Here is a 207,901-nt window from a genome sequence, read left to right on the forward strand (position 1 = left end):
ATGATCTTTTTAATAGATTGCTGGATGCAATTTGCTAATATTTGTTGAGAATGTTAGCATCTATGTTCATCAGTGATATTGGCCTGTAATTCTCTTTATTCATGGTGTCTTTATCTTGTTTTGGAATTAGGATAGTGCTGGCTTCATAAAAAGAGTTTAGAAGAGTTCCTTCCTCTTGGGTTTTCTGAAATAGTTTGAGGAGTATAGGTGTTAGTTCTTCTTTGAATGTTTGGGAAAACTCCCCCGTGAAGCCATGTGGACCTGGGCTTTTGTTTGGTGGGAGGTTTTTTTTATTACTGCTTCAATTTCATCGGTTGTTATTGGCCTATTCAGGTTTTGTTATTCTTCCTGATTAAGTTTTGGGAGATTGTATTTTTCTAGGAATTTGTCTATTTCATCCACATTGTCCAGCTTGTTGGCATATAGTATTTTCTTATAATCCTTTGTATTTCTGTGGTGTTTGTGGTTACTTCTCCACTTTGTTTCTGATTTCATTTATTTGGATCTCTCTCTTTGTTACTTGGTGAGTCTGGCTAATGGTTTATCAATTTTGTTTATCCTTTCAAAGAATCAGCTCTTGGTTTCATTGCTATTTTGTATTGGTTTTTTAGTCTCTATGTTATGTATTTCTGCTCAATCTTTATTACTTCCTTCCTTCTACTTACTCTGGGCTCTTGTAGTTCCCTTTCTAGTTCTTTAAGTTGTAGGATTACATAGTTTATTGCTGATTTTTCTTGTTTTTTGAGGTATGCCTGTAGTGCTATGAGCTTTCCTCTCAGGATGGCTTTTGCTGTGTCCTAGAGATTTTGGGTTGTTGCGGTGCATGTTCATTTGTTTCCAGGAAGTTTTTTATGTCTCTCTTGATCTCCTTGTTAACCCATTCACTGTTTAATAACATGCTATTTAGCCTCCATGTGTTTGAATGTTTGTGGGTGTTTTTACTGTAGTTGATTTCTAATTTCATTCCACTGTGATCTGAGAAGATGCTTGATATGATTTCAATCTTTTTGGACGTGTAAAGACTTGTTTTGTGTCCTAACATGTGGTCTATCTTTGTGAATGATCCACGTGCACTTGAGAAGAATGTATATTCTGCTGTGTTGGGGTAAAATGTCCTATAAATGTCAGTTAAATCCATCTGATCCAGTGTGTCCTTTAGAGTCTCTGTTTCCTTGTTAAGTTGTTGTCTGGAAGATCTGTCGAGTGAAGTCAGAGGGGTGTTAAAGTCCCCTCCTATGACTGTACTGTTGTCAATTTCTCCATTAAAGTCCTCTAGAATTTTTTTTAAATATTTAGGTGCACCTGTATTGGGTTGAAGATATGTTTGCCAGGGTTATATCCTCTTGTTGGATTGATCCCTTTAGTATTATGTATTGACCTTCATTGTCTCTTGTGATGGCCTTCATTTTAAAGTCTATTTTGTCGGATATGAGTATAGCTACTCCAGCTCTTTCTTCTTTTCTATTTGCATGGAAAAAATTTTTCTATGCTTCACTTTCATCCTGTAGATGTCTTTTGTTTTGAGGTGGGTCTCACAGACATCATATAGTTGGGTCTTTTATTTTTTTTTGTACCCATTCAGCTACACCATGGCTTTTGATTGAAGCATTCAATCCATTTACATTTGGGTTATTATTGAAAGGTACTTATTTATAGCCATTTTAATTCTGTGAGGCCAGGTTTCTCTCTGTGTTTTTTTTTGTTTTGTTTCGTGTTTTTTTTGTTTTTGTTTTTTTTTTGGGGGGGGGGGTTCTCTCTGTGTTTGTTCTTCTCAGCAATTCCTTACAGCAATCCCTTTAGCATTTCTTGTAATGTTGGCTTGGTGGTGATGAACTCCTTTAGCCTTTTTTTGTCTGGGAACCTCTTTATTTGACCATCTATTTTGAATGATAGCCTTGCTGGATATAGTAATCTTGGTCTCAGATCCTTGCTTCTCATTACCTTGAGTACTTCATGCCATTTCCTTCTGGCCTGTAGACTTTCTGATGAGAAATCAGGTGTCAACCTTATGGAAACATCTTCGTAGAGCACAGTGGAGGTACCCAACATGCGGGTTTGTGGTCACAGGTACCGGGCCAATGACAGACAGTGGGCAGGGCCGGGAATGGAGCAAGGGGGCAATGTGTGCAGCATTCTTTCACAATGACTCAAAGGGACGCAGGCCCGCTTCACCACACCCCTCCTCCTCCTCACCGGTAGCACTAAGCGCACCAATGAGCAAAGCGCTTGAAATCTGGCAGCACTAAACCACTAGACTCCACCGCAGGATGCATCTGAGTCCCAGAAGTTCCCCAGCGGTCAGAGCAAGCCCCTCACCACCTCGGTCCTCACCGCCTGTGTCGGCTTTCAGTCCGTGGAACTCCCTGTCCTTGGCACTTTTTCTGAGGGTCGAGATGGAGGGGTCTGGGTCTAAAGGTGTCGGCCGGTCTTCTTGCTCGTGCTTCTACTTTGGGAACCTGCTGCTCCGCGCTGTGAGTTGGGAAATTGAATCCGGGCGAGGACAGCTGAGGGATGGAATGGGGGGGAGCCCACGGTGGGGGTGGGGCACAGGCCCTCCGAACCCTGGGCTATCATCTCTGCGGGCGCCTATCAGTCTCCAGGTGACTACATAACTGGCTGCATCTTCCCAGGTAAGAGGGACGGAAATGAGCCTGTGACTTGTCACAAATAGTCCTGGGCGAAGGGACAGGGAAGAAGATGGGAGAAAGGACGAAGCCCCCTCATCCACCCCGAGCTGTTATAGCACGCCCCACCCACCCGCCTCACTAAAGGCTTCTGCAAAGTGGGAGCCGAGCCCCTGCCATCTGCACGCGAAAAGAACAAGGGCCGCCAGGTCATCAACTGGTTTGCTTGCTGTCCAGAATAGGGGAGGGGCGCGTAGTTACCTTTATTCCCGCCGCTGCATTCCTCCCTCACAGGTGCTCCCTCTCTGGGCTACACATTCACAGTCACTCCTAATGGACAACCGTGGTGTGAAATTCAAGGCCAGGTCAATGGGAACACATTTCTTCATTATACCTGTGGTGGCGACAGGGTCAGACTCATCAGTGTTCTGGAGATGAACGCCACACAGCCCTGGAGTGACCAGAGAGACGCTCTGCAGTACGTGGTGGAGGAGCTCAAGAAGACCCTGCTGGACATTAGAGCAGACATTCCTGCAACCAGCGGTACGTTTACAAAACCCAGGGTGGAGGCAGAACAGAGGTGTAGGGTGAGGGATCAATTGTGTTTATGTAAATGTGGGAAGTCCATCCCACCCAAGAGCCTCGGGAGTCACTGTAGGACACAGAGGACAGAGCAGGACCAGGAAAGCAGAGGGGAGCAGAGGGCTGGACACCAGGTGGGGACAAAGGCTCTGTCAGGCCCAAGGCTGACCTCTTTCCCACGGTGCTGTGGGACAGGTCCTCTCTCCCTGCAGGGCAGCATGATGTGTGAGCAGGACTCCAATGTACTCACCGCTGCATCCTGGGAGTTCGGACTGGATGGACAGATATCTCTCCGCTTTGACACAAAGAACAGACACTGGACAATATTGCACGGTGAAGGCATTCTGTTAAAGCAAACATTGGCGAGTGACAGAGCTATGACCGATCTCCTTGTTAGGACCTCAGCTGGAGACTGTAGGAAGTGGCTTCAACAAGTTTTGTGTCCCATGAGCCCAAAAGGTAACTCTACAGAGGAAATGAACTTGTAGGTCCCTTGAAATGACATTCACACTGTGTGTGTGTGTCTGTGTGTTGTGTGTGGTTGGAGAAAGTGACCCATCCACCACGGTGAGGGATTTTTGGAGAATAAGGGCCATAGGAATGTTCTGCGATCCCTCGTTGGGTTTCTCACTTCCTCACGTCTTTGCCTGTACATGACTTTGGACCACTCACTCACCGGGGATTCTTGCTGACTGCAAACCTGCGGGCACTGTTCTGTTTCCAGGACTTTTCCTTGTCCTGTTCCCTCTTCTCAGCATCATGTGTCTTCATCTCACCTGGTCTACTTCCGGAAATCCTTTAACACCACCTCACATCAGCCCTAGGAGGATTCTCTGCCACCTCCCTCAGGTGTCACCTCCTATTCTGTCCCAGCAGGAGTGATTGTTGTAACCCTTGCTCCCCCCGTTAGCTGTGTGAGCCCCAAGGGGCCGGGGCCCATCTCCTCTCTTTGCTCCAACCCCAGCCTCTGGCACTGTGGCTGCCACAGGTGGAGGGTAGAAACTGCACAATAGGATGACCTGGGACAGCAGGGGCTGAGGGGCATCTCCATGGAACTGGGTTCTGCACGGTTGTCACTCTCATGTTTCCATTACAGCTGCACCAACCACTGCCACAGGCACAGTCCCGTCCAAGGCCACCACCAACACGCCCATCACTTCGGTCCTCCCTGTGATCCTCACCTGTGCAATCATAGTTGGCATCTTAGGCTGGGCCCTTAGAGTAACAGGTACTGAGGGCGTAATTACAGGTACCATGACAGGTACTGATCGATGGCACATGCACTTCCTGAGCAGCATTTCAAAACATATGATGAGTGCAAATTGGGTCCCTGAATGGTTTGCCTCAAAACAAGGAAAGTTCTATTGGGACGGTATCCACAAATTACCTGAAAGATGGGGGGAATGTGTAGCTAGCGATAGACAGAACTTTGAATAAAGCACTTTTGATGTATCTTCTGAAATTGTCGTGTTTTCTTTGATTACAAAATCCGCGATATTAAATGGTACACCCAATGAGAGAAATGGACCATTGTTGTGTTGAGGTGAAGAGTATTAGGGAGTGAAATGGAGAAGCCCTGGTAGGTTGTTAGTCGTCATTCCCCTTATTAATTTATAAAGACTGAAATGTAGAAATATAACAGAATAAGTTGTATTTGTTAAAAAAAGAAAGTTTGGCTTTGATATAAACGCTGCCCTGACTCAGGCGTGCCTGGCCAAGAACCAGTGTTTAGAACAGGAGCAGAGTGGGCTTTGGGGCGCTTCTGACCGTCTCATGTGGCGTCACTGTTCGCCAGGGCAGGCATGTCAAGTACTGTGTCAAGGCCGAGGGAATGGCGTGTAACGCACTACACAGAACCACAAGCCTGGGCACCTGCATAAGGACTCCATCCGGACACAGATATGAGTGGGGCCTCCGCTACCTGTGGGCAATAAGGACTCGGGGTCCGACCTCCCCATGCTGGAGCCTGGCTGCAGCGAAGGCAATGCTCAGAGCCCTGCAGGACTTCTCCCCACACAGGTGCGGCCGCCTGCGGTGCGACCCCCGCCGCTTCTCTCTCCACCCACGGACCCTCCAGTGGCTGGGAGTCTGCGCCTGATGATCGCTTCTAAGGAAGGCTCCCCCCGCGGTGTGTGAGCTGCGTGTGATTCTATTGGCTCACCGGGGAGGTCTCCCCTAATAAACCTGGCATCTGGGACTCAGAGGGGCCATGGGAAGCCGCCCAGTGTGTGCTCCTGTGCTCCAGCCACCCCGGGCACCAGTGCAGCCTGCGGGGCGAGGGCTGCCCATCCCAGGAAACAGGAGGCCCTGCAGCCTTGGGCACTGGCAGTCAGAGAGCGAGGCAGACTCAGGAGGGGACAGCTGGGCATCGCAGGCAGGCCGCCCCTTGGAGGCCACGTGTCCTCAGACTCCGCATTGAACTTGGATTTTCACAGGAAACAGCCAAGGAGCAGCAGCCCCTGCAGGTCCCTGGGAGGGAGCCCGGGCGTGGGCCCTCCACACAGACCTGCACGGTGACCCCCAACATCGGTCGTGATCAGCGTCAGAAGAAATCAGCCTCCAGCCCCTCCAAGAACTGCCCTCCCCTCCAGCTCCATCTGCAAGCCATGGCCAGGCCAGCCCCGGCCTCAGCGTTCCTGCACACATGCCCCGGGTGGAACTGGGTTCCGTCCCCAACCTGGTCCTCCAGGTTGGATTGGTCTCCCAGCCCGACGCAGCCTGTGAGTCCACCCTCAATGCCAGCAGGGCTCTGTCTGAAGAGGCACTGGCTTTGGAAATCTGTGCTTTTTTTAAAAAATATATTTTATTGATTTTTTACAGAGAGGAAGGGAGAGAGATAGAGAGTTAGAAACATCGATGAGAGAGAAACATCGATCAGCTGCCTCCTGCACATCTCCCACTGGGAATGTGCCCGAAACCAAGGCACATGCCCTTGACCGGAATCGAACCTGGGACCTTTCAGTCCGCAGGCCGACGCTCTATCCACTGAGCTAAACCGGTTTCAGCAGAAACCTGTGCTTTTGAGACACTTTTTTATTTAATGGATTTCTGGCTCCTGGTGGGTAAAGGCAAAGGTGCTCACTGGCTCCTGACAGCTATTCACAATGCCCAGCGCCCCTGCTTCTCACTGCCCCTCCTTCCTGGTGACCTTGGGGTGCCCCTGAGCATGCAGCCCCACCCGCTCTCTTGCCAGCACCAGCATCACAGGTAGGAGACCTCTGTGTGTAACTGTCTTTTCAGTTCAAGTACAAATCACACAGGTAAGGAAGCCAGTGCAATGAGAGGCAGGAAATAGAGCCTAGAGCTGGCCTTGGCTATCGAAGGCCTTTGTGTGTGTGCAAAACCATGTATATGTGTGTATATGTGTTTGTGTGTGGAGATTGAGCTGATGTGCATGTGTATGGGTGTGTGCATGTGTTGCTGTGTGTACACTTTTACATGTGTGTTGTGCTTTGCATGTCTGGTTGAGTGTGCGTGTGAGCTGCATGTGTTAGGGCGGGTGCATATGTGCAGATCTTCCGTTCTGCTGTTTCCCTGACAGCAGCCTGCACACCGGGTGTGGGGCCCGCCGCCTCCACTGCCCCTACAACTCCATCCCCGATCCTGGGGGAAATCAGCAGAGCCTCCACCCTGGCACCATAGGAAGGGAAGCTGTCCTTGATGGGGTCACTTGGGGTTTGCAGCCTTTAGCCAGGCTACTCGGACTCTGCTTCCCCCTGGTGGTCAGAATTAGAATCGCATATGATCATCTGTGGGCTGGGCACCCCCTAGAGAGCGTCTGGTCCACCACCCTCATGAACTGGTGAGGACGGCAATCTGATCCTCAGAAGGGTTGATAAACCTGCCCGAGGTCACAAAGAAAGTCGTCAGCGGCCCAGGACTATCCTGGCTCCTCAGTGCCTCCTGACTGACAGGTTAAGGGTGACACCTAACACTCATCAGGGAGGTTGAGTCCTGTCTTGGGGTCAGGCAGATGGGGTGGGTCCTGGCCAGGCCATCACTGGTTGGGACACCAGACAAGGGACTCAGCTCCAAAATCTGGATCTCCCCCTTAACAGTAGAGCCCCTTGCCAGCTTCTGGATGGGCTGGATGGGGGTCACTAGGCTCCAATGTGGTTGGCACAGCACCTGGCACACAGTAGGTGCTCAGTGAATGCTTTTCCTGCTACTGCTGCTTAAGGTGGAAACTAGGGTCCACGAGGGGGTGTGGTTCATTCTTCCTCCACAACCACGTGACTACATTCAAGTCTCATCTTCGGTGGGAGGAGAGGGTGACCCTGGGATCTGAGAGGCAGCTTCAGAGAGACCTCTCCCTGTTCATTCCTGTGCCACGGGAGGTGGCCACTGCTATTCCAGAATCTCCCAAGGTTGCCTGGCCACAGGCATCACCTGGGGAATTAAGAGCACAGACTCCTGGCCTCCAGCCCTGAACACTTCCATCCCGTGGGTCTGGGTGGGGCCTGGGAATCTATGTTTATAAAGCACTCTGGGAGGGTCGCAAAAGCCAGCAGTTTTGGAGGACACTGGCCACACTCATCTTTATGGCTTTTGTAGTGGGAACAGCCAGGTACCCAAGAGGGGGTGGGGCCTGGCTCTGGTGGCCCAGGACTGTCTGGGGTGCCCCTGAGGGGAGAGTGACTAGAGATGGATGAGGTGAGGGTGAGGGAGGGCCGACCAGGGGAGACCCAGCAGCAGCAGGTGTGCAGGCTCTGAACCCGCCCAGGTGATGCGCTCCAGGTCCCACCAGGGAGACTAGGTGACCTGGAAGGAGGAAGGGAGGGTGCAGAGTGTCCTCTGGGTTCTTCCTGCAACAGCCCCGAGGACTGATGTTGGACGGGAACCTCTGATGGTGTCAGACTCCCTCCTGGAGCTGGAAGAGCCAATGTGTGGGTCTGAGGAAGTCAGGGAGGCTCTCTCGGATGGGGGGCTCTCTCGGCTCCCCTGTTGAGCTTGGGCCCTGGCACTCCCTGCAGAGCCCCAAGGATCGTGATCCAGGATTCTGAGAGCCTAGCGCCACTGTCACCAGCAGGCCCACCCAGCGAAAGCAGTGTCTTCAGGCCGCAGTAGTCAGCTCAGCCCCCGGAACAAATATACAGGCGGGGCCTCCAACAGCAGACGTGTATGGCCTCACAGTCTGGAGGCTAGAAGTCCGAGATCAAGGTGTCTGCAGGGCTGGTTTCCCTGAGGCCTCTCGCCTTCACTTGCAGTTGGCTGTTGCCTCCCTGTGTCCTCACCTGGCCGTACCTCTGTGTGTGTCCTAATCTCTTATAGGGACACCCATCCTGTTGGAATAGGGTCCACCTAGTGACCTTCATTTAACCTGAACCATCTCCAAATACAGCCACACCCTGAGGTGCTTGGGTTTTCATCTGGAGGGACACACTCAGCCCATGACAAGGCCTAAGCAAGAACTGCAGTGACCACAAGGCCACGGGCCTCTAAGGACAGCTCAGTTATGGCTGCAGCCGGACCCAACAGGACCCCGCCCCCGACTTTTGGTTCGATGACAGGACAGGCTGCACAAAGTGAAGGCGTCTCTAAGGACAGCTGGTCTGAGGAGACTCGGACTCGGGAGGAGCGAAAAGCGAGGAGACTCCGGCCCCAGCTCCAATGCAAAGGACACTTTTGCCTCTCACATGGGGCACCCCATGTTCCTTATGGATATGGACTAACTGGCAGGAGTGGGGGCCTTCCTGCTGGAAGGATGGGGTGGGTGGGGGTAGGAGGAGTCTGGGGAAACTCCCACAGGTGTGAGGGCCCTTCTTTAGATGGGAGCCAAGCCCAGAGTGATGGAGACACATGGGGTGTGTGCATGTGTGTGTGTCTGTGTGTGTTCGTTGCTTTCCACTTAAAATGACAGCGCACGGTCACTGCGTGTGGAAAGGAATCACTTTGGGAAATTTTTTTGTGTGTGTCCTCCCTTCTGGGGTCTAGTTTGTTCCAGAAAGAGGGAGGGCACCACCTGAGGGCTGTCTACTGGGCTCCCCGGGAGAGAACCGGTTACCTGACCACACAGGCAGAGCCCATGAGGCCACAATATCTGCTGACTTCCCCATCTGGCCACCCACCTCACCCTCTCTGTGGTCACGATGCACCTGCCAGGCCCCTGGCTGAGCCACCCCTGCCCTGAGGCTGTGGGCCCCCAGGCCTTGTCTCCTCCTCACTTTAGGGAGTCAGGTGAACACTGAGGCCTCCTGCTCCATGTGGGGTCGCTCAACTCTGGTCTCCCCAAGCCCCCAAAGACCCCATGCCTTTCCCATGGAGGGGGAGGCAGTGGGGGCGGTGCCTCCCCTGCGGTTCAGGGCCTGGTGCCACATAGAGGTGGATGCGTCCTGCTACACCTAATGCTGTTTCTCATCCCTTGGAACCAGGGGGTAGGATCCCTAAAGGACACCCCAGGGGAGCCTGGAGAGCAGCCTCCCTGGGGGGCGGGGAGCCTGGCCGAGGGTGAGGCCCCGCCTGACACCCAGTTCCCAGGAGCACTGGGGAAGGAGCCTGAGGCTCTCCACCTCCCAGCCTCTTCCCTCCTCCCTCCTTCCCTCCGAGTTCTGAAAACCTCTCCCCTCCTGCGAAGCCGGTGGAGGGACTGGAAGCGAGGACGTCACGTGTCACTTAGAGAGGAGATGGAACAGGAACAGGTGAGCCCCTGTCCTCCCCCTCATACCCCCACTCTGAGCCGCGGTGCCCCTTCTCCGCGACTCCCCACTCTGCCCGCATGGAGACGGCAGGGCCACCAGGCGCAGGGTGCTGTGTCACCTGCTCTTTATTGACTGCCACGGGCTACATTGTCAGGGGCGGCCGGACGCCCAGGAGCGGACTGCAGAGAGGAAGGAGGAGGGAGGGCGGTCTGAGAGACGCGGGCTGCTGGGGGCCAGGCACGCAGGTCTCCAAGGGACGGCCCTCGGGGGCCGGGGACACGGGGGCAGGCCCACAGCCCGGCCCCGACGCTGGTGCTGCTGCCACGGACAGATGCGCTGGCTGGGAGGCACCGGATGGCGCGGCAGGGCTGTTCTCTGGCCTCTCGGTCAGCCACGGCGGGCCTGCGTCCTCCAGGAGGACGGGCAGTTGTCTAGCGAGGCTGGGATGGCTGTCACTCCCACCAACTGGCCGGTGTTGGGGTCTGGGTCACCCTGAAGTCGCAGCACCTCGACCTACGCTCTCAAACCCTCATTCCCTCGGAGAAGAGGAGAAGGAAACGAGAAAGAGGAAAGAGAAGGAAGACAAATGCCCCCTTTCTAGGGTTCCCCCGATGGATGGTCGCAGGGGCAGCAGCAGGTGGCAGCCGACGGGAGGCCCAGCTCAGGACGAGGGGGCAGCACCGGGTTTCTCCTCCCGCGACACGGGGATGGCGCGGTCGCTGTGGCCGGCGTCCCCCCCAGATGCGACCTTGGGGCCGGAGAAGGTCAGCATGCCGTCAGCAGACAGGGAGCAGGAGAGAGCCGACTGGTCCACGCTGGAAGGCAGGCGGTAGCGGCGGTGGAACTCGCGGGAGATGTAGCCATGATCGTCCTGGGGGGTGGGGGAGGGACCGTCAAGCCACCAGCCACCACCGCGCGGCAGCAGCCCCAGGGAGAAGGGCCTCCTGGACAGCTCGAGGGTCAAGTCCATGGCCTCTCCCAGGCGGGAGCAGGGAGGCGGGGGCTCCTGGTGAGATCCCCGACCCCGACCCCGACCCCCACTCCCTCACCCCTACCGCCCTGCACAGCGGTCCTGCCCTGCGGGCCCTTCGCTGCTGAGGAGTTGGCTCCTCTCACTAATCTCCCTCTGAAATCTCATGGATGGTTCTGTTCCTGCCCTGGGTCAGGGTGTCCCTGTACCTGTGACCCTACAGACCGCTTGGGCTCGGGGTCCCTGGATCCACCTGAGGGGTCAGAAAGCCCCACCTGAGCTCAGGAACCCACTCTCCTGGACGCGCTAGCCCACATTCGCCCCCTGGGCCGCGTCCCTCCTCCGGGTGGGAAGGCTGAGACCCGCAGGGGAGGGGTGTCCTGAGCTGAGCTGGCCAAACAAGTGGCATGGACAGCGCTTCCCCTCCTCCCCCAACACCCACGGCTCCTCCAGCCATTGAAGGAACCCTGGTCTCTGACCCCGGCCACAAGAAGCTGGTGCTGCCAGCATGGTGCCCGCAGGCCCCACGTCCTGTCCACTTCACATGGGGACAGTGCATGCCTGTGACCGCCCATGGGCCCCTCCCGGCTCTGCCGGAGACCCTGCCCCTGCCAGCTCCAGTGCCAGGCGCCCTTACACCCCACCCCGCCTTGGCTGTGGGACTGGGCAGGCCAAGGGCCTCCCCGAGCCTGGCCCTGCCACCAGCCAACTCAAGAAAACGGGGCGCTGGTCGTGAAGGGCTGCTGAGAGGTGACCGTGTAAACACACACAGTGTCTGCAGCACCGATGAATGCCGGCTCTGCTGTTGTCACCACTCACCCTCCAAAGCTGGGCGCATGACAAAGCCTGGCATTTCAGCGGGTCTGTCCTAATCCCACCCCATCGAGCACACAGGTGGTCTGAAGGGAGCAGGACAGCCCCAGGCGTTCGCCAGGCTGCTGAGGACGGGACACCCCTCCTGGAGGAGCCTGGATCCGGAGCCCTGGGGCGGCCCTCTCATGGCTCGGGGCTCACCTGCCTCTCGCTGTGCTTGCCGTGGATCTCCACGAAGTCCTCCTGCACCTTCACGGTGAGGTCCTCCGGCGAGAAGTGCTTCACGTCCAGGAAGATGGCAAACTTGTCCCGGTCGGATCGGACCTGGAACCCAAACGTTCGGGTGGGTCTCCCTGGGCCGAGGCTCGGGGAGGGGACTGGCTGCTGTGGTCCCTGCCGGGCCGGCCAGAGCAGCCAGGGTGGAGTGGCCGGCGGCTCCGTCCCCAGTTATCAGGACAGACACTGCAGGTCACAGCGCTGGCCTCTCCTTAGACACACGCAGGGGACCAGGGACCGGGGCTGTGTGGACACTCGGCTGACAGCCAGACCTGGGTGCAAGGCGGTGGTGTCTGCGGATGTCTGGTTGGTAGCGGGCCCGCTGGCCGGTTGCAGCCGGGCAGCTGCTGTGGGCTGGCTGGCTGGTTGGCTACTGGTTGGCTGGCTGGTTGGTTGGTTGGGTAAGGTTGGTTGTTGGCTGGCTGTCTGGGTGGGTGGACCTAGCACCTGGACTAAAGCCGCTGCCCTGGCTTCCCCTGACCGCCATCAACAGCCTGGGGCCCTGTCCTTTCCCATCGACTGGCCGCGCCCAACAGCCCACGAGGTGGCCGCCACCTGCACACAGAGCACTTCCGGGCACTGCTCCTCACTCAGAACCTGTGTTTAGGCTGTTCTGGCCGCTGGGGTAGATCCGCGTGTGTCAGCTCTGGGCAGGCCTGCGTTCAGACCAGGGTGGGGACTGCCCAGCCCTCGGGCCGCATAAGGCCCCTGGAATCGTTTGGTCTGGCCTGGCCAAGGCATTACAGTGAGTTCATGAAACGTTCTACCAAATAGAGCAGGCTAATATTTAAGTTGGTCATTCTGTATGGCCGCGAGTGATGTTATAAATACCCAAATGGCCCCTGGCAGGAGAAAGGTCCCACCCCTGGTTTAGACGGTGGGCAGACCTGGCACCCAGCACTCGGGGCCTGGGGTCCGTCTCGGGGCGGGAAGACGGGTGGCTCTCGCTGCCTTTCCTTTGGGCCTGGCCTTGGGCACCTTGGGCCTGTGCTGGAATGAGCCCACACTCCGCCTCTCCGCTGGCTGCCCAGGGCTCCCCGTAGGCCCTCTGCTGGGGACCTGGGCAGCACCCCCCACCCAGGCTTCTGCTGCTGAACACACAGCTTGCGTCAGCCATCGAACTTGCCTTGGTGGGGTTGCTCTTGGGGCTTCCAGCCTGTGGTTGGTGCATTACAAACCACATATGGGTCATGAGCTGATGGAGGAAAAGACAGCGGTCGGGTCCAGGCTGGCTCCCTCTCAACCCCTCTCGGGAGGCACAGGAGTCTCTGCTGTAGGGGGCGCCCAACGGGCCTCTGCCGTCAGGAGGGACTGGGGCGAGGGGGAAAGCGCCCCGCAGCTGTCGCCATGCACGCCACACAGTGAGAGGAGAGCTCGGAGCTCCAGGGCAGCCCTCAGAAATCCCAGCCACTGGTCCTCCAGGCACCCCGCCCAGCCCTCCCCGACCACCCGCCTCACCTCAGAGATGCCAGAGTCCAGCACGGTGCGGAACAGGGACTGGCGGTAGTAGGGGCTGACGGTGGAGGACAGGAAGGGCAGCAGGTCGCACTCGAAGAGGCCCTCGCCGAAAAACTGGTCGAAGAGCCGGCTGGGGTGGAAGGGGCCCAGGGCGCGCCTGAACCAGGGGTGCTGGATGGCGATGTCCATGGTGGGCGTCGGGGCTGCGGGACCCGGGACTCAGCAGGCCTCTGGGTGGCACAGTGGGGAGCCGGGCACGGGGCCTCCCTATATACGCCCCGGACAGGATGCAGGCGTCAGGGGATTCGTCCGAAAGCGTGAGCTCATGGGGGAGGCTGTCCAGTCAGCAGAAACGGCGCCTGGCTGAGAGCCCGGGGAACTGACCTGCAGGCGCCCCCAGCAGCGGCTCTCCTAGCGGCTCTCCTAGCGGCTCTCGGCCACCCCTTGCCCGGGGGACAGTGAAGGCTCATCCCTGCCACCGGATGCATTCCCACTGTCTGCCTGTGTGGCCCTGTGTGGTCATGGCCACCCTCCCTGTGGTGCTCAGACCCGTGTCACAGACGAGGAAACTAAGACACAAGGCTAGACACGTGGTCCCCGACCCCACAGCTACCAGGTGAGGGCACAGTTTTTCAAAACAGAATTACCTCTATCACTTCTTCCTGCCAAAAAAAGTTATGCGCATTTGTAATTAAGAAATTTGTAATTTCTGTCTCAGGAAAGACAGGAAATACCACGCAATGAAAGGGCCTGTCATTCCAGCTCGGGGGTCCCTATCGTGGCGTCTGTGTGCATCCAGAGGGCCGGCAAGTTCACTGTTACGAACGTGGAACACCCCTGGACCTTCCTCCGTGGGTTCACCCTGGTGTCGACCCTGCTGATGTGTCCTTCCTGGGCATGACGTCCCTTAAACCAGGGCCCCGTCAGGCCTGCCACCGTCAGCCAACACAGTGATCGGCAAGGCCTGGCCCTTCTTGGCTTCTCTCTCTGTGGCCTGTCCACTTATCGCTCAGGATGCCTTCCCCGAGGGGACCTGCCACCCATCAGCTTTTTTTTTTTTAATATTTTTATTGATTTCAGAGAGGAAGGGAGAGGGAAAGAGAGATAGAAACATCAATGATGAGAGAGAATCATTGATTGGTTGCCTCCTGCACGCCCCCTACTGGGATCGAGCCCGCAACCCAGGCACGTGCCCCTGACCGGAATCGAACCTGGGACCCTTCAGTCCACAGGCCGACGCTCTATCCACTGAGCCAAACCAGCCAGGGTCATCCGTCAGCTTTTAGACGTTTGATGTTTCCCGGTGCTAGGGCTTTTGGTGTTTGTCGGTAGCGTGGCCTCTGGGGAGCGTTGTACTAACTCACACCCACCCACAGCAAAGGAAAATGCCGTCCCCACCCCCTGCGAGCTTGGTGATGGGCAATCCAGACGGTGAGAAGTTTCTTACTCATCTTTGTGCCTCCCCAGGTCAAACCCTGTGTGGGACGCACGAACCCTCACAGCCACCCTCGCAGGCCGTCCCCGTCGCAGTGTCTCCCAGCCCCGCTAAGCCTGCCCTCAGCAGCTTGGCATTCTGCAGCCCCGGTGCTGACTCGGTCCCCCTCACACAAAGGCCGCTATGTGCTTGGTCTGCAGGATTCCCGTGAGGCCAGCAGTCTGCCACGCAGGCACAAAGCCCAGCACCTGATTTTCCACCCCAGGGCCCAGCAGGGCTCACCCACAAATCCGCACTCTGTAGGCGATGGGCATTGCTGTGGGTCAGCGGGAATGCATTCAGCTAACCCAACTCCGTGAGGTCGGCAGGCTGTCTGGACAGCCCACTGCCAACCCTACCATGACCCACCATGTCCTAGAAGCCGGCCATGCCCTGCCAGCCCCTTCCAGGACAATCATTTAGCTATGTATCCATCTATCTTTCATCTATCTATCTATCTATCATTTGTCTATCCATCTGTCTATCATCTGCATATTTACCATCTATCTATTTAGCTGTCATCTAGCTAGCTAGCTGTCATCTGACCTTCTTTGAGAAACTCAGTCTTTGTTCTTGGCCTTCCACTGACTGAATGAGGCCCACCCATCATACAGATTATGGCGGGAATCTGCTTTCCTTGGAGTCACTGACTTACACGTGAATCTCATATTACACACCTTCACACGGCAGCATCTAGACGTGTTTGACCACATAGGTGAGCCCCATGGCCCAGCCAAGGTGACGTAACATTAGCCATCACTCCCGGGGGACCTCGTTGCTGTTCTCAAAGCCGTGGGGAAGGTGAGTGCTAGAGCTGAGGACAGGCCCCCTTATGTTCCGGCTGCTGAGAAATCGCCAGAACCCACAGCAGCTGCAGAGAGATGACGGTGATTCTCGGAGGAGTCGGTGTCAACCTGCTCGAGCTGGGAGCTGTCTGGGGACTCCCATGTGAGGAGAAGAAACACAAGCGGCCCCTGGTGCCTGGAACCAACCTGGCCCTCGTGGCCAGACCCAGTGGGTCCCTTGGGATGAAACCTCCCAGACTCAAGCCCAGACAAGGCTGCTCCAGACGTGATGGAAGGAGGCATAGCTGGGCCGCTGGTGATTGTGTCCAAGCCCAGAAGCAAGGTTGCTGTGCACTCACAAATCCCACCCACCTCCTCTCTTGCTGATGACGACCCACACTTCTGCTTTACCCGGCAAACTTGCCATCATCCAGTCAGGTCCCCCATGGCCCCACCCGAATGTCTCTCCATGTTGCTAAGTCCAGCGTCTGTTCTCAGGCCTCTCCTGGTCTGGCCCCTGGGCAGCTGACCAGCTGGTCACTCCCCCTTCTCAACGTGCCATCTCCACCAGACTTCTTAGGGCCCACGGTGTCCTGCTCCTCCTCCCACCTCAGCTCCCTCCTCAGGGTCTTCTCCTAGTCCCAACCATCAAAATTGGGGCACCCCAGGGATCAGTGCTTGCACCCCTCTCCTGTCTATCCACACTCCTGCCAGGTCAATCTCATCAAGTTGAATTCTCCAAATGCTGCTGGATTCTGAGCTCCCTCCTGTGTGTCTGCCTGGGGTGTTTGTTATGCAGCATTACCACAGCAATAGCTGACTGATACACAAGGACTTCCTCCCATGACATTTCACATCCTCCTTCCCTGTTGTTGTTTTTTTTTTTTCCCTTGGGTAGATGGTTAAAGCTGTTTTTGTTTGTTTTTTTTTTTTCTTTCTTTTTTTTAATTAAATCTTTATTGTTCAGATTATTACATTTGTTCCTCTTTTTTCCCCCCCATAACTCCCCTCCTCCCAGTTCCCGCCCCACCCTCCGCCCTCACTCCCCACCCACTGTCCTCATCCATAGGTGCACGATTTTTGTCCAGTCTCTTCCCGCATCTCCCACACCCCTTTCCCCCCCAAGAATAGTCAGTCCATTCCCTTTCTATGTCCCTGATTCTATTATAATCACCAGTTCATTCTGTTCATCAGATTATTTATTCACTTGATTCTTAGATTCACTTGTTGATAGATGCAACTTAAATCTTAGCACCAAACTTATAAGGGAAAAAAAAAACACCTTTCCGGTATTTATTTATTTATTTATTTATTTATTTTCTAGCAGGGAAAGGAGCATTGATGCTGTTTATATAAAATGTCAGATCTGCAATAAATTATAATTACACACAGGAACACCATCTCATTTATACGAATGGAATTTGAAGTTACTGGGGGAAAAGGACATAGAATTCTTTTCCATTTGGAATGACAAGGCTTATCTATAACACTTCAACAATTCCGGCGACTCTGAAATTTGTAAACAGCAGGGGAGTTCACCATTTCTTTCTTCACCTTCACCTTCCGAGTTTTATTCAGATCTTTGCGTGTTTGAATTTTCTGTGCAATGACGAACAATTTCCTCTCGTGTTCAATCCGCTGTGTCAGGCAGTTATATTGCTTTTGCCTTTCTTTAGCTATCCGCTTAAGTCGAGTCTGATGAGGAACTCCTTTCATTTCTCCTTCTGCAAGGTCTCTATGGGGGGCGGGGGGTCTATTAAAGACTCTGTCCACTAATTCTGGGGCAGTTCACAGGCGAGTTGCAATGTCAAACCGTTCAACTTCCTTTTTAGTGTCAAAAAAGAACACATGCTTATTCTGTTGCTTCCCCTGGAAATCCAGCAGGTGGAGCTCTTTGTCTTTTGATTTCCTTAGTTTCCGCAACCCTTTTCATTTCCATATATTTGACATCCTGAGTTCTCCTCAGTTTCAGCTGTTCTGGAGTTACTTCTTCCTTCGTCTCCGGGATAACATGACCTCCATCCTGGAGTTTAACTCGAGTCATTTTATAGTAGAATTCATCTGGATTTTTTTCAAGAGCTTTCTTTCGAAGAGCTCTGAGGTATTCTTGTTTTTTCCAGGAGTCATTTGCACTAAGTTTGTAATCTTTCTTTTTCTCCAGAAGGCCCAGATGTTTTCAAAAGCCAGGCTGGCTTCGCTCTTGGTGTTCCCGCTGTCAGAACAGCTGCCTTCTGAAAAGCTGAGACATAGCTGCTCACGCCTGGGAAAGTTCAGTAGACAACGCTGGCACCTCACCACTTCAGTCTCGAGGTCCACTGAACCTACAGGAAACAGGCCTAGCCGGCCCTTTCCGTTTTTAGAATTTTTACATTTCAGAATTCCAAATAAGGGACTGTGGATCTTTTCTACCAGAAAATCAAGGAAAAGATAGAACTGTTGTCTTCAAAGAGCCCACAGTCAATATCTAATTAGAGATGTCAATATCTAATTAGAGCCCAATTCAGTGATAAAAGTAGCTATTGTTAAATGAACCCTACTAAGTGCCAAGCTCTGTACCACTCTCAAAGGCAGGAGTTACTAATCCCATTAGTAAACTAGAGGCCCAGTGCATGAATTTGTGCATGGGTGGGGTCCCTCTGGGTGGCCTGCAGGGATCGGGCCAAAACCCACAGTCCAAAGCTGCCTGCAGCTCCTACCTGCCGCTCCCACTCATCCAAACCCCACTGTGCCTGCCGCAGGCTCATGCCCAATCAGTCCAGATCAGGAGAGGCTCACACTGCCACAGCAGCACTCGCCAGCCATGAGCCCTGTGTCTGGTGCCCTCCCAAGGGGAGTGGCCTGCAGGATTGGGTTGAAACTGGCGCTCTGACATCCCCCAAGGGGTCCTGGATTGTGAGAGGGTGCAGGCCAGGCTGAGGGACACCACTGGTGCCCAATCGGCCAGGGAGGGACCATGGAAGGGCTACAGGGCATGTCTGGCCCATCTTGCTCAGTCCAGTCAATCAGCCAGACCCCAGCAGCAAGCTAACCTATCAGTTGGAGCATCTGCCCCCTGGTGGTCAGTGCACATCATAGCGACTGTCTGCCCCCTGGTGAACAGTGCATGTCATAGTAAGCAGCTGAGCAGCCATAGCATATCATTAGCATATTATGCTTTGATTGATTTTTCAGTTGTTCTGCCGTTCAGTCTATTTGCATATTACCCTTTTATTATATAGGACTAGAGGCCTGGTGCACAAAATTTGGAGGGTATGTCCCTCTGCCCAGCCTGCACCCTCTCCAATCTGGGACCCCTCAAGGGATGTCCGACTGCCCGTTTAGAGATGTCCGACTGGCTGGTGTGGAATCGGGCCTAAATGGGCAGTTAGACATCCCTCTCACAATTTAGGACTGCTGGCTCCCAACCATTTGCCTGCCTGCCTGCCTGATCGATACCTAACTGCTCCCCTCCCGGCCCAATTGCCCCCAAATGCCCTCCCCTGCTGGCCTGGTCCTCTCTTGCTGCCCTCCCATGCAGGCCTGGTCCCCCCCAAACTGCCCTCCCCCTTCTGGCCTGGTCCCACCCAACTTCCCTCCTCCTGCTGGCCATCTTGTGTCCACATGGGGGCGGCCATCTTTGTGTTGGAGTGATGGTCAATTTGCATATTACTCTTTTATTAGGATGGAAACTAAGTCCAGAGAAGTGCATAACCATGTGCTATAGACTGACTGTTTATAGCCCCAAAAATTTATTTGTTAAATTCTAACCCCCAATGTGTAGGGCCTCATGAATGGGGTTACTGCTCTTGTAAAAGATTCCCAGAGTGTTCCTTTGCCCCTTCTCCCACGTGAGGTCACAGTGAGAAGAAGAGGGAGGAATCTGCCGGTGCCTTGATCTGAGACTTTCTCCAGGACTGGGAGAAACCCATGTCTGTTGTCTAAGCCCTCAGCCTGAGCTAAGACAACAGTAGAGAGGGAGGGAGGGAAAGAGAGCGAGGACAAACAAAAACATCAATTGGCTGCCTCTTGCACATCCCCTTCTGGGGATCAGGCCCACAACCTGGGCCTGTGCCCTGACCAGGAATCAAACCGGCATAGGTGCTGCTGTGGTCATGCAGGACACCCAGCATGGCCAAGAGGAGGAAGAGCAGAGATGGTTGAAGCAGCCAAGGAATTAGAATGCGTGAGGGTGTAAGGGAGTCAGAAACCCAAAGACAACTCACATGGTTGAGGACCTTGTCAGGTCAACACAGCCCTAATCTCCTCTTCAGGACGCTTGTGAGGTGGGTGACTGACATTCACTCCATCTGTTGTCAGTTGATAAGCAGTCGGCATCCCAGCTGCTGAGAGCCCCCACTGGGGCTCTCGGATGAACAAGTGGAGAAGCAACTGCGGCGAGGGGACACTGAGACCCCAAATACTGAGAGTGTGTGCAGACCACTGGAGAGGTTCGGTTTGGGTGAGGACTCTTTGCTAACTAAAATCTCTCCTAAGACCGCTGGGGCACTCATTCCTGTCCTGGGGAGGCATTCCTCCTCTTTGGTTGGTCACCTCCTGGTATAAAAAGGCACGTTTCGTATTAAATTTGGACTTTATTCCTCCATCTCCCCTCACCTGGAACAATGGTGCCATTAATCTGTCAGTCATTTGGAGTATGTCTTGCTAATTAAGAGACATCCTGCATGCTATTGGCTTGTGAAATCCCCACAGTGAACCTGCGCTAAATTGCTGGCAAAGACAGATTCGGTTTCTGAGCATAACACTGCCTGCCTCCCGAAACAAAAACGAAACAAAACAGGCTACATCCAGGACCCTGGAATCCTTTCAACTTTGGGGGCTAAGATCCCTTTGGGATCTGACAAAATTATGGACTATATTTGCCCACAGAAAAACAGGCATACACTGAAATCTTGTATACACGTGCCAGGGTTCCATACATACTTACATATGTTAACTCTACACTTATGAATCCCAAATATGCCACTCCACTGGGCCTTTCCCCTGAACTTCAGATGCCCCAATCTGGTAGCCATATGTGGCTATTTAGATTTAAATCTAAATTAATTAAAAGTAAATAACATTTAAAATTCAGGGCCTTTATCATACTAGCCACATTTCAAGGGCTCAAGAGCCATATGTGGTCAGTGGCCATCATATCACTGGACAGCACAGATATAGAGCATATCTGTCATCACAGAACATTGTAGTGGACACTCTCATATACGAATGGTGGCTGGTCACGTCTACCCATGCTGTATTCATACCCATGCTGGATTAGTCAGAAGAGCTACAGTGAGGACCCTAAATATCTTCCTGTTAGGGTGCAAATGAGACTTGGTTGGAAAGTTTGTAAGAAGGACATTCTGAGAAAAGGGAAGTGTGAGGCAGGCTGCCTGCCCTGTTTATCGGAATTCCGACTCAGGGGCATGCCAAAGGCGGTGCCCCTAGTTAGTTGACCTTTCCAAACAAGTCTGTGCACATGCAGACCCTGGTGTTTACTAAAATGCTTACGCTTAATCCTTGGATGCCCTTGCCTAGAGGACAATGTAAACATATGTGTCCTCTAAGATTACTCACCCTATTGATTGTATCTAAAGATAAACTTTATCTCAAACTGCAGTTACAATAAAAGGCTAACGAGACAGGCAATCGAGGCTGCCTGGTTGCTATAGCCAGGCCGTCCCTTAGCCTCTCTTTCACAGCAAACGTTGTGTTGGAGTAACCCAGTCATCCGTTGCTCAGGGTCTGCTGGCCAGCTCCGGCATCTTCCCAGGCCCCTTGCCTGCAGGGCAGTTCAGGGAGCAGACACTCGGAACCTGCTCTTTCAGAAGTTGCTTACATAACATCACCTCATATTCCACGAGTCAAAGCAAGGTACAGGGCCAAGTCCCAAGCAGTAGGTGGGTCATCACATGGCCTCTGCATGTGGTGGCCCAGGGGCAGGCAGGACAGAAAGGAAAGGCTGTGAAAAAATAACACGGTCCATGCAGAGGCCAGACTACCCAGATCAGTTGCTCCTCAGCCATTCCCTGCCTCGGTAGGTGCTGACTCTCCCTTGGCCACTGGAGGAGCAGCCTAGAAGCACAGGCCAGGACCTCGCCAATGCACTCACCGCCTTGCCAGCAACGCACAGAGGCAGCGACGGCAAGATTCCACTGACAGCAGAGGTGGGCAGCCACCCGGAGTTCCTAGTGTCCCTGGGGCGCAGGGGGTCAGGGTGCAGCAGCAGGACCAGCAGGCTGCTCCCCAGCCCAGTGCAGCAGCCATCTCAGCAATTTCTTTGTGAAGGGACCAAAGTTTTGCCACCTGAAGCTGCCTTTTGGGGATACTGTTTATTGTTGGAAGTATTACATAGGTCCTCCATTTTCCCCCATTAACTCTTCCAGCCCACTCCTATCCTCCCCCCTCCCCCCGCGTCCCCCACACACCCCCCACCAGGCCCTCACCACCCCATTGCCTGTGTCCTGGGTTATGCATACAAGTTCATTGGTTGATCTCTTCCCACGCACCCTCCCCTGCCTTCCCTCTGAGATTCAACAGCCTGCTCATGCTGCTATGTGTCTGGGTCTATTTTTGGTCATCAGTTTATTGGGTTCATTAGATTCTACAAATGGGTGAGATCATGTGATACTTGTCTTTCTCTGACTGGCTTATTTCGCTCAGCATAATACTCTCCAGTAAGTGATTTATAGAAACAAGCCTTTCACTCTCCCCCCTTCCCTGCCCAAGAAATTCAGAGAAACCTGCTTCAGGAAGGAGTTGTTGGGCTGCTGCTTAGCCTAATTTAAATTAAATATGGTAAATAAGAGGGCGGCAGGCAGGTGCCTGTTAACTGGAGATCCTGTGTCTCATTGTTTCTGAGTTGCCTAGCAAGGATTTGCCTGCCATGTGTGTTCTGCTCAACTCCCTATAAACCGGCCACTCTCATTTCTGAAATCTAATCCCCGTTCCCACCCACTCCTCCTCCCTCCTTTGTCCAAATAGTGTCTTATATACCCAATGTCGCCTCCCTGTCTTTGGAATTTTCATGGAATTATCATGCCTAGGTGAATTCCCCGTGGGAATGTACATTAAACTTTGACTTTCTCCTGCTAATCTGTCTCTCTGTCCATCTGATTAATTAGCCCAGTCTAGAAGTTAAACGGTGGGAGGGAAAGTATTAATATTTGTTTTTAGCCCCCACGATTTTAAAACCCCTTTTAAACAGAAATGCATTCCCTCGCAGCGCTGGAGCCCGGGAGTGCGCGGTCAGGGTGTCTGCAGGGTGGGTCTGCGGAGGTCTCCGTAGGTTAGGACCCTGTGTCACACAGCCCTACCCTCCTCTTCCCAAAAGGACACGGCCGATCGGACAGGGCCGCTCTATCAGCCTCATTCCAACCAATCACCTCCAACTAGTCACCGGCGGAGGTGCTGGGCGTCAGGGCTCCCACATGAATTCGGGGGACACCGGCCTGCAATCAGTAGGGGTGATGCTCTCTGTAGCCTGGCCCCCAGGACCCTGAGCACTACGCCTGCCATCCGGCCCCAAATCCGGCCCCTCGTGTCTCACCACCACCGCTCCCCCTCTCACCGCCATCTCGCCTCTGGTCTGGCTCCTCTCAAACCCAAGCAGGACTCTAAGGACGTCCCCCAGGATTCTCCTCCCTCCCCGTGTTCAATCAGACACTAAGCTTAGCACTGCCAGGAAGAGACCGTTCAGACCACCTTAAAACCGGATGATCCCGGTCATCCGGGTGGGCCCCGCTTAGGAACCGGAGCCCTGACAAGGCCGAGGCCCCACGCGGCGCTCCTCCCGAGACCGGGGGACGGCCGGGGGCGCCTCTACTCCATTCCCCGCTTCCGAGGGCACTGGAGGAGGGGTCTTCACCGAGGAAAGGTTCCAAAGGCAGCGCGAGTTCCCCGGGGAGGTGTGGGGAGGGAGGTGCGGGGAAGGAGGCGCGCCTGCACCTCTCCGAGCTCCGCGGATCCAGCCCCGCGCGACTGCGTGGAGAAGCCTCGCCCATCGCCTTCCCCTCCAGGCCGCGGTTTGCGCGCTGGGCATGCCGGGGCCGGGGCCGGGGCCGGGGTCGGGGTCGGGGTGGGCGCTGGACCGCAACCCGCTGACTGGGGGCGCCGCAGGCGCTGGGCATGCCGGGGCCGGGAAGACAGTCCCTCTCGCGAGCTCCAAGCCCCGCCCACACGCAGGCAGCGTTTCGCCCGATTGGGCAGCGCCGACATACGGGCGGGGCGGGGCGGGGCTAGCGTCGTCGCGTCAGGGTGACGTTTCCCGCAGGCGTCGGGCAGTGTCGGAGGCGTCGGCAGCGCTTTCGGCGGCTGCCGGTGGGAAATGGCGGAGTATTTGGCCTCCATCTTCGGCACCGAGAAGGACAAGTGAGTGAGAGCCGCCTTTCGGGGCTCCGGGCCGGGTAGGCGGGCGGGCACGGCGGCGGGCTGCGGACGGCGGCGGAAGGCCCGGGCGGGGGGGAGGGGCGCGTCGGTCTTTCCGGCCTCGGGAGCCGCGCGCTGCCGCCGCCTCGTGGGCGCGCGGGCGGGCGGGCGGGCGGGCGGGCAGGCCGGCGATGGGCCCCCGGCCGGGCAGCGGGCTTCCGCCCGGGCGGCGCGACCTTTCCCGCGCGGCTCTCATCCGCGGCCCGCGGTGTTCCGGTCCGTGGGGCACCCGGATCCCCGTGGCCTTCGGCAGCCGCCTCGAGTTGTGCTGAAGCCGACGTTAGACAATCCCCCCAACTTTAGTCTCTAGGGTGTTGGGCAAGCTGTGGTGCACATCTCGCCCGTGTTTATTTATCCTCAGATAACGTAAGGTAATTGTTGAGGTCTTTAAATACTTGAAGACTGAATACCAATATTATAAGGGAAAAGGTGGGTCCTTTTCCTCGTTTTTAAGGTTGCATGCTTCCCTAACCAATTGTTAGGTTAAAAGTGAAAATTTAATTCTGACTTTGCCACGTTTGCACGTATTGAAATTTAGACTAACGTAAATGTCTTCAGACATTTAGGGGATAATTCTTTGAAAACTAAAGACTGTCTGGATTAATGTACCCTTCGAATAAGTAGTTATTATTTGGGATTTTTCAGGGTTAAATAGGCTTCTGTGAATGTATGTTTTTAGGGTCAACCCCTAAGTTTGTCGTACATATTTTAATGCCACTTTTCCAAACACTATTTGAATTGTTTCTGTTTTCCAGGATACATCTTGTAAAATGTCTTTTTACACATGATAGAATTTCTGTGGGATTAGTTATATTTTTTCCTACCAAAATTTGCGAGACAAAATGACAGTCATAGTCACTTGGGTGTCAACCCAAAGGCAATCTCCGGAGACTCAAAGATGGATAAAATTTAGATCTTGTTATCAAGGAGGGAGGGGTGCGTGCATATAAAGGATCATTAAAGTAAAATGCATCAAAATGTCTTAAATGCATTGGGAGAGGGGTGCACCCTGAATGCTTTGAGCTCAAGGAAGAGCATCGTGGGGGACTTGCCTTTAAATAGGATCTTGATTGAATAGGCCAGTTCTGCTGGAAAAAGAGGCTTCTCTGAGTGCATGCTAAGAACGTGCATCATTAATTTCATTCTTTAGCTTCTGTCAGTGTGGCCCATGACTTCTGGGTCAGGCAATTTTTTTTTCTATCATTTGGTGTCTTTCACTGTCACTCTTCAAAACTTACTTTAGGGGTTTATTCCAATAACCACCTATCCAAGCTGTTTTGTAAAAGTCATGGCTTTAATTCAAGAAATTTAATTATTTAGATTAGTCATATTCTCATTTCAGAGAGACTTGGGAGGTTTTGTTTTAACTGGGTATCATCAAATGAAAGCCATCTCTGGAAGTTAAGGGACAAGGATTAATTGTGGAATGGTTGGGTAGTAATTGTTCAGGCAGGGGTTTTGCCCATTCTGAGATTTACTTAAAAATAAGCTCTTAATTTTCAGGTGACTTTCTGAAGATAAAATGTTATATATTCAAGTTAGAAAATCTAAAGTAAGACTTAAGTTTGCAAATATGTATAGTAATGTAATCATTTTCCTCCCCTGGTAAGTTCACACTTTTCCAAGTTGATTGCTACCTAATAGTAAATCCCTGGCTAATCAGTTGCATAGTCTATCAGATTTCATTGAGGTCCTTTTATCTTAACTCTTGATTGGCTGTCTAAATATATGGCACTTTTTAAAAAAAAATGCTTTTATTGATTTTAGAGAGAGGAAGGGATGGAGAGATAGAAACATCGATGAGAGAGAATCATTGATTGGCTGCCTCCTGCACAGCCTCTACTGGGGATAGAGCCCGAAACCCAGTCATGTGCCCTGACTGTCACTGGAACCAGAGACCTCTGGGTTCACGGGTGGGTGCTCCACCACTGAACCTCACCAGCCGAGCAAGTGAGAATTTGAATGGGACTCGTCTACTCAGATTTCATAGTTCATCACAGATCTGCTAAGCCACCTGGCATTGCTATCATGCTGGCTGGATTGCTAGTTTTAATTTGATCTGGGTCATCCAGTATTTGATTAATATTAAGGGAAACTTTGCCATAGGGACAGAAGTACAGGTTGAGTTCCCCAATAGCTTGTTTTCAGTATATGGAAACCAGAAGAATTATTTACTTCAGACCTGTTTTTGGAAATTTCCTGTTGGTCTGGTATCATGGGTGAGAGACCCTGGACTTTGTTTTTTTGTTGTTGTTGTTTTTTTAATATATTTTTATTGATTTCAGAAAGGGAGAGAGAGTTAGAAACATCATTGGTCAGCTGCCTCCTGCATTCCCCCTACTAGGAATGGAGCCTTAAACCCGGTATGTACCTTGACTGGGAATCGAACCATGACCTTCTGGTTCATAGGTCAGTGCTCAACCACTGAGCCACACCAGCCGGCTTGGTTGGTTTATTTAAATAATGATTGCATTTAAATGAGCGTTGTGTATGGCGCACACCTACTTTACAGCTGATGCTTGGAACAGTGCCAGGCTGGCATTTTCCTCATTTTTTCAAATGAAACCCTGAAAGGTGGGGTGATTTGCCCAAGCCAGGCAGCTAGGAGCAGATCTGGACCTTCACCTCATTACACTGTGTTGGTGTCCTCAAGCGAAGTCATTTCATTGTGGAAAACTAAAGAACCAGATACATTTTAAGTTAAATTTAGTTTTAGACTAATATTTCATTTACATGAAAACAGGTTGAAAGGGGAGGGGATTTGAATAAGGAGGAATTGGGTCTGAGTGTTCTTCATTGAAGGAGTTTACAGAGGAGCAGATTGAAACTAGTCCTAAAATATTGCCAGGAAGGGGGAGGGGTACCTGCTACCAATCAAAAATAATGTGCCTGTATTTTGGGGAAGTCATTTGATAGCATGTCTCATGTTGATGACGTAGTTCCATCTGTTTGATGTCTTCCCAGCAAAATAATCTGCTCTTATTTTTCATTACAGAGTCAACTGTTCATTTTATTTCAAAATTGGAGCATGTCGTCATGGAGACAGATGCTCTCGGTTGCACAATAAACCAACCTTTAGCCAGGTTTGTTTATTTTTTCTTTTTTTTTCTGTTTTCACGTAAATTATCAAAACTTGTACTTTACAAAGCCAGTTAATAATTTCCATGTATAAAGGGGACCTTTATTTCTCTAGTTGTTTTATTTTCTATTTATGTTCATAAGTGAGCACGTTCGTTTGTTTCAATGGATGAGGCAGGTGAGACACCCCAGTGGAAGGTCTGAGAGCATCATCCCCTGTTTTTATCACTCGAGAAACCTGTTTAAAAGAAGGTTTTAGTATGTGCATGTTGGCTAGGACAGGCCCTTGCCCTACCACCCTCCCTGCAGTCAACAACATTGACTGAGCCTCTTCCAGGCACGGGAGATGCAAAGCGGGCTTTCTGTTCTTTGCTCTCCCTAGGCAGCCACCTTACAGGAGAGGCTGGGGTGACTGCCATGCCCTCGGTTCTCCAGGCCTGGTGTGTTCCCTTCCTTAGACCCTTAGTCAAGGCAATAGCAAGTTGCATCATGACATAGAAACATTAAAAATGAAATTTAACACTAGAAGATGGGCATTCAGTTCAGTGTTTTGTGGCCAGTTTTATTCAGTTAATTGAGAGATGCCTGTTATCTTGGGTTTAGGTTGGCTATGATTTGGTTTAATTTTAAAAATTTAGATTTTTGGTATTTTTGGTTAACTGAAGAAAAGGCAAGACTATGTACCCTGTAAGTGATCACTGATGTATTAAAGGGAGAATGAATGCACCTCTAATACTAACAGAAACTTATGCCCGTGTTTACCAGAGTGTTTGGAATTTGAAAAATTTGTTGATCTCCTTCTGACTGCCCATGAAGTCTGAACATGCAACTTCTATTTTTTGATTTTATTACTAGTGGGTAACTATTGTATCTACCTCTGGAAACTGCTAGACTCTACTTTGAGCTCACATCTTTCTGTTCAATTGGCATAAGAAAGAGACATTAGTATTTTCTAATTTAAGCCCATAGAACACCCCACACTTTAACTTCCTTTTAGAAGAGGGGTGTGATGGCTTCTCTCCCCCCGTCATTCCTGATTACCAAGTGGTTAGTATAATAAAAATCTATCTTAATAGCTTTGAACATGTCAAGTTTCAGAATATTGGAGAATTTGCTTTAAATTTTCTGTTCTAATTTTTTTAAGTGCTTTAATTTATAATTGAATTTTGCCACTAAGCCAGTGGCCATAGATTGGGCAATAACCAAGCACTTTAAGTATCCCCTGAGTATTTTATTTTGGAGGGCTACTTACAGATGTACCAAGTGTTGGGTTGAGAAAGAAATTGTCCCCTGTTACAGTTTTCTTTAAGCTACCGAGAGACACCTGGCTTCTTTTCTTTCTGAATCATTGATTGTGGGGAAGCGTAGGACTTGTTGGCCATCTCTCCCTGGAGGCCCCCGACCTTTTGGGGATTTTTCCTTATAAACTTTCCAACCAAGTCCAGTGCTTCCCCACAGTTGATTACCTCAGTATGTTAATGTCAAGTTAATTTGAGCACTTTGGATCAAAACAAGGCAATGGTTCCATTAAAGTTTGATGGGGTCAGCTGTATTTGTTAACTTGAGTGTCGTATTTTGATTTGGTTGGTTGATTTTAGGTAATCTTAACCACCCCTAATCTTAGTGGAACTGCATTGCCCCTTTTAAATGACAGTTCTTCCTAAATAGCCACTGCCAGGTTACCTCAGTGAAACAACGTTAATTTTCCTGTTGAATAATTGGGCTCAGTATAGCTTTCCATTATTGTCATGCCCTGGTAATTCCAGTTGAAAATATGAAGTTGGCTTTGGGAAACATCCGAGGCCCGAGATAGGTTGTCTTGGGCAGTGCTCCATGCTTGGGGAAGGCGCCAGGCCCTGAGTGGAGGGTCTGCATGTCACAGGTGGGCTGCCTGCTGCTGGCAGTTCTTGCAAGTGGGTTTCCCAGCAACAGGCCTTTGACTGGGAGTGTTTACACAATCCCTCCCCTTTAAACATAGCTGGAAATGGAACTGGCTCATTCTGTAAAACCACTTACAAAACTGCTTTGGACATATGTTGAAAGTGAGCATTTATTTTTCTAAATCGTGTTTTATTGGTTCAGCTTGTAAATATCTAGCATAATTCAATGTGGGTTTCTTTTTACGCTTCTTACAGTGATGTGGACATTAAGATTCATGTAATATATTAGTCTACTAACTTAAACATGGTTTGTTTTTTCAGACAACTTGATTTTAAGAAGAACGGTACAATGTAAGGTTTCAAGTCTGCCTGATCCAGTTTAAAGCAGAAGGGCTAAAAAGGATTTTATTCCCTTAAGAAGGATCGGAAAAGAGCAAATGTTTTAAGCTATTGTATTATGTAAACAGAGATCCCACCAAGAAAATGTAAATCTGATAGGTGTCCGGGACAGTTAGGAAACCATTTGGTGTGCCTGTTTCCTACGAGACCAGAGAGCTGGATGGACTGCATACAGTTGGGTTATGCATTTGTTTTTTTAAAAGGATTTTGTATGGGGAATATGATTATAATGTAAATTTTTCAACATCTTGTCTGCTAACTTGAAGTGTAGGAAAATGCTAATGTCCTGTTATTTATCTTGCATTAAAATATTTTTAAAATGTGGGACTACTCAAAGTAACAATTATTTTTTCTTGGTTGCTGGCTGACTTGACCTAAGTCACTGCTCAAACTCTGTTTTCATAATATGATGGTTTGGGTGTCCTTTTCAGAAGACAATTGTGTGACTTGCGGGAAACAAACATACAAGCGTTGAGCCATTTGCAAACAAGTTGTCTCTTTGCAATTGTCTAATATATGCACAGCAGCCAGTAGAATTCCCCTTTTTATTTTTTTTTCCCCGCAGACCATCTTGATTCAAAACATCTATCGTAATCCCCAAAACAGTGCACAGACGGCTGACGGCTCACACTGTAAGTCCCACAGTTGGAGAAATTTTTTTAAAACAATGGTGTTAAAGAGCCCACTCTTAATTGAGACACATAATGTTGGCTTCTGAGCTGCTGACATAGAGCTGTTGCAAACAGGACAAGGTGGTGGAAGTCCTTGGCGTATACAGCAAGAACTTGATACTTGGCTGCGTTCAGGAGGCTGTCCTAGGGGAGGTCGCTGACCAGGTCTCTTCCCTTGATTGACATTTGTTAACAAGAAGGGATCTGTCCATGTGACATTTTAACATTTATCAGCCATCATTGGTCTTTACAATGACTGAACCCGGGTATTTATTAAGTTCTTTCTGTAAAACTAATTTTAGGAATATTTAGGAATCAATAAGGTAAGTTGCCCAATAAGTGTGGGTTTATTTCAACTATGATTTTTCTTCTAGGAAATGGAGATTTCATGATATGTAATTATTGTATTTCTCTAATATAGTAATTGTGTCATTGGTTCATATGGGCACTTTTTCTTTCCCAGTTGTCCATTAAAAGTTTTTCTAAGAATGTGTTGGTAGTAGCCTGCCGAGTTATTTGCACTCTTACCTGGCTTGGAACTTTGAAATGGAGAATGTTTACGCTCTGTGAACAGAAATACAATACTGGCATATCATGAGATCTCTGCATTGCAGTGCTAGGGTGCTCCGAGACCGCCATCAGCTACGAAAACATCTCTCCATCGAAAGAAATAACTTGCTTTTTTTCAGCACTGAGTCTTGACTGAAGCGATCGCCACAGGAAGCCGGTTAAGTGTTTACATTTAATTTTCCATAATATAAAGTTGTTGCGTTTTGTATTTCAGACCATTGCCCTCTTGAACATTTACCGTAACCCTCAAAACTCTTCCCAGTCTGCTGACGGTTTGCGCTGTAAGTTCATACAAGTTCCTTCCCTGGTTCCCTGGGCTTACGTGTCAGAGCTCAGCGTCCACTCCACCTGGTCTGCCGCTTCCACTAGAAGAGTCAAGAGCTTTTGTCCCACTGACCCTGACCCATGGAAACTCTGTCAGAGATTTGAACTGCTGCCCACTTACTTAAGGAGCAAAAAGATGACTGTGAAGGGCACCCTTTACGATAGCTTGGAGCTGCCGCTCTCTCCTTTACCTTGGCTCTCATCCCAGGGGAGAATTTCCGTGGAGTTAAGTGTGGAGTTGTGTTCATCCCTCTGAGAGCAACAGTATTTGAAAGTTTCTCTCACCTAAAAAAATTGTTCTGAAATTACTTTTCAGATTTTTATTTCTTATTTGACTTTTCCCCCTTAAACTCTATTTTGGAGCGCATGCTCTAACTGAGAGCATTGTTCTGGGATTGTTTCCCAAGCAAGGGTCCCAAGTTGCAGTGACCCCTCAGTTTCCTCAGCATCAGCCCTGTGCTCACTCGGTCTTTAACCGGAATACTTTATGTTCACTGCATTTGGAAAACTTGGGGTACTTGGTGGGGAAATGGATCTAAACGGGGCACTCAGTAGACATTGGTTTAAGTTTTGAACGTTGTCAAGAACAGGATATATATTAGAATCATTGGAAAATTCAAAAAACTAAAACATTTTTAGAATTGTTGAGCTGCAGATCAGTGTAGTCACCTGGGGATAAATTGAAATGAACACCCTGGCCTCCTATTAAAATCAAGGGGTCCAAACCTCAGTTTGTTTGAAAGCTGTGAACATGAATAGAAGACGCTAGCAAAGGTAACCTGGTAGCACAGACCTAACTCCAGTGCAGCCTTGGCCCAGAGCCGTCAGCTTATGGGTGGCCTGCACTGGGTGGGATGGTCCCAGCAGCCACCACCCACGCTGGAGGTCTCCCAGTTATATACCTGCACACACGGGAGTTCCCATGTCTGCGGGGTGGGGCTGTCTTGTCAAGTTTTTCTTCCCAGACACTAAATGTTTTGAGTTGCTAATACTGACCTGACAGTAGAGAAGTCTTTTCCCATATCTGAGGGTGGCAGGACTGATTAATAGCCAATGGTTTAAAATACCTGGTTTTTGTTTGGTTCTCTTTCTTAAGAAGTAAGATCAATTAGATGGAGAGAAATGTTTATATATCGACTTAACTTAAAATTAAATGAGTGACAAGTAGATAACGGAGTAACAACAATTCACAGTTCTTTGCCCTACTTGTTTACTTGGGGACTGCGGGTTCTTTATTGGCAAAAGAATGTTGTGTTAGTTTTCTTGGTGTCTTTATCTGTGATTCACAGGGCTCTTGTTCTGTATACGCTACAAAATAAAAGTTTAGCTATATCAAATATTCCAGTTCTAGATTGTATAAATTAAATGAGATTCTGATTCTGCAGTTTTAAAAAAAAAATCAGTTTAAGTTGATAAGCCTGAAATATTTGGCATCAGACCCTTTCAGTAAATTTCAGTCAGCTGGGTTCATCAGTTTTCCTAATACTAATGGTTCTTTTGACCATATCCATTCATCTGTAGAAAGATAAGTTTTCTGTGCTTTGGTTACACTTAATAATCCCAGTTTAAGAATGTTTCTGTACAAAAATTCGGTATTTTTCAGGTTGTATTACTTAAAATAGATTGAGTCATGTAAATTATGTTTTAGTTTATTAGTTTTTAATCACTCATCTCTGCCTTTCAAGTCATTTTGATTGACTCAAAAATTTATAAAAGATAAAATATGCCCACATTCAAGCATTTTTAAATAGTTTTCTAGAAGTTATGGAAATATAATACTCCGTGTTATAAAGAACAGAATAGGACAGTCATGATCAGCTGGTACTAGAGCCGTCACCCGGCTGGATTGTCAGTGCTCCCCAAGCCGAGGGTGTAGAGGCTTTCCCTCTGTTCTTGCGTTTCTTGATGTGGGGAAGGAGTGAGCTTAAGCACTGCCTGCCCTTTGGAATGGCTCCTCCGTTCGGAACTTGTCTCTGTTTGCCTCCCACTGGGATGGGCCATCAAGAGTAGTGGTTGCCTGTGCTCAGTAAGTGGGTTCTAAACTGAGCTGGAGTCCATAAACTCAAAACAGCCAAAATGCAGGGAGGCTAAGTGTTAGCAAGTAAACTTAAGTCACTTCCAGAACCGAAAGATTTAAGTTCTTACCATCAAAGATAAAAAGGTTTTCAAGTCCTGTAGGAAACGGCTAAAAGACAGCAGTCTGGGTAGAGAGCCCTGAGCCACAGCTCAGGTCCCTCAGTGGGTTTCCCAGGGGAGGCCACTGTCCGGGACCCCGGCCCAGCCTAACAGCCTCTCGGCCTCCTGGGCTCCCTGGGCCAACTGTTTGGAATATCAGTTTATTGACACACCAGCTTGGTGACTTCTCAGATTTAGGTTAGGAGAACTTTAAAATCTGATAAAAGAGGTGATAATGGAGATAGAATGGAAATGTGTAAAATCCACCCACAGAATGTGCATGATTTCATTTAGTGCATGTAGGTTATGAAAAAGTAAATGAGGAAAATAGAAAATAAGAATGCTTTCTTCAACAAAGTATTGTAATTTTCCATTTACTCAAGGGGCATTCAAAATACTGTAATGGAACTTGGTAACTGTCCTACTGAGTATTTATGGTCATTTGGGTTTTAATCGCATCAGAAATAATTTTATAGCATCTGTGTGGCTGATAACCACTGAAAGAAACGAGTCAGGAGCGTAAGCTTTTAATCACTCACCCTGATTCAGCTTTCATTGTAACCTAATTGGGGGTTGGGGGGCAGAGCATTAATTGGCCTCATTTTTAAATTTTAAAATTTTTTCATTAAAAATTTTTTTGAGCAACTTTTTCCTTAAGATACTTTCTGAAAAATGTGATCCTTTGATGCTGATTAAAACTTGTATGGTTTTAATAGCCAGAATGGAGACTGTCATAGGGCATTTAAAAGTCTCCCCACACTTTAAGATTTTAACACTTGACCTTGTGATGCAGTCTCGTCAGTGCTCCAGTAGAACGCACTTCTGTCGGGTTCTCTCTTTAGATAATCTAATGTGTGTCACTGTAGCAGGTTGATTAAGCACAAGTTTTAATTGGTCACAGCCCCTGCGCTAACCGGCAAGATTTCTGTTGTTTGCAGGTGCTGTGAGCGATGTCGAGATGCAGGAACACTATGATGAGTTTTTTGAGGTGAGATTGACTATTGGAGACTGATAGACCTATTCACCTTTATCTGTTTGGGGGGAATTAAAATCTGTCTCTATTAATAAAAATACTAAAAGATTCATTGTGTTCAATTAGTCTTTTATCTTTAACGCGATCATGCTCCTAAACCACCGTTTCTCTTCCAGGAGGTTTTCACAGAAATGGAGGAGAAGTACGGCGAGGTGGAGGAGATGAATGTCTGTGATAACCTTGGAGATCACCTCGTTGGAAACGTGTATGTGAAGGTACGTGGAAGGTGACAGGTGGGAGTTTGGGGGAAGGATAAGGCATGCTCACCTTATTGTTTTAGCTTTTAACCTTGCCCAAATGCTCCTTGCTCTTGAACTTGTGCACGTGCTGGAGCCGGCGTGTGGGTGTAGGGAGGAGGGCAGACTGCCAGGGTCCTGCATCATCCTTTCAGGTCGGGCACCTTCATACCTGTTGGTTAGAGGCTGTTTGAACTGGGGAGAAGTCGGTTTATATAGTTTCTTTTTTTTTATTATTGACTTTAGAGAGGGACAGAGAGAAACATCAATTGGCTGCCCCCCTGCACACCACGCTCCCCACTAGGGATTGAGCCCGAAACCTGGGCATGTGTCCTGACTGGGAATCGAACAGAACTGGTGACCTCTTGGTTCATGGGTCAATGCTCAACCACTGAGCCACACAGGCCAGGCCTCTTTTTTTTTTTTTTTTTTTTTTTTAATGATGTTTATTGCCTACACAAATCATTACATTTGCTCTTTTAACCAATTGAATTGGAAAATCAAGATAACGTATTTGGCATGATTTTGGACCATCGCAAGGTTAAATAGTCTAATTGTAAATTGAGGGTTGTCTGATTTTAATTGCACTACATTATTCCACCTTGATTACTTTATCTGCCTAAGCACATGGCATGTATTTGGATCAATGATTGAAAATGTGTTATTAAAGTGGCGGCAAGCATTTTTGTTGTCTTTTCAGTTTCGCCGTGAAGAAGATGCGGAGAAAGCTGTGATTGATTTGAACAACCGCTGGTTCAATGGGCAGCCCATCCACGCTGAGCTTTCCCCCGTGACCGACTTCCGGGAAGCCTGTTGCCGCCAATATGAAATGGGGTAGGTATGGACAGCCTGCCCGCTAGGGAGGTAGAGTAAGGGCGTGGTTATGTGGTGTCATGTTCATCTGGTTCTCCCCTCCAGAGAGTGTACACGAGGCGGCTTCTGCAACTTCATGCATCTGAAGCCCATTTCCAGAGAGCTGCGGCGGGAGCTGTATGGGCGCCGGCGCAAGAAGTGAGTGTTTCAGTGTGTCCATTATGTCGCTTCCTTTGCGTGTATGCGGGGGGGGGGGGGGGGTGTGTCCCAAATATATATATATTATTTTTACTTATTAATTTTTAAGTAAAGTTTGGTCATCTCTGTTTAAAATGGAACTGCTTAGGCCCCAGCCGATTTGGCTCAGTGGATAGAGTGTTGGCTTAAGGTCCAAAGGGTCCTGGGTTCGATTCTGGTCAAGGGCAAGTACCTTAGTTGCAGGTTCTGAGCCCTGGTCAGGGGCATGCAGGAGGCAACCAGTCGATGTTTCTCTCTCACATGGTGCTTCGCTCTGTCTCTCTCCCTTCTACTCTCTAAAAATCAATGAAAAAAATATCCTTAGGTGAGGATGGATGGATAAATAAATAAATGGCACTGCTTAGAATGTAGAACAATTTTTTAAAATATATTTTTATTGATTTCAGAGAGTAAGAGAGAGGGAGAGATAGAAACATCACTGATAGAGAATCATGGGCTGCCTTCTGCACGCCCCACACTGGTGATCGAGCCCGCAACCCAGGCATATACCCTGACTGGGAATCGAACTGTGATCTTCTGGTTCATAGGTTGTTGCTCAACCACTGAACCACACCAGCCGGGCATGTAGTACATATTTTAAATTACAAAAATGTACTCTATATTAAAATGTGCTCTTTGAAGAATATTCTGTGGGCATATTTTATTGCTTAAGGAGAGATCGAACCTCAGCAGCTAACCAAGGAAATGGCTAGTGGGATTGATGAAAATGAGTTCCCGTGTGCAGTGTTCTATTCTTTCGTCGAAAGTCATCACTTCCTTCACATACTGCATGTCTCCATTGGGATGCCTTGGTTTTGGTGGGTTTGGTAGGTTTCTTGGCATTCCCCTGTGGACCACTGGCAGAATCTAGCAGTCATATCTGTCTGGTCCTGGTATTTAAATGCAAGCGGTCATGTCATAAAACAGAGAACCCTGATGTCAGAGGGTATAATGGTCACTTTTCCTATGAAGATTGAGTTCTGACCCCAGAGGGATTTTCACCTAACATACGATAGGAAATGCTGACATTGTGATTCTGTCCTATTATCAACAAAAACAAACAGAAGAGAAAGAACCCTGCCTTCCCCATCCAGAAATCAGCTTGATGGCCACCGTACCTCTCAATTCTGAGATGCCCTTTTCCCCCCAGACACATTATTATCTGAAATTAGGGCTCATATTATAGTTGCAGCTTGCAGTTAAATTGACAGCATTTTTCTTTTTTTATTAACATCTTCGATTCTGTGGGATACAGTACTTGAAAGTGTTAGTTGCTGTGGTTTTATGTTGCATGTTTTCATTTTGATGCCAAGGTTTTGTTTCTTTTCCTTTGTTTCAGGCATCGATCAAGGTCCCGGTCCCGGGAGCGTCGCTCTCGGTCTAGAGACCGTGGTCGTGGCGGTGGCGGAGGTGGTGGCGGAGGCGGTGGGGGACGGGAGCGTGACAGGAGGCGGTCAAGAGATCGTGAGAGATCTGGGCGATTCTGAGCCAGGCCATTTTTACCGTATGTCTGCTAGAAAGTGTTGTAGTTGATTGACCAAACCAGTTCATAATGGGAATTTTTTTAAAAAACAATTTAAAAAAACAAAGATGGGTTTCTGAATAAAATTTGTAGTGATACAGTATTCTTGTAACTTTTTTCTTGTGGAAACTCCACTTTAAATCTCTCTTCCTTTACAGACCTGCACATCATCAGCCCTTGAAGTGAAGATTAATCTACATCAATCACTTTGGGTAGAAATGAAACCATACTTTTTCTTTTTTTTAATGTTTTTATTGATTTCAGAGAGGAATAGAAATATCAAAGAGAGAGAATCATTGATCAGCCATCTGCACACCTCCTACTGGGTATCAAGCCTGCAACCCAGGCATGTGCCCTGACCAGGAATCTGACCGTGACCTCCTGGCTACACCATTGAGCTACACCAGCTGGGCTGTTTATTGATTTTAGAGAGAGGAAGGGAGAGGGAACAAAAGAGATACCTGATGTGAGTTGCTTCCTATACCCACTTGATGGGGTATTGAACCCACAATCTGGGCATGTGCTCTGACCTGACATCAAACTGGCGACCTTTTGGTACATAGGATGACGCTCAACCAACTGAGCCACACTTGGAGCCAGAGTTGAAACCCTATTTTAAATTTAGGTTCTAAAACAAAACACCAGTTGAAGTAAAATTCACATGGGAAAAGGCCAGATCTGTTTCTAGTTATGTACATATTAACCAGTAGCCCAGAATTTCTCTTCCGAGGCTGAGTAGAGGTGAGGAAAGCCTGTGAGGCCCCTTTACTTACTACTTAGTAAGTAAATGTTTAGACGTCATTCTCTGTAGAGTCCACTGGCGTTGGTAGGGAAGCTAATCTTGGGACGCAGTGCAGTCAGCGTTATTTCTCTCCATTGAATTGTCTAGTGTTGCTTTGAGAGCCACCGTGCACTCCTCAAACATGGGTGTGCATAAAACAGGAACGTGCTTGTGCAGCCCAGGAGCTAGTGAGGGGTCACCTGTCATGTCACAACTGACTGCTATGTTGTTAAACGACTGGATTCACGTGGACTCAGAAGCCTGCAGTGCAGACCTGCTTTTCTGCGTGCCCCAAGTGAGCAAGATGGGTGAATGCCTCGTCAGCACTTTGCAGAGTCCAGCTGGCATTTCAGGACAAAAATAAGCAAGGCCTCTCCCCTTGAGATGTGGACGCTTACGTAGGAGAGGTGTTCAGAAGACCAGGCCCACTGTGAATTCTTAGGTCTGGACAAGCAACTTGGGAAGAAGGCTGGGATCCATCCAGGATGTGGGCTCAGATCTGAAGTCTTTGGAAGTGGCCAGATGAACTGGGCCGTGGAGGTTGAGCTCCCCTGCCAACCCCCCACAGGCAGAGGGCCTTGCAGCAGACAGGGAACAAAGGAAGGAAAGGCCTCAGGGGATTGGGCTAATCCACATGGCCTTTTGAGAAATAGAAACCAGCAGGTCAGTTGATCACGCTGTCCCAGTGCAGGCAGCATGAAATGCAGTGAAGTAGTTTCAGCAATCACAAAGATGTATTGACTGTTATTAGAAGTGTCTTCACAAGGTGTCCCCTTCACACTGGTCAGAATGGCTAGCACCAAAAAATGATGTGATGGCAATGTGGAGAAAATAGAACTCTCGTGGAATTGTAAAACTAGATTCCTTGAAAATTTTAAAAATATAAAGACCATATGATGCAGCAATAACTCATGTATGACTGTCCAAAGAAAACGAAAACACTAACTTGAAAAGATGTGTGCACCCCAAGTTCATTGCCACATTATTTACAATAGCCAGGAAATGGAAATAACCTAGGTGTGTATAGATGAATGGATAAAGCAGATGCGGTACATATATACAATGGAATATTGTGGAATCTAAAAACAAAACATGAATAAACAAACTACATAGGACAAACTGGTGGTTGCCAAAGGGGAGAGGGACTGGGGGTGCTAGGTGAAAATTGCAAGAGATGAGTTCAGTTTTAGAATAGTTGAGATGCATGTGAGAAGTGTGGCCTACAGAGGCATTAGGTCATAAAAGTAAATACAGTATTCATTGGAGCGAACAAAGGCCCACACAGCAGCCACCTTCATGGGTCAGCCGTACTTGACACTTAAGTCTGGTTTAAGGAAGAGTTCAGAGGCAAACATCCTGGTGAGTACTGCCAGAACCCAGACCGGCCCTCCGGCCAGGAAGCCCTTTGCTGCAGGATACCAGTCAGCATTTGTAATTTGGTTTCATTTTTATTTTATTAAGAGCTACATAGACTTCACTGAACAGTCTTGGCTGTGTTTGAACTTCTATGTAGATGGATTTATATTATTTTGTCTTTCTTTTGCTCAGCTTGTTCGTGACATTCAGTATGTTGGACACAGCTAACTTGCAGTTTGCAGCTTGAGTGACAGCAGTGTGGTTAGAGAAGAATAGAATAGTTAATGCGTGGTGCCGGCATAACTGACGAGGAAAACAGGAGAAAGAAGGAAGAGGGCCCTCCTGGATGGCGGAGGGAACTGGAGGCAAAGTCCACGGCCAGAGAGCTTGGGCTTGCAAAGCTCGGGATAGGCTGGGACAGGGTGAGGGTGTGCTGTGGAGATGCCACCTGCCACCCGGGCAGCTCATTCCCTGGGGGCGCCCAGTGGGGCAGCCCTCCTGGGACGGAGCCTCTGATCAGAAAGACTCAGGTTTCAGTTTTGCCTTTTCAGTCCTAGAGTAGGAGGCTGGTCACTTGGGTTTTAGATGAACAATGAGGTTGGGCACCTTGTTCTACTGGCCATTTGTATGTCGATGAAGCCCTCTTCAAGTCTTTGCCCATTTTTCTTCCCCTCATTGAGTGAGTGGGTTGTCTTTTTCTTATTTCTAGGAGTTCTGTACATAGTCTGGAGAGGAGTCTTCTGTTGATGTGTATTTATCCCAGTCTGTGGCTTGCCCCCTCTCAGTGGTGGGTTGGATGAATGTGTCCTTGAACATAACCTGGTCCAACTTATTCATCTTGCCCGTGTGGACAGAGCTTTCTGGGGCTTGTTTCAGGAGAGAGGGCTCAAGGCTGCCCCCAAAGGCGTTAACCTCCATGGATTTTTTTCCCTTTGTAAACTTTATTATCGATAAAGCTGATTGGAGAGCATGAATTTGGATTTTAAGGTCCAACCAATTTGTAATGTCATCTCCATTCATGGTTTGACCTTGGGACAACCCATCTGAAGGACAGCCTAGGTCTGCAGAGCAGCACGGCCCCCAGGATGGCCCCCTTGTATCAGACGGGAGGGGAGAGAAGAGAGCAAGTCCCCAGAGTGGGGCACCTTGTGAACAAACCAGGGTCCTGCAGCCAGGACATAGGGGCAGGTTAGTGTCGGAGCCTCATCACCTGCCCAGCAGACACTGCACACCTGGCGAGGAGGGGTGAGCGCCTCTGGGTAGGTGTTGCTTCCTCTTGGACTGAACGGAAGGCCCCTCCCCACCTGTGTTCCCTGGGGTCCTCTCAGCCCACTGGATGAAGCCAGGGTGGGCTGGGAGGGCACCAACCCTTGTCAAGGCTGTCCCCTCACCCACTGCTCCTCTGGCTCCTGGTTCCATGACTTCTGGCTTCCACCCGAGAAGGTTTTGAACAGCTGAGAACCCTGCAGTAATTAACCCAAGGGCTCAGTCTCCCTGGCCAGGGAGCTCCCCAGCAGCTGGGCAGACCAAATGAGAACAGAACCAGCCGTCTAAACTGCTGGGCTTGGGAAAACACAACTTCTAGGTCGAGCTTCTGAGACAGAACACGGTCCCTGTCTACAGCCCAAGGCCTTGTTCCCCCTCCTGCGGCCAACCAGGTGGCTGCCTTCCTGTGCACCTGTGGCAGGAGTGGCAGGACAGGCCTGAAAAACAGCCACTGACGTCCACGTAGCCATCGGGAGAGGTCCCTGCCCAGAGATCTGTCAGCAGTGTGTGAGGTCACTCGCTCGGTGCCTGCGCCTGGTGGGTTTTGTCTGACTGGATGACGGGGAGATGGGGTAGCATGGCTCTTAGGGAGGGGACCTTCCCTTTCTCCCTCATAGGACTTATTATTAGAGGGAGCACAAGAGCTTCATCCCCACCCCCCGGCCCCCATCTCAGGACAGACTGCAGTCTCTTGCTCAGAAGATGCCACACCATCCAGGTGCACTTGGCTCCCCCACAGCCGGTGTGTCCTTGGGGAGATGTTCAAACCTGACAGCAGAACCTGAGAAAACCCCATCTGAATCTGGCGACAAATATTCAGGCACCTGCTTCACATCTCAGGTCTTTTTTTTTTTTTTTTTTTAACAAGTTGGGTCACATGAATTTACCATTTTTTTTTGTGGGTCACAAAAGTTCATTTCATATGGTTCAACCTAACATATCCCAGGATTGGGCTGATGGCCATTGCAGGAGCGGTGAGAAGCTCAGTGGGAGAGGCAGGGCAGGAGTCGAATCCCAGGTCTAAGTCCTGGCTCTGCTCTTCACTGGCTGCAGACTGGCCTCTGTGCCTCTGTCCTGCCCTGCAAAGTGGTGATCAAATAGCACCCACTCCTTTGATTGTTATGAGGCTCCACTAGTTAATACAGGTACAGCTTCCAGAACAGTGCCTGGCACGTGCCTAGTGAGAGCTCAGTAATGGTTAGTTTGTGGGAACAGTATTAGTAACTGAAGGCAGGTACGGGTGGTGGAGAGGACAGCAGAGGAATAAGTAGCCACCCTAATAGTCCTGTCTTACAAAGTGAATAGTTGACAGATGATGTAAAAAGTTACTGAGTACAAAACTTGTATTCTGAAAGTGACAAAACCGCTGGAAAAATAAAGTAGACCTGCCCTGGCTGGTTTGGCTCAGTGGATAGAGTGTCAGCCTGTGGACTGAAGGGTCCCGGGTTCGATTCCAGGCAAGGGCATATGCCCGAGTTGCGGGCTCAATCCCCAGTAGGGGGTGTGCAGGAGGCAGCCGATCAATGATTCTCATCATTGATGTTTTGCTTTCTCCCTCTCCCTCCCTAAAATCAATAAAAATACATTTTTTAAAAAAAGTTGGAAGACTTCACTTCCTGATTTCAAAACTCAGTGCAACATTAAAGTAATAAAAACACGGTGTCACTGGCACAAGACAGGCATGTAGATTCATGGAATAGACTTGAGGATCCAAAAAGAAGTTTTTACATCAATGGTCAGTTGATTTTTGACAAGGGTGCCAAACCAGTCCATGGGGAAAGAAAGTGTCTTCAAGCAATCGGTGCTGGAACAGCTGGCTAGCTACACACAGAAGAATGAAGTGGGATTCTTACCTACAGCGTCTACACTGCAGTGATTCAAAATGGATCAAAAGCCCAAATGTAAGAAATAAGACTTATTTAAGAAATCATTGGGGTAAATCTTGATGACCTTGGATTTGGCAATGGTTTCTTAGATCTGATCTCAAAAGCACAAGCAACAAAAGAAACAAATAAATGGAAGTTCATCGAAATGGAAAGCTTTTTGCATCAAAGACACAAGAAAGTGAAAGGACACCCCACAAAAAGGGAGAAAATATTTTCAAATCCAAATCTGATGTGTCTAGTGTCCTGAATATATAAAGGACTCCTCCAACCAAGAGGCCACCAATTCAAGTTCCAGTTGGGCCACATGCCTGGGTTGTGGGCTCAATCCCCTGTGCGGGGCATACAGGAGGCAGCCGATCAATGATGTTTTTCTCTCTCATCGATGTTTCTATCTCCCTCTCTCTTAAAAAAAAAAAATCAATAAAAAATATATTAAAAGACTCCTCCAACTCAACAACAAAAAGACCACCCAATTTAAAAATGGGCAAAGGATCTGAATCTACATTTCTCCAAAGAAGATACACACTGGACAGACAAGTACATTAAAAACACTTAACAGAACTTGCCATCACACAAATGCAATCTAAACCACAATTAGGTCCTACTGCACACCCACGGGGTGGCTGTGAGCCAAACAACCAGTGAGAGCAAGTGTGGGCGAGCCTGCGGACAGCCCGGGCTCCCCTGCATTCCTGGAGGGAGGGAATGTAAACGGTGCAGCTGCTGCGGAAAGTCTGGCAGCTGCTCACCAAGTCAAACAATCACCATGTGGCCCAGCAGTTCTGTTCCGAGGCATGGACCCAAGAGAGGAAAACGTATGTCCACACAAAAACGTGCATGAGCGTTCGTTCACAGCAACGTTAACCATAACAGCCAAAAGGTGGGAACAACATAGATGTTCACCAACCGATGAGTGGATAAATAAAATGTATTTCACACAGCGACATTTTATTTGACAACTAGGGGCCCAGTGCACGAATTTGTGCACCTTGAAAGGACCTGTGGGCTGAGAGGCTGTGGTAGGCACAGAAGCGGATCTCAGTCCATCCTCCCTGCCCCTGCCCAGCCCCTCCCTATGTGGCCCCAGTTCTCTGTCTGCCAGCAGCCCCGCTCCCGCTGCTACTCACATGTGCTGATGGCGTCAGCCTTGCTCTCACCCGCTGATGGCGCCAAGCAATCAGGACTGGTGCTGGGCACCAGCAGCAGGTGCGAGTGGCGGCTCCAGCACCAACTGCGGGTGTGAGCGGTGGCTCTGGTGCCAGCAGCAGGTGCAAGCGCCGGGTGGGACCACAGTGCGTAAGAGCAAAGAATTTTCAGTAACCACCAGAGACTCACTCCATGACAGCAACCAGTGCCCTGCCTTGGTCTGGTGCCCCTGCTCACCTGCTCCACCATTCCGCCACGGCTGACGTCCACCATTCTCTGCATGTGCTTCCTGGTGGTCAGCGCATGTCATAGCGACCGGTTGTTTGGTTCTGCCGTTCTATTTGCATATTCACCTTTTGTTATGTAGGATAAAAAGAAGCAAACATGCCCTAACCGGTTTGGCTCAGTGGCTAGAGCGTTGGCCTGTGGACTCAAGGGTCCCAGGTTCGATTCCGGTCAAGGGCATGTACCTTGGCTGTGGGCACACCCCCAGTAGGGGGCATGCAGGAGGCAGCTGATCAATGTTTCTCTCTCATCAATGTTTCTAACTCTCTATCCCTCTCCCTTCCTCTCTGTAAAAAATCAATAAAAAAAAATATATATATATATATATATATATATATATATATATATTAAAAAAAAAAAGAAGCAAATATGTTACTACATGGATGGACCTGAAAACATGCCAAGTGAAGGAAGCCAGTCACAAAGGACCATGCATGATATGATTCCCTTATATAAAATGAGGCCCAGTGCATGGAATTTGTGCACTGGTGGGGCATAGCATGCGGGAATTGGCCTGCTTTGGGAGCACCGCTCATCCTGGTCAGCTGAGCGGCTGTGGACCCGCCCTCTGAGTGGCTGCTCCCACTGTGGAGAGCAGCCGCTCATTCCGGTCAGCCAAGCGGCACTCCCACTGTGGAGCGCACTGACCACCAGAGGGTAGCTCCTGCGTTGAGCTGCCCGCTGGTCGTCAGTGGGGTCATTCTGATTGTACCGCCATTCGGTCGCTGGGCTTTTACTATATAGGATGTGTAGAACAGGCAAATCTAGAGAGACAGGAAGTGGATTAGTGGTGGTCTGGGGCTGGGGAGTGTGGAAGCATTGATGGTACTGATGGCTAGGGGGCGTGAAGTTTCTATGGTGATAAACACATTCTAAAATTGACTTTTTGTGAATGTACTAAAAGCAATTGAATTGTACCCTTTTTTAAAATATTTTTTAATGATTTTAGAGAGAGAGAAACATTGATGTGAGGAAAACATCAATCGCTTGCCTCCTGCAAGTTTGCAAACCAGGCATATGCCCTGATCAGGAATCAAACTTGTGAACTTTTGGTGCATGGAATGATGCTCAACCAGCTGAGCCACACTGTCCAGGGCTGGATTGTGCACTCCAATGTGTGAATTGTATGCTATGTGAATTGTATCAATAAAAACTGTTACAAATAAAAAGATATTTAAACAAACATTGGATTTAATTTTATTGTGTAACATAGATACTGTTTTAAAGGTCATAAATCAGGAAAGAGAAATGCAAAACACTGCCTACATTATGAAGACGGACACCATGAAAATAAGAAGTGAGCTTGTTGCCCTAACCGGTTTGGCTCAGTGGATAGAGCATCAGCCTTCGGACTCAAGGGTCCCGGGTTCGATTCTGGTCAAGGACATGTACCTTGGTTGCAAGCACATCCCCAGTGGAGGGTGTGCAGGAGGCAGCTGATCGATGTTTCTCTCTCATCGATGTTTCTAACTCTATCCCTCTCCCTTCCTCTCTGTAAAAAAATCAATAAAATATATTTTTTAAAAAAGTGAGCTTGTCTGAGGGATTGCCTCTGGGACCTGAACCTGGGGTGGGAAGAGGCGGAGGCTGCTCTTCTCTGGCCATCACTTTGTCATCCTGTGGATGAGGAGACGTTTTCTCCCAGTGTCCTGGACCCAGAAGACCCACCAGCCAGTCCCGCATCTCCCAGACTCGCCCCATTGTCTGTTGGATCACGTGCCAGTTCCTGAGCTGCAAACCCTTCTGGTGGCTTCGGGGACTTGGTAAAGTGGCAGCCAACTTCTCCAAAGCGGAAACGTATTTCCTCACAGTCTGGGGGCTGAACGGTGGAGACCCAGGTTGGGCAGGGTTGGTTCCTCCTGAGGCCTCCCTCCTGGGCTTGTGGATGACCACTTTCCCCCGGTGTCCTCACGTGGTCTTTCTTTGGTGCAAATGCATCTCTGGTCTCTTCTTATAAGGACCAATCATATTACGTTTGAACTTGCTATGGACTGAATATTTGTGTCCCCTGACTCCTACCACACACAAAAAATATGTCTAAGTCCTAACCCACAATATGATGGTATATGGAGGTGGACCCCTCACGATGAATTAGTGCCCTTAGAAGAAGAGACAGGAGAGAGCTTGTCCACCCCCTCCTCCCACTCCATTGTCTACAAGCCAGGAAGCAGGCAGTCACCTTAAACTTGGATTTCTAGCCTCCAGACTGTGAGAAATATGGGTCTGGTGTCTAAGCCAGGGCCCCATTCATGTACAAGAAACACTTACTCTGAACCCTGGCCAGTAGCTCAGTTGGTTAGAGCGTCATCCCGATATGCCAAGGTTGCAGGCTCAGTTCATGGTCAGGACACAAACAAGAATCAACCAATGAATGCATACGTAAGTGGAACAACAAATTGATGTCTCCTCACCCTTTTCTCTCTCCCTTCCTCCCTCGCTAAAAATCAATTTAAAAATTTTTGTAAAGAAAAACTTGCCTGGCCAGCATGGCTCAGTGATTGAGGGTCAACCCATAAACCAGGAAGTCACGGTTCAATTCCCAATGAGGAAACATGCCTGGGTTGTGGGCTCGATCCCCAGTAGGGGGCATGCAGGAGGCAGCCGATCAAGTATTCTCATCATTGATGTTTCTATCACTCTCTCCCTCTCTCTTCCTCTCTAAAATCAATAAAAATATTTTAAAAATAAAAATAAAACAGAAAAACTTATTCTGACACTTGTTAAAATAAGAAAGACTTATTGCAGACTACGGATGGGAATAGGGCAGAGAGATGGCGCTCAACTCTGAATACAACAAAGACAGCTGAGGAGCAGAGTGTAAGTGTGGTGTCATGCAGGATGGACAGAGTCTTGCTGAACTCACCTAACCTGATTCTAGCCTAAGGCAGGCCAAAGCAGGGGTGGGGGGTGTCTTTAAACTGACTTAACAGGAGCATTCTTGCTAAAAGTTGGCTGGGCAGACTCAAGACAAGGAGGTGCGTGGAGGCCTGTGGAAAAGGGGGCTGAGGAACCTGACCACAGTTTAATCCAGGATAGAGTCTTGGCCACCCTAATAGCCTCATATTCACTAAGTCTCCCCTTTATTTATTTTTGTAATTAAATCTTTATTGTTCAGATTATTACAGTTGTTCCTCTTTTTCCCCCCCATAGCTCCCCTCTGCCCGGTTCCCACCCAACCTCTGCCCTTACCCCCCCCCACAGTCCTCATTCATAGGTGTATGATTTTTGTTCAGTCTCTTCCCGCACCCCCACACCTCCCACACCCTTTTATCCCCCGAGAATAGTCAGTCCACTCCCTTTCTATGCCCCTGATTCTATTACATTCACCAGTTTATTCTGTTCATCAGATTATTTATTCACTTGATTTTTAGATTCGCTTGTTGATAGATGTGTATTTGTTGCTCATAATTTGTATCTTTACCTTTTCTTCTTCTTCCTCTTCTTAAGGATACCTTTCAGCATTTCATATAGTACTGGTTTGGTGGTGATGAACTCCTTTAGCTTTTTCTTATCTATGAAGCTTTTTATCTGACCTTCACTTCTGAATGATAGCTTTGCTGGATAAAGTAATCTTGGTTGTAGGTTCTTTGCATTCATCACTTTGAATATTTCTTGCCACTCCCTTCTGGCCCGCATAGTTTCTGTTGAGAAAACAGCTGACAGTCATAGGGTACTCCCTTGTAGGTAACTGACTGTCTTTCTCTTGCTGCTTTTAAGATTCTCTCTCTGTCTTTTGCTCTTGGCATTTTAATTATGATGAGTCTTGGTGTAGTCCTCTTTGGATTCCTTTTGTTTGGGGTTCTCTGTGCTTCCTGTACTTGTAAGTCTATTTCTTTTACCAGGTATGGGAAGTTTTCTGCCATTATTACTTCAAATACGTTTTCAATATCTTGCTTTCTCTCTTCTTCAGGCACCCCCATAATTCGGATGTTGGTATGCTTGAAGTTGTCCCAGAGGCTCCTTGCACTATCTTCATATTTTTGGATTCTTTTTTCTTTTTGTTTTTCCAGTTGGGTGTTTTTTGCTTCTTAGTATTTCAAATCTTTGACTTGATTCTTGCGATCTTCTAGTCTGCTGTTGGAACTCTGTATAATATTTTTTTTTAATTTATTGCTTAAAGTATTACAAAGGGTATTACATATGTGTCCATTTTATCCCCCCGCCCTAGACAGTCCCCTAGCCTCCCCTATCCCCAATATTTTTTATTTTAGTCAGTGTATGCTTAATTTCTAGTTGGTCCTTTTTCATAACCTCGAGGGTCTCACTAGATTTCTTGAGGGTCTCATTAAGTTTATCGGCAGTTTCTAGAGAATTCTTGAAAAACCTTAAAAGTGTGGTTTTGAACTCTATATCCAGTTGTTTGCTTTCCTCCATTTCTGTCATTTATGTCTTGTTTCTTTGTCTCCGCATTTTTTATGCTTCCCTGTGTTGATAGAGTGGCTTTCTGTATTAGGTGTCCTATAGGGCCCAGTGGCTCAGCCTCCCCAATTACCTGAGGTGGACACTCTTGGTGCACCCCTTTGTGGGCTTTGTTCACAGTCTTGGTGTAGTTAAGCCTTGATTATTGTAGGTATCACTGGGAGGAATTGACCTCCAGGCCAATTGGCTGTGAGAATCAGCTGTGTCTGCAGTGGGAGAACTTCTGTGCTGAAGACACCCTTCTGGGGCAAGACTTGCTTCAGTGGGGCTTTGGTGCTCACTGAGTCTGTCCCCTGAGTGTGTCCCTTATGGATCTGAGGAGTTGTAATCTGGATGGTCCCACTCTGACCACTGGGTACACTGGCTCTTGGATCTCTAAGGAGGTGCTAATTTAGCCTCTGCCTGAGGCTACCCAGCAGGAGCCCAGCTGTGAAGCAATGCAAGCTGCTGTGAGGCCTTGGACCTTCTTTTGGAAGTTCTGGGTTTCTCTGACCCAGCTGCAGTTTGTTAGGTAATTTTCAGATTGCAAAGGGCCAGGCCTTTCATATGCAAAAGCATCTGCACACAGCTTGGGTGGGGTGGGGTCTCAGGGGATCAACAGGGCGGAGCAAGCAGCTATGGCTGCTCCCCAGTCCTACCCTAAGAGGCCCTGCTTCTCAGTGTCCCAGTAATTGCTGCAAGTACCTCTGAGAAAAAGCCGCCCTCAAGTTCTGACCAATGCCAGACAGTCCAGTTTCTCCTGTATGAGTCTGGGTCCCCAGACACTCTCCCTGAACTGGAGTTCAGAGCAGTCAGGAGCTTGAGACTCCCTCCCGATTGAAAAAAACAACCGTGTCCTCAGCTGCCAGCCCTTTCTGCATGCGCCTCCATACCTCTGCACTTTACTTCCACACCGCACCTCCTCTGAGTCTCAGTGTGCTTTTCTCTTTCCTTCTAGTTGTAGAATTTCCACTCAGCCAGCCTTCCTGTGGTTCAGCCTTCCGTTTTTGTCTTTTAGTTGTATTTTTGAAGTGGTTGTATGAGGCAGCAATTTCCGGTGTTTACCTATGCTGCCATCTTGATTTATCCCCAGTCTCCCCTTTAAAGACCTTTATCTACAAGCACAGTTACATTCTTCAATAGGGGGGCTGGGACCTCAACATAAGAATTTGGGGAGGACACAGGTTAGCCCATTACAGGAACCTGTTGTAGAATGCCTGCTCCCAAGTCCCTAGTAGGGAAATGAGCCAGAAACACCTGTTGTGCCCCTAATAGGAGGTGCTCAAAGAATGTTGGGGAAGTGACAAAAAGACACAGGATCCAGCTTGAGTCTTGGCCTAGGGCCATTTTAGCATCAAAATAATGGTAGTAGAAGATGATGACCTATTTCATAAGGCAAGTATAAATATTTCTCTCTTTTCCACGTCCAGTGCAGCTAGAGAGCAGTCCGATTCCTGAGTAGGGGCAGCTGGGGATTGAGAAAATGAAAGAAAGAGACAGACACAGAGATGGAAGGAAAAAGCTGGGGCTGGGTGGGACCACTGTCCTCTGATGGAGAGACAGAGACCCAGAGCCAATACAGCGTGTTTATTTTATACAGCAAAACCCAGGAAGTTTTACTAAAGGTCAAGACAAAGGAGATTATGTGCATTCTGGGGTGGGCCTGAGTCTTATTCACTCCTGGTGCTTGACTGGATTTAAATAACAAAACCCATGCCCTGGCACCTGGGCTGAAGGTCAAGCTGACAACACTCCTGCCTCTGGCAAGGCGTGTTTCCAGGATGTGGCTCTGCCAAAGCCACCGGATTGAGCTGACAATAATGAAAGAAATGCCCATGTGCCTTCCCAGCGCTCTCTACAGGCAAGACTCCATGAATCCACCTGACTGACGTAAATAAGGTAAAGGAGTGGTTTGCCCACCGCTGCAGGGGGATGGTCAGGGACTGCTAATGGAAGCAGGGTTTCTTTTTCGAGGGACAGAAATGTTCATGTACATTCTGATGACTGCACAATTCCAAGTACTAAATATTGTTTGTATACTAAAAACCATTAGATTGTGCATTCTTTTTTCCCCAAAATATATTTATTTTAGAGAGAGGAAGGAAGAAGGATAAAGAGATAGAAACATTAATTGGCTGCCTCTTGCATGCCCCCTATTGGGGATTGAGGCAAACCCTGGGCATGTGCCCTGACCAGGAATTAAACTGGTGACCTTTCAGTTCATGGGTCGATGCTCAACCACTGAGCAACACTGGCTGGGTGGATTGTGCACTTTCAATGGTAAAATGTATGCTTTTAAAATAAAAGGATCTTGGATCCTCACTGGTATAGATACACGATTAGATAAATGAGTGGGGGAGAAGAAAAAATCTAGTGGAATGCCAAATAATAAAATGTAGAAGGAATGATGAGATTAGGAAAATCACCCTTTGGCCACCAATTTAACGGAAATTGATTCAGGCCCACACAGATCATCAACGGAAGCTAACACTGGAGAGGGAGATCTGAGAAGGGTATTTCCATAGTTTCAAGGCATCTCCCCACAAGATACTTGTTCATTACAAAGGGTAAATATAGAAACTTTACGGTGGAGAAAGCAAATGTTCGAAGTGACCAGTGCCAGAGGAGGACACACAGATGGCATGTGCCCCTGACAGGTCACAGACACTCACTCGCATGGCTCCCACGCGCATCAACAAAAGCGCACCCCCCTGAGACTAATCAGAGGAAACATCAGGCCAACATCTGGCCTGGGCACTAAAAACGGCAATGTCTTCAAAACTATTCACCTTGGGCCGCACCTGCGAGGCTTAGCGGTTGAGCATTGAAAACAACAACAACAATAACGTCTTCATACACAGAGTGGGCAGGTGGCAGGGACTTGCTAAATAATGGTGGCTCAGTGTGTCCGAACCTGGCAGTACTGCCCTTGGCTGGTCAGGTGCTGAGAAAGTCGGGGTGAGGGGTTCTCTTTTCAGTCCTGGGGACCCCAGAGCACACATATTTGCAATATTGTTAGGCGTGGCCTCCCAGGGGCCGGCAGCCCCAGTGTCCATTGCTGGGGACCGCCTGCGTGACCTCTGCCCTGATCAGTGGGAGAGCCCCCGGCTGGAGGGAAGCCTGCGTGTCTGAACCCGGGACAAGGAGGGGCGAGAATCAGTCCTGACAACCCGCCCGCCAGTGCATCCAGATCCCAGGCGCCCGGCGCCCCCGGTGCGCGCGGGGCAGCCTCGGCGTTCGGCCCTGCAGGCCCCCAGGCCCCCAGCGAGGCGGTCCCCGGGCCGTGGGACCAGGGCCGGCGTGGGCCCAGGGCGGGACGTTTGCTGAGGCTCAGCCTCAGGCCCTCCAAGGCCTGGCGCGCACCGGACCCCACGCTTAACGGCATCCACGCCGTTTCTTACGCCGCCAGGCGAGCAGTGACCCCAGCAAACGCGTCGGGACCTCGGGGAGTGAGCGCCCGCCGAGCCCGGAGGCCGCGGTTCAGGGAAGGGCCGGGGCCGGAGCTGGGGGTCCGAGTCCGCAGTTGCGCCCCGGGGAGTGGGCGATGGGGCGGGGCAGCGGGGAGGCGGGGTCCGCCCGCGGCTGAACAGCGGGAGGGGGTGGGGCGAGCGGGTCCTGGGTCGGGCGTAGGGTGGGACCCCCAGCCCGCGGGGCCGCCAAGGGGGCGGGAGGAGAGGAGCGGCCCTGCCCATCCCCCTCCCCCACCCCCCTCCCGAGGGCGAGGGCGGGCGGGGGCGGGGCGGCGGGCGGGCGCTCCGCACTCGGATTGGTCGGGCGCTGGGCCTCGCCCCCGCCTTCGGCCAATCGTCCTCCAGCCACGCTCGGCCGCGGGGTCAGAGTGCCGCCCGCGCTGAGGGTCGCGTCTTCCAGGCCCCGCTGGTCTCGCCGCCGCTCCCCGCGATCGGACGCTCCCCACTCGCCTCCTCCCCGCGCTCGGTCCAGGTGAGCTCGGCTCGGCCCAGCCCGGCCCAGCCCGGGGTCCCAGGTCCCCACCCCCGCCGGAGTTGCATCATCTGCAGCCGCTCGCGGCGGAGCTGAGCCGGCGACCCCTCCCCGGCCCCCGGGACCGCCCTGAAGCCGGGGTTCGGTGCCCACGTGGCCCCGGCCCGGACCTCAACTCCGACTGCAGAGGGCGCGGGGCCGCGAGCCTGGGAGCGCCCCGCGGGGACCCGGTGTGGGGGGTGCATTTTGGGGAGATGAGCTGTAATAGGCCCGTCGTTCATCATTGGTTTTTCGCGTCATTTCGGGTGGGAAATTGCTCCTTAGGGGCAGGGGCTGGGGGTGAATGTCGGTGTAGCTGCGCGGCGTCAGGTGGGGGCGGGGCGGGAACGCAAAACTTTAGCTCAGGAGTAGTGGGCGTATTTATCCCAAACTGTGTCCCCAAGAGCCCCCCCCTCCCCCCGGAGTCCGGTGACCCGCGGTGTCCAGATCTGCTGAGGGGTCGCGGTCTCCCACCTGGACATTCTCGCCGTAAAAGACGAGTTTGCTACCATCTGCGCCCTCGGCCCTAACGCGCCCCGGGGGGCTGACGGGTGCGCGAGTGCGGACGCCCTTGGGTGCACCCGGACTGTCAGGTCCCCGAAGGAGGAACGCGGGAGGCCGGAGTGGTGCGGGATGGCGAAGTTATCCCATCATCCGCACACCAGGTGGCCGGGCCTGGATGGGAGTCAGCGGCTTTTAAAGGACTTTTGGCGGGCTTTTTCTGGGCGGACAGTTCTCTGTGCAGACCCAGAATGTGGTCGCAGCAAAGGGAATGTCCATAGTGAAATGGCCTGAAAAGCCAGTTGGGGGGGAGGGGTATCCATTCCATTATTCGATCAGACCTAACGGTGACCCCGAAGGGTCTGCGGTTTCAGGTGAGAGAGGAGTGAGCCCGCCTCCCCACCACGCACGTGCGTCCCCCCTGGTCCGCAGCAGCCCCGGAAGCTCAGTCCTGCAATGCAGGGCAGAGCCTGCGGGTTCAGACCCATGTTGCCAAGCAGAGTGCCTTTGGGTTCTGCGGACCAGATTGATTTCAATCCATTTCCCATCAGCCCCTTACCTTGCTGGAGGTTGCTCCAGGGTGAGGCCGGTTGCCAAGAAGGAGGTGCCTGTGTAGGCTGGGCCGGTCTCCGTAGGATTGTGGCCAGGGTGCTGCAGGCTGTGAGGTGGGGAGCCTCCGGCAAAATGGGAGAATCACCTCCCCAGGGGCCGGGTGCAGGACAGAGGGAAGGAAGGCTCTGTTCCAGTTATCAGCCAGGGCTTGGCCACAGAATACTGCATCGCGTGAATATACCACACATTGTACAGCCATTCATTCATAGACGGCCCTTGCTTTGCGAATTTTGGCTGTTGTGAATAGTGCTGTTATGAATGTGGTGTGCAAATATCTGTTTCCATGTTTTTGGATAGATGCCTAGGAGTAGAATTGTGGGGTAGTTAACTTTGTTTGTTTGTTTGTTTACTGATTTCAGAGAGGAAGGGAGAGAGAGAGAGAGAAACATCAGTGATGAGAGAGAATCATTGATTGGCTGCCTCCTGCACACCCACTCGGGGGATGGAGCCTGCAAACCCGGGCCTGTGCCCTGACTGGGAATTGAACCGTGACCTCCTGGTTCATACACAGGCCGACTCTCAGCCACCAGCCATGCCGGCCAGGCTACTTAACCTTTAGAGAAACCACCATACTTGTCCGAGCACTTGGTGCCTGTGCTTTTATGCCTGTTCTTGCCGAGCCCCTGAATGTGTGGAGCCCTGCACCCAGAGAGGGCGGGCGGGCTGGCGGGAGGGCGAGCAGCAGCCCCTGGGCCCAGCCGCATCAGAGCAGGCTCTTCTGCAGCGTTTGGGAACGGCCTGAACCAATGACTTCTCTTTCCCGTTCCTCTGATAGAGCGAAGCATGTCTTCTGAGACATTCCAAACAAAAGAGGGGGTGGCAGGGTGCCCCCACCTCTCCGGGACACACTCAGCCAAAAGGAGCCTGGAGCAGGGGCCCGCAGGGGACAAGGACACCAAGGATCACCTGTGGATCCGGCCTGATGCCCCGAGCAGGTGCTCCTGGAAGCTGGGCAGGCCCATCACCGACTCTCCCCATCACCACACGGCCTTGTAAGTCCCTGTTCCCACCCGGAGGGGAGGAGCCATGTGCACTTGGGGTGTGACCCATCCCCCTTGCAGTCACTGTGACGGGTGGTGAGCTGCTGGATGGGGGTGCTGTGTAGATCAGTCCACCAAGGCTCAGAGAGGCCAGGGCTGGTTTGCACTGCAGCCAGCACCTGGGTCAGTGCCCAACAAGAGCAGATGCTGAAACCATAGATGGAAGTGCCCATGCCACACACTCTGGGTGACGGGGAGCGGTGAGGCTTCTAACGCAGGGCCGAGGGCTGCACACACGGGTTTGAGGCGAGTGCATGTTTTCAGCAGTTAGGTTCACACCGGCACCTCTCTTCTTAACTCTAAGCCGTACACATTCTTCCTGGCCATGACTGTTTTTCAATAGAGACCTCTTTTTGAGGTTGGACAGAGACTGTTGGATGAATAAACCACAATTTTTAAGCCCTCCAACGGGATTTAGATGTAGCCGTTATCTCGTTCCGAACAACTGCAATAGAAACCATATACATTCATGTAGTCAGTCCATCTTTATTAAGCACCTACTGTATGTTGTACCCTGTTCTAGGTGCCCTGATCTATCCGGCCAAGGGAAAAAAAGACAACCCCCCCGACCCATTGGGAAACTTAAATTGAGCTCACTGAGTTTTAGGGTTATCTTTATTTCCATAGTATAATCTTTCAGAGTCAAAGACTATTTTTTCAGATGTTTGATTCTTCTTTTTTTTTAAAATATATTTTTATTGATTTCAGAGAAGAGGGAAAGGGAGAGAGAGAAACATCAATGATGAGAGAGAATCATTGATCAGCTGTCTCTGGCACGCCCTACAATGGGGATTGAGCCCACAACCCGACCATCGAACCCTGACCTCCTGGTTCATAGGTTGACACCCAGTCCTGAGCCCTGCCAGCTGGGCTTTAGCTATTTGATTCTTATTCTGTATAACCTGCTATACCAACATTCACGGTTATTGATTTTAAGATCAGAACTGGGGGTGGAGAAAGGGGTGTACTCCTCTGTGGGGCCAATAAATAGGAATGGAAATTTACAAACCCAGAGGCTCAAGCACTAAACAGACCTCAGTGCTGGGTGCTTAGGAGGCCAAACGGGCCCCTGGCCAAACAGGATGAGCCCTCGGTGCCAAAACAAATGAAGCAGTGAGTGACGGCTGGGGTGTGGCTGCTGGGGGCGGGCAGGGAAGAGACCAGGTTTCCGAGGAGGGTGGGTGACCTCAGCCTGGATCCTGGGGCGGAAAGGACACTCTTCTCTCCAGGTTGTGAGACAGCGTGACACCTGCCCCTCCCACCCTGGCCTAGACACCCGTCCTGCAAAGCCCTGATGGGCTAATCCCATCTGGAAGCTGAGCCCTACACCCCTGTCCTAGGTCAGGTACCCGGTTATAAGGGAGCTGGGCTCGGGCCCAGGTCAGGCAGGAGCTTACCTGCTAGGGGGGACACCAGACCAAGGTCCCCCCAGAGGAAACGGCCCTTGGGGTTCCTGATTGGGAGGCAGAGGTGACCTGGCTAGGGGAAGGCCTTGGGGCTGGTACCTGCATAGGCAGAAGGTGCTGGAAGTGTGGGTATCTGGGAAAGGGGGTTCCAGGCGGTTCCGAGGTGGGGTGGGCTTACAACGAGGGCTGGAGTGGAAGCAGCCAAGTGAGTGGAGGGGCCTCAGGGGGTGGGGCAGGCAGGTCCCTGGCTCTGGTAAGGAGTGTGGGGTTATTCTAAGCACCCGTGGGGTTGTCCTGGAGGCCTCTGGGGCTGTCACAGTGGAAGCCATTGAGAGAAGGTGACCCCAGGGCCACCTCCGGTAAATGCCCCCCCCCCCCCCCCCCCCGCCCCGCCTGCCCTGATGACCGCAGGCAAGATTCTCAGGTGACAGAGGCAGGAACCCGGGTTCTCTGCCTGCCCACCCCCTGCCTAGCGGTGGGTGGGCCTCAGCCCGCTCTGGCCACCACAACGCCTGCTGGGCTGGTGTGACCTTCGCCACGGTCACGTGACGGTGCAGGTGTTTACCTCTGTCCGGCCTTGGCTTTAACTAGTTAATGAACCAACCCCGGCGTGGCCCCAGGAACCTGGCCTCCAAAGTGGGGTCAGGAGCCCTTGGCCCCAGCCTGGCTCTCCCCTCACCCTGACGCCTGCCTCTGGCCTGGCTGTCCCTTCAGCCCCTTCCACAGTGGAGGGGGCAGCTGGATGCCTGCGTGGCTGCGTGGTTGGACCCCCGGGTGGAAGGCAGCATGTTTTACCTGTCTCAGGGCCCCTGGGGATTGAACCCACAACCTTTTTAAAACATATGTATATTTTTAAGATTGCTTCAGAGAGGAAGGGAGAGGGGGGGAGAGAGAGAGAAACATCAGTGAGAGAGAATCATTGATCGGCTGCCCCTTGCACGCCCCTCACTGGGGGGTCGAGCCCACATCCCAGGCATGTGCCCTGACTGGGAATCGAACCATGACCTCCTGGCTCATAGTGTGATGGTCAGCCACTGCGCCACACCCCACCGGCCTGGCCCAATCGGCAGCCTTTTGATATATGAGACGACACTCCAACCAGTTGAGCCACCGGCCAGGGCAGTTCTTCGATGTGCTGTCCTGCCACGGCTGGTATCCTTTTGTTTTTCTGAATAATCATGGGCTCTTCTGTTTTAGGGCAAAGTCGCCCAAAATCTTGCCAAATATCCTGAAGAAAATTGGAGATACCCCCATGGTGAGAATCAATAAGATCGGGAAGAACTTTGGCCTGAAGTGTGAGCTGCGTGAGTACCTGCTTCCCCCTCCTGCGCTCGCCCCGCGGGGGCTGGGGGCTGGGGGGCTGTGGGTGTCGTAGGCTGGCCCAGGTCTTCAGAGTCTTCAGATCCCTTTCGGGGCAGCACCTTCCTCCTGCAAACACTGCAAACTCTTAGGAGGCGGGCGGGAGTCGTCCTAAGGAAAGAGCAGAGCAGAGGCCTCGGCCCAGGAAAGGGCAGCGTGTTTGCTGGGCAGGGAGCGCGGCAGAGGGTAGAAGCGCCTGGGCGTGGGAGGCGGGGGTGGAGGGTTTGGGGGCCTGGTCTGGGGTGTGATCCGGGCACCGTGGCTTCGGGGCACCAAGTTGTCTGGCAGGGGCCGCTGGGTGTGGCTGGGCCTTGCGGGCGCATGGGGCTCAAGACCGCTGTCTGCCCAGCAAGCTCCTGTTGGGACTGCGGGAGGGGTCTGACCCATCCGCCCAGTGGGGCTCCTGCAGGCGCCTCTGTCTCATTCCCTCGGAGGTGCCACGTGGTCCTCTGCATGGCCCCGCCAGCTGGGGTGGTGGGTGGAGGGGAGAGGGGGCCGATGTATAGAACCAGCGAAGACCAGGCCTCGCCCTGCATCAAGCTGGATCAGGTAGTGGGGAGGGGACAGATAGGGATCCGGGGCCTTCCGGTCTCATGGTTGTCTCCGGCTCCCAGTGGCCAAGTGTGAGTTCTTCAACGCGGGCGGGAGCGTGAAGGACCGCATCAGCCAGCGCATGGTGGAGGAGGCCGAGCGCGCCGGCATCCTGAAGCCCGGGGACACCATCATCGAGCCGACGTCTGGGAACACAGGTGAGCGCTGGACAGGCCCGGGCCCGGGCTGGGGTGACCCGCGGCTGCTGCGCTGGCCTGGCCGGCGGCTCTTCCCGCAGTCTGCTCAGCTCGGTGCACGCCAGCAGCTGCGTGTTGTGCCGCTTCCTCCGGCATCTCGCAGTCAGGCCTGCGTTGATGATGTCCGATGCTCCCGTGGGCGGCTACCCCTGAGAGTGCAAATCTGTCTTCGATTCCTCCAGCTGCCATAGCAGATACCACCGAGGGGCGGCTTAACCAGCACCTCAGTCCCTCCCCGTCCTGGAGGGTAAGGCCCAGGTCAGGGATTTGCAGGGCTGGCTCCTCCTGAGTCCTCTCCTCCCTGCGTCCTCACACGGCCACCCCTCTCCACGTCTGTGTCCTCCTCCCTTCTTCTGGGGACGCCTGTCCTACGGATTAGGAACCACCCGTGACCTCATTTAACCTTCTCCCCTCTTCAAAGACCATCTCCAAACAGTTGCTTTCTGAGGTGATGGGGGTGGGACTTTCAGAGGATACAATTCAGCCCATAGCGCTGCCACCTGGCCCCCAAATCCATGCCCTTCTCACATGCTAATCATCCCAGTGGCCCCAACAAATCCGTCCCTTCCAGCATCATCTCTGCAGTCCGAGGTCCCATCTCCACCAGGCATCGGGGAGAGTCCTCCTGGCAGGGTCCTCTCCACAGTGAGCCTGTGAAACCCGACGGGTCATGGGATTCCAGTGCAGCGGTGGGACAGGCATAGGACGGACACCCCTGTTCAAAGGGAGAAACCAGACAGAAGGAGGGGTGCTTGGTCCCCAGCCAGTCTGAAGCCCAGTCGGGCAGATTCCATTGGATCTTACGACTCCAATCCTCTTTGGCTCGAAGTTCTGCCATCTGGACAGTGGCCCTGACCCCTTTGTGACCAGGGAGGCCGCCCTGCTGGTGTCTGCCTGCCTTCAGGCCACTCTCCCTTTCCTTCAAGGACCACGGGTGCCCACCCTCAGCCCACAGTGTTTGCTCTGCCCGCTGTGGTCCTCACGCACCCACATCGAGCCGTGGGCACCCAGCAAAAGCTGGAGGAATTGGCGCTTGTGTTTGCACCTGGCTTTTCTTCCTTGTGAGCACACTCCCTGTTGTTTCATCTCCGCATTCTCTCTTAGCTCTGAGGACAGAGGGGACAGTGTGGGGCTTTGGGGAATCCTGTAGTGCCCTCTCCATGGGCTGCAGGTGCCCAGGGCAGGGTCTCACCATGTCTTCGCCAGGGATCGGGCTGGCCCTGGCAGCTGCGGTGAAGGGCTACCGCTGCATCATCGTGATGCCGGAGAAGATGAGCATGGAGAAGGTAGGTGGGTGGTGGGCCTGCCTCCTGGGACCCCTCCCCCAGCTCAGAAGGCCTGGCAGGTGGGTAAACGCTCGATGTTGCTCTGCAGGTAGACGTCCTGCGGGCGCTGGGGGCTGAGATCGTGAGGACGCCCACCAACGCCAGGTTCGACTCCCCCGAGTCACACGTGGGGGTGGCGTGGAGGCTGAAGAACGAGATCCCCAATTCCCACATCCTGGACCAGGTGAGGCTGGTACGGGTGCAAATGTGCGTTCAGAGTGTGGACCCAGTGGGCACTCCTGGGGGCTGTGTCAGGGGTGGGGTGGTGCCACCTTTGCAGAGGGAATGGGGGCTGCTGAGATGACTGACAGGAAGTGGCACGTGTCAGGGGCTTCTCCCGGCTGGAGAGGACCTCCAGCGTGCGGCCAGCGCCTCAGTTCATCGCGTCGGGTGGGCATGCCCTTTGCTGAGGACCCCGGAAGCCCTCTGAGGGTCTGAAAAGCTTTTTTACTGGAAGCTCTTCTGTCTCACTTATTTGCTCCTGGATTATTCAGAAATCACATCTGAAGAGCTGGGTTTAATGTTTTGTGTCTGTTGAGGCTCCTAAGCTGCCTGCAGCCCTGTGCCTGCTGCCATTTCAGTGTCTCTGACTTCCTCTCACAGCCCCTTTGCTCTCTCCGTGCAGTACCGCAACGTCAACAACCCCATTGCTCACTACGACAGCACGGCCGAGGAGATCCTACAGCAGTGTGACGGTGTGTGCGTCCATCCTCACCCCTCTCCCCTTCACTGCCGCTCTCCCTGGGTGCCTGAGAGGGTACAAGTCACTTACCTGCTCTTTGGTAAACTCCTATTCATCCTTCAAAACCCAGAGCAAATGTCCCCTCTCTGTGAAGTGCTATCCAGAGCATTTCTCTAGAGTGGTTTCTGCTTCTGTTGTGCTCTCTTGCACAGTATCAGGCAGGCATATTTGTCTGCCCAGCTGCAGAAGCTCCTGAGTGCAGGGAGTGAGTCTGTCCTTGGCTGGGCTGGGCTCACAGCTGGGACTTCACGTTGCTGAATGGCACTAGGCATCAAGCCCTGACTTGGGCCTTGAATTCCACGTTCAGGTTTTCCCGTCTCCGAGCTTGGATGGTAATGCCAATGATTAGCTTACTCTCCATACAGACGTGAGGCTCCCTGGAACGTTGCCACGTAACTGGTGCCAAGGCCATGGGGCTGTGATGCCTTCTGAAGGGCTGTTTCCCTGAGAGAGATGAGGGGATTCTGCCAGGGGGTTGGCACCCTGGACTCCTGTTGGGAGTCTAGTGCTGGCATTGGCTTAAGTGCAGCTCCGTCCATGCCCAGGAGCCAGGTAGGGAGATCCAGGCATTTGCTCACCGAAGTTTTATGTGTGAGAATTCTCTCATTTGGCAAAAACAGCCCTCCGCCTCGGCATGGGGCCCGCGTGGACTTGTCTGCAGGGTGCCTGGGCTGGCGCTCCGCAGCGGGAGAGCCCAGATGATTTCTGAACCAAGCCCGAGTGGTTTATTCTGTTTCCTGCACAATTTAGTTACCTTTTTGTCATCGTCTAAAGCAAACAGCAGAAGAAAGTGCACCATGCCTGGCTGGTGTGGTTCAGTGGTTGAGTGTCACCTTATGAAACAGGAGGTCTTGGATCGATTCCGGGTCAAGGGCACATGCCTGGGTTGTGGCTCGATCCCCAGGGTGGGGTGTGTAGGAGCAGTCAATCAATGATTCTCTCATCATTGATGTTTCTCTCTCTCTCTCCCTCTCCCTTCCTCTCTGGAATCAATAAAAGTATATTTAAAAAAAAAAGAAAAAGAAAGTGCATCATGAGGAGCCTCCCTGTGCCCCGTCCCCCCCAGGCAGCCACCGCATCTGTCCTTCCTGCACCGCCTGGCGGGCCTTACACCACATAGGTCCCGGGGCCGAGACGTAAATGAAGCTCGCGGCCCTGTGACCCGGTGATGGATGCTTCTTAAGGATAAAGCACAGTGATGAGAGCCGTGGAAACGGAACAGTCTGACCTTTTTGATAACCTGCCTTCATCTCGGTCGAGGAAGTTTTCACTTATTATTAGAACGTTCTTCCTGATACGGCTTCTCCCCCATCAGGGAAGCTGGACATGCTGGTGGCTTCGGCGGGCACAGGTGGCACCATCACAGGCATCGCCAGGAAGCTAAAGGAGAAGTGTCCTGGATGCAAAGTGAGTGCCCCAGGGCGGCCAGGGGGTTGCGGGCCCTGCCCGGGAGCGAGGAATCCAGCGACCAGATGACGGGGTGGGAGTTATTTTGGGTGGCCCCCAAGGGTCACTGTGAATCTAAGCTTTTAGGCTCAGGTCCTGCGTCTGCCCCATCTGGGGCTCTGAGAGGGAGGGGCCTGGAGTTGAGGGGCCTGGGGTGGGGGCTCCTAGAAATATCTGGCGGGTGGTGCTGAGCCCAGGAGGAGGTCAGTGCCCAGCACTGCGCCTTGTTCTCCAGGCCCCACTGCCCCCCAGGGCCTGTGCCAGGCTGTCCTGTAGTTCTGTGCAGAGGAATTGCCCCGGGAACCCCTTCCCCCAGCTGCCCCTGAGTTGGAATCACCCTGGCTCCCAGGTTTCTGGGTTTCTAGTCTTGCCCCAGAGCCGGGCACGAGACCTGCATCCCACGGGCAGATCATCAACAGGTGCCCATCCGGGGTGGTCTTGGCCCCGATGAGGGCGGGAACATCCACATTAGACTTGCTGGGCACGAGCCCTGACGGTCTCCCCGCTGTAGATCATCGGGGTGGATCCCGAAGGCTCCATCCTTGCTGAGCCCGAGGAGCTGAACCGGACGGAGCTGACGGCTTACGAGGTGGAGGGCATTGGCTATGACTTCATCCCCACGGTGCTGGACCGGACGGTAGGTGGGGCCGCAGTGATCGCGGCCGGTCCTCAGGGCTCGCCCTTTAACCAGCTTGCACGTCTGCATGGCTGGCTGACCCCGGCACCGGCCTGGCTTTCCTGTTGGGGCAGAAAGGAGAAACATGACCCTATACGAGCAGGTAGAGGAACGGTAGGTCCAAGGTCAGGACCAGGTGGCAGGCCGCGCCATATCCAAGTAGTGACATGAACCCACTGGGCAAAGACTCCCAGCAGTTGAGGTCTGGCCGGGGGCACAGAGCAGGCCCCTGCAGAGGTGGGAGCTCTGGCAGTAGAGCAGGGGAAACGGAGAGGTAAGGACCCCAGAACGGCCTCCTACGGACCCACAAGGGGCTTCGTTCTGAGGGACACAGAGTCCAGCCACAGGACATACGGCTGTGCCGCGGGAGCCAGCGGGCAGTATAATTGCCACGTGCACAATGTGATGGACCAGGGAGAGGTAGGAAGTTCCAGGTTTGTAGACATGAGTCTCAGACTCCGGAGAAGGTGCCGGGCTGTGCCCGTTAAGGGTCACATCTTCCTGGACTGAGGGCGTCCGTGAGGTTGTGAACACGGCTGTGGGGCCCCCACCCCAACCGCACACCTGCCCGAGCGCCTCCTGGAGCCGGCAGTCTGGTCCTGCCCGCAGGTGGTGGACAAGTGGTTCAAGTGCAACGATGAGGAGTCCTTTGCCTTTGCCCGCATGCTGATTGCGCAGGAGGGACTGCTGTGCGGTGAGTGGCGGGCAGGTGCTGGGCGGCCGGGGTGCAGACGACACGGGGGCGCTTGCCTTCTGCCAGCTTCCAGTCCAGATTTGTAAAGGGCACCCTCATTCTGGGGCTGCCCGGGTGCCGTCCGTCCACTCCAACCCGAGGAGATCAGCTGGCCTGTCCTCAGATGGGCGGTCACTCCCCAGGCGGGATAGGAGTGCCCCTTCCCCGTGTGGCCAGAGGTCTGGGGTCCTGGGGTCCCTGCAGCCGCATGCTCTGTTTCCTGTGTTTAACCACCGGAGCGCGGGGCGTGGCACGAGGTCCTGGAAAGGCCTGGGGAGCCTAGAGCTTGACGGAAAGAGGAAGCAGCTGTTGGCTTTGCTCCCGCAGTCACCAGTGGGGGGGGGGGGGGGGGGGGTGGCCGCTGAGAGGAGGCCTGGCAGCACTGTGATTGGTGTATTTGTTTTGGGGCCAGCGATCTCAGGACACCTGGCTTTTTCAGTCGCCCTCCAGCATTGTCCTTTGGGGGGGCTCCCCGTCAATGGGGGTCTAAAGCAGGGCGGGTGCTGGGAGAGGCTGGAGGGTGTCCATCTCCAGCGCTTCATGGTGAGGAGATGGGACCAGGCTCCTGCCGGCTCACTTCCCTCTGACCCGTGGGCCTGGGTCTGACTCCGGCCCTCTCGGCAGGTGGCAGCTCTGGCAGCGCCATGTCGGTGGCCGTGAAGGCGGCCCAGGAGCTGCGGGAGGGCCAGCGCTGCGTGGTGATTCTGCCCGACTCTGTCCGCAACTACATGTAAGAAGCCTCCACCCTCCTCCCTCCTCCCACCTGCAGGCCTGTCCCTCCCTGGCTCCGCCAAGGGGATGCTGTGGTTACGCCACTGGATCTCCCCTGAGATCTGACAGCAGGGATTCGGGGTGGAGCCAGGGGCCCTGCAAGCTCTGCACCCCCCTCCCCCCAGCCAGGCCTCCACCCACGGCTCCTGAGCGCGAGTTTTCTTGGCCTGCTGTTCAGGCCGGTCTTGCTCACTGGGGCGTAGGGTCATCTGCTCCCCACTACGTGGGGCCTCAAGCCACCTTTATATTTATTTATTTTATTTTTTATTTTTATTTTCGTCTTCCACTCTTTGAGTTGAGCATCATCTCTGCCACACCCTCCACCTTGCCTTCTGGCCTATTGGAGGATGCAACATGTCACTTTATTTTTATTTCTTTAACTTGTTGGGTGACATTGGTTAATAGCATCAGATAGGCTTCGAGTGCATATTTCTGTGACACATGATTTGTATATTGCATTGTGTGCCCACCACCCAAAGTCAAATCATCTTCCGTCACCATATATTTGGCTGCCCCTACCCTTTACAACCCTCCACCCCCTCTTTCAGTCCACCTCTTTAGAGCAGGTCCCTGGCAGCCCCCAAGGCCTGGTCTGGAGGCTTTGACCCAAGTGGGTCAGGCTCCCCTGCTCCCTCTGGCAAAGCAGAAGTGAGGAGGGCTGGGGAGGAGACGTCCAGGGAGCACGACGGGGCTGACAGCAAAGGTTCCAGGACAGAACCGTCTGTGCTCTGAGCGCCTCCTCCCTGGTAGACCAGATGCCCCTGGACATGAAGTTCCCACGGTGCTCTGCAGTCTGGTTCCCAGGTCTCTTCCTGGAGCTCCAGCCAGCCACATGGGGTCTCTTCTGGACTGATGGGGTCGGGGAGGGTCCTGGGCTTTCTGTGGGGACTGTGCCCCTTGGTGTGGGCAGAGATGGTGGTGAGACCCTCTGCCAGGCCCTGCTGACCTCCTGACGCCTCCAGGTCCAAGTTCCTGAGCGACAGGTGGATGCTGCAGAAGGGCTTCCTGAAGGAGGAGGACCTCACCATGAAGAAGCCCTGGTGAGGACATCTCTGAGCAGGGCCACACCCAGGACCTGGGTGTCTGTGCTCTGTCCCATGCCTGGCTGGTCGGTCCCACGGTCTCCCTGTGGGATGTTGCCCTTGACGCCCACCTGCCGGCTCTCAGCCCTCCCTGCCCTGCCCTCTTCCCTCAGGTGGTGGCACCTCAAAGTCCAGGAGCTGAGCCTGTCCACTCCGCTGACAGTGCTGCCCACGGTCACCTGCAAGCACACCATCGAGATCCTCCGGGAGAAGGGCTTCGACCAGGTGCCCGTGGTCGATGAATCGGGGTCAGTCTTGGCCACACCCCAGGACAGGGCTGTCTGTCTGTCTGACCTCAGTCCCTCAGGGATGTCCAGAGCGCTGGGCCACCCACTGGACATGTTCCTGAGCACTGGCTGGGCGGGGGGTGGCCGTGTTAACCCGTGTCCCACCCACTGCACTGAGCCCGGGAGGAGACGTCTCATAGCCCCCTGACTGACACTTGTCAAATGGAAATACCCAAAGGACTCATTGGCTTACTGTCTGCCACTGGATGGGCAGGTCCAGGGCAGGGCATCTGATCACTGTCCTCCTGCCACGCCTGGGCCCTCGGCAGGTGTCTGCTGAATTCTGAGAGGAATTCTGCATTCTGGCGCCGAGGGAGGACGGCTGTGGGCAGGTCCTGCGGTCTCAGGGAGGGCCCTGCACTGACCCTCCCCGACCCCTCACCCCCAGAGTGATCCTGGGGATGGTGACTCTGGGGAACATGCTGTCATGCCTGCTCGCTGGGAAGGTGCAGCCGTCAGACCAAGTTCACAAAGTCATCTACAAGCAGTTCAAGCAGGTATGAGCTCCCATTCACTGGGGCCATGCGTGCCAAGACACGCTTCTGTCCTTGTAAGTGGGCACAGCGCTTCCTGGGCAAGGGGGCCAGGTCCCCGACCCTCTGCACCGCTCCCGTGCCAGCTGGGTTAGTGCTGGCTGCCCCTCTCGAACTTGTACACCTGAGAATTTGCCCAGCTTTGCAGGGAAGCCGGTGGGAAAGGCCCATCCGTGAGGGCTCTCCCACGCCTGCTGTATTTTGGCCACACCTGGGGGTCTGTTTCCTAACATCGGGCCCTCATTTCCCCGTGAAGCATTCATTTAAGAACACCTGGCACACACAGTGATTTAATAAATAGAATGTTCTGGGAGAAGCCTCCGCTTCTGAGACAGTGTTGGCCTCCCTCTGACAGGCTTGGGCAGAGCCGACTGGACCCTGCTCTGTGTGTCCCTGAGGGCAGTGCCATCGGGGCGTCCCCTCTCCCTGGTCCCCGTTTCACACCTGCCTTCTCCAACCTCCCAGTGAGTGGGACTAAAAGTGAGCCCAAACCTAGGACCTAGGAGATAACTTGACCTTCCTCCCCCCGCCCCTCCGCCCCCCACAGCTGACATGTCACCGGAATCCGTATATTTGTGCCATTTCATCCCCAATGCCATCACCTGTCATGTGGTTCCTGCTGTGCCCCCTCCCTCCCCATAACAAGGAGAGACCCCAGGAGAACGTGCTGTCCAAACAGTTCAGGTTCCATTGCGCTCCTCTCCGCCGAGGGCCTGGTGAGCGCTGACCGCGGCCTCTCTTCCAGATCCGCCTGACTGACCCGCTGGGCATGCTCTCGCGCATCCTGGAGATGGACCACTTCGCCCTGGTGGTCCACGAGCAGATCCAGTGTGAGTGGGGCTGGGGGCAGGGCTGGGGGAGCCCTGAGGGCACTGGCCCCTGAGGCCCGGTCCAGGCTGCTGCCTGCGCTTTGCAGCCGAGTGCCTGGGGGGCAGCGAGGCGCTGGAGCCTCACAGGCTTTTGGAGTCAGTGGTGGTGACTTTCAGCCATCCTCAGCCTTGGGCACGGTTCTCAGGAACCCCTCTGTGGGCCAGGCCTGGGTGCCCACAAGGGTGAGGGTCGTAATCAGAATTGGGAGTGCCCTGGATCCCGCCCACACCCAGCTGAGGGCCGTCTCGGGACCTGAGTGGCCAAGCCTAACCCCTCTCCCGTCCTTGGCTCCACAGCACGGGACCAGGCCTTGGCAGGAGTGGTGGGGGGGCCTGCAGGTATGTACGCCCGCTGTCTCCCTTTCGGAAATGGCTCTGCGGCTCTGAGGGTAAAGGAGGGCATCCGGGCTCCCAGACCGAGAGCTTGGGTGGGAGGTTCTTCCTTGCCTCACATTTACTCATAGATGATCACCCCCCAGAGTGAGTCCCAATTTCAGGGTCAGTACACCCCATACCGTGTCCACTGCTGTCTTCGTGCTGTTGGCAGAACTGCGGGGTCATAACAGACTCTGACCTTTACAAAGGTGGCCAGCTCCTCTGTGCATGAGTCTCCGGGGTTCTGGAGGGCCAGGTTGCAGAGGCTGCACAGACACCCTCCCCTGCAGGGGACACGCTTCTCCAAAGTGCCACTTGGCCTCGAAGTCCCTGAAATGTGGGGAGCTGGTCTCCTCTTTGCTCCCCGTGTCTTTTCCTGAGGTGCTCCGAATAGGCCAGCAGGGTGCCTGGCTCCTCTGTCTCGCCGCATCCCCACCCTAGGGACAGATGGCCGTGAAATTGCTGGGATGGGGTCTGGCGGGATAAAAATGTGACCTGGGCACTTCCCTCCCACCCCTCAGCTCCACCTGGCTCTCTGTGCTTCGTGATGACCAGTCAAGGGTCTCCAGAGAAACAGAACCAGTGGGATGTGTGTATAGAGAGAGATTTGTATTTTACTAGGACTGGCTCACATGACTAGTTTGGCAAGTCCCAGGATCTGCAGGGGGAGTGGGCAGACTCAAAACCCAGAAGGAGCCAATGTTTCAGTTCAAGTCCAAAGGCTGGAAAAGTCCCCTCTTACATGGGGAGCCTTTTTTTTTTTTTCTCCTATTCAGGTCTTCAACTAGTTAAATGAGGTCCACCACTCACACCAGGGAGGGCAATCTACCGATCCAACTGATGATCTCATCTAGAAATACCCAGAATAGTGTTTGACCAAATCTGGGCATTCCCCAGGCCAGTCAAGTCGAACTACCTCAACAATCCTCACTGCTCTTTGGGGAGCCAGGGCCAGGGCCAGCATTCGTTCTAATTCCCAAAGAAAAGCATGGGTTTGAAGATAATCACAGGCCATCGATGTGTGCCGACGTAGCTGGTGGGTGTGCTTGGTGTTGGAATCTCATGCCAAGACTTGAGTGTTGGGCACCCAGAGAGACCACAGGTGTGTGGCCAATGGGTATGGCTTGGCAAGGTTAGCACCCTGCTCTCTGCAGCTTCGCCCAGATGGCTCCTGTTAGCAGAGGCATCTGTTGGTGGGCTTCTGTGGGTGCTGCCTGGGTTCCCACAGTACACAGGTGCCTGTAGGCACTGGGGCAGGGGCAGGCTGGTCCCCCAGGGCCACACTCTGGTTCAGCCTCGGACCGTGTCTGGGCGTAGGTGCAGCTCCCTGTGGAGGTGCCTTTAACCTACTGCCTTGATTCCCTCCTCAGACCACAGCCCCGGGAAGTCCAGCAAGAGGCAGATGGTGTTCGGGGTCGTCACCGCCATTGACCTGCTGAACTTTGTGGCTGCCCGGGAGCGGGACCAGAAGACAAAGTCAGCAAATGCCTTGGAATCCAGAGTAGTCCAGCTCTGACCCCGCACATGCCACCTGCTCTTTTGCTCCCACAAACACTAAACAAGCCTGTGTGCCTTCTAACTGCCCAGGGCTGGGGACTGCCCTGTTGCTATGGGCAGCAATGAGCAGGTTTAGGGTACTTAGCCCAAGGCCAGCAGAAATGTTTCCCTTAACACCTGACACTTGGATGAATCTATGGTTTATTAAAATGTGCTTTTCTTTTTAACTTTCTCTTAAAAAATGTTTCAACAAGGAAACCTTATTAAAAGGGAACTCAGCCAGGTGGATGGACCCATGCATGATGGGGGCAGAATGGCCTGGAAGCAGAAGGAAGTGCCTTTTCTGGAGAAGAATCCAGATGGGGAGCAGCAGAAGGGGCTCAGGAAGTAAGGACCATTCAGTGACCCTCACACAGCAGCACTCTGCGCGGGGATGGGCTGGTTACAGTGGCTTGAGTATTTTGGTTTTTAATTGAGGTGAAATTCACATACCTAAAATGAACAAATTTTAAATGTACAATTCAGTGGCATTTATTACATCCATCTCTGCCAAGTTCAAAGCATTTTCATCACCCCCAGAAGCAGTCATTCCCCTCCCCCCCTTCCCTCCTGGCAGCCTAATCTGCTTTACTAGTATGTCTCTGTGATTTACCTATTGGGATATTTCAGATAAATGGGATCATACAATCTGGCCTTTTGTGTCTGGCTTATTTCACTTAACACGTTTTCAAGGTTCATTTTGTAGTTAAGTATCAGTACTTCATTCCTTTTTATGGCTGAATATTTCATTGTGTGGATATACCACATTTTATCTGTTTATCATTGATGGACACTTAGGTTATTCTCTCTCTCTGGCTATTGTGAATTGTGCTGCTATAAACATTCATGTATGAGTATTGGTTTGAATAACTATTTTCAATAATTTTGGGTGGACACCCAGGACTGGGGTTGCTGGGTAGTGTAATTAATTCTATGGCTAATTAAAGACCTGCCAGACTGTATCCCATAGTAGTTGTACCATTTTATATTCCACCACAATACATGGGGTTCCAATTTCTCCTTGTCCTTGCCAATACTTAATTTCCTTTTCTTTTCATTGCCCTGGTAGTGGATGTGACATGGCATCTCATGGTCTTGATTTGCCTTTCCCTAATGACCAATGACATCGGGCTTCCTTTCATTTGTATATCTTCTTTGGAGAGAAATGCCTAGTCAAGTTCTTTGCCCATTTTTAAATCGTCTTTTATTCAGTTGTAGGAGTTCTAAGCGTTTTATACTTTTAACTTAGTCGGCTCATTATGTGTTAATTTTTATACGTGGTGTGAGGTGTCCAACGTCATCCTTTTATGTTGATATCCATTTGTTGAAGAGACATTCTTTCCCCATTGACTGGTCTCAGCACTCTTGCTGAAAATCAATTGGCCATAGACGTATGGGTTTACTTATGGACTCCCAATCCTATTGCATTGGTCTATACATTTATCCGTATGCCGGAGCCACACTCTTTTCATTACTGTAGCTTTTTAGTATGTTTTGAAATCAGGAAGTGTGTCCTCCGTCTTTGTTCATTTTCAATATTGTTTTAGACATAAAAATGCACCATGATGTATTTTTCTTCATGTTTCTTGTGCTTGCAATTCTAAAAACTTCTTGGATTCTAATATCTGACCAGTAATAGCTCCAGAAAGGAAAAAGAAAACAGAAGGAAATAATTCAAGGAACTGTCCCAGACTGAAAGACATTTTGCAGATTGAGAGGAGCCACACAGGGACCATGGTGAACATCACTTGGGACAAGAAGATCCAACTAAAGCTTCCAGGGGTGGGGAAACCTGGCTCAAATAGAAAATCTCAGAATGAGAAAGGCATCGGACTTCTGCATCTCCAGCACATGGAGGCTGGGAGACAAGGGAGCAGATTCTAAAGACGTCGGAAAGGAGAAGGGATGGCGGCCAGATCCTTGGTGCAAGCACATTTCTCCCTTAACAACAGAGAGGTGTATAGATGTCACCGAGGCAAGCGACCTTCTTGCTAGGAAAGCACTGGAAGATGAGAAAGTACCACACAGGAGAGAAAACTGTCTCCCCCAGGGGAGGTCGTGGAGGGCCCGGCAGCCACAGGTTGTGGTTGAAAGGGCCCAGGAGTGATGCTTTGAGGGGCCAAGGAAACAGGCTATCCATGCAGAGTCCCAGCCGTGGGTATGGGTGGCCAGGCACTGCCTGCCTTATGCTCCTGCTGGGATCTTGAAGCCCATGGCATGACAACGATGCCCAGAGTTGGGGTCACTGTTGATCTACTTGGCATCTACCCCTTCCTCCTCTCATTAGTGTGGCCTCGTTGCCCTCCACACACAGCCGTGATGGCTGCACCAGGTGGGGACTCGCCGCTGCCTGGGCATGGCCTGGGTGGACTGAAGCGTCCCCTGCGGGGGGCGGGGGGGCCATGGATATGCAGCCTACGGACCTTCAGCTCTGAGTCTCCGAGGCAGGGAGCCAGTGCTCTGGGCTCAGTGGAGAGTGCTGGTGTCCTCGTGCTGTTTGCTTAAAAAGAAAAAGGCTTGCTGGGCCAGTGTCTACCAAGAACAGCAGTGAAAGATCACATGTAACCTACCTGAGCAGCTTGCTGTCTGAGCAGCACACCAATGGGAAAGACATAGATGCTGCTCATTACCACTGAGTGGGTATTTAAATCAGGCCCTGAAACACTTTTAGGAACACTGGTTTGCAAATGAGTCACTTCTTAAGCATTTTAATAACAGAACAGGCATATAACTTTTATGGTTCAATCTGGCTTCTGTGATTCTGTTCAAAACAAATCTGGCCCTTCCTCCTGGGACTGAGCAGGCGTCTCCCTCATGACTGCCTCCCTGGCTGATCCTGGGCCTTTCTGTGGCCCGTGATGGGGTTGGACTATATATTAAGTAGGCATGCAGAGCCGCCTTGCTGCCTGTTCACGCTGAGGATGGCACTGCACCCTGGATGAAGCAGGTGTCTTGACTAGCAGTGGGCTGTGTGCAGCCTACTCCCAGACTCCTCTGAAATGCCTTCCCTTCACCCAACAGCAAAGTAGGGGAACAGCATCAGGCTCCCTGCGTGCTCTTGTGAGTCCACAGGTCAGCTCTCCCTAGAAACTGCTTTCTCGGCTTCCCTGGCTCCATTCAGCCACGTCTCCTCCACCCCCTGGCTGTTCTCTGACACACACCCTAGTTTGCAAACTCAGAGCTACACTAACACCCCAGAACAAACCATCAAGGGCTTCATGACTTCTGACATGGATTGCTATCCTATCTAATAAAGAGGTAATATGCAAATTGACCATCACTCCAACACAAAGATGTCCACACCCATGTCACAAGATGCCCAGCAGGGGAGGGCAGTTGGGGGCAACTGGGCCAGCAGGGGAGGACAGTTAAGGTTGACCAGGGTAGCAGGGGAGGTCAGCTGGGGGGGACCAGGCCTGTAGGGGAGGACAGTTGGGGTGACCAGGCTGGCAGGGAAGTGGTTAGGGGCAATCAGGCAGGCGAGTGGTTGGGAGCCAGCAGTCCTGGATTGTGAGAGGGATCCCAGATTGGAGAGGGTGCAGACTGGGCTGAGGGACACCCTCCCCCTCCCCATGCACAAATTTCGTGCACCGGGCCTCTAGTGTTGAAATATCAGAAAAAAATTGGGTTAACATACAGAAAAATATTTTTAAAATATACCTAATTTGCCCTAACCAGTTTGGCTCAGTGGATAGAGCATTGCCTGTGGACTGAAGGGTCCCAGGTTCGATTCCGGTCAAGGGCATGTACCTTGGTTGCGGGCATATCCCCAATAGGGGCTGTGCAGGAGGTTTCTCTGATTGATGTTTCTCTCTCATCGATGTTTATAACTCTCTATCCCTCTCCCTTCCTCTCTGTAAAAAATCAGTAACATATATTTAAAAAAATAATAATTTATAAAAAAAAAATATACCTGATTTTATCTACTAGCCATTTGCTAAAAAAAAAGTCTAAGCAACTAAAGTTACCAACCTAATAAAAACGCTCCTTTCAAACCTGCTGGGATAGAGTTTCTCCCCATACCATAGCCATTATTGGGTTTTATGGGCTCAAATAGAAAATCTCAGAATGAGAAAGGCATCGGACTTATGTGTCTCCAGCACATGGAGGCTGGGAGACAAGGGAGAGGATTCTAAAAGCATCTGAAAGGAGAAGGGATGGCGGGCAGATCCTTGGTGCAAGCACATTTCTCCCTTAACATGGAGAGGTGTACAGATGTCTCCACTGAGGCAAGTGACCTCATTTAAATCATGATGTAAAACAGAAATATCTGTGCAAGGTAACCCTTTCCAAATACTTCTCTATGCGAAATCATTAATTATTCAGTCATGCACCACTAATCAGTCCTTTGTAGACTAGCTGGAGATCTTGTTGAGACAGGACATTCTGCGCCTGGGGCTGGCGCGATGGAGGCGGGGAGCCTCCTAGAGCAGCATGCTCTTCAGCAAGTCACACTGGCTGAGATGCCATAGTGCCACAGCTTTGCAAATTTGTTTAAAAAATGGTACAGCCAACTTAAGTCTCAGTGAAGGGGATCTAATTGTAAAGAGCTAAAATAATTTGTGCTAAGAATGTCTACGTAGAGTGCATAAATATAATATGCATTATTTATGCATTATGCATTTACGCATTATATATAATGCAACAAAAAGTGAAACTCTAAACATTTAACACTAGAAAGACTGAAACTTAGTATATACCTATATTGCCCCAAAGCAGTCAAAATGACTGCATCGTGAAAGTATAATATCGGAGCACTCCTCACTTATGTTCCTTAGCTTTTCCAATAACTCACTTCTATTCGACATTTCTTTCATGAATTTAGGGCGCAAAAGAAATACAATTAACAACTTATTAGAACAAGTATCACTGCATAAAGATTCGAATAACAAGTACTAGTTTAGCTTATTGAGCAACTGCAACTTATCAAGTATCGACAATTTATCATGTACTTGTATGTTATCATGTGACGGTAATCGAAAAAAAATGAAAACTGTTATTTCAATACAGAGCCGAACTGGTCATATAAGAAATTTACTCAATTCAATAATAAGAGTCATTTGATTATTTAAAATTTCCCAAGCAGTCAAAATGACTGCTTTTGGGCAATATAGGTATAACACATATATATATATACCGGAAATGAAGGAGGGGGAGGTAACTACAATTATTAATAAACGCATTTATATGTTGTACAAAAAGTCACAAAATTCTAAGACATTGTGTCCTTATATACATAATTGGTTTTCTAATTGAAATTAAAAAAGCAGTCAAAATGACTTCCTTGGGCAATCTAGTGTTAATCTAAATACATTTCTTACTTTAAGAATTTGCTATAACATTACTTATTAATTAACCCTTCTCTTTCAAGATAGAATTTTATTTGTCATGAACAGCACTTTTGACCTAGAATGAACCTTAAAAACCAATTTATTTCCTTTTATAAACCAATTCCTTTCCTTTTACAAAGGAAGCACTTGAAGCCTGGAGGTGATGGTCAGGGCTGGACCTTACCTGGGTGAATTTCACATCCACCCTCTCACCTCCGACATAAAGGAGTTGGAGTGACAACACAGTGACTCCGTTTTCTGTCAAATCTATCAGAATACTTCCTGAAACGATATACTTCATCCCTGCGAGTGCTAATCTCCAGCAAGATTTGAAATTTTAGCTGCACTTGTTAAAAAGTATTTAAAGTCTTCTGACTCACGTTAGCCTCTAGGAATACAGCTTTGGGGAGTTAAAACCACTCTGTAATGTTCTGCCTGGGCATGTAGTTTACCACAGGAACTATGAAAGGCAATACCTTACTCATCAGTCATAATCTTCTCATTACTATTGAAATAATTAGATTTATGATAAAATACCAACCCCTCCCCCCTGAAAACAAAACATATAAAACAAAGTCACAGGCATTACTGGTTTTTACAGGCTGAAGGCTTAGGCTCATTTTTTCCTGGAAAACCAATGACTAACTGAAGTAACTGAAGATTCTTAAAACGAAATGGCTCCAGTGTGGGGTAATCTTAATTTTTAAAATGTGCAGGGGTCACCACAAACCCCAACTGTCACCAGCAAAACATGTCAACAACTTGAATGTATTATTTCAAATGCGAAAGGAGCTTGCAGTGACACGGGCTTTAGAAAATGAAACATCCAGCCCGGCCACTGTGGCTCAACGGTTGAGCGTTGACCTATGAACCAGGCGGTCAGCGTTCAATTTTTGGTCAGGGCACATGCCCAGGTTGCAGATTCAATCCCCAGGAGGGGGGCATGCAGGAGGCAGTCAGGCAATGATTCTCTCTCTCCCTCTCCCTTCTCTGAAGTCAATAAAAAAATATTTTTTTAAAAAGAAGAAAACATCCATAAAGTGTGTTTCTATTTTTAATTTTTTTGCTTTGATAAATCAGTTGCTTCACAAAAATCCCCTTTAAAGACAACAATCCAAGAAAACATATTGTTACAGTATTCACGTTTTAAAGATTGTCAGTTCATAGACCAAACATAATTAAAACAAAGGAAGATTGCTGAGTCATTTCTGTCACTAACTGCCAAAAATGGGCCTGTCACACCTTCTGGGTTTGTCTAAGTTTGAAAAAAAAAGTGCCTCAGCACTCTTCACGCAGGTCAGGGTAGGGTCACCCGAGAGGTGACACAGAACTGATTCCTTTGCACACGGAATAAATGCTGAAACGTATCTTGCCATCTGGAGCCAAAGGTTGAAAGCTGGGTTAGTCCATCAGCTGGAGTTGTTTGGGTGCAGCAAAGCCGGTCCAGCTATCTGCTCCAGCTGAGCAGCAGGGACAACATGCTTACCTGGGGTCTCAAAACATTCAAAAGCATCCTTCACAAGGAAAGAATTGAACAACAAAGGATCTGTTTGTTTACAGTAAAAATTCAATGGAAAAGGTATTTTTACAGGTTCTCTCCAATGTCTGGAAAACGGGTGTCGATAAGGTGGAAAATGACAACAAGCATACTGGGCAGTGGTTTTACGACCCAAACAGCCATGTCAGGTGTTAATAAGGGAAGATGTTAGAAAAACCTCAGGCTGTGCCTATCCATGCCAACACTCTCTCTAAATTACCTTTGCCCTAGCCCCCTGCAGGCAGTGACAAGAGCTTAGGGCTAAGAACACCACTTCAGCTGCAGAGGCGCGCGCCTTGTCACTGGCACATAAGCTGAATCCAGGCCAATGCGAACCCTGACATGCCGCATCCAAACCGACGCGGTGTGTGCAGCCTCGGCTAACATCTGCTGCCTCAGGGCCATGGTTTCTGGTGGGGAGAGAAACAATGACCTGTAAGGAGCCTACATTCCCTATTTTCCCTAACCAACGAGCAGGGTGGCCCAGAGGGACAAAGGGCGGGCGGGGGGAGGCGGGCAGGGCTGGCTTCCACAGGTCCTCATTTTGTGAAATCCAGCAAAGTAAGAATGTAAGTAAAGCTAAAATGATCTTCGAAAGTTATGTAGACTTAAAATATTAAAAACTGTTTATAAATAAGAAATGCAAGTTACTTTAAAATGGTATGCTCTCCCCAAAGAGTTGCCAGTCAAGCTTTTTTTAAAGCTGCTGAAATACTTTAAAAGTCAGTCCCAGAAAAAAATCTGCACCAGCTCAGCATACCGTTCAAAGTAAACCTGGCCCATAACCAGTTACTGCTGCTGAATCTCAAGAACTAACGACCTTCCCAACCATGAGACCCTCCTTTGGGAACACGCTGAACTCTGGGTGTCACAGGTAAGGTTCCATACAGACTTCCTCTCTGAAACAAGGCGCCCTGTTTTCTCTCTGAGAAAAAACTCCAATGGCAAGAGACCAAATGAAAACAACCAAAGTAAACAAAAAACCTAGTCTACAATTTTGATGCGTCTTGGCACCAGGAAATGGAAGTCCTAACATTATTCCAAATCTCTGGAAATTCCAGAGGAACACATACAAGGAGAAAACCTCGGCCCAGGACCAAGGGTAACCTGTGTGGCCAATAGCAGGAGCGTGCACCACTTGTCAGCACAGTCCCGGTCACTTCATGGGTATCTGCTAGAACTATGAAACGAAGCTGAATGTTTGTGATTTACCCTAGCTCTGAGCCAGTGGGACAGGGCATTTTATATTAGTTTATAATAAACATTCTATGTATAACATATGGCTGACTAAAAAACTCTAAAACACACAGCTAACATGGTATAGTCACCATTTAACTGTAGTCAAATTTAAATTAGACTGAAATATGTATGGTAAAAACTAATTACTGGCTACCATTTCATTTAACTAAGTCCTACTTAGCAAATACCTTTAGATATATGTTTAGATTAAGTGGAAAATGAAATCTGAGCATTTACATATAAACTAAAATTTGACTACATATCAAAATTTCATTAAATAGTTGTTTCTTTTGTAGTAGTAAATGTAAATTACTACCCTAGCTATCTTGGGGCAGGTTCATTAAATTTGGTCAATTCATAACACTCCAAATTGAAATAGTAAGCTCGTATGATTTCTTCTCTAGAAATTTTATCCTCAATATAGTCATAATCCAATTCATAACGAATTTATAAAAATAGCTTTTTATCCAATAATTCCAGCAAGGTAAAAATAGGAGTTTCTTTTTATATATAGCAAATGAAACAGGCTCACTGACTATGAGAGAACGTAAAGGTACTGAAGTTGTTGTACATTCACCACAGAGTCACACCAGTCTATGGCCGTGTCTTGTCCACCTCGCACTGGCGGTTTTAAGGTGCAGAAGCTTCTTTCAAACCTGTGGGCTACACAAAGAAGTCAGCCCTCGGGGACCTGCTTTAACCACAGAACGCATTAAAACTGCATAATTTTTTTTATAAAAGTTCCTTAATCTACTTAGGGGATCATGGGGGTTTGTCATTTGTCACATACTTAGCGTTAAACCTTTAAAGAATTTCCTTGAAGACCCACACGCACGCGCACTCACTTGAAAGAAGTTGCTGCACCGGCACAGACGCCCTTGAGCTTGCTATGAAATACAAAAGTGCACTCTTCTATATCTACATATAAAACAGATCAGAAATAAAACTGTGTAAAATGTTTGCTGTGCAAACTATAAAAAGCCAGGCCCGCCGCCCTGGGTCCTGGCGCCACCCTGGGTCCTAGGCGCCCTGGCCTACTGCAGGGAGTCGCTGTTCTCCAGAACCAGCCCACTGATGTGGGTGGGGGTGAGTGCGGCCCCGCCAGCCCCTGGGCTGTCCACGGACTCGTCCTCACTCTGCTCCGCCATCATGACCTGCTGCACAGCCAGGGTGGCACCGTCTGAGGACAGGGACTGGAGGCTGTCCACATTCATGCTCACGGGCGTGGTGATCGTCACAACAGCTCCTGTGGCAAATCGGCAGAACGCAGTGGTCACTATTCAAATTAGTGCTCAGTGGAGGAAAACAGCCAACTGGGTGCTATTTGCTCATGTGACCTCTCATTAAGACCGTGTGTTTCTGGGATGCTCAACAGGGGTTTAAGAAATTCTAGAATGGGCCTCAGGCCTTGCTGAAGGTCTCAGGGGTCGGGATGGAAATAGTGCCAAAGGAGAACAAAAGAGACCAGTGAAGGCAGGAGAAAGGCCCACACAGGCATAAATGGGGAGACAAAGAAAAGGGACATAAGGTCAGAGTGAGGAGACCAGTTTGGAAGGGACGCGCTAATCCCTGCCTTTCTTGGAAACGACAGTGATCTCACGTGCTCACCTGGGAAAGTCTCCAGTGTATTGATACCCAGGGTATGAAGTGTGAAAGCAAGAGGAGACACCGCTGGATATGTTACATCTGGGGAGAGGCTCGCTCACTCGTGTCTGTGCACAGAGTACCTCCGCACAAGCGCAATGGGAGCACGTACAGGAAACTGGAAACAAGGCTGTCTCCTGAGAGGACTAGACGCCAGGATGGAGGGGAGATTTATTTTCACAGGATATTCTTGTTTTTCCCCCCAACAGACAGGTACTGCCTTTTCTTTTGGAGGAGGAGAGGGAGAGAGGGAAAAAATACCTTTCTAATTATTGGATTAAAAGAGAAAATAAAAACTGAAAATAGCAATTATTTGAATATGGATGTAGGATCACTACATACTAAAACACACATGAGGAAGCCAAAGGTTTAAGAGCATACACTGCAACTCAAGAGGAGTTCAATGGAAACCAAATAAGCCTGACTTACAGCCCACTGTGAGGGCCGTCCCAGCCTGGGCCAGCACGGCTGGGAATGTATGCCTTGAGCACGGGGCAGAGGACGGACCGGCATGTGCGCGTGAGGAAATGACCTGGGCTGGGGAAAGGACCATCTGAGATTATAGAGCGGTGGCCAGCACTCTCTAGCCAGAGTGGACACGCCCAATGCCCGGGAGACTTGGTGGAGCACTCCTAGGTCTTGCATGATTGTAGGGGGTGATCAGCCTGGGGCTGAGCACTGCTGGGAATAAGAACCAATCCCAAAAGCAAGACCCAGAACTAACAGAGGATGGAGTCAAGCAGTGACTGTAACTGCACTCTATGATTCAAAACGTAGGCAGACCCAGGAGGGACAGAACGACTCACACGGCACTTCTAGAGACAAAGACTACAAGGTCTAACACAAAAAGCACGCTGGATGGGATCAGAGGGATTAAACACGCAGAAGAAAGAGACTGGTACAGCTGATGGGTAGGAGCAGAACAATCCACACGAGACAGAGAAAAGAATCCAAAACTTGAAAGACCATCCGCAACTGTGTGACCTGTAACCACCTAACAGGGGTGCGGAGATAAAAATATATTTGAAGAAATAATGGCCCAAACTTTCCTACCTTAATAACAGTTTTGCTGCTGAGTCAAAAAAAGTAAGACAGAGAATGAAAAGAACACCATCAATATACATTTAAAAATATACGCATACTAGACAGAAAGATGTGCATTAAACACGTCAGAGAGGTTGTGACGGGTCAAAGAACCGAGGGGACTAAGAGGGTAAATAAAGAGGGCGAAGTGCCAGGTGGTGAGAAGTGAGTGGGAGGGAAAAGAAAGACGAAAGGACACAGGACACAACGCGCTGTGGACGCTGGTCTTGGTGTGGGTCATGTTTCATACGCTGTGAGTGTCTGAGCACATAGGCCTCAGGACAATGCTTCCCGAGTTTCAGATGCAGAAACAGACAACTGCACACACCTTGGCTCCTGTTCCCTAAACTCACAGGAAGCGACAGTGCTTACGACTCACCACCCGCCCTGCAGGTATCCCCGTACCTTCTGACATGGCGAGCTCATTGGGTGGTGGCTGTGTGGCTCCGGATGCAATGGAGTCGGGCCAAAACCTCTGAACTGGTCTGTTCTGAGCAGTTTTCTTCTTTGTTTTTGGAGTTTCTGAACAACTAGAATCCAACATCGGCTGAAGAATTCGTCTTCTAGCATTGATGAACCTGGGCATTGAGGTCGACAAAGGAAGAACTGTCATCAAAACACCCTTTTTAAAGACCTTGCAGGAGCAACAAAGTCCTCCCAGTAAGTAAGCTGCTTCATAAATCACACAAAGACGATCAGAGTAACTCATATTCCCTATGACAACAGGTATTTAGAATATGGCACACATATTCTCTAAGTGTCCGGAAAAACAGGGCATGCTGTTTTTAAGATAATTCATTTAAATAAAGACCAACACCTCCATGGTAGCCCCTTTAAAAAAATGCTTTTATTGACTTCAGAGAGAGGAAGAAGCGGGAGAGAGAGATTCGGCTGCCTCCTGCACGCCTCCCTACTGGGGATCAGCCCGCACCTAGGCATGTCCCCTGACAGGGAATCAAACTGGCCTCCTGGTTCATAGGTCGACGCTCAATTACTGAGCCATACTGGCTGGGCAAAGGTTACTTAACTTTAAAACCCTAAGATTCAAGAACATGTAAAATTGCCTTTGAACACATTCTAATAACAAAGAGGCTGACTCCGCAGAGCCTTCCTCTGCGTCAGTCTTCAGTCCCTGTAGCACAAGCAGGACTGGACTAGGAGACCGCCCGACAGCCCTACAGTCCCCCGATGCCAGCAGCACCTTGGATGGAACCCCACTGTTCCTTTCCAGTATCTGCTTCCTTATTCTTTCTTTTTTTTTTTTTTTAAATATATTTTATTGATTTTTTACAGAGAGGAAGGGAGAGAGATAGAGAGTCAGAAACATCGATAAGAGAGAAACATCGATCAGCTGCCTCCTGCACATCTCCTACTGGGGATGTGCCCGCAACCCAGGTACATGCCCTTGACCGGAATTGAACCCGGGACCTTTCAGTCCGCAGGCCGATGCTCTATCCACTGGGCCAAACCAGTTTTGGCTGCTTCCTTATTCTTATTCAAAGTTGCTATGAGGCATAAATTTAATTTTTGTGAATGTGAAAAAAGAAAAGAAGTCACCAAGAGAAAAAGTAGCTATAAATATTAAAAGGCTTTAGAAAATTTAGACTTTACAAAGGTCATGTTATTAAACTGTTACTCTGTGTCTAACATTCACCTCAATCAATCAATCACTATCATGATTACATCACAATAGGAAGTTTCAACACCAGGCTGCACAAAAACAACAGGATACATACAAGACATTACAAACACCACAGCAACAATATATTTGAAACCTTCAGATTTTTGTTAGCACTCTATACTGAAAGAATTAACAATAACAAAAAATAGTATGGTCTACTGTTGCTACCCAGATAACAAATAATGGCTCAAGTGTAGGATAATATAAATATTTAATGCAATGCTAAAGCATGCCTCCTGAATATTTAATTACATAAACTGGGAGATATTGTCATTTACATTGGAACTTCAAATTTGTTTTAACAGTTAAAATAAGAATATAATCATGTTTACAAGTGGTAGAATTTATGCCATTTTTAAAATTTTTTTTTAAAAAAATATTTTTATTGATTTCTAAGAGGAAGGGAGAGGGAAAGAGAGATAGAAACATCAACGATGAGAGAGAATCACTAATTGGCTGTCTCCTGCACGCCCACTACTGGGGATCGAGTTCACAACCTGGGCATGTGCCCTTGACCAGAATCGATCTGGGACCCTTCAGTCCTCAGGCCAACGCTCTATCCACTGAGCCATACTAGCTAGGGCGCCATTTCTTTTATGCATGTAAATTTTATTAAGCTGAAATCACTTCTTATGTCTGAATAATAAGTAAACAAACATGAGATGAGTGACTGACAAAATCTAAGTGCATCCTAGACCTTAGTGCCACTTAGTAATGTGAACAGCTCTGACTGAAGGGAACGCACGTGGTCATGGTCCAGGTGTCCCCAGTCACATGTGACACAAAAACCAGAGCAGAATGTCTCATTAATAATCATCATCCTGGGCATCTCCCCCACCCCAGGCGCTGCTGTGGGGCAGGATCACCACACAGACGGCAGAGGACTGCCTCCCCCAAAGGGACACAACACAACGTTTCAAAAGGTGGGAGAGCTGCAGAGGGGCCATCAGAGGTCAGGATAAGGTGGACCTTATCTCGGCTGTCCACCACCTGAAAGCTTAGCCATGAAAACATCACATTTCTGAATGAATTTGAGAGCTTGGGAGTAGTAATGCAATAGAGGAACACATTTCTAATTAGGCAAGCAGGATATAAGCAAAAAGCCCACAATGAGATGTTGAGCATGAAAAATAAGTTGGAAGTGTGTGCTGAGCCCTGGTCAGGTGGGTCAGTTGGTTAGAGCATCATCCCAATACACTAAGGTTGAGGGTTTAATCCCCCATCAGGGCTCGTACCAGAAGCAACCAATGAATGCATAAGTAAGTGGAACAACAAAACAATGTCCATCTCTCTCTCTCTCAATCAAATCAATAAATTTAAAAAAAAAGTGTGTGCTGATTTATTCTAAAGTATCTACCACCAATTCCAGCACTCTGAAAACAGGATATTGCTAGTTAAAAGAACTCATATTTTCAACCAAATTTTACTAGATTTCAGTGTCAGTGTTCCCAAGTGTCCTATGATGTTTACAGGCACAATTTTGGAAAGTGGTGTGTCTTACCAGTTGTTCACTTGGAGCAGTGTCAGATTTGTCTGGGCAGCAATCTGTTTTTTCTCATCTTCTGTGGGGTAGGGATGCTAAAAATAAAAAGGGTTACTATGAACTGCAATCTTTAAAAGGAGCTCAGGGTTTTCTAGGTAAAATCCAGGCACACAAATAATCACTCACGAACAACTGACAAGTGCCAATCAATGCTACTTTTCAGTGCAAAATTTGAGTCTCATAGGTTCTTAGAAACGCCCAAGCAGAATGAAGTGTCTCCTGGCTGCCCAGGGGCAGCTGGTTGAAGCCCAGGCTGGTCAGACCTGTCAGCCTGAGGCTCAGAGATGACAACAGGGACACTGCCCAGCGCTACCACCTTGGGCGCTGTTCTAAGCACCTGACATACCTACAGCTTTTGTGTCAACTTGACTGAGGTATAATTTATGGGCCATAAACTGCACCCATTTACAGTGGATAAATGGTGGGGTCTGGACCCACAAACCTCTGACACAGCAGGTTTCTCTCACCTCCACACGTTCTACAGTAACTCACTGGTGCCTCACCATCACCTCTGAGACACTGTTGTCACCTTTACTTTACAGATGAGGAAGCTGAAGCATGGAGAATTTACACCCCCCCTCCCCCCCCCGCCCGGCTATGTGAGGTGGCAGACAAGGAGCCAGGTAGGCTGCTCTCTGCCGTCACTTCAGGTGGCAGGTCTCTACATGGGGACCTTGAGGAGAAACCAACAATGGATGCACTGACATCTTCTAAGGCTTTTCAAGAATGATCTCTGAGAGGTTCACGTGTGCTGTTGCTAAAGACACCAAACGGAGTGGGGGCATTTGTTATATTTGTTATATTTCTCTTTCTATTATATATGGTTAAAACATTTCACTTTAAAAAAACAGAATCAAAACAGAAGTGAATTTCAAAATTCAGAGAAGTACCAAAGGAAAACAATTTCTGTCTATGGTGATAAACCATTTATCCAGGACTGATTACTGTCCACAAGTAGAAACCAATAAGATATTTACTCTAAAACCTACATGCACTGAAGTCTCTTATTTCAGACCAAGTGGGACCCCAGAGAGTGAATGGCACCAACAGTCGGGAGGGTTATCCAGTTAGTATAACTAGTGTACACACCCTTGTTTATCATGCTAACTAGCTGCATAATATTGGGTGTGTTTTTTTCCGTTTTTATTTTAAGTGAACACTCAGTCTGTTGGAAAAGTCGCTGTGCTTGTCAGTGACAATAGAGCAGCATCAGGGTGATCTTAGCAGCAGCCTACCTGCTCCCTCCATGTGATGGCAGCAACTCCATTTGATTCTATGAGCGTATGGCCCCGAGTTAGATGTTATGAAAACATAAATATTGCTCTTGCCCTTTAAAAAGCTCATAAAATGAAGAGGGGACAGGAAACAAAAGTGCATAAACCACCCCAGCTGGTGTGGGCTCAGTGGTTGAGCATTGACCTATGAACCAGGAGGTCACAGTTTGATTCCCGGTCAGGGCACATGCTCGGGTTATGGGCTTGCTCCCCAGTGGGGCATGCAAGAGGCAGCAGATCAATGATTCTCTCTCATCATTGATGTTTCTCTCTCTCCCTCTCCCTTCCTCTCTGAAATGAATTTAAAAAAATATTTTAAAAAAGTGTACAAACCAGGAAACACCAGTAGTAAATGCTGTCCTGGAGTGTTAGGAAAACTATAAGGATAGGATAATATTCAAAAAAACAAGGGCAAGCAGAGATAGAAAATACTTCATAGGAGGAAAAATGTGGCATTTTAATTGAATATATGAGCAGGGTTATTATTTTAGAAACTTTTAAAGGAAGCTTAACAGGAAAACCAATCACAGTTATATTTATTGGTTATAATAATCACAGTATATATATATATATATATATATATATATATATATATATATATATATATTTTAAAATATATTTTATTGATTTTTTGCAGAGAGGAAGGGAGAGGGATAGAGAGTTAGAAACATCGATCAGTAGCTTCTCTAACATGCAGAAGACTAGTATGAGCTGAATTGATTTTCTTCACCAGTGGTCCCCTCATTTATTTTAAGTTTAAGTGATGTCCTCCATTTTTTGGTAACCCTCCCTTCTGTCCCACACTCAACCCACATGGACAGTTAACAAAATACAGATATTAAAAACCAGGCCTACTAGCATGTACAGGCAAGTTTTTTCTAGAAAACAAGCCGGAAAGAAGCCTGGCGGAGGGTGTTGCTCTCCGCGAGGTCATGTGGTCTTACCCCTATGTGCTGAAAGAGCCAGGACCGCATCACACTGGTGGCGTGCTTTGGCAGAACGCCCCTCTTGTTCTTGGATGAGCCATCGTCTTGATGCAAGATACTCAAATCCTGGTTTAACTGTAACTGAAGCTTTTAAACAATTGGAAGATAACGTTAGAGAGCACAGACAATTATGACACCTCCAAGTATCTCACGACTTCTGATGGAGAAAATACCCAAGGATCTTAGAGATAAGGGACTTAACTTCCAGTAGAGGCACATTTGCTGGAACCCTGTTCGGGCTGATTTTAGGCTTTGGTTCCCTCTGTCTGACAACTACTTACACTAGTGCCTCAGCTATGCAGAGGCCCCGCGTCTGGTGAGGCAGATGGGATGGATGCTGAGAAGGCCCCTGAGCTGTTCACCTGCAGACATGTGAGCCCCGTGTCTCTCATGCAACACCTGTTCTCATCTTGCTTCTTCCAGGAATGGATGTGATAACACCCAAGATTTAAAGCAACCACTGAGAATGCACAGGGGAGCTGAAAGCACCCCTAACTAAAGGAGGCCATGCCAGCTGAACAGGGGGGAAGCAAACAGCAACACACAAAGTGCAACAGAGAGATCACAAAGCGACGGCTGTGGTGACGGCCGCTGCAGGGGCCTCCACAGCCACGGGAACAGAACTCCCCCCCCCTGAGGAAAGTATACAGCACTTTCTGTCATTCCATTTCAATAGGAAAGGTGCACACAACAGTTCTTAGATGAATGTCTCCTGCAAACCTGAGAAAAGACTTGATGTCGCCAGCCCTGCCCGCGCCAGGCATGTTTCCCGGGCTCAGCCTCTCTCCCAGCCTGCCTGCAGAGAGGGTGTCACAGTGGTCACTGCAGGGACCAGGGAAGAAAACAGATGCCTGGGACCCTTATACAACGCGGGTTTGAACTGTACGGGTCCTCCTATACGCCTGCGCATAAATGCAAACACGGGCTGTTCAAGCGTCCATTGCACGGCTCGCTAGGGCCTCGGCATGGACACACCAGGGGCATCTCTGCTGTTTCCCGTGCTTTAATTCAGAGCTTACATGTGAATCTCACTCTACAGACAAACGAGCATCAGCTTCTACAGGTCCGTTCCAGTAGAATGTACTCATAAACATAGTTTAAAGGATTTGGAAATTCACTTTTTCACCATTTTATTTGTATTTCCTCTGGATTTACATCATTTGGGATATATTCTTAAAAAACCAGAACACCAACATCTAAAAAGACATGGAATTTATGACTTGAAGGAGATATGACGACCACTAATTGTATCTAAAATTTCTTAAAATTCAAGATATAACTGAGGGCAGAATTGTTTTTTGGAATGTATTTGTTCGTTAAAGGAGTGAAAGCAAATGGTATTAAGCACCACCTGTATGCTAATGTTCATGTACAAGGAAAAGAATGAAAAATGAACTTTTAAAACTAATTCCAAAGTACCAGGGCCAAAATTTAGCTTGTTTGCCCTATCTTTCCCCATTTAATATGCGATGTTCTTCATGAAACCTGACATGTGCTTCAGGGTTGCTTTTCTGTGCCGGTTAAAGCAAAGGCAGGCTCATAAATAGGCTACGTGACAAGGGACGGCCCGTGACTCCACTTTGAGGATGCCTTTGGAGGCGCTGGGGATGCCAACCAAGGCCAGAGAGAAGAGCATGTAAAGGCCCATTCACCCTACTAGGCTCGAGCAAAGCCTGGGACTGGACCAAACATGGGATTTTTAAAGCCTAGGAAAGTGGCTGAAAGTCCGTTTAAGAAGCAGTAAGGCCCTCAACTTCCCCCCATCATCCTTGGCAGATAACTACTCTGTCCCCATCCCCTGCAGGAGGCTCAAGGTTCCTTTCCCAAAGAAACAGACCAGATGTTGCAGATTTGGCACATGAGCATGGCTGGAGTGCGGGAGTGAGGGGCAGGGCTAGAAAGAGGGGTGAGGAAAGTCTGCACACAAAACGGGAGACCCCAGTCTCTCCTGCCCCTGACCTATGCAGTGATCAGAGAGCCCTTCTCCAGAGAAACTAAGGAAGAAATGACTGAGGGCTGGCAGAGTGCCTGCCACAGCCCAGCACTTGACAAGCACCGAACAGCTTTCATGTTTACATTGAAAAGGGCAACCAAGTGTCCCCAAACACTTGAAAGAAAGCCTCCATCACAAAAATCAGACACCAAAGTGAATAAACTCTGAGATGCAGAGAAAACAAAAAACATGCCGAAATCAAAGAAAACTTCAACCACCATGAACCAAAAATAGGATGCAGGGTAAAGGAAGTAAAGAAGAATATTAGAAATTAAAACAATGCTGAAGATTTTAAACTTTATAGAGGGGTTTGAAGATAAAAGAAAATCAGAAAGTAGGCAAAAAGTTGGCAATGGGAATACAAATATAAAAATTCACAGATATCAAGAGATGGTTCATCAAAGGACTTGTATGCATGCATATACGCATAACCAATGGGCACAGACACCAGGGGAGTGAGGGTATGAGCGGGGATGGGGGGTGGGGGGGACAATAGAGGGATAAGAACACATATGTAATACCTTAATCAATAAAGAAAGAAAAAAACAGCCCTAAGCGGTTCGGCTCAGTGGACAGAGAGTCGGCCTGCGGACTGAAGGGTCCCAGTTTTGATTCCGGTCAAGGGCATGTACCTTGGTTGCGGGCACATCCCCAGTGCGGGGTGTGCAGGAGGCATATGATCGATGATTCTCTCTCATCGATGTTTCTAACTCTCTATCCCTCTCCCTTCCTCTCTGAAAAACATCAATAAAATATATTTTTAAAAAAAAGAAAGGAAAAAACAAGAGATGGTTCAGAAGGGCTAATGGTCAGTTTAAGGGCCCTAGAAAAAGAATGTGGGGAGAATGGCTGTCACAGAGAGTTCAAGGAAATGTCCCAGAACATAAAATATGAAGTCCTTCTGCAGTGCTCAGCACCAAAAACTTTGAGAAAAGAGAAGCATCTAAAAGAGGGGGAAACGCAAGATTGGAAAACAGAGCTACCACCAAGCTTCTCAGAGGCAGCCCTTTCACTGGAACACATGATGAAATGCCTCCCCATCTTCGGGGAAGTGACTCTCACCTGGACCTGCACATGTACACAGACTGCCTATTAAGTACGGGACCAAAATCAAGTGACTTTTAGATTTGCAAAGTCTCAGCAAAATGTACTTCGTATGCACATTTTCTCCGGAAGTTATCAAAGGGGGCAGTAAAGCCAGAAAGTAGAAGACGTGGGCTCCAAGAGAAGGGGATCCTCAAGGTGGTGTCAAAGGAAAGGCCGAGGATGTGTGCTACACTGGCCCTGGACAGAGCAGCCTGGAGACCAGACACCAGGAGGGCCGAGAGCTCCGGGGCGGTACTGGTCCTGATGTGTTACCCAGGCTGGGTGGGTGGGGAATCACAGAGAATACTGGAGGATTTGGCCATCGATACCAGGGACACTGAGCAAAGGGGGGAAAATAAAATAGTGATTAGCTCGGGGAGAAGCATGCATCTGAACTGGAAAAGTGCTGCCACCATGGTTAGACACTCAGTTCAGTAGAACCCAGTATTTACATGATGTTAACACTGAAAACAGACTTGACTATAGTCCACTCGAAATGAATGGGGAGGACCTGTCTTTTCACATGTCCTGGCTCCCTGACCACTATGAAGCCAAAACTAGATGTTTTAAGAGGTGAGTTAAAAGAAAAGGTCATTATTTATAAACATGGAGGGAAGAAATAGAAGAAATGGCTAAAAGACCTGACAGTGGTTGTCTAAGGCCACTGGGGGACGGGAGGGAGGCACAGAGGGCAGCACAGGAACCCCTGCCATCTGACCTGAGCCTTTCAGCACATTGGACACCGACCTATGACATGGCAACTTGACTAAGATAGTAGAAGTAAGACTGCCAGGCAAAGTGGAGGGGAGAAGGGGAGGGAGAGACATCAACTTCTCACCGCTTGGTTGCTTCTCCTTTTCTCAAAAATGTTTTTAAATGGGTTTGTATTAGAAGTATAATAAAACACTTTTCCCTAGAAATGCAGTAGGAAGTGAGAATCCGAACCACGCCCACTTCCCCACCGTGCAGATTCTTTCCAGGGAGCTGGGCGATGCTGGGCTAAATTCCCACTCCGCCCCCCCCTCCCCTGCCATGTGCATCCCCCGGCCCCACAGTGGGCAGGGACCCGTCCTGGGGGGGAGGGATGGGATGGCACAGACACATCCAGGACTGCCACCACACTGCTGTGCCGCCGAGGTCCACCTGTGTAATGCCACCACCAGAGTAACAAGAGTCGTGATAATACCAATTCTCTGGACAAAACCAACCCTGAGAGTTTCTGACACAACAACAGAAGCACCTGCTAGTAAATTACTCACTCTAATTATCTGAAGCATAAGAACCCAAACTTTGCCCAACAAAAAGAAGAAAAAAATAGCCCAGAGCAGCCTAAACAGCTGTGACAGAATCATACATATAACATTCTGGTTTTATTCAAAGAACACCCCACCAAGGCCTCTATCAGGTCTATTCTTCTGTTAGAAACCTGAGCAGCTCTTTTCTCTGGCTTTCCAGCCAGCCACATGGGAAGCAATAACAACAGGGAGGACAGGACAGGTAAGGACAAGGGCAGAGTGGGGCACCGTGGCCACTGTGGACCAGAGCAGGGGCAGCACCCAGGCAGAAGCAGGGAGGTACCCTCACTGGGGATCTGCCAAAGGGACCTGGGGAGTGATGTCACATTAAACATGACAAGGTGTTCTACTGAAATAATCCAAACTTTGTATGTTTGCTATTTAAACTAGTAATTTTTGTCTAAGAAAATTCAGTTAATTAGGAAACTTCCTTTTCAAACAGCAGGACAAATGAATCTCTAGTATATAAGTGAGGCATTTTATTTTTAAAAGTTTTCCTCTAAGAATAGCTCACTTTATTTTTCAAAAATATTTTTACTTCCCTAACCGGTTTGGCTCAGTGCAGAGAGCATCGGCCTGCAGACTGTGGGTTCCTGAGTTCGATTCCAGTCAGGGCATGTACCTTGGCTGCGGGTGTGCAGGAGGCAGCTGATTGAGGTTTCTCTCTCATCGATGTTTCTAACTCTCTATCCCTCTCCCTTCCTCTCTGTAAAAAAAATCAATAAAATATATTAAAGAAAAACATTTAAAAAATATTTTTACTGATTTTTAGAGAGAGAGGAAGGGAGAGAAACATGGATGCTAGAACAAAACATTGATAGGCTGCCTCCTGTAGACACCCCATACCGGGGATCAAGTCTACAACCTGGCCATGTGTCCCCACCCGGCATCGAATTGGCAGTCTTTCAGTGCAAGGGATAATGCCCAACCAACAGAGCCACACCGGCCAGAGCAAGAACAGTTCACTTTAATACTAGGCAACACTGCAAACCAGGCCCTGCTCTGTGCTTACACCACTGTGAACGGGAAGCTACAGGGAAAGAAGAGTGGTCGAGGACCCAGGGCCAGCATGGGTGGGCCTAGTTCCTCTCACCCCTCTGCTTACTGGGAAGTCACCTAAACTCTGAGGCCTCACAACCACTCAGCCCTGAACAGCCCCAGTGTGCCTGTCCAACAAAACCTTCCATGAATTCAAAGACGGGAACCCCAGACCGGCTGTGCCAGCTCACACACACCCCAGGCCCCCTCAAAAACACCCACATCCCCAAGGCGGGGTCTCAAAGTGGTTAAGAATATAGAAAATATATGCACAGGCCAAAGACAAGCAACTAACATACAGAGGGAATCAACGCTCTTAAATAAGAACGGGTAACAGAAACACTTTCTTATTTAAACCCAGCTAAATGTAAAAGTGTGTGCGTGTATGAGTGAGTGCGTATGTGTGAGTATATGTGTGTGTGTGTGTGTGTCCAGAACTTAGAGGGGTCTGGAGGACCACCAAGTTCAATCTCATCTTACCAAAGACACAGAGAGGGTAGGACCATCCCAAGGTATTGGCATGTCACTGCATTTCCAGCTGTCGCTTCTGCCCTGGAAGTGCCTCTCTGCTCTGGGAGCTAGTGGGCCACAGGGAGGAGCAGCAGACCAGCCTTCTTGAAGCAGTGCCCCCAGTGGGCAGCGTACAGAGAAAAAAGGGGAGCCCTCTTTCAGATTTCTCACCAGGGTGTGGGGGGGCATTAAGCAAGTGCCCTGGACACCCTGGAGCCCTGGTCTGGCTCAGCAGAAGCACAGCAGAAAGACCAAGAACAGTTTTTCAGAGCACACAGGCCCAAAACCCAGCCAATACTCTCATGCTGGAGGTGCGGGGCAGCTAGGCATGGTCTCAAAAACCTGCCTGCGGTTCTGCTGGGGCCTGGAGGGGAGGGAGGGGGTGGGGGGGGAGAAGGACATGTCCACATGGCTTCAAATCTCCTGGTGCAGAGACAACTACACAAGCAGTGTTAGATTGGAGAACAGTGGTTGTTTAAGGGAAGGAATAACAGATGACTTTTTTTCTGCCTCCTTAGACTTTTCTGAACTTTGCAACTTTACAATGATAGATGTGAAGAGTAAAAAAGAAACAAAATACTGACATTCAGATTAACTGGAGGTCGCTGTAGGAGAGCGAGTATGAGATAAGTTATCTTCACCCAGAGAGAATGGCTCTAGCCTGCCGCCACCTGCACTTCCACACCTGTGCAACACTTCCCCCGCCCCCCAATCCTGCCAAATGGCTCACACACCTGGGAGTTCTGGATCCTGATTGTCCCAGGGGACAACGCCTGTGTCACTACTTGGCCTTGAGGAGTGACGACTGTAACAGGCTGATAAACTGTGCCACCTCAAAAAGGAAGAAGAAAAAAAATTAAATTTATGTCTCAATGATTTAAGACCAATCTTCTCACTATACTATGAAAGAAATAAAATCTCTAGTTTGATGAGCTTTTTACATCACTTCAAATGATTGATACTTTGCTTGCTGACTTGTCACTGTAAATTATCAAAGCGAACTCACTGCACAAGCAGTGCCCAGGTGACACTATGCTGACGGGCATCCCTACTGTCCTGACAACAGTGCACAGGGCACGGCCGGGTCAGAGGGTCTGCACTTCCTTGCCTTTTGCTTGCCCCCGTTTTCTACTTCCCTCACAATTAGAACATATCAAAGGACCAGATGACAAATATTTGTATTAAGCTTCTCTTTTTGGTCAAATGTGCTTTATTTTGCTGTGGAGGTTTCCCTTTGTGCTATTACAAGGGGTTTTTAGTGTAAATTGCTTCCCCTCCTTATATTTTCATGATGGTCTTGTATTTGCAATGTTCTAGGTGCAACAGGGAACTTGAAAATCTGTCCCCTTCCTGTGATGGTTTTATCATATAAGTTAGATCAAGACTAAGACTGCATTTTTATTTGCTTGTCATCAATTAATGACACAACTTAAGATTTTTCAGGTACTGCTAAGAGCACATTTACAAACAGTTATTTGGAAATTACAATTAGTTTTTGCTATATAGTTTCAACTCTTATACAAAACCTTTCTTCCCAACATTTTTTGGTAGGGAAACAATTTGCATAAAGTATTTGTCATTGAGAATTAACAAGAAACAAGCATTCAAAGAAGCCTAGATTTTGGGACTCCTATTAGGGAACTGGCATTAATTAAAAATTATGTTTATGCAAGACTCCATTCTACTATGAAGGACTTTTTCTGCAAAAGCTCAAGGAAAAGGTGTCCTTTTTTCCATCGCCATACCTGCCACTGTTGCCATAGTTACATTACCCTGTTGCAGCGCGGATGCAGGCACCACAATTCCTTGGGGGCTGAGAGTGCCTGTGATGGCACTTTGAATCTGCTGTAAGTCAGAAATACACAGGAAGGGATTATTAGAAAACAGAGCACCCATATTTAAAACTTCGTAACAAGTGGTATAATGGCATTATAAATAAAGGAGATGCTTGAGGCAAAGAGCACAATCAGATGATAAACCTTCCATGAAGCAGGCTCTATGTATCTGGAAACCAGGAGAGGGAAGTCTGACTGAATATTAAATGTGATGATCGGTACAGATATTAAGTTTAATTGATTAAACTAATCGATTAAGATATTAGTTTAAATTTGGCTTCCAAAGATTATCTTTCATCTCATTGCATAGTAACCACACCTTACAGTCTTGGAGGTATGAGTAGGAAGACCAAAATTACCTAATCCTATCACACAACTTTCCCATTCAATTTGGCCCAGACTCTTGATTTTCTAAGAACCAATGCCTCCTTGAATGTATGAGTGCTTTCAGAAGCTTATCCCACAGGCTTGGGAGGCTCTAAGTGGTGATGGGAGTCACCCCTGGGCCCACATAGCTTCCTATCACCCCGACCTCAGCACAGTGCACATCTGAGCCCCACCTCCCTGTGTGTCCATTGTGTGTGGAGTACTGGGCCTAGGCTGGCCCACAGCACGCTCCATGCAAACATTTGTAAATACCTCATCAGAGATTCCAATGATCTGACATTAGATCCAAATGGGCAAATTTACCCACGGACTGATGGCTGGGTTTGTGGTTCACAAGGGAAAGGATCCCTATACCTGGCATCTCGCGTGAGGTGAGGTCTGTTACATGCAGGCACCCAGATATTTGAGCAGTTAGGTAGCATAAATGAATATCATCCAGAGGCGATTGCTCTGTGGGCCACTGCACAATGTGAATGTGTAAGCTTTGGCAGGTACACACAAAGTAGGCTACATTAACTTGGTCAGAATAAAGCTATCAAATCAATAATCCAACCTCATATATCAATAAACTAGAAAAAGAGGAACAAAATAAAATCAAAGCAAGCAAAAGGAAATAATAAAGATCAAAGCAGATAACAATGAAATTGAAGACAGAAAAACAACAGAGAATAAAGAACAAGTTCTTTGAAAAGATCAATACATTGACAAACCTCTAGTAAGCCGAACAGAAAAAGACAAACTACCAATATCAGAAATGAAACAGGGGAGATCACTGAAGACCTTATAGACATCAAAAGGAGAAAAAGGAATACCATGAACTCAACATATAAACTTGACATAGTAGACAAAATCCAATATGAAATAGATAATTTGAATAGCCCTATAACTATTAAGGAAACTAAAGTTGTAATTTAAAAACCTCCAAAAAAAGAAATCTCCAGGTCCAGGTAATATCACTGAAGAATTCTATCAAAATTTAGAGAAAAATTAATACCAATTCTAACACCTCCCTAAAAAACAGAAGAACAGGATATACTCTCCAATTCATTTTCTGAAGCTTGTATTATCCCAATACCAAAGACAGATGAAGACTGCACCAAAAAAGATTACAGGCCAATATCCCTCAATATAGACACAAAAATGCTTAACAAAATATTAGCAATTAGAAGAAAATTCAGGAATCCATATAAAAAGAATTACATGCCATGACCAAGTGCAGTTTATTCCAGGAATTCAAGATTTGCTCAATATTAAAAAAACTCAATGTAACCTACCATATTAACAGGCTAAAAAATAAAAATCTCATAATCATATCAATCCGTGCATTTGAAAAAATTCAATATAACTCTCAGAAAAATAGGAGGGGAACTTCCTCAATTTGATAAAGAGCATCTAGGGGGAAAACTACCATTAAGATAAAAATTAATAGTGAAAGGCTGAATACTTTCCCCATAAGATTGGGAACAAGCAAAGGATTCCTGCTCTCACCAATCCTATTCAAGATAGTACTAGATGTTCTAGCCAATGCAATAAGGCAAGAAAATGAAATAAAAAGTATACAGATCACAAAGGAAGAAACAAAACTGTCCCTATTTGCAGATGACATGACTAAATAGGCAGAAAGTCCTAATGACTCTATATAAAGGACTCCTAAAACTAGTTAAGTGAGTTCAGCAAGGCCATAGGATACAAGATAAACATTTAAAAACCAACTGCATTTCTATAAACTCGCATGACACAAGTTAAAAATATACCATTTACAATTGCTCAAAAACACACACAAAAATACTTAGGTATAATTCTAAAAACACATGTGCAGGACTCATATGTTGAGAACTAATGAAAGAAATCATAGGAAGAGTAAATGAATGGGGAGACACACCATGTGTGTGAGCTGAAAGAGTTAACATAGTAAAGATGTCAATTCTCCCCAAAACAAAATACAGGTTTAATGCAATTCCTATCAAAATCTTAGTACATTTTTCTTGTAGATAGAGACAAGATTATTCTAAAATTTATATGGAAAGGCAAAGGAACTAGAAATAGCTCAAATATTTTGAGAAAATAATATTTTGAAAAAGAATAGTGAGAGTAACCAGTCTACTGAATTTTGAGATTATATAATACAGTAATCAAAACTATATGGTATAGATATATAAATCTGAACAGAACACAAGACACAGAAATAAATCTTATATATATGCCCAACTGACTTTTCACAAGGTGCAAAAGCAATTCAATGGAGGAAGGAGTCTTTTTAACAAATGGTGCTGGACAACTGGACATCTAGAGGCAAACAAATGAACCTCAGCCAAAATCCTCATGCTTTATACAAAAGTTAACTCAAAACTGATCATGGATTTAAATGTAAAATATAAAACTTAAGGAAAAATAATGAGAGAAAATCTTTGGGATCTAAGGCTAGGCAAAGCGTTCTTAAACTTGACACCAAAATCATGACTCATAAAGGGAAAAATTGGTAAGTAGGAATTATCAATTTTAAAAAATGTTGAATAGCAAGTCCAGAAATAAATCCTTGCTTATACAGTCAATCTACAACAAAGGAGGTAAGGATATACAATGAGGTAAAGACAGTCTTCATTAAGTGCTGCTGGGAAAACTGGACAGATATATGAAAAATAAAATAAAATGGTACCACTTTCTTAAACCATTTACAAAAATAAACTCAAAATGGATTTAAGACTTAAATGTAAGACTTGAAATCATAAAACTCTAGAAGAAAACATAGGTAGTAAACTCTTTGACATTGGTCCAGTAATATCTTTGTGGATATATCTCCTCAAGCAAGAGAAACAAAGAGAAAAATAAGCAAATGGGACTACATCAAACTAAAAAGTTTTTGAACAGTGAAGAAAACCATCAACAAAACAAAAAGACAACCTACTAAATGGGTGAAGATATTCACAAATGATACATCTGATAAGAGGTTAATATCCAAAATACATAAGGAACTCATATAACTTAACACCAAAAAAATCCAATTTTAAAAAAAGGCAGAAGAACTGAATAGACGTTTTTATAAAGAGAACATACAAATGGACAACAAACAAATGAAAAAATGTTCAACATCACTAATCATCAGGGAGCTGTAGATTAAAACCACAATGAGATTATCACCTCACACCAGTCAGAATGGCTATCATCAATAAATCAATAAACAAGTGTTGGCAAAAATGTGGAGAAAAGGGAATCCTCATGCCCTGTTGGTAGGACTGCAAATTAGTGCAGCCACCATGAAAAACAGTATGGAGGTTCCCCCCAAAATTAAAAATAGAACTGCCATGTGACCCAGCAATTTCACTTCTAGGTATTTATCCCAAGAAAACAAAAACACTAATTAAAAAAGATATAGTCACCTCTATGTTCACTGCAGCATCTATAATAATCTATAATAATAAAAGCATAGTATGCTAATTAGACCGGACATCCTTTCGGATGAAGCCAGGGCTGTGAGGGAAGCCCGGGTCCCGGGTGCCAGAGGGAAGCCAGTGCTGGCAGCCAGGGGGAAGGAAAGCCTACTCTTGCATGAATTTTGTGCACTGGGCCTGTAGTTATTTATAACAGACAAGATATGGAAGCAATAACTGAGTGGATAAAGATGCGTACATATATACAATGGAATTTTATTATTTAGCAATAAAAATAATGATATCTGCCCTAACCGGTTTGGCTCAGTGGATAGAGAGTCGGCCTGCAGACTCAAAGGTCCCAGGTTTGATTCCGGTCAAGGGCATGTACGTTGGCTGCGGGCACATCCCCAGTAGGGGGCGTGCAGGAGGCAGCTGATCGATGTTTCTCGCTCATCGATGTTTCTAACTCTCTATTCCTCTCCCTTCCTCTCTGTAAAAAACCAATAAAATATTTAAAAAAATAATAATAATGATATCTTGACATTTGAGATAACATGGATGAACCTAAAGGTTATTAGGCAAAATAAAATAAAAAAGATAGAGAAGGACAAATACCATATGATTTCACTCATATGCAGAACCTAGAAGGACAAAACAAATGAATAAACAAAAAAACAGACCCAAAGATATAGAGAACAAGCTAATGGTTGCTAAAAGGGAGGTGAGGTGGATGGATGGGAAATAAAAATTTTAAATAAATAAAATAAAATAAAGACGGGCAGTGGGGGAATGCTTGCTCTGCAAAAGACACTGATAAGAGAATGAAAAATAAGCTCCAGCCCTGACTGGTTTGGCTCAGTGGATAGAGCGTCAGCCTGCGGACTGAAGAATCCCAGGTTCAATTCCCGTCAAGGGCATGTACCTTGGTTGTGGGCACATCCCCAGTGGGGAGTGTGTAGGAGGCAGCTGAATTGATGTTTCTCTCTCATCGATGTTTCTACCTCTTTATCCCTCTCTTTCTCCCTTCCTCTCTGTAAAAAATCAATAAAATATATTTTAAAAAAGAAAAGAAAAATAAGCTCCAGACTTGGAAAAAATATTTGAAAAATGTATAGCCAATAAAAGACTAGTATCTGGAATACTCTCAAAAGTCAACAGTTTAAAAAAATCCAATTAGAAATTGGGCAAAAGATGTGAGAAGACATTCTACCAAAGAGGATATACAGAGGGAAAATAAGCACATAAAAAGATGGTCAGCATCACTAGCCACCGGGGAGATGTAAGTTACAAACACAATGAATGTCACTACAATCTATCAGAGTGGCTACAATATAATAGGGCTCCAAGATAGAGGAACCTTGAGGACATATGCTGAGCGAAATAAGCCAAATACAAAAGGACAGCCCAGCTGGTACGGCTCAGTAGATGAGCGTCGACCTATGAACCAGGAGGTCATGGTTTGATTCCTGGCAGGACACATGCCTGGGTTGCAGGCTTGATCCCAGTGTGGGGCGTGCAGGAGGAAACCAATCCATGATTCTCTCTCATCATTAATGTTTCTATCCCTCTCTCCTACCCCTCCTCCTCTCTGAAATAAATAAGACATATATTTTTTTAAGAAAAGGACAAATGATTCCCCTTACATAAGGTCCTTAACGGAGTCAAATTCATACAGACAGAAAGTAGACTGGTGGGTGCCAGGGGCTGGGGTAGGGGAATGGAAGTTAGTATTTAATGGTGACAGATTTCGGTTTGGGAAGATGGAAAGTTCTGGAAATGGATGGTGGTGATGGTTGCACAACAATGTTAATGTGCTTAATGCCACAAAATTGTACAGTTAGCCCTGACTGGTTTGGCTCAGTGGATAGAGCGTCGGCCTGCAGACTGAAAGGTCCCAGGTTCGATTCCAGTCAAGGGCATGTACCTTGGTTGTGGGCACATCCCCAGTAAGAGGGTGTGCAGGAGGCAGCTGATCGATGTTTTTCTCTCATCAATGTTTCTAACTCTCTATTCTTCTCCCTTCCTTTCTGTAAAAAATCAATAAAATATATTTTTAAAAAACCTGTAGTTAAACATGGTTAGGATGGTACATTTTGTGACATATATGTTACAATTTTTAAAATTCCTATATAATAAAGAGCTAATATGCTAATTAGACTGGAAAGCAGAATGACCTTCCAGAACAACCAGTGAGTAGGGGGCCAGGCTGTGGGGCTGCAAGACAGCTGGGGCCACGAAGGCTGAGCCCCTTGCATGAATTTTGTGCATCGGGCTTCTAGTATATTTTAAAAAAGGAAAAAAGAAAGAAATGGATGGAACTCCAGAAACATAGGGCCCAGGGTCCAGTATACAGATCGGGGCCTCACTGCATTCACTGTATGAAGCTAGATGGACGGTGTTTGGAATTCACTCTCAGCCCAGGCTAGCGTCAGGGATCTAGAGGCCAGCACAGCCATTAAGACAGCCTTGTGATTCTGAAAGGGCTGGTGTTCTCAGGATCAACACAGTTCATCTTTGCAGATGTTACAGCAACCAGGAAGTAGAGCAGGACCCAAACATAAATACCTGGGACTGGACAGGAGAGTACGGGCTTCCAGGTTCTCCACTCAGGAGAGTTTCACTGTTCATTTTCGTTTTTAGACAAGCAATATATCGACTGCAGAAATCTTTGCAGAGTTCATTAACCTTTTCCAGCTCAAGAAGATGAATACGCAAAACCTGGATTGCTTTTACCATCTAAAAGCAGAGAAAATGAAGACTTTGAGATAAGGAAAAGGCAGCATGATGTTAAGTTTAATCATCATCACATAACTACTCTCAGTTATTAGCCTGAACCCTGCACAGCCATCACCATCTGTATTGCCAGTGACAGAAGTGGAATAACATCAGATATTGTGCAAAATGACAAATCGTCCCAGCACCAGACCCGTGCTCTGTCTGATATGCAGAAAGACTGACAATGCCAGTGCAACTTCAGCGAGTACAGTACCAGGACCAGCAGACCTCAGCCAGCTTCACCACTGCCTCAGGCCCTACAGGCAAGTTGCCAGTCCTCACTCTGTTCCTGCTTCATCTATAAACTGGGATGTATCCAGATCCACCTCAGAGATGGTTCTTAAGTTTAATAATGTTCAGCTTACCAACTCTGCCTTTTATGGATTGTGCTTTTGGTGTCAAGTCTAAGAACTCTTTGCGTAGCCCTAGATCAGTGATGGCGAACCTATGACACGCGTGTCAGAGGTGACATGCGAACTCATTTTTTGGTTGATTTTTCTTTGTTAAATGGCATTTAAACATATAAAATAAATATCAACAATATAAATCTTTGTTTTACTATGGTTGCAAATATCAAAAAATTTCTGTCTGTGACACGGCACCAGAGTTAAGTTAGGGTTTTTCAAAATGCTGACACGCCGAGCTCAAAAGGTTCGCCATCACTGCCATAAGCAGCACCTGCCTTAGCTCCTTCTCCTGTGACCTTGGATAGTAATCCATAGTACTTGTGGAGGGAACCAATCAGCCAGCCAGTCAATAATGAGGAATACCAAGCATCCAGCTCTACTAGGCCCTGTGCTCTAACACCACTCAGGAGAGCCTTGGTCCCTGCCAGCCTGGGACCACTGTGGCCACTTCTGCCCCTCACTCGCTGATGGCTGTATGACAGATTCAGAGGCAGAGAGAGTAGTCTCTGGTCCTAAATCCAAAAGGGAAGGCACTGTCAGTCCCATTCAAAAGATGAAGAGACAGACTCAAAGTCAGACAACTCACCTATAAAATCTATTACTGGGCAATAAGGGCTGAATATGTAATGAGAAATTTAAACAACAGCAATGAAGACCTGGGCAGTTTAGTCAGGAAAGAGATTTCCAAAGACCCTTTCTGCTGACCAGAGCCTGATGAAGGTACTGATGTGGGAGCTGGCATAGCAGGCTTCAATGGAAATCCAGTGAGGAGCCCAGACACAGCTGAAGTGTTCCACAGTACTGAATGGCACCACTCCCCTTAGGTACAGCAGTGATGTTAACGCCAAAGAATTCTCCCTTCCTTCAGAAAGCACAGAGAACCCTGAATTTTAGAACACTGGACCCACAAGGAGGGCATTATATGAGACAGATTGGCTTCAGACAGAAAGACCAAGGGAGATCATGGGGGGCCTCGGAGCCTGTCCCTGCTCTGTGCTGGTGGTTCCCAAGTCTTAACAAACTTTGTCACCCACCATGAATCAGTGTGAGCCTCAAGGCAGAGCTGTCTTGTAGAACACAGTCATGTGTCCATGGTCAAGGAAAAGTCAAGGACTGAAGCTGAGCATCAACATGCTGCCTGAGAAGCAAGGCAGGTGAACACGTCAACCCCAATGAACCTTTCAAATGTTCAGGAGAGAACTGAATCCCCTGGTCCATTTAAGATGGAGGCTGAGCCAGCTTATTTGATAACAGGAAGAAGTAACGAGAGAAGGCTGGAAGACATTCAAGTCACACGCACACGTTATCTCATGAGTTGTACAATTCTCCCCTTTCGCAGAACTGCAAACAGTCTAAAGTTTTAACTGGAAGTTTAAAATTTATTGAACAGATTTTAAATTTGGAATAAAAAATTTACTCACTAAATTGTCAGTTTCTGGATCTTCACAAAAGAAGGGTTTTCCTTCCTTCTCTTGCTTCCTTACAAAATTTTCAATGTCCACATCAAAACTGGCAGAAGTTGTACCTTCTGAGCCCTGCGTGGATTGCTCACATTTTTCAAACAACAAAGCTAATAATGGAAACAGTGGATGCCTGGGGAAAAAAGAAAAAAAATGTACACTCTACATATGGCATGAGGATGTTTGGTATGTATGTATGCACACATTATTTGACATACCAACTTCGTTAAGATATAATTCATGTAATATATAATTTATCCATTCAAAGTTTACAATTCAGTGGTTTTTAGTACATTCACAAAGTTGGGTAACCATCACCACAATCAATTTTAGAACATTTTCATCATCCCCCAAAGAAACTCTATAGCCATTAGCAGTCACTCTCTACTTTACCCCTAAGTCCCATCCCCAGGCCACCACTAATCTGCTTTCTGTCTCTATAGATTTGCCAATTCTAAACATCCTATATAATAAAGAGGTAATAGGCAAATTGACCATCACTCCAACACACAAGATGGCTGCCCCCATGTGGACAAAGATGGCCACCACAAGATGGCCTGCAGGGGAGGGCAGTTGGGGGGGAACAGGCCTGCTGGGAGGGCAGTTGGGGGGATAACAGGCCTGCAGGGAGGGCAGTTGGGGGCAACTAGGCCTGCAGGGGAGGGCAGCTGGGGGCAACTAGGTCAGCAGCGGAGGGCAGTTAGGGGCAATCGGGCCAGCAGGGGAGCAGTTAGGCGTCGATCAGGCCAGCAGGCAGAAGCGGTTAGGGGCAATTAGGCAGGAGAGCAGTTGGGAGCCAGCAGTCCTGGACTGTGAATGGGATGGATATCCCTCGAGGGGTCCAAGATTGGAGAGGGTACAGGCTTGGCTGAGGGACACACACACACTGCCCCCCCCCCAGTGCACGAATTTCATGCACCAGGCCTCTAGGTTCATATAATACTAGAGACCTGGTGCATGAACTTCATGCACAGGTAGGGTCCCTAGGCCTGGCTGGTGATCAGGGCTGATCAGGGCTGATCAGGGCCTTCCAGGTGCCAGCCGAGGCCTTCCTTCCCCGGCTGCCAGCTGGGGCCTTGCTTTGTTCAGTGCCGATCCCTGGGGGTCAGTGCACGTCATAGCAAGCGGTCGAACTCCCGGTCTCCCGAGGGGACAATTTGCATATTACCCTTTTATATATATATAAATAGAAGATGTGACCTTTTGTGTCTGACATCTTTCACTTAGCATGTTTTCAAGACTTACTGATGCTGTAACAGGTATCAGTACCTCATTCCTTCTTTATGGCCAAATAATATCCATTATATGGATGTACCAATTTTACAGTTTTAAAATTTACATTTAGGTCGATAGTCCATTTTGAGTAACTTTTTGTATAAGATGTCAGAGTAAGTGAAGGATATTTTTTTCTGAATATAGATATCCTATTGTTCTAACACCATTTGTTGAAAAGTCTACCTTTTCTCTTATTGAATTGTTTTCACAACTTAGCCAAAGATCAAATCCTATTTGTGTAGATTTATTTCTGGACTCTCTCTGTGGCATTTATCTATGTGTCTATCCCTTCACAAATATCACAGTGTCTTAATTACTGTAACATGGTTGCAAATTTTAAGATCAAATAGACTTGATTCCTCCTTTATTCTTTTTCAAAATTGTTTTAGTTGATCTAGTTCTTCTGACTTCTATATAAAATTTAGAACTTGTCTATATGCACAAACATATCCTGATAAAATTTAATTAAAATCGTATTGTCTATAGCCTGATTTTAGGAGGACAGACATCTGTATTATGTTGAGTCTCTGAATCCATAAACATGGTATGTCCTGCCATTTATTAGGTTGTCTCTGATTTGCTTGCATCAGCATTTTATAGGTACAGATTTATACCTAAGTTTTTTGGAATTCTGGCAAATGTACTATCTTTTTGTTTTCTGTTTCCAATTATATGTTACAGATATAGAAACAGGGTTGGTTTTTGTGTGTTGCATGTGTAACCTGTGACCTTATTAAATTCACGATATACCTGGAAGGTTTTTGGTACATGCTGGGATTTTCTATGTCGACAATGATGTCGTTTGTGCATTGAGCCAGTTTTATTTCTTCCTTTCTAATCTTTTTCTTGTCTTACTGCACTGGCTAGGACTTTTATTACAGTGCTGATTAAGAAGAGTTAGGGTGGGCATCTCTCATCCCCAACCTTAGGGGAAAGTATTCCATCTTTCACCATCAAGTCTGATGTGAGCTGTGGGTTTTTGTAGTTGCCTGTCATCAGGTTAAGAAAGTTCCCCTTTGCTGACAGTTTTAATTAGCTGTTGATTGTCAAATGATATGATCACACTGTGAATCTCATTGGTTGATCTTTGAACAGTGAACTAGTCTTGCATTCCTGGCATAAACTTCACTTGGTCATTATATATTATTCTATTATTTTTGTTGCTGGATTCAATTTGCTAATATTTTATTGATGATTTTTATGTCCAAATTCATGAGGCATATTATCTGTGAATTTTTTTGGATTTCTTTGGTATCAGAGTGTTGCTCAGTTTGTAAAAAGCATTGGGAAGTAGTCTTCATCTTCTATTTTCTGAAAGAGATTGTGTAGACATGCTGCTTTTTTCTCATAAGGTTGGTAGAATTCTTCAGTAAAATCATCTGGGTCTGAATATTATTTTTTACAAGGTGAACTAAAATGTGATTTATATTCCAAAACTTTTTTTAAAGAAAGGTATTAGAAATAACATCTTAATCTGAGAAAATCTTCACCCTAGTAGTTACCACATCAAATCTTACTCTGCCTAGCTAATAGCTCTCATGTTCCCTTTAACAAGGTTTTCTACTCTCATTATTCCTCTTAAAACCCACATGCTTCACATCTCTTTGCTACCTATAAATGGCCTGCTTGTCTGCATCCATCGGTGTCTGGGACCCCATAGGGGGAGGGCTCACTTCTTCCACATCTGGTTCAGAGCAGTTGGGATCTTGCTCTGTTTTCAACTCTGTTACTACTTGCATCTGTGAAAGGGGGAGGATAATTTTTGTTACTAAACAAAAAACAAACTTCTATTAAGTGTTCTATTATCAAACAGGAATGCAATGGGAAGGGTAACTGCCCGCTGTGTGATTGGCAACAATTTAAATGGATACCACCCACAAACTCCTTTATAAGTTAATGTTTTAAAAAAGGCCAAAGGTCAAATTTCCAAATCATTTAAAAACAAAAAGGACTGATATATGTGAAATGCTTATGATTTTCAAAATCATAACAACCATACATTACTGAAGGGAACTGGTCCATATGCAATCTTACTGTCTGCCTGCCTGCCTGCAGTATAGCCTCATGCTGGATAATACTGCAGTAAGAGAAGAGTAAACAAAATTGTCCATAAAAACAACTCATATCCAATATGCTACATGTCTCTGACAGGCCTGAAATTCTCCCTTATCTATGCTTAAACTTCAGGAATACATAAACTATAAAATTCTTTTAAAAAGTCACTCTATTCAGAAAATAAAAACCAGTTGTATTTAAAGAAATAGTATTAAATATAAGAGGAAGTCTTTAAAATATCATTTAAATTGCTTTAAACTAGCTATGTTGTAAGTTAGGTAAAAAGTATTTAAATTCTTAAATGTAAAGAATTCAGTTTACAAAAATATGAAATAAAATTGCCGCTTAGTAAACTTGTAATTATCCATGAGCAGATTATCTCCCACCCCTGCTCAACCCTAGCTGCCATGCCTCTGCCCTCAAGGAAGCAGTATGTTGGGTGCACTGGGGTGGGGTACTCATCCCCAGGAGATGGGAGAGTCCCATCATGATCCCTTCCTGACACCCAGGTGCTATGGCCAAGGAAGTAGTCCTCAGACCCAGGCTCTCCAATAGTCCAGAGTGACAATTCCATTCTGGTGCCTTTAAATGGCACAGTATATTTAGAAAATTGTTTTTCTCTCTTAAAACAAACAAACAAACAAACAAAAAAACCCCAAAAACAAAACACTAAAGCAACAAACTAATACCCACTCAAACACAGTCTTTTTGGAGGAAAATCTGACAGTATTATAAAAAAGCCTTAAGAGATTTATTTCAAGGTTTCTTTTTTAATGACTGTGAAAGAAGGGAAATCTAAATGTTCAACCTCGAAGGAATGGTGAAGTAAATTTGGTATATGTGTACTGAATAATACTAAGTGCTTATGTTCTCGCCATGGCCAGGAAGCTGTTAGTTAAGAGTGTCATTCTAATAAGCTAAGGTTGCAGTTCAATCCCCAATCAGGGCACATATAAGAATCAACCAATGAGTGCATAAATGGGTGGAACAACAGATCAATGTCTCTCTCTCCCTTCCCCTCTTTCTAAAAATAAATAAAATAATGTTTTCAAAGAGTTTTCTGTGTTGTGAGGAAGTGCTTAGCTATTAAAATCAAGGGGCTCACCACCCCTCACCTACCAGCTCCCACCCCCCACTGTGCCTGGCACTACACTGCATACTCACTGTATCAGGGCACAGACAGGGAAGAAGACAGACAAGGATAAGCACAGAAAACTATCACTTAACAGAATATGTCAGAAGGTGATCATTGCTGGGAAGGAGAGAAGATCAGAGAAAGCTGCAGTGGTAAGTAACTATGGCAGGCAGGAGAGTCTTCGAAGAAAGGGGTGAAGCAGGCAAAGACCTGCAGAACAGGAAGGAGCTCGCCAAGCTGCTGCCTGAGGGAGGGGGGTGGGTGGGAGTGAAGGGAAGAGCCAGGGCCACAGGGCAGAGAAGTGCCCTGGAGTAAAGGCAGAGGGGAGTGCACTAGGGGAGGTTGCAGGGGGGCCTGGGATCTGAGTGCCAGGCAATGCGGGAAGGGGGGCTGTTAAGGTCAGGCGTCAGCAAGGAGAGAGGAGTCATCATTAGTCACTTGGAAATATCAAAGAACTTACAGGTGAAAAGAGCAGGCTGAAACAGAATTCTCTACCTCAATTCCTATAAGAAGCAAAAAGCACTTAAAAAGATTTTAAAGCCTACAAAAGCAAACAAAAGCAACGGCAACTAAACCAGAAATGGTGCAAAACTGGCCACCAAGGAAAAGACATGAGAGTCAGCAAGGCTGGGGTGGCCAGACTCAGGTCCTAACCGCCCACCAGAAGCCCACCTGGAGTCTCACCAATGGGGCGGCTGTGACTTCCTAGGGTGAGTTGACCCTACCCAGATTTGATCAATTGGTCGGATGCACTAAAATCCTCTAGGACAGCGATCACCAATCAGTGGTCCGTGAGGTCCGAAAAGTTGGCAACCACTGCTCTAGGAGGCCCTAGCCGATTTGGTTCAGTGGATAGAACATCAGCCCACAGATCGAAGAGTCCCGGGTTCGATTCCGGTCAAGGCCATGTACCTCGGTTGCAAGTTCCATCTCTGGTCGGGGTTTGTGCGGGAGGCAATCAACTGATGTGTCTCTCTCTTACATCATTGTTTCTCTCTCTCTCTCCCCTTCCCTTCCTCTCTCTCTAAATATCAATGAAAAAAATATCCTCAGGTGTGAGGATTAACAAAAATAAATGAATGAATGAATGAATAAATAAATAAAATAAAATCTTCAAGGAGGGTGTGAAGAGAGCTCCTGGCATTCTGTTCCTGCCTCCTGATTATGAGGTAGGTGGGAAGCAAAGGCAGAGCTGCATGTCTTCAATGGAAATCAGCTCCCAAGCTCCTGAGAAAAAAAGGGTATGGCCCCCACTGGAAGCACACAGAGCATTCCCAAAACTTCAGGTGTCCCAAGAGCGGCTGCACAGGACTCAGTAAGCCCCCTCCTTCCCAATTCCTTCAGGTCACAGAACATAAAACACCAGGGTAGCTTCAGGTAAAACTACAACTTACAGCCAGTGGGAGGGCTGTCAAGAAACCACCCACATCCCAGCCAGTGTGGCTCAATGGTTGAGCATCTACCTATGAATAAGGAGGTCACAGTTCAATTTCTGGTCAGGGCACATGCCCAGGTTGTGATCCCCAGTAGGAGGCGTGCAAGAAGCAGCGAATTAATGGTTTTTTCTCATCATTGATGTTTCTCTCTCTCTCTCCCCCTCTCCTTTCCTCTATGAAATCAATATATATTAAAAAGAAGAAAGCACACCCACAGCCCTGGCTGGTGTGTTCAGTGGTGTCGGCCCACGCACCAAAGGGTCACAGGTTTGGTTCCCAGTCAACGGCAAGTACCTGGGTTGTGGGTTCATCACTGGCCCTGCTAACACTGACATTAAAAAGGCAAATTCCTAGGCCTCCTGGTGCTTACCACAGACTGTGTTCTTTTTATTTTTTTTTCTTTTAGACAGAAGAAGGGAGAGAGAGAAACATCAACTTTGCTGTTCCACTTACTTATGCATTCACTGGTTGCTTTTTGTATGTGCCCTGAACCGAGGTCGAACCTGCAACCTTGGCATAACAGGAGACACTCTAACCCCGTGGCCGGCAAACTGCGCCTCACGAGCCACATGCGGCTTTTTGGCCCCTTGAGTGTGGCTCTTCCTAAGCCTTAGGAGGACCCTAATTAAGTTAATAACAATGTACCTACCTATATAGTTTAAGGTTAAAAAATGTGGCTCTCAAAAGAAATTTCAATTGTCCTGTTGATATTTAGCTCTGTTGACTAATGAGTTTGCCAACCACTGCTCTAACCAACTGAGCTACCAGGCCAGGGCCACAGGCTATGTTCATATACTGACTGCACAGAAAGAGAAGGCAGAGTAACCCTACCCCACACACAGCTCAGCCCAGGCCCTTCGCCTGGTCTGTATTGTGAAGAGGGGAAACGGAGTTAAGGAGGTTTGGAATTGGACCTTTTTCACCTCCAGGCAAAGAGCAGACGAGGAGAGGGCTGAGGCTGTAGCTGTATTTGGGGCATGGCAGCTGGGCCAGGGAGTGACTGTGGCTCTATTAAAAAAATGCCCAAGAAAGTCTGATTTAGGAGAGTCAAAATTACTAGCAATCTTGGTATTATTTAGGAAATAATTTAAACATATATTAAATGAATAATATACTAAAATTGAAACTGCAATCTCAGGGAAGTTAACTATTAATATGCAAAGCATTGCTTGTATTTTAGTAGCAGGTCAACTGACTGTAATTAAAACAGAATAAATCTTAAGTTCTCACTTGTTGCCCATCTTGATAACTGTCTATGCTTAATGTCTGTGTAGCCATCATGGTTAATAAGCTTATTATAAGACATCAAATCATCTTGAGTCAAAAGCAAATGGTATCTGGAAAACAAAAGCAGAAAAGCAGCAGTTAATAATTGCAGTGCATTTTTTGTCCTCCCTACTACACAACATCCATGTAATTTTTTAAATACATATTTTTATATGGAAAAAAACTGTCCTTACACCAAATCCTACTCAGCATCACCCTACTTACTTGGCGGTCACGTTTGTTCTTGCACAGGGCCTGACTTGCTATCATACTTCTCAGTCATTTGGATTTACTCATTCACTTGCCCAAGTGTCTAGTGAATGTCTAAACATGCAGCAAGGACACTGTTCTAGGGAGGCCCTACTTTCCTGGCAGACAAGGCCAGGGGCTGCAGGACCATAAACACGAGGAAGGTCAGGCAGCACACAGGGTGTCAGAACAGAGCTGAGTGAAGGGGCTCCCTGACGTGTGACAGCAGGCTCTCTGAGAAGATACTGGTCCTGAGACCTCAAGGACTTGATCGTGGCTGCTGAGACAGGGAGACTGGAGCTCAGGCTGGAATGACAAAAGTGTGCTCAGGGAGGCTGGGCTGACACTCTTCTAACATCTGGATATAACAGCCGTGGGCAAACTACGGCCCGCGGCCGGATCCGGCCCATTTGAAATGAATAAAACTAAAAAAAAAAAAAAAAAAGACCGTACCCTTTTATGTAATGATGTTTACTTTGAATTTATATTAGTTCACACAAACACTCCATCCATGCTTTTGTTCCGGCCCTCCGGTCCAGTTTAAGAACCCATTGTGGCCCTCGAGTCAAAAAGTTTGCCCACCCCTGGTATATAATATGGAGATGGGAATAATGGCTTGTTTTCCTGACAACACACAGGTAAATGTCAGGTGTTGAGAGGAAGAAAATCAGGTGGGGATACAGAATGACTGGGGGGACAGGGCTACTGATAGTGTCTGGGAGAAACATGGGTCAGCTGATGTGCCTGAGCAGAGCGGTGAAGGAGGAGTGAAGATAAGGGAGTGGGAAACACGGAACCAGTTCACACAGATTCATGGGCCGAAGTGAAGACTGGTGTTCCTGGGAATGTCTGAGCAGAAGGGTGACTTGACTTATGTCTTAGGAGGGTACCTCTGACCGTGAAGGACAGGCAATGTGACTGGGGAACACACAGAAGGTGGGGGAGTGCTGCCATGGACAGGCAGGGGGCCATGTGGACAGGGGGCTGAGAGCACAGGGTGTGCAGATGGCCTGGGGCTGGGTGTGGGAGCAGGGTCAAGGAAGCATCCAAAGTTCCCACCTGAGCAGCTAGCAGAGCAGAGTCGCACGCCCCGGGAAAGAGCAGATGGGGAGGAACAGGTTCTGTGGCCTGGGAAGAGAAAGCAAGTCAGGACACTTTAGGTGTGAGATGCTTCTCAGAAATCCAAGAAATACAAACTCAGTAATCATCAGGCTGTGGTTGATATGTGCCCTCCAAGATACACCCATCCTAACCGCCAGCCCCTGCGAACGGGACCTTATCTGGAATAGGGTCTTTACAGATGTGATTATTAAGGGTCTTGAGATGAGATCATCCTGGATTGAGGGGAGGCTCAGGATCCCATGACTCGTGTCCGTTAAGAGGGGGGAGAAGCCCAGCTGCCGTGGTTCAGTTGGTTGAGTGTCATCCCATCCATCAAGAGGTTACTGTTTGATTCCCGGTCAGGGTACATGCCCGGGTTGCAGGCTCGATCCCCAGTAAGGGATGGCATGCTGGAGGTAGACAATGTTTCTTTCTCGATGCTTCTATCTCTCTCCCCCTCTCCCTTTTTCTCTCTCTAAAAATCAATAAAAAAAACACCCATATTTTAAAAAATTATTTTTAAAAAAGAGGGGGGAGAAAAAGACCTGAGACATAACTGAGGGGAAGGCTATGTAAATTGGAGACAGAGATTGGAGCGATGCTGCTGTAAGCCAAGAACACACAGCCACCAAGTGGTAGAAGGCCTGGGCCTTCAGAGGAAGTGAGGTCCCATCAACACCTTGATTTCAGGTTTGGCCACCAGGACCCTGAGAGAATCCATTCCTGCTGTTTTCATCCACCCAGTTAGTGGGACTTGGTTACAGCAACCCAGGACGCTAAGGCAGTAGGTAAAGCCACCAAACTGCATGAGACCACCCAGGAAGAGAGAGGAGGTGGGCCATGTAAGAAAGCTGGAAAGAAGAGGGACCCAGAATGAGGAGCAGCAGCCAGCAGGACAAGAGTAGAATCAAGAGATGCCACTCACATGGGTGGAGGAGGAGGAGGACTGAGGAGGGGGTGTCAGCCATGTTAATGTAGCTGAGGGTAAAGGAAGAGAAAGGCTGAGCATGGTCACGTGGGGAAGGGAGAGGAGAGAATCTGTTGCATAGATGTAGGTGTAAGCAAATACCATTTTCATCTTCGTGTCCTTTCACGCTGTGGCTTTTGACCAATCTGTCTTTAGTAAGCATATCAAAGCCTTCTAGTTAATGATTAGCTGTATCCCCTAAAATGTAACCATAAGCACTTTTGTTGGTAATGGCCAGGACGACAACCGAAATATACATCAAACTGGTGACAGTGTCAGCCACCAGGAGGGATGGCTCCTGGTGCTACTGCATTATTTGTCCCTTTGTCTTGTCAATCATTAGTACCTGAGTTATATTATAAAAACAGTGCAGTGACAGGAGTTTTGGGAAAGAGGGGGCATTGTATAATTTGCACAAAACTGCTGAGTCCTCTGTCTGCTTCAGCCCTAATCTTCCCATAAGAAAATTACCCTATAATAAATTCCATGGTATTCTATGAAGTTGGCTAATTCATCTTTCAGTCTGAAGATACCTTCTCGTAAAGAGGCCATTACACCATGGGGCAGTGAGACTTGGTAACCCCACTGCTGGGAAGGGAGCTCATGCGTAGTGATCACGATGTTGCCCTCTCTGCCTTGAGACACAAAATCTTGAGAGAGAGGCCCCACACGTCTGCCAACCTGAGTATCTCCCAATGGTCCCTGCCTTAACCAAAATTTGGCCCTCCTCCCAGTGCCCTGATCTGCTCTCCAGGGTGCCGTGATCTGCTCTGTGCCCCAGGGCAGAGCTATCAGCCTGCATCACAGCCCACACCCTGATCAGGAAAGGAGATCCTGTGGCCTCTAATTTTATCCTCCTTCCCTCCATTCTCCACTTCCCAAAGTGCAAATCTGGTCCAAACCGCCCTTGCAGATCAAGTCTCAGAGCTGACCCTTGCCTGACCCTGCCCTCCCACAGCAGCTCCCAAAAGGTAAGAAGTCACACTAACAGTAATGAGACAATGAACATGATGGGACTCCCCAAAAGGACACAGAATGAACACTGGACAGATCTGCCCAATCCTGAGGATGTGCCCACAAACCAAATTTAAAAAGGCCAGGAACTGTTCTGAATTAAGAGACAAAAGAGCCCAGCCAGGCATGACTCAGTGATTGAGTGTCGACCTATGAACCAAGTCACAGTTTGATTCCTTGTCAGGACACATGACTGGGTTGCGGGCTCAATCCCCAGTGTGGGGTGTGCAGGAGGCAGCTGATCAATGATTTTCTATCATCACTGAAGTTTCCACCTCTCTCTCTCTTTTCCTCTCTGAAAAAAATATGTATATATATTAAAAAATAAATAAAGTTGATATAAGTCAGCATGAGAGACTGAGTGTTAAGATGGTGTGATAATGCTGTACGCTAATGGAAACATCTTTGTTTTGAAGAGCAAGGACTAAGATGTTTAGGGGTATGGTTATGGTATCCACAGTTTTGGGTTTTTTTAAAATTTTGATCAATTTAAGAAAATTTTTTGAGAGAGAGATGGAAGGGAGAAACACTGATCTGTTATTTCACTTATTTATGCAGTCATTGGTTGCTTCTTGCATGTTTCTTGACCGGAGATGGAACCTGCAACCTTGGCATATTGGGATGACGCTCTAACCAATTGAGCTACCCGACAGGGCCTCCAAAGTTTACTTTAAATGGTCAATAAGAGCACACACACAACTAATACAAATTGTGGCCAAACTCAATGACTGCTGAGTGGAGGTGGTAGAGGATGACTCTTCTCTTTTAACTTTCTGGGTCTCAAAATGCCTGTAATAAATACTGGGGGGGGGGGGGGGGGGATCAGAATTTTATTTCAATACATATAGATTTGCAGTCCCTCTATCAAAACTGGTTAAAACTTCAATATCGGATACAAACTGGTACAACTATTCTAAAGGAAAATTTTGAAATTTGTGTCAAAACCTTTGAAAATATGTGCTCTCTCTACAACAAAACACCATGTGAGGAATTTTATAAAAGGAAATTCTATATAACTAAAGTATATTGTTCAGTAAACATATGGGCAGAGTACCATGGTGACCAATATTCCTACAGATCACCACAGAAGCTGGAGAGAAGTTATCAGCAGGTGGTACCATCTGCTCAAGACCGCTGCAACAGGTGGGTGGGTGTGTATAGACATTGCAGCCAGTGCCACCACATGGAAGAGCCATTTGCAAATTTGTCACTCGTAATTTGTGGAGCTCCTTTGCAAATTCCACTCTAGCATAATGTAACCCCGACTGGTAACCTGCAAGATGGTAGGCAAAAAGGTCTCAGCAGAATTCACAGGGTTCACCTCAGCAGACTTCTTGGGCCTAAGAGGTGGCACTCTGCTCTGGCCAAGGCCTCTGTCAATCTGCTCAGCTATAGGCACTCAGATTGCTGGCCCAGGCAGGCCCAAGACAGAATGTGAGCGACTGATACCCACCAGCAACTGGAAAATAATTGAAAGCATCTGACCCAAGGATGATGGTCAACAAAGCTCATCTTTCTTTATCACAATCTGTTTTAATGGGCATTACATAAAAACCAACGGCTAACTTGAGTTTAAGAAACAATCAATTAATCCCCATTTCTTCCCCCCATTACACAGAAAAATAAGTATCTATTATGTTCAAACTTGAAAAACAGTGCCTTAATTTCCTAACATCACTTGGGGCCCTAAAATCAAAGTCAAAGAATTGCCAACCCAATGTACTTATAATACCATGGTGTTCAAGGGTCAGACATAGAATATTATTTATACAAGTTTCACCCAATTAAAAAGGATATATAATTTGTTGAAGTTGTCACTTTGGTAGCCTTTCAAGAGTTCCAGCTAGATTAATACAAATGAAATAAGCACAACTTTCCACTATCCATGTACAGAAATATTAAAACTCATTAATAATTTTAAGAAATACTAATTTTAAAATAATATTCTTTTAATCTAGCAATTATTAAATTTAAAACAACCATACTGCCAGCAAAGATGAAGTAAAACTTGGAACTCTGAAGGAGTCCTAGAACTCACAAACTGCATGACTAGTTTGGAAAACAACACGACTATATATAGTCAGTCATGAAAAAATATCACATTCTTCTTCAATCAACCAGAGACTAGCATTCAGGCTATGACCTTAAAGGCAGACAAAAATATGAAATATGGGCCAAATCTAAGGGACTGACATTTTAATATTTTTCAGCTTTCTGGTCTAGGCTGACTGGAATAAGAGAAGTTTATTTTTAAAAAGGCCCAGATATACTAGTAAACTATGGGCTGAATCTGATCTGACGGTGAAGTCTTTCCTGCTCAGACAATATGGATGAATCTGGGAAGGTCCTAGCTGGCTAAGAAGCTCATAGAGACTAGAAGAGAAGGTGTAGCATGCAGGTCAGGAGACGGCCCTGAAATTGGCAAGGCCTCACCTCTCTTCCCGGCCACAGCTCTCTAGCCAGTGTGGTCTGCCTACTCTTGTCTGAGATGACTTAGTGCTTTAATGGTATCTATCGTTAAACCCCTGTGAAAGATTTAGATTTTAATATTTTGGTGTTCATAATAATCTATGTATTTGACATTTAGGTGCTTTAATAGTTAAGAAAATAGGACAATTTAATCTTAAATTTTAGCCTTGATTTTAACTTAAAAGGTATAATTAATTGCATTATTGATTTTAGACATAATTTCTTTTTCAGTGAAAAGGTATAAGAGAGAAACTAACGAAGATTGCAAACATTTCTTCATTTATACAAGTTTATCAACTGCCGGGCACAAATACTGGGTCCTGGGATTATAGCAGTGAACAAAACCAAGTCCCTGACCACGAAGCTCACCCCCTGATAGACAGGATTGGAAAGCTTGAGAACATGAGATTCACCGTAAATATAACATTAAATTATTAGACATACCTGAGAAGGTTTTACTTGTTTGGTCAGATATATAAGGTGCTTACATGAAAATCAAATCCACTAAACTTAAAATTATGATTCCAATTGTGTAAGTTGTGACTGGGACTGATCATTAAAAATGGTATATTTAGCCCTAACCGGTTTGGCTCAGTGGATAGAGCGTCGGCCTGCAGACTAAAAGGTCCCAGGTTCGATTCCAGTCAAGGGCATGTACCTTGGTTGCGGGCACATTCCCAGTAGGGGGTGTGCAGGAGGCAGCTGATCGATGTTTCTAACACTCTATCCCTCTCGCTTCCTCTCTGTAAAAAATCAATAAAATATATATTTTTAAAAATGGTATATTTAGTCGGACCACCTTGAGTTAATCAAAGGCTGTCTTAAAGGTGAAGTTTAGTTAAAATATACTAAATTCATAAAGAGAACAAAAAACTTGCAAATTCTACATAAAAGTACACAGAAATAAATAGGCCTGTAACTTCGTGGCCTTAATAAATGTTGATTTTAAAATAATCTCAAATTATCTTTTCTGTGCTCAAAAGCCTCATTTGAAAGGGCACTAAACATGGCAAGAAAAGCTAGATACTAGTGATGTTTTTTATCCCTATTAATAAAAAATGGAAACAGAACCTACATGTCATCCATAGAGGAGCAGTGAAATCGATTACAGTCACCCATCATCAATCATCAGCATGGTGGTTAAATCCAGGAGCAGCATAGAAAGTCTCACAGTAACCTGCCAACTGAAAGGCAGGGCCCACTATTTGTTAGCATCTGTGCCCTTCATTCAGTCCACAAAGATCTACTGAAGGTCTTCTCCATGTGGGCTGTGTTGTAAGTGCTGGGGATGGAGCAGCAAACAAAACAAACAACTTTATATCAATGCTGAAAAAGTCCTGATAGATTAATTTGGGCAGGAGACACCTCTATGGTGCCAGCTCTCCCTAGTCCAGAGCCTGGGTCCTCTCCTACAGAGGTCTCCTGTACTCATGGTTGGATTAATTCCTAGACATTTTTAGTTTTTCCTGCTGCTGTCAAAAATATCTTATTGTCATCATACTTTGTGGTAGACTGCTGGATAAAAAAGTGCTCCCTAGTCTGTGTGGACTAACCTTGTACCCGCCAACTTCACTAGGGCCTTTAGTCCTAACAGTTTATGGAGAGTCTACTGGTTTTTCTTGGTACATGTAGTTATCTATAAATCTTGCAGCTGCAATACCAATAAAAATACCTGCTGTTTCTTTAGAAACTCAAAAAAACCCTATTCTAAAATGTATACGGTGGAATCAAGGTCCATGAATGAATTACTCTTAAAAGATTTAAGAAATAGCAAATTTTAAAGTATCCTACAAGAGTACAGAAGTAACATAAAAAGTGTGTAATAACACAATAAACAGGCCATTGGAACAGAAGAAATAAGACACTAGATTTGCCAGGGATTGAAGAAAAACTACCGAAAATGCAGGAAGCTTTGGAATTTGATGCTTTTACAAAAATCTCTAACTCAATCAATTCCTGCTAAGTGATGGTGAAACTGGAGTTTTGGTGCTTTTCTTCAAACACACCGTACCTGTGGTCAATCGTGTGTTCTCTTGTTTAGACATGAGCACACTGACTCTTGGTGGCCTGGGCTTCATAAAGCAGAAGCACTTGTGTTTGGAAGAACACTGTCTCAAAGCTCCGTGTCACAGTTCTATCTATATAGTCCATGTTAATGCAGAAATGTACAGAGAATTTATTCTGTTTAATCTTTACTTTGTCCTGTTAGTATCACAACGGGGCTGTGAGGGTAGGAAAGGGAAAATGAGGGAAGAAATATCTTCTCATATTCAAGACCTACATAAGACACTTTTAAGGCTGACCTTAGAGACTCAGTTGGAACCTCAAGAATGCAGTGGAAGCGATGGTGTGTGATTCCTGGGCTGGGTTATAAGTGTGAAGCAGCTTCTGCCTTCTTTGGACACTTACTTCTGATGCCCTGAGCCCCCATGCTGTGAGGGAGCCCCCCCTCCACCCCCCATGCTGTGAAGTTCCCCCTCCCATGCTGTGAGAAAGCACACTCCCCCATCCCCAACCCCAATACTGTGAAGAAGCCCAGGTCACATGTAGAGTCATCATAGAGGTGTCCTGGCCAACAACCCCAGCTGAAAGCCAGTATCAACTTCCACATTTGAGAAAATTTCCTCTAAAAGACTCCAGCCCTCAGTCATCAAGCCACTCCCAGCCTCTGCTTCTTTCTAGCTGAGGACCCAACCATTGTGGAGCAGACACAGGCCATTTCCACGGCATCCTTTCCAAATTCTGGGCCTCAAACCCATGAGCATCATAAAATGGTTGTTTTATACCACTAATGGAGTAACTGGGTTCCCACTAATAGGAACCAGAACATTCTAGCAGATGCTTTGTAACACTGTCCTCATCTTACAGAAGCACAAAGCGGTTAAGATACCTTTGTGAGGTCAGACTCTGGCTCTGAAGCCCCATTTCCTCTACACATTATTTCTGAGAACACAGTAACTTTGTTTCTAAGGTAACTGTAGAACTCGTCAGAAAATCAAGACAGTATTTGACAATCTGTTCAATTTTGATGCCTGCCAATGTTAATTTCATCAACTCAAACTATGAATTATGGTGTCCTTCAAAATGGGAAGCACCATTTAAGAGAACAGTTGAAGAAGGCAATGTATCAGGTAAACACCACGAGTGACTTTCAATCATGGCAAGGATGCCCACACTGCACACGCATGTAACTCCGCTCTGCAAACACTAACAAGTCTAAGGAAAAAATGACAGCCTGGTGCCCATGTGAAGAAGTGGCATGTCCTGACAAAGTCTGGAAGTAGGCACCTCCAAAACACCGTAACACAAGTTACCGAAAAGGAAAGAAATTCCTCTCTGATGCTATGATGCACCAAAGGAAACAAGCTCCCCCATCACCTCTCCATTTTCTGAACTCCCAGCAATGCCTTCAGACCAGTCTCCCACGGTCACGCTTTCCCACCCCAAGTCCATTCTCCACATTGCAGCCCCAATTATGGGGTTTCTTAAGAGCTGCTTCTTTCCCTCTACTTATCAATTTTCAGAACGTGCTAGCTCCCTAGCCTTCTCCAATAGTGACCAGTGAGGCTGTTTTAGTACATTATGATCTCATGGGTTTGAACATTTTAAAAATAAATACATTAGCCCTAGCCAGTTTGCTCAGTGGACAGAGCGTCGGCCTGAGGACTGAAGGGTCCCAGGTTTGATTCCAGTCAAGAGCACATATCTTGGTTGCAGGCTCCTGACCCTGGTGGGGGGCACACGGGAGGAAACCAATTGATGTGTCTCACATAGGTGCTTCTCTCTGTCTCTCCCTCTCCTTCCTACTCTCTCTAAAAATCAATAGAAAAATATACTCAGATGAGGATTAATATAAAAAATTAATTTAAAAAGATAAGTACAGTTATATGTATGTGTATGTAGTATATATATGTGTGTGTATAAGTATTTCCCAAAAATTATCCCATCTTTGGCCAATGCAAGCACCTTCAGTTACCTCCTAGAGCAGTGGTTCTCAACCTTCCTAATGCCACGACCCTTTCATACAGTTCCTCATGTTGTGGTGACCCCAACCATAAAATTATTTTCGTTGCTACTTCTTAACTGTAATTTTGCTACTGTTATGAATCGTAATGTAATTATCTGATATGCAGGATGTATTTTCATTGTTACAAATTGAACATAAAGCATAGTGATTAATTACAAAAACAATATGTAATTATGTGTTTCCCGATGGTCTTAGGCGACCCCTGTGAAAGGGTCGTTCGACCCCCAAAGGGGTCGCGACCCACAGGTTGAGAACCGCTGTCCTAGAGCCTCCAACACGTCCTAGTAATTCTTTATAACTTTCTTGCTTTCAGGTAAAACAAGACATTCTACTCATCTTCATTTTCTGCACTATAATTGTCACTTTCAAACGAGAAGTGAAGACAGAAAAAGTGGGGGGAGTGGGGAGTGGCTTCTAGAGAGAAGCCCTAATAAGCCGAAGACCAGTGAGGCTGCCTGGTCCAGCCCTACCCCTTTCCCTGACCTCTGACCCACAGGGCCCAGTACCTCCCAGCCCAGCTAGAGTCTGCTCTCCAGCAGCCTATTCACACAGTGCTCCTCAGCCCCAGAACTCAGGGAGTGCGGCACACAGAAGCTCTTGAGGAAGCAGCACTGCTTGCTTTCCCAGTGGCATCTGGGTTTCAGAACTGCTTCTGGACAAGGTGGCACCCGTAAGAAAGAATTAAACTCTATATACTGACTTCAGCAAAGCAGAGTTTCTCAGGGCCCAAATGCCAGCAAAAGGGAAAAACAAAGGAGCAATGAGGCAATAGGAACTGGTCACAAAAGCTTTCAATATTTATTCACATGGATTCCTTTATTATTCTGACTTAAGAGCTATTTACCTAGGCCCTATTTTTACACAGGTGTCATTACATACCAATCACAGCAAGATAGTCTACTGAGGGACAATATCCTATCTTCCCCTTTATTAGTCATACTAGAGGCCTGGTGCATGACATTCATGCACTGGGGGGGGGGGGGGGGCTCAGCTGGCCTGCACCCTCTCACAGTCCAGGACCCCTTGGGGGATGTCCGCCTGCCGGCTTAGGCCCACTCCCTTAAGGGTCCTGCGCTGAGCATCTGCCACCTGGTGGTCAGTGTGCGTCATAGCGACCGGTCATCCTGCCATTCGGTCGATTTGCATATTAGGGTTTTACTATATAGGAGGATTTCCCCAGCAGACTTAGGCTATTTGATTCCATTTATCCAGACTGACACAAATTTGTTTCAGCTAAAAATGACTGAGGGGTCAGCACACTTTTCTGTAAAGAGCCAGCTAATTAGTATTTTAGGCTTTGCAGGCCACATACTGTTTCTATTGTACATTCTTTTTCCTTTACAGTGGCTCTAGTGGCACTTGGCCCAGAGGCCTACAATTTGCCAACTCGTGGCCTAAAATATAGCTGTCCAAAGAGACAGCTTCTTTTATCCATCAAAAATTTGCTCTCTAGCCTGGCCAATGTGGCTCAGTTGGTTGAGCATCACCCCATGCACCAGGAAGTCACCCATTTGATTCCAGGTCAGGGCACATGTCTGGGTTGCAGGCTTGACCCCACTGGGGGTGTGTAGGAGACAGCTGACCAATGCTTCCCTCTCTCTGAAATCAATACTTTTTTTTTTAATTTGCTCTCTAACTCAGTTTTGGGGACATCAAGTCTTTTGTATTTTTCATTTAATCTACAGACAGGCACAATGCAGTAAAGCTCAGAGCTGCCACACCTAGCCACTTTCCTTCTCAGCAGGGCAACTCCCGAGCTGCTCTCGAAAGCTGCTTTAACTGATGAGCACAATCAATTCCACTAACAGAAATGCAAGAAAGTCTACGGTAACTTTAGCTTGCTTGTCTGGAAGAGAGATGGTTAAGGAGCCAGGAAGCGACTGGGGACACAAAAGTCAAGAGACATTTGCAACAGACATTTTCTTTTCTTTTTTTTAAATATACTTTATTGATTTTTTTTACAGAGAGGAAGGAAGAGGGATAGAGAGTTAGAAACATCGATCAGCTGCCTCCTGCACACCCCCTACTGGGGATGTGCCTGCAACCAAGGTACATGCCCTTGACCAGAATCGAACCTGGGACCCTTCAGTCTGCAAGCCGATGCTCTATCCACTGAGCCAAACCAGTTAGGGCTGCAACAGACATTTTCTTTGTGGCTACTAATATTTCCTCAAAACATTTCATTAATGATACTTTTCCAAACTAAACCTGCTAATATTATTAATAAAGAGCTGTCAAGGATTCCAAGAAAACTGTCAAAATTCTATACTCTAAAAAAAAAAAAAGAGAGAGATTTTCCAAGATACCTTTTAGGACAATCAACTATCCATCACTACAGTTCAGTGAGTTGCATCCACCTGTCACCTCTCTTCTATCCTGGCTTCATTCATATCCCGCATCCCACTGAGGGTCAGCCAATAACACATTCTGAGGAAAACATTTGCCAAGCAATCACTTTATTGTTCAAACAAGGCTTGGGGAGGTACCACTTGAAGTTTAATATTCAAATGAAATCAGAGCCCAACCGGTTTGGCTCAATAGCTAGAGTGCTGGCCTGCAGACCAAAGGGACCCAGGTTCGATTCCAGTCAAGGGCAAATACCTTGGTTGCCCTAGTCAGGGCCTGTGCCGGAGGCAACCAACCTATGTGTTTCTCTCACATCAATGTTTCTCTCTCTCTGTCTTTCCCTCTCTCTTCCACTTTCCCTAAAAAATCAATGGAAAAATATGCTCATGTGAGGATTAACAAAAAAATTAAAAATCATAAACATTACATTCTGTTAAAACAAAATTTGTCCAAAAAATATATATCCAAGCCAAAAGTCCACATATGTTCACTAAAGACATAGTAAAACTCTAACCACAAAGGTGTTTTAGGAACTGTTTTAGTAAATTCTGAGCTGGCTGGTCTAGCATAGCTGGATAGAATTTCAATTCACATCACAGTTTTTAAGACCTTGACTATCATTGGCATCATTAAAAAGCTGATACTCACACTTTCATGTAGTATTTATTATTAAGGGTCAATGAATATGTTTTATGAAAAACAGAAACCCCACTCCTTCAAGGCAAGGGCCCTCTTACACATACAATCTTTCCTCCTAGGGCACTGTCTGTGCTGGGGGACAGCACCTTAGAAATGGGCCCAGCAGTGATACCATCCTACCTAGGCCCCTTGGGATCTGACTAAGCTTGTTAGGCCAGAGAAGGATAAAATAAACACAGAAAATATAAAAAATGAGATGCTCAAAAGGCTCTGCCACATTAGGCATGGACATAAAATAATCAGAAAAAATATAGAATCATTCAATTGTGAAGAAATCTTAAATTTTTAAAATAAAAAACATATTTAGCTGGATTATATAAACATGTGAAAACATCTTCTACACTAATGAAAGACAAAGATATTAACTGACCGTACCTTTGCTACACCCACCAGCCAATCAGGAGTGAATATGCAAATTAACCCAACAAAGATGGCAGTTAATTTGCATACACAGGTGCCCAATGAAGACTGAAGACAGTGTAGAAGGAAGCCAAGCACTGCAGAAGGGAGCCAAGCGGCAGAGAAGGGAACAGATCAGAGGTAGCAGAGACGGGAGTGGAGCTGAAGCAGCGGGCACGGGAGGGAGCGAAGTGGTGGAGAAGGGAGGGAGCCAAGGCAGCGGGGAAGGGAGGGAGCGAGGCAGTAGAAAATGAAGGGAGCAAGGCAGCGGAGAAGGAAGGGAGCCGAGGGAACGGAGAAGGGAGGGAGTGGAGCAGCGGAGAAGGGAAGGAGCTGAGGGTGAAGTGAGGGAGCGAGGCAGCAGAGAAGGGAGCGAAGCCCTTCGCTCCCTTCTCTGCTTCGCTCGGGTCTCAGAAAGCCCTATTCTTGCAGGAATAGGCCCGAGGAAGCCCTATTCTTGCAGGAATCTTCCTGCAACGGGCCTCTAGTCTATATATATAAAAGCCTAAGTGACCCTTTGACTGGTAGCTATGATGTGCACTGACCACCAGGGGGCAGATGCTCAACACACAGGCATGGAAACATGGAACAGACTGAAGAATCTCAGAGGGAAGGGGGGAGAGGGGAAGGTGGGAAGAGATTAACCAAAGATCTTACATGTATACTAGAGGCCTGGTGCACGGATTCGTGCTCCGGTGGGGTCCCTCAGCCAGGCCTGCGGGGATTGGGCAGAAACTGGCAGTCTGACATCCTCCGAGGGTCCTGGATTGTGATAGGGCACAAGCCAGGTTGAGGGACCCCACCGGTGAACAAATCTGTGCACCGGGCCTGTAGTAATATAATAATGCTGGCTAAAAATACAACACAAAATAGGTTAACTGACTAATACATAAAAATGTACACATATCCCACTAAACTTGGGTTCTATACATTTTGGGAAATGCTGTTCTAGATCAGTAGTTCTCAACCAGGTGAGACTTTTGTCCCCCAGGGACATTGGGCAATATTGGAAGACATTTTTTATTGTTACAACTGGGGCTAGGATCCCACTAGCCTCTAGTATGTAGGGACCAAGAATGCTGCTAAAATCTTACAATGCATGGAACAGCCTCCTCCACACAGACATTTCTAGTGCCAAATGTCAACAGTGCCATGGTTTACTGCTGCTCTAGAGAATTGCAGAGGTATTTCCACTTATGCTGCAGGAAATTCTGCTGAAATAAAAGTTTTTAAAAAAGTATACATAAACACATAACTGAATTTAGAAGAATACAAAATTAAATTCCTAATTTTTTGATGCAAAAAGTACAAATCTTGATAACATGTCTTAGACAAAATATAACACGTATTGAAAGATTAGCAAGGTTTCATTGAGGCATTATTTTTGCAAAAAATAATAAGCTGTTTTTGGAAACTGCAATCACAGTACCTATCAATCCACAGTCCCTTCTGAGTGACCCAACCCCACTGCAGACCCTGCTGAAAGGGGGCAGCTGTGTAGATGGCAGGAGTCCATCTGTTCCTGGGGACAGGACCAGGCAGCTCCTAGGTGGGATGGAGGGAAAGAGAAAGAGGATGAGATGGCAGAGCTGGGCCCAAGCTGAAAGGGGGGTGGAGAACATGCAATTGACAGTGTGCAGGAGCAGACAGTGGAGAGTCCAACAGAGAGGGAGGGCCAAGACCCCATGTGGGCAGCCAGACTCTGCCAGGACCCAAAATTGGCCCCAGGCCCAGCACTATGGTGATCCCTGCAATCCCGCTAGATTCGATTTTCCTTAACCTTGTTGGACCACAGACTCCTGGACTGGAAGTCAGCCTGCTCCCTGCCATCCTGAGACCTGACTAAATAGCCAGTCATTCTGTGTCAGCCACAGGTGGCAAACAAGAAAAGCAGCATTTCCAGTAAACATGCCCATAGCCTCACCTCACATGGCTTTACTGGGCTAGAGGCGTGCCAAAGATGCCTGCCTTATGGTGATGGCATCATCCTGAGCAGAAAAATTTCCCAAGACAGGAGCACCATCAATCCACAATGAGCAGCTTACTCTAAGAAAGGGAAGGCAGGGCCTGATAGCTGGACCTGTCAGGATAACTAAATCCTATCACTTAGAGAAATACAACAAAATGTATCCAAAATGTTCACTAGCTCACAGGCCCTCAGTCTCTCAACCCTTTTCAAGATTTTGAAAAAACTGTTGAACCTTCTCCCAAGGAATCCTACATAGAGTAAGAAAGGTACGTTGTCTCCTTCCTAGGTCCCTGGGATGGGAGCTTGAAGCCACCTTGTCAGAAAGCACATTTGCTGTGAAAGTATGTGACCCTCTGAGTGAACTTCCCAGAAAATGAACAGACTGGCAGAGGGGCAAAACACCAACACAAGGGCACCTGGTGGCTGGCGGTGCTCTGCACACACTCTGGTGGGCAGGACAACGTGGCAGATGCAGTAGCCTCACTTGACAACCTTTGCAACCAGGCCTTCCACCAAATGCCAATCATCCCTTGAATGTTTATTCTAAAGATTTCCAGTTCAAATGTTTTTCTACACTGTATTTCCATGTCCTATATTGAAGGAGAATAGAGTTTGGGATCCCACTTTGGCATATTGATTATTTTAGGCTAGTTAATTTTAAGAAACAGCAGACCTGGGAGAAGCTCTGAAAACCCAGAAGTTACCCTCTGTAAAACTCAATTACATTTGTAAGGGCAACCTCCATCTGTAACGGGGTTCCCTCACCGTACCTGTCCTGCTTTCACTGTCAGAGAAGGCAGGGACTTAAAGCTGCAGAAAAACCTTAGGCTGGTTTTCTGTGCTTTGCCTGGGAACCTCCCGTAACAGACTCTCCACCCCCAATGCCATCTTTTGTCACTAGCTGAAGATGGTACTGAAGATGATGGCTCCCGCCATTTTGGCGAGTTACTAGTGTTCCTGGGTCTCTCCAAAGTATGTCACTAAACTTTAATTTGCTTTTCTCCTACTAACCTGTCTTCTGTTAATCTGATTATTACTCCAGCCAGAACTTGAAGGGCAGAGGATGATCTTCCTCCCTAAGTGTCTTCTTAAACAGCTTGTACAAAATAGAAGGCTAACTTATCACAGCTGTGTGTGGCCTGTCCCAATGGTCTAAGACAGTGCCCCCATGTGGCGCCTGCAGCTTCCCTCACCCTCACCCTCTGCGACCCCAGCCTGCTAAGTTCTGACTTCCCTTATTTGAACTGTTATTTTCTCCTCCCCAATGTCATCAGTACAATCATTTTAGGAAGGAAAACAGGGCACACACATATTCCTACTAACGGATGGGCTGAGGGCAAGGCGAGTTCTGGTGCAGAAGTTCTGAACTTGGTGTCTGTGAACCTGACTGAGAAAAAGTATCACATCTTTACTTGTAATCATCTCTGGCTGAAATCTAGTTCTCACTCAATTATGAGGGTAGACATTAAATCCTGGAGTTCCAGCCCAGCCGGCGTGGCTCAGTGGTTGAGTGTCAACCTCTGAACCAGGTCATGGTTCGCTGTCAGGGCACATGCCCGGGTTGCGGGCTCAATCCCCAGTGTGGGGTGTGCAGGAGGCAGCTGATCAATGATTCCCTCTCATCATTGACGTTTCTATCTCTCCCTCTCCCGTTCTCTCTGAAATCATTAAAAAAATTTTTAAAATCTTGGCATTCCAGCAGTACCTGTAGCTTTTTTAAAAAAAAAAAATTATTGCCGAAACCGGTTTGGCTCAGTGGATAGAGCGTCGGCCTGCGGACTGAAGGGTCCCGGGTTCGATTCCGGTCGGGGGCATGTACCTGGGTTGCGGGCACATCCCCGGTGGGAGATGTGCAGGAGGCGGCTGATCGATGTTTCTCTCTCATCAATGTTTCTGGCTCTCTGTCTCTCTCCCTTCCTCTCTGTAAAAAATCAATAAAATATATTTAAAAAAAAAAAAATTATTGATTTTTTACAGAGGAAGGGAGAGGGACAGAGAGTTAGAAACATCGATGAGAGAAAAACATCGATCAGCTGCCTCCTGCACAGCCCCGACTGGGAACGTGCCCGACACTCCATCCACTGAGCCAAACCAGTCAGGGCAGTACCTGTAGCTTTTTCACCAACAGAAACCACAAGTATCTTCACAAAGCGCTAGAGTTGCTTCAGAAATTTCAAGTTGTCAGTTACTTGTCACCGCTGCAAAGGAACTGCTACAGCCAGTGCTGTCTGTTACTAATTCAGCTAATAAACGCACTGAGGAACTTCATCACCAGTTTGGTTCGATATTTTGGTAACTGTATTTCAGTAATAATGGGTTCTCTTCTTGATCCTATTTTATCTAAAACTGATTTTTTTCAACAGTGCGCCACATGAATTTTTAAAACACGCAATACCTGCCTAGTCAGGGGCACTGACCCCTTCCCCTTAGACTGTCAAATAAAGAACGACAACAGCCAACACAACAATAGCTGTCTGGTGTGAATGAATCAAAGTTAAACCAATTATCTTTTGTCTGATTGGCAGAAAATGTAGTTTTTGGTGTGTCACGCGGAGAAAGGCTGAACACCGCTGACCCACACCGGCTTCACCGAGAGCCCAGAGGCCGGGCGAACACAGGAAAGGCTCCCAAGGGCCGATGCTTTGCATCAGCAGCAGTTTCAGGGTTTTCTTTTAAACGGTCTCAAAATGCTTAATAATTTGCAACAAAAGTGAAAGTTCTAACTAGAATGTTCCTGCTCATGAAGTGCTTTTCTGAAGTTACAGCTGGCACGGATGCGAAGGGATGTAAACTAGGGGCAGGTGTGCACCCAGCAGGGTTCGCATGCAACCTGCTGACCGTCAGGCACAAGCACGGACCCTCCGGTGAGGTCCCGTTTCAGGCCGCTTTCCAGTCTAAAGCAGGAAGCGCACTTTATTGCTGGGCAGAAGGCGCCGGACAGTGAGCGGCGCTCAACGTGCACGGGACAGTCCGTCAAACACCAAGGGGGTGACGCGCTCGCCACTCTCCACTCGGAAACGGGGGAAGCGAGGGAAGGCAGGTGGACGGGCAGGCTGCCATCTTCCCAATCAATGCGCCAGACTCGGGTGCATCACCAACCGCCTGCGAACTTCACCTCAGGCCTTCCTCCGCAGCAGCTAGAATGTCCTGCATAACGTATTCTGTAATTTGTTTCAGCATGATGCATGGTGTAAATATTCCTTTTCCGATGTCAGAAACATCATAGTTAGACCCAACTGAAGCCGAAGGTTTCGTTTACCCTAAAGTGGAAGCGCTCACTTATTAAGGGGGGGGGGGGGGGGAGTAGCTTTTTATAGAAAGCGAACTCTTACAACCTAAATTATTAAGTTAAATTATACCTGACACGTCAGATACATCCTGGACGGCTGCAAGGCTGCGATCAAACTCACCAAACGCACATCTGCTTAAGGACCCCCCGCCCCCCGGGTGCCTTCCGTCCCCGGCCACGATTCCGACGCGAGCAGCACCTCCAGGCACTGAGGGGCCCCCCCAGGAGGAGACCCCAACTGGAGTCGCAGGGCCGCTCAGGGCACCTCCAGAGCCGCAGGAAGAAATCAACAGGCTCCACTTTCCCAATTCTCCTGCCGTGACTCACGACCGCTTCCCACAGGAATGAGAGGTTCCGGCGAGCGCCCGGCCAGGTCCGACACGTCCGCTCACTCAGTCGGCCGTTTACGATAAGCGACCCCTTCGTCACCAACTCCAGGAACCCGCACCCCGGCCTGAGGCACCGCGCCCGGCACCCCGTCAGGCTGCAGCCGGCTCCCCCGCAGGTCCGCACCCCCGGGCCCGCCCCCACCCCGCCAACCCCCGCAGGGCCCGCGGTACCCGCACCGCCCGAGGCGCACGGGGTCGACGGGGCGCGCCCCTCCGACCGCCGCACCCGCCATCTTCCCGCCTCCCGCCCCGCGGATCAGCCCCCGCGGCCGCCGCACCAACCGCGGGGCCGCGCTGCCCTCACGCCGGGCCCCGCCCCCGCGCGCCCCCGCGCCCCTCACGCCGGCCCCGCCCCGCCTGCGCCCGCGCGCCCCCCACCCCCGCCCCGCCCCCGCCTGCGCCCGGGCGCGCGCCGCGCTCCGTGAGGAACGGTTAAGAGCGCGCGCCTCACAACGGGCCCCGAGCGGCAGCGGCGGCGGCTTCCAGAAATTTCCGCGTCCGTAAACCCACACTGAGAAACAAGGTGGGCGCGCCCCCGCGGCTGCCCAGCAGACAACGCCCCTCCCCGAGCCCTTGGTTCCCCTCCCCCACAAGCACCCCCTCCCCGCCCCCTGCCCCGGGCGGCGGGTCCGGCGCGGCCCTCCCGGGCGACTGCGGCCCAGGGAGACCCAGGCGGTGGCGACGGGGCGGCGGCTGCGGCGCCGGCGGGCCAGCGTGATTGATAGGGACGGGGCGGCGGAGCGGCGGCGGCGGCGGAGCGGTTGAGTGACAGCTTACCTGGGTGCCAATCTTCATCACACTGACAAGCGGCTGCAGCAATCGGGACCCGCAGTGCCGCGCCCGCGTCCAACCGTCACGCCGACGCTGGGCCACGCGACACAGCCTCGCTCAATGGGAGGAGGGCGACGCCGACGCGCGCCGCATCAATATTCAGATAGGGGGCGGGGCCAACCAGACTCGGGCCCCGCCCCGTCCCTGCGCCGCAGCGGCGCGGGGCGTGGCCTGCCTTCCGGGGGTGGAGAACGAGGCGGGGGCGGGCGGCGGCCGGCCCCGCCCCCGCCTCGCGCCCGAGCCAGGCCCCGCCCCCAGCCCGCCGAGCTTCCCGCCTCATGACTATGCAGCGGAAGGCGTGACCTGGGCGCGCGCCACGCCCCCTCCGCTCGCTCTCCAGCGGCCAGAGAGAGCTGAGCAGCGGGCTTGGGTGGGCGGAACCGTGGGGAAAGGAGGTACCAGCCCCTCTGCGCGCGCCCATCGCAGGTGGTCCCGGGCCGACTCGCGTTGCCCTCAGAGGCCCTTGGAGGTTGGCTTCACGGGCGCCCGGCTCCGAACCCACTCGGCCTGCGCGCGCCCCTTTGTGTACAGCTCCCGCCGCCTCCCGGTGGACGCGAGCCCAGACCGCACTGTGGCCCGCCGGCTGTCTCTGCCCAACAAACTGGCCTGGCCCTGGGCTCCGTCTGTCCCCGGCATGCGGGTTCCAGCCACCGACGCTGGCACGCCTCTGGTCCAGTCCCGTGCTTTGCCTTCAGTACACCTGTCCCCCAGGTGACCTGTGCAGGCCTGTCAGCAGGTGAAGTGGCTTCCCTGGGGGACATGGAGAGTGTCGCCTATCTCAGGTGGACTTTCACAGGCTACTGCAGTGCACCCATGGGTCCCGCTGTGGGCTTGCTCTCCAAGACTTGAAGGGAAGTCATCACCTGCCCTAGCACAGAGGCATGGGGTTTGTCCCACTGGCCATTCATTTAAATATATACTAGAGGCCTGATGCACAAAATTCATGCAAAAATAGGCCTTCCTTCCCCCAGCGGCTTCCCTCTGGCACCTGGGACCCATGCTTCCCTTGCAGCCCAGGCTTCGTCTGGAAGGTCATCTGGAAGGATGCTGGTCTAATTAGCATATTACACTTTTATTATATAGGACTAGAGGCCCATTGCACGAAGATTCATGCAATAGGCCTTCTTTCCCCTGGCTGCCAGCACCAGTTTTCCTCTGGCACCCGGGACCCAGACCTTCACTCTGGCCACAGCCTTCCATCTTCGCTCTGGACACAGTCTTCGCTGCGGCTAGAGCCTTCAGTCTTTGCTCCTCGCTCCAGCAGGAGTCTTCAGTCTCCGGCCAAAACTGCTCCTGTAGCTCCTTTTGCCCCCCCACCCCCTTCTCAGAGCTTGATCGCTGCTTCGCCTGCAGACCTCGCCAATGGGCTCCTGGGTTCCAGGGGGCCGCCTTGCCTGTGGCCCGGCTTTCCAATCACAATCACGGCTGCAGGCAAGGAGGCTCCTGGGTCCTGGGGGGTCGCCTTGCTTGCGGCCTGGCTTTCCGGCGGCTCCTGGGGTCGCACACGGGGGCCTGGATGGTGGCTCCCGGTGTCCCGCCCTGCCTGCAGTATGCAAATTAGCCGTCATCTTTGTTGGTGGTTAATTTGCATATCGTGCTGATTAGCCCATGGGAGGCATAGCGAAGGTACGGTCAATTACCATGTTTGTCTATTATTAGATAGGATATGTGTGTATATGTATATATGTATATAAATATGTACATATATATTAATTTCAAGGAGGAAGGGAGAGGGAAAGAGAAACATCAATGATGAGAGAGAATCATTGATGGGCCACTTCCTGCATGCCCCCTACTGGGGATCCAGCCCACAACCTGGCATGTGCCCTGACCCTGAATCAAACCCTGACCTCCAGGTTCATAGGTCGAGGCTCAACCACTGAGTGACACCTGGCTTGACCATTCATTTTTGCAGAAACATTCCCACCTTGCCTGGTTGGTGTGGCTCTGTCCTTGAGTGTTGACCTATGAACCGGGAAGCACAGTAAGCCAGAACCGTGAAATGACACAAGTGTGTGCAGCTGCACTAGGCACGGCCTATTTCCTGAGCTTTGGTATCTGTGATGGTTAGTGTTATGTGTCCACCTGGCTGAGCTAGAGTATCCGATTGTGTGACTAAACACAAATCTAGATATTTCTCTGAAGGCATTTCTTGGATGAGATTAACATTTAAATCAGGACACTTTGAGTAAAGCAGATTACCCTACAAGATGTGGGTGGGCCTCATCCAATCAGGTGAAGGCCTTATGAGAAAACACCCTGAGGTCCCCTGAAGAGTCCTACCAGCAGACCCTGGCAACATCAACACTTACCAGAATTTTCAGCCGGCCGATCTGCCCTGCAAATTTCAGACTTGCCAGCACGCACAATGGCATGAGCCAATTCCTTAAATCAGTGTCTTGACAGATAGTGATATAGATCCATATATATATACACACACATATATTTTTATTCGATTGGTTCTGTTTCTCTAGAACAGTGGTTCTCAACCTTCCTAATGCCGTGACCCTTTAATATAGTTCCTCATGTTATGGTGACCCCCCAATTTCATTGTTACAAATTGAACATAATTAAAGCATAGTGATTAATCACAAAAACAATATGTAATTATATATGTGTTTTCTGATGGTGTTAGGCGACCCCCTGTGAAAGGGTCGTTCGACCCCCAAAGGGGTGACCCACAGGTTGAGAACCGCTGCTCTAGAGAATGCTGACAAAGACAGTATTCCCTTTCCTCTCTATTTAGACCTCTATGATGGCACATTGAGGCCATCCGGAGATCAGGCATGCTTCTTTTATTTTCTGCACCATTTCCTCCTCCTCTACCGTGGATGGCCAAGGCCTCTGTGGACAACCCTGGAAGGCTTGTGTCCAAGTTAGTCGCTCACCCCATGGTTCTTCTAGAACAGTGGTTCTCAACCTTCTGGCCCTTTAAATACAGTTCCTTATGTTGTGACCCAACCATAAAATTATTTTCGTTGCTACCTCATAACTGTAATGTTGCTACTGTTATGAATCGTAATGTAAAGATCTGATATGCAGGATGGTCTTAGGCGACCCCTGCGAAAGGGTCGTTCGAACGCCAACAGGGTCGCGACCCACAGGTTGAGAACCGCTGGTCTAGAAGAATTATGAGGATCATAAGCTGAGGATCAGCCACAGAAAACATGCTTTCAAGCCCTGTAGTGCTGCTTCCTTTGTGCCCACAGTGGTCAGTGTGCCCTTCAGAGAGTTACCCTCTTGCCCTCTCAGCCTCCCCCCCCCCCCACGACCTCCCACTGGGACACTCCCACCTGGAGGGGTTCTATCCACCACCTGGCTGAGGAGGAGTGGGGGTGGGGGCGGGGGAGGAAAAGGGACCCAGATTCAGTGGTCTGGCTGAGGGTCCCTCTGCCACTTTCTTGTACTCCAGCTGGCTGCACTGACCTTTGCAGGGACACAGATTTGCTGTGGCCCCGCCTGGGGGGCCCAAGATGGATGCCCAAGGGAGAGGGAGCAGAGCTGATGCACTGCCCTCCTGCACTTGGGACAGCACGAAGCACAAAAAGGAGCATCAAGCCCTGGCTGATGTGTTCAGTGGTTAGAGCATCGGCCCATGCATTGACGTGTTGCAGGTTTGATTCCCGGTCGAGGGCACATAACTGGGTTGCAAGTTTAATCCCTGGCCGTGGTCAGGGTGTGTGCAGGAGGCAACCCACCCATGTATCTAGCATCTATGTTTCTCTCTCCTCCTCCTCCCTTCCTTCCACTCTCTAAAACGCAATGGAAAAATATCCTCGGGCAAGGATTAACAACAACAACAACAAAAGGAGTATCAAGCAAAAAAAATTTCTTCTTCTTCTTGCCCCCTCATTCTTGGCTATTTTCCTAATCTTCCGGAATGTTTACCATCTTTGGAGACATCGGAGTTTCGTTTTCTGCAGCATATTTTCAAAGAGAGAGAGAGAGAGAGAGAGAACAAAGCCTGGGTTGGACCTGTGAGCTCCGTCAGAAAGCAGCCTTCTTGGTGGCCGTGTCACCATTTCTCTCGATGCCTTTTGGGCTGGGCAGCACTTTTGTTTTGCTGCATCCACATATATTTGTCTATAAATAAAAAACCTTTGTTATGTGCAAATATTAACCAGAATCAGTGCAAAGATTAAAGAATAAACTTGTTACCGGAAAACAAAATGTGCTCACAAATTCGAGAGCCAGCAGGAATCTGGGTCATTTTAAGGGGAAAAACTTTCCAGACAAGGACCGCTGCAGCCCACGGTGCAATGAAGACAAGGTCAAGCCCTCATCCCAGTGCTGGGTGTCTCCTTTTCTACTTTCAATATGAACAAGGAACACAAACTCTTGCCTAATAAGGATTGTTAGAAGCCTGTTTAACAACGAGATGGAATCTTTTATACTCAGCTTAGGTTTGGGTAATTATATGTAACGGTTTTCAAATTTTTCTTTTAAAAATTTATTTTTATTGATTTTAGAGAGAAAGAGAGATAGAAACATCAATAATGAGAAAGAATCATTGATAGGCTGCCTCCTGCACTCCCCACACTGGGGATTGAGCCTATGCCCCGACCAGGAATTGAACTGTGACCTACTGGTTCATAGGTCGACACTCAACCACTGAGCCAAGCTGGCCAGGCTCAAATTTTTCTTTTAAAAAAATTTATTGATTTTGGAGAGAGGGAGAGAGAGAGAAAGAGGGAGGGAGGGAGGGAGGGAGGGAGAGAGAGAGAGAGAGAGAGAGAGAGGAAGAAACACTCATTCATTGTTCCACTTATTTATACATTCATTGCTTGCTTCTTGTATGTGCCCTGACCAGGAATCAAAATACCTGCAACTTTGGTATTTTGGGACAATGCTCTAACCAACTGAGCTACCTGGTCAGGGCCCCAAATTTTCTTTTTAAAACTATTTCTTATTTATTCAAAGATTTCTCTTGTAAGCCTTATTACACTATCTGATCATCCCTTGACCAAAGGGTTTAACAAAGATCAGCGCCCGCTCCTGTCTTGTTCCTGTCATCAGCGACCCTGAATTACTGAAGACTTTCTCTGTACATTCATGATTATTCATGTTCTTAGAAAAATCGGGGAGTCCTTGAGCTACAGAATAATTTGTTTATAACAAGTTGTGGATCCCATCACTGAGGCTGAGAGGAATGAAACCTTGTGCTCCCCTCCCCCAGCCAGTGCTACAGTCTGAGACAAACATACATCCAGATAGTGGAGGCATGTTTTCAACATAACAATGAGGCATTCTGGTCCTTTCTGAGTTTTTTTTTTTTACAGCAGTTATATTAATAGTCTTTAGCTAATTCTCCTTATACTATTATAGAGAACTCAGGGGTTTGTGGGAAGCCAACAATATGTCTTCTCAAATGTACTTCTTTCAGGTTGGGACAGTATGTTGATGACTTTTACAGCACATAGTTCAATGCTGTATCTTTCTATACAATGCCACTGCACTTTCCACAGTATAAGCTTTGTGCTGTGATCGGCACAACTTCTTCAATGTATTCGCTTCCCCCATTGGCTCACTGATTCCCCAAACTCAGTAAATCACTGTTACTGGGTGTCGGTTGGCAGAAATTAACCAGCTTCTGTAACAGCTTATTTTTATTCAGTGTGCTCATCTGGGAACTGGTGATTTATAAATAAAAATTTATTATTTACCATTTAGGAGACTGGAAATATTACACACATGGAACTTCAGAAATAAATTGTCAGCTATGAGGCAATATATTTTTGATATATTGCAGAGATTTATTTCCTACATCACCAGTGTGCCCAGATGGGCCTCCTGCTTGTCATACGAAGATAAATTCCTCTGGGTAGCATCCCGTGCTCTGGAAGGTTTATCTCCCTCTTTTATAGCCATTCTTCCCCTGGGTCCTCATCTATTTTCTGTCTCCTTGTCAACGGCGCTCAAGGTGTGATGCAATAACCCGAGGGCCACAGAGTAACAGCTCGGGCTTGTGTTAATGTGGCACCCTCCTCCAAGGGGCCAGAGGTGCGCGAGGACAGGATGCAGTTCACGCATTCTCTGCGGGAGAATGGCAGGTGTTATTATTTTCTGACCTTTTTTAAAAACAAAATTTCACAGGCACACAAGTAGAGAGAAGAGAATAATGAACCGCTGTGTACCTATCATTCCGCTGTAAAATTATTAATATTTTACCAATTTTATTTCATCTGTTTCCCATCCTTCCCCTCCACCCCTTAAGTACTTTAAAAGAAATCCCAGATATCATGTTATTTCACTGCAGTAGAAACAAGCATTATTAATTCTATTTTATGGGAAAATAGAAGCACTGAAATGTTAAGAATCTCACCCAAAAGAATACAGCGAGTCTGTGGGGAAGGAAGGTGTCAGAAGTCGATTCCCTCTCTCCTAACACTGATTCTATAAGTGAAATCAAACTATCCCCAAATTGATTTCCTCAGTTACACAGAGAGTGTGTCACCCACACAGTGTCAGCTGTGGCAACGATATTCGAACAGATTACTCACATAGATGGATTTATCTCAGCCCGAGTATTTAAATAAATTAAAAGAGTTCACTTCCTGGAACTATAAATCAGAGTCCCTTTAAAGAATAACAAGGAAGTTAAATCCCCGAAGTGACATTTACTCAGAAGAATGCTATTTGAAATCCAAACATATGGAGTCATAAAGAATAAATGTGCGACCTCCGGTCAATGGCAGCTCTAGAAATACTTGTTTTGTTGCATTGGCAAAGCTAACATTCCTGCAAGGAGGACTTACAGCAAAGGCCGTCTCCCACTGAGACACCTTGAATGTCTGGGTTTCCTCCTGACTTCTTTTTGAGCTTTGGGTACCTGGGCCTTCCCTGACATGGGCCAGGCATGTCACCACCCTCCACTGTCCCCACAGGTGTGTGACTCTCCTGGCAGCTCTCAGAGGTGATTTGGGAATTTCCTTCATCCCCTGTGGTGCTGCTGGAAGCTGTTGTACTAGTATAGCAAGGGATTTGGCCTGTTTTTGTCCCTAGTTCGGAGGCAGCCTTTAACCCCTCAGACCACACCAGTCTATGCTAATGAGGTGGGTCCTGCCAGCCCCTAAATAGCTTCAGGATGAGGGCACATGAGGCCAGAAAGACCATCAGGGGTTCAGAGAGCTGGGACTTTGAGCCAAGTGATATGAGGCTGACCCCTTGACCTCCAGGGAGGGGAGGGGAGTTGGAGATTGAGGTCAATCACGTGACCAGTAGTTCAATCGTGCCCCTGTGATAAATCCCCAATGAGAACTCCAAACATGGGAAATCCATAGGCGCATCTTGGTTGGAGACACACGTGGATGTGCCAGACGGGTGGCACCTGAGGCTCTGCATTGGAGGCCGCCCAGACCTCACCCTGTGGGTCCCTTCTTTGGGCTGGTCCTGATTTGTACCTTTTATGGTAAAACTACAGTGCTTTCCTGAATTCTGAGTCATTCTAGCAAATGATTGAACCAGAAGGGTGGTGGGAACCCCTGAAACTATTCTCCAGTTGGCCAGAAGCACCAGTGGCCTGGAACCCTTCAAGTCTGGGTGGGTCTAGAACGGAGGCAGGCCTGTGGGAGGCTGTGCCCTCGCTCCGTGGGCCCGCACTAGGCTCCAGAGTTGGTGTCAGAATCGCTCTGCTCAGCCCAGCACACTCTTCTTGGGCCCAAAGGTACCTGGTCACGATCAGTCCTGCGCCCACCCCCAGATCGCAACACAGCGCCTCGGGGGGCTGGGGGCCCTTTCCCTTGGCCACACAGGCGATGCACAGTCCCAGGCACCTCGAGGGAAGGAGCTCCAGCCCCTCCTGAGCTAAGGGATGGGTCACAAACAGTCCAGCGTTTCTCTCTGTTATTGCTTTATTTATGTTTTAAAACAGTCATACTAGATTTTAATCATTGGATAACACACGTTGTTACAATCACTTTCTCCCACCTGCTCTGTGCCCTGAGGGCCACCTGCACAGGCTGCTCCCCCGGCTCCCTCCTCCAGGCTTCCAGGTGGGCTGGCCAACGGCAGTCACTGTCAGCATTCACAGGGTGGGAGGAAAGTGTGTGTGGGGTTATACCCGGTCACCATGAGTCAGGTCCCTCCTCCCAGCTTCATGCTGTCACCTGCCTCCCAGATTCTGGGAACTGCTCCCTGCCTTGTCCTTCCCTTGATGGGCAAACAGCTCCTGGTAACCAGGCAGTAGGAACTAGCACTGCAGCATCCCTTGGCCACAGGCCACAGCTCGGAGCTAGTGCCAGGTAGTGTCCTCAGATTGCCTGGTCTGCGTGCTTTCTGTAGTCCGCTGGCCCTGGCCAGGCACAGGAATGGGGAGAAGGCAGCAGGAAGTAGCCTGTGCCCTTTGGGAGCGGCTGCCACCTACCCAGCACCAAGGGCTGTCTCAGGGACATCCTGGGTAGTTCTGGTCAGAAAGTTCAGGTGAGAGGAGATGGGCCAGCGAACACCAACCAAGAAATGCCAAAGTGATATTGGAGTAACGGGCAGCACCTGCACCACTCCAGTGCCCCCAAACAGAGTTGCTCAAAGTCTGGTCGCTTCCACCTGCCTCCAGTCACTAGGCATTTGTCCAAAATACAGATTAGTGGCGCTGAAAAGGATGAATCTTAGCTGAACCTCCGGGAAACAGCGACCCAGAGAGCCCCCCACTTCCCTGTGTAATTTAGGTAAGACTTGCTGTCTGCTCTTCCTCACAACGGGGACAGGACTCGCAGAAGATGCCTCTTACACACGGGACCCCCCAGTCCCGCCCGCCCCAGTTTCCTGTTCTTTGTCTCATGAATGCTCAGTTGAGATTAGCGTTGTTCTGTGAAACCAGCTGGACACAGCGATGCGCATTTCCCTGTCAGCTGCCTGAGAGGGCCCTCCATTGCTGACACTGATGCTCTAAGTCACCCTGCCTGGGACTAGTCCGGCCTTTCCGTAAAAGTTCAAGGCGAGACCACCCTGGCAGGACTCTGATCTTTGGATGTGGCCTCTCCTTCCTGTAGCAGCCAGAATAAAACCAGTCTCCTTACTTGCATGTTTGGTCCTGACAGCCCAAGCCAGGGATTGGCATTTTTGCTAGCACCCTGGGGTGATTCCTACGGGGTCAAGTTTGAGCCATTCCTCCCTGGAGGCCGGTGTGATGGGGAACATCATGGGGTCTATGCAATGGAACTCAGACACTTTCTGCACCAGCAGGTGAGGGGCAGGGAGTTCCCTCTCCAAACTGTAGTTCTAGCTTCAAGCTGATGTTCGTGGCAGCCCTGCTTTGGGCGGGAAGGGGGTGGGGTGGTGAGAAGGGGAGGTGGGGGGTGGGGGAAGCAGACTTTGTAAATAGAAACAGATTTGGGTAAATCAACGGTAAGAATTTTGAAGTCAGTAAATCAATGGTAAGAATTTTGGGGTCAATATATTTCTTTTTGAAATCAGCTTCAAACAGCCTTCTGTACATGCCAAGGTCCAGCCGTCTTCCTACACCAGCCCCTCCCCACTCAGCCTTTTATGGGCTTGTCATCATCACCCCTGCTGACAATGAATGATTTCCTCCGGGGAAGGATCACAAGAACCATCGTCCTTGCCAGAATCCATTGGCACAAACTATCTCTCTGAGTCAGAGCCTCAGGCCATTAGCGAGGGAGAAACAGCTGCAAGGGCTGCACATCTGCGAGTCATTTGAAAATTTTATGATGAATAAAAACTATCCATTACACAGACTTCTACATTATATATTAACCTAATGCCTCTACAATTACACCACCAACAGTCCCCTTTTGTTGTGCACGTTTTTTTCTAATGACACTCTAGCTCCAATAATAAATTCAGGTATCTAAAACGTCAACTACCCAGCAACACTACTTAAAATTCCCTACTCGACGTGGTCAAATCCTTAATAACAATAATAAAAACTGCAGCTTCACTGGAAGCAGAAGAGAGACCTGGAAACATCCAGCATGCTAAAAGCGTGGGGGGAGCATTATGGGTTTTAGACTAAATAATCAAAAGATTGAAACAAAAAAAATATATACAGAGAACATCAAAAGATGCTGAAAAATAAACCTTCAAAATGGTTCAAGCGCCATAAGCTGTTTAAGCTGTCCCCTGCGTGTAGACGACCCGAGTTTGCAATTGTGTAGCTGGCGGCACAATCAGGGTGCTTTAAAGGACCCAGTGGCACAATGACAAAGGGAGGTGGTGGGAACTGAGAGCCAGAGAAAGAAAAGGAACTAAGTACCACTCAGGTGGAGTGAGGGCCCACCCTGGAGATGAGCCTCACTAAGAGCAGTGTGTGCATGTTCAGCTACGTCCTGAATCATGTCCTAAATTTGTTGGTGACACCGCTCCCTCCCTTCCTGTGTCCTGTGTCCATGCTCAGGACATCCAGGTCCCTAGTGCCTAGGTCAGTTTTGGGAATGTCTTTCCCACCCCTCTCCTATTTTTCTCTTTTCCACAAACTCTATAGTTTAAAAATTCTCTCTTTGAAAACAGCTTTTGGTGGCATGAGGCCTTGCCAATTTCCATGCACTAAACCTGCATTTTTATTTCATACCAGCCTCCTTTCTCTCCTTAGCACCCCCTCGATCCGCGGCAGTGACTGGCCATATGTTCTGAAGAAGACGGTGCTTTACTTTGGCTGCCTCTGGCTGGCTCTGAGCTGAGGACGATGTATTTTAAGCCCCGCATTTAAAAATAAAAACCTTGGCAAGGCTTGTGAGGAACTAAAAACATCAAGATATGCTTGGAGCCTGGGCTCCGATTCGTGAGATTTCAAAGCCAGTGTTTAAAAGGAAGGAAGAAGCAAAGGCTCGGGGTGCCCAGGTGGAGAGGTTGGATCTGATCCCTGAGTGTAGGTCTTGCTCCTGGGGGTGGGGGGCGGGGTAAGGGGGGGGGTAGCCTCCTAGGACAGAGTAGCCAGGGAGCTGTTCCGCGGCCCAGGAACCCTCTGGGCGGCTTCCACCAGGGAGTCCAGGTGGTCAGTTAGGTCTGCACCACCTAGAAAACTACAAGGAAACTGCCCTCTTTTCTTCCCCAGTTCACCCCTTTTGTGCGTTTGCACACGAAATGTGAACGTGTGATGTGGCCACAAACATGTGACTTGGCCGCAAACATGCTATGACCATGTCCTGAGATGCGTGGCACCAGAAGTAGGTGGAGGGAAAGAGGAAGCAGGTTTTGAAATTCACAAAGCCAGAAGCTAGTTGGTGGGAAATTCCTTCAGTCATGAAAAGTTATAAGCAAAGGAGCTGTTTCCCATCCGTACCGGGACGAGGAATTCCTCTCCTGCAGGAATGTACTCCCGAGTGCAGCCTGTGCAATTAAACATGGGTTCACTTTTTCTTTTTCGATGGGAATCGTGTGAAATAAAATTTATCACAATACCTATGTTTGGGGCAGTAGTACAAACAGCAAGGACATCTGTGTGTGAAGTCACATTTTTAAGGTATCTAAACTATCAAAGAACAAATTTTGACCCAGCAAAATAGTACTACAAAATTGTCACGTCACAAAGCAATTGAAAGGTATGCAGCCACAAGTTTTTTTATTTACTGCCTGACACATATGGAGGTATGTCAAGCAGTTAATAAAAATATTATGTTATTTTTCTGGATTTTGTGAGGAGGTTTATGGTATCTACCAGCTTTGAAAATCTGTAAGGTTTTTTTCTCATTCTAAATAATATTCACTTTTATATACCTTACTTAGAATTCATAATTCTGCATTTTTTTGTTGTTGTTAAAATGAGCTCTCCTAATTCTGTAAGCTTTAGGCCCCTCAAAATCCAAATTCATCCCTGATAGTGATTTATGCTTTCTCCCTTTTTTTGACTATTAATTTTCATGAACTGTTCTAGCCTTAAGTAATATTCACTCATGAATATAAAAACTAACTGAAAAGAATAGTTCTAATACATCTCACTAAGAAATGCATGTCCAATAAAATTTTACTTTTTAAGTTTAGAAGTGATCGTTAAAATATGACTACTAAATAGAGTAATAAGCACTGGCTGGGTAGCAGAGTTGATTAGAGTATCACCCTGATACACCAAGGTTGAGGGTTCTGTCCTCCCTCAGGTCACATACAAGAATCAACCATAAATGTATAAATAAGTGGAACAATAAATCAATGTTATTGTTTTTTCTCTCTCTACTTGACTCTCTCTAAAATCAATTTAAAATAGATTAATGCCCTAGCCAGTTTGGCTCAGTGGATAGAGTGTCAGCCTGTGGACTGAAAGGTCCCAGGTTCAATTCCGGTCAAGGTACCTTGGTTGCGGGCACATCCCCAGTAGGAGGTGTGCAAGAGGCAGCTGATCGATGTTTCTCTCTCATCGATGTTTCTAACTCTCTATCCCTCTCTCTTCCTTTCTGTAAAAAAAAAAAAAAAAAAAAAAAAAAAAAAAAAAAAAAAAAAAATCAATAAAATATATTTTAAAATAGATTAATAATATTTACAAAAAGGCTTTAAGAAAAAATAGATTTCTTAAAAATTGAATATTAAAAACATTTTAAAGCTTTGATTTAAAATTTTGTTTAAATTTTACAATAATTTTTAAAAATTTAAATATTAACTAAAAAAAAAAAAAAAAAAAGCATTTTCTGCCCTGGCCAGTGTAGCTCAAGTGGTTAGAGCGTTGGCCCTCACACCACAGGGTCTCGGGTTCGATTCCCAGTCAAGGGCACATACCTGGGTTGCAGGTGCGATTCTCTGCCCTGGTTGGGGTGCGACCTCTCTCTCTCCCACCCCTCCCTCTCTTTCACTCTCTCTAAAAATCAATGGAAAAAATATCTTCAGGAGAGAATTAAAACAAGGTATTTTCTGTACAAGAGCCTGTCAGACATAAAAGAACTTATTTTGACACTTTTAAACATATAAAGCATTAAATTATTAAATTTAATTGATAGAAGGAAATTGAAGTAAAAATGAAAGGATTTCTAAACTTCAGTTAAATAACTGTGTTGTTGTTTTTTCCCCAGAACACCCTGGTTCCTAATAAAGCCCACTGAAATGAAGCAGCAGGCTGGGAACCATGGCGAGCGAAGCCTCGCGGCTTCCTGAGCCCGTTTCTATTTTAGACAGGCCTGACTTGCTCTGAAAGATGAGCTGGGTTCCTCTCAGGGAGGCGGCCTCCCGGCTCCTGGCTCCAGCCTCCAGAGTCTTTGGTTTCTATGATTTTTACTTTGTCAGGATTTTTAACAGTTTTGTCCTGTCTTGCAACCATGATCCTGTATTCGTTTCACCTTAGTTCTATATGCAAAGTTATTCTATGGCCAACCCCCGTCCGCTTACCGTGGCTCCTCAATTCCTGAGTTTCCATGTCAATCATCTCCTAGCTGGCTGGGTTTCATTGTCTAATTTTTCTCCCATGAAGGGCTCAGGGTGGTGATGCATTCTCAAAGAAAGCAGACAAAAGCAGTATCATCAATGGTTAGATGTCCAAAGACACGGAAAAGAAATAGGAAATGTGTTTAGATACACTACAGGACAATCGGCTGAAAATGAAAAACTGTATCAAATAATGGACAGAGCAGAGAGAACAAGAGACAGAGACACGTGGTTATCATCAAAGCGGCTCGCTTTTTATGCCTGTAAACCTGAAGGAAATATAAGCTCACCACACTCCCATAAAAGTTATTTATCAGATTAGCAAATATCAGAGACCATGATACTTGTTGTTGGCTAGGGTGTAATGGGACAGGTGCATTCATAAACAGTTGGAAAGATTATAAACCGGAATGACCTTTTGGGGAGGCAGTTTGGCTATGTCTATCCAAACCTCCAAGTTACCTGGCCAGCCAGCTGAGGAGCTTGAATCCAACATTTTGTCACTCTGCCTGGAGGAATTGCCTCAAGTTTCCTCTCTCTGCCTCGTTTCTTCCTTTCCAACTTTATTCTCCATATTCCTACTAGGATTTAAAAATACTTTTTTATTATGGAAGTTCTCAAGCACTTGAAAAGTTAGAGCAGAATCATGAACTTCCATTTGCCCATCACCCAGTCTCAACATTTACTGCTTTACCATTCTTTTATGTCCTCTGCTACAGCCCCTTCCCTCCTTTTCTTTTGTCAGAGTATTTCAAACAAATGATCAGTTGGTTCCTTTTATAAAACAGGATAGCTACACTAAATTCTTTTCCTACAGGTTAGAGCCTGACATGGACAGAATGTGTGTGTCCCTACAAATTCATATATTGAATGCGATGGTATTAGTAGACAGCCACTGCAGGCCAGGAAGAGCCCTCTTACCATGAACTGGATCAGCCAGCACCTTGATCTTGGGCTTTCCAGCCTCCAGAACGATAAATCTGTGGGTTAAGCCGTTCACTGCGGTATTTTGATATGGCAGCCGGGGCTGACTCACAGAGAGCAGAGCCCAAGCCTCATGATTCAGCCCTCATGACTCATTCCGGCTGTGTCCCCTCTCAAACGGGGTCTCCAGCGGAAGGACTGAGTTTCCTGAAAACCAACGGATGTCTCAGCATCCAGGCCTCTGCATATCCCATCCTGAGGCCTTGAAGACCCTCCAGGCTCCCTCCACAATTCCACCGGCACCTGGTGGACTCATGTCCCACACAGCCTTCTGTGATGAACGCCCACCGTCACCTCCTCCCCAATCAGCTCACTTCCATATCACCCCGCTGTCATTGGATACGGCACCTTACCTCTCGGTGCTTTTCACTAGCTTCCCTCCCTTCCCCGGGAGAGACTGTCTTTATCGTCTCTGAACAGACTAGGCCTGGCACTTAGGAGGCACTTACAATAATGTTTATTACAGGCCCATAGAGTGAAAATTGCTCTAGAAGAAACAGCACTTGAGCTGTTAATTTTTTACACCCTGGTGTTCAGATTCCTTCTAGAATAAGGGCAAGAGAAGGGAAAAGGGCCAGGGGGCCAGGGAGAGGAGGCAGAACCAGGGGGGCTGGACACCTAGAACACACCCCTTGTTGAGTCTTCTCTCTGGCCAGCCCTTTTATTCAATTCAGTGGTCTAGGGAGAGCCCTTTAATACTGGGGTCCACAAACGGGGGCCGCTCAGAGAAACCCTGCATAAGGCACACAAGCTAACAATGATTTTAACATTTTTAAAGGGTTAAAAAAAAAGTCTGTGCAACACTGAGTGTATGTATGTGGCAAAGCCTAAGAGAGTTCGCCACTCCCTGCTTCCACAGGACAAACCGACTTAGCGTCTCCCTCCTGCAGCATCCTATGGGGTGCAGTAAGCGGTGCTGTTGGTGAGCTCATTTCACAGGCCTCGGATGGCTTCCTGGGGCCAGCATGGGGCCAGGTCAGACAGTGCTGGGTGGCGAGCTGCTGAGCACTTCCCGGTTCTGAATGTTAGAGAGACAGGCAGGGGGACAGGACTATTAAAATACAAAGCATGTGCCTGGAGGCAGAATCAGACACTCCTTACCCCCCCGACCCCCAATCATCTGTGATTTTCAGTTATTAGCCAGCTGCCAGTAAACATCAGAGGATTTGACAGGTATAAGAGATCAAACGTCTAGAAAGAATCCAAAGTGCAGGTGACAGGGAAAATATAGAAGATAAAAACAACTGCCTACCTAATTTAGCTCAAACCTATTAAACTGGCTCAAAAAATCTCTCAGAGCCCGGCCGGCGTGGCTCAGTGGTTGAGCACCAAGCGATGAACCAGGAGGTCATGGTTCAATTCCTGGTCACAGCACATCCCTGGGTTGCAGGCTTGATCCCCAGTCTGGGGCATGCAGGAGGCAGCCGATCAATGAAATCTCTATCATTGATGTTTTAATTTCTCTCTCCCTCTCCCTTCCTCTCTGAAATCATTAAAAATATATTTTTAAAAAATCTCACAGAAACAAAAGAAAGACAAATGCTCAGGAATCCCATGTGATCCATCAGATCTAGTTCTGGAAATCCATCCTAAGGAGACAATACCAAACACAAAACAAGTTATATTCACACCGCTGTGTCTGGCAGCACTCCGCAAACGAGAACACGGGAAATAACACAGATCGCAAACTGCGCTCAGTGGGCAGCCATCGTGTCGCCACCAGATGGGACATGAAGGAGTCATTAGCCACGATGGGTCTAAAACGCAGACCCGCCAGACACTGCCTGTTGTTTCCTTTCAAGCCTTTTTGGTGGGTAGAGGAGAGGGGACCAAAGTCCCAGGGAGACTCAAAGTCAACCCCACAGGACTGATCCTAAGGGAAAATTTCACACAAATTGAAATACATTCATACACATTTTTATATAAAGACTGTCAAGTCTGTGGCATTAACAGTCCAGGGAAACACATTCTGTGGCTTCATAGTCTATTTCCCCCACCACCCTGAGACCCCAGCACATTATAGGCGTTCTGTGGGCCGGTTTGACAAGCAAGCTGTTAAATGAAAAAAAAAAAACCCATAGAAAACTGTATGTACATTATACACTATTACATCCAACTAAAACCACCACCACCGGGGAAACATGTAAAATGCTAATAATGGCTGGGTTAGCATATTGGATTTTAGGTAATCTTACAACTTTCCATTTTCCCTTTGGTAATGTGGTTTTAGTACTTTTATAATAAAAAATGTGCTTAGAAGACTTGCTGAGTTGCTAAGCCTCTTGGGTGGTAAAAAAGTCTAAGGCAGACAATCTTAGTACTAGTTTTCAAGACTGTTTTCAATTTTGGTATTCTTACTTGGACTAATTTTAAGAAATATATGATTACAGGAATGTGAATCATGAGTTACAAATCCACAGTATTTGCTAAATTGACTGGAGGCCAAGGACCAAAATTCCTATGAAATGAAATGAAGCCCATAAACAAGGAAAGCATGAGAACAAAGCCAATCGTGAAACGGTCATGTATGTGCAGACAAGCTTCCCATGTCAGGCTGTTTCAGTGTTGCCTGAGGACTAGATGCTGTCTTTCATCTCAGCTCCGAATCAGCAGCACTCTTATCGAGATTTGTGACTGTCTCACAGCAGTCTGCTTACTGAGTTCCCACAGGCTGCCTGGTGCACACTGCATGACGCACACCCATAGCATGTAACACTTTTAAGGAGAGAAGGTTATTCGGCCACCGTAGCTAATTTAGCCGGGTTGGCCACCTGGGAACAAAGATACTGCTGGACCCTATAAAATGTCCTCTAGCCCTAACCGGTTTGGCTCAGTGGATAGAGCGTCGGCCTGCGGACTGAAGGGTCCCAGGCTCGATTCCAGTCAAGGGCATGTACCTTGGTTGTGGGCACATCCCCAGTAGGGGTGTGCAGGAGGCAGCTGATCGATGTTTCTCTCTCATTGATGTTTCTAACTCTCTATCCCTCTCCCTTCCTCTCTATAAAAAATCAATAAAAATATATTTTAAAAAAATTTCCTCTAGCTAATCCCATCACCAAAAGCTTCTGAGTTTACATCAAATACCTAATTCAAGTAAACAAAAGGATTCCGTTCTTTCTGATAATAAAAGGCTATAATTTAATAGTATTTTTTTGCAATGCAGTAGTTAAAATTAGCAAATTCCTACTCCTAATTTATTAAGGTCTATAAAATTAGAAGCTGCCATTCCATTTGTCAACACCTAGTTGGTAACCCAGATTAACGCTAAACTGCCCAGGGGCTCAACACAGAACCACACTGCTAGAAAGCACCCATGTTCTCTAATTTTATGGCTGTGTCCAGTGAGCCATAGCTTAAAAGAAAAATTCCTAAACACATGCTGAATAAATGATCAGCAGTCATGCTGCTAATTCACCATTCACTGTGAAGGCATAAAAGGGAAACCAATGACATGCACCAGGCCTTATGACTCGAGCAGACTTTATTTTGCAGGTAAGAATGCAGCGGACAACATAAGGGTGATCATTAAACTGAGCTCTCAGTGGCGAGGTGACTCTCGGCCAGAAGAGGGCTGAGGCAACCTCCGGTTCGAAAGGTCCAGGTTCACGTCTAAGAAGGTGTACACGTTGTAGTCATGATGCTGGAGGTTCTTGTAGGTGGTGTTGTCGAACGGCTCGACAGGAGCGGCGGCTGGTGCGGCAGCTGGTGCGGCAGCTGGTGCAGACTCTGTGGGGGAAACATGCAGTGAGCACATCGGACAAGGAAAGGAGCTTCGTTAGAACCCTAACTGCTATGAAGTGTCTAATTAAAGCCCATGAGAAAAACAGTACCTTCAAAACCAAAATGACGAGATTAGCTGAAAATCTATTCTACAACATATAGCCTTAACAACGTGTGAAATGGAATAGTTATAATGTGTCTTAACATCTTACTTTTTGTACTTCTAGACCCTGAACTTGTCAGAACTTTGAAAATGCCTAGAACAATTATGGAGGCGGGACTTTCAGGTCACAAAAAGATTCAGGGGAGAAAATGAGATCTACTAGAAATAAACAGAAACAAACGTTTACAGAAGAAAATTTTCAAAAGCAGTGACTAAGTCTCTTCTAAGTCTCTGAATACAAGAAAATTAAACTCAAACTGTTTTAATAACAACACAGTTAAGGGGTACTGAAAATGGGATGTGTAGTGTTTTTTTAAAAAGTTGTTGATATATTTTAGATTCATAGACTAAAATTACTTAGTTTTGTTTCCTTAAGTGGAAAAAAGGTAAAACCCGTACACTAGACATTTGGTAATCTTAAAACTAAGCGTGTGGTTGAAGCAAAAGAAATATCGCTCGCCAGCAAGGTGGAATGCAAGACAGGATGACGGCAGGATCAAGCTTGCGTGGGAGTCGGCTAAGGTCGGGGTTAAGTTCTCACTGGAGCTCTCTGGGCTGCCCAAAAAGCTGAAATACATTTTCCCACTATTTGAATTCATACCAAAAGCTTTGGTTTTCTTTTTTCTTTTTTTAATTGTATTAAGTAAAAATGATGTCTTATTTAAAGAGCTGACACCTTTCCAATCTCCACGAGTCGAGTATCTTCGATGTGGTGTAGGGGCATCTTCAAAGTGAAGGTAAACAGGGATATAGAAAACTTATCAAAAACCGATCCCCTTGGAAGGCACGGAGCCGGGTGGACTTAGTGACATTCAGCCCACTGCACAGACACAACCTCTGTGCTCCTGGATGGCATCACTCAACTCCACAGGGCAAAGAGAAGATTGGAAAATTCACACATCCATGAAAAGTTAGGAGCAAAGTTTTTTCAAAAAGATGTGCAATCTGAAAACCCCAAATTCTGCTTTCCTCCTGAAGGTTTCGGTATTCCTCATGACAACACAATGGCTGAAACAGGAGCGTTAGGCAATGCAGTTCTTGAGGTCCTGAGCAGTCTGGTAAGCACTGGCACTTTGCATATTAATGACAAAAGGAGAAAAAGGAGGGAAGGAAACACATAAATTCTGTCAACATAACGCAACCAATAACAATGACCAGGTAACATAAATCAGGAAGTGTATGCTCTTTAAAATTAAAAAGAGCGGACAGGAAGGAGCTGGGTTAGTAATGCATTTTAAAGGTGTCTTCAAGAGCACAGACCCTAAAATTGGAGACCTCCTTTACTGTTTTGCCATGACCTACCTAATGCACACTATATTTTATGAGGTTCAATGTACAAGTAAATGGTAACATAAGAATAAACAGTTTCCCTTTAAAAATCTGTGGTAGCAAAAAAGCCCTTCATAAAAATTCATTACAGAGAAGGAAAGCAGCCCACTGTGTTTTCAGTAAAGCAGAAAAGGAAAAGTCCAGTGAAAAGATTCATGCAGTCCATGGCAGCCTGTGAGTCACTTATTTCTGTGGGTTTCCCCTCAGGCATAAGGATGCTAAAAGTTATCGCCTGTTAGCTCACATGAAGACCATCAGACCAAGTGTATCTATCGCCCTTCCCATTAAACAGGACTCCCCTTTCCACTCAGTGGGCTGCTCTGCAAGTTCATGCAGTGGAACTGGCACACCCTCCAAAGTTAAGGGTGATGAGTTACATTGCCAGTGTTCAAAATTATACTGGCTAAAGGACAGTCAAGAGTGTCAAGGGCCTACTCTTTCCCTGTAAAAGAATTGTAAAATGTTTTAGTGATTTTGTTTATAAGGTATTTTTCATAATTCATAGACTCCTCTGCTTATCTGAGAGTTATAGGCAATATTTCTCCTATAGAATCTGATTAATTACAGTTTGTCTTATCTCCTAGTTCCTCACTCTAACCACCCCCGAAGGACAAGGAGAGTTCTCAACAATCAAGGTGTACCCTGTGTGTCCTGCTGGTCTCCCACTTGGGTTGCCGAGTCCTCCATGATTTCACCCTTTGCCTCACGCTTTAGTACTGTTGTCTTTTCATAGAAAACGCCTTTATTAGGAACAGGAACGGGCTTCAAATTTTTCACTGGTACCCGATCTTCCAAAATCTCTTTGTTAGCCTGTGAGAGTCTTCCTATCACCTGCTTCCCCAAATTTTCTTTTTTGAATGGGAACAAAGGCATCTCCCCATCAGGCTCTGGGACTTGTTTTTCTAAGTTTCTTCCTCTGGTCTCAGGAGGAGTTGCTTGCAGCCGTCTTCCTGCAGTGGTTTCTTCTGTCAATCGAGTGGGCACTGGGCCACCAGTCGGTTGTGTAGATGACCCTGATTTTGTATGGTCAGATGAGATTTTTTTACCTTCAAATGGCTTTTGGCTTTCATCTATTTTATTCGAGCTAACTATTTTCTGCAGTTTTTTTTCCTGTACATTTTGCTTCATAACCTCTTCACCTACTTGTGACTTGGGCACTGTGGGTTTTGCTTCATCTTTCCTGTCCTTTAATGGCATAACGGAGGTCCCTTTCTTTGCCGGATGGGGCTTTTCTGGCAAGGGGAGGTCCAGTTGCGGCTGTGGTGACCAGGTTTTCTCTTTTGCTGATGTTGAAATTTTGGAGGCTCTATTTTCAAAGGAAGGGGAGGCCTCTGATTTTGAAACCCTTCCTTTGCCTTTGCTCACCAGTTGAGAATCAACTTCTGAGCCATCTCTCTCCTCGTCAGACTCTGAATCAGAGGAGCTGGATGAAGATGATGATGAAGAGGAACTGTCCATCACTCTCTTGCTCTTCTGAAGAGCTTCTGCATCAGAGCCCTGTTTTCTGAATGAAGATGGAACTTTTTCAGGAAACTCTACCAAAGTCTTTCTTGACAAAACCTTTGCGACCCCGGCATCTGTGAATAGCATGCTGTCACCAGGGTTAGGGCTGGCTACTGTCCCACCTTGATTCACAACTGACGAGTAAGAACTGGGTGAAGTTAAGTTTTTAGACAATTCAGCTGCTGTTGGGGTGGTTAGTAGCTTGCCCCTCTCTTTTGGGTCCACTACATCTAGGAAACGGCATAAAGAGGATTATTTTTAATAATTAGTAAAACAATCTCAATTCATCAATGTCACAGACATTTCATCATATACCAACTTGTCATTTATAACATCTTCAATGTAATAATCCTAAGAAACGTTTCAGGGGAACCCATTCTTAAGTGAAAGCCAAACCACATGAGAGAATAGTAAGAAATGTAGGTGCTTTTTTCTTTGTAAATGGAAATTTTAAAAATGGGGATTTTTAAAAACAGAAATAAACGTTTTCATTTTTCACAAGAGAGCTTCTTTGGTAATTATTTTTAAACTATTTCATCCAAATTTAAGCTGGTTAAGCTATAATATACCTCGGATACAGGCTCGATCTCCAGTTATGTGCGGGAGGCAACCAATCTAAGTGTCTCTCTCACATCGATGTTTCTCTCTCTCTCCCCTTCCTTTCCACTCTCTCTGAAAACCAATAGAAAAATATCCTCTGGTGAGGGTTAACAAAACAAACAAGCAAACACAACACCACACACACACATACACACACAAGAGTGGGGGGCTCAGAGGGAGGGTATAAAGTAGTTCAAATGAAATTGCCCTAAGAGGAAGAGAAGTCCTTCAAAATCATAAGCCACTTGGAGATTTCTTCAGCTAAGGAAAGCAAAAGTATTATAAGACCACAAAAGTCTAAAATAATTTAACATCATATATATCATTGGAAGCAACAGGTTTACTGCAAAAAATCTAGTAAGTGCTAACATAAAAGCCTTACATTTTGTCAGGGCAATTATGAAAAATAATGAAATTAAACAGTACATTGATTAGAGCTAATTTCAGTTTTCTCAGGGGGTAAATCTTTTGTAACTATACAGATTAAAAGAAAAATATAGGACATGTTTTTATAAATTAACTTTTCAAATCTAAAGTAAAAACTTAAGAAATATTACAAATGAGCAAACTCTAAGTCCAAAATCTTTATTTTCAAGTCTGGAAGTCAATTTTATACTAAAAAGGTATCAATCTTGCCCTGACTGGTTTGGCTCAGTGGATAGAGCGTCGGCCTGTGGACTGAAGGGTCCCAGGTTCGATTCCGGTCAAGGGCATGTACCTTGGTTGCAGGCACATTCCCAGTAGGGGGTGTGCAGGAGGCAGCTGATCGATGTTTCGGTGTCATCGATGTTTCTAACTCTCTATCACTCTCCCTTCCTCTCTGTAAAAAATCAATAAAATATATTTTAAAAAAAATAAAATAAAAAGGTATCAATCTTACATCTCTAAAGTGAAAAAAAAAACACCGGTATTCCTAGCTTTTCTATATTACCAGTATCTAAAAGGTTTTTAATTGTCTTCTGAGCTCAGGGACTTATATATAATAGAATGATAGAAAATAATGAAAGAAAACTGAGAAATAATAAAAAGTCAGAAATGGGGCAGAGGTTAGCGGGCAGTGTAGAAGGATCTGACGGAACTAGAGCATGGGTGACTGGTTAGAGCCGTCACCTCCACTTCCAGCACTACCTCCTTCACACCACGTCTAATTCTGTGGCCAGGTGCCAGCGCAGAATCTGCATCCTGACCGCCCAGAGCAGGTGCTGATGCAGTTAACTCTCACGGAGCTCCAGGATCATGCCAAATATAAAAATGAGGCAAAGAAGTGGCTACACCAGGGGTGGGCAAACTTTTTGACTCGAGGGCCACAATGGGTTCTTAAACTGGACCGGAGGGCCAGAACAAAAGCATGGATGGAGTGTTTGTGTGAACTAATATAAATTCAAAGTAAACATCATTACATCATTACATAAAAGGGTACGGTCTTTTTTTTTTTTTTTTAGTTTTATTAATTTCAAACAGGCTGGATCCGGCCCGCGGGCCGAAGCTTGCCCACGGCTGGGCTACACACTTGAACTCTCCCTTTCTCCCTGTCTCTCTAAACCATACAGTTCAGAAATGCCTAAAGGCAATGAACAGGATATGCTGGCCTCCAATAGCCTGCTCACCTGTGTCTTCAATCCACTTCTACACTGAGCAAAAATTTTCTAAAAATGAGGAAAAAAAGAAAACCCTGAACAATCCAATTAGAAAATGGGCAGAGGACCTAAACGATACTACTCCAAAGAGGACATACAGATGGCCAATAGTCATATAAAAAGATGCTCAACATCACTAATCACCAGGTAAATGCAAATCAAAACTATGAGATACTACCTCACACCTGTCAGAACTGCTATTATCAAAAGGGAACAAATGCCGTGGCTGGGTTGGTTGGAGTGTTGTCCCGTACACCAAATAGGTTGAGAGTTCAATTCCTGGTCAGGGCATGTACCTAGGTTTTGAGTTCAATCCCTGGTCGGGGAGCTCCTGGAACACAGCAGTGTCACGTAGAGGAACAATGGCTCTCACTTTGAATGTAAGGATGACTTTACCTGTGTTTTCATGAAATCTCTGATGTTTGTCTACAGAGGGGTGGAGAACTTTTTTGCAGCCAAGGGCCATTTGGATATTTATAACATCATTTGTGGGCCATACAAAATTACCAACTTAATAATGAGCCTGCTATATTTGGTCAAACATTTAATTAACTCACCTCTAATGCTTTGGCAGGGCCAGACTAAATGATTTCCAAGGCCTTACACAGCCCACCTGGTCTAGAAGCTGGATGCCGATAGGTCTGACGATGTTTTAGTTTGGTAGTGACTTTCCTTGGAAGACAAATGTGATAAAACACCCACCACTGGCAGGGGTTTAATCTGGCAGTGAGCCATCTGTGGGCGATAAGCAGTCTGTCTCATGCTTACCAATCACGGATGCTTTGGGGAAACACTGACACCTGCACACATCTATTTAGAAGCATTACTTCTTTGTCTTCACATGGGGATTACTATTGTTTAGATTCTGGGATGCACTGACCCCACTAAGGCAGGAAGGGTCTGAGGCTCAGGGGCCCGCAGGGCAAAAGCTACAAGCCCAAGGCCAACTCCCAGCTCAGGGTTCCCTTCTCATAACTACACCCCAAACTGTCACAGGAGAAGCACCTCATTCACTCAAATACAGAAGCATATTTATAAAAAGGGAATCTTTGGCTCTGCCATGATATTTTAAAATCCATTAACCCAATTTCATAAGCCTGTGAAGCAGGATTGTAGATATAAAATTTCAGAGCCACAAATGTGGATCTCTCTTCTGCAAAACAGGGTTTGTTAAAATTGTAAGGCCTACTTCAAGTGAAATTTAGAGGGTGATGAGACGGAAAAACTGATTACAATGCTCACAAATGCTTGGCAGTCCAGGATAAAAATAAGCACAACACACCCCAAAGCAGGGTGATAATAGTGTAACTAACAAAGATATAATTTGCCAGATTGCTTATGACCGTACAGAAGGAGACAGAATAGTTTTTGCAGTTTATACTCATGAACTCCCAGAGTATGGTGTGAAGGTTGGCCTGACAACCAGCTACAGTATATTATACTGGCCTGCAGGCTTTTCAATAGAGTTGGTATGGACAAGATCTATGAAGGCCAAGTAGAGGTGGCTACAGGTGAATAGAATGTGGAAAGCATTGCTGGTCAACCTGGTGCCTTCACCTGCTATTTGGATGCAGGGCTTGTCAGAATTACTACTGGCAATAAAGTTTTTGGGGCCCTAAAGGGAGCTATGGATGGAGGCTTGTCTACCCCTCATAATACCAAATGATTCCCTGGTTATGATTCAGAAAACAAGGGACTCAATGTGGAAGTACATCATAGGTCAGAACGTTGCATATTATATGTGCTACCTAATGGAAGAAGATAAAGATGCTTACAAAAAACAATTCTCTCAGTTCATAAAGAACAATGTAACTCAAGACACAAAGGAGATGTATAAGAAATCTCGTGCTGCTATACGAGAGAATCCTGCCTATGAGAAGAGGCCTAAGAAAGAAGACTGCCCAAATGTCTCTAGACATTTCAAAATATCTAGAAAAAAGATTTGGTAGCTCAGAAGGCAAACTTCCTCAGAGCTCAGGAACGGGCTGCTGAGAGCTAATGAACCAAACCACAGTTTTCTATGCATATTTTCAGATAAAGACAATAATAAACTTACTGACCAACCAGAAAAAAACACAAAAACCCAGAAAGAAAAAGATAAACTTCTCCAAGGTCAAGGGTAATATTAGTAATGAAACTCAACTAGTCATTCGTCAGTAAACAATGAAAGAATGTCAGAAACATGCCTGGCACCATACAGAATTTAACTGACATTCTTATAAACATGTTTTAAGTGTGATAATGGTATTATGGTTATGTCTACACAAAAATAAACAAATAAAAGTCCTTATAGCCCTGACTGGTTTGGCTCAGTGGACAGAGCGTCAGCCTGTGGGCCGAAGGGTCCCAGGTTCGATTCTTGCCAAGGGCATGTACCTTGGTTGCCGGCACATCCCCAGTGGGTGGTGTGCAGGAGGCAGCTAATCGATGTCTCTCTCTCTCATTGGTGTTTCTAACTCTCTATCCCTCTCCCTTCCTCTCTGTAAAAAAAATCAATAAAGTATTTTTTAAAGAAAGTCCTTATATATAAGATCATTATTTTAAAACTTTTGGATTAAAAAAAGAGGACACGATCTAAAAATGAAACAGGTAGAGGACAGAATTTAATGTTTCTGTCAAAATCAGGCCTCCAGTGTACAGGAGCCAAAGACACCACCAGAAAGGTGTGCCTTCTTAGTTGAGATCGATGGCATGTGAAAGGCAGTTGGCAGGTTGGCACTCTCAACAGAGGGCCAGTCTCTTATAACTGACTCATGCTTTTGTGTGCAGACCAAGGAGGGACCCAACAAAAGAATCGAAACACTTTTAAACTGAGAAAATGGTATTATCATGAAAATAAAGACAAACCGAAATTATCATTCTAAACTCCACACACATATTAAATATATGCCAAAAAAACTAATAAATGAAATAGAAACAGACTCATAGAGAACAGGCTGACATATATCAGAGGGGAGGAGGGTTCCCGGGCTGGGTGAAGGGATTAAACAACAAGAACAAAAAGCCTCACAGACCGACAACAGTACAGTGATTCTCAGAGGGAAAGTGGGGGAGGGGGAGGGGAAAAGGGTATAGGAGATATAAATGGGGATGGAAGGAGACTTGACTTGGGGTGGTGAAAACACAGTAACAGATGATGTATTACAGAATTGTACACCCAAAACCTATATAATTATTATGTCAGGAAAGTCACCTCATTAACCGTCACCTCAATAATAAAAAAGAAAACAAAAGATTTGCCAAGAGATTATAGATACCATATATATATATATATTTTTAAGAGTTCACTAAAGTTTCATCAGTTAAGACCAAATGCAATGAATCTGGATTATAACCAATTAACAATGAATGTGGGGAATCTATCTATCTATATCTCTCTATATAAAAGGCTAATATGCAAATTGTCCCCTCAGGAGTTTGCGGAATGAAGGGCCCAGACGTAGCTGGGCAAGGAAGGCCCCGATCAGCCCTGATCTTCGTCCAGGCCTAGGGACCTGACCCGTGCATGAATTTCGTGCACCAGGCCTCTAGTAGAACATAAAATTCCCAGAAGTATTTAAAACATACTGTTCCATTTCCTCTTTTCCTTCAATGAGGATTTACTCAATTGGTAGTTAGGGGAAAAGTAGAAACTGGTGCTCAAAGTCAAAATGACTGCAGAAAGAGCTGGAAACAAAGCAGACATCATACTCCATCAAAGTGAGTCATATAATTAAAAATGGTGCCTGCTCTTAACTCTCTTCAGTCACAAAATGTTGATGCCTGCAGTCCTGGACTGTGGCTGAGCAAAGCTTGGGAGACTACAGATGAGTCTCAAAACATTGAAAAAAGTCACAATCAGGGAAAGAAAAGTAAAGTGGGGTTTATGGCTGCCTCATGCGACATGGGGTCTGTATTAGGGCCACCTGAATACCCAGAGCCTTTATACTCTGCATCCCGTTGCTACACATCATTTAGTAAATACAGATAGAACCAGTTCAGGGCTAAATGTTGAGTAAAAGACTGTTACATTACTGATGTGTTTGGTCTAAAACCTGTTACAGATCTTACGTCTGATTATAAAGTGAACGCTGCTGGAAATGAACAATCATAAATTATGTAGCCAGTAAAACTCTTTTTTATTCCTGGAAAGCTGACTGATTTATATGCATTCTTTTCCCCCATGACCACCATTAAAATCTTACTTTTTGGTGGACTTTGTTTCTTGGAATTTGGTGGCAGTCCCTTGTCACTCTTTCCTGATTCTGCAGAGAGAGAAGCTGTAGACGCAAGTCCTCGAAACACTTGTCCTTCTAGAAGCAGAGTCTGACAAAAGAATTAAAAAATAAGGATAACTTTAGGAATCTGAAGAACAAACAAAATTGACACAGACTCCGACACAGAGAGTCGACTGGTAATTGCCAGAGGGAAGTAGGGTTGGGGGACTGAGAAGTTCAAGTTGGTAGTTACAAAATAGTCAAGGGAATAGAAAGTACAGCACAGGGAACATAGTCAACGACATTGCAATAACTATGTATGGTGCCAGGTGGGTACTGAAAATATCAGGGGAACACTTTGTAAAGTATATGATTGCCTAACCGCTATGCTGTATACCTGAAACCAATACAAACTAATATTGAAAGTAAACTGTAAAGTAAAAATTAAGAAAAAATTTAAAGACTATTTAGCATTATACCAACTTGTACTTCTCAGTCCCTTCAATAATCTTCAATTATTACTACATATGAAGATTATGTATTGTTACTACTACATATAAATGCTTTGCTTTGCACTCACATGGCATATTCATGATTATAAAACACAAAAAAGCTGCAAAAAGAGGAAAACACCTGAGTTCAAGAACAAGCACTATTGCTGGTTTGGTTCAGTGGATACAGCGTTGGCCTGCGGACGGAAGGGTCCCGGGTTCGATTCCAGTCAAGGGCAGGTGCCCAGGCTGCGGGCTGGGGTGTGCAGGAGGCGGCCAATCAATGATTCTCTCTCATCATTGATGTTTCTAGCTCTCTCTCCCTCTCCCTTCCTCTCTGACATCAATAAAAAAATATATATATATAAAAAAAAGAACACACACTATTAGCATTTGGGTACTTCTCCAACCAGACTTTTTCCTGTGCATCCCTTTTTTGTAGTCTCCAATTATCTATTAACCTGCAAAATACTATGATTCTCTTTGTAAAATGTTTTCCTACACTTATAAAATAATTTAGGATAGCATTTGAAATAGTAACTTAAAAATGATGTAGATGAATAATTGCTTCAACGTTGTTTGCAATATATCATAAGTGGCAAGCACTTTACAAACTGTCAGTTTACTCAGCATGTATCTGCTACTACATGGCGGGCACTGTTTTAGACGCTCCGCACAGAACAGAGGTGTCTGTGGGGTGCATCTGAAGGAGAAACTTTTTTTTGTTTATAACTTTACCCACGTGGGCATATGAAAGCAGAAAAACTCATTTGCAACTAGCTATATCAAGGAGCAAATAGTAGACTCTTTGACAATAGATTTCCCATCTGTACTTTAAGTTATTTTGCAATGAATAGTTATTGCTTCTGTAACAAGAGCCTTTTCACATTTTCAATATAGTGAAGCGGCCTTAGTTTTTACATATGGAGAAGGAAAGCCCTTCTTTCGTCCTTTCTTTTCACAGACGAGGTCCTGTAAGCTGGCTTCTTAGAAACTGCGAAGTTACCAGGTCGACTAGATACCCTGAAGTTCAACAAATAAAGACGCGGTCCGGAACGGTCTCGGCAGAGCCCGGCGGCGCACGCCCCCTGGGACCCCGCACACGGAGGCTCCCCAGGGAGTTAGGGTCCAGCGGGAGCCCGGCTGGTGTCGGGGGTCCATTCGCCGGTCCCCACCCCCGGCTGCTGCCCGGGCCAGGCGCTCTCTCCTCTGCCGGGAAGCGGGTCAGCGTCTCCCCAAGACGACCAGAGGTGGCCGCTAGGGCCGCGCTCCTCGCCCCGGCCCTACGTGGGCTCCCAGGCACCGCCCGGCTCCCTTTTACCTTCAGCGCACCGGCTCGCCCTTGCCGCAGCAGAACGAAGGCCGCCATCGCGGTGACTCGGAGGCCGGCCGCCAAGAGCAGGTCGCATCCGGACTGACGCGACCACTGCGCGCGCACCCGCACCTGAAAGCCCGCCCCCTTGAACCTAGGGCACCAATCCCAGGCAGGGACGGGAGGGGAAGCCGCCGCTGCGCGCGCACCATTGAGTACATGCTCCCTGGGCACCAATCACGAGAGGGGCCGGGGCGGGGCCAGGCGGGGCGGAGGCGTGGTCCCGAGCGCGCACCCAGCTGCTCCGGGTTCTCCGCTGGACGTCAGGAGACTTGTTCCCAGTGGATTCGTGGGTCGTGGGCTGGTGTTTCTCCCGGACCCGGGTGATGCAGCGGCCTGGGCGCAGGGACCGCACCGTGGTTATTGCCAGGCACGCCTCCTGTCATTGTGTCCGGAACGCGGGTCCGAGGGAGTTTTCCTGGCCCTGGCCGACAGTCCTGTAATGTTTGGTGGGCTTGAAGCCCCCTGCACGTTAAGTGCAAAACGCACCACGTGCCCGGCCTCCCTCCGCGGCCACCCTGCGGCACCGGATCAGACTCCGTCCTCCCATCGGCGTAGTCTAATGCAGTCGCCTCTGTTTACTGCCCTTTATACTGCTCTACCTCAGGGCGGACCGTGAGCGCGCTTTTGGCCCGTGACAACACTAATACCGGATCCGGGCAGATCAGAAATGCAAATTTATTTCACCCGAATGTTTATATAGTTTTCAATGTAAATTTTCCCCAGAGTTAGACGTAATCGTGGAGTAAATGTAGTTAGTTAGTAATGGGCTTCCTTCTCTGTTGACCATGTCTCCCCGCCCCCACTCCTTCCATGCCCAGTGTCCTTAATAAAGTATTACATCCAAGTTAGCCATGGCTTATATACATATTTGGTTAATTACAAATCGATTTCTTCTTTACAGCTGGCTACATGTATCCCGTTTGGGTTCCTGTCAAGCTCTTCCTGTTCACAGCTGGTCTGCAAAGTACTGTATCACATTTTAATATTTAGAAAGAATAACATTTAGTAATAACATTTAGAACTGCCCAGACTTTGAGACCCTTGTCCTACTAACATCCCCACAGGGAGAAGAAAAAAAAACACCCACATGCCAACAGAATAATTATCCTTTGCTCAAACCAAACTAACTTTGTTGTCCCAGGGGAAAGTTCGTGCCTGTCTTTGTGAAGTGTGCTTGTTGTACAAGTGATTAAATTGAAGGTTAAGGAGGTCAAGGTTCGAATCTCGGTCAGGACACATGCCCCAGTTCGATCCCCAGTAGGGGGCGTGCAGGAGGCAGCTGATCAATGATTTTATCTCATTGATGTTTCTATCGCCCTCTCCCTTCCTCTCTGAAATCAATAATATATATACATACATCTCTCTCTCTCTTTCTCTCTCTCTCTCTCTATATATATATATATATATGTATATATATATATATAATTGCGCTCTCTCTCTCTCTCTCTCTATATATATATATATAATTGCGCTCTCTCTCTCTCGCTATATATATATAAATTGCGCACGCTCTCTCTCTCTATATATATATATAATTGAAGGTGATACCCACAGCTGCCACTTGGAGAACCTGGTCTGGATTTGGATAGATCACTTCACCCTCCTTCACAGGATCTGGAGACCCCACAGCAGGCACAATCAGCTAAAGGTAGACATCTGGCTGGTGTCTTAAGACCCAAGAACAAACAAAGTGAAAAGACCTCCCCCAGGGAGATGGGGTATCATCACCAGCCAGAGTGATTTGAGGAGGGGGCAGATATGGATGAGGGGAGCCCTGGGGAAGAAGAGACCTAGTGAGTAGGGAGATGTCATCTTCATGGTTTTCAAAGAAGCAACATAATTATGTATGTGAAGGTAATTATGGCAGTGTGACCAATGCCTAAGCCAGGAGGGCACAGGACCTACTGGGCACCTGCTGCACTCAGGTGGGGAAGTTATTACTAGTCTGCACTGCATTTGGCCAAAAGGAATAGAAAACAGAGCCAAATGCAAGAAACAAATATAAAGTGCTGCACAAAAATCAAAGACGCAGAGGCTAGAAAGGACTGGTGATTTAATGAGTGTTTGTGGAGAGGGGATTATACCATATTTTCCAATCAGCTAAAAAACTAGCCTAGAGTTTGCTGGCCACAGGGTTGGTCCTCCAACTGTTAATTCTCTGTCCAAACTCTTTCTGCAGGCACCTATCACCTCTGCCTGGAGCTCTGCCAACTACCAACCCAGCATTTTTAGATAAAACCTTGTGAAAAGTTGGCACAAGTGGAGCCATTTTAAAATAGAGTCGGGCAGCAATTCCAGGGGTCCCGCCTGCATGTCTTACTCCTTGAACTTTTGAACTTGGCAAAATAACCTTTGGACTGGGCCGGAGCAGCGTTGTCTTCCAAACAGTTGTAAAGCTAACAGGAAACATACCCCCTGACTATAGGACTAAAAATAAAAACATTCTTTAGAATTGGTGAACAGTCACGTGTAGCTAAAGAATAACTTAGCTTATTCACAGCAATACAAATTCCTTCCTTCTGTTCATGTAATTATTTCCCTGCCTTTTCTCACAAAAACCTCTTGCCTTCGGTCCCATTACTGGAACACTACTTAGGTTTCTGCCTCAACCAGTGCTTCTTGACTAGCTAGCCTTTGTTCCCAAATAAATGCTGCTTGCCTCTCACTTTGGCTTTCTATTTTGAGGTTAACAACCTCAAAAACTTTTATTTGTCTATATTCTGCATTCTTTTTTTAAAAATTGATTTCAGAGAGAGGGAAGAGAGGCAGAGAGGGATAGCAGCATCAATGATAAGAGAGAAACATCATAGATCAACTGCCTCCTGCATGATCCCTCCTGGGGATCGAGCCCAAAACCCAGGCATGTGCCTTGACCGGGAGGGGAATTGTGACCTCTTGGTTCCTGGATCATGCTCAACCACTGAACCACATTGGTCCGCCTGCATTCTTGTCTAATACGTATATTCTTTTTAAGCCCCCAAAAGAATGTATTATGCCACTATCCTATGTAAATTAATACAATTTAATTATGCATTTTATTTTTTTATTTTTTAAAAAATATATTTTATTGATTTTCCACAGAGAAGAAGGGAGAGGGTTAGAGAGTTAGAAACATTGATGAGAGAGAAACATCGATCAGCTGCCTCCTGCACACCCCCCAGTGAGGATGTGCCCGCAATCAATGTACATGCCCCCAACCGGAATCGAACCCGGGACCCTTGAGTCTGCAGGCCGACGCTCTATCCACTGAGCCAAACCGGTTCGGCAATTATGCATTTTAAATTAAGATTGTTTTAAAAGAGCTTTCATTTAAAATATTGTTTAAGATGACCCTATATATTATGCTTTTCTAAGTTAGATAATGTTCTTTACTTTTATTTTATTTAAGATATTGTTTATGGATTTTAGAGCGAGAGAGGAAGGCGGGGAGGGAGAGAGGAAGAGAGAGAGAGAGAGAGAGAGAGAGAGAGAGAGAGAGACATCAATTTGTTGTTCCGTTTATTTATGTATTCTTTGATTACTTCTTGTATGTGCCCTGCCTAGAGATTGAACCCACAACCTTGGCATATTGTGACAATGTTCTAACGAACTGAGATACCTGGCCAGGGCTGATCATTTTGTTTTTAATAAAAGAATAAAAACAAGTAGCTCAGCAGACAGGAAACGTAAATTAAAACATTTTTTTTTTTTTTGGTCAAGAAAAATTAGGGAAATTAAAGTGAAATTAGGGGTACCTAAAACTGTGATTGAAAACACATGTAATGATTTCCTGGCAGCATTTGGCCACTAGGTATTGTGAAAAACCTTGGGCTACAGAACATTTGGCAATTCTGGGCAAAATCTTACAGGCATAATTTAAATCACCAGTTCTGCTCACACACCCAGTTCTGTTTTCTGTTGTCTGCTGGTGCTTGTTCATGATCGCTGTGCAGTGATGTACTTGAAGTTCATGTCTTTCTGGGCTCCTAACTGTGGGAATTCCTAAGCCTGGTTGAGTGTACATGCCTCCCACGTGGATTTGCTTTTCGCGTACAACAGGCTCTTCTGAGTGATGCCCATCTTGGTCTCATGTGATCATTTCTTCATAGTTTGGAATGTCCTGGGCCATAGGAAGGGTGTCTCCAGGGACAGACAAACAAACAAACAACCACCAGAAGAAAGAAAACACAAGAAGCCCCGCGCACTACCAGGGAGCATTTGCGGATCTCAGGAGGCCAGTCCCATGGTTTAAATTAAGTGATATCAGGAGAAGGGAAGACAGGACTTTGACCTGTGAACCCTTGGAGGGGGCTGGAAAGCAGAGGAAGCCCTTGCAGAGCTGTGCCTAACTGACAAGGTAAACCTAGGCAAAGCCGCCTGCTAGCAAAAAAGGCCACAGGAAATGCGTCTATCTCAGCCTGGCCACTGGGCAGGGGGAGATGTCTACAGACCTACTCTGTTTTGAATAATTTGGTGTTACACACACACACACACACACACACACACACACACACACACGTGCTGTGATCTAGGACATTCCAAGTGATTTGATGACATTAAAATTAAAATTTCTGTTTAGCAAAAGGCACTATAAAAAGTTAAGAAAGACAAACTAGGAAATTATTTAATTCGTAAAGAATTAGTATCCAGAGTACACAAAGACTTTCCTACTCGTTAAACAAGAAAGATAAGCCACCCACAAGAATAGGATAATGGCTCCCTCTGGAGGGGTGGTGGTGGTGGGGGGCGTGGATTGGGGTGAGAGCCACATGGAAGGGAACCTTGGGCTTCAGTTCCATTAGTAATCTTTATTTCTTCAGGTGTGTTGTAGGTACACGAGTGTTTGTATCTTACTTATATATTTTTGACACGTATGATATACTTCATAATGCATTAAAAAATATATTTTTATTGATTTCAGAGAGGAAGGGAGAGGGAGAGAGAGAGAGATAGAAACATCAATGATGAGAAAGAATCATTGATTGGCTGCCTCCTGTGTGCCCTCCACTAGGGAATCGAGCCCGAAACCCAGGCATATGCCCTTAAGAGGAATCAAACCCGGGACCCTACAATCCACAGGTTGACGCTCTATCCACTGAGCCAAACCAGCTAGGACCATAATGCATTTTGATGAATAAAAATGCCTACATATATTTTGGTTTCATTTGGTTCCCCCAAATTATATTAGTTTTAGATGCTCACTTTTTAATGGGAAAAATGTAGGTTCCGATAATACTGCTGAATATTCTACCTTTCTGTACTGAAATGACAAATAGCTTGTCCAGCAAGATCCCGTGTACATGCATCTTGCGTCTATAACCCAGCTGTAAGTCATTCTGGATGGAACACCCGGTGGTGGAATAAAACTTGCACCCAGCTTTGAGGATCTACCTTCGTGTGTCTCCCACTTCACCAAGTGGATGCTGCTGGAGACTTCCACCTCTAACGGCCGAGTGTCATTACCAAGTAAGGGCTTCTAGCTGAGTGCTGCCACTGAGATACAACTTAGTTGTTACAACACCAAAATGAAAATGAAAATGCATGTTATTGCCTGGCCAGCATGGCTCAATGGTTGAGTGTTGACCTATGAACCAGGAGGTCATAATTTGATTCCTGATCAGGGCACATGCCTGAGTTGTGAGCTTCGATCCCCAGTGGGGAGCGTGCAGAAGGCAGCCGGTCAATGAGTCTCTTTCATCATTGATATTTCTATTTCTCTCCCCCCGTCTCTTCCTCTCTGAAATTAATAAAAATATTTTAGAAAAAAAGAAAAGAAAAATGCATGTTATATTAGTTTGCTAGGTCTACCATAACAAAGTGCCATAAACTGGGTGGCTTAAGAGAACAGAAACTTATTGCATCACAGTCCTATATCAAGGTATCAGAAGGGCCACCACCCTCTGAGACTCTGGGTAGAATTCTTTCTTCCTTGCATCTTCCTTCTCTTGTGAATCTATTGTAGGTTTTTTGATGTGTGGTTACTGGAGCTTATATAAAACTTCATCTAGATATAAAAGTCCATTTTACACTGACTACAACTTTGATTTTATACAATAACTTCCCTTTTATTCCCTCCCCTTTATGTTTTTTTTTTTCTTTTCTGGAAATACACAGACATTTTTAATGGAAGCAAAATGGGGCAACGGCGTCACAGCCAACAGGGATTGAGCTCAGGTGAGGCAGGGCAGGTGCTGTGCCCGGGTCATGGAAGCCACAGCAGCCTGGCAGCACAAGGGGTGGGGGGGGAGTGGGGGGGTGGGGGAACAGGGGGCGGGGGGACGGATGACGACTGGCCGTGGGGGGCCTGCGAGGAGCCCAGGCTGCCAACTTCATCCCTGGGGAGGAGCGGAGGCTCTGGCCCAGCTGGTTCTGCGAAAACCTCAAGGGTGGGCACCTGGCAGCTCCCAGAGGATCCTCAGCTTAATTACTTAATCACACCCCGCGAGTACTCAATCAACCCCGAGTATTTAATGATACCACGCGAGTGAGCCTGCGAGCATTTTGCTGTTAATGCTCTCTATTGCCACCTTTTTTTTTTTTTTTAAAAAAATTTATTCATAGTGTTCTTAGGCTCCAGAATTTTTCTTTGATTCTTTTTTATGATTTCTATCTTTGTTAAACTACTCATTTTTAAATGTGTTGTTTTACCGATTTCATTGAATTGTCCTTCGCTTTCTTACAATTTATTGAGAGCCCTTGAAGCAGCTATTTGGAACTCTTTATCTGGTAGCTTGCAGATCTCCATTGTCTTTGAGGTAAGTTACTTGAAGATTATTGTGATCCTTTGGTAATCTCCTGTTTCCTGGATGTTTCATGTTCTTTGAAGTCTTGTGTTGCTGTCTTCACATTTGAAGTAGCAATCTACCTCCTCAATGTTTGCCAACTGCCTTTGGGAGGGAAATACCCTCCCTTAGCCCAGCTAGGCATTCTGTCTTTCAGACCTTCCGTGGGTACACTTGCTTCACGTTTCTTGCTCCCTCTTGTGGTGGAATTCCTAAGCTCCACGCCTTTTCTGGATCCTGCAATGGAAAAGGCGGGTGACGACACTCCCTTTTGTTTTCCAAAGGTGGAGCTACAACTCAAGTTTATTGTCTCTCCTTGGCCCACAGACGTTATCCGTCCCCCCCCCCCCCCCCCCCCCCGTGTGTGCTCACCATTCCTTTGCCCACACTGGCGCTCACCACCACTGGGAACGCACAGGGAGCTGCTCACAGGGTATGAGTGTGTGTGGACGAGGTATGTGGTGTGCTGGGGTGCCTATGGGCCAGTTGGGGGATCTTCAGTGGCTCCAGTGCAGCGGTTCTCAACCTGTGGGTCGCGACCCCCTTGGCGGTCAAACGACCCTTTCACAGGGGTCGCCTAAGACCATCCTGCATATCAGATATTTACATGACGATTCACAACAGTAGCAACATTACAGTTGTGAAGTAGCAACAAAAATAATTTTATGGTTGGGTCACAACATGAGGAACTGTATTTAAAGGGCCAGAAGGTTGAGAACCACTGCCTATGGCTCATGGGCAGGCTTCTTGATAGAGTCTGTGATGCATTTAGCCGTGTTGATGTCCCTTTAAGTTCCTCTGAGAATTCTATCTCCGGCTCTCCCAGTCTCACCATTCGGTACTCTGGTCAGGACAAGAGAGAAAGAGACTCCTTAGCAGCATCTGGCACAGCTGGGGAAGCTGGGTGCTCACTCAATTGTTCTCACTCTCCTGCGGGAGAGATGGCTGAAAAGGTCTCTGTGGGCCCTAAGCTGGGCTGCCTTAGGGGAGGGGTGGTGCTGGCAAAGTCAATCTACTCCTCTTACCCTCATATTTTTTGCTCTGATGATGTGCTGGAACTTGTCCACTGGAAACCTGGACTCCTACCAAAGCTCTTTCATGGTAGAAACCCCCCTAAGACGGGGTTTTCCAGCGGCTCCCAGATTGTGGCAGGGAGGGGTGGAGGCAGTTCATGGGCCACTGCAGCCACTGCAGCTGGGACCGAGGTGTGTATGCCTATTATCTGATGCATAGGTGGTGATACTCCTGGGTTCCTTGGCATACGATCCTGCACCCCACAGCTCCCACAAGGGCGCTTTTGCTTGTGGACGTTACATTATTTTGGTGGTGGTGGGGGGGGGGGGCAGGACATGACAAGGGATCTATCTTATTCAACTGCAATGCTGACATCTCCACAAAGCTTTTTTTTTTTTTAAATAAAATATTTTTATTGATGTCAGAGAGGACAGGGGAGGGAGAGATAGAAACATCAATGATGAGAGAGAATCATTGATCAGCTGCCTCCTGCACGCCCCCACGGGGGGTCGAGCCCACAACCTGGGCATGTGCCTTGACAGGGAATGGAACCATGCCCTCCTGGTTATAGGTAGACACTCAACCACTGAGCCACACTAGTCGGGCTCCACAAAGTATTTTCATTTTTGAAATATTTTTTTATTGATTTCAGAGAGGAAGGGAGAAAGAAACATCAATGATGAGAGAGAATCATTGATGGGCTGCCTCCTGCACACCCAGGCATGTGTCCTTGATCGGAATCGAACCCGGGACCCTCCAGTCTGCAGTCCAATGCTCTATCCACTAAGCCAAACCGGCCAGGGCTCCACGAAGTTTCTATGGGAGTTGTATTGAACAAAGCACACCTGCTGGCTCAAGGGGCCTGGGAAGTTTAAAGTGAACAAAGGCCTCTGGGCCCCAACTTGCTAAGGGCAGCCAAAGGTGTAAGAGAGTTGCTCAAAGGGCATGTTTTTCAAAGTGACCAAGAAGGTGCTGGAAAAGGAGGGATATCCTAGAGGGCAGAGGCAAGAGTCAGGATGGGATGTCTCACCTCATCAAGGAACACTTCCCACTCCTGGGTGCCCTGCAGACAGCTCCCTGTGGGTTTCAGACTTGCTGTAGACAAGAGATTGCTGGTGTATCCCGGCTTCCCCTTTCCTGTGGTTCTCCTTCCCAGCTCGCCGGGGCAGGCTGGCTGTGTGGGGGACAACTCAGCCTTTTAGGTGGTAGGTCTCTGGATCCATGGAGCTAGCTGCACCTCAGGGGCCACATCCAACCTAGTACAGATCCCAAGACCCTGCACTTTGAGCCTGATGTTGGGTTGGATGAGACTTTTGGGATCTTGGGCGGAGGTAAGTGTTTTCCAGGTGAATAGATATGAATCATTGGGGCCAGAGGATGGACTGTGGTAGATGTGACTCTAAAAATGCCCTCAATGTCCCACCAGTTCCCTTGCTCTGGCCCTTTGTATGTGACATAGCTGCACCTCTTGTCAGGAGGGGCAGTTTATCTCCCCACCCCTTGGCTCTTAATGCCCTGGCGACTTGTTTTTTGTTATGGTCAATAGAATGTGTCAAAAGTGCACTTAGAACAGTGCACTGGTTCTATGCCTGGATCTCATGAGGTTTGTGGGCTTTTTCCTGATTTTGCTTATCATGCACACCATCCCCATTACCCTTCTGGGGGACGAGAGGCCAGATGGAATAGAGATGAGCCATCCCAGGCCATTCAAACCAGCTAGTTCTCTTCCAGTGAGGTGGCTGGCCAGAGACACAGAGCAAAGCTCATTCAACACCAGAAGCAGCACCCAGCTAAGTGCAGCCTAGACAGCCAACCCACAGAATCGAGCTAAGTAAATGCTGTTTTAGGTCACAAAATGTTGTGCTTGTCATGCATTATTATGGCAGTGGATAGCAGATAGAGTTACTAATAGCACAGTTACTTTCTTTGAGAAAATTACTGTTAGGTTTGATCGCACAATTGAATTGATACCCCTCTCCCGGGAGCTGGCTTTTCAGGTCATTTCACTATGGACATTCCCTTTGACCACATTTCACTTGTGGTGACCACTCCGGGTTTGCATAAAGAAGTCTCCACCCAGAAAAAAAGCCCGCCAAAAGTCTTTTAAAAGCCGCTGACTCCCATCACTGGAGGCTGATCGAATAAAATAAATTTGTAATCCCTCACCACTCTGGCCTAGTGTGTTCCTCCTTCGGTGACCTAACACTTACCAAGAGAGATGGTATGAAATCAAATAATTCTCCATTTTTATCAAAGCTGTAAATGATTAATATACCTCCTCATTGTTTTTAACATTTCATAGAAGTGAAAACTTGGTGATAATTTAACTAGCCATATTAAGAAATTAAAAAACAACAACAGACAAATTACACAGAACTGAAATTCAAGTTGTGGGTTTTGGGTTAATATGCTAAGATAATTAGATAGTAAAATATCAATGCATCATAGTAATGATGAAATTTATAGTTTACCTATATATAAGAGTAATGATGATAAAATCCACTTGAACAATACTTTTGCAGGCAAACGTTAATGTCTAATAGCACACAACAAAATAAGTAGTACCAGAAGAGACATAAAAAAGGAAAGATTGTGAAAATAAGACTTAGCTTAAAAACATTTCAACTCAGACTTGATTAAAATTAAAAAGCAAGATATGGGTTATCATGGAATTTGATAAGAAAAAGATCTTGAGGCACAGCAATCTTGTTTGCACAAGTACTGTAAGAATTCAAAGTGTGAGGCAAGTGACTTAGCATCTCAAAAAGATCCAAATGATTGAGTTGTGCTTACATCTGATCGCCAAGCACAGTTCTTTAAGTTTTCTTTTATGCATTGCTCCGTGTCGCGTGGGGGCAGCCCTCACGTAGTTTCACGGTGCATGATTAGAATTCAGAGCCGGCCATTCGGTCTGGAGGAAAAGACCAACATTATCGCGTGTGCCGCGTAGTCCCCCGGACGCATCTGGTCAGCGACACACCCGGAGTCTCCAAGAGACAGGAACCCGGTTTGGAGGATGGAGAGCGAGAGCAGACCTTCTACGCATGCCCGGGTGGGCGCTGTCCCCGGGGCCCTGTCACCTCGCTGCGCCTGCGCGCAACGTCACTTTCCGGCGCGGCGGGGCAGGGGCGCTGGGCGGCGCACGTGGGTACGAGCGCGACGGCTGGGCTCATGGCGAGTTCCGCGGGGCTGGCTCAGTGCGGGCGGGCGCTGGTGGTGCGGGGAGGCAGCCGGCTCCTGGCCACCACCACGGCGAGCAGGTAAGGCGTCTGGGCGTGGAGCAGGGAGCCAGGCTGCGGGTGCGCTCGGGGCCTGGAGACCCCGGTTTCCCTGCGCCCGGGGCTGCGCTCGTGCCGGGGTGCCCCGTGGGAGTGCCGCCGCTGCCTGCGGGCCTCCTCTGCCTCTTTGGCCTGGCAGCGTGCCTGCACCGGTTCCTTGCAGCCCTTCTCCCTAGAGCCGCCCCGGCCGTTCCCCTGGCCACGTGTCCAGGGCCCCGCCCCTTCGATGGCTGGTCTGCGTGGGTCTGGGCTGGGTTCTGAGGGGGGCAGATGGAGCCCAGGTGCGTGGGGCGATGTGGGGCTGGATGGGGCCAAAGCGGGGTCCCGGGGACGCCCGGCAGACCCGAGCGCGGGGAGGAAGGCAGGCTGGTCGGAGGGGTTGGCTCCTGAGGGCGCCCTCCCTCTGGCTCCCTGGTCCTGCGGTGGCGCCGCACACTCCTCTGCATCTGTGGACCCCGCCCCACTGGCTCTTCCGGATTCGAGGGAGAGAGAGAAACATCAATGATGAGAGAGAACCACTGATTGGCTGTCTCCTGAACGCCCCCCACCGGGGACAGAGCCCCTCACGCAGGCATGTGCCCTTGACCGGAATTGAACCCGGGACCTTTCAGTCCACAGGCCTACGCCCTATCCACTGAGCTAAACCAGCCAGGGCTGCTTTCCCTAATTTAACGTTCTTTCCCTATGGTTCCCCAGTGTGGACACAGCGCTCGGGATTTTTAACTCAGGAAATGTTTGTTGCTCCATTATTCTTGACTCGGGAGCTTGGGGGATGTTAGTAACGGTCCGTTTTGGCCCCTGTTTCTTTTCTCGGGGTTTTGATTCTCATGCTTGAAACAGACAACGTGCCTAACAAATGCACTATCAGTGCTCCCTGTTCAGTGTCCTGGTTTCAGAACTTCCAAATCAATGTTAAATTTAGATCTAACAAAACATTTCCTCCCAGACCTGTCACGTATCCCAGATTACTTTGTTTTCCAGCCTCACAGTGTCCCACACATGCCACAGGGAGACATCCATCTGCTTGCTGCCTTAGGGCCGGCACAGTTTCTCACTTGGAGGGCTACTTCTCTTTTCTGTGCTCCAGTGCTCCCTGTGAAGAGTTTAAAACGCAGTCACTGTAAAGGCTGGACGTTTGTACAAGATGCCTTCTGTGTGCTGGGGGGGGGGGGGGGGGGCGTAATATATAGTAGAGAACTTAGGGTTTAATGGCGAAGGTGGGTGGATCCTGTATTGGTCAGTGCTTGGCAGCCAAGGGAGCTTTTTTGGGGCAGGTGAGACATTTTTCTAAAGTAGAAATGGCAGTTTTGAATTTGGGTACAAGAAACCCACTGAAAACAATATCAGAACACATTTCTTCAAACATAACCATTTTACATTGATGTGCGAGTGCCTTAAAGAGGAGGATATGTCCCGTTGACTTTTGTTCTCACTTATTTTTTTAAACGGATTTTTGTTCAGAACCATGCCCATTGTGTATGCCAAATCCAAATAGAGATTATGGATAAAGCTCCATAACTGTTGCCTGAGGTAGCGAACCCGGACAGTTACCTGTTGTGGCTGAGACCCTTAGCTTAATGAGTAGGCAAATATTTTTCTGTTCCAGGGAAATAAAAGAAATGAGCATTTTAATTAACAAAGTACTTTTAAACAATCTTTCTATTGTTTTTCTTCAGTGATGATGACGGCAGCCTCTTCACATATGATTGCAGTACTGCAGAAAAGAAGTCACAAGAAAATAAAGGGTGAGAATAGTGGGGAAGTCTCTTCAGGACTCGATTCATGGTTTGAGTTATGGGCCCTGGTAGCCTAAGAAGGAGATTGATGTCTTCTCACTGAATTTTTCATTTCTTTTTACCTTGCTGTGTAGAAAACTGGGTACCTCAGGAAAGAAATGTGGGATTTTCAAATTAGGCGTTAAGAATATTAGGACTTTTCTAAGTACTTTTAATTAGTTTTTGTCAATAACGTTCTTATTGGCACTTTGAAATAATGCAGTCAGTTTTAAGTGCATTGGGGCAGTTGCATGACATTAACTTAGCTAATTGAAAGGTAAGAAAAGCAGAGTGTGATGATTTTATTTGGTGACTTTCTTTACTAGAATTGGTCATGTAGCTCAGCTTTTAAAAAATTATTATTATTTAATCCCTGCCTCTAGTCTTTTTTTTTTTTTAAGTATATTTTCATTGATTTCAGAGAGGAAGGGAGAGGGAGAGAGAAATAGAAACATCAGTGATGAGAGAGAATCATTGATTGGCTGCCTCCTGCACACCCCCTACTGGGTATGGAGCCTGCAACCTGGGCATGTGCCCTGACCAGGAATCGAACTGGGATCTCCTGGATCATAGGTCGATGCTCAACCACTGAGCCACGCCAGCTGGGCTCCTGCCTCTAGTCTTGATTAGTTCATGTCCATGAGGGAGTGGACCATGTGGGTCCTTCCACCTCAGCTCTTTTCTTTTTTTTTTTTTTTTTTTTTTTTTTTATATATTTTATTGATTCTTTACAGAGAGGAAGGGAGAGAGATAGAAAGTTAGAAACATCGATGGGAGAGAAACATCGATCAGCTGCCTCCCGCACATCTCCCACTGGGGATGTGCCCGCAACCCAGGCACACGCCCTTGACCGGAATCGAACCCGGGACCCCTCAGTCCGCAGGCCGACGCTCTATCCACTGAGCCAAACCGGTTTCGGCACCTCAGCTCTTTTCATTTTGGTGTGTACACTGAGAAATTGTTCTGTTAGTTAGCTTTTACTCCTTAAATGTTAGAACTGTTTGAACCTCCCCATGTTCCCCTAATAGGTCTGATAGTCTGGCTGCATGAACCTCACGGCGTTTTCTACCTCTGTTCACATTAAAAATGAACAAGGCTGGCCTAGAGGAATGCAGTCTTATTTCTTAGCAAAGTGCTCACCATTCTCCTCTCCTTTCTCAGGGAGGACGGACAGCCCGTGGAGAAGGGGAGTGACACGATCCTGGCGTCCACCTTCTCCAAGTCTGGCAGCTATTTTGCTTTAACCGATGACAGTAAGCGTCTGATTCTTTTCCGTACAAAACCATGGCAATGTCTGAGTGTCAGGTATGAAATGCTAATGTTGAATAATTACCCTGTTGAACACACAACTTACACTTGCTTGCCAATAACAATAGTGACAGTAACGATTATAATATGCAACTAACACGTAGCTTCAGTTGTATGCCCAGGGCCTGTGGGGACACGGTCCTCACTCATATCTGCTGCCAGGAGTCTGGAAGCTGATCCCACTCGGTTTGGACGGGGAGAGTCAGCCCCTGTCCCCTCATTCTGTCTTCCCTGAGGCTGCAGGGTTTAAATGTCCCTTGATAATCAGAGAAAACACGTGCCGGTTATAATGTTTGAATTACTAAATGACCAAGACTAAGGAATTTCCCTTTGTGTTGGGGACAGCTATGCTTTTTAAAGTTTTATTTCATCTCATTTCTTAAGAGAAGAATAAAAAGCCAAATTCCAGGTGACATCACAAGCAAGGAGTACCCATTCTGCCCTGTGTTCCATTCAGGTTAAAAATAAAGCCTGGTATCAGTATTCATTTTTATCTTATGTGTGTTATCATATATCAGGCAATAGATGGCCATAATAGGATGACTTAAAAGCTTTAAAAGACAGATTAAGCAGAAGGATACAGGATGTACAGTGAATTGTAAATCTCCCTCCACCTCCTCTCTCCAGTTCTCCCCACAGGCAGTTAGAGTTTCCCAGAAGAGTAACATAAATGTTTGCTGCCATGTATGCAGGTTATCCTATCTAATAATAGACAAACATGGTAATTAACCACACCTCCGACACACTTTCCATGGGCTAATCAGCAGGATATGCAAATTAACTGCCAACAAAGATGGCGGCTGGCAGCCACGCAGCTGAAGCGAACATGAGGCTTGCTTGCTCCAGTGATGGAGGAAGCCAAGGTTCCCCTCCTGCCATGGCCCAGCTCTGAGCTCTGGAAGCAACAATGTTTCAATTATAGAAGCTAAACAAACCCCAGATACCTGCTTTCAGCCAGCCGTGGCCTCAGAGCTGGAGCTGGGCCTCAGAGCTGGAGCTGGCTTTCAGCTGCAGTGATAGCTATAGAAGGTAAATAAATCCCAGAATAAAAAAAAAGAAAAAAAAGAGGCTGGGAGCTTCAGTCGCCCGCCAGCCTGAAAATGGCCCTCAGCCCCTCACCCAGACTGGCCAGGCACCCCAGTAGGGACCCCCACCCTGAAGCGGGTGTGACCAGCTGCAAACAGCCATCAGCCCGTCATCCAGGCTGGCCAGGCACCCAAGCGGGACCCCCACCCTGATCCGGATCACTCTTCAGGGCAAACCAGCTGGCCCCCACCCATGCACCAGGCCTCTATCCTATATAGTAAAAGGGTAATATGCAAACTGACCCTAACAGCAGAAAGACTGGGAATGACTGGTCACTATGACACACACGACCACCAGGGGGCAGACGCTCAGTGCAGGAGCTGCCCTCTGGTGGTCAGGGCACTCTCACAGTGGGGAGCTCTGCTCAGGCACAAGCCAGGCTGACTGCTGCCAGTACAGCGGTGGTGGTGGGAGCTTCTGCCTCCTCAGCAGTGCTAAGGATGTCTGACTGCAGCTTAGGTCTGCTCTCCACTGGCAAATGGACATCCCCCAAGGGCTGCTGGGCTGCCAGAAGGATGTCTGATTGCCATCTTAGGCCCAATCCCCCGGGGAGCAGGCCTAAGCCAGCAACTGGTCACCCCCCAGGGGTCCCAGACTGCAAGAGGGCACAGGCTGGGCTGAGGGACCCCCTCCCCCCGAGTGCACAAATTTTTGTGCACTGGGTCTCTAGTCTACTTATATAAAAACCATGGGTGGTGTTCGTCACATACAGATGAACAGTGACGGAGCGGAAGGAAGTCAGTCCTACAGAGGTTGTCTTGGCAATGGCTGCGCCTGCCCCCAAGCTGTTTCCTGTAAGGGCGGAGTTTGAGGCAGGAACCCGCCCTGGGAGCGAGGAGGCAGATCTTTCTAAAGTGTACCACGCCAGCACGGGGTGAACCTGAGTGGGGCGGCTGAAAGGCTTAGAAACGATAGACAAGAGAATGAAAGCTGGGTCTCAGTGGGACGCTGCTTCTCTGAGAGACAGCAACCACACCCACAGCCATGCCTTTAGTTTATAGCAGATGCTACAAGGCAAAGTAAGGGTGTGACCAAGATGTTTACACACATTCTCCTGGGTTTCAATCCTACTCAACTACATGCACCTGAACTCTATCAAGCCCACATCACTCAGGCACGTGGGGTCACGTGTTCTTCCATAGGTTCAAGCTTACAACTACAGCTGTTGGCTATAATTGTGCTGGGAGGGCCTTGCCCAAGCTGTGACTTGCACATGGCAATGAGAGGACTGTGCCCTCTCATCAGTCCAAGGCTTGAACCTGTCCAAAACACTGTAGCGGCTCGGCAATGAGAGGACTGTGCCCTCTCATCAGTCCAAGGCTTGAACCTGTCCAAAACACTGTAGCGGCTCCCCACAATAAAGTTTTAATTCTGTTTCTTTGTTTCTAATGTGGCCCCACCCCATAACAAAGAAACAAAGGGAAATTTCCCCGTCGAATTTCTGAATAGTATTACTCCTTCGGGAATGCCGTGTCATAAATTAAAATTGAAAGTGGGTGCAATCATCATGCTATTGAGAAATCTCAATAGTAAATGGGGTCTTTGTAATGGTACCAGATTTATTATCAAAAGATTACGACCTAACATCAAAGCTGAAGTATTAACAGGATCTGCAGAGGGAGAGGCTGTTCTGATTCCAATAATTAATTTGTCCCCATCTGACACTGACCTCCCATTTAAATTGATTCGACGATGGTTTCCCGTGATGCCAGCATTTGTGATGAGTATTAATAAATCACAAGGACAAACTAGACAGAGTAGGCATGTTCCAACCTGAACCCATTTTTGCACATGGTCAGTTATATGTTGCTTTCTCTTGAGTTTGAAGAGCATGTGATGTTACAGTTAAAGTTCTAAGTACTTCATCACAAGGGAAATTAGTCAAGCACTCTGAAAGTGTTTTTACTCTTAATGTGGTGTACAGGGAGATATTGGAATAAGTCACTATCAGTCATCGTTTGCATCACTTGTTTTTATATCATGTTTTTGTTGTTTTCATATATTTTTGTCATTTTTATATCATGCCTCTGTTCTATCCTTTTGTTACTGTTTATTAATACATTTATATATTATTGTCATTTACATTTTACTAATTTCCTTTCATCTCTCACACTTCTATTATAGAGAAAGGGAAAATAGCAATGTTAAAATACCTCTGCTAATTAATTCCCTTTTTAAAAAAAATATATTTTATTGATTTTTTACAGAGAGGAAGGGATAGGGAGAGAGAGTTAGAAACATCGATCAGCTGCCTCCTACACACTCCCCACTGGGGATGTGCCTGCAACCAAGGTACATGCCTTTGACCGGAATCGAACCCGGGATCCTTGAGTCCACAGGCCGATGCTCTATCCACTGAGCCAAACCGGTTAGGGCAATTAATTCCCTTTTGGTTGCATGAATTTCGTGCACCGGGCTACTAGTAAATGATAAAATGAATCACTTTTTGTAGCTGACTGCTATGAATTCACAGCATCCTTAACTTGAAAGGCCTGTTAGGCAGCATCTTCTTGCCAAAATAGCTAGGACATTAGCCAGTATTTAGGTTATGGAAGATAAGTGCTTCCAGGATTTGCGGTAAATACTATAAGGGGCCTTCGGGTCTGACTGAGCTTCCCCAACAGGGACCCTTGTACTTGGCCTTGGTTTTGAGTTGCTTCCACCACCCATGGGAAGGAGGGAGGGATGTGAGGATGGGAAGCAAGGCAGAGAGAAGCAAGCCAGTGATAGCAATCACAGAGGATGGCGGCTGTCTTACTCTTCTTGGGCCTCCGCGACAAACACCACAGCGTGAAAAAGCCAGGTAGTTCTTCCTTACAGTCTGGTGCTGGGATTCTGAGATCAAGTTGTCGGCAGGGTTTGCCCGGAGGCCTTTCTCCTTGGCTTGTAGATGGCTGTCCTCTTACTGCCTTCTCACAACATTGTCCCTCTGTGTCTGTGTCCCTGGTGTCTCTGTGTTCCCAAACATAAAAAATCTCATTTATCTGTAGGAGAAGTTCCAAAAATGAGTTGCCTGGTCAAAAGATAGGTGCATTGTAATCTAGGTAGAGAATCCCAGATTGCCTTCCAAGGGGCTCTGTCTCCTCCTCCCAGGCTGTAAGGTGCCTTTCCTACCCTGGACAGCACAGGTGGTGTGGAACCTGGTGACTAGACAGTCAGATAGAAGGAAGTTGGTGTCCTGTATACTTAAGTGTGAGTGAGGGGAGCACATTTTATTCTTAAGAACTGGTGTCTTGTGCACTGGCTTCTCGGTATGAGCTTTGCTTTCCCTTTGGGTTGCTCCCCTTCTCATTTGGTTATGTATTAGGGAACTCAGGCTTCCCATTGCGGTAGAGGAGCCCACCTGCACCGGTTACTTTCACATGGCCTTTCGGTAGCTCAGCGTGGAGAGTGAGAGCCGCACAGGGCTGTGGAGGCTGGGTGAGCCTGTCCCTGGCATTTGCGTTGCCGGCATACTTGGCATACTTTCCAAAGCCTGGGGCCTATGTCTGCTGCAGGTCTGTGGTTTCTGTGCGGCAGGACTTGACCAGTGCAGAGTCTGGGGGTGGATGGGATCAGGGAGGTGAGGACAGCTTCTTTGGTTCCTCCGATTACACAGTGTGTCCTACTGTGGTAATTTACAGCTCTCCAAGCGGGCACGACCTAACTGCAGTTGCTTTAAAACTTCACCTTGGAGGGTTTTGAGGAAAAACTGAGAAGGAAATTTTGGGTAACAATGACATTTTTCAAGGTAAAGTTTAGAGTAACAAAGGGCAGAGAACCTGTGAACTGGGCACGTCAGAAGAACTTCAGGCTCAGAACGGAGGCCAGAAAAACAAGGTTTTTTGAATAAAAAACGAGGACATGATGTTTTCTGTTTTGGTATTTTACATTTCTGATGTGTTAATGAGAAATCTTACGAAACCACACCATTTCATAAAACACCTGTATCCCAATAATAAAAGCCCTGGAAAAGGCAGCGTCTCTGGACATCAGATCTGGGTTTTTTCTACCCTCAGGGGCCTAAAGATGGGGAGAGTGGCTGCTGAGATGTGTGCTGTGGGGGAGCTTTTGAACCCAGGCACTCCATGAAGGGAGGGGAGGGTGCCGAGGCCCTGTATACGAGGGCCTGTATACGAGGGCCTGTATAGGAGACCTTGTGTAGGAGACCCTGTATTTTAGACCCTGTGTAGGAGACCCTGTGTAGGAGAACCTGTATAGGTTGAAGATTGCTCTGGCCTCTGCCTTCCCCAGAGTACTTACCCCTGGGGAAGTCCATAGGCCTCCTAACTGTCCTGTCCTATGACCTGCCCTTCCTCTCCCTTCTGCTACCTGAATCCCCGGACCCAATGCCCTAAGCCTACTCTGTAAAGCTCAGCTGCATCCTGGAATCATCGCCAGGCCCAATTTAGCCTGAGCAGCTGAAAGCCGCCATCTGGTGCGAGACAAAGGGACATGATTCGGAGTCTGGCAGAAGCTGGATGGGAGGGATGCTGCGTGGGGGGTGGGGTGAAGGTGGGGCTGGATTCCCTGGGGTGGCCGAGCTCCTTGGATGCCAGCCCAGCTCCTGGAGGACTGTCCTAGCTGCTCCCCCAGAGCGCTGTGGCTGGGCTGTCACAGCTGCTTAATTGGCCTATTAGAATGGCACAGCCATTGTTGAAATCACAGGGCTGGGAGAATTTTGAGGCATCTTACCCGGAGCCTGATTGTCTCTCTTGTCGTTGTTTTTACCATGTTTATTGTGCCTCCTCCTGCGGTCCTCAGGCCTGCTGGTTCCTCTGGAGCGAAGCCTGGGCGGCCTCCTCCAGGCCTTTCTGTCCTTGTGTCATGGTTTGGAAGTCAGTCTTCCTTTTTCACTGGTGGCCTGTTTGGATGGTGTGTTGGGGTCCTAATTTCTTTAGGCTTCAGTTTCCATTTCAAGCTGACATCTGGAGTTCCACATGCTGGGAGCGCACGGCTTGCAGGCCTGTTGCAGGATCTTGCATTGACCTGTGTCCGTCTGTCAGCCAACCTTGGGCATCTCTCTGGCCTCCTAGGACCGTGGTGAGGAGGTGCACGGCCCTGACATTCACGGCCTCTGAGGAGAAGGTTTTGGTGGCAGACAAGTCTGGGGACGTTTACTCCTTTTCAGTGCTGGAGCCGAACGAATGCGGCAAACTTGAACTTGGGCACCTGTCGATGCTGCTGGATGTGGTATGTGGTGGTCGAAGTGCTTATTAACTCTGCTGTGGTCGGGCTCAGGTGGGGCGGGGGCGGGGGTCTTCCTGTGGCAGGGACAGCCTCTGCAGATACATGAGCAGGAGGATTGGGATCCAGGCATGTGAGGCTGACAGCGGGCGAGTGAGGAAGGCACTGGGTTGTTCCGGACGTGAGGTCAGCCCAGGTCAGGGCGATGCGGTGGAGGGGCGCAGTCATGAGTCAGAGTTCATCCTTCATGCTTCATGGGCATCTCCATGGTGTCCTTCCAACTCCTGAGCCAGGAGCTGTCCCAGTGAGGGCTGGGCTGTAGCCGTGGGTGGTGGAACTGGGGTGGGTTCCCACGGGGACATGCAGGCATAATGGGGGGAGTCAGGACTTGGCAACTGTGAAATAGGAGGGAGAAGAAGGTGACTCGGTGCTGGAGACAGGAAGGCATGGGTGGCAGTAAGGAGTTGTGTTGAGATGGTGTCTTCATGGATATGGAATGGGGGCTGGAGACGAGGTCTGAGGGGCGGTGGTGGAGGGGAGTGGCTCTGGCTGTCCCGTGACTGGATCTGCCCTTTCTCACCCCTCGCACAGGCCGTGAGTCCTGACGACCGCTACGTCCTCACTGCTGACCGGGACGAGAAGATCCGGGTGAGCTGGGCCTTGGCACCGCACAACATCGAGTCCTTCTGCCTGGGGCACACTGAGTGAGTCTCCTTCTGCCCTGAGCTGGTGTCTGGGGAGAGGTGGTTCCTCAGGCTGAGGGACAGCTGGTCTGAGTCTGGCCTCTGGGCAGTGTTGCTGCTTCTCCATCCCCCACTGTCTTCCGTGTCTCCCCCTGGCATGGAAGGCGGCTGGTGCTGGGTGCAGGCAGCTGAGAGGAGCACACGTGGGTCTGTCCAGCAGGGTGGCTGGGCTTCATTGGATCTGGGGGCCGCCCTTGGTGGAGGCTGTTGTGTTGTTGGGTTTCTGAGAATACATGGCCAGCGAGCTCCCAGCCTCCTCATCACTATCCACACGGCCATCACCATGTTACTCATATCAGTTTTGTTGGAGGTCAGGGGTTTGGGGGGCACAGGCTTGTCTCTGGGGTGACAGGAGTCGTGCGGAGGTCACAGCAGCACCGGCTCACTCTGCTTCTCTGTGCTGCAGGTTCGTGAGCCGCATCTTCGTGGTGCCCGACCACCCTGAGCTGCTTCTGTCCTCATCTGGGGTGAGTGCCACTCCGCCGCGGGCCCCTCTGGGTTCCTCTGTAGTGACCGAGCAGAGCCATGCTCGCGGCCAAGAGCTTATCCTCCTAGTCGTGGTTTGGACGTCAGAGTTCCTTCTTCACTGGTGGCTGTCCACTAGATGGTGCTTGTTTTCTGCAGTTTAGAGCTGGCTGGGCCTTGCTCCTGCTTGTGGCTGTGGACTTGGGTGTGTGTGTGTATGCAGGTCTGGGTGTGCAGAGCTGGAGGGTCTTGTGCAGGGAGTCCGTTCTAAGGGCTGTTGTTACATCTGTCATAACATCGTGATCCCATTTTAGACAGTTGGTGGAGGAACCCTTTCTGAGTCTATAGGGACCTGGGTTTGGTCACCACTGCTGCTGACATTGCTCGGTATCCCCATGTGTTTCTCCTTGTGCAAATGCCTGGTCATTGATGTGCCCGTATGTTTATGCACATGTATGCTCATGTGTGTGCATGCTTGGCCCAAATACAGCTTGGCATGTGACATCATGTTACCATGTGTCCTATGCTTATTTTGCTGTGTGTGGTTACCCATTTTTCTTTCTATAAAAAGAAACACGACTTTTTTTTTGTCTTAAACATATTTTTAAAAATTTATTTTTATTTTTATTTTTTATTTTTTTTTATATATTTTATTGATTTTTTACAGAGAGGAAGGGAGCAGGAGAGTTAGAAACATCGATAAGAGAGAAACATCGATCAGCTGCCTCCTGCACACCCCCTACTGGGGATATGCCCGCAACCAAGGTACATGCCCTTGACCAGAATCAAACCTGGGACCCTTCAGTCCACAGGCCAATCCACTGAGCCAAACCAGTCAGGGCTAAAAATATATTTTTATTGATTTAGAGAGGAAGGGAGGGGGTGGAGAGAGAGAGAGAAACATAAGTGATGAGAGAATCACTGATAGGCTACCTCCTGCATGCCCCCTGCTAGGGATTGAGCCTGCAACCCAGGCTTATGCCCTGACCTCGAATTGAACGATGACTTCCTGGTTCATAGGTCAACGCTCAACCAGAGCCACACTGGCCAGGCCCATTTTTCTGAATGACTTGCATGAGCTCTTTAGAGCAAAGAGCCATTGGTTGAGAAGGGCGCTCTGGTTGTCCCAGAGTTACCATCCCCCCGACCTGGTGGAAGCCTGGGTGCTTGCGGCGGGGGGCGGTGCCAGGCCCCTGAGAGGTATGCTGACCTGTCCTTGTGTGCAGGACTGCACCCTGAGGCTCTGGGAGTACAGGCGTGGCCAAGAGCTGCACTGCTGTCACCTGACCAGCCTGCAGGAGCCAGCGGGGCCCCAGAGCGACAAGGTAACCGAGTTTGTCTGGGTTGTGGGGGCTGCAGGGTGCCTCTCCAGGCACTCGGGTCTTGAGAAAAAAAATGTTTTACGTTGGAAACATTTCTCTGCTGTTAGTGCAGCTGGAACTTTTCCAGCTTGGGAGAAATCATGTATTTCAGATTCTAGGCAGCTAGTCAAGTAAGTGGGAAATAATTTATATTCTTACCATGTTTGCATTTGAACAACTAATTATAGAACGGCCTCTAATCCACTTGGAAATGGAAAAAATAGTGGGGCTAGAGCAGAGAGCCTTGCTGTGGTTTTATCAGCTGGGCAGCGGGCTGGTACCCACCCAGCATTCCCTGTTGTCCATCATGGATTAATCTCATGACCCCGCAGTTCAGGTTGCCTGGGTCTTTGGTTGCCAAGGAGATTTCCAGGGGGGAAGTGTGGGCTGCCTTTCAGGATCCCCAGGATTCTGTGTTCGTGGGCACCCAGCTCTGATGCTCCCGAGCTAGTCCTGTGCAGCCAGGGTCCGGGTTGGTCACGTGTGGACGGCTCTGCCAGCTTCCCAGAGGTCCGCCTGGTCCTGGTGGGGAGGGAGGGAAGGACTGCTATCATGTCCACTCAGGCCTGCAGAGCTCGGTACCCTCTGCCTGTCCCCAGGGGCACCAAGCCCTTCCCCCTGCAGTCCCCATGTGGAAGTCTGCTCCCCTGCATGTCTGATAAGACCTGGGTGTGAAGAGCAGGGCTTGTCTGCCGGCTCCTCGGCTTGGCTTCTCATTTCCGTTGTCTGCTCTGAGGCACTCCATGGCAGCTGCCCTCACAGGTCCTCAAAGTGGGCAGGCTGGGCCTGATCCAGGCCAAGGTCCCTAGGACCCCTAGCTGAGCACCTGCAGTGACCACCAGGCCAGTGGCTCCAACTGCTCTGCTGACCCATGGGCGCCTCCTGCTTGTATCCTGCAGTCGTGGAAGCTGCAGCAAACAGGCCTGATTTTTTTCTGCTAACTTCTCGCCCGTGTGCCCTCCCTCTCCCTGATGCTCCAGCAGCGAGGTTGATGTGAGCTCTTTCTAAAGGTGACACCGGCCCGGCCTGCAGGACCGGGGGCAGCCTTGCCTCTCAGGTGCCTGCCCTGCTCGGGCCTTGTGGATGCCAGGCCCTTCCCTTTCCATTTCTGACTGGTGCTCAGTGTTTCATCCCTGCTGGGTGTGTGGGCACCTGTAGGGCAGTTGTGTCTGTACCGAACAATCCCCTTCTTTTCCACTTGTGTTCTCTGTTCCCTTCATTCTTGCTTTTTGACCAATTCCGTTGGTTTTGGAGACATTCTATTGTCTGGAGGGAGGGCCAGACCATGGAGAGGCTTTTGCCACGTGCCGGCATGTTGGCATTACTGAGAAACAGGAAATCAGCCCTTACCTTTCTTTTGTAAAATTATTTTTATTGATTTCAGAGAGGAAGGGAGAGAGAGACAAAGACGGAGAGAGAAACATCAATGATTGGCTACCTCCTGTACACCCCCATACTGGAGATCAAAGCCTGCAACCCCAGGCATATGCCCTGACCGGGAATCAAACCATGACCTCCTGGTTCATAGGTCGATGCTCAACCACTGAGTCACGCGGCCAGGCAAGCCCTTGCCTTTCTTTTCCCTCAATAGTTTGCGGAAAGTTCTGGCACTGTCTTCTCTCTCTCATCCGGGACATGTGTGGGAACTCAGTCTTGCAGCGCGAGCTCAGTGGGAGTGGAACAGGCTGGTCTTGGTCCCTGACGTGCAGTTAAGCTGCTGCTTTCCTTGCAGAGGTTTGCCGCATCCAGGATCACTTACTGGAGCCGGGACAGCTGTGTGGCGCTGCTGTGTGATTGGTAAGCTCACGGCTTCGGTCCCCTCCAGCCTGTGAGAGAGGGAACACATGGATTGTTCCACTGGCCCCACATTCTGTCTCCTAATTCGGGAGGTTTTAGTTAGTGTATTGGGACCACAGCTCCCTGTCGGGGTGGGGTATGTGTCTCCCTTTCTGAAGTTGCTGTGGCGTGTAGGTGAGGGTTAGAGGCAGGCAGTCTTTTACAAGCTATTTAAACACACTGGCTTAATGGACAGCAAGGCCTGGGACTGGTCTTTTGTGTGTGATCAATCTCACCTAAGGGTCGATTGTGGTAGAGTCTGCCTCAGTCAGTGCCAGCTGAGAGCGGTCTCGGTAGACCCCCCTGAAGGCCAGTGGTTGGTGAGCTGGATTAGGTAGCACATGCCCTTAGCTGCTTCCTCTTGAGCATCTTCCCTGTGTTTGCTCCTACTTGTCCTCATAACAAGTGTAGGGAGGGCACCTTAGCTTGTCTTAGAAATAAGGACGCAGGTTTAGAGAAGGTGGAAGTGCCAGGAGGTGTCCTGCCTGCTGCCTGCAGGTGGAACGGCTGGTTCTGTATTGGTGGTCCTTGTGTGTAACACGTGACCCCAGGACTTGGTGACTCGGATGGCCCTCACCTCACAGTCTGTGGCTCAGGCTCTGGGAGCGCTCAGCTGGGTGCTTCTAGCTCAGGGTCTTGTGCAGTTGCAGCCAACATGTTGGCGAGGACCGCGCCTCTGTCTGGGGCCGGCCGGGCGGAGGCTGAGCTGCTGGCGGTGTGGGCTGTGGGAGTTGTAACGATCTCCCTCTCTTTCTCGTGGGAAGTGTCCCTGTGGTCTACATCTTCCAGCTGGAGGCCCCCAGGCGGCAGCTGGTTTACAAGCAGCAGCTGTCTTTCCAGCACAGAGTGTGGGACATTGCTTTCGAGGAGAGCCAGGGGCTGTGGGTGCTGCAGGACTGCCGGGAAGCCCCCCTCGTGCTCTGCAGGCCTGTGGACGGCCAGTGGCAGGTGAGTTGTGCTGGGCCCCTGCTGTCCCCTGAGCCTGGGGTGGGGGGAGGGCCACAGCTCTCATACCTTTCCGCTGATCAGGCCTTGATGCTGAGGGTGTCCTGGGTGGGCGGTCATAGGACTTGTGACCCGGGAGAAGGGAGCTGGGTACCCGGCCAACTTGTCCAGTGTCCTGAGCCTGCAGTGGCCTTTGGGAGGCTCACCACCCCAAACTGGCATGTTTTCTCTGTTCCTGTCCTGGTCACACTGCTTTTTTTAAAAATTATTTTTAATCAGAGAAGCTGATACTTGGTGTGTAATCCTTAAAGTTTGCAGCTTAGCATGGCCTTGCGCCTGGGGCAGTGGTCCCACTGGCTACAGGAGCCTCTGGGTTTGGAGGAAGGCGTGTGGGCTGTGGGCGAGTGAGCCCCGCGCCTTCTCTGAGTCAGCCCCACATCCTGAAAGTGGGGGCGTCTTCTCCTTCCTGTCCCGTGTCTGGCAGGACTGCCGTGGGAAGGATCCGGGAAAGCACGCCTTTCCCATCCTTTACAGACGCTCGCTTGGCCGAGTGTCCGCAGGAACCACTGACTTTCCAGGGGTGTTTATCTGGAAAGTGGCAGAGAACAGAGTGCCACCAGCCGGTACCTGTCAGGTCTGCCAGGCTTCGTAGATAAAGTCGCACCCAACAAGCCAGTACGTGAGGTGCCAGCAGCCCTCGTGTCATGGGCTTTATCCTGACGAGATGTGGCTGCCGTGTTTGGTGAGCCAGCTTCACCTGATCGTGTAAAGATTTACGGGGTCTCTTCCCTGGCCTCACAGTCCGGGCACGGCAGGTCTGCCCATTATTGTGCCGGCAGCACCTTCTGATACGGGTTTTCCTTTGCCCCCCAGCCTGTGCCTGAAGATGCCACGGTGAAGAAAGTCTGCACGCAGCTCCGTGGGCACTGGGCCATGCTGGAAGGTGAGGGCGCGGCCTGTGTTCAGGGTAACATCCGACAAAGCAGATTCTAGGACGAGGTGCACAGTAGGAAGCTGTGAGAATATAGGGGGTGTGGGATGTGCGTGTGTCCCTGTCGGGGGCACCAAGGAGGTAACCCACTAACCAGGTTTGACCGTCAGGACAGCCGAGCTGCATGTGCCCTGCGGTCTGAGTCAGAGCAGCTGCCGCCTTTCTGCCTCCAGAGCTGGGGTGGCAGGCCCCAAGGCAGGGCCAGTGCCTCTGTGGCCCCCAGAGGGAGCCGGAGCCACCCAACGGCCCCAGCTGGTGGCGTGGAGCGGCTCCACAGTGCGTGCAGTTTCTGGGCCAGGAGACCAGGTGTGAGGACAGTCTCCGGTCGCTGAGTCGCTGAGGGGTTTCACAGCCCAGGGCAGGTGCTCACAGGAACATCAGCTGAGGGGAGAGGGGAGAGCAGTGGGAGAAGACAGGTCCCCCACCAGCCTCTGCATTCAGTGAGGGCAGCGAGGCTGTCCGTTCCTTGGGCCTTGTCTGTCACAGGGCCCACAGCGAGCGCTGAAGTGGCTGCGCTGGGATCTGTCGGAGAGAGAGAACACGGTGAGACCCCATCTGTCTGCACTGGTAGAAGGCAGACCCCTAGTCACACAGCTCTTGGCTGTTTTTCCTTCTGCTTCTCTTCGGGAGAGACTCGAAGCGACAGTGTCTGAGAGGGAATTTGTAGCTCAGCACTGGAATTCAGGTGCCTTCATTACAATCACGAAATTGATGCTCAGAAGACATCTTGCAAAGCCAGTCTGGGTTCCTGGGAGCTCTCAAGAGGGCCTAGCGTGGATTCAGAGTCTCTACGGGAGCAGTGATCTCAGTGTGCATGCGAAGCGTTCCCCATGCAGAGCCTTCTCCATGCAGAGCGTTCCCCAGGCAGAGCGTTCCCCAGGCGGCGCGTTCCCATGTGAAGCGTTCCCCATGCGAAGCATTCTCGGGAGGCCCATCGGCTCTGATTCCAGGGTTAAGTTCCATCCTTTCTCTCAGGGTTGAAGGGTTGGGGCTGTTTGGGTTTGCGGGGGCCACACTGGGAAAGGACCTGCAGCAGGACTGTCGGGGACCGGGTAGAAGCATCACTAACAGGCCCCTCCTGGGGGGCGGGTCTTGGAGAGAGCATGGGGAAGTCTTGAAAATCACAGAAGGGTAGGGGAGCTGAGGGAGCTGGGAGGTCACTCCTGCGGGCAGATGAAGGTCATGCCTGTGGGCACAGGCCTGCGCCTCCCTGACGGGCCCTGTGGAGTTCCCGCCGGGTGAGGGGGTCTCAGGAGTAGCAGAAGTTTGTGTTCTCTTGGAAGCGAGTCTGAGATCCAGCTGTGTGGCTACAGCGGGTGGGCCTCGTGAGGGTCACCTTGGAGAAGGCACCACAAGCCCACAGAGACTGCGTGGTTGCCGGTGGATTCCCTGTTGCGGGAGGGCCTGGCAGGCCCACCAGATCCCGCTGCTAGAGGCGGCGTCCCGCGATGTCCTGCGTCACCGTCTCACTTGGCATCTACTCTTGTTCCTCCCGCACAGGCTCTGCTGGCGTGGACGAGGGCTTCAGCAGTCTGTACAAGGCCACCTTTGACAACATGACCACTTACCTGAAGAAGAAAGAGGAGAGGTTGCAACAGCAGCTTCGGAAGAAGCGGCATAAGAACCCACCCCCTGGGCCCAACGGGCAGACCAAGAAGGTGAAGGCCGGGGAGGCCTCCTGGAGTGGCTCGTCCTAGCCCTGGTGCCGGCTTCTGGCCTCGAGAAGCAGCGTAGCTTTTGTCCCCTCCTTGCCAGCAGCTCCCTTTGAGGAAGAAAAGGGGCACATCACCGTCCACTCCGCTTGGTGGCAGTGAGGTCCATACAGCTCCCCAGACACCTGGGCTGGCCCAGTAACAGGGTGTCCCGGGCTCTAGAACATTCTGTCGCTGAGCAGAGGTGTCTTGAGCATCCTCTGGTTGCAGGGAAGCCAGAGGGGGAGACACTGCAGGTGAGCAGCTCGCTGCCTGGAAGCACTTCATCTTCATGGTGGAGGACGTGTGAGCCTCTTCCCATAATGCCGCCCGTGCCGGGCACACTTCCTTCCAGGGGAACCCCCACAAATGGTTTCACAGCAGCGTGAGGGGCATTTTCATTTTCCTGGCAGCGGTCCTTCTGGAGGGTGGATGGCACTGTTCTCCACGGCGCTGCTCCCCACGCGGGCGTCAGCCTGAGCGGAATGGAGTCTCAGTTCCTCCCCAGCCTGGCCCTGTGTTCCGTCCGCGCAGTGAGGGCTCCTGCTCAGCTGCAGACGTGCAGGCTTGGCAGACACAGCAGAGAACTGGACTTTTTCAGGACGTGAGAACATGTAGAATAGGGGAGTTCTACAGGGAAATGGTTGATGACATGTGCATGGATTGATTTGAACCTTGCACACGTCACAAAGAGCAGGGGTGTCAGCCGAATTCAAATCACCAATCAATAAAGACGAGCTTTTGCAGCTTCTGGAAATGTTTAGCAGCAACATGTGGAGCTCATTTCAGAATACATCGAGCAAAACCGTTTTTGATGAGTGTACTGTGTGTGACCGAGCAGTGCACTCTGATTTGAAGAGAAAAGGGTTTTGGTGTGGGATTCACGAGGTGCTTGGAGACAAACCGTTCTGTGTATCAAAGCCGGAGTGCTTCACATTTTTCCTCAGTGCCTTGTTTTACTTTGAACACTGATCTGAAAACTACAGTTTGTGCCGCACACAGGATCCCTTCCCACAGGAACAGCCCCAAGCGAGGGGTCAGGGACAAAACCAGTTCAGGTGGAGGGGGTGCCTGGGGTGAAATGAGGGTCCTGGGGCAGACGGGTCCCCAGGGTAGAGGGGATTGCCCGGGCCATGGTCCTGCAGGAGGGGCCTGCCTGCTAGCACTGCATTGGGCCCAGGGGTGTTCTCATCAATAACCTGCTTTGAAATTCTTGGTTTTAGGAGAAATATAGGTTTGGTCTTGTTAATGTCATGTCTTAAGACTGGTCAGCAAACTGGCCTGCAGACCAGATCCCGTCCACTCCTGGTTGTACAGCCTCCGAGCTAAGAATGGTTTTCGCAGTTTTAAACGGCTGTAAAAAATCAAAAGAAAGGTAATACTGCAGCCTTTGTGAAAATCACATGCAATTCCAGTTCCCGTGTCCATAAAAGAAACGTTACGGGTGCAGCCACGCCTGTTCGTGCAGGTGTGTGGTCTGTCTGTGCTCCGCGGCAGAGTGGGGCCGCTGGCTGGAAGGACAGCCTGCAGAGCCTAAGCTGGTTACTGCCCAGCCCTTTCCAGAGAGTTTGTCCACACCTATTCATGCCCCATTTAAATTCGTGAAATTTTCAAAAGGAACTGGTTCATTTATTTGGAAAAAACCCAACTCTGTGCTTCCTGTGTCCATCTTGAGCTTTTGCACACTCACGGGCAGTGTCTGATAGGTCAGTTCTGGGCATCCCCGCCCAGATTGGGAGCGAGCCCTGAGGTGGGGTGTGGAGCGGGGGGCTGGGGGGCCGGGGGTATCTAAGGAGGTCCTTTTGCTTCCACATACCTGACAGTATAGGGGTGCCCAGAGCAAAGGTCAGTAGATCAGAGCAGAGTTGGGGGGTTGGGAGGGGGAACCACAGTCATCTGTCTTTCTAGTGGTTGTTTTTCTTTAAAAAATATTTTTTTTTATTGATTTCAGAGAGGAAGGGAGAGAGAAACATCAATGATGAGAAAGAATCATTGATTGGCTGCCTCCTGCATGCCACCCCCACCCCCCCTCACGGGGGATCAAGCCTGCAACTCAGGCATGTACCCTGACCATGAATTGAATCGTGACCTGATTCATACATAGGTCAATGCTCAGCCACTGAGCCACACTGGCTGGGCAAGGGTTTAAATCTCTTAACTCTTTCCCTAGAACACCGTGTCCCCTTCCTTCTCTGACTTTAGCTTTTTGAGAAGACCAGGTCCATAGCCGTCTCCTGATTTGCAAAGCAGTTTCTTGACTCATCAGTTGACTTATTGTGGGAGCCAAGGACTTGGTTTCCTCACACACTCCTAATTATATCTCACTTTTTCTATCCTTTTTTGGTTTCTACATGTTTTACTTTGGGGACATTCCTTGGGCTTCGTTCCAACTCATTTATTTTTGTATTTTTAAATATTAAATTTTTTTATTGATTGATTTTTAGAGAGCGAGAGCAAGGGAGAGAGGAATATGAGTTTGTTCCACGTATTTATGCATTCATTAGTTGATTCTTGTATGTGTCCTGACTGGGATCAAACCCACCACCTTGGCATATCGGGTCGATGCTCGAACCAACGGAGCTACTCTGCCAGGGCCCACCACATTTATTGACTTTAAAAAATCGGGTTATATTTCTTAATTCTAAGGGTTCTAGTTCTTTTTACATTTTGATTCAAGTGCAGTATACAAGAAGGGCATCTGGAAAGCACAAACTGAAATTTCACTGGACACACATGTGACAGTCTCCACCAGAAACAGGACATTTACCCTCAGCTGAGAGGCCCCCAAGTTCCTTACACCCCTTTCTCCCCACCCACCCCCCTTTCCCCAGTGAAGGCCAGGCCCATTTAACAGGTTAGTTTGCTTTGGCTCAGCTTTTTGGGTGGGATTCATTTACATTGTTGCAAATTGTTCATTCTTGTTGCTACGTGGTATTCCCATGTGCGGAAACACCACAGTGTATCCATTCTGCTAGCAACTGGCATTTGAATAGTTTCCAAACCGGCTGCAGTGCACATCCTGGTCCTTGTCTTTTGGAACATACGTAAACATTTCTGTCCGCTGTATGTTCAGGAGTGGGCTGCTGGCTCACAGCTGTTTAGCTTGGGCGATGCTGCTGATCCTTGTTAATTCTAACCCCTCCACAGAACGTAAGATTTGGTGCATCTCATGCCCAGCATTTGAGGCGATGATGGTGACTTTTGCAAAGGCACAAACTTGAGAGCATGGGAGTCAGTGAAGCTGCCCACCTGTCTGTCCTCCAGACTGAAACTTGATCTTGCTCTGGGCAAGGTCACCTTAAAGCGACGTGGATGGCCCACTGGGGGATGCCAGCCATAGGTCAGGAGGACACTCAAGTCGCCTGCGAAGAGGTCAGCATGGCAAGGAGCTGAGACCTGCCAGCAGCCGGCGATTGACCGCCCGGACCGAGCCGTCTTGGACGAGCTGCTTTCTCTAAACAGAGCACCGTGGTTCCTCCCTGCAGCACCATTTGCCCGAACCCTGCCGTGTTGACAGCATTTTTCTTTCTAATTTCCCTTGTGGTTTCTTTGATCTATGGGTTATTTGGATGTATGGTTTAATTTCCAGACATTTGATTCTTTTTTCTTCTCGTTACTGGTTTCTGGTTGTAATTCCATTGTGGTCCTAGGATATATGTTGATTTCATTCCTTTAAAAGTTACTGAGTTTTGTTTTCTGCTCCACAAACGGTGGTTATTTTACGTGCCCTTGAAAATAATGTGTCTGAGTTGTTGGCTGGAGGAGTGTCTGTAAATGTGGATTAGATAAGTTGGCGATACCAACTTGAAAACTACTACCTTCCTCATCTTTGTGCACGTCTGTTATTGGAAACAGTATTTAAATGTCTGTAATTGTGGTTTTGTCTAATTTCCCATTGTCCTGCTGGTTTTGCTTCATGGATTTAAATATTCTGATATTTGGTTTGTACACACTTGGGAATTTGTTATCTTGTGGAATGACCCCATCTTCATGAAACATCCTCTCTTTATTTCCAGTTCTGTTCTTTGTTCTGAAGTATAAATTGATGTTAACGTACCCACTCCAATTTTCTTTCGTCAATGCATGTTAGCATGGAATTTCCTTTTTCGCCCTTTTTTAACTTATATGCGTTTATACTTAAAGTGGGCCATTTGTAGACCATGTGCCCTTAAAAAAAATCCCCTGCCTGGCTGGTGTGGCTCAGCAGTTGAGCATTGGCCCAGAATCAAGAGGTCTCCAGTTCAATTCCCAGTCAGGGCACATGCCCGGGTTGCGGGCTCAATCCCCAGCAGGGGGTGTGCAGGAGGCAGCCGGGTAATGATGTTCTCTCATTGATGTTTCTATTTCTCTCCCTCTAAAAAGCAACTAAAAAAAATGTTTTTTAAACAAAAGAAATCAGTTAAAAACCCAACCCCAAGTCGTTGGATTTCAATGGAAGTGCAACCTGAGCCACATAGGTAGTTGGAAGTGTCCCAGCTTTGCAAAGTCTTTAAGAAGCAGGTGAAATGAATTTGAGCACATAGTTCATTTAAGTCAGAACAGCAAAAATAGTCTCAACACATTACCTGTGTAGTTATTCATGAGCTACTTTATGTTCTTTTTAATCCTCATGTTGCAGGTTTGCCTTCTCTGTGCAGCTCCCCCTTTGCAGACTTTCTGTCCCAAATTCGAATTGCCTCGGCCTCCGAATTCCAGTGTCGGTCTCCCCTCGGTGGTCAGGCTCCGTTTGGGCTTGTCCTCCCTGGGCTGCGGTCAGAATCCCTTCCAGGCACAGATCCTCGAGGGTGTGTCTGCCTCTTTTAGGGACCACCGACCTGAGCAGCCGGCTTTCCAGCTGGTCTGGGTGGTTCCGGACCATTGTCTCCCATGGTCCTTGTTGAGATTTGAATTTACGCTTATCTTGTGGGGCGTCTGTTCTTTTTTAAATATATTTTTATTGGTTTCAGAGAGGAAGGGAGAGGGAGAGAGAGAGAAACATCAATGATGAGTGAGAATCACCAGTCGGCTTCCTCCTGCATGTCCCCTACGGGGGATCAAGCCCACAACCTGGGCATGTGCCCTTGATGGGAATCCAACCTGGGACCCTTCAGCCCTCAGGCCAACACTCTATCCACTGTGCCAAACCAGCCAGGGCTGGGGCATCTGTTCCTTGAACAGTCTTCATAGTCTCCTTTGCCCAGTTGCTTCTCTTTTTCTTTCAGAGGACGGCTGATTTGAAGGTGATCTTTCTATTCTACAGCTGCTGTATAAATAGCAAATTTTTTCCAGTTTGACTCTTGGCTTTTTTAGTGTTCTCTTTTTAATACAGACCTTTTCGTAGTCCAATTTATCCAGCTTTTTGTTTGTGCTCTCATGGTATCAGAAAGGTTTTTCTCCACTCCCTCCACTTTTGAAATGGCCCCTTATGAGGGGGAGACAGAGTGTGGGACTGAGGGCAGAAACGGGCACACCTGACGTGAGGTGGCGACCAGTGGCTGGTGGGAAGCGAGCGCATGGGAAGACTGATCTCCACATCAAAAGCCATTTAGGCCCTAGCTGGTTTGGCTCAGTGGATAGAGCATCAGCCTATGGACCAAAGGGTCCTGGGTTCAATTCTGGTCAAAGGCATGTACCTTGGTTGCAGGTGCCTCCCCAGTCTAGGCCCTGGTTGGGGCGCATGCAGGAGGCAACCAATGTATGTGTTTCTCTCACATCGATGTTTCTCTGTGTCTCTGTCTTCTATTCTCCCTAAAAAATCAATGGAAAAATATCCTTGGGTGAGGATTAACAACAAAAAAGCCGCTTACTAGTAGGTGCCCCCTCCCCCCCCCCCCCCAGCCTGGCTTTTTACTGACAAAATGGAATTGAAGGGACGCTGTAGGATTCTCAGTTGGGTATTATGTTTTGCTGGTTCCTATTTCATGACAAATGAAAAAACCAGGAAAATAAAGCTGTTTTCATGGCTCCTCTGGGCTGTGTTTTGCTGGCTTGACGGACGGAAGATGGAGAGCAAAGAGCAGAGGGCCCAGTGGGTCAGGACGGCGGGAATGGCGACAAGATAAGCGTTCCTGTGCGCCTGCGGCTCAGGGCTGGCCTGAGGTCTGTCCTTGGAGGTGACTGGCTCACGTGACCATAGGCTGAGAGATCAAAGGGACAGGGGACGTCTGGGCCCTGATGAAAGGCAGTGAGTGGCTTTTAGGACGTCGCAAATGTGCTGCTTCATACGTTTTGGCTCAAGTGGCTTGTCCTGCAAAGCGAACAAGGCAGACACTGCCCTTGACTTGAGATCACGTGGTTATTTGCCTCAATTTGCCAGCTTGCTTTTTAAAAAAAATATTTTTATTGAGTTCAGAGAGGAAGGGAGAGGGAGAAAGAGACACATTAATGAAGAGAGAGAATCATTGACCGGCTGCCTTCTACACGCCCCACCCTGGGTGTTGAGTCCGCAACCCGGGCATGCGCCTCATTTCTATCTCTGTCCCTCTCCCTTCCTCTCTGAAATCAATAAAAAACATTAAAAAAATCCCAACTCGAGGATATGTTTTTTATTGATTTTTAGAGAGAGAGGAAGAGAGAGAGAGAGAGAGAGAGAGAGAGAGGAAGAGAGGAAGAGAGAGACATTGCTCAGTTGCTTCCCATCTGTGCCTAGATCAGGGTATGTGCCCTGATGGAGAACTGGACCCACGACCTTTTGGTGTATGGGACGATGCTCCAAGCAACTGAGCCACCTGCCCCGGGCCCATTTAGCCATTTGTAAGTGTACAGTTAGTGGCATTAAGTACACTCACATTGCTTGCAGCCAAGGGATACACGTTTGACCTGATAAAATCTATGTACCTTGGTGCTCAAGTCCGTATCTTACTTGGCAAAGAGCCTAAGGCACTCCCACCGAGGTCAGGAACAAGGCACTGATGGCCCTGCCTCTGCCCCCCACGCGCAGCACAGGTGTGAGCCCGCAGGCCACACAGGAGGAACCAATAGCATGACAGCGGCCAAGGAAGTAAACCATCTCCCTGCAGCTTGCGTCATTTAGTTCATGGATGTGGTATTTCAATCTTTAAAAAAAATTTTAATTGCAGTTGACCAGATGTGTTTTTAATAAATGGAAGGCAAAACCTTCCACCAACAGAAAGATTACGACTCCCTTCCTTGCGATACTCACTTGACTGCGATACCGGCGTCACTGCGGTATCTGGAACTGAACCCACACCATCTCCGATGTGCGCCTGCATAAGAAACCAGGGGCCCTTGGAGAAGTGGTTGGTTCCAGAACTGGGGCAGGAAAAATACAAGTGGAACCCGGGACGTCTTGTGGAACCAGAAAATAAGGAGGTGCTTGAAAAGGATGGGCTTGTTGAAAGAACGCAGGAAGCAACCTGAAGGAGCTCCCGGTGGCAAAGCTGGAACAATTGGAGCAAGAAAATAAATGAGGGTAGACCTGGATGGTAAGCCGTAGCACGAAGAATACCCATGAACCCATCCTGATGTAAATGAATCATCGAAGAGTAAACAGAGAAACGGAGAAGGGACAGCTCTGCCTTACAGAAGGATCCCAATTAATAATGCAAAAGGAAGGACTGAAATACAAAGTCACCGCTAGGCAAACGCCGCAGAAATAGTTGCTGTGGGCCAGACCCTGTTTGGGGAGCCACGGGACATCTGCACAGCTTCCGAGTGCCTCTGCTGAGGCGTTTATTCATTACAAATGGAAAACCAGACCTTTATAACGGAAAAACCCGGCAGATGCCTCCTCAGCCTAGTGATCAAGGTCAGCCGCCCCAGTGACCCAGCATGCGGACACCCCGGGCCCCAGCGGCTGCCCTGAGGACTCGCTGTCACTGCTGGGAGCTTCTGCCAACACTCGGAACCATGGGACAAGTCAGACAGGCCACAGGCCACAGGAACACAGCGGGGGGAAGCCATGCACGGTTCACCCCATACCGGCCCTCCCCGCCCCCCGTCAGGCTGTCTCCCCCCTCTCCTCTGTCTCCATCTTACCTCCTCCTGCCCATCTTCAGATGTCCAATTCAAGTTCATTTTATATTTCAGTTCATCTTAAAATTTTTTCTCTTGCTTGATCTGTGCCTTATTCCCCTGTTTGTGGATTCCCCACTTTAACCATTTCCTGTTGGGAGACAAAAATGAAATCTTAAAAGCGTGCAGAGAGAATCGCTAAGTGACACGTGGCAATTACGGACGCCCAGCTGACATTGCAGTCGCAGTGAAGGCAGCTGGAAGGTGGCAGGACAATCCATGTGCGGAGGGAACAACTAACTGCCAACTGGGACGGGCCAACTCGGCTGACCTATCTTTTCCGAGTTACGAAGTAAAGACATTTTCAAAGAAGCGAAAACAAAGGGAGTTTACCATGAAAGGAACTCTACGGCCCGAGGAAGGAAGCGGAGATGCAAGAGGAGAGGTGGACAAAGGCACGGGCAACTGTGGGTGACTAGAAACAAGCATCGACTATAAAATAACGTGATGGTAACAGTTTAATGTGGGTCATTTAAACACCAGGGTAGACCCCAAAACACTGGGCAACAGAAACACACACACGAAAGTATCCAAGATATTTGCCTTTGGCAAGAGGGAGATTTAGTGACTTGACTTTGTTAATCTAGTATACAGTTGAGAGTGTGAATGGCACCACTGAAAAGGCTGGAAATAGGGTAAGTGTACAACTCAAATAGTAGAAAGAAAAATGAAATAGAAAAGCTTAATCCAGAAAAACGGGGAACAATACATGTAGGAGCCTCGGAAAAGCCTGTGGCTGGTGCTGTGGGAGCCGTCGCTGCCACCTCCCACCCTTGGGCATCCCTCCCTCCTGGGTCCCTTCTCCCTCGAGTCAGCAGTTTCCCAATGAAACAGCTCAAGGGCCGGGAAGAAACGCAATGGTGGCCCTTCTGGGCGGACACGAGGCTTGGATGGCTCCTCGGGAATGGAGGACTTTCCTGTTAGGGCCGTTACACATGATCAGAGGACTAAGTCCCATTAAGTTGTCAATCATGTGTTACCAACTTTTTATTTATTTATTTTTTTAACATTGAAAAGCTTCCAACACAATCATTTCCTATTCTTCTAAAGAGTCTTGCTGCTGACTGTGCACCCAGAGCAGGACCAGGCCAACTTTCCTTCCGCCCTGGGTGGTCAGTTTCCCTTTCCAGAGGGATTGGAGGCGGTTTCCGTGTTTTCTTTATCGGCTGGAAGTCACCCGGGTGGTGGTGTCCTGCCTCCTGGTTTGCATTTTGATCACGGACGCTTCATCCATGGAAGGAGATGGATTTTTGATGGAGGGATTTTTCCTGGGAGACTTGGTGGCAGGAGGGCCCTGCGTGTATTTGGGGGGTCAGGAGGGAGCGGCATTTCATTGGGGGACGAGCTGTGCGGATGGGGCTGTGGGGCAGGGAGTGTGCTGAGCACAGCTACAGAGCAAAGACGGAAAGCACTCCCAGCCCATTCCCAGCAGCAGAGAAAATGGAAAACTCCAGGGAAGGAGAGGCAAGTGGAGTGTGTGTGCATGTGTGTGTATATGCGTGTGTGTGCGTGTGGGGGGTGTGTGTGTGCATGCACGCGTGCACAAGTGTGTGCTCATCTGGATCCTTCGTCGGGAAAGGGACTCACATAATAGCCGCTCTCATTTCCTAAGCAAGGTGGGTGCCTTGGAGGGAAGGCCACCCGCCCCCGAAGCCCACCCTTGCCCCTCCCCCCATGAGCATGCTTCCCAGCAAGGCCTCCCGCTCCCTGCTGCCTAGGGCCCTGTCTTGAAAGCACTCTGGGTCTCAATGTGCAAAGCACCCGTTTCCATGCATTTCTTCAGAATGTAATCTCTCCCAAACTCTGAATTTTCAGCTTCTTCCATTTCTTTGTTTCCAGAGGACATGACTCAGCTACTTCAAAGGGAGTCATTACCGTGCTGTGAAGTCATCCCTCCAGCCCTGGGGCCCTCCCTGAGCTTGGGGAGGGGGTGTGAGGCGGGGGGGGGGGGGGGGGGCACCACCCCCACAGGAGAGCCCCCACTGGGCTGTCCTCTGGACTTCTGCGTGAACTCACTCCTTGCTCTCCGGCAATCGCTAAAAGCCAGTTCTCTGTAGAGCTAATTTGCCAAGTGACCAATTCCCTGAATCGATGGTTTCTTTGCACTAATTCGTTTCAGTTGAGCAGTTTTCAATTTGTGTTCCTATCAGAATATTCAGACTGCTCCTTAGTCTCTGCCTCAGTGCCCCGGAGACGGAGGGACCTGGGGGATGGGGGGGAGGGTTGGGAGGGCACTGGAGAGGACATCTTATGCACATAACCTTGACTCCGAAGAGCTCTCATCAACCAGTTCTTTATTAAAGTAATTATCATATTGAAGAATATATTCAAGACGATAGTGATGTGTTTTCCATACACGTGTTTTTTTTTGTAGATTTATTCTTCCACTTTTTCAATCTGAAGGGGTGAAAGAAGTTGCCAGTTGTCTGTCCAGCTCCCTTTTCCTTTAACAGAAGGCCTTGTGTTTTGGGGGGACATCATTGTGCCCAGTAAAAATCACTTTTCCCAGCCTCCCTGAAAGTAGGGAGGGCTGCAGAGATGCAAACAAATGTATCTGTGTGGAGTCTCGTTAAACGGCCCTGTGAAGAGACTCACCCGGGAAGCATGCCCTTTGCCCTTCTGCTTACCTTCTTTCTGCCTGGAATGTGGTCACAATGGCTGGAGCTGCAGTGGCCGTACTGGGACCATGAGGCGACCTTGATAATGAATGCTGAGAGACTGAATACACAAACGGACCATGGCCAGACGGTATATAAAAATAAGACCCTGACCCACAGCCTACAGCAACCTGCCCAGGAAACCAACCCATTATCTCCAGTGACCAGCCCAGGGAGTCAGCTGCTGGAAGTCAGACTGCTATCTCTAGTGACCAGTTCAGAAGCCAAATGATGACCCCTGTTACCAGGGATCAAGAGGGACATCCATAAAGATGAAGGTCAAGTCATGAAGAAGAGACAGCACAATCCTAGATGTGTATGTCCCAACAGCAGGGCCTCAAAATAATGAAGAAAAAAAAAACCAAAAAAACCTGACAAGTGAATGTTGACACAGACCACAGTGACACTGGAGACTTCCATGCTGATGGAATGTGTGGACAGAAGATGTAGACAGAGGCCCAGCAAGCAGGGCCTCTAGTCTCCTGCAGGCCTAGCGTGGGGGCTGGGCCATCAGGTCAGGCACAGGCTGGCTTGGGTTTGTTGTTACCATGGTTATCTCAGTGCCAAAGACTTCAAATCCCTCTAGGTGCGGCTGCGTCGGCCTCATGGTGACAGCGGGGGCTAGTGGGCTGAGGTTTCTTCTCAGGGTTCCTGTGTCCCCTCTGCCTTTAACTGTCGCTGTCTGTCTGTCCCACAGAGGGGGTCCCTTGCCAAGCTCTTACCCCCCTGAGAACCACGGGGCCTTTGCTCTGCCCTGCCCTCAGCAGCCTCAGCCTTTTGCTTGTAAAAGAGTCCAGGAAGCATGTGGGGCTTGTTCCCGCCCCTGGGAGCTGCTGACCACGTCACGGCCACCTGTGGCACCCACGGCTCTCAGGTCTCCTGCCCTGTCCCCAGTCTTTTTTGGAAGCAGCTGGGGGCAGGGGGCGGGGGGGCATGGCAGAGAGCTTGCAAGTGGGTGCAAACTCCTCTTATTTGGGAAGAACTGGAGTGACCCCCAGCTTTTCCCCATTGTCCTACTAACTAGTCTTGAAGAATTTCTTAAAATGTGGCTGAATCCTTCCTGTCCGCCTGTAGGTGGCTGCCTCTCCGTCTTGTGCTGTCAGAGAGGAGACAGTTCTCGCCTTGGAGGGCTCGTTTCTTTCTGGAATCCAGTTCACCGCGTTCCTCTGTGACTCATCTGTCTGATGGCTTTGAGGATTACCTGGCTTTTGTCATCGCTAGCGTGGGAGCGATGTTCCTTGCAGCTTCCTGCATTCTAAGTGGAAACGGAAGTCTCCGTTAACGCATCTTTTTGCAGCCCACACTGAACGAAATCACTCTGAGAGGGCATTTTTGGTGGGAATTTCCACAGTAGGCATCCTGGGGATGGTAGTAGGCCGCTGGGCTACATATTATATGATGGGGCCTCAGCAGGAAACAGATGGCACAAAAAACTGGGTCACTGAAGAAAGTGACAAGGCTAGGGGCAGGCGTAGAGAAGCCAGTGTTCTAGCAAGGACAGGCCGCTGTGGCATCCCTTAGGCGTGGAGGGTAAGGGAGGAAACTGCTTTTGGGGTCCAAATAATCAAAGAGGAATCTTAGGGGAAATAAAAATTACGTTGGAGCGAATCAACATGAAAATACAACAGGTTAAATTGAACTGTGCAGGATCGAGAGGGACAGTTACAGCAAACAATGCTGGCATTAGGAGAGAGGAAAAATCTCAAATCAATAATCTCGGCTCTGTTCTCAAAGAGCAAAATGAACCCAAAACAAACAGAAGGACGGAAATAATAAAGGTAAGAGAAGAAATGAATGTAACTGAAAACAGAAAAATAAGAGAAGCTCAACAAAACAAAGAGCTGGCTCCTTGAAAAAAATCAATCACCCGTTAGCAAGACTGACAACGATGTAAAGGGAGATACACAAACTTCCCAAATCAGGCATGAAATAGGGACCGTCACTACAGATCACTGCATCAAAAGGATAATAAGGAAACGCTTCAAAGAACTCCATGCACATAAATATCACAGCTTAGTGGGCCGATTCTTCGAAAAGCACAAACTAGCCAACTCACCTAGTCTGAGGTGGATCACTTGACTAGCTCTAGAACTATTAAGGAAATGGAATCAGTAATTAACATACTCTGCCCAAATTCCTAGACCCAGATGTTCTCACTGGAGAAGTCTTCCAGGCTTAAAAGAAACAAAAAACACCACTTCTACACAACCTCTTGCAGAAAATAGGAGAGAAGGGAGCACGTCCAAATTTACTCAACAAAGGCAGTATCACTCTTGATACGAAAGCCAGGCAAAGACAGGACCAAAAAGGGAAACTGCAGACCAGCATCTCTCATGAGTATAGATGCAAAATCCTTGACAAAATATTAGCAAATACAATTCAGCCATCTTTAAAAATATGAATCACTATGACGAAGTGGAGTTTATTTCAGGGATGCAAGGTTGGTTCAATATGCAAAACGAATCAATGTAATCTACCACTTCAACAAGGTGAGGGGAAAATCCATATGGTCATATCAATCAAGGCAGGAAAAGCATTTGACAAAATCTAACACCCATTCAAGGTAAAATCTTTCATAAAAAAACCCACAGGAATACAGGAATAGAGAGTGACTTCCTCACATTGATAAAGAGCACCCATGAATATAATAATTAATGGTGAAAGAGTTTCCCTAGGATCAGGAACAAGGCAGGATGTCTGCTCTCACTGCTCCTATTCAACACGGCGCTGGACATTCGAGCCAGTGCGATGAGGCAAGAAAAGGAAAAAGAAGGCATATAGGTCGGGAGGAAGAAATAAAACTGTCCCTGTTTGCTGATGACATGATTGTTTACATGAAAAATTTCAAAGAATCCACAACCCCCTCCCTCCCAGAACTAGTAATTGAGCTAATCAAGATTACAGGATACAGGATCAATATACAAAAATCAATTGTATGTCTATAGACTAGCAATGAACACATGGGCACTAAAATTAAAAATAATACATCTCCATCCACTAAAACAAAAGAAGACATTTGGGTGTAAATCTAGCCAGATAGGTTGTGTATGCTGGAAACTACAAAATACTGAGGAAAGAACTAAACAATGTTCATGCCTTAGAAGACAACATGGTAAAGATGTCAATTCTCCCCACACTGAAATACAAACTTAATGCAATTCTTATCAAAATCCCAGCAAGATTTTATAGATACAGAAGATATGATTTTATTTTTTTATAGTTTATGTAAAAATTTATTTGACCAAAATGTAGAAAAAGTGACACTATTGCATATGGTACAGTTGCAAGAATCTAAATGAAAAGTGTGGGTTTTATTCAATTGCACAATTTGCTAGTGTATCTCCTGGGTAGTGTGACGGGTAATACAGAGGAGTGAGGGGCAGAGGAGTCCGAAAAGCTAGACTAGGGTGATTTTTAGGCAGAACTGTGAACCTGAGTTAGCCCCCCTCACTGCTGGGGAACATGGGAGGTTTCAGCTGAGATGTTAACCAAGGAAGCAAAAACACAACAAAGCCAACATGTGCAGCCCTGCCTACAAAATACTCCATATCCAGTCGAATCAGGAGTTTCTCGGTCTTTTATTAACTTGGTGCTGACGAAGGAATTAAAGCCCTTAATAGGTAAACCTTCAATTTACCATTCCCAAAGTACAGAGAGATAAGGTAGGCCGATTACATGATCTCTTTGGCCAGAGAGGACCCTTCTGCCCAATAGTTAAGAGAAAAATGCTCTTGCTCAATGATTGAAGGCTGCAGTCTCTTTGGTATGGCTTCCGGGACAGGACTGAATTCATTCCTGCTGAGTGGATGGCCTCAAGTAAGAGTAAATGCTGTAACTATTTCCCAAGCCTTCTCACACTGTTTGCTCAAAGGATGTTCTGCACAGTAGAGTGTGGAAAGGAGCCAGAATGATGAATCTGTCTATGGTTTATGACTTCCTACAATAGCCTCTCCCCCAACTTTTTTTTTTTTTTTTTGCTCTGGATGGAAAATCCTCACCCATTTTAATGCGATGATCCCTGGCCTCCTATAGTGTGTCCAACGGTGGCCCAGTGGTTCTATTCTTCAACCTTTTAAATTGGCCAGTGACTAGATATTTAGAGTCTGTGATTTGGAAGTGAGGGGTTGTTTAATCTCCCAGAAACCATATGCCCTCAGTTTTAAGAGACTAATATTCAATAGGAAACACCCTGACTAGCTAAGGAATAAATGCAATTTAAGGATAAAAATAGGGCTAAAAAAATTCTGGTGCCATTTGGGGAAAAGGGGAAGGAATGAGATTTAACTGATGCTCAAAGCTTCTCTGATACAAAGTATTTGGTCACAGACTCATAAATTCCGTAGATGCAGTAACAGAAGGAACTTCCTACAAGAGAAGAGAACGAAGCGGAGGTCTGGAGCTCCTGTTGGGACAAGACTCTTCTGTGCGGTTCTATACAGTTACGTCCCTTTAGTGTCTGATCCAGCGTCAGACGCAAGCCCAAGTTCTCTCCTTTGGCCTGACTGAGCAAGTTTTTCTTCCAGGTCATCAATAGATCTTTCCGGCTTTGCAGCTGTTCTCTCTGCAGATTCAGCACAGGTCTCGGCCTCTTTCAGTTTGTCAGGCAGAAGTTTAATTGCTTCTTCATATGTATCCTCCTTTTCAGAGGCAGCCTCCAGCCATTTCAGGTTGTTAGCGACAGTCTTGGGTTCTTCCTCCAGGTCACCACATTTTAGTTCAGGCACCTCGGCCCGCTCCTCTGCTCTCTCCACTCGCCCTCCAGGATGAGCAACGTACGAGCTACCCCCTCCTATTTGCGGTCAGCCCCCTCTGCAGCGCGCTTGGCCTCTTTGAGCTGCAACTCCTGGATCTCCATCTTCTCCTCCTCTTTCACGGCCTGGTTTTCTCTCACCTTCATTCCTCTCTCGCTCTCTCGGCAGCCTTTTCTGCTTCCTCTAGCTTCTGCAGGGCCGTGACCAGCCGTTCTTGAGCCCTAACTCCTCCCCAACGAGCTGGATGCGTGGACTGAGAGCTGTCGCATCTCCTTCAGCTTTCTGCGCTGCTCCCGCTCCGTCCAGCTCCCGCTGCAGGCCCTGCGCGCGGTCCTCCAAGGAGGCATGGGGGCGCATACAGCGGGCACTCGACTTGGCTAGAACTGGCTTTGGTGAAGCTGCCGCAGCTGCGCCCCAGCCACCCCTCTCCCTCCCCCCTCCCACTGCCACTCCCGCTCCTCCCTGCCCCAGGCCCAGATGCGGTCAGAGCCCAGGAAAGATGATTTTAAATGCACATGAAAAAGCAAAGAAACTAGAGTAGCTAAATATTCTTGAAAAAGGAGAGGAATCAGTCCATGTGATTGTAGGCCCCATTATACAGCTACAATAACCAAGACTGTGTGACGCTGGGAAAGAGACTGCGGGACAGACACACAGATCCACGGAGCAGAACAGAGAACCAGGGCCACACCCACACGAACGTGCACAACGGGAGTGGGGAGAGCAGGTGGGTGGAGCCGAGAGTCTTCTCAGCAAATGGAGCGGAAGCGATTGGACAGTCACAGGCGAAACAACGAGCCTCAACCCAGAGCTCACGCTTGGTATCAGAGTGAACTCAAAATGGACCCTGGGTTAAAGCAGAAAACGACAAGACTTTTGGATAAAAAATCATGGAAGCAAATCTGCAGGATCTAGGGAGGCAGAGAGTTCTTAGACCTGGCACCAAAGGCAAGACTGATAAAAGGAAAAGCTGATAAGTGGGACTTTATCAGAATTAAAAATGTTTGCTCGGTGAAAAACGCTGTTCAAGGGAGGAAAGGACCAGCTGCAGCCTGGGAGGAAATACTGCAAACCACACATCGGACCGGTATCTGCAGTCTACAAAGAACTCCCAAGACTCACCAGTGAAGAACCCCCCCCCCCCGCCCCCCCCCCCCCAAACAAGACATGAACACACATTTGCCATTGAGGACATACAGTGTACATTCTTCCGGATGCTCAACATCTCAGCCACTGGGGACATGCACATGAAAGCCCCACGGGCCAGCACCGCACCCCTGTCCGAATGGCTGAAATAAAACAGGGAAGACACAAAAAGCTATCGAACGTGTGGGGAAACCGGGCCGCTCCCACATTGTGGGTGGGAAAGTGCGCTGGCACAGCCATTCGGGAATGACAGTTTCCTGGAAAAGTAGAGAAACGATTGCCATATCACCTAGTGCTCACACCCCTTGGCACTCATCCCAGAGAGATGAAAGGTCAGATTCATAAAACCCCGCAGTCAATGTTTATGGCGGCTTATTCGGAGGAGCAAAATAACTGGACGCAGCCCGGATGTCCTCCCGCTGGCGAATGGTTACAGGCTGTGGCCCACACTCACCTTGGAACGCAGCTCAGCCACGAGAGAGCAGATTCCTGACCCACACAGCCACCTGGTGGATTCCCAGGGGACGACACTGAGCGGAAAAAGCCAACCTCGAAGGTCATGTAGTGTGTGATGCCATGTGCAGTGGGGCCTTGACTTACGAGTTTAAATCATTCCGTGACGGAGCTCATCACTCAAATTACTCGTATGTCAAATCATAAAGTGAACGAGTGAGACATGTGATGCTGGGCTGATGTTGTGGCGTTCACTGTGACGTTCGCTGCGCCAACTAGCGGTGGGGTATCTGAAGCTGGCTCGTAACCCGAATTTTAGCTCGCAACTCAAAGCAAAAAATCGGCCAAGAGATGGCTGGTATCTCGAAAAACTCGTTAGTCGGGACACTTGTAAGTCAAGGCCCCACTGTATATCATATTCATGAAATGACAAATGTATAGAATGGAGATGAGAGCAGCGGCTGGTAGGGGTCAAGGTGGGGTGGGTGGAAGGGAAGAGGGTGTGGCTATCCGAGGCCTGCAGGAGGAACCCCGGGGGGAGGGGATGCTCTGTACCTGGACTGGTCAGTGTCCACATCCTGGAGGTGATGCTGACCTAGAGTCCTGCAAGGTGCCGCCCCTGGGGAACTGGGTAAAGGGTCCACGGGATCCCTCTGTATTCTTTCTTGTCATGGCATGGAAATCTACAATTATTCAAAATAAAAAGATTAATTTTAAAAATGATTGTTTTTTTAGTTATGAAGCCCATGAAAGAGAGGTTGATTTCTTAGGCTTGCTCACGTTTCCTGAGCACCCTGTACTGTGAGAACGCTCACCGCACCAGCCACTTCTGAATCCCCTTTGCACCTGCTAATCCAGTCCAGCCCTGAGCATCTCAGGGACCAGACTCAGATGGAAATGAGCGTCTGGCAAGGATCACCCAGAGAAGACAGTCCTCTTGTCTTTGAATGGTACGGTCCAGATCCGGGAATGGTGGGGCAGGCCGCAGCCTGGGACGGTGTCCTGGGGGTTGGCCACTGGGCCCCCAGCCTTGATGATGAGGGCCTCACGCACCAACTCTCCTTGTGGGGAATTGAAAAGAACCCAGAAGGTCCTGCCGGAGGGGACTGTGGAGGTCCTGGAGGCTCTGGTGCTGTGCCTACAGACACCCCAGGAGTGACCGGCAGGACCATCCTGGGTGCCGCCCCCGGGAGTGGGACTCTCTAGCTCACGAAGAGGCAGTGCCTGTTAGGACTGATCAATTGCTCTGGGAGCAAACGGTCTTTCCTCGTCCTCCTGTGGGCAGAGGGGATCCGTGGTGACTCACCAGCCAGGCGGGGCCAGGAGGATGCCGGGCTGATAATGAAGATGTGTGGGCCTCCTGGACTTGCAGCACCGCACACCTCGCCCCAGGGGCTGCTTGGCCTCTTGGGCTCCTCATGCTTCCCGCTGGGTGGCGACAATGATGCGGGCGTGGTGTCCTGTGCGGACCGGGAGAGCCAGGTTTGCCTCGGTGAGCCCCCTGCCTCAGTTTCACTGTGTCCCCCACAATCCCCTCACTGGCCTCTCCATTTCTGATAGAACTGCCTGTAGCAGCAAAGAGCTGCTTTTGCCACTGAAATTACCCCCATGGGCAGGACAAAAGAGCCCCCCCTTCCCTTTCTGCAATAATGCTAATATCCTCCCCCCATTTCCCACTTATACCCTTTAATTTCCAAACAGAAGTGGATGCACTTTTCCTAAAGACAAATGGACACTGAGAATCTGTATAGCTGGAGCGGAGGACAGGGGTCCCTCACAGCAGATCATAACAGGCTGCAGGCCTTTCTCCTGGGGCGACTGTGGAATCCTATCAGAGGTGAGTGGGCTAAGGTGGGCGGGGGTAGGGGGGCAGGGGAGGAGCACAGCTCGCATTTTATCTTCTGTTTCCTCTTCCAAGCGTCAAGTCAGCGGTTCTCAACCTGTGGGTCGCGACCCCTTTGGCGGTCGAACGACCCTTTCACAGGGGTCGCCTAAGACCATCCTGCATATCAGATATTTACATGACGATTCATAACAGTAGCAACATGACAGTTATGAAGTAGCCACAAAAATAATTTTATGGTTGGGTCACAACATGAGGAACTGTATTTAAAGGGCCAGAAGGTTGAGAACCACTGCTTTAAGTCAATTTTAATGCAAAGCTGAAAACAGGAACTTTACACCCAATACTTTTTACCAGGTTAGCTGTATAAATAACAGTCCACGTACCTGCCATTTAATTGTCTGTTGGTTGGTTGATTGATTGATTCATTCATTCACGTGTTCATCAAGCATCCTTGAGCACTTCTTGCCCACACCAGGCCGGGCACCGGCGAGAAAACAGAGAATTGATCTCCCTCGAGCTTATGGCGGCCCATCCTCTCCAGCCCGTTTGCTCCGGTCTTTCCCTGAGATGCGGTGGAGGCACTCACCTGTCAGACGTTAGCTCTTTAAGGGAACACGATTGTTTTTAAAGCTTTCGATCCCTGACTGGATTTCTTGCAGTTTATAACTCCTGTGCTGACGTGACTGGTGGGATGTCTGGTCTGACACATTTGCTCATATCAGGTAGGTGTGGGGGAGGCTCACAAGTTCATGGGCAAGGTTAGATTTTGAAGGTGCCCAACAGCATGGAAAGATCAGGCAGTATTTAATCAACAAATTCAGCCACCATGGTTATTCCCACGAACTCCACACTCACCTCATTCGGTTCGAGTTGCATGATTGATTCTGGGTAATTAAACGCCTAATTATGACCAACACTTGCAGATCTAATTAAGGCCCAAACACTGGCCCCATAACCATGGTCTCATTCAGGTGAGCTCTGAGGGAACTTGGATGTCTGGGGGGGGGGGGGGGAGGGGGGCATTAGGGGTCTCCAGGTGGGGCTGGGCAGAGCGCCCCCAGGTGGGGGCTACAGGATGACCTCAAGTGTGGCTGCTTGTTCCTTTAGGGGTGGGGTTTCTCTAACCATAAATATAAAGGAAAATAACACCGTCTGCTTGGAGGTTAGAAATGTGTCCTGTTCCACTGGCCCCGGGTGCTGTGTTCAACATGCACAGCCTTTCACCTGAGACCTGGTCTGACCTCTGAGCCGCGGGCCATCCGTGTTGCTTGGTGGTCCGGCCTGAGGCGGTCCCTGCAAGGACCACATGAAGCCGACATTATATGGGAGCCCCTCCTCAGGAGTTCGAGGATCCCAGCAGCGGGCTGTGGAGATAAGTCTCAGCTGCTCTAATTTATAGGGTTGGCCCTGGGCCTCCACACCTGTGATCAGTAACTCTTGGAAGGTTTAGAAAAAAAACGGGGGGTGGGGGGCCCGTCTTGATGGTAGAGGAGGCCAGTGCAGGGGGCGCCGCTGCGGGAGGCTGGCTGGGACTCCGGACGCCTCCCAGGGGTCCCACTCAGGATGGATGGGCTTGTCCGAGGGGAGCGGCGATATGTAAACGGGAGGAGCATTTCTGTGGGTTCCTTCCCAACCGGTAAACTGTGGTCAGCACCCCACATCCATCAGGCTGGGGGCAGCCGTGGCCGTGGAGCCAGCGGGGGTTTCCTTAGTGCCAGGCACCGTGTGCCCCTCTGCCAGCCACTTCCTCCGGGTCTGTTAGCACCCGAGGGGCACACATCAGCTACTCAACAGGCATCTCTGGGCACCGGCCAGCAGCAGAGAGAACAGGCAGGTCGGTGAGCAGCCACTCCCGCTTAACATTTCCTCGGACCCGCTGCAGCTGGCACGTCCGACGCATTTTGAAAGTTTTGTAAAGTTACTTGTGAGGAAAACAGCAGAAATGACGCCAGAGCTCTCACCGCCACGAGGAATCGTCGGATGCTGAGAAGGCTTGGCTGCCATGTCTCCCTGCTCTGCGAGGGCCACTGTCCGCCTCCACCCCCTCGCCCTCGCACCTGTCCCTTTGTTCCTTAGCCAAGTCCAAGCGTTCCTTGTTTTCACCCTGTTCGCTGACAGGGCTGGGACACCGTGCCAAGGCTAGATGCCTGCCATCTTTTCCTCACTTCCCTTCCTTTCTCTCAGCGGGGACGGAGGTTCGGTGTGTAATAGTGCATGAACATGCATAAGTGTGCATACATACACACACATGTATACACACGTGTCCCTGTTCTCCTGCCCCCACCGCACACACACATTCTGCAGGATGACTTTCTTCTCTTACATGATTCTCTGGGGCAGCAACCACAAACTCAAATCCATTTATTCATGTGGCAAATGTCTGAGCCTCAGATGGACGTCACCAGGGGTCTTCCGAGGGTGTGCGGGGACCTGGGAAATTATTTTCTGCAGGTGCCTTGCTACGTAAACAGTGTGGGTCACCCCGAACCAGCTTTGGGCTGTCGGAGCTTCCTTGGGAGCAGCAGGACCGGGGGCAGGCCGGGGCCAGGCTCCGCTGTGGGCGTCAGAGCCGGGGAAGGTGCAGGGCACAGAAGGGCTGGTCAGCCTGCGAGCCCCCTCGGTGGTGACAACCCACCTCGTTCCCACAACTGACCGCCAAGACCAGTCCTCGGGGCCCCACCGCCTTCTCTCCCTGATCTCTGGCCTCCAGTCTCCAGTGTGGCCGAGCCCCACTGCTCTGCACAGACACAGAGACCCCAGAGCGCCTGCAGCCCAGGCCCGCCTCACCCCGGCCTCACCGCTGCACCTGGCAGCCCTCTCCCTGCACCTTTGTGCTCTCATGCCAACCTGCTCGTCCTGCCATGCAGCCTCCATCACACTGACCCTGCTGTGGGAGTTGCCTTGTTGGATCTCCGCCTGGCTCGCTGCGTTGCTCATCCATCAGGACCCAGGGCCACCTCCTCCAGAAAGCAGGTCGCAAAGGCTGTGGCTGGAGCCACCTGGGGGCTCCCCCCCCCCTCCTCCTCCTCCTCCTCATGCCCACTGGTCTTTCAGAGGTCACTGCAGCCGCCCTCAGGCTCGCTTTCCCCAGGTTCCCAGGCGCCTCCTGTGGCCACAGGCAGTGCAGGAGCACCTGCTTCACAACAACCCTTTATTTGCTTGTTTTCCAGCTCGTGTGAACTCGAGGGGGCGGGCCGCATGGTGCCTGACATCCACCATGGGCACCATTTAAGGAGCGGAGGGAGGAGGGAAGGGCAGGAGGGCAAGGGGCAGGGCAGTCCCTCTGCCAGGCCAGGCTGTGTTGTCCTTGCCGGAGGCCATGAGGAAGGCCTGGCTCTGGCAGGATGGTGGCCCGAGGGACCAGCATGAGTGGGAGGGGCACCATGTGTTTTAAAAAGGAAAAGCAACCCGGGAGAGAATTCTTTCCAATTTATGGGTGTGAGAGTTTGGGACACGCAGCTCTCAGGAGAGGTGGGAAATCTCACAGCTCAAAAATGAATTCTGTGAGGATGGGGAGCAATATCCTGGAGTCCAGGGGGGCGTGCATGCCCAGGACACGGAACCAACCAGGCCATGCAGCTGCCCTGTGAAGGCCGGTTCTCAGAGCGGAGGCTCTTCGGCAGGTTATGTTGTCCTGAGGGGGCGCGGGTGGGGCCCACAGCCTGGGGGCACTCAGGAGTCTGAGTGAGAGCAGGCGGGGCTCTGGGTGAGAGCTTAGGTGTGGGGGCCCCTCAAGCTTGACCAGGAACAAGCAGGGATTGGCTCTCCCTTTGTGGGCCCA

General features: G+C 48.3%; 7 protein-coding genes, 1 long non-coding RNA gene and 3 pseudogenes across 45 annotated transcripts in view; 5 read left to right on the forward strand and 6 right to left on the reverse strand.

The window, feature by feature from the left end:
* The window catches only part of LOC118676877 (UL16-binding protein 6-like), an 8,036-nt gene extending 3,393 nt beyond the window's left edge, over positions 1-4,643 (forward strand). Inside the window, exons 2-4 of the mRNA XM_036351504.1 lie at positions 2,919-3,167; positions 3,402-3,665; positions 4,303-4,643. Coding sequence (XP_036207397.1) covers positions 3,059-3,167; positions 3,402-3,665; positions 4,303-4,643 — 714 coding nt within the window. The 5' untranslated portion in view covers positions 2,919-3,058. The remainder of the gene's footprint in view (positions 1-2,918; positions 3,168-3,401; positions 3,666-4,302) is intronic.
* Positions 4,644-9,992: 5,349 nt separating this feature from the next.
* On the reverse strand, positions 9,993-13,550 carry CRYAA (crystallin alpha A). Of its 3 annotated transcripts, none has more exons than XM_036351506.1 (4): positions 13,362-13,550; positions 13,030-13,098; positions 11,829-11,951; positions 9,993-10,715 (listed from the first exon to the last, which is right to left on the reverse strand). In XM_036351506.1, the coding sequence occupies exons 1-4, from the start codon at positions 13,548-13,550 to the stop codon at positions 10,506-10,508; spliced, it is 591 nt and encodes a 196-aa protein (XP_036207399.1). In that variant the 3' UTR covers positions 9,993-10,505. The 3 variants fall into 3 exon arrangements, with proteins under 3 accessions (XP_036207399.1, XP_036207398.1, XP_036207400.1); XM_036351505.1 differs by having other exon boundaries at positions 13,012-13,098; XM_036351507.1 differs by lacking the exon at positions 13,030-13,098.
* A 3,230-nt stretch (positions 13,551-16,780) lies between these two features.
* On the reverse strand, positions 16,781-18,320 carry LOC118676874 (annotated as a pseudogene).
* A 5,493-nt stretch (positions 18,321-23,813) lies between these two features.
* On the forward strand, positions 23,814-41,876 carry U2AF1 (U2 small nuclear RNA auxiliary factor 1). Of its 6 annotated transcripts, XM_036351498.1 has the most exons (9): positions 23,815-23,969; positions 27,022-27,109; positions 30,839-30,905; positions 34,062-34,111; positions 34,273-34,371; positions 35,093-35,226; positions 35,311-35,403; positions 36,782-36,946; positions 37,123-41,876. In XM_036351498.1, the coding sequence occupies exons 1-8, from the start codon at positions 23,926-23,928 to the stop codon at positions 36,927-36,929; spliced, it is 723 nt and encodes a 240-aa protein (XP_036207391.1). In that variant the 5' UTR covers positions 23,815-23,925; the 3' UTR covers positions 36,930-36,946; positions 37,123-41,876. The 6 variants fall into 6 exon arrangements, with proteins under 6 accessions (XP_036207392.1, XP_036207391.1, XP_036207393.1 ...); XM_036351499.1 differs by lacking the exons at positions 30,839-30,905; positions 37,123-41,876 and adding an exon at positions 29,949-30,015 and having other exon boundaries at positions 23,814-23,969; positions 36,782-37,067; XM_036351500.1 differs by lacking the exon at positions 36,782-36,946.
* A 9,998-nt stretch (positions 41,877-51,874) lies between these two features.
* CBS (cystathionine beta-synthase) lies at positions 51,875-68,332 on the forward strand. Of its 2 annotated transcripts, XM_036351435.1 has the most exons (17): positions 51,875-52,024; positions 53,952-54,168; positions 56,820-56,926; positions 57,596-57,730; positions 58,976-59,055; positions 59,144-59,278; positions 59,720-59,789; positions 61,152-61,243; positions 61,794-61,919; positions 62,568-62,652; positions 63,316-63,421; positions 64,425-64,502; positions 64,658-64,792; positions 65,220-65,328; positions 66,110-66,194; positions 66,531-66,572; positions 67,979-68,332. In XM_036351435.1, the coding sequence occupies exons 2-17, from the start codon at positions 53,960-53,962 to the stop codon at positions 68,122-68,124; spliced, it is 1,740 nt and encodes a 579-aa protein (XP_036207328.1). In that variant the 5' UTR covers positions 51,875-52,024; positions 53,952-53,959; the 3' UTR covers positions 68,125-68,332. The 2 variants fall into 2 exon arrangements, with proteins under 2 accessions (XP_036207328.1, XP_036207329.1); XM_036351436.1 differs by lacking the exon at positions 66,531-66,572.
* Positions 68,333-74,512: 6,180 nt separating this feature from the next.
* Positions 74,513-127,618, reverse strand: PKNOX1 (PBX/knotted 1 homeobox 1). Of its 22 annotated transcripts, XR_004974236.1 has the most exons (15): positions 127,481-127,605; positions 109,094-109,162; positions 107,750-107,856; positions 103,505-103,632; positions 100,580-100,751; positions 98,542-98,712; positions 92,129-92,228; positions 91,118-91,215; positions 84,420-84,548; positions 82,160-82,236; positions 79,383-79,555; positions 77,386-77,496; positions 77,096-77,168; positions 76,787-76,913; positions 75,328-75,421 (listed from the first exon to the last, which is right to left on the reverse strand). XR_004974236.1 is itself a non-coding variant. In XM_036351444.1 (14 exons), the coding sequence occupies exons 4-14, from the start codon at positions 107,798-107,800 to the stop codon at positions 75,223-75,225; spliced, it is 1,506 nt and encodes a 501-aa protein (XP_036207337.1). In that variant the 5' UTR covers positions 107,801-107,856; positions 109,094-109,162; positions 122,486-122,601; positions 127,481-127,575; the 3' UTR covers positions 74,513-75,222. The 22 variants fall into 22 exon arrangements, 21 of the variants coding, with proteins under 21 accessions (XP_036207337.1, XP_036207346.1, XP_036207336.1 ...); XM_036351444.1 differs by lacking the exons at positions 76,787-76,913; positions 77,096-77,168 and adding an exon at positions 122,486-122,601 and having other exon boundaries at positions 74,513-75,421; positions 77,289-77,496; positions 127,481-127,575; XM_036351456.1 differs by having other exon boundaries at positions 75,279-76,913; positions 77,289-77,496; positions 127,481-127,606.
* LOC118678013 lies at positions 107,287-107,411 on the forward strand (annotated as a pseudogene).
* A 5,550-nt stretch (positions 127,619-133,168) lies between the features above and the next one.
* LOC118676888 lies at positions 133,169-138,358 on the reverse strand. The gene is made up of 2 exons (XR_004974247.1): positions 133,857-138,358; positions 133,169-133,567 (listed from the first exon to the last, which is right to left on the reverse strand). It is a non-coding gene; the product is annotated as an uncharacterized LOC118676888 (long non-coding RNA).
* A 6,925-nt stretch (positions 138,359-145,283) lies between these two features.
* NDUFV3 (NADH:ubiquinone oxidoreductase subunit V3) lies at positions 145,284-156,938 on the reverse strand. Of its 5 annotated transcripts, none has more exons than XR_004974237.1 (5): positions 156,781-156,938; positions 154,957-155,077; positions 147,674-148,765; positions 146,380-146,774; positions 145,410-145,546 (listed from the first exon to the last, which is right to left on the reverse strand). XR_004974237.1 is itself a non-coding variant. In XM_036351466.1 (4 exons), the coding sequence occupies exons 1-4, from the start codon at positions 156,826-156,828 to the stop codon at positions 145,359-145,361; spliced, it is 1,449 nt and encodes a 482-aa protein (XP_036207359.1). In that variant the 5' UTR covers positions 156,829-156,938; the 3' UTR covers positions 145,284-145,358. The 5 variants fall into 5 exon arrangements, 3 of the variants coding, with proteins under 3 accessions (XP_036207359.1, XP_036207360.1, XP_036207362.1); XR_004974238.1 differs by lacking the exon at positions 145,410-145,546 and adding an exon at positions 146,167-146,270; XM_036351466.1 differs by lacking the exon at positions 146,380-146,774 and having other exon boundaries at positions 145,284-145,546.
* A 10,774-nt stretch (positions 156,939-167,712) lies between these two features.
* WDR4 (WD repeat domain 4) lies at positions 167,713-189,315 on the forward strand. 5 transcript variants are annotated; one of them, XM_036351476.1, is made up of 12 exons: positions 167,729-167,869; positions 169,564-169,632; positions 170,824-170,967; positions 177,042-177,228; positions 177,814-177,926; positions 178,372-178,432; positions 179,657-179,755; positions 181,524-181,588; positions 182,392-182,575; positions 183,446-183,515; positions 185,064-185,221; positions 188,402-189,315. In XM_036351476.1, the coding sequence occupies exons 1-12, from the start codon at positions 167,781-167,783 to the stop codon at positions 188,444-188,446; spliced, it is 1,284 nt and encodes a 427-aa protein (XP_036207369.1). In that variant the 5' UTR covers positions 167,729-167,780; the 3' UTR covers positions 188,447-189,315. The 5 variants fall into 5 exon arrangements, with proteins under 5 accessions (XP_036207374.1, XP_036207369.1, XP_036207372.1 ...); XM_036351479.1 differs by having other exon boundaries at positions 177,072-177,228; XM_036351481.1 differs by lacking the exon at positions 188,402-189,315 and having other exon boundaries at positions 167,713-167,869; positions 177,072-177,228; positions 185,064-186,024.
* Positions 189,316-200,215: 10,900 nt separating this feature from the next.
* LOC118675812 lies at positions 200,216-201,032 on the reverse strand (annotated as a pseudogene).
* Between the last annotated feature and the right edge of the window lie 6,869 nt (positions 201,033-207,901).

Source organism: Myotis myotis, unplaced genomic scaffold, assembly GCF_014108235.1.
Source record: "Myotis myotis isolate mMyoMyo1 unplaced genomic scaffold, mMyoMyo1.p scaffold_m19_p_2, whole genome shotgun sequence".
Classification (NCBI taxonomy): Eukaryota; Metazoa; Chordata; class Mammalia; order Chiroptera; family Vespertilionidae; genus Myotis; species Myotis myotis.

What these genes read in the sequence shown, in the direction of transcription:
- CRYAA (XM_036351505.1), bottom strand. Translation starts at nt 13,550, where the DNA reads ATGGACATCGCCATCCAGCACCCCTGGTTCAGGCGCGCCCTGGGCCCC. An exon ending in AGGCAAGTTCGATGGCTGAC is followed by an intron (nt 11,952 to 13,011) that starts GCAAGCTGTGTG and finishes TTTGGGTTCCAG; the next exon opens with GTCCGATCCGACCGGGACAA. An exon ending in GCAAGCACAGCGAGAGGCAG is followed by an intron (nt 10,716 to 11,828) that starts GTGAGCCCCGAG and finishes CCCACCCCCCAG; the next exon opens with GACGATCATGGCTACATCTC.
- U2AF1 (XM_036351499.1), top strand. Translation starts at nt 23,926, where the DNA reads ATGGCGGAGTATTTGGCCTCCATCTTCGGCACCGAGAAGGACAA. An exon ending in ATAAACCAACCTTTAGCCAG is followed by an intron (nt 27,110 to 29,948) that starts GTTTGTTTATTT and finishes TTTTCCCCGCAG; the next exon opens with ACCATCTTGATTCAAAACAT. An exon ending in GACGGCTGACGGCTCACACT is followed by an intron (nt 30,016 to 34,061) that starts GTAAGTCCCACA and finishes TGTTGTTTGCAG; the next exon opens with GTGCTGTGAGCGATGTCGAG.
- CBS (XM_036351435.1), top strand. Translation starts at nt 53,960, where the DNA reads ATGTCTTCTGAGACATTCCAAACAAAAGAGGGGGTGGCAGGGTGCCCC. An exon ending in GATCCTACAGCAGTGTGACG is followed by an intron (nt 59,790 to 61,151) that starts GTGTGTGCGTCC and finishes CTCCCCCATCAG; the next exon opens with GGAAGCTGGACATGCTGGTG. An exon ending in GCAGGAGGGACTGCTGTGCG is followed by an intron (nt 62,653 to 63,315) that starts GTGAGTGGCGGG and finishes CCCTCTCGGCAG; the next exon opens with GTGGCAGCTCTGGCAGCGCC.
- PKNOX1 (XM_036351450.1), bottom strand. Translation starts at nt 107,800, where the DNA reads ATGATGGCTACACAGACATTAAGCATAGACAGTTATCAAGATGGGCAA. An exon ending in AACTATGGCAACAGTGGCAG is followed by an intron (nt 91,216 to 92,128) that starts GTATGGCGATGG and finishes TTCCTTTTTGAG; the next exon opens with GTGGCACAGTTTATCAGCCT. An exon ending in CTGCTCCAAGTGAACAACTG is followed by an intron (nt 79,556 to 82,159) that starts GTAAGACACACC and finishes CTCAATGCCCAG; the next exon opens with GTTCATCAATGCTAGAAGAC.
- NDUFV3 (XM_036351466.1), bottom strand. Translation starts at nt 156,828, where the DNA reads ATGGCGGCCTTCGTTCTGCTGCGGCAAGGGCGAGCCGGTGCGCTGAAG. An exon ending in GGCGAGCCGGTGCGCTGAAG is followed by an intron (nt 155,078 to 156,780) that starts GTAAAAGGGAGC and finishes TTCTTTTGTCAG; the next exon opens with ACTCTGCTTCTAGAAGGACA. An exon ending in AGACCAGCAGGACACACAGG is followed by an intron (nt 145,547 to 147,673) that starts GTACACCTTGAT and finishes TTTCCCCCACAG; the next exon opens with AGTCTGCACCAGCTGCCGCA.
- WDR4 (XM_036351476.1), top strand. Translation starts at nt 167,781, where the DNA reads ATGGCGAGTTCCGCGGGGCTGGCTCAGTGCGGGCGGGCGCTGGTGGTG. An exon ending in GTGGCGCTGCTGTGTGATTG is followed by an intron (nt 181,589 to 182,391) that starts GTAAGCTCACGG and finishes TCTCGTGGGAAG; the next exon opens with TGTCCCTGTGGTCTACATCT. An exon ending in CTGTGGACGGCCAGTGGCAG is followed by an intron (nt 182,576 to 183,445) that starts GTGAGTTGTGCT and finishes TTTGCCCCCCAG; the next exon opens with CCTGTGCCTGAAGATGCCAC.